Raw genomic sequence first — 202408 nt, 5'->3', positions numbered from 1 at the left:
GCAAAATGCTCAACGTTGAAAGCCTATGGAAACCTAATAAATGTCATTCAGAGCGACACCATCACCGCCCTTCATTGTAAACAGCCAGCGGGGCAGTTAAGACGGTATTGTAATCAAAACAAGATTTCACTGCTTATCTTTTGCCTTTGCAAATTAACATGCTTAAAAGAAAGGAAGAGAGAGTGCTGTTGGTTCGGTTTAGTGTAATGTCCATGCCAAGCACTGTGCTAGGCACTAGGACTATAACTAGGTCACACTGTAGTGGGCAGATAGACACATAAGTGGACCATCTCAGTCAAGTGCAACATGAGCTATGAGAGAAGTCTCTAAAGAGAGCTACGGAAGGAAGCTTCGTGTCTCCTTATAGCTCACTCAGTTCAGTTTATAGAGCCCAGGTCAATCAAACCAATCACAACTAATTATAACTGTATTATTCACTATGTTTGCAAGAGAGTTGAAAAAAATAGAGTGAGGCCTTGGGTTCTTGCCCTATAGGGGTGGAGAGAGTGATTTTTGAGGAGCTCGGGCATCTGGATTTGTCTACATAGAGTTTTTATAGATGGCGACCCTTTAGGACCGTAGCTCTGTTCTTTACCACAGCCTCTCATGGTGCGAAATAAGCCACCCCTGGCATAAAATGCCTAGAAAATGCCCAAGGAAGCAGTACATTTTCTTTTAAAAAGCACCTTCAAAAATGTAGCATTAGGTGGGTGTCCACATGCAAAAGAATGAAGTTGGACTCTTACCTTACAAAAATCAACTCAAAATGGGTCAAAAACCTAAATGTAAGAACTGAAACCATAAAATTCATAAAAGAAAACATAGAAGGAAACTTCACGTCATTTGGCAATGATTTCTTGGATATGACATCAAAAACACAGACAACAAAAGGATAAATAGATAAGTTGGACTTTACCAAAATTTAAAACTCGTACATCAAAGCACACTATTTAAAAAGTGAAAAGGCAACCCAGGGAATGGGAGAAAATATTTTCACATCATATATCAGATAAGGTATCAGTATTCAGAATATATAAAAAAACTCTTACAGCTCAGCAGAAACAAAAAAATAATTTGATTTTTAAAAAAAAGAAAGGGCAAAGAACGTGAGTAGATATTTCTTCAAAGATATTCAAATGACCAACACATACATAAAAAGATGGTCAACATAACAGATCATTAGGAGACTGCAAATCGAAATCACAATGAGATACTACTTCACACCTACTAGGACGTTTGTTATCAAAAAAAAACAAAACAGAAAATAAGTGTTGGTGAGGATGGGGAGATATTGGAGCCCTTTTACATTGCTGGTGAAAATGTAAAATGATGCAGCCACTATGGAAAACAGCATGGCAGGTCCTCAAATGCTTAAACACAGAATAACATTTGATCCAGGAATTACACTTCTAGGTATACATCCAAAAGAACTGAAAGCAGGGACTCGGACAGATATTTATACATCGATTTTTTAATTTTTTTCTGTACACCAGTGTTCTTAGTGGTATTATTTACATTAATCAAAAGGCAGAAAACAACCCAAATGTCCATTAACAGATGAATGAATCAACAAGATCTTTATGTTCCAAACACTGGAATATTATTCAACTTTATTAATTTTTTTTATTAAACTTATTGGGGTGACAATGGTTAATATGAACCTATAGGTTTCAGCTGCGGGTTTCTATGTTACAAGATCTGCCTGTTGCCCTGTTGTCTTTTGCCCGCCACCCAAAGTCGTATCTTCTCCGGTCACCACATGCTAAGAATGAAATTCTGATACGTGCTACGACGTGATGAACCTTGAGGATAGTAAACTAAATGAAACAAACCAAAGGACAAATATTGTATGATTCCACTTACATGAGGTACCTAAAATAGTCAAATTCACAGAGATAGAATTTGGTAGGATAGAGGCCACCGGGGGCTGGGGAGAGGGCCCAATGGGGGAGTCAGCATCTAACGGGGAGATGAAAAAATTGTGGAGACAAATGATGGTGAGAGTTACTTAATGCCACTGAGCTGTACTGTTAGAAATGGTTAAAGTGATAAATTTTAAGTTAGGTATATTTTACAAAAACCAAACAAACAAACCAAAAAAGCATTTCCTGAATTAAAAACTGTATAGCGTTAGGGTCACGCAGGCTGTCCACAGAGAGAAGGCCTCCCGATCAGCAGGGATGAGAGGCTGTGAGCCCGGGGGGAGCACAGGGCCTCCCTCCCGGCGTCCAGGCCTCCCCCGGTCTGTCTAGGGGGGATACTAGCTGGTCAAGGTTGTTGAGAAGCCTGTGCAATTGGGTGACTGTGTCAACAGTAAACTGAAAAGGCAACACTGGCTGTTCCTTTCCATGCCCTGCGATATTAAACTCTGTGGAGAAAGACCTCGGTTGAAATGACTACAGATTTTAAGATCTTGGAGAGAAAAAATTAAAATCCATTTACCTGGAGACATGTGGCCTTTCGGCTCCCACGTGAAAGGGTAATACTGAAAGGGCTGTTTGCTGCTCCAGGGAGTATTTCCATAGCCCAGGGGAAGGAGTGGTAGAGTCAGTAGAGTTTAGACACAGTTGGAACAGGGCCTGAATTAATTTCTAGGATAATTACCACCAAACTACGGTATTTGCTGTTCTTACTGTGAAGAAATCGTGTTTCCTTTCTCAGCATAACAAGATACATGGCAAATTAGTATCTCCTAAGAGGAAAGATGAATTTCCAGAATCTTAGCCCAAGAGCGCTGAATCCTTCCACCACCAGCTGAGAGGAAGGTGGTGGTGGAAGGGTTCAGCCCTCTTGGGCTACGAGCACTGAACCCCAAGCCCCCAAATGCAGGCATCCCCTTCACAGCGACCTGCGATGATTCTGTAAACCGCCGTCAGCGCACAGGAAAAGTTAAATCGGAACTGGACAATGGCATTAAATATAATGAGAAACGAGGCAAAATAGCAGCCTCTTCATTGTATTTCGCAGGTTCTCTCTTCTTTCTGATGCTTCGGGAAAGCAGTATCTAAACAAACAATCCACACTGAGCGGGGGCGAAACCCAGAGACTCTCACAACTGCAGCTGTCACCAAATGTCGAAGGGGCCTCGGGAGATAAGATGAAAGGAAGGCCAGGAGCGAAGAACCTTTGTCTACTCACGCTCCAGCTCTGGAACTTCTTATCCCGTACTTTGTAATGAATCTATCTCCTTTCCATGATCAAAAGCCAAGCCTTTGTCTTGAGCCCCAGATGGATCAGAAGTGGCACACGTACGTGTGCATGCACATCTGGCACCCAGGTGCTGGTCTTCTGTGTGCCAGGAGGCTCCGGAGACGCTGGAGCTCCGAGCACAGTCCCCCCAGGACCCCGCCGTGGGTGTGCTCTTCCATTACTGCTTGGACGAGCTTTCTGTCACCTCCTTCCTCTCCACAGTGCAAAAGGGGCTGGGGCTGGGGCCCCAGGTGACACCCTGCAAAGCGGTTTAGATAAGCTGGGTAAAGGCACTTCTCGACCCTGCTTCTCTGGGCCTGCTGAACACCCCTTAGAGCTGCCCGGTTCACTGGGTTTGGACTCAATGCCAATCCCTGTGCTCAGCGGCAGGGCCAGGCCTAGGCCGCAGGCTTCTATTTCCCACCTCGGTGTCCTGTGGCCACAGGCATGAACGTTCGGAGGCGGAGAACCCGGAGGCTGGCCCTCCTGGCGGGGTTTGCTGACCAGGAGGGAAGAGATGCTGCAGCGCCCAGTCGCGGAGCTGGGACAGGGGTCCCCCTGAGTCAAGAAGAGCAGCCGCAGCCCTGACGGAGTGGCTCACACCAAGCAGCACTGACCGAGTTCATTCTTCCTTCTGAAGCAGCTGATTACAGGTTGTGTCCAGTCTTGGAGTCAGGCCTTCCCCCCAAGAGGACAACAGGACCAACCCTTTGAATTTCCCCAAGCGTGTTCTCTGGTCCCCATTTAGAGGACAGCTCTCTTTCATTGCAGGGACGCTGATGCCATTGATATATTTCCTGATCTATATAGGATAAAGTGATCCGACGGTCCCCACCCGTCATTCACGGGAGGCCGTCAGGGGTTCTGGGAGACAGCCTGAGCTCTGCTTTCACTAAGGGGCTCAGGAAGTCACTGCCTCAGCTCCAACTGTACCCCTGATATCTCTCTACCTGCGCCCTACCCCTGGACTAACTCGGGAGCATCTGCTCAGATGAGAGACGCTTCTCAGGGTAGGACCATCATGACGCATAGTCCTAGAAGCTGTGAGTTTGCGAGTTGGGCAGAATCTTTAGGGATTCTGCGATTTCATCACTTTTCAGATAAGTAATGAGAATCAGAGAGATGAATTTCTTATTTAAGGAAAAGCTGATAAATACATTTGCCACATAGCTTCAAAGCTAAATGGTTACCTACCTGTAGAAACCATTGTCGGCTCCTTGCATCAGTCCAAATGTCTATATTTGGAGGTAGGGTAACCAGGACTAAAGAAGTAAAATTCAAATTCATTGAACTATTGACGGAGTAATTCTTCTCTTTTCACAACAAATGTCTGGGGACTCAGTGGGCAGTTCAGTCCCCAATAGACCAAGGAGAAAAAAACAGCAATCCAGTGTACCCCAAAAGATCATCATGAGTTTTGCTGTTCAAAAAATACTGAGGACCAGAAGTCCGGTAACCACAGTCAGCTGCAGCCTGGATGCATTGGGAGATTTATAGAAAGACTCATTTGTCTGTTGTTAAAAATCCTCATTATTTGGGCCTGGTGCTGATGAATGATTAGGAGTAGATTGCTTTGTTTTGAGCTTTTTTGGAACACCATTTCAAGCCATCGCCAGGTTTGCTGGTGTCCTGGACACTTCCCTTTCTTCCCCAACATAACCAACACTACCCCTGAACTCAGGGACCAGGAAGACAAATTGAGAAGTTCCAGATGTCTCAGACATTTATACACATCTGGTTCTGACCTGAATTCTACCTCTGCAAGGGGGCTTTCTCCTGCCACACTACCTCCTTTTTCTCACTAGATTACGTCTCTCATTATATGTTTTAGCAGTGTACTATTTTCTCTTTTCTAGCAAGAATTATATTGTAGTTCTTTGTGTATGCCCACCTCCTCTGTTCATTGTAAAATTATAGGGGGCAAGAAATGGGTTGACTTTGTTTACCATGGTTCCTGCAACTCTTATTATTGAAACCTAAAGTAAAGGCCAAATAAATATCTGATGGATGGATAAATGAGCAGTTGGAGGGATGGATGGATGGATGGATGGATGGATGGATGGATGGATGGATGGATGGATGGATGGACGGATGAACAATGGACAGATAGATGGTTGGATGAATGAAGAGATGTAAGGATGGATATTTGACTGTTGACTATATACTATCTAATTTACCTATAATTTCTTAATTTTGGTTCTTTGAGCCTTAATATTTCTCCCATTGATGGTCCTGTGGTCACACAACATGATACCAAATTCCTGCACCCAATTCTGACCCTAGAGTACACATCACACAACTGTTCAGCATGAACTTTTTCCCAATCAACACAAAAATAAACCTGTCAAGAGAATCATTTATTTTTTACGTAGCAAAAAGTAAAGGGAAGAACTGATGATAACCAGAAAATTCAGGCTGTGTGAACAGACAGAATGAGTCATCCCTTCACACCAGATTTTTTTTTTTTTGTCTGTTATCTGGGTAACTGATTGTACATCTCATATGTTTTTCTTTTACTCTTTGAGTAGTTGCCTCAATACATCCCTCAGTAAAACAGAAGCAATTGACTTGTGATTTCTGGACTGACACTGGACTTCTGGGTTTTATTTTCCTCCTAGTGCGTCTTCCTGGAAAAAAACCCAGAAATATGTCACTCATTCTTATCGATGCCTTTAGGCCTCAGAAAACCCTGCCCAATGTACAGGAGGTAGGGTTTGTCCCAAGAATGATTTGGGACAAGCATAGAGTGTGGAAAGAAACACTTTTGTTGTACCGATCAGTATTTTATCTCCCCAATAAGCATATAAATCAGTTATTTGCAGCACAATTAGGGGGGAAAAAGGTCAGCTAAAAAAATCACATAAGCTTGAACTCAACCTTTACACCAACCAGAAAGCATCTGGAATAACCAAAGATGCTCCCAGGGAGAGGCTTGTGACCAAGAGAATCTGGCTCATAATCTGATGAAATTGCCCTCTTCAGGCTATCTTGCAACTGGCATCATAGCTCATCCCTGGGCCAAAACAGAACAAGAGACAGTCTGGCACTTTTTATCTTATTTTGGTGGCATTTCAAATATGAGCTTTTAGAAGTTCTGAGTGTTTGGATAATAGATATTTTTTTAAAAAGGCCAAACGAAACAAAAGAGTGATAAGGAAGAAAAGAGTGTTGCTCTTAGGGGGGCAAAGTCCTCTGATGGGTCAGAGGACGGCTGGTGCTTGTCCAGAGTCTAGAGGAGGTCGGCTCTAAAAGTGATCAACATTCAGGCAAGCTTAGAGTGAAGAATTTATACTGAAATTATTAAATCAATCATTCCTCTAAAATCACTTTCCATGATTGAAATGCAAGGACTTTGATCTCGAACCCAAGAGCAACTGTGCTCTTTCCCCCCTTTCCCAAACAATCATTATTCTTTTTAATAAAAAAGAGATACATTTACTGTTTAAAATGTGAAAAATATGGAAAAAGTAAAAACAGATGATTAAATTCATCTATAATTTTCCATCTAGAGATAACCAGTGATAACATTTCAACGGGTAGTTTCTTTCCAGTCTTTCTATGTAGAAAGGTAATTTTTATTTTATGTAAAACAGAGCATATTGCACATGGTATTTTGACCTATTTTTTCTTAGTTATAAATCTGAACCTCCTTTTAATGTCATTAGATGGGTCTTCAGTGTTTTTTAAAGCTGCCCGGTAGGCTCACATGTACTCCTACAAAGGCTAGAAATTTAGCATAGAACCAAATCTTCATTCAATACAGACTCTTTTAGTCATGAAAAGAATTATGAGACCTGGATTCAATTTCTCCTTCCACTGACTAGTGGTATGTTTGGGCATTGGTTTTCTCATCTATAAAGTAAAGGTTACCTTGTTGATTTCTAGACAGTCCAGGAGGAAGGCTTCTGACACATAAATCACATGCTGCACAGCTTCTTTGCTTTCCACTGTGCCTACTGTGTAGCCCCCACATGAGAGGGATTTCCCCTTTGCCTTCCTCCTTTGATTTGTTTTCCCTTTTTCCCCCATTTCCTTTCTCCTGAAACAATGAAATGTGACGCCTTTGATCTGCAACCCAGAAGATGGGCCCCTGGCTGCGGCCTCCACCCTGGCGGAGCTGGCACCGCCCTCCTGCTGTGGAGCGTGGGTCTGTTTGGAGCCCAGGCCCCGGGCGGGTAGTGCCCCGTGTGCTTCCGCCACCCGGCTCACCTGAGCTCTGCGTCCCCGGGGTGGAAAACTGACCCCCGGAACTTCTAGCCAGCCTCTGCCTCCTTGAAGGCTCCAGCCAGAGAGAGACTCTGAAAAAAATGTAAAAGGCACATTCATTTTCTTTGGACCACAAACAGAAACATTAATCTCTTCCTCTGTTCAAGGGGCCAGTAAGGATTCCGTGCTGCACATCAAAGAGAAGCTGGGGAGAGACGATGTTTTTCCGCAGTTGCCTGGGAAGATGAATGGGGGCATCAGCGTGCCCATACCCTGGAATCTGAAGGAGCTCCTGAGATCTGATACAGCAGTTTATAGAAAGGTTTGCCAGGCCTCCCGAAACTTCCATGTGCAACCCTGCCCCGCTCAGTTCTTAAGGTGTTTCATGCTCCTTGCCTGGAGGGAAGGACCCCCCCCCCATCAGCTCTAACCAAGGAACTGGCCCAAGACTAACAAAGACTGAGAGAGGAAGGCAGATTTGAATGTTGTGTCTGCATATTTCTGGAGCCTGTCAGTGTGGGTATCTCATGAAGAGCCACCGTCTCCCCAGTCCTCTGCACAGCCACAGAGCAGATATGAAGGAGCTTCTGATGTCTGCCTTCATGAATCCCATTGCCCCAGAGACTGGCAACCCTGGTGTGAGAAAGGGAGGCAGGAGGAGCCCTGGCACACTTCATTCTCTCCGGACGAGCTGATATGCCCACGGATCAGCACGCAGGGCTCCAAAGAAGGGCGGCATCGGGTGGCTGAGCATCTCCTGAGACACTTTCTTCTTGATGGTCCCTCTCTGTCCTTGTCAGTTCCTGGACACAGAAATAATGTCCACTGAACTAGGCACCACTCCCTTCTGTTGCCTGAGTTCCTAGCAGGCCTTTCCTCACTGAGATATTGAAAAATTAAATGAGATAATACAGAAAACGCTTTGAAAGTGAGGTGCTTTGCATATGAAAGGAACTGGAGACGTGTAAGATGCTCCCAAGGATCCTGCCTTCTCTCCCTGCTGCCCTGTTATAATACTTCACTGTTGAAACTTAATTTGCCTCAGAATAGACGAGTGTCACAGAACTGGGATCAGTAGAGAAACATTACAGGGAAGCATATTTCAGATCAAAATGATGAAGTGCTTTCGAACATTTAGAGCCATTGAAAAAAAGAACTATATGACTAGAAAAGCACTGGAGAGGCCGGGATAGAGCCTGGGGACCAGGCTGCAGGGATGCTGCAGAGAGGTTTCTTGCTTTGGACCAGACAGCCGCTCAGGTTCCATCCAGCAAGACGAATCTGTGAATCCATTGTTAATGATGATCTCTACTGGTTTTATTTATTTATTTATCTATTTATTTACTGTCAATCCTCACCCGAGGATATTTTCCCGTTGATTTTAGAGAGAATGGAAGGGAAAGGGCGGGGGGAGGAGAGAGAGAGAGAAACATCAATTGGTTGCCTCCTGTACAGGGCCACCAGGGATCCAACCTGCAACTCCAAGTATGTGCCCTTCGCTGGGAATCGAACCAGTGACCCTTCAGTGCAAGGATCGATGCTCTAACCACTGAGAACGCCGGCCAGGTTCTGCGATTTTTAAATAGGTAAAGGGTTGTAATGTTGAAGAGGAAGTGTTTTATTTCAAAAGCATCAGGCATTATAAGAAGGTAGGCTTTGGCACAGCACAGGGACAATATTTAAACACTTAGAAATGCTATATAATAATTGTTTCGAACTCAAGCAGACATAGCTATGGAAGAGTAGTCTGACCAAAGCTAACCCACCGGTGTTGGATCTCAAACTCCCACAGCTTAGATTCTTAATCTACTTCTGGGTTCCCTAGCCCATGTGCCTCCTCCAATCCAAGGCTGTGCATTCTTGGCAAACCCATATTTTAAAAGTGAGAGGAAAGCCATGTGTTAGTGACCGTCTGCTGAGAGTCCCCTTCTAGTCCTGCTGCCTTTCTCTCTCTGGGGCAAAATCAAATTAATATGCCTGGGCTACTCTCAAACCTCCAGAAACTAAAGTGAATTGAATGCAAGCTCTTTTGGTGCGTGGGACAATGCTCCAACCAGTGAGGCCACCATGCCAGGGCTGAATAAAAACTCTTGGCTGGATTTTTCTATTTTTTGTTGGGTGTCGCATGTGGCTGCCACCACCTGCCCCTGTAGCAAAAGCCTATTCAGTCTTCCATTCCTGTCCTCTCTGAACCTTCCCTGCCTGACTTCACCTTCTCCCAGAATCACCAGCAGCATTACTGAGGGATCCGATACTCACATCACCCTTTCACCTTCCCATTACCCTGGACATAAACCCAACGAGCATTTGCTGCCTCACACAGTAGTTACTGGTTTAGGTTCAGAGTAAAGACTATGACCCATTTCTCTTTGTATCCTCGGCATCTTCCTTGGTGCCTGGCCCTTAGGAGCTTCTCAGTAGAGGTTCATTTAATTGAAATATGCAAAGGTTCCCGTGTTTTTTAGAGCCTAGAAGGTTAGCTGCAAAGGGACTCTGTGACAGCCTCCAATGCAACAAAGCATGAGTATCTTAAATTTTTCTGTGGAGTTGAGAATCTTCCCAGATGCTTTCTTGAGTTACTATGGAAAAAGATCAGAGAGCAAGGAAGCTCCTACCCCAGGGCCTTTGCCCTTGATCTTCCTGATGCAGTTCTACATGTCACACGAAGGGGTGAATTTATGAGTGAGGTCTTGCCTGACTGTCCTGTACAAAATAAAGCCATCCACCCTCACTCTTCATGCTCCCTATCACCTTGCTCTGCTTAATTTTTTCCCCATAACATTTATCACCATCTGTCATTCTATGTATCTATTTGCTCAGTTTATTGTTTGCCTCCTCTCTGCCAAGAGGAAAGATTCTTTGTAGGTTTTGTTCACTGCTGTATCCCTTAGAAGCATGTCTGCCATGTAAAAAAGGCCCAGTAACCATTTACTAAACAAGTGAATGATAATGAATGAATGGTTGGAAATTTATAAAAATATAATTGCTCAATAAAAATCCAATAGCATGGCTGAAAAATAAATGAAAGAACTCTCTTGGAACAAAGAGCAAGATTGTAAAAAGATACAAAATACTAAATAATATGCTAAGAGACATAGAAGATCAATCCAGAATGCCCAACGTTCACCTCATGAGGTTTCCCAAAGGAGGAGAGAAAATACAGGGAAGAAAATATTATGACCTGAAGGAAATCACAATCTTAAAATTGTGGTTTCATCACTGATAAGAGAAGATACAAAAGCTTTTAGAAAGAAGGTGGCAAGTGATCTACCAAAGCATGAAAATAAGATGGGCTTTGGGCTTCAAAGGAGCAGCACCGGATGCAAACGCACAACAAAGTCACTTCTTAAAATATGTGAAGGAAGATTATTTGGAACCTAACATTATAGACCTAAACTATCAATCAAGGGCAGTCACAAAATAAAACAGTTTCAGGCACACAAAGAATGTGAAAGTTTACTTCTCGCGAAGCCTTTCTGGAAAAATAAGACCTACTTTAGCAAAGTGGAAATAGGAGGAAATAAAATCCAAGAAACAGCCGACCTAATCCAGGAGGTCGATGTACAGAAGGTAGAACAATCAACCAGAGAACAGGGGAAAGTCCTGAAAAGAAAGTAGGCTCCCCAGCCCTGGCCCCGGCGGGCGAGCATGGGAGGCGACCCACTGAAGTGTCTCTCTCACACCCCTCCCTCTCCCCCGCCCCCGGCCTCTAAAGTCAATGAACATATATATCCTCGAGTGAGGATTTTTAAAAGAGCAGATTCCCTTATAACGTACAATTGTTAAAAAGACGGATGATAGGTGAAAACATAAACTGCTTTAATTAATTTTTTTAAAAAAGCGATCAGAAACACGGGGAGAAGAGGGGAAGTTGTATCAGAAAGTCATATGATGAAAAATAGAATGGGGTAGAATGGGACCTGATTTTAAGTGATTCATAAAATTTAAGAAAGAGAATCATTTACATTTTAAAATGTGAAATACTTTTCATTGGCCCACAGGTTTAGTGACAGAATTATACCTCCTTCTATAAAATCTAATTGCACAGTTTGGTCCTGCGGTGAACCATCTTAATATGAAGACGTCATTCTCTTGGTACAAATGGGATTTCAGTTTGGGGAATTAATCTATAGACAAAGCATGAATGGCCAAACTGTGGTTATAACATTGAAGGTAAATATTATAACTGATGCCGTTAGGAGGTGGAGAGCATGTAAAAAGGTGGAGAGGAACCTGGGAACGCCAATTTTTCATTTCACAAGATGAGACATGTCTAAAGATGGGTCAAGAAATAAAAATTTAAGGTGTATCGTTCAAGTTATAATGATAACGGAAAGAAAAAGAAAAAAAAAAATCACTTAGCCCAGCTGGGCCTGGCTCAGCGCTTGAGCATCGAGGAGATCGGGGTTCGATTCCCGGTCAGGGCACATGCCCCGGTTGCGGGCTCCATCTCCAGCCGGGGGCGTGCAGGAGGCAGCCGATCAATGACTCTCTCATCATTGATGTTTCTCTCTCTCTCTCCCTCTCCTTTTCTCTCTCTGAAATCAATAAAGACAAATTTTAAAAAAAAAGAAAAAGAAAGAAAAATCACTTAAAGATTGGGAAAGGGGTTGAGTGATGGGGTTGGGTGTAGTGTAGTGAGCTCCATATTTTATATTTTGTATTTGACTGATTGATATGGTTGGTGTAAGTGATTCAATTGGGAAGTAACAGTAGAATCGTGTTACACATACTGTGGAATTAACAACCAAGAGACTAAAAATGAAAATAGTTTAAGTAGGAGTGTGACTGGCTGTGGGATGGGATTGTTGATTTTCACATTTCATTTTATAATACTCTCTTCTGTTTGACTTTACATTACTACATGAATATATTACTTTTATACTTTTAAAAGAAGAAACCATTTGTATTGGAAGGTGATGGCCTGTATCATTTACGCTATGATATTTGGTGTGTCAAGATAGATAAATCTGACCAAGGAAAATCTAAAAATGAAAATTTGACTTTATTTCTCTGAGACAGGCTACAAGGAAGCTATGAGGACCTGTGGAAAGACCATAGAATTTGGAATCAAAAAAACAGTAATCCCAGACAAATCTTTTAATAAGTTCCTATGCCTCAAACTTTCTGCCCTTCAGTAAGGTCCTTGCCCATATTTCCTCCTTTATTCAGAGTCCCAAGGAGATGAGAAATTCAAATCCTAAGTTACCAAGATATCAAGAAAACCGTGCCAGGGGCTGTTTGGGCCTGCGTGAGAGGGAATTATGGAGAGGAGAGGGGCGGGCTTTATGAAGCTCTGGCATGCAGACGGGTGTGCCAGATGTTGCTGAAATTGCTCAGGATGATTTCTAAGGCAACAGCTTCGGTGCTCCCTGCGGCAGAATCGAATTTCTGCGTGAAGATCTTCTGAGGAACTGCTGACCTGCTGAGGACTCTGCAGCCAGCCACCCACGCCGCTCACACCCAGCGCACCCAGAGGACCCTTAGGTGGGAGGAGACCTGCAGCCAGCCTCCTCCTCGCATCTCAAAGGCCTGAGTTTGGGGCCCTCTGGGTAACACCGGCGCGGGTGCCTCGGGCTCTGAGAGGACAGTGGAAGGTGCCCCCCTCGCATACAGGGCCCTCCTCTCTTCTGAACAAAGGCCTCTCCAGTTTCTCTCCCCAGGGTGGTGGTGTTTCCAGGGGCGCCTGGAGTGAAGGATGGGGGTGGAGGGTGGGCAGGAAATACACAGAAAATAGAAAACAAAAATGATTTGTGCGACTTCTCATCTGGGAAGCCGGCATTCCTGGTTGCCTGCATTTATAATATTAAGGGGGGGAAATTACAAATAAGGCAGTCAATGAGTTAGCATGAATCAGACCTTTGTTCTTTGCCAAGTCCTGCCTGGAAAGCTGAGTTCAGGCTTCTCGTTGACTAGCAGCATCGATTTTATAGAAATGGCTTTAAAATGTGCCCAACACCCCTTCTCCTCCCACCAGGCCAGACCGAGCGAGAAAGGGTGGCCACACAGCTGGATCCCCTGTGGTCAGGCTTATGAAAGGGGCAAAGTCTACGTGGGGCCGATGCACTCCCAAAACACTGGAAAGAGGTGAGAAATGGTCCCAGGGAGAGAAAACGGGAGCCAGCAAGAGTAATAATTCTCCTGGCTCTGTTATGTGCCACCCACATCCACGGGCTAGATCTTCCCTCTAAATGCCAAACCTGCCCTTCCCAGTCATCCTGCAGCCAAAATGTAGCATGAGAAGCAGCCAGAAAAGTCCACAGCCCAGGCCAGCAACGGAGTGTGGAGACCAGAGCGTGGGGTCGAAAGCGGGGGAAGCGGACCCGTTTCATCAGCGTGTAGATTCCTGTCTCAGGTCAGGGCGCTTGCACTTTCAACTCACGTGCCTCGCCCGAGGCCGGTGGTATTTTCTCCGTTTTATAAATGAAGGCATCAAAGCTCAGATTTGGTTCGGATCGCAGCCAATTTGCTCTGGCCTCCATGCCGCAGGACCAGCGCAGGAGGACTGCGTTCTACTCCTTGGCGCCTCCCCAGACCACACTGCCAGTAGATGTCATTATCCAACAGCAGGCCAAGGCCTGACAATAGGCAGTCTAGCCCCTGGGCGGCAGGTTAAGGTTTGGGGGAACTTTGTGAGAGAGAGAGTGCGGGAGACTCGAGGCCTGTCTTCCCTCCACAGAGCTGGGAGACTAGATCTCAGGGCACCCCCCGACATTCAGACCACTCCCTTTTCTGCAGACAGCCGTGCCTCGCTGACATCCAGATCTTCAATCTCCTCCAAGCCCTGCCACCAAAGCAAATGAAGGTGTTGGACTATAGGGTTTCCCTCCCAATCGAAAATGTAATTCCAAAGAATTTATTTTTATGTTATTATTATTATTATTAAGCTTTATTTTGGTTTTTCATTACTTATCTCCTCTGGTCGTGAGTCTGCTATCCACCCTAGAACAGGTGGGTTCCAATATCCCTCATTCAGATTTTAATTCCTCCAGGAGCCGAATAAACACGGCCCCTTGATATCGCCCTTCCTGAGCTGATGGAAATTAAAACCCAGCCCTTCTTTCAGGGCACAGCTTGCTGTTTCCATGCTCCTGCCGTTATTAGCAGGGCAGCTGTCACAGCAGTTTAGCGACGGAAAGGCCATTACCTCATCTGGCCCTGCCCTGCCCCTGCCAGGACAGGATACGGGCCCTAAAATGCTTCCTGGCCTAACAGCTGCCTCGGCGTCTCTTTGGCCTTGGTTACAGCAAACATGGCTTCAAAAAACAGGAAAGAGGGTCTCACCTTGGTTCATTATGATACCAGATATGACCAGGTAGAGGTGGCTCTCTGGGGGCTCAGCTGGCACGTCCACGCAAGGCTGTGGGGGGACTTCATCCAGGGGGCTGAGGTGCAGCTGTGGCAGCCCCGATAGGCCCTGGGGAGGGTGGTGCATTTCTCCATGCCCCTTCCCTGGGGCGGTCGGAAATAAAGAAAGTTACACCAGCTTGCGGCGTTCCTAAATTGCTCCTGAGTCACGGAGCTCCTTCAGTTGTGGCCAACACTTAAGAAACATTCAATGAGCCCGGCCGGGCGTGGCTCAGCGGTTGAGCGTTGACCTAGGATCCAGGCGATCAGGGTTCGATTCCAGGTCAGGGCACATGGCTGGTTGCGGGCTTGATCAATGACTCTCTCATCATTGACGTTTCTATCTCTCTCTCTCCCTCTCCTTTCCTCTCTCTGAAATCAATAAAGATATACTTTTTCAAAAAAAGAAAAGAAACGTTCAATGAAAGTTTATTAATTAAGACTGCTTGAAAAGGAGCCCAAGTTTACCAGGGAGGAGAGGAAAGAGAAAATAGACAGGATTCTGGGTTCCTCTGTATGGGCGGAGCCTTAGGTGATAATATTTTAGCTCAAGTTCAAGAGACAATTTTCCTACTAATAACTATGCTGTTAAAAATAATGAGCTAAAACCAACCGCATCCAATGGACATACATTATCCCATTTAATACCCTTAAGAAAGTTGGTATTAGCATTTCCATTCTGCTGAAGGGAAAAATGGGGCTACAGGGGGGATAAATAATTTGTCTAAGGTAACATACAAGTAAATCTGAATTCAAGTTAGTCTGACCCGTAAGCCCTTATCATTGATCACAATGTTACACTGCCTTTCTGCTCTTGGTTTATTTTTGGAGGACCAGTGATTTCGGAGGAGAGAAATGAGAGGCAATGTCATTGCTGTTATTTGTCAGATAGTGTTAACTCTACCCCCGTTTCTGTTTTCCTTCCTCACCCTCCTTGGACCTCAACTGATCCTCACCGTGTCTTCCACGGCTCCACTCTCCCACTGTCTCTCTTTAGTCTCTTTCCTGCAACACCCTCAGTGATGGGTGAACTAGGAGACAAGGTCATGCTCAATGGCCATGGAAAACTCCCCTTTCCGTCTTGCCTTAAGCTCAGGAGAAAGAAGAAACTCGTGGATGATAACTTCCACAAATCAGAGTCTGGCAACCACGAATGTTCGTGTCCAGTTCATCCGGCACCTTTACTTTCTTGTCTTATCTGGTGTGCAAGTAACCATATAGACCAGGCCTGTCTTACAGAAAACTAAACTGAAGCTCAGAAATCAGAAACAGTTGAGAGATGAGTCAAATCTGGCTTCAGATCTGATCTGTTTTCCACCAACCTGCAACTGCTTCTAATGAGAGCAAGGGTGTGCCCGTTTGTGCCACCCTAAAGAGATGCCTGCTTCCCCTGCAACTTCAAGACCCACCCCTGCAGCACTGAGGCCATCCTCGTAGGTGAGGTGGGCTGGGTGAGCAGAGGTGCTCTGTGGGACCTCATGGTTACGTTGCCTGTAGAATTGCTCTTCTCCTCGCATATGAACCACATGATTTTTATTTTTTTAGTCATTTCTACATTGATTTAAACACTGATTTGATAGAAAAGGGGAAAATATAAGGTCTTAGGTATCAATGTAAAGTTCATCGACAAGTCTAAACAAAAATATGTGTCTATAAATACAGAGTATAAAAGGCAGTGAAATGTGAGTCCAATGACCTGGAGTCTAGCCCAGACCTCCCAGTGAATTCTAGAAATCTTGGGAGGGTCTCCTATGCTCCTCAACCCTTGGTTTCTGCAAAGGAAACAATGGTGGACTAGAAGGTTCTTATGGCCCCGGTATTAAACATCTTTTTTTTTTTTTTTCACATTCTTGGCTGTGCTGACCCTGATCTGAGAAGGAAAATACACTTGTTCTAAACAGTTACTGGTGTAGAAAACCATGGTGTTTTCCTCCTAGGATGGCCAGGCAAAGGTGTAGGTAAGAAGATGCCCAAGGAACAGGTATGTGGCAGGGCTGAGTCAGAGCAAGCTGGTCTGCTGCGGAAAAAGCCACGCTGAGAACATCACCATCACTGAGGAAAGAGCCCTCGGAGCCCAGCTGGCTATGTTGGTGACTCTCCGTGGGTGGTCTTCCAGCCCACTTTCTTCCAAGAAACCTGTTACAAAGTGGGCTCCGCAGGATTAACTCATCCAAACAGCATGGAAGAAGCCCTTCTGTGTGCCAGATCTTTGATAAGAACTGAAAATAAAAGATAAAGTGAGGTCTGTTTTCAGATCTTGTAGCTTATCAGGGGAGCAGGTATCAAGATGACCTAAATTTTTAGTGGAGACTCCTTCACTGAAGAGAGAGATGACAGAAGGGTTAGGGAAACTAAATCTGACCTCCTCTGAGGATCTTTCATCTCCAAATTTGAATAACTGCTCTTTCTATTTGAACACCGCCCTACGATCAGGACTCGTATTTATTTTGTTTGTTCAGCAATACTTCACCTAAGATTAAGCACACCAAATTTGCTTACCAAATATTGCAGTTCTTCCTCAATCTGGAATAGTCCTTGGAATTAGGGAGTGGCCTTGGGACTTGCTTTCACTGATGGAATTAGAGCTCTTCTGGCAGAAGCTTGGAGGACCCATGAATAGTGTCAACCACCCTGCTTTTCTCCCTGGCACCACGGGGTGAGAGCTGTTTATCAGCCTGGGGCCCAGAGTGACTCAGATGCTGTGGAACAAAGCCCCCTGACAACCTGTGATGTTCTTGTAACATGAATAAAAAGTCCTGCTTCAAGCCGCTGAGGTTTGGCACTTGCCATCACAGTTAGCCTGGCCCAGCCTGACTGGTACAGGGTGCTCAACACATGTTTGCTGACTCTGTCCCAGTGGCTTACTCGGAGCAGATACATAGGAGGTAAGTGAATTAGGTCTGCAATGGCCGGGAACTACCCTGCCAGCTCCTCTAATATGGCCCTGGCCCTGTTTCCAAAAGACACAGCTCAGCGCCACTGGCATTCCCTGCTCTCAGCATTGCTTTCTCTTCGAAGCCACTGCTCTTGAGCAGGGAATGTCTATCTTTGCCCACAGAATGTTCTAGTCCAAATAAGATGCGCCATGAATTGTCCTGGAAAGAGGCAAAGGACTTTGGGGCAAGTTAAAACTAGAGACTCTCTGAATGAGTGTGTGAAGATCAGAAAGGAAAGCTTCCACTGAGAGCTTTCCAGGAACCTCAGTCAGAAGCCACCAGGAAATTGAAATCAATGGTGAGGCCTTTGGGAGCTTGGCCTCTGGTGTCAGCCAATCTCAAGCTTGAATCCCAGCAGTTTCTTTACCCCTTGGGGAACTCTGAGCAACGTGACCTAACCTCTTTAAGCAACCCAGTTTCCTCACCTGGAAAAAGAGGATAAGACTAGAACTCGCTTCTTAGCTATTGAGGACATGAGAGATAATGTTTCTTAACAATAAAGAAGCATCCAATATGCTTAAAAAAGGTCTTCCAGGTGAGGTCATTATCTAGTGCACTTAGCACAGTAACTACAGCACAGTAAACCTTCCAAAAAAAAAATAAAAGACGGCTCTAAAAAAATATAAAAGGCCATGGAAACTTCTCTGCGGGGCCATGGAACATAAAGGGAGCTCTACCCAGGTCCAGCTTCCAGGAAACTCCCAAACTCCTGCCCAGAGAACAGTGGTGTGGCCGCTGGCCCTCACGCAAGCGCCAATGATTCCTTTTCCAGATATCAGGGCCTACCTAGACCTCAGCCGTTCCGCAGGGCTCTCTGGAAAGTGCCCTATAAGGACTCCAGAAGCCAAGGAGACCGTGATAAGCAGGCATCAAATAAAATGGGAACCTCAGTTTTCTGGGCTGAGTTCCAGGGCTCCCCACGCAGCGGGAGGTGACCGGCCCCCATTCGGTTCACCTGACTCTGAGACGTTGGCCAGAAGCCTCAGGACAAATGAGAATATGCAAGGTCATTTGTCGGTCTCCATCTGGGGCAGCCACACTTTTCCTCTTGCTCCAGCTAGATGAGGCCCCCGAGAAAGCAGTAAAGGAAGAGAAGTTTGCTGAGAGTCCCCACCCCCCTTTTCTGTGCCCCCTCCCTTGCCTGAGAGCCAGGCGCTGGTTAGAGCTCCGCCCGGGAACACCCTCCTCCCTGGTAGAAAGGAAAATAAGAGCTCGGGAATTAAACATCCCAATGTAAATGCTTTTGCATCAGCCCTGCAACCTATTGTCCCAAAGCCTCAGGTTCCGGAAAATCATAATAACCACCTCAGAGTATAGTAATTATTTTATTATATTGCAGTAGTAACAAATTTGGGGTTGATTTGAACAGCACAGACCAAAAAAACAACAAAAACGATTCATTTGCTCTCCTGTTGATGACCCTTTTCCACTGGATAAAATTCCCTAAACTGTTTGCTCCACTTACTCCCCCATCAATCCCTTCTCTCTGGAAATATTTATTCTGTGCCTGTTATTTCCCTAACTAGTGCTAGATGGTGAACAGGAGAAGATAGTTAGGACTGAACCCCCAACCTCATGGAGCCCACAGCCTAAGGAAGGAGCCGCACCCACAGACTGTGAAGCCAGCAGTAAACGCGGGGTGTGAAGTATGGCTGGGCTATCACAAAGGAGTAACAGCAGTTTATCCTAGAGAGCTCCAGGAGGGCTCCCTGGGGGAGGCAATGCCTGCTTGGGTGTGAACCATGGCTCAGGGCGCAGCAAGTAAAAGAGGCGGAAGGAAAGGAAGGCAGGGATGGGAACAGGGAAAGAAAGGCTAACTCGGGCAAGGGGAGGCAAGGAAGTAAAGTGTGAAAGAAAATATTTTTGTATTGCTGCAGCATTAAGCGGGAGGTGGAGAGTCATAAAAAAGTATAGATTTTCCTTGCACTCAGCAACCCTTCATTTCGGAGCGCTGGAGCAGCCCCTCCTCCCTGGAACCGCTCCGACACCCCGTCCCCCGCAGCTTCCCAGGTGTGTTTAATTCCTGCTGGAAATGGGAGGAAAAATAAACGTGATCACCAAAATGTTCAAAGCCCCCTCCAAGCCTCTCTCTCTCTCTCACCCGTTTTCTGTCCCTTTTGTGAGCACTAAACCCCCAATGGTAGGAAACATTTGTCTAAAAATAGCCTTTCTAAAAGACCAATCTTTTCTGAGTTTCATGAAACATCTGCTGAACAGTTTCCTATAACTGTTTTTGGCCATTAAATCAAAGCGGGCGAAACAATGTTCTGTTTCTGCCTTTAAAGCAGAGTTGCCATCAGGCCTTCCTCCCAGACCCCGAGACAATGGGGCCAGAAATAGCTGAGGAGGCTTTGAAACACCTTAAGGCTCGAGTCTGAGCAGAGTTACCGGGGGCTTGTTTTTCTTTCTTTTTAAGGAGGCTGTTCACCTCCCCCAGAGCAGAAAAGAAACTTAGATAGGCAAAACCTCAGCGGGAGGTTCTGTGCCCCATGCAAATCACCACCTGCAGGCCAGGCCCGCCTGGGTGAGACCACTGCTCTCAGGGCTGGTTCGTCGGACCAGCCGCCCGGGGAGCCCGTCGTGGGGCTGCTGGGACCTGGCTGTGCTTGGCTCTGTGTTATGTCTGAGCATGCACAGGGCCCCCACTTGTTTACATGGCACAGAATGTGGGATTTTGCTGGTCTAGGGGGGAAAAAAATCACATACACGAAGTCAAAAGAGCCAGTAGGTGCTGTCCAGACTAAACTTGCAACACATCAAGGGTTCTTGACAAGATGTTTTAGCTCTCGGAGCCCACCGGTCTTCTCACCTCAGCGATGCAGCTACCTTAATGTGAACAGCATTGGTGGAAGAACTTCTGGGCCTTGCATCCAAGGCAGATGGCAGGAGGCGGAGGAAGCCAGGGCCTGTTGTGGAGCAGTCTGGGAAATCGCCCAGGGCCGGCCTGCCCAGCAGCAGGGCAGTCAGGCACCCCCACCTCCCTCAGGTCAGTGCTGGAGTCCGGAGGAGGGACCCGTCTGCACAGAGACAGCATTGCTGGCAGAGCAGGGAGCTGAGACATCCAACCACATGCACGAGACCCCCTAGGGGATGGGGTCTCGGAAAGCTGGATGCAGTTTTTTGGGGTTAGAAAAGGCCTGGGACTCCGCTCTCTAGGCCAGGCCTTCAACCTGGGCAGTCGGCCTGAGGGAGAGGCGAAATAAATCGAGGCAACCTCTTAGTGCCAAAGGAGTGGTCAGCATGACAGGTCATGGACTTGGGACACTGAGACCGCAGGACACAAAGGGTCCATTCATCCGTGACCTGTGCCCACTGGCCTCACGTGGCACATGCTTTTGGCCTAAAGACTTAATGCTCTCTCAGAATGAGCGATGAAACCAAGTTCACAGCATTCCCAGTGCCACTGTCAGGGTCAGCTCAGAACGGAGAGGGACACGGGGACCCACCTGTAAGCACAGGTGTGGACAGGTGGGGAGGAGAGGGGCCAACAGTGCATGGCTGACAGAGGGCTGGACTTGATGAGCTGCGACCGTCCTCCCTGCTCAGGTCGCTAGGGCCCTGCGCCATCTCTCAGTTGGTACAGAGCGACCCTAGCAGGTTTGGTAGAAACAGGTTTCCAGGTTTCACATCCACTGTGATTTGTGATGGGATCGGAGGCGTTGGAGCCCAGGGCATCTATCTCTGTGCGGTTAGGTGGAGATCGTGTCTGTGATGCAGAGCAGACGCGGAACCAGGAGCAGGGGCCGGGGTGCCCTCATCACTGTTGGTGGGCTTGCACTGAACATAACCAAACAGTGGTCGTGCATGAGAAAGGAGAGCAGGGCTTTTTTTATTTTTTTAAATTTCATTCTTTTGTCTCCCTTCCTTCCTGCCTGCCTTCTTCCTTCCTCCCTCTTTTCTCTTTTTCCTTTCTGTTTCTCTCTCCCCTCCCCTCTCTTTCTCAAAGCCGATCAGTACTAAATTAGTATTTGTAGCACTCTGAGAAGAGTTGAGTAAAAAATATATCCCTTCATATCTTATCCAAAACAATGAAGCCAAATGCCAGTTAAGGTGAGGGAGAAATCCCAGCACAGCCGTAACCCTCACATAACCTGCCCGAACACCCACAATCCGGGACACGCCTGCCACATCCAGCCAACTGCCCGAAGCCAGCCAGCCTTTCAGCTTGTTTGTGAAGGCATTTCTGCACACTTGTCAGTTTTTGAAGCAAAATGTGAGGTCTATTTATAAATCGACATTTATTTGATAGAATAGCAACAGCACTGACGGGGCTGCTCTAGGGATTGCCTGCTGCAAAGTCATTGCCTGCGTGCGTGTGTGTGCATGTGTGTGTGTGTGTGCGTGCGCGTGTGTGCGGGCACATGTGTGCACGCACGGACACACAAGAGCTTCTATGCCAGTCAAGTTGGGGAGCAATAATGCATATCTCAGGCTGTGTCCACAGCTCCTGAGTCCCCACCCCACTCAAAGGCTCGCCCCTCACGCTGTCCCAGCCCCTGTGCCCAGAAGCCCAGAGCTGGCTGGCCCTCCTGCCGTGTAGAAGGTCATCTACTGAGTGAAGCCAAAGCACAGTAAACTGAAGAGACAGTAACAATGTCAAACGGGCCCTCCGGCGCGTCCAATGTTGTAACTGAGGAACAAAGCTTCGTACTGTTATAAATGATTCTGTTTAACTTGCCACTTGACTCTCACCTGCCTGCCCAGGTTGACAAAGGTTAAGTCCTCAGCTTTTGTACATCAGATCATGCGACACTGGGGTTGGGAGGGGGACAGGCACCTGGGCAGCAAGGGTGGGCAATGACGGGCAGGTTCCTGCCCAGGTGCCTGTCCCCCTCCCAGCCTCACTGCCTGCCCCCAGGAGGCGAGTCCTGCTGCACGTGTGGCAGTGACGGATGGTCAGGGAGCCTCATGCGGAGCCGTCGTGGACCCCCAGCGGCAGGCCCGGGCCTGTCTGGAGAAGCTCTGGGGCGGCCGTCTGCTGAGCAGCTGGAGCAGCGGGCACGTCTTGGTCCCCTGCGGGCACCGGGAGAGGCTCTCTCTCTCCCTGCTGTCTCCCTCGGCGCACGTCAGGGCACTTGCCACTTGCCACAGGGTGCAGCCCATCTGCTCTTAAAGAGCCCCCCGCTTTGCTTCCGCCTCAAGCTCTGCTTCCTGTAGAAAAGAGCGTGCATTCCTCGTGGGATGCAGATGTGAGTGTGACACCTGCTGCGGGAGGAAAGGGACAGGAAGGACCGTTGGGTCCTCTCAGCTGTGCCCACGGCGCCTCGGATTACTGAGCAAGGAGCGAGATCCAACAGAATTGATTGCACAGTTGGAGCTCAGGTGGCTCCATCTGCCACGCAATAGTCAACATCTCCCAAGGCTGTGTGTTCTGTGTACGAGAGACAGGACTGTGGGCAGTCATGGGTGGGCACTGGGGCCCCCAGAATTAGGCTTCTTGAGAATAAAGAGTCCTGATGGTAGAGAAAAAGTCTCTTATGGCAGCATTTAGTGTGACCAGGTAACCAGACAAGGCAGCCATGGCCAGTCCTCAATGCAGGGGACATGACCTGGCTCAGATGGGGCCGTGGCAATGCAGAGGACTTGAAGTGGCTGGTGCTGAGTATGGCTTAAGAGTAGAGCCAACAGGAGGTGTCGACAAGCTGGAAGTGGTTATGAGAGGTAGCGGGGTCAGGCAGAATTATAGAGATCTGGGTGGGCCTCAGACCAGGGAAGCAGGCCTTGGGGTCAGCAGGGAGGAGGCTGCAGGGAGGCCAGCATCCGGAGGGGTCACCCGAATTCCAAGGTGCGTAGTGAGTTTCACATGGTGCCTGGAGTCAGAGGAACCTGGGGCGAGAGTTATACATGTGGAGTTGCCAGCTCCCAGATGCTTCCAAAAGCCAGGGCTGTCTGAGTTCACCAAGGAGGAGATGAAATAGGGAAAAACAAGAGCTCAGCACCCTCCCGGGTGGCCAGACAGAGGACAGGAGGAAGCCAGAGCAGCCTGAGCAGAGAGTGGTGACCTGAAGGGAACCGGAGAGCAGCATCCTGGTGGCCCAGGGAGGAGAGCAGAGAGGGGAGGGAGAAGGGGACTGTGTCCCAGGCCCCTGGAGCGGGACACTGAGAATTATTACTTCTATTATAGAGCCACCTGAAGGGGTGTTCCAAGTAGCTTTTTGTTCTGGAAGCATCCTCGCTGCCCAGCCTGACAGTCCCGCCTGAGACACCAACCAGGACAGAACTACAGAGGCCGAGGCGACACACAGAGGGACTGGTCTGTTTCCAAGGCAGCACCAGCCCTTACCCAGGTTCACTGCACACTAAGGTTGGGGATGGAAGGGTTGGTGCAGCCTCAGAAAGAAGAGCCAAACCAGAGGGGACGGAGGGGGTCAGGAGCAGGCGGAGTGTGATAGGAAAGGTGCAAGGAGCCCAGACTAGAGACAGCCTTCGATACTCACACTTTCTGAATATTTCCAAAATTTCCATCTGATCCCTAAGCACCTCTTCACCAAGATATGGGAGCTAAGGGCAGCCAGACACAAAGGCAGACCCTGCCTTAGCATTAAGTCAGCAGCCTCTGTGGTGGGGGCGAGGGGGCGAGGGGGCAAGGGCAGAGCCCAGGGCAGCTTCCTCTGCAGGCCCTGAAGCCACACACACACACACACACACACACACACACACACACACACACACACACGCCCCCTGCTCCACAGTGTTTATGGAGAGGAAGGCGGGGGGTGGGCCACAGAGAGGAAGGCCTCAGAAAGGAAGGCCGAAGCCCTGGTCTGCCTGCTGCTGATAAGTGATTCTCCAAGACAAGCGGAGGATCCAGACAGAGATCTAAGAGCATCCAGATGCTCTCGCAGCAGCTGGTTCCTGAGGTATGACAGGCTTTCATGTGTGCCCAGCTCCTGGGGAGAGGGGCCTGTCTGCAAACCGCCCCCCCATCCCAGCTCAGACCCAGGCTTGTCTGCAAGCCCCCCCAGCTCAGACCCAAGCCTGTCTGGAAACACCCCCACCCCCAGCTCAGATCCAGGCATGTCTGCAAGCCCCCCATCTCAGCACAGACCCAGGCCTGTCTGCAAACGCCCCCATCCTCAGCTCAGACCCAAGCCTGTCTGCAATCCTCCCCCCATCCCCAGCTCAGACCCAGGCCTGCCTGCAATCCTCTCCCATCCCCAGCTCAGACCCAGGCCTGTCTGCAAGCCCCCCATCCCCAGCTCAGACCCAGGCCTGTCTGCAAGCTCCTCATCCCCAGCTCAGACCCAGGCCTGTCTGCAAGCCCCCCATTCCCAGCTCAGACCCAGGCCTGTCTGCAAGCCCCTCATCCCAGCTCAGACCTAGGCCTGTCTGCAAGGCCCCCCGTATCCCCAGCTCAGACCCAAGCTTGTCTGCAAACCTCCCCATCCCAGCTCAGACCCAGGCCCCCTAGGCAGGGGAGGGACCACATCTGTATCCAGATCTCCCCAGTCCCGGCTGTTGGCTGCTTCTTCTCTGCACCCCTCGAAGGCACGCAGGGTCCAAGCTCTGTCAGATCTGCAGAATCAAATTGTGAGGTGCTTACTACGTGCTTGAGAATTAAAATGAGGAAGTATGCCCCTAGCATCGTGCCAGGCACCTGAGACACTTTCATAGATTCAGTCCTCACACACGATCTATGAAGTGATTACTGTTTTGTCTCCATTTGACAAATCAGAAAGTGAGGCTCAGAAAAACGAAGTGATTTTCAGAAGGTTGCACAGCTAGTAAATGGCTACACTGTGGTTCACATCCAGCCCGCCCAATTTCCTAGGCTTGCCGACTTAGCGGGCCACTGAGCCTAGTGTCCCCGATAACCAGCAGAGAAAGAACCCTTCCCCGTCGCATGCACGTCCCTAGCCCTGGAATATTTTACATCAGGAAGAAAGGGAGGGGGGATTCCACAAAGCTGGGTACCACATACCGAAGAGCACACTTTAGACATTTCTGGGTCCTCCCATCCCTGCCTTTTGCCTTCTCCAGAAAAGAAGAAGTACCTTGCCTAGCTCCTCCTGTGGGTTGAACAGGACAAAAGGCGGAAAGATGAAGGGACAGGCACAGAACTAAAGCAAATCAACCTGATCCACATCAACAAGGCGACAACGGAAACAAGATACGCCGGGAAGAGAGGAGCTGCCCTAGGAGAGGGGCTCCCCTCCTACCTTGTGACCACATGTCACCCTGCAGGACAGGTAGGCTGGAAATACTCGGAGGTGAGGAAAGATTCAGAGAGGAGAAAGTGATGGAGCGGTGGGGAGTAGGGAGACAGACAGACAGACAGACAGAGACCCAGAAGGTGGAAGGACTGGCCACACTCGCTGAGTTTTAAGGTCTCTTTGGGCCCTCCCAGTCTGTGAGATTTGGTGATTTGGGGGGTTTGACAGAACTTGGGACTTCAGGGCGATTTTTTTTGGTTGGGGAAACACACGTGGAGAAAAAAAAAAAAAAAAAGGAAAGCGTCCGTGTTTTCAAACCTCTTGATAAATTGAAACCAGAGATAGACAAGCACCAGCAGAGAGAACTTGGAAAGCAGAAAATAAGGATGTGAGTATCGAGAGTGGGTTGGAGACGAGCTAGGAAGAAAAGTCACTGGCAGGCAGTAATCAGTGGGGTGGACGTGGGGAGCAGGGGGCTCTGGCCACCTAATCTTATTCCTGTCCTTGACCCTGACGTCTGAAGCAGGAGGAACACAGCTCCCTACCCAGGACCCTGTTTGTTCCCTCCGGCCCTAAAATCCACATGTAATCTTGGGTTTGCTGACTTGTTTTGGGGTCTGAGTCTTCCAATCTGAGGACAGGAAGGATGCTGGGCACTCGGAGCATTTTGCTTGATTGATCCTCTGCAGGTCTCTCAGAGGTCCCAGCCCTGTCCCCCCCCCCCCCCCCGCAGGCTCCCAGCTACTGAGGCGACTGCTTCCCCCCTTCCTGATTTCCAGCTCTGCCCCCAGGCCCTGCCTCTTCCACAGTTAGTGGGAGAAGCCTCCAGGGAAGCCAGGAGACAGAGAGGAAATCAGCAGAGATGAGAGGGGCAAGACTGGCAGAGGTGTTCTTTTGTGTTCGCTCATCTGCCAGCCTCCAATCTGTACCAGGGCTGGGGAGTGGGCGTGGGGTGGGGTTCGGAGAAGGAGCTCTGCTGTGGATATTAGAGGTGTGGAGAGTGTAGGTCAGAGACCCATTTTATACTGAAAGGGTGAGAGAAAATGCAGTCGGGCAGGGATGTCTTCTCCATACTGACCATTAGCCCAACATGCAGTGAAAGGTGAACCATCTCATCAGCTAGGGGTGAGGGGGAGGCCCAGTCCTCAGGTCCTGTCACCACCAGCCCCTGAGTCCCAGGTCAAATCCAAAGTACGTCTTCTGTAGATTTTCAGCAAATACATTCTGCTCAGAGCCAGGCATTGTGTGTACTTAGCACCAGGAACAAAGCAGAAAGTAATATACACCAGGTTCCTGTCCAATGATTCCCATGGGCCACTGAGGAAAGTGTGTGAAGAGGGAAGTCACCACACAATTGCAACTGTGCCAAGAGCTATGTAGGAACAGCCCAGGGGAGTCAGACCCCGTCAGGGGAGGTGTCTCCTAGGAAGTGATTTTTAGTGTTTCCCTGGAAAGTGAAGGTTGAGCAGGAGTAACCCAGTAAAAGAGAATGGAAAGAGGTATCTTGTGCAAAGGCCCTGGTTGGAAGTAGATTGTCCTGTCCAAGAGACCGAGAGGCCACCGTGTCTCTGCTTCATGACCACAGCGTAGTGAATGAGACTGTGCCTGGGAAACTCTGCTGAGGACGGGAAAAGAGGAAGGCTGGGGACTCTAACACACTCTTGCTGTAGACTTGAGGCCCTACACGTTGAACGTAAATGAAAGCAATAAATGTGCACATATGAAGAGTCGAGGCCTGCACTCACCTGACACTTGTGGTTCAGAGACAAGGTGACCCCACCCAAGATGCCCACTGTGCCTTAAGAAAGGTGAGCTCTACAGAGTCAAGGCCCGAGGGCCACCAGCTTGGGGCTGGGAGCAGAATTCGTAGCATCAGGGGATGGGTCAAGCCCTGGGCCCAGCACTGGGTTGACCTGAGTGTGAACAAATACTAAGCTACACACTACAGACAGTGGAGATTGCAAGGACTCCGAAGGAGAATGGGCTGAAATAATTAAGGGAGTCTCGGAGAAGAAAGCAGAGAAGGTTGGACTTGAAGAAAACCAAAGGATGGTCAAGACAGAGGGAGTTAGACAAGAGTGAGAAGAGCAGGACTGAAGGAGGTCTGCACACCCGGCAGGGGAAGGAAGCCCCACGGGAGAGGGTGAGGGTTGGAGCTACGGGTCCAGCTGGCCAGGCGGGGGCAAGGAGGGCCTTGGGGATTCTGGTCAGAGGATCTCTGCGAGAGGCCGGGGAGCACTGAGGTGCTTTGAAAAGTGAGCATCAGAATAAGTTTGGTCAGACAGCGATGTGTAGCACAGGAGGGGAAGAGAGAAAAGCTAGCGAGACGTCACAGCAACCTAGGCCCGGTGAGGATGGGAACAGGAGGGCCCCAGCAGGTGGGATGGCAGACGCCCCTCTCAGGCATTTCCAAGCAGCAGCCACACGTGCACGTGGGTACCACGCTCCTCAGTGCGCCCCTGGATCCGGGGTCTGAACGACTGAATGGCCGGGAGGACAGCTGCGAAACCAAAGGAAGGGAGAAAGGGGGGCGGGGGGCAGATGGGAGAGGGGCACATTGAACTGGGAACATTTTTAATTGTAGCAAAAGCAGCAGTTTCAACCTAAAAGTCAACGGTTGGCAAACCTTTTGTAAGCAGCAAACCAAATCTTAGGAAGAACCTAACACCTAAAATAGAGTAAAAGGGAGATGCTCTCGTTTAAAACTAGACGTGCCATGAGCGGGGAACTCAGCACCCTACTTCCTGCCCCTCCTATCCTGAGGGCTCCTGAGAAGTACATGGAAACCCACTGCTCTGGGGGGCTGAAGATACTGACAAATTCGCTCACATCTAGGACATTTAGGACACCTCTGAGGGTGACAGAGCCCACTGCTGAGCTGGGGAGACGCTCCTCCCATTTAGAGACAGGAAAGCAGTGACTGTCAGCCAAGCCTCTGGCTGGTCGTTTTGCATTTAGGATGTTACGTGCCTTCTCTCCAGGACTCTCCTTCCTTGCTCTCTCCTCTGTCTCCATCTCTCCCTCCCCTCTTGCGTGTGCCCTGTCCAGCTTCCATTCCCCTCCCTCTCTCCTCCTTCCCCCAGGTCCACGAGCCCCCCTCATCTCTGTGTGTCCGGCTCTCCCGCAGGCCCCCCACCACCTCCATCCCCTGCCTAAGGGTCTTTTTGCTGGTGGTTTATTTTTAGCCCCCCTGCCATCCTGAGGATGTGAACAATATTCCTGAGTCATGGTTTTGCAAGGAAGCTTATCAAGCTCCCTCCAGGCCTGCAGAGGAGAGAGCTGAGTCTGCCAGTTCCTCCTCTGGTCATGTCTCAGTCAGACAAGCAGCTGCCGGCCGGTGCCAGGGCCACACCTGAACTAAATGCCTGGGTCCTTGTGGCACCCTCCGCAGAGCCCGTCTCAGAGGAGAGGGGCTGTGTGAGCCTCTGACTGTGAGGCTGAGAGCAGAGAAGCCTGTTCAGAGAAGTAACAAGGCCAGATCGGGTCTAAAGAGCCTCGAATCTGAGTGCAGAGACCTGGACTTTAGGGCCATCAGTCACTTGCCAATTCCACTGAGCAAGTGTTTGCAGAACCCTGCCCTGTGTGGAGCCCCAGCTGGGTTCCACCGGACAAGACAGGACATTCTCCTAGGCCCTGAGACAGGCTTCTCTCTGGTGAACAGTGGCCATGTGCAATGCAGCATCCGACCCTCGGAGACCCATTCTCCACAGGGAGAAAGCGAATCTCAAGGGTTAGTAGCGCCGTACGGCCAGTAAGTGGGATTTCAAGTCACAAGTCACTGTAGTGTCCCCCAGGCCCAGGTGTTTCTGCTTCACCACTCTGTCCCCTGGGCCCCTTCCGGCTCCGAGCCTTACCCGACCTTCCTGCAGAGGGCTGACAGCCAAGTCTCAGTGTGTCCACTTGCCAGGGGCTCAGGCTGGCCTTGCAGAATTAGTCTCAGGAGCCCGCAGTGATTAGAGATCAGCCATCCTTTGCCCTCTGGATAACAAAACCAAGCAGGTGCCATGTTTGGCTGGGCAATGGGAACACACCTGAGGTCAGGGACAAGCTAGACATCTAAACGTATAACATTCCCAGCTACCAACATCCCCAAATGGGAGAGAAATAAACTGCGTGTGTGACACTGCTTTGCCCAAATCTATAACCGAAATTATAAAAAGTAAATTCAACTGAATGTTGTCGAGCAGTGTTGAAAGTGACAGAGTCATCAGTTATAATATTTCAGTATTAAACCTTGGAGACTCCACTTCCTCCTGGCCATTTCCCTCTCCATTCCCCTCTCCCCCTTCTCGTTCTCTCTCCTTTTCTCAGCAGTTCTCTCTTCCCCAAGCCCAGCACATACATATAGGCCTTTGGCTGCAACTGCAGTCTCACCGCTCGCCTTGTAGATGCTCTGGGATTTCCTGACAGAGAATATGAACTGATGTGTAAATCATTAAGTGATGTGTGAATCACATGGCTGGGGCGAGAGGTGGGAAAGAAATAAGTCCTGAATCAGACTCAGAAACTGTTTTCTTCCAGATGGACTTGGCCAATCCCAGGAGTGCTGCTCAGAGGTGCTGGTCTGCTGACCTCGGTGCACGTCCTGGGACCCAGCGGGTCCCTGTAGGATACTAGTCACGCTGTAAAACCGCTGGGCCAGTTTCCCAGGCCGGGGGCCCTATAGGCAGTTCCCCCTAGGGTCTCAGAGCCTGAGAACCTGTGCGTTTCCCTGCCCAGCGGTGGGCTCATCTTGCATCGGATGTAATTTGTCTCTTAAAACATGACTTAGCAGATGTCCCGGGACAAAGCTGGAAATGTCCTAGACTTTCTCTCACAGAGGGAGCTTCAGGACACAGCTGGTCACCCTCCTCCCAGCCACAAAGTGTTTCAGGGCCTGGAGGAGCCCAGAGTCCTGGCCACACGTGTTTCCAAGAAGGCACACACTGGGAGTTGCTGCGATGGTGTGGAGCTGACGAGGTGGCAGCAAGGAGCTGGTGGCAGCAAGTCTGCTCCCCAGGGTGCTTCTGAGGGGAGGCCCAGGGACAGGACACAGACTCTGAATTGGCCGCCCTCAAGGATTGCCTCCCACAACATCCCTCTCCTGAGTGTGTTGGGTTTTGGTTTAAACTCCGCCCTTTCCTCCCCACAACCAGTTTCATCTTTGGAATACTTTCCATGCTATAACATTTTCTGCAGCAGGGATGTCCACCAATGGCAGAGTGAGGGGACACATTTACTCATTACTGATCCCATCCTCAGCACGACAGGTTTCTTCTTTCCACAGAAAGGAATTCAGATTCAGAAGAGGCAGAGCCCTGGCCCATGTGGCTCAGTTGGTTGAGTGTTATCCAGTGCACCAAGAGGTCGCCAGTTCGATTCCTGATCAGGGCCTATGCAGGGGTTGCGAGCTCAGTTTTCAGCAAGGAGAGTGCAGGAGGCAGTCAATCGATGTTTCTCTCTCCATCTCCCTTCCTCTCTCTCTAAAATCAATAAAAACATATTCTTAAAAAAAAGGGGGGGGGAGGAGAGATCAGAGTGGATAGAGATGGGAGGTGAAAGAGGGAGTGGGGAATGTGGCCTACACGGCAGACGCGGAGGGGAGGGTTATGAGGGAGATGTCTGGATCCGCCTCATCACCTGACCCAGGGGATTAACTCAGGTCTCCCTCTCCTGCCAGTCCAAAAAGAGTGCTCCTGTTGTGAAGGAACATAGTTGATGTGATGCAGGGATGATTGCCAGTCACACTCCTTTCTCCTGCCCTGATCACCAGCCACACGAGTCCCTGTGTCTCTGTCTCAGTCTACCCCAAAATAACTTGAACAGCTTAGGGTGAAGCTAAAAGCATTCCTCCTAGGAAAAAAAACTGGTGTTTTTATCTGTGTTTCCTCCTGATGGGTGAAGGTGTCACTTTGGTCCTGAGGCAGTAGGATCAGCCAAGTGACATAAAACCACAGAGGAGTCAGAATCCAAGGCCGGTCCTTTATTACGGCCACCATAGACAAGCGCCCACCAGCAGAGCAGACGTGCTCTTCACATCCAAGGGAGTTTTTCCCGACCCACCCTGCACTGTCTCCCAGGGGTCGCCCCCGAGGCTGGAGGCTGGAGGCTGGCTCCAAGGGGGAGGGGAGGGCATCAAGGGACATCTGCATGTCCGGGAGTGGACAGGAGGCACACGGCTGGCCCTCGAGAGACCTAACTCACGAAGTTTTAAACCGACTTTCTGAACACTAATGAAATCTAAACCCCTGGGTGTCGGGGCTGATTTACAATGGCCCGAGGTGACTTCCTGTTTTGAAGAAAAGAGGTGGGTGGAAGCTCGGGACACCTTCTGGGCTCAGCTTTGACAAACAGAGTCTTCTGACTTCAGCATAACTGCGGCAGATACGGTGAGACAGAATTATTCCCAAACAAGAAGATTTTACACCAAGTGGGCCACGTGCTCGGGGTGGGAGTGGAGGGGCTGCCAGCGCAAGGGGCGAGGCCCTGGGAGCCCGAGAAGGGCGGGCACGGGCCTTTAGTGACCTTTCTCAGCATGAAACAAATAAAACAGTGCTGAAAGAGGGTGGCTGAGAACCAGAGAGACACGCTGGCTGCTGGTGTGTTCCTCATTCGGTCACAGGAAAAGGCCTACGGGAGTGTGGAAGCTCCTGGGCAGGTGCCATGGGACAAACGGGCACTCTCGGGTCAGCAGACGACAGCCCACACAGGACTCTCCGGGCAAGACCAGCTTCCAATCACAGGCCCAGATGTGTCCACAACAGAATCCAGTGTTAGCCACGTGTCCTAGTTCAGTAATGGAGTGACATCACCATAGCCATGGGGGGCGCTGGACGGGCTGGCGCCGCCCTGGCTGAGGGTCAGGCAAGCCCCCCTCCCCACAGCGAGTCCTGCTCTGGCCCATCCAGAGAAGACATCACACACTCCCCATCCCGTCCCACCAGCTCCCTACCTCGCCTTCCTTTTCTCAATAGCAGCAACTGTCACCACCTGACATACTGTTTGCTGGCTGGTCTTCCCCCACCTCACCCCTGAAACATAGTAAAGCTTTCAGTCAATAGCGGTTAGAAGAGAAGTCCATGCACAATTCTTTTTTTCATTCCTCCCCAGCCTAAGCTTCTTAGGAACAGGGCTGTGTCTCACCGTTCACCTCTTCCATGCCCTGTATACAGCAGGCGCCCTAATGAACATGCATGACCGGTTCTAGTGGATTCTGCCTCTGGAAGAAAGGGGAGGGGTAAAGAACACAAGACTAGAGGGCAGGAGCCCCACAGTGGGTTCTGCTGAGTAGGACCAAGAATACACTCCCGGGGCCCTCGGGTGGGGTCCTCCTGCAGCGCCCCCCGCCTGTGGCTCTCCCTGCCCCCCTAGCACAGTGCACCCTGTTGCCGCCACTCAGCAGGGAGCGAGTAGCCCCTCCAGGTGGGAAAATCAAATAGGTGGACAGCCCCACGACAAAGGTAAACAACCCCCAAAGCGGCCATGAACTCCAGGGCCACTAAGTCTAAATGCTCTGTTTCTCCTGCTCCGTGTGGGAGTTGCTACAGAGCCTATCTGCGCCTCGCAGCTGTCCTCTAATCCCAGAAATCAAGGTGAGTAATCCAAAGGAAAGGGGCCCCCAAACCGAAGGGAGTATTTATTTTAAGTAGATTGACGTCTGTAGGAAGGGGAGAAAAAAACCTACCAGGGCCTGAATGGGGAGCCATGACATTCACAGAGCCCGGCCATTGTGTAAAGGGAAAAATTCCTCAAGATTGTGTTTGTCCAAGAAATCAGACAGTTTACGGTCCCTGAGTCAAAACACTCAAGGACTGGAAGCCAGAGTTTCCTGGGCTGAACCCAGTTACTAAATAAAATGAAAAGGAAAAGAGCAATTAGATGCCATGAATTGTTGTTAAGCGGGTGGGGTTGGTTGCCAAGGCTTTTATCCAGCCGAGGCTACAGACGGAGCGGCAGAGGGCTGGGGTGTGCCAGCCCCGCCCCCACGCTGCCCGCCGCTGCTGCTGGGCCGCAGTGAATCTGCTGGGATGGGGAGGCCGGGATCTGGGAAGGCAGCCTGATTAGTTCCTGCTCATCCCAGAGATCGGAGGAAACACGCCCTTCTCGCTAATGTTAGGAAGTCTTCCCTGGCATCCTGCAAAGAGCGACCACCGCAAGGAGCAGCTACCCTCCTTCCCATTCATTGGAAATGACGGGGAAGCTGCCCTTAACCTCCAGCAGCCCATCCACCTCCTTCCATCTCCCCTCACTCCTGCACCCCACACTGAGCCCGAAGCCAGGGTCGGATGCAGGCTGGAAGCAGAGGACTCTTATAGGGACCACTAGCTGAGCAGTGAGGGGAGAAACAGGGCCGGTGGTGAGGAAACAGCGGCCCTGGACATCCTAATGTCTCCTCTGTGCTCGAGTCACTGAATGTGGCCTGTTTGCAGTAAGTCAGACTCCAGCTGCCTCCTGCCTGGGAAAAATGCACCAGGCCACCTCTGCCCAGCGGCACGTGTTTGGGTTGTCCAGTGACCCAGGACATTGCTCAGATGTCTCCCACAGAGTCACACCTGAGGGGCACACTCTCGAATCAGGGTTCCTAACGGAGAGCTGAGGTACTTGCCTCGGGAAGATTCTCCAGCATTTAAGCCCTGAAATTGCATTTGCTGAGGTCCTGAAAAGGCTCCCCAAGCTGAACTGGATGTAAGGTTTGGTTTAGCGTCCAGCGAATGGCAAACTCAGAAGGAGGTGTGAAGTTCCTCCTTAGCAAAGAGGCCCAAAGGCATGTCACACAAATGAAAGAGGAAAACCCCGGCCCAAGCCTGTCAGCTGCTAACTACACCTCTGTTTATTTCAAAGAAGATGGGTTAGACGTTTTTGTTTAAAGCCCTCTTCGAGGAAAGCTGCCTTTCCACGCGGGACCCTTCTGAGAAGAGAGCTCGGTGCTTCCCGGAGCTGAGTCGGGTCCCTCAGCCTTGCCGAGGCGTTTCATGGTCACCCACACTACTTGGCAGAAGACAGAGCGCACTGCGAGACCTCACCGCTGCCATCCGGGTCCTGCCGAGGGGCAGGGCCGCCACCAGCTCGGGTCCCCACCTCCCTCTCACACGGGTGCAGAGGTGGGAGAGCGAGGGCTTGTTTTGAAACCTGTGTCAACACCCAGTCTGTGACCACACTGCATTTCACTGAGGGTGGTCTCCGAACCCATCTCTCAGGCCCAGGTCTGCCCTGAAAGGTGGACCCTCATCCCTTCTTTATCTTGGTCCCTGACCCTCCTTCTGCTGCTTCCTACACCTAATTTTTTCAGCAGAGAAAGGAGCTGTAAACTAGGTCACATGGAGACACTAGGGGTTAGGTTAGCCCTCCCTGATGGAGGTGTTTGCAGAAGAGTCCAGGCCAGGGCTGCGGCAGGGGACCGTGACTGTGAAGCCAGGAAGGCTGGGACCAGACGGGGGCTCTGGGAGATCTGCACAGGCCCCCGGAGTGCACCTCAGATTCCACCGGACTGGCCTGATCCTTCTGCTGAAGGGAGGGTCTTTTGGGTAGAGATGCATTTTGGAGAGTGAGAGGGGCATGAGCTGGGCAGGGAGGGGGGGTGCAGAGCAAGATGGTCTCACCCGCACCCCCCGGGAAACCCTGTGGACAGGAAGAGACAACCACGGAAGCCGAGCGACCTCCATCTTCAGCCCTGGCTGCTGCTCAGGAAGAGCCGAGGGTCTGGTCATTGAACGAGCCCTGGATTTAAATCAGAAGAGCTAGAGCCTCCAGAAGGTCCCTCTGGCGGCTGTGGAACATTTAAGCCACCTCCCCTCTGTGCCCTGTAGAGCAGGGATGGTTACAAGAGGCTGCTGGGGGAGGCCAAATGGGCTACTGCCCTTGAAGGGGCCCCCACTTAGAGGCGCTCAGTTTGCCAAGTGACTCCCAGGAGCAGTGGGACTGGAAGCGTTTTCTGTAGAGCAGGGCAACTCCCTTCCACACCTGGCTCACGTCCGAGAGGAAGGAGAGGGAGAAATAGCGGCCACATGAGTGTGCACCATTTGTGGGACAAAAGGCACTGTGGGGCCTTGACAGTTCTCTAGGAGCCCAGGCGGAGACCACCGGCGGCTGACTGCAGAGGCGGCCTCACGGGGCAGGTCAGGGAGCAGGGCGTGGACTTGGCAATGCCCAGGTGGGCACAGCCGGCCTCCCAAGCATCGGGACACCGGGCCTTTCCTATTGAAAGGTTTCAGGGAAGCCGCCCAGATCGGAACCTGGGTTCTGGCAAATAATCAAAGGAAAATTGGCCCCAATTATTTTCCAGGGCTTCCATTCCCTCTGATGAGTTACATTCCCACTGGCATTAATCAGAGTCGCACATTTGTTTTACTCCATGGGTGGACACACTGTCCCGGACAAGGTGAAGGCCTCAGTGTCTGACACTGGTGCTGTGCCCAGAGTTGTGCATGTGAGTGTGCGCGTATGTCTGTGAGTGTGCGTGTGTGTTTTAAAGCAGCTGTATAGCTTTCTTCTTAAAGTACACGGAGCGAAGCAAAGAAAAAAAACAGGTCGAAATACCTTGACTTCCGAAAAGTTCTCTCATTCCTGAAGGGCAGCAAATTTGGTTTTTAAGGGCTGCTTTGTCCTTAAAGAGAAAAGTCTTGAAAGTCTGGATTTCAGCCTTCGAGTTTGTCTTGTATTTTCATCATGTGGAATTTCCAATTGTGCTGACTGAGGGTCTTTGGCCTGGAGCTTGGTGAGTACAGCTCAATGGTGCCCCCTGAAGGCCGGCAGGGAGGCGTGCAGGGAAACAGGAAAAGACGAGGCCCCATCTGACCAGCACAAGCCCAAGGGCAGGAGTCAGGAAAACCAAGGAGCTGAGCTGCTCCCCAGCTCTAACACCAGCAAGCTGTCCACCGACGTGCCACAGAGTGGAAAAGAAATCGGGCCTCGGCATTAAACGGGCTAGGGATTGAGTTCCAGCACAGATGAGCTACTTAACCTCCCTGACTCAGTTCCCCCTTCTGTATAATATATAAAGTAAGGTAATGTTTTTGGGTTGCTTACTATGTGGCAGGCTCTACTCTACCTGCTTAGCATGTGTTAAGCCACTTCATCTTCGCAAAACTCTCCAATTTATGTGCTACTGTTATCCACTTTGTATGAATGAGAAAACGGAGGCCCAGAGGGAGTTAGAAACCCCCACAGCGGGTAATTAGCAGAACCAGGTTTGAACTTTGGCGGTGTGGTCAAGAGCCTGGACTCAATCACATATCGCACTACCTCGATACTTACCTGGCTGGGCCACTGGAGGACACGGAAGAAATCTGAGCTTGGCACAGAATTAATGCTCAGTAAACAGAGGTTACTATTAGGTTCCCACTCTTGGTCAGCCACTGCCATATGCATGACCATAGGCACAACCTGTTAACTTCCCTGTGCCTCAGTTTCCTCATCTGGAGGACAGGTCCATGGAAATGCCCTCCCAGGCACTTTCTAGTATATATATTTTATGCTAACTTAAGAGTCTCGTCAAATCTACTAGACAAACCAAGCACTTCACATCTCAGGACATTTCCTCACTGATGAATAGAAGTGGCTGGTGATCCTTCAGGGTGCCTCAGGTTCAGTGACATTTAAATCCTTTCTGTTGGCCATTGAGAGAGACATAGAACATCATGGGCTGAAGGCCTGAAATTGAAGGACCTTGGGGTCCCCCCTCAGCTCTACCCTGGCTGGGCTTCTTGGGGCCTTCTCAACAGGAAGGCTGGTTAGGAGTCTGCACGGTGATCAGGAACAGGCTTGGAGGCAGAGAGGTGGAGCGTTCCTGTGCCCCTACAATGCAGTGCCAGTGCCCACCACGCTCGACTCACCTTGATGTAAGAAGACAGAATGCACGTAGTGCACAGTGGGGGCTCCAGTTAGCTGGGCTGAGCTCTGCTCCCCACAGCTCTGTTGGGGAGAGGAACCAGAGAGATGCAGCCATAGAGTTACCCAACGTGCAGGGACAACTCACAGGACACTTAGAGCATTTTAAAGTCTACTGACTCTTGTGGGACTGGCATCTGTCATTAAGCATAATGTCTCCAGGTTTTCCATGTTGTCACATACGACAGAATTTCCTTTTTAGGGCTAGATAATATTCCTTTGTGTGGATGACCTCATTCCCTCTGTTCACACATCCGTAGATGGACATTTAGATCGTTGGCACACCTTGACGACTGTGAAGAGTTCCGCAGTGAACACGAGAGTGCGGATATCTCTTCTAGACCCCGATTGCAATTCTTTTAGACAAATGCCCAGATGTGGAATTGTGGGCATACAGTGGCTCCATTTTCATTCCTTGAGGCACCCCTGTTGTTTTCCATGAGGATGCCCCCGTCTGCTTTCCCACCAGCGGTGTACAGGCTTTCCTTTCTCCACTTCCTCGCCAACAATTATCATCTTTTGTCTTTTTGATAACAGCCATTCTGATGGATGTGATGTGTTATCTTCTTGTGGGGAAATAAAATATGAAAATGAAGTCCAATTAATGGGTAAAGAAATCCATAAACAGTATTTGGACAATTGGCCTACTACATTTTTTAAAATGATGTATAAATAAAAAAATTCAATTAACTTACTATAAATTCTTAGTATTTCTTTTACACTTTATTTTTTTATTTTTGAGAGAGAGAAAAGAAAGGAGAGAGAGTCATCGATTTGTTGTTCCACTTATCCATGCATTCGTTGGTTGTTTCTTGTATGTGCCTTGACCAGGGAGAGAACCCACAACCTTGGCATATCGGGCCAATGTTCTAACCAATGAGCTACCTAGCCGGGGCAATTCTTAGTATTCTTATTGTGGATATTAACCTGTGACAGTAGGAGAAAAATCCAGTTCAGGAAAAAACTTCCCAATGACATGTGTCACATACATGCACACTGTGTAACAAAGAGAAACCACTTCTCTGTATACTTTATTTTAAAGGAAAGCACGGGTGAGTTTAGGAGTGGGAGGGTGGAGGCAAGAAACAGTCTTCTATGGGGAAGGGGATCTTGAAACATCCTTTCCAGAAGGAGTCCAAATCGGGGGGCATTTCTTTTGAGAAAGGAGAGGTGCTGAGTTCCTCTGGGTGCAGCAGTTAATGAGCAGGAGCCGAATTGTCAAGGAAGCCTGGTCCCCGCCTCTCCCTGGAAGATGCGCCTCTCAGCAGCTTCCCTTGGCTGCGGCCTTGGAGCTTGTGCTCTGCGCCTAGAGAGCCCCCTTCTGCTCAGCTGTTGGTGGTGCAACGCAGCCAAGTGCCGAGACCTCGCAGGAGACGCCTAGAAAGAGGCAGAGGCCAAAGCCCACCCTGGGACCTAGGCAGCCCTTCTTCACTCTGCTAAGTCAGAGCCCACTCTGTCCCTCGTGTGCACACCCTGGGCCACCACGCCATCCAGCAAGATCTGTGCAGGAGCCGGTGTTTCCATGACACACTCAGAGCCCATGACCGGAGAAAGCTGGGCACTTGTGACTACAGTGTGGGTGAGGGTCTTTGCCCAAGGGCATAGTAGGGCAGTGACAACCCTGTCTAAGGAACACGCAAGAGCTATGTGAGCTATTAAGGAGGACAGTCCACCGAGCAGAACAGAGAAAGAGCAGAGGGACGAGTGGGCTCTGACTTAGCAGAGAGGAGAGGGGCTGCCCAGGCCTTGGGGGAAGGAGGCCTGGCACAGTGGGGCCCAGGGTTTACTGGGGAGGGGTGTGCAGTGGGGAGGGTGGGAGCCAAGGCTGGAAAGGCAGGATGACGGGGTATGGGAGGGCCTCACATGCCATGCTGAGGGTTTGCCATTTGTCCTCTGGGCAACCATGGCCTCTTTGGCTTTTAGAAGATGACGGTGATTTGCAAGAGAAACTCAAGCTCCTCCAGGATGCAGGCCTGACCTGGGGTTGGCATGACACAGAGACAAAGGGACAGGGCAGTGGCCTCTCAAGGGGCCTGGGACACCTTCCCTTAGCCTCAGTTTGTGTGTGTGTGTTTTGTTTTTTTAAAAAGCATTCTTTCTTTTTTTAAATCCTCACCTGAGGACATGCCTTTATTGATTAGAGAGCGAGAGGAAGGGAGAGAGAGGGAGAGAAACTGAAGAGAGAGTGAAACATCAACCAGATGCTTCCCACAGCCTTGACTGGGGATCGAACCTGCAACCTGGGCATGTGCCCTGACCCGGAATTGAACCTGGGATACTTCAGTGCATAAGACAACGCTCCGACCAGCTGAGCCACACCTGCCAGGGCAGCCTCGGCTGTTTTTCTGTCTAACTATCGTTTATCACTACTTTTCTGAGGACAACGTGATGTATTAATGAGAAGAGGAGCTGACTAAGGAGGCCCATGTCGATCCCTAATTTAAAGCACAGAATCGCCAATGAGAAAAGTCTGTGTCCCCAAAGGGATTTGTGAGGCAACTAAAATTCATCTTGGAGAAGGTTTGCAACTAAATGAGAGACAAGAAAAGGAAGCATGTTAAGGATGAATGCATGACTAAATTCACCATTAAAGAATATAAGGTTTTAGGTAAGAATTCACATCAACAGCCGTACTGAGTGTCCCCAGAGGTCCAGACCTTTAGCCTGTCTGTAACTGTTTTAAATGCCCATAAACACAATGGTCCCTATGAAAGCTGAATGCAATAAACTGACCAGGATTCGGAAGCCCGAATCCCAGCGCAAATGGAGCCCGGCCACCAGTGGTTCCGCAGTCTCCAGCCCCAGACAGACACTTGGGGGCTGCTCGTTCCAGCTGCCCTGGGCTTTGGGCTCCACCTCCTCCATCCGGGCACCCTGGGTACAGAGAAAAGGTGAAAAGTCTATTTGGACCCAGGGGAAGGACGGCTCTCTGCTCATCCAGAGAGCAACACCACTCTCCTGGGAACCCTGGAGCTGCTGGACTGACCCTGAGCCCAGGAAAGACCCCAAAGCTGGGCCTCACCCTCAGGGGGCTTCAAACACCTGTCCCTCCCAGGAGCTCGGCAGAACATGACCCTCCCGGGTCCCACCCGTGGCTTCCCTGGGGGAGATCTTCCAGAAAGGCTCTTGCCAAGCTGGGGGTCCACTTGTTAGGAAGGGCCAGCCCACTCAGGCCAGAGTCCAAGGCTCCTGGTGACCCTAGGTTTGAAGTCCACGCTCCTTCTCTTAAGGCCAGGGGCCAGGTCTGTTTGTTCCTACACTTCCCTTGCCTGGCACAGCTCAGGCACCCATAGGTGCTCAGTCCTTGTGTGCTGACAGCAAAGTGACCCCTTCGCCACCCTCATCACCCTCATCGGCCAACAGCAGAGGCAGAAGCAGTAGTACCTAAGGCCCCCCAGCTCCCCATGCCCTGGGCCCTGGCTCCTGGAGCCCATTTGGGTCTCCTAGCAGCCCCTTGAAGAGGACACCACGGTCAACCCGTCCTCCGGGTGAGAGCAGCGGCCAGCAGAGGGGGCTGCGCCCAGGCCTGACCCGCCTGGAGCAAGGTCACCCGGCTCACGCAGGTGTCTCAGCAGGGCCTGAGGAATGGTCCCCTTACAGGGGACCAGGCCAGGAGGGAATTTCCTCGCTGGCAAACCCCGTGGGAGGAAATGAATATTGTTGGCTTTCTCCTCTCCTGCCTGGCCTTCCATTCACTCAGCAAATAGCCGTTGGGTGCTTGTGAGGGGTTCTGCGAGGCAAGCGAGTCGCATGGTAAAGATGACGCACGTGGGTCTCTGTCGGTGTGTCTCTGTTCCACGGAGGGGACTGGGAGTGAGTGTGCAGAGGAGTGAGAAGAACCACTTTAACTAGCCACCTTGCCCCTGACTCCACTCCCCCCACAACCACCACCCATGCACCCCAAAGCCTGGCTTTCCGGATGACCTCCAGCGGGCACCCAAGGCACCCACAGTCAGCCGTGCTGTGTGCTGGAGGCACGGGAAACACACAGAAATTAGAACTGATGAAACCTGTTTGGAATTCCAGCTTCCCATGTGCTGACTGATGAGCTTCCTGAGGCTCAGTTCACATCTGTGAAATAATTTCCCCTTCGCTGCCCTTGGGAGGGCAGGCGTCCACTGGGGCGAGACAGCTCGGACTGGGTCAGGAATCGGTGTCAGGAGAAGGAACGGAGACAGCAAATGGCAACTCCTCTGGGGACGTGAGCACGAAGAGAAATTGGACGGTAGCTGGGCGCGGGCGTATAACTGAGAGAGTGGGTGTGAGGATGGGAAGGGATTTCATACGTTTATGAGCTGAGGGGTGCAAGCAACAGAGAGTGAGGTTAAGACACGGGATAGGAGAGTGCGACTCTGGGACAAGGCAGAGACGCGGGCAGAGACCGGGCCATGGGGTCATGCAGGGATGAAGGACAGCCCTGTGCTGCTGGGGTACAGCTCCCTGCGCCCTGCGCGGAGTGGGACCAGGCGGCACAGAGAAGCAGGGAAGGAGCCGGTGCGCACATGGGAGGAGTCCTGGGGGTCTAGCTTTTCTTCTACACAGAACAGCTGGGAATCGGGGGCTGAAACAGCTCAAGGAAGCTTAAGGAGGGGGAGAAGGTTTGACCCAGGCAGTGAGGGCCCTGGAAGAAGGAACTGACCCAAACCAAGAGGGAGACTTGATGGGAAGCTCTGAGTGCGAGCTGAGTTAGGGCTCCGTGAACCTTAACTGAAGCTGCAGAGAGGTTTTAAGGGCACAGAGAACGGTGAAGGATGGAGAACCGTAGGACTGAGGGTGCCTGAGGCTGCGATGCAAGCACAGGGGAGAGGAGCCGGGTGGGGCAGAGGAGTGGAGGTTGAGGGGGCAAGAAAGAAAGGACACTGGCAGTGGGGTGGGGAGGGGGCCTTCTCTCGATGACCCACTGTCACTGGGCTGCACAGCACGGTTGAACGTCACTGACCCCGAACACCTGAGCTTTGGTCCAAACTATTTTTGAGCCCAAACTGACCAGGATCCAGGACAGAATTCGGCCTGGCCTCGGGGAAGCAAAAAAGCTGCCCCAGCTGCCGCTGTCCCTCAGGTACCGTCCTCCCATCTCCCACGGGCTCTGTCTGTCTCCTAGAACCTGTCTCAGGTGAGCTCTCTCCTCGTGCGAGCAGCCCTGAGGGGCCCGGCAGGGACTAGGCCTCACCTGCACCGAGAGTGGCGCCTGGTGGCCACGCACTCGGCCTGCGGCCACCAAGCCCACCCACCATGTGCTCGTCAGGAAGACCTTGAAGGCTGGTCGACCCCTGCTTCTGCTTCCTTTCCCCTGCTCCCCACCTGTCCCGGGCGTCCCCTTGCCTTTCCTGCCCGTCTGCGATGCCTCGGGCAGCTTGGCAGCCTCACTCTGGAAGTGCCAAAGGCGACAGGAGCCGCTCACCAGAAATGTGCTTGCTTCCTGCCCTTGCTTTCCCCCTGCGTTCTTTCCCCATCACCTCCAGCCTTAACGGAGGCTTTTCAGAGGACCCCCTGCCCCGGGAAAGCAGGGCCACTCACAGTCACAAGCTCGGGGACATGGCAGCTTGAGCCATGTTCCCACACACTCCGTAAGCGCCCGCGAAAGCCCCTCGGAGTTCTGTAAAAAGTCTATGGTGTCACCCGGCTGGTGTGGCTCAGTGGTTGAGGGGTGGATTCCGGGTCAGGGCACATATTTGGGTGGAGGGCTTAGTCCCCATTGGGGGGCATGCGGGAGGTAGCCGATCGATGATTCTCTCTCATCATTGATGTTTCTCTCTCCTTCTCCCTTCCTCTCTCTTAAATCAATTAAAAGAGCCTACGGTGTCTTAAGGAAAACAGAACCGTTAAGAACTGGCCACCACAGATGAGTCTTGGCACCCGCTGCCATGTCCCCTCCCCAGCGCTGGCCACGGGCAGGGAGAATCCGTCAGGGTCCTTTTCTCCTCTCGCCCGCAAAAGGATGGATCCAGGAGGCACAGGCTGAGGCGGGCAGTGTGTACAGAAGGCAGGCTCATCCTAGCGTTGTCAAAAGCCACACAGGAAAGTCCAAGAAAAATAAAACCCAAATGAATAGATTTGGGGTTTAATTCCCACGCTGACTCTGTGTCCCCTGTATGTCCCATCTTCACTGTTGGATGACTGTGTGACAGTCACAGGCTGCAATGAGACATCCTCAACAGGCTTGTAGTCTCTCCAGATACCCAGCTAAACAGAAACGTCCAACCCAGAGAGAACTGTGAGCATCGGTGGATCTGATCTCTGTGCAGCGGGCATGTTTACTAAGATGTCATCCGTGCTCTCTGCTCTTACCCCTCAGCAGCTCTGCCACCTAAGGCAGTGACGGGACCCAGCGCGGCACACAGGGCCCCGCTTGTGCCGCCTCGCCCTCCACTCCCTCACACAAGCTACACCTGGAACCCCCATACTGAGGCCACCTGGAAAATTCTTATCCACCATCAAGTTCCTGTTCAAATGTCCTGGGGCATCTCCAGCTCGCTAATGCTTCTTACTGTGTCTCTTTGCTTTGTCCTTCGCAGTACACTGAGCTCCTCAGGGGCAGCGTTCATCCTGAACCCCCAGAATGTAGAAATGGCACAGCCTGGCTGCTGTAGGCGCTCACAGTTCTCCCTTAATGAAGATCTGAGATGGTGAAGAGATAAGGAGAGAGGGGAAAGGGAGAGAGAGAGAGAGAGAGAGAGACTAAGAGAAAACTGGGGTGTTTCCATTTCCAGATCCTCAAAGTGCACGCTAGCGGGGACCCTCTTCTGTGGCATCGACCTCTGCTCCTCAGGTAACATGCCCATCCTCCAGATATATTAGCTCCTATGAAAAATCACAGGTTTGGGCCTCGTGCCTCCAGGGAGCCAGGACTAGCAGAGAAGCTAATTCACACTATGGTGTCAGTGACTAATACATTTGCCTCCTCGTATTTCCCATCTGAAACCCCAGCAGTCTTTATTTAGTGCCTTAAGCTCGATGAGTGAGGGCTGTGAAATGCTGATTCCTGTGCTGGGGGGTATTTTGGGGGGGCAGGAGGGAGACTGGGAGCTTTTTAATCACCTGCAGATTTCATACTGCTGTTATGATTGCAGCAAAAGGGCTGCTTCATACAAACCTAATGTGTGCCCTGAAGGCCCCGGCCCCTAATAGCGGCCTGGACCTCACTGCCTCTGAGACCCTACAGAGGAAGTCTGGGGATTTGGGGCGAGCGGGGAACAGAGCAGAGAGATAAGGAAGGGGAAGGAAGGGAGCAGGGAAAGACAGGGAGGAAAAAAGAGCTCCACTGGGGAGTGTTCGGTGCAACTGGACTCTAGGCAAACACGCTTCATCCCTGAGCCCAGCGTCCTCACAGGATCCCCCGGTCCTGATGGAAACAGGAAACTTGTGTCCAGAGGAGGAAGGAATGTTTCAGAAGATAAATCAATGCGCTGTAAACACAGGGAAGGTGCTTGGTTGGGCACCAGCTAAGACAAACAGGACAGCAAATGGCCCTCGGCGCAGCGTGCGCCACCTCCCAAGTGGGGGCTGGGCAGCTGCGGTCTTGGCAGCCGCCACTGTTGCGGCCACCAAGAGGGGCGCTGAGACAATTAGCTAGATGTTCGAGCACCACCCCACCGCCTTTTCCTTGAATACCTAATATTTCAAGCAAACCCATCCGATGCCATTACAACCCAAGCGAATCTTGACGCTCACTTTCCTCTATGGGCATAGAAAGTCTCCATCACAGTTGCACCCTCACCTTTTCGGGAAATAAATCCTGACTACCCAAGACGGGGGGAGGGACCCGCCTACTGCTCCCACTGCTTCCCGGATCCTGTTATAAAATAGACTGTTCTAGAATCGCCTGATTGCTTATCTGAATCCCTCACTACATAAGGCCAAGTCAGCAGAGGCGAGGTCTGGCTCACGCTGACATCCACAGCCAAGCCCCGTGCCTGGCACATGGCAGATGTGCATTTGCCCTCTGTCACCCTGGCACAAGGTGGATAGTCCATTAATATTTGTTGCATTGAATAAAATATTGACCCCACTTAATAATAAAAGTGACCACTGCAGTGATTTTTCCTTCCCCATTTCACCAGCTCGTCCTGTTGAAATTATTTCATTCTAGGACATTATTAAAGTTTTCCTTCTAGTCTATGTGGTCTATGTCTTTGTCTTAAGCATGTGATTTATCATTTATTCTCCATTTTCAGACAGGCCACTAGTAACCCATTTGGTTTCTGTTTAGGTTCATTGGTTGTTGGATTATTTGATCATGTCCTGACTTCCACTGTTGCTGGGAGGAAGTCAGATGCTGGTCTCATTGCTTCTCATTTGGATGTAATGTGCCTTCTGTCTGGATATTTAAGCGATCTCCCTCCTTATTCAAAGCTTTCTAATTTTACAAGACTTACTAAAGGCTGGGCACTGCTCTAAGCAGCTTTCACATAGTAACTCATCAAATCCTCACGGTAGCATTTTGAAATAAATACTATCGTCATTTCCATTTTACAGGTGAGAAAACCGAGGCTCAGAGGTTAGGTCCGTGGCCTAGATTCAATCAGCTCCTAGGTGATGGAGCCGGGCTCCCAGCACAGGTGGTCTGGCCCCGGAGCTGTGCGGCTCCCTGCTCACATGTGCACTTTTCAAAAATGAAACTTGTCCGATCCTGGTGACCCTTCAATTGTGCAGACTTAGGTCTTCCTCCAACTCAGGAATATATTCTATACTAGAGGCGGTTTTTTAATATTGACTCTCTCCTTTATTCTTTTTTCTTTCTAGAGTGGATGCATCACTTTCCTTAGGAAGTCTTCCTCGATGTACCGAGATGAGTTAAATCGTCCCCTCCTTCGCTCTCTCACAGTACCATGAACTCACCTCAATTTCAGGTATCAGCACATAAAATAATTTGTTACTTGTCTGTCTCCACGCGTGAACTATAAGCTGCTTGAGGGCAGGAACTCGGTCGTGTTCACTGTTGTCCCCCAATGCTTATTTATGGCATATGGTAGGTTCTCAGTAAATATCAGCCAATATTAAATGAATGGAATAGCCCCTGGCTTTATGCTCAGCTTGATGGAGAAGCTAACAGAAGGTGCTCTCGTGCCAGCAGAGCAAGCTGAACAGAGAACTGCCATACGCTGGGGATTTAGCTAAGGCCTGGCTGATGTAGGAAATGCGTCAACATCAAAAAGCAGCTTTACTCTTGACTTCAGATTAAAGAAACGTAGATGAAACTATTTTTTTAATTGTCAAGTTAAAAGCACAGCACATGCCTTCCAAACCATTGCTTTCTGAGGCCTTTCTCTCCTCTGTAAGTCAGGATTGTCCACAATCAACCGTGCCTTCTCCTGCCCACCTAAACCCCTCCCGAAACAATTAAGGGCATTCAAGTCTCTGCGATTCTTAAAATATATTCGCATATATTTCCAACCCCACAACTCCGTCTAGTAAACGGATTGTGGGCCTTGGTTGTGCATTAGAATCACCCCCTGGGAGCTTTGCAGGCTCTCAGAGCGTGGGCAGGACCCCCAGAGGTTGTAATGGAATTGGTCTGGAGAATGGCCTTCATGCTGGGAGTTTTTCAAGCCCCTCACATAATTCTAGTGTACAGTCAAGGTCGAGAACTATTGCAGAACTAATTCTCAACTCCCTCCTCAGCAGGTTCCTAGAAGCTTTGCATAAAACTTCTTGCCATTCCCTTTCCTCCTAGCCTCTCCTGAACCTCAGCAATTAGGTTTCTGCCCCATCACTTTCCTGGGATAGGTCTTGCCAAGGTGGTCAAAGGCCTGGATGCGGCTGAGCCTGATAGACACTTTCAGCCCCCGTCCTGGCGGAGCTCTGTGCAGCTCTGGACACTTGTCATGATGCTGCGTCTCTTATGTCACGCTCTTCCTCTAGGCCCCGAGACTCTGCACAGCTCTGCTTCTGGGAGGTTCCTCCACCCAACCCAGCCATGAAAAGTTGGTGCTCCTGAATCTCATGCTACTTCGCCTCAAAGGACAGTCTCCTCCTTGCCCATGACTGTGATTCCCACCTTGTCTTTGGTGGTTTACAAATGATTTTCTCTAGCCAAGGACTTTCCTGTGAGCTGCAGGCTCCCTACGACCTGTCCCATCTCCCCAGCCTCTCTGGGCCCCACACTCTGTGTGTGAGCCCCTCTCTCCCTCTGTGCACAAAACAGAAACAAGACATGGCTCTCCCTGCCCGCATTCCACCTGTCACTAAGCTCTGTTCGCGGTGCTTCCTCATGTCCTTGTCGTCCACGTCTCATCCCATCCCCAGGACCACACACCCAAACCGCCAAGGCTCTAGCGGCTGCCATGGGCATCCTCCCACTCACCTCAACCCGGAGCCCGCGAGCCGCCGGGCTCTGCCACCAGCCCACGCACAACTCTGCGGTGGCTTCCCGTTTGTCCCGAGAGAACAAGGGAAAAAATGTTTTAAAGAGAATAGAGAAGGTCCTTCCTGGTCTGTCCTTGCCCATTGGCTTCACTCCCACCACCTCCTCTCAGCCTGGCCTCCACTCTCCCCCGCTGCCTCCCACCACCTCCTCTCAGCCTGGCCTCCACTCTCCCCCCCATCCCACCACCTCCTCTAAGCCTGGCCTCCACTCTCCCCCCCATCCCACCACCTCCTCTCAGCCTGGCCTCCACTCTCCCCCCCCATCCCACCACCTCCTCTCAGCCTGGCCTCCACTCTCCCCCCCATCCCACCACCTCCTCTCAGCCTGGCCTCCACTCTCCCCCGCTGCCTCCCACCACCTCCTCTCAGCCTGGCCTCCACTCTCCCCCACTGCCTCCCACCACCTCCTCTCAGCCTGGCCTCCACTCTCCCCCACTGCCTCCCACCACCTCCTCTCAGCCTGGCCTCCACTCTCCCCCCCTGCCTCCCACCACCTCCTTTCAGCCTGGCCTCCACTCTCCCCCCCATCCCACCACCTCCTCTCAGCCTGGCCTCCACTCTCCCCCCCATCCCACCACCTCCTCTCAGCCTGGCCTCCACTCTCCCCCAGTGCCTCCTGCCACCTCCTCTCAGCCTGGCCTCCACTCTCCCCCCCATCCCACCACCTCCTCTCAGCTTGGCCTCCACTCTCCCCCGCTGCCTCCCACCACCTCCTTTCAGCCTGGCCTCCACTCTCTCCCCCTGCCTCCCACCACCTCCTCTCAGCCTGGCCTCCACTCTCCCCCCCATCCCACCACCTCCTCTCAGCCTGGCCTCCACTCTCCCCCCCTGCCTCCCACCACCTCCTTTCAGCCTGGCCTCCACTCTCCCCCCCATCCCACCACCTCCTCTCAGCCTGGCCTCCACTCTCTCCCCCTGCCTCCCACCACCTCCTCTCAGCCTGGCCTCCACTCTCCCCCCCATCCCACCACCTCCTCTCAGCCTGGCCTCCACTCTCCCCCCCTGCCTCCCACCACCTCCTTTCAGCCTGGCTTCCACTCTCCCCACCCTCCCACCTCCTCTCAGCCTGGCCTCCACTCTACCCCGCTGCCTCCCACCACCTCCTCTCAGCCTGGCCTCCACTCTCCCCCGCTGCCTCCCACCACCTCCTTTCAGCCTGGCCTCCACTCTCTGCCCCTGCCTCCCACCACCTCCTCTCAGCCTGGCCTCCACTCTCCCCCCCTGCCTCCCACCACCTCCTTTCAGCCTGGCTTCCACTCTCCCCACCCTCCCACCTCCTCTCAGCCTGGCCTCCACTCTACCCCCCCACCTCCCACCACCCCCACTCCCTGCATTCCAACCGTGCTGTCCCTCAGGTCCTCAGATGTGCTGAGTCCTCCTGACATATGGCCTTTACCCATCTTTCTCCCCTGCAAAGAAGGATCTCCTCTACCTGCACCTTCCCTCGCCCCCCATCCATCAAAGCATCATTTCTGCACGGAGCCCTTTCCTCCAGGTGACGCCCGTCGCTCCTGCCTCCCCTCAGGTCTAGCGGTCCTGCGCCACTCAAACAGCGAGCAGATCCTCCCCTGAGCGTAAGCAGGTGTGTGATGATGCAGCTCTCTGGGATTCCTGGTTAACAGCCGCCTTCTGCACTAGGCTGAGCCCCACGAGGCAGGGACTCCTGTCGATTTTTACTCATTGGCCCAGAACCCACCACTGACGTGTGGTACATGCTTAATAAATGTTGGTTTAATGAAAACTAAATTTAAAAACTATTTAATATAACACAAGTGATTAGAAATTAAATTGTGAGAAATTACAAAGGAATCTACAAAACACAAACCTAAATAATGTTAAATTTAATCCGTGCAGCTTTGAAAATACATATAAATGGTTTCAACATGCTGCTGTTAAAAAATTTTTTAATGATTGCATAGAGACATGTAAATTTTCATATAATATAATGTTTAGAAACAAAACAGGAATATAAAGCTTTGTATAATAAAATCTTAATTTCTACTTTCTCTTCAATAAAAAACAGAAAGGAATCTCCAAAATGTTAATAGCAATTATTCTGGGTAGTAGAATTAAGAATGGTTTTTATTTTCTTCTTTATATTTCTCAAAATTTTCTAAGTTATTTGTGAGGGAAATATATTACTCAGAAAAAAAAAAGTTATATCTGTCAATTAGGCTTTCTGTTACAGGTTACAGAAAACCAGTCTCCAAATGGCTTAAACAATAGCAAGAATTTATGGCTAATGCAACCGAGAATGTTTGGTTATGGTTCAATCAGGGCCCTCGCTTTATTTCCTGCAAATATCTTGCATTTGGTCTATTTCTGTATTTAGCTTCAATCCCAGATTGACCTTCCTCATTATGGCAAAGTGGCTGCAGTAGCTCTGGGCTTCTCATCCTTGCATCACACCACAGGAGAGAAAGTATCCTTGTGCCACTCCGACTGGACCAGCTGAGAACACAGCCTACTTCGGAACCAATCACTGCGACTGCCAGTCCATTTCTCCACAGCTAGAGCTGGAGGTGCAGTCACATTCCCTAGAACCATGTGGATCACCAAACAGAAAGTCAGGCTATCTGAATTAGGTAGGGAAGGAATGGGTATTTGACAGATATGTCTGCTAGAAACATTGTAAAATAAAATGCTTGTTTACCTAAAAGACTAAGAAACAGTATGATGCAGTGAAAAGGGCATTGGTACAAGACAAGATGTTCCATCTCCACTCCTTTCCAACATCATACTGGATACAATACTAAAGCGATAAGGAAAGAAGGGGTATACAGACTGAGAAGGCAGACATAAAATTATTTGTTCACAAATGCCACGATGGTCTATGTAGAAAATCCAAAATAATTAAGGAAAGACACTCCTGGCACTAATACAAGATATAGCAAGATTGTAGTATACAAGGTTTATACAAAAGTCAGTTGTTTTCCTATAAACCAAAAACAGATAGAATTTTAAATTAAAAACAATACCTTTACATCAGCACCAAAAAACCTGATACTTAGGTATAAATCTAACAAAAAATATATAAGATCTATATGGAGAAAGCTATCAAACTCTGATGAAAAAAATCAAAAGAACTAAATAAAGGGAGAGCTATTCATGGACAGGAAGACCTAATATCGTCAAGATGTCAGTCCTTCTCGACTTGATCTATAGATTCAATGCAACCCCAATCAAGATCTCAGCAAAGTTATTTTATGAATAGCAACAAGCTGATTCTAAAATTTATATGGAGAAGTACAAGACCCAGGATAGCAGGGGAAAAGCAAAGCTGAGAGCTGATGCTGCCTGACTTGAGGGCTTACTATAAAGTCATCAAGACAGTGTGGTGCTGGCAAAAGAACAGACATGTAGATCTATGGACAGAATGAGCCCAGAAGTGGACTCTCACAAGTATAATCAACTGATCTTTGACAAAGGAGCAAAAGCAATACAATAGAGAAAAGGTATTGTTTTCAACAAATGGTGTGGAACAATAAAACATCCACATGCAAAAAAATGAATCTAAACACAGACCTTATACCCTTCACAAAAATCAACTCAAAATGGATCATTGACCTCAATGTAAAATGCAAAACCATAAAACTCCTACCACACACCGGTGTGCCACAAGAATTTTTAAAACATGCAAATCCCTGACTATTTAATCAGGGGCACAGACCTCTTTTTCCTTAGATTGTCAGATAAAAACATAACAACAGCCTACACAATAGTTTTCTGGTGTGAACGAATCAAAATTATACCTATTTTTTTGGTCAGATTGGCAAAAAATATATTTTTTGGTGTGCCCCAGAATTTCAGTAATTACTTCACGTGTGCCATGAGATGAAAAAGGTTGAAAATCGCTATTCTTAAAGGTAACATAGATGAGAACCTAGATAATCTGGGGTATGGAAGTGCCTTTTTAAATATAATACCAACGTCCTGCCGGTGTGGCTCAGTGGTTGAGCGTCAACCTGGGATCCAGGAGATCAAGGTTTGATTCCCAGTCAGGACGCATGCCCGGGCTGCAGGCTCGGTCCCCAGGCGGGGGCGCGCAGGAGGCAGCCAATCAATGACTCTCATTATTGATGTTTCCCTCTCTCTATTCCCCTCTCCCTGAAATCAATAAAGACTTATATAAATAAATAAATAAATAAATAAATAAATAAATAAATAAATAAATAAATAAATAAATAAATAAATAAAAGATAGATAGATAGATAGATAGATAGATAGATAGATAGATAGATAGATAGATAGATAAAATAAAAATACTAAAGACACAGTCCATGAAAGAAATAACTGATAAGCTGAGCTTCACTAAAATTAGAAACTTCTGTTCTGTGAAAGACACTATCAAGAGACTTTTAAAAGACAAGCCACAAAGATGAGGCAGGTGTTCCAGGGTTACGGGGACCGAAAGTCCGTGACTCACTGTGGGTTCTTGGCTTTGCACAGGAAAGAATTCAAAGACAAGCCAGCACAGAGTTTAAGCTGAACAAGAGTTTATTATAGTGAGACAGAGAGTGGCTACTCCACAGACAGAGCAGTCGCTCTCTAGTGGGATTCACTTCTTTTATGGAGGCTCATTTAATTGAGGGCTAGGGCATTCAATAAGGGGGAGGAATACTTAGGATTTTTCTGGGAAAGGGGTGGAGACTTCTCAGAAGAGCCTTGTTGCCTTGGTTGTGTTGTGTCCTTATATGGGCCTTTTCATTTCCAATCCTGGTGACTCTGGGTGTGTTATTTAGTGTGCTAATGTATTATAATAAGCATTTAATGAGGCTAGAGGTTACCACAAGGTGAAATTAGTCACCATGGTGGCTCCAGCTGGTCTTCTGCCAGCTCTAAGCCATAAATCAGTTGGAGGCTGGTCTTACTATTTCCTTGATAGTCCTTGTAGCCCTTATTTATTACAGCTGGTTCGTCACATACTCTGTCTCAGATTGGGACAAAATATTTGCAAAAGATATACCTGATAAAAGACTTATTTAGAGTACACAAAGAACTCTTACAACTCAACAATAGAAAACAACCTGATATAAAAATAGGCCAAATACCTTAACAGAGAGCTCACCAAACAAAGATACACCGATGGCAAATAAGCATATGAAAATATGTTTTACATCACGTGTCACCAGAGAAATTCAAATTGAAACAACAATGAGATACCACTACACACCTATTAGAATGGCCCATATCTAGAACACTGACCACTCCAAGTACTGATGAGCTTGTGGGGAAACAGAAGCTCTCATTAAATTGCTGGTGGGACTGCAAAATAGTACAGCCCCTTCGAAAGACACGTGGGCAGCTTCTTACAGAGGTTGTACACTCTGACCACGCAATCCTGCAGTCACGCTTCTTGGTATTTACCCAAAGGAATTGAAAACTTACGTCCACACAAACTACTGAACAGATGTTTATAGTTGTTTTGTTCATAATTGCTGGGCTTTGAAGCAACTAAAATACCCTTCGATAGGTGAATGGATAAATATTCAGACAATGGAATATTACTGAGCACCAAAAGGAAATGAGCTATCAAGCAATGAAAAAACATGAAGAAAACATAAATACCTCCTCCCCCCACTCCTCCTTCTTCCTCGCCTTCTTCGAGTTTTGGAGTAAGGAAAGGTTTATTGGTCGAGAAGACCTAGTCAGAGAAAATGGGAGAACCAATTCTCACATCCATCTTAAGAGAGCGTCTTATATATCAAGGGCAGGGAGGGTAGGTGAGGTGAGGAGGGGGGGACTGTAGACAGCCAGGCAAAGGAAAAGGGGTCCAAGGAAAAGTGGGAAATATTCAAATCCCTTTGTTCCTGGTTGACCCCCACTGATCTGAGCGTGGTTCTAGAGTCACTACTTTGTGCATATTTCCCACCTCTTCACTGACAAAGAGGCCACTCAAGCCTTTCTCAGAATTCCTCTAGTTTATTTGCGTATCTATCGCAGGAGCTACCAGCCTGAAGGCCACCGGAGAGAGGAAGCTTTTCACTGTTACATTTCCCCTCTTTAATCTTGATGATGGATATAGGACAACGGGGTCCATGTTCAATTAAGAGGAGTCAGATCTGTCTACCTACCCATATGCCCTTCTTTTTTGGCTCTTACAATTTCATATGCCTGCCTCTCTGAGATGGTCCCCGAGCCTTAGAGGAGGCCTTGTGGGTGTTCATTTTACAAGCAGAGACCACAGCAGGCCTAGAAGAAGCAGGCCAGGATACCTGTACCCTAAGTAATAATCAGAGCAGACCATAAGTTAGTCTCTGAACCTGTAAGGCTGCCAGTCGAGGCGACCTTCAGATGAAAGGCTCAGAGCTTCGTTTTTGCTGGAACGAAGGCAGGCAGTGACGATCTGACAGATTCCCTTGGTTCCCAGTCAAACCATCCCTGAGGATGTCATCAGGTACTCAAGCAAGCTCTCTGTGTGGCTTATACAGCATCGGTCATCAAAACTGCCCAAGCATGAGCTGCTGTAATGATTTCTCCAAATTTACATTGTCATCTAGGGGCAGTCTGCAGTTGCAAGACTCAGAAAAAAATAGTGTTAGTTCTCAATAATTCCAATGCAAAAGATGGGAGAAATTTAAATCACTAGCTCAGAGGACTGAAGCCAAACACTTTCACTAAAAAAATTCAGGATCCAGTCCAGTCCACAGGTGAAAAATAAAACTTTAAAGACAATTAGCCAAACTAGAATCTAATATCCATAAATGGGCATTATGGCTTCCACTGAAATAATTTTTCTCTCTAAAATCACCCTCATTTTATCAAAGATAGCCAAGTTAAAGCCTAATTCATTGCATGAGTCTAGTTTCAATAAATTTGATCTGTTGTTTGTGTAAGTATGACAAGAATAGCAACTGATCTATAGATTCTTTTAAATCTGTTTTGCTGGAATTTCATTAGGAATTTCCACCTTGAACCTTAATTAGCCTCTTGAGGCTTAGAAGTAGAGCCACATAATTGCCATCATCATTTGCCTGCAATATTATAGATTTGGATCAATTTCTCAGGCTCTCAAAGTCCCCCCAAAATGTCCTGAGGTTCTTCCTTTGTCATCTCCCAGGAAAGCAGCATTCATCCCTTACCTGGAAAGACCCTGTGAACCATGTAATCAGGTTGCCAGGCTGTTTTCCAAGGGCTTTTATTGGCCTCCAAAGTCAATCTCAATTCCTTAGTTAAATGCGTACCAATAAGTGAAAGAAGCCAATCTGAGAAGGCCACATACTGTGATTTCTACTACATGACATTCTGGAAAAGGCAAAACTATGGAGACAAGAAAAGATCAGTGGTTGCCAGGAGGCAAGGTGGGGGTGAGATGAATGAGCAGAGCACAGAGAACTTCTAGGGCAGTGAAAATACTTTGTATGATGCTATAGTGATGGATATATGTCATTATACATCTACTAAACCCATTGCGTATACAGTACCAAGAACAAACCCTTAGGTAAATTATAAACTCTGAGTAATTATGATGTGTCCATAAAGGTACATCCTGGTGAGTGATGTTAATAATGGGGGGACTATGCATGTGAGAGCAGGAGGTATATGGGACATCTATGTACCTTTTACTCAATTTTATCTTAAACCTTAAACTGCTCTTTAAAAAGTTAAGTCTATAAAAAGTGGGGAGGAGGGAAATAAAAAGGCCTCGAGATCTGAGTTCAAATTTTGTCACTGCCTTTTACTAGGTGCAAGATATTAGACAGTTCTCCAGGTCATTTTGCATGTTCCCTGCTCTGTAAAATAGCTACTTAAGAGATCTTTCTCCACTACCATAGGAAAGAAGAAGGGTAATGTGGAGGCAGATAGAAGATGCCTTTTTTGGTCGCAGGAAGCTAAAGAGGTTCCCATCTGATGGCTTCTCTTTTCTCAGTGAGGTAGGGCCCAGGATCACTGACGGGGCAGGAGGTGCAGTTGGAGAACTGGAGGTGTGAGGAGAGCAGAGAGGATTTAAAATAGTTGCTGCAAAAGTGAAAGAGGAATGTAGTAAGATTACCCTCACAAACTAGTAACTCAATAAATATTTTCTGAATAAATAAAGAAGGAATAGCTTAAAATTTTTTTAAAGTTGTATCAGAATTTTATGATTAAAACAAAATGAGCTATACGTGTGAAATGCACAATACAAATATAAAACAAGATTATGATGAAAGTCAATGGTTAGTAAAATGATTTACTTACCAGATATTTGCTTCGGGTTTTCTAAACTGCAGATGCCTTATCTCAGTGAGACCACTTTAAGTATTTGCACATGGATCACTAATATTCCTATACAATTCAGTCTAATGGCTGGATAGCAGGATAATTTACCACACTTCTGAAGATCATCAGGGCTAAGCAATTGTTAAATTTACCTCAACCTGGAAAAGATAAGAGAATGCATTTTTTTTTAAGTGGCATTTTCCTGTAGCCAACAGAGGAGAGTGTAAGAAAATGAGCTGGCAAAAGAATGTTCGATTAAGGATAGGTTCTGTAGGTGACCTAGAAAAGGGAGTTATCTGCACAGGATGTGGGCAAGATTATTGCAAAAGTCCTTTTTCCTACCCAACAGCAGGCAGGGCAGGACTATATGAAGTGCCACTAGACTTTTCTTCAAAGACTCAAAGAGCTTATCCTCTCGGCACCCCCAACCCCACTTCCATCCCAATAAAAACTTTGCCTGGCATCCCAGCATCAGGGAAATTAACCTCGGTGGAAAAAATAAATTCTTACCTCTCATCCCAACTCTCAACAAGAATGCCATAGCTGTTTCTTGTGAGCACTGCAGTCTTGTTTGACAATATAATGAGGTCTGGCTAAACAGATGAAAAATGCCTTAACCTGAGTGTTTATCTCAGCCCTGCCAAGGCTTTCAGCCCCCCAGGCACTCCCATCTCTGCAGAGAGGGTCAGAAACCTCAGTTGCAGCCCATGGCTCTGAGCTGGCGTCTTGCTACACCAAGCCACTTTTGCAAGAGCAGAAGGCAGGAGTTTCTGTCAGTTTGAATTTCCTGAAATGCACTGGCCTGTGTCACGATCTCCATGGTGTCTGGGGGCAGTTTGTTCTGTCAAATCCCTGGAATAGAATGAGAAGAGAAAGGGAAAGTAAGCGCAAGCAAAGCAGGTTGGAAAGTGTTGCTCAAAAGTGGCCACCTAGGGCAGGGCTGGATGTGTCAGCATGAATAAACCTAAGAAGACATCCTCTCAAGGTTCTAGAGACTCAAACACATAATCTAGGCAGAGTCTTAATTCAGGTGACACACCAGCCATTCCTTTCAAGTGAAGTCTACAGAGAACATAGTGAAAGGAGATTGAAAAAGTATCCAATTAATGCAAACAAGGATAATTTTGAATGAAAATCACAATTTAACATATAAATATTTATATGACTACTTTGACCCATTCGATGATTTCTAACCCATCCACCTTGGAGTTTTGCCTTCTAACCAGATCTTTGTCTCTCTCTAGCACAAACCCTTAACACTTGTCACACTGCATTGTAGTTGTCTATTGACATGGTTTACCCCAGCCTTACTGAGCTCCTTGAAAACAAGGAACTGTCATCTGCCACAGACCTTGGCTCTTTGCTTTAGATGGTCAACATATATACAATAATTGAATGAATAAATAAATAGAATAGACTAAAGGTATTTGAGAAAGAACACAAAAAATATGCCATAAGGGTAGCACTTTGGAATCTCCAGGAACCACTGCAAGAACAGATTATCATGCATGCTTACCAAATATATTCCAAATAAAGGGGGTTTTCCCACCCCAGTGCAATTTCCCCAACTGCTTTAGAGAGAAATCAGCTATATCTCCACTTTCCCTTCCAGGGCTGGGACATTGTCATTCAGTTGTTAATTTACCTGTGCTTCCCCTACCTAGAGCTGATTTTACAAAGGATCAACTGATGTCCAAGGAGACTCTTGAAGGGATAAAAAGATAACAATATAACTAGATATTCAGAAGGTTTGTAGGAAATATTTAAGCATTACATTTACCTGGTATTTATTTTCTTCCAGTGGTTCATTTTATTTTAGAATGTATTGCATTATATTAGATCGGATTGGAACGGATTGGATTAGAATGGATTGGATTGGATTGGAATGGAATGAATTGAATTGGAATAGTTCGAATTAGATTGGAATGGAATGGGATGGAATGGGATGGAATGGAATGGAATGGAATGGAATGGAATGGAATGGAATGGAATGGAATGGAATGGAATGGAATGGAATGGATTGGATTGGAATGGATTGGATTAGATTAGATTAGATTGGAATGGAATGGATTGGATTGGAATGGGTTGGGTTGGATTGGATTGGATTGGATTGGATTGGATTGGATTGGATTGGATTGGATTGGAATGGATTGGGTTCCCACTACAATATTTGCTTCCACGTGTCACCTCCTCCACTAGAGTATAAACTCCTTAAAGGCAAAGAAGGGCCTTGAGTTTTTACCTATCACAGTGCTTGGCACATAGCAGTTACCTGATATTTGCAGAATAAATAAGAGTTATTTGGGAACAAGCCCAAAAGGATCTAAGGTATACCTATCATTTATATTTGGCCTTGTCTTCCTTTGAGGTGGATGATGTTGCTCTTTGTTATCTTTAATAAGGCTAAACACTGTAATTTAAGAGCATACGATAAACCTTAAGCGCCTTGTGTGAGGTTTTTGTGTTTACTTATTTTGAGAGGTTTTACATTCTTTTGTAAGCGTGCATAATTAAATGAATACCAAATACATCAATTTTCAATTTATAAATAAGTAAATAGACAATAAATTGCATAAATGGCCTTCCCCAAATGGCAGATTGCCCAACACCCAAGGGAGCCACATCTGAAATATAAAAAGAAAGCCTACAGCAGAGAACAGGATGCAATAAAGAGAGGAGGGAAACCAAACAGTGGAATCGAACAGGGTGAGAGGCAACATTGGCAAGAACAAAGGAGATGTATGTTAGTTCTAGCATTTTCCACAAAGGTAGAAGTAAAATACAGCTGCCAGTTCCTCAGAAAATTGAGATGTCCCTTTTAAAAATGATCTCTCCCGTTATCATTGGGGCAGCTCGTGTCTCAGGGGTCCTTAACCTTCTGCCCTCCATCCCTAACCCTGGGGCTTGGGGAGTATCTCTCTAAGAGACTAGCTTCCAGAGGGGGTCAGTATTTCCTCTTAAGAGCCCCCAGAGCAAATGACTGAACAGATTAGGACGGATTAGACAGATAACAACTCAGACCCTTTTACAAGCACATTTTTCACTTGACACTCAAATTCCCTCCTGTGCCCCACAGTCTCACACAACCCAACGACTGGATAGTATTACTGAAATATCTTTGCGCCAGCCGAGTGCGTGGAGCTGTGCAAAGCCAGATGTTCTTGTAACCCTGTTTTACTGAGTTATTTATATCCATATAATATTTGACATTTCCTGTGTTGTTAAAGAGTTGGGGGCCCTTGACGTATTTTTAAGAGAACAGTGCCGGCTTTTCATTTTTTTCTTTGATGCCCAGCACCAGAAATAAGTAATATAGAGAAGGGTCGTATTAAACAGATGCTGAGATATCTAAAGTCTACCTTATTTTAATGCCTTTCATCTTAAATGATCTTCATGAACAGAAAGATGTTAGAATTAACGTTCAATAAAAGCACGAGCCCATGGGCCTAAAATAAGTCAGCCAATAGACAAAGAAAAAATTTCCAATAAATATTGAAAGAATAATCCACATTTCTAGGACTAAACTTTATTGATACATGAACTGAATCTTATCTTTGAACTTGACAGATATGAAAAGGGCTGGTTAAAATTTTTCCAGCTTAGTAAAGTATTATCTGGCAGATTTCTCTGGCTAAATGAAATAATGGAAACTTTATAGACTTGAAAGTATTTGGTTGAGCTTAAGCGGTAAGAATATTTAAACTGTATATGAAACTTGATATCCTAGAAGGCCATCATTCTGTTTTCTTTGTTTATTATAGGGATCTATTCACAAACCATTTTTTTTATTTTAAGATTTCCAAATTTTAGAAAAGTTTCCCCTTTATAGGATATGACAGGAGAGGGGTCCTGGTTTACATTCAATTCTTGATACCTCCAGCTGCCCAACACTGAAAACCACACAGGAGAAATAAGATGTGAATTAGTCGGGGTCTCTTTGGTATTCAAAGCTGTTTTATAAATTTTCTCAAAACTCTCTTGTTAGTGTTTTTATTTTTTTAAGATCAGCTTTCTTTTCTAAAAGCGGGGGACATATGAATGCCATTGTGCAGAGAAACTTCCAAAATACATCCAGTCTTCCACCGTGTCTTACCCCATTCTGTACCCCTCCCGGACCCTCCCTTTGAATCCGAGGCCCCTCCTCACAAAGCAAGAGCCCAAGTAAGCCTCCTGCTCCAAGGCAGCAGTCAGATCCCTTGCAAATCCTCTAAGCTGTGAGAAGTCACTAATCTCCAAGCAGTGGACAGACCTTGGAGCAGATAGGTCAGGACGGCCCTCCACCTACAGGCTGGCACGTCTGTGTCATCGGTTCCCCAGCCCCTCACCACCAGTCACAGCAGATTCTGCTCCGAATCCTCCCAGGATTGCTCCCCTGCAACCACCGGGATGGGGAGTGGCATCTGGGAGGCCAGCGTGGCCTGCACCAGGGTTTTATTCTGGACCTGCATCTCCCAGATTCTTCTAGACCCTTGTGGGGCCACCAGTCTCTGGCTCCCAAGTCAAGGTCTTTTCCACCTCCTGCATTCTTGACAGTTTTCCTCCTACGCATATTCACCCACCACTCTTTTCTTTGAAAGTCTCTGGATTTTTTGTTTCCCTCAACATATGTTGTCCATCTCTGCTTCTTTCGTATTTACCCCAGAACCTTCTTCCTGCTGCCACTGGTAAACTCTCACTCTAGAAAATCTCCACGAGGAGACGCCTTAGTTCGCTTGGACAACAGTCCAAAGCTGTTGGCCACCGTGTTTGAGTAGAAGGGGGAAGGATTCTGTTCACAGTCCGCACACCCGGCATATTCCCGCGGCAGCACCCCCTTTCCCCAGGGATCAATTTGGGCACCAAACACAATCCTCTGTTTCATCAGGTGCCTTTGTTGAAACAGAGGCTCAAGACATTCCTTCAGGAAAACCCAGCCCTTTCTTCAAAGTTATAATTAATTCACCTGGTCGGAGCCTGGAGTTTTGAAACAAAGGTCCCAAGGTTTGACTTTGGGGCGGGCAAGTTCATTTCACATAAAGACTTTCACGGCCACAAATAATCCCACAAATAATCCCACTTCTCCAAGAAAACTGGGCTAACAGGTGTGGATAACTTAAGATAATCCATCACCACCACGTGGAAAACAAACAAACAAAAAAATAGCATACTGGGGCTGGTAACAGCACAATTCCTAAATGTGAGAACCGTGTGTTTCAGTCTAAAGAATGGTACCCACCCAGATAACGGAGGGAACAAATGATGCGGATTCCGGAGGAGCTAGGAGCCGTCTCTAGACAGCATCACAGATTCTCGCGTGTGAGAACTGGAATAAGGAAAGATAAGAGCCTGGCACGGTGTGTGCCGTGTACTAAGCGCTCTGCTTGATGGCTGGAACCGCCATGGCTACTAGATCAGGGCCGGGGGACGCCTCGCCTTCCAATAGAGACGTGGAGGCACAGAGAGCAAACAGCCGCCTGCGGCCGGGCCCAAGCCCACCTCTGCCGCCCCTAATTTCTACTCTCAAAGCAAATACTACCAGAGAGGCCAAAGCAGCCACCGCTCGCCTCCCAAGCCCCATCCTCTGAGCAGAACATTTAGAAATGCTTCAGAAACAAACAGCCAGCCACCAGATGTCCTTAACATCTGGCTAAAGCCATAAAACTATCCTGACCGCCACTACCTCCTTCCTAACTCCAAAGTGCGGGGGGAAACTCATGAAACCTCTGAGGCAGTGAAACAGGATCTTGACGCACTCAGCTCTGTGACTTTGTCTTTCTTTGCTGTGCGCCCCGGCTCTCTCCTCATTACTCAGAGGCATCCACGTGGCCGGGAGGAAAACGTTGACTTCGATAGCCAGAGGATTAAAAAAAATTTCTAAAATTCTCTTCTTTTACAGATTCTAACGTAGCCTCCAGGGAATCCAAAGGGGAGCCCCTAAGTGCAGTGTGTCTGCCAGAGCAGAGGTGAGAGGGGGCTAGGAGGAGGGCAATGATCGTGCTATGCTCTCCACCCTAGAGAGCCCCCCGACGGCAGCCTGGGCTGGCAGCAGAGGAGCAAAGGTGCTGAGACTGGGACCCTGGAACATGTCAGGGGCCAGGACAACAGAAATAAACCTGAGGCGAGGAGGAGATTCATAGCAGCTGACCTTAGCTCCTTCAGGTCAGGGTCCTTCATCATCAATTCCTTGCAAGAAGCTGGTGGCACCTGCAGTAGAAAGACGCCTGGTCAGATCCAGGGCTTTGTTGGGCCTCCATGTGGGGATCAGTCTGTGAACATCCCGGGACACTCACTGACTCCTCACCGAGCAGGAATGATACGGCTCAGCGCTGCCTTTGGGGGACGTCTGGGCCAGCGTCTCAACCTCGGCACTGTTGCCATTTGAGGCTGGATAATTCTTTGCTCTGTGTGTGTGGGGGGGGGGGGGGTCTGTGCATTGGAGGATGTCTAGCCCCATCCCTGGACTCTACCCACTAGTAGCACACATACCGCCTCCTTGTTGTGACACTAAAATGTCTCAATTCATGGTCAACAGTCCCCCATGGGGGTCAAGGGTGCAAAACTGTCCCCATCTGAGAACGATTGGTGTAGACAGAAAGGAGCCCCTCCCTTATTACACTGAATCTGTACCTAGCTTCAGTGTTGCAGGGAAAGACATTAGATCCTACAGCTACAGTTGTGACCAGCAAGCCACTATCTCAGACGCTGTCCCAGTAAGTGCATTTATTTTCATTGTCTCAAAATATTGGAAGCACCCCCTACTTCCGCTCATACCCCAACACGCACACACAGCACACAGTCACACACATACACGGCAAAGACTTTTAGAGATACGGTGTAAACCAGCTCCAGCATAAACAACTTCTTTTCTGAGTGCAGTAAATGAGTACAGTAGTTAGTTGTGAAGGGAGAATTTGTATCAGCTTAAGGACTTAGGGTGCTGTAAGAGGAAGCTAGACATGAGTGGTGAAACTGAAAATGGGAACAAGTGTAGCAGAACTTGGGACTGGAGGCGATTTTTGTGGAATTGACAATTTCTTGAACACATGCTGGGGCAATTATTAGCCTCAAATATTTACTAGCAAGCCCCTCCCCTGCTTCCAGATGTATAATATTGAAAGAATTCTTAATTTTTCTAATTTTTCATCATCTGCAAAAATGGGGATATAACGACACACTTTGTAGGACCGCAATACAGATTAAAATATAGCAATTAGCACAGGGCCTGACGCTTAAAAATCTCTCAACCAAGTCAGCTGCTCTCATTTTCGTTAGAATAGCGGGTTGAAGTGACAAATGATGGTACACTAATAACATTTTACACAACATGTTTTCTCGCTCAGCCTTGTGATACAGACACAGTGGCCATTACACCCCTTTAACACAGGCCTCAGCAGGGAGGGGTGGCCAGACTTGCTCCTGGACACTAAGCAGTGCATGGGAGCCTAGGACTCCAGGCTAGGCCTTTAGATTCCTACCTGAGTTCTCTGTCGCCACCCTGCTGAGAGTGCACACCCGAGATCAGTTAGAATGATTTCAGCTGCCCTGCACGGCCTAACCAGTAAGAATTGTATGCGCTCACCCGATCGGATGTGCAGAGGTTGGGCGGCCATCCCTAGGACATGCATTCAGGCCTACGCCCGCGTTTCCCGATTCCCTGCAGCTGGCTTCCTCTGGGCACCAGCTTTGTGCTCAGAGAAGCTCCCCCTCATGGACACAAAAGGTCCACCAGCAGAAACGGAGGCAGAGAGACAATATGCTGCTCCTCTTAGAAGTGGTTCAGAACATTCCCAGAGCCTCTGCAATCTTTGCCTCAAACAGAATATGTCCCACGACCATTCCTGAGCCAAACGTGCTCAGGGAGAACGGAAATGCTCTGATTCCTGGAGTCAAACCATAGCCGGTGCCTGGAGCCAAGGATGGCTCAACTGTCCCTGAGGGGCTTGGGCAGCACTCGGGGGGCTTTGCACCACGCTCAGAGGCGTTCAAGAAGGGAGGAGGGGAGGGAAGGCAGTAAGTGGCTAGCACATCCTTTATGGTGTTTAAGACTTAAAGCTTCTACTTTCTCTGTGGCGATCACCAAAAAAAAAAAAAAAAAGTATTAGATGAATCTAATAAAGCCCTCAACAAGGATGTGAGATTTGAGGAGAGTTCCAAGGCAATCCCATACCCCAGAAGATCTAGAGACATTTCCCAGCAATACAAAAAGCAATAGATCTGAATAAAGGAAATCTAATTGCATGAAATCCCCGAAACGATGAAAATCCCATGAAGTTGATTTCCCCAGACTCGGACACCGGGCCCTGGTCTTCTCCACCTTTAATTTGCTCCGAGTAACAAGAGTAGCTCCACGCCCTCGGTTTGTTATTTCACACGTTGCAGAGAAAAAAAGTCGGCTCGTCAACTTTTTATGAACAGTTTCTGCCCTGCAGCATCATAAATCTTTAGCAGTTCGTCAAGGGCTGGGTTTGCTCTTTGTTTCCAGGTCTTAGCAGCAGCTGATCTGCAGACACTGTCTCCCCATGGCCCGGACACGTCCCCTGAGAGCAGAGATGAAGAGCTGAGAAAGCCTTCTCTGCCCGCCTAGAGAAATGACTATGAGCAACGCTTTCCTTGGGGCTCTGGGGCTTACGCTCGGCCTGCGGTCAAAGCCGCTGCTCTCTGCGTGCCGGGCAGGGCGGAGAGAGGAAATCCAGGGAAGGGGAGGGGAGACAGCATTCTCACGGGGGGAGAGGAGAGAGAGGCAGGGGATGGGCTAGTGGGTTTTGGGGCTGCACTACTCCCTGAGGGTGCCCAGCTCCCCGCCCAGAGCCCACACGACACCCAGGCCAGGGCCCTGCAGCAACCCCACCTCGCTTCATTCTAGCACTAGGTCCCAAGCCCTCACTCACTCACTCACAGGTGAGTCCTAAGAGGTAATATCACCTAGGAAAGAACAGAACCCCCAGAAGACCGAGCCTATAGTTTAAATAAGTCATTAGGTTCTACCCAAGCTCTCCCAAATGACTTGTCCTCAGCACCCCCCGCAGTCCCATCCACTCTTTCTAGCACTAAGTTCAACCATTCAGCCAGCAAGTCTGTGACCACGACCTCCAGAAAGTCAGTCACCAATTCAAATGTCCAGGAGAAGAAAGGCCAAAGTTGGGTGGGGGCACAGAACAAAAAGGAGGCGCTTGCCTGTGAGATTGTTCCAGGCCCACCGTCTCCCTCATGTGGGGACCTGAGGCCCAGCTCTGAGGCCTGGTGGTCTATCAGGGACCCCGCCTGCCCCGGGCCGGCCGGGCGGCGACTCCCCGCTCCACACATGTGCTCGCTAAGTTATGCGCTCAAGCCTTCTGTTTCTGTTTATTTGTCTTGCGTTGTGTTGTTTTATTAACCAGGACTTGAAAAGGAGGCTTTCTTTCTTGGGTTGCCATTTGGCAGGAGACTAGAGGTTACAGTAGCAGGCAGAGCCTAAACATTTTTTTTAAGTCTCGATGAAAGTTCCTTCCAGAGAGCAAAACTATATCCGATTCCGTCTCCCACTGAACCTCTGAAGGACTTCCCACACCTCACCTTCAAATAACAGAGCCCCGGCCAACGAAAATGGAAAAACATAAATTTTTGCACGTAAAATGAAAAATCAGAGGGTGCAGACAGGCCTATGTCAACAGGGTATTTTTAGCTATCAGTGAATTTTTAGAAGCAGGTTTTAAGGCATGGTTCTCTGCACGGGGGCCTAGGATGTGTTTTTAGGACCTCTGCTGCCCAGGGCTATCTTCACTTTATTTTCAACAGCGGATAGTATCCCCACATAAAAGACTAGGGAAACAAAGGCCCAGGTGGGGGAGAATGTCCTGCGTCAGTCCCCTGTGATTATAGAGCAGAGATGAAAGTCTAGACAGGACAGCCCCTGATAACAACACCTCCCAGGGCAGACTCTGCCTTCCGTCGGTCCAGATCTTCATTTCTCCGTATGCACTCATGGGCTCCCTCCCTAGAATTCAGTATCGCCCCTTTATTGCGCATTACTTTTGTCTTTCTCCATCCCAGACTGAGTTCCTCATCTCTAAGCTCAAATAAAAGAAAAACTCAAGTGTAGAAGGAGCTCTCTTGCAAGGATCTCAGCATCTCTGTCCCCGGATCCTTACAGGATGGTTTTAACACAGAGGGTGACAGTGACTGACGGGCTCTGGCCGGGCCCTGCCCCTTGTGCCAGGAGAGGAGATGAATGCAGCCGCTTAATTTTCCCTCTATTTCCCTCACCAGTCACGGGTGGCTAAGTCTCAACGATCAAGCCGTGGCAGTTAGAGGCAGGAAATGGAATCGGAGAAAAGAGACTTAAACTTACCCACCATGGAGACAACCCCCCCCCCCCCCCCCCCCCGGCTGCAAAGCTCTTCCAGGTCCCAAAGCCCCCAGCTGAGTTTGCATCTGGACAAACCCTCCAGGGCTCAGAAGGCCCCTGCCTTTCCCCGACTCCTGCGAGCCTGTGTCCGGGTCCCCACGAGAGGCTGCTGCCCAGGCACCTTTAAAAAAGGGGTGTCCTGAGCTTCCCGATACACAGACTCCACGGGGGCCAGGAATGCACAGAACTCAGCCTCGCTCCCGACCAAACGAGAAGCTCTGAATGCAAATCCCCCCCTGTGGTCCCCAGTGTTCACCGACCCTGGCATAGTATGGATCTGGTGATGGAGCCTGTTTCCCAACACCTGACATTCAGAGATTCTTTCCTCTGGCTGCTGCTGCCTTTGATGAAATGTTGCACAGATATGGAAAGGGTAAGGTGACACACATACACCTGAATGATGAAGATCCGGGCTCAGGGGAGGCAGCTTTTTCTACGATCGAGCAAGAGGAATGAGAGAGGAAGGGGCTTTTCTGAGTAGCATGACAAGGTTGCTTATAAACTGAACTAGATGAATTCCTAGAGCCACACACAACTGACTTTTCAACCCATCACAACATGCGTGTGTGTGTGTGTGTGTGTGTGTGTGTGCACGCGCTCCTGAAACTGAGTTTTTTTCCATTGCTGCCCCCTGGCTCTGCTTAAAAATAAGCCAGCAGCCAGTCACTTATACTTTGGATTTTTCTGATAAATGACAATTTCTGAAAACGTCCCTTAAATATAGACTGATTTCAATGGAAGTAGTTTAGGGATTTTTTTAAAATTAGAGGTGTTTCTGGCATGTTACTACATTTCAGTCTAGGTATATTTTGGCAACTACAGCTGCTAAATTCTTTAGCATTTGGTATAGCCAAGATTCATCAATTATAATAAAAAATATTTGTAGCATTTAAGATAAAAAGCTATGTATTTATATAGCTAATATTTATTGAGAATTGAGTTTCAGGCACTGAGCTAAGTAGTTCAATACATAAATAATTTAATCTTTATTAATACCCTTTGATATATAAAACCCGTTGCTGTTGTTATACTTACTTTAATGAAGGGGAAACTGAGGCTTTGGGAAGTTGAGTAACTGGTCAAGGTCGTGCAGCCAGTTCATAGCACAGCCATTACACAGATTTAAGTCTACGTGACCCAAGCTAAAATCTTAACCACACACTGTATTGCCTCACTGCACTGTTAGTGATGGTAGTTTAATAGTAATTACTAAATTATACTTGATAGCACTGTTAGTCAGTCAAGTTTTTGAGCCTTTAATATAGTCTTAAATTTCTAGTCTTAAATTTATCTTTCTTTCTCAAGGAGTTGTTCAACGGAAAAATAGGAGAGGTTTCTTTTTTCTTAGTTACAAATATAATCAAAATATAGGCACAAATAAGTTTCTGTGTGTGTCCAGCATTGCATGATTTTCACATCTCATTTTAGAAATGGATTAACCATAATTATTCAATAATCTAGGATACCTTTATGTTTATACTTTGTATCTCAGTACTGAAGCTTTTATGTGATATTAAGTATTGGTATTTGAGACTCAGCCACTAGTGACAAACTTGAGCACGGTAAGGTCAGATTCAGCAATAAACAGCAGTGCTGTAAATGCAAATTCTTTAAAGGTTGCACTCAAATTTCTATGTTTCTCAATATTGTTCAGATGTCAGTTCCCTTCTTTTTATCTATAGATTCAACACAATCTCAATCAAACACAACAGACTTTTTCAGATATCAAGATGATTCTAAAATTTACATGGAAGACACAGGTACTGGAATAGCTAAGAACAATCCTGAAAAAGAGCAAAGTCACCGTACTCACACTATGATGTCAAGACTTACCACAAAGCTACTGTCAAGACAATGTGGTATTAGCGAAGGGTTAGACAAATAGATCATTGGAACAGAATGGAAAACTCACAAATAGACACACAGAGAGTGTCAACTGATGTCTGACATGGGTACAAAGTCATGTCAATAAAGTTTTTCACTAAAGGATGCTAAAGCATTTAGATGTCAATATGTGAAATAAATTTAAGACATTCCATAATGGACAACTACATATACCTCACAGCTTACACAAAAAATAATTTAAAATGGGTCATAGTCTTTACTTGTAAGAAGTAAAACTATCAAACTTCTAGAGGAAAACACAGGAGTATATCTGTGTGACTTTGGGTATGGCAAAGAGTTTTTAGATATGACAATAAAAGCAAGATTCATCTATATATATATATATAAATTGGACTTTATCAACATTTAAGTTTTGCTTCAAGAAAGACACTGTTGAGAAAATCAGAAGACAAGCCAGAAAATGGAAGAAAACATCTGCAAATGTAAATCTGATGAAGAATGTGTTTCCAGAATATATAAAGAGCTCTCAAAACTCAACAACAAGAATGAAATGATAAAGTACTGGACAAAAGATATGAAAAAACACTTCACCAAAGAAGATGTATGGGTGCAAGCACACACATGGGGAGCGTTTGGCATCATTAGCCATTAGGGGAATGCAAATTAAAACCAAGTGCTGGGAAGTGTTCGGAGCAAGTGGAGCTGTCAGACCTGCTGGTGGGGAAGCAAACTGGCACAGCCACTTTGGAAAATCATTTGGCAGCTTCTTATAAAGCTAAACGTTCACTTGCCACAAAGCTCAGAAATGCCACTCCTCGGTATTTACCAAGCAAACTGAAAACTTACCAAACAGCTGTATACAAACATTTATAGCTTTATTCATATCCACCAAAAACTGGAGACCACCTAGACGTCATTCAGCCTGTGAATGGATAAAATGTGGTTCATTTGTACAGTCAGCACTACTCAGCAATGGCATACTATTCGGCAATGAAAAGGAACAAGCTATTAACAACAACGTAAATGAATCTTAAATGCATTTTTCTAAGCTACACCCAAAGCCTACATATTGTGTGAGTCCATTTATGAGACTGTGAAACAGGCAAAATTCTGGGGGTGGAAAGCCTATCCCAGTGGCTGTCAGGGGCTGGGGTAGCACAAGAGAATTGGGGGTGATGGACTGCTGTAAGCACTGCGGTGATGCCGTACATTTGTCAAAGACACAGAACTGAGCACCACAAAGAATGGATCGTACTATTTATAAATTTTAATACTCAACCCCTGAAATCGGGAGACCCAAGATGGAATGCAACCATGGCAATTGAGTCCACCTGCTTAGAAATGAATGACAACCACACTGGAGGGCTGAGAAAAAAGGTGACGTGAGTAACTTTGGAAAACAGTGCATTGACCAGATAGTAAGGCTGAAAACGAGGAGAACCATGCGTGAGCACTGGTGGCTTTGTTTCCCCAAAGCGTATGGATTAGCAGTTCTGACAGAGCTTCATAGGGGTACTGTGGTTGAACAAATAAATAAATACATTGTACGTAATGAGCGCCAGATTTCTCACTGTTGGTACAAATAAGCAGAGAGGAAATGCTGCAATGAAGCCTGTGATACTGGGCTGCCTTCAGAGGTATCGGCATTTAAAAATGTGACTGTATTTGAAGATAGGGCCTTTCAAGAGGTAACTGAGGTTGAACGAGGTCATAGAGAGGGACCCTAATCTGGTATGACTGGTGTTCTAAGGGTAAAGACAGAGATACCAGGGACAGCTATTTCTTACAAAATAATTTCAATTTACATGTAGAAGGGAGGAGTGAAATCGCCATTAAAGCACCACAATACTTACTGCTCATGGCGAAATCCACCAAATGGGCGCTAAAATTATTGAGCAATAGAACAAAGAGAAGCAGGACATTTGCATTGCCTCAAAGTATTTCCCCCCAAATGCTTCTTACTTGCAAAGTAGCTCCCCCTAAATTCCTGTTCATTTCAAAGGGGGGGAAATAGTAATTTTACAGTGTAGTACCTTGGCCAACACCACTCTGACCAAAAGCACAGGGTCAACATCACCAGTAGTAATAAGACACCGACGTCACGGGCCCTCTGGAGGGATGTGTGACAAAAGGCACATGACCCTGTGCATCCTTCCCGAATACAAAGCCTCCACCTAGTCATGAGCAAAGCTGAGGAACCGCTACAGATGGAGGAGACCGGGGAGATCTGACAATTAAATGCAAGGTGGGGTCCTGCACTGGACCCTGCGACAAAATAAGGACATTGCAGGAAAACCAATGAACTCTGAACCATCTGTGGTGTAGTTCATAGTATTGTGCTAATGCTAAGTTTCGATAAGAGTACCTACCATGGTTATAAAATATGGTAGCATTCTGGGAGCTGGGTGGACTCTCTACAGTCTTTGTACCTCTTCTTCCTGTGGGATGAAAAGAAAGGACATGGAAAGCAGTGTTGAGTATTTAAACATGGAAAGAGAGAGGGGAGTTACGAAATCAGTGAAGTGGCCTTGTTAGTGAACAACCCCACCACCACCCAAAGGAGATGGAAAGTTAGCCTGTTTGGTGGGATGTGTTGATAGAAGTTCAACAAGGAAATATGAGACCAGAAGTTAAAAGACCTGGGTTCCAGCCAGGCCCTGTGGCTCACCTGGCAAAGTTTGACAAATTACTTATATAATTACTTAGGTGATGTCTAAAACACGTTACTTAGATAATGTATAAAAGATGATTCTAGGAGACTCGGGTTTCTCACATGTGGCTCCATTTCACCAAGTAAAAGATGGTGATAGCCATAATCGTGTCACTTAATGGAATAACACACTTAAGACTTACCATGAAAAAAAAGTAATTTCTGTTTCAGATTCTGTTTCTTCATCTGGAAACCGAGCATGGATTCCTCTAGGGTCGTTTCCGATCACATATGGCTCTAAGTGCTGCATGAATATATCATATAAATATTATAATATTATAATAGTAGAACAAGATAAGGTTTTGTACATACATCCATATGTCAAAGCTTTTATTAGCATGGATGACCTTTTCAACAGCACATGTATTAAAATTGAAATAAAATTTACCCTAAAGATAAATGTGGGAGGTGGGGAGAGGCAGTTCTCTTTACAAAAGCATTATCTGATCACACTATTTAAAAAATGCTAAACCGTGAAATTTATACTGTGTCCCAGGAACATTAAAATGTGACCTAATTCTAATGTAATCAATTTAGTGGTAGTTGGTCAGAAGCATATCAGTTTTATCAATTAACGTCAGCTGAGGACTCATGCACTGTGTATATGTGCATGTGTGTGTGTTTATTTAAAGAGGGAACTTGGGCCTGGCTGGGGTGCTCAGTGGTTGAGCGCAGACCCATGAACCAGGAAAGTCACAGTTGGATTCCCTGTTGGACCATCTGCCTGAGTCTCAGGCTGGATCCCCAGTAGGGGGCGTGCAGGAGGCAGCGATCAATGACTCATCACTGATGTTTCTATGTCTCTCCCTCTCCCTTCTTCTCTGAAATCAATACAAACATATTTTTTTACAAAAGAACTGTGGATTATTTTTATTTTATGTATAAGAAGCTGTATGGAAAGTGTATCTGGCAAGTAAGCACGCCCTTGGCTCTAACCCACACAGTTGCTGACCTTGGTGGGCTCCCACTTTCCTCCCCGCAGCTGTGCAGGAGCTGAAATGAGAAGCCCCAGGCAGTGTGTCCCCTCCATTCCTGCCCAGTGGGCAGGCAGGAAATGCCAGCCTCCTCACAGGAAAGCCTGCTGCGGTGAGATTTCCCGATTTACTCTATAAATGCAAGAAGGCCAGATACAGGAGGAGATAAGCGCTCACGACTGCAAGTGCTTATCTCGCAGGGCTCTGGGCCCCACCGCCACGGCCGGTTTCTCCCGAGAGCTGCAGGCCAAAGCTCAGCTTGGTCCCCAGTCCAAAGATCTCCCCAACTGAAAACCACGGTCATCCACCCCTGTCAGCCCTTGCAAGGAAACCACTCCAAATAGCCTGCTGAATTTTCGCTATGAGTGCTGTATTCTGCCTTGGGAAATCCTGAACGAATTAGGAGAATTGCACTCTCCACCTTGGCTGCACCCTGGCGTCACCCGGGGGTGCTGTGAAAAAGGCTGGAGTCTCTGGCTCCCCAAGCGAGCCGCTGAAGTCTCGGTACCCACTTGACTCAGCTGACCTGTGAAATTTCCATGGCAACGCTCCTCCCTCAGTTCTGATTTTACACTGCTGGTACCACTTATATCAAAAGCTTAGTAGAAAGTAAAGACTAGGATCCTCAAAAAGACAAGACAGCCAGCAAAGGTGGCTAGCCGAGGTCGTAAAGGACACGTGGGACTAGCTCCATTTAAAATCAAGGTGCATTAGGGAGAAAAAGGGACATCTGTAATATTTTAAACAAAAATAAAATTTTAAAATTTAAAGCAAAAAAAAAAAAAAAAAAGAATAAAATAATAAAATAAAACAAAATAATAAAATAAAATAATAAAATAAAATCAAGGTGCTCTGGCAGCCACACAGGCCAACCCCATCCTGGTCAGAACCTGGGGATGAGTGATGGGGGTGGAGGGGGCATTACCCACTTGCATGAGAACGCTGTATCTTCAAGGTCCACCCCATTCCACCCCTCCTCTTCTCAATTTTTATAAAATAGAACCAAAATCCTCACCCAAAGCAGCAGCAGGCTGCACGGAGAGTGAAATATAACATCCTGCTCTTTCCATCTCCACATTATCAATCATTGTGAAGCAGTGAGAATTTCAGAGTCAAACACTCCGCTCCTCTAAGTGCCACTCACGAGTCTGAAATTTTAAGAAGAAAAAAATAAGAGTTGAAATAAATCTATGTCTCCCTTTTCCTCAGCCAAAAATCCGGGGGACACCTTACTTCAGAGTCTCCTTTACAAACGTGCACCAAGAACATGAAAACATAGCCTCCACTTTTGATGTCTTATCTAGGGAAACCAGGTTCCCTTGGAGGAGCTCACCAGGCAGCGAGTCCCTGGTGTTTATTGTGTTAAACGGGACATTGTTTGTATCCAGCTGTGAAACGCATTGAAGTAATGCTGAGTGGCCATGCTCTTTCTGGGACCTCTCTGTTCCCCGTTTGCCAAAGAGGAAGGTAAAAGGATCCTCATAATGACACAGCAGACCAGAATTTGACCAGGCAATATTTACATAGCTTCCCTTCCCTCTAGAGGTTGGAAGCATTGGCCCAAGGCACCTCAGTTCTCAAAAGACTCCCCTCAGACCTTGTATTAGGGTTACCATTCATCTATACCACACCTCGCCCTACTCCCACCACCTCCACTGAAAAAATGTCCCCAAAAGACCTTCATGTCAAATGTAACTGCATCGGCCCAGCTTGACTTTTCTCTGGGTTTGTTTTTTGGTTTTGTTTTTTTTAAAATTGGGGTCATAAAGGAAGGAAAGGGGCAAAGATATGGCACCTGTGCTTCAGACGACACTGCCTTCTGTGATCTTCAGGAACCGGAGTGAGCACACTTTAATTTCTGTAGCATTTTCCTCAATAGTGTCTGAAAGGGTGTTTTTTAAAAAAATCATCTTCCACTTCAAAATTGCAATGGATGGACTAGTGGTCGCACTCCATGCAATTAAGTTTGACTACTTTAAAGTCATTAATTCACTCACCCTCCAGTTGTGATGGCAGCTTTTCTACAAGAGGCCCTACACCTGGTGCTTTCTTTTAATTCTGCTCTGTTGCCTCTTGTTAGGGTTGAATAAAGCTAGATTGCTGGAGCAAAGATAACAAACATAGTTTTTGCAAACCTTTGCCTTCTCAGAGGCAGCAAAGTGATATCACTCAGGTTCTTCCCAGGATCAACCCCCAAACTCCAGCAAAGGAATGAATGAATGAACGGATAAGTGAATAAATTGTTCCATTCAGTCATGAAAGCATCACCCTACCTGGAATTGTTAAGGATTAAGTACACAGCTTTAAACAGAAACGGAGGCAGAATGTCTCCCACTAACCTGAAAAAATATAAACATAGATGAGACTAGCGATATGCTCTTTAGAATTATGAAAATTTCAGTTAGAATAGGCCTCAGGGATCATCTAATAAAATAGAATTAATTAATGGACATTCATGAAGAGATCAGGTGAGGGGAAAACCATTGAGACTGAGGCAAAGTGGTGGACTAGCAGAGAGCAGCTGCCAGGGGATGAAAACAGGTGAGCTTAGGAGCAAATTTCAAAAACATACCCTCTTGGAAGCATCGCTTCCATACCACCTGTAAGCATCTTGATTCTCCACAGCAGTGGCAGCTATAAAATGGGCGTCATCAAACAGAGCTATCTTGAAGCACTTATTTCCAATTCAAAACGGAGCTTTATGTTGCGTTTGTCATAAATCCCCGCAATCTGCTCTTCCAGATGACCGTGACTGCAAAGCACAGCCTGCTTAGATATCCGACGGCCGGACGACAGTTCGCTGCCATCCTTCCGTGCACATTCCACATGAGCACATCTGTCCCTCGGCCAGGCCCTGTGCATAACCGTGAAGCACAGGACATCCATTAATGATGAACACTTTGAGCAAAGACGCCTTGATAGAAAAACTCAGCAAAATGTTCTTTACTACTGAGCACCCTTGGTATCCTCGTGGACAGCATCATAGACGTTGTAAGAAACTGAATCCTCCAAAAGGCAGGTGATACTGAGGTTTTCAGTAACCAAAGAGAGATGTTGTCCTGGGTCTCATTTGCTATTTGAGAAAATGCAATCAGGTGTAGTCACAAAAATGCAATCAGTTATATTCACAAATACGTTATATAGCAAAATAATAATAAAATGTCTTTTCATCCAAAAAAAAAAAAAAAACTTGCTAAGGGAGTTAGAGGAATGAATACAAAATATGTTAAAATCTTTGGTCTTAAGAGCTCCTCTTTGCCTTAATGCATAGTCTCATTTCTTTCTCCAGTAACCTCACCTCTGCCTCCCCAATCCTGGGGAACTTTACATATTTTTATTTATGGATAGGGTGAGGGTGAATCTGTTAGCCTGGGGGAGGCCCTTTCTCTTACTCCTGTTTGGATTACAAATCTCTTGCCCCAGTAGTTTTCAGTCTCACTCCAAATGCTCCCTAGTTTGCACATCGGGCTACCCACCCTAAGAGCCTCTTTATGCTGAAGATATGTATGAATGTGTGTGTGTGTGTTATGTGATGGGAATCAAAGGACTGACAAGGTCACACACATGTTAGAATCTAAAGAGCCGGGTCTGGAGACTCCTCTTTCTCATGGACCCTGTTCTGCTCACTACCTCTATTTCCTGGACTTATCTCCCTGAGCAGATTTCCCACTCTGCTTTCTTTGTAATTTCCAGGGGCTCAATCTAGGTTTGCAGCCTGTCAGGGGCTACAGGGGCATGCAGATAATGAGAGATAAGGAGTGTGACATCTCGTTGGCTACCCTTTAAAATCTGGAATTGCTTTTTGGGAGAGCAGGAAGCAACTTCCTTCCTTTCCCATCATGAATAGCAGAAAAAATGGGAAACCCAGAGAGACTGAAGCTCACTGAGAGGCTTTGGACTTTATTGGGGGTGGAAAGAACCTCCAAAGGCAGGAATGCTGCTGCTTTACACACAGGGCCACACAGGGCCAGAACCATTGTGAATACACAATAGTCAGTCATCATCACAGCAGGTTCTGGGAGCGCTTGAGTAAAGTAGGTCCACATTGTCAACCCCCTGTTACTTGCTTGGAGAAACCAAACCATGACAAAATACTGTATCTCAGATGTATTAGTGTGTTGGGTCTGCCATCATAAAATACAAAATACTGAGTGGTTTTCCCTCCCCCATTTCTCACAGTTCTGGAGACTAGAAGTCCAAGATCAAAGTGTTACCAGGGTTGTCTTCAACCGAAGCCTCTCTCTTTGGCTTGCCGTGGCCACCTTCTTGCTGTGTCCTTTCCTGGTCTTTCTTCTGTGGTCTTCCTCTTACAAGGACACCAGTCACATTGCATCAGGGCCCATGCATTTGATCTCATTTTCCTCTTTGAAGACCCTATCTCTAAATACAGTCACATTCTAAAGTACTGAGATAGGGCCTCTAAGATATGAACTTTAGTGGGGCACAATTCAACCCATAACCAGTCACCGAGAGCAGAACCAAGACTGGAACCCAAAGTTTCTAACCCTAAAGCATTAATTTGCCATTGATTCCCATCCTTTCCCAGGTTAAATAATCTCACAGAATTATGACATGCTCTAATTGGGGGTATCTCATGGTGATATCATTGTAGCCCTCTCAGTGGCCAAACAAGGAAGCTGAGCCCTAAGTGCCTTGCTTAGAATCATAGAACCCCTGGATAGCCCCGAGGGGTGCCACTCAGGTATCTTCCCCCTACTTCCTACTGGGATCCTTTCTCGGGTCCAATCTCCTGTTCTCCTAAACTCCACAGGAGGCTCACTTGCTAATCTGTGGATTGTAAATCTATGGCACAAGGAAAGAGCTTGGTACAGGATGGTGAGGGAGCAGTAACTATGGAGCAAGAAAGCTCTTGCCCCATCTCCCTTGGGAAAGAGTTGGAGGGGTAAGCTAGCTTTAATGAGCCTTCCTGCCCCTTTCCCCGCTCCTCCTCTTTTATGCTGCTCCTTAAGGCAGCTGTTACCAATTTCAGCAATTTTCTTTGGGCAAATTGAAGGCTTCAGGTGACAAACAGAACTGGTTGCATCTTCCTACCTAGAGAATGAGATGGCTTAGGCCCTACTTCCACCCCACCCCTGCTCCCAGACTGGGTGGTTAGGGCTATAGGCACTTCCCCAGTGGGCATCCACGACCCTCCCTGCCTCCCACATATGCACAAACAAGGCAGGCTTCCAGGTCTACAGCCAGCTCTGAAACCCTGTCTGAAAGGGACTCCACACTGTTCCGCACTCCATTCTCAGCTCATTTGTTTTCCCGACACCACCAAGATTTTATTATTTGCATGACCCTTGGAATGATTACCCATTCTGATGCTTGACATTATAGGAAGAGTAGAAAGTAGGACACAAATATACATGCACACACACACACACACACAGAATTTGGTACAGAACTTGGAGACTGGACATCTCTATCAGCCGACCACACCCAGAGTGCTGGGGGGAGGGAGGGTGTTGGTCTCAGGGTCCCTGGTTAATCCATTGAGGTGAAAATGAAGCCAACACATGAGTACTGATTTCATGTAACCCTGAAAAGCAGAAAATGAATCAGTATCAGGTGGACATTTCAGGTGAAATTTCCCTACCAGTTTTTCCTTGATTTGGTTTTGTTGGTCTTGTACTCCTTCTTTAGTTATTTCAAAAAAGAGGGATGTAGCTAAATAATCGGTCGGCTTCTCAGCCTGTCAGTTTCAGCGTGGACACTGGGTATCCAGCCATGAGCAAAACGAACTCAACTTCTGCCTTCGGGGAGCTTACAATCTAATGAAGGGAGGGAGACCTTAGATGTGTCTCCAATAAGGATGTGATAGCAACTGTGAAGACACACGAAGGGAGAGTTTAAAATCTAGAGGAAGGTGCTCAAGTGATCTCTTAGAAATCCCCTCCAAAAAAGGGAGGAAGGAAGGGAGGGGGGGAAAGAAGGGGGGAAGGGAAGGGAAGGGAAGGGAAGGGAAGGGAAGGGAAGGGAAGGGAAGGGAAGGGAAGGGAAGGGAAGGGAAGGGAAGGGAAGGGAAGGGAAGGGAAGGGAAGGGAAGGGAAGGGAAGGGAAGGGAAGGGAAGGGAAGGGAAGGGAAGGGAAGGGAAGAAGGGAAGGGGAAGGAAGGAAGGGGAAGGAAGGAAGGAAGGAAGGAAGGAAGGAAGGAAGGAAGGAAGGAAGGAAGGAAGGAAGGGAGGGAGGGAGGGAGGGAGGGAGGGAGGGAGGGAGGGAGGAAGGGAGGGAAGGAGGAAGGAAGGGGAAGGAGGAAGGAAGGGGAAGGAGGGAGGGAGGGGGGAGGAAGGAAAGAAGGGGGGAAATATAAAGGAAGGGCCAAGGATAGAAAACCTTAACCTGGATGGTAAACCATTACTTAGACAACTGTTCAGGGCTTACCTCCTCCCGTACAGCGGAAGGCCTCATTGTCAAATCTCCAACCTTTCTGAAAAGAATTCAGAGCACGGGGCATCCTTGGAGGATATATTATGGGGTGCAGAAGCACCTTCTGTTTTGTTTGTGGTTGTTTGGAATAGTGTGTTTATCCCCTTGGAAGGAAGAGGATCTCTCCAGGAATAAAAATGCAGGGGCCACAGCTCTGGCAGCCGGCCCTCTCCCCTCCCCAGCCCGGCGTGTTTGGCTAAGCAATTGTCAGGAATGTGCTGGGCGGGGGCGCCTCGCCATCCGCGCCGAGCCTCCGCAGCCCCAGTCACGGTCCCAGGCTGGCCTTTCACCTCCTAGCTCTCCCGGCTGCTCTTAGTAAGCAGCAAAATGTTTCAATATGTTGAGCTTTGGGGGAGGGACCGAGAGAAAAATCGGGATATTGTTGAGAAGGAAATAATGAATAACCTTGCCGCCAGCCCCCATACCCCCCACGTGGGGAGATCTGGGTGATAAGTGTGCCTTCTCCAGAAATGGAATCCTAGCGATTGCCTTTTGCTCAGAAATCTCCAGAGACAGTTGGGGGAGGGAGGGGGGAGGGGAAGGGGGAGCTGGTACTAAACAAATTTTCTCAGTGCCCAGCACCAAAGCAGTCAGCCACCTTGGCACCCAGGGGAGAGAGAGGAGAGAAAAGCTTGGGAAACTGAGGGCAGTTCTCAGAAGTGCACAAAGCCCCCAGTTTTGTTCTTACATATTGGTATTGATACACTCCCATCTCTACTCTTCCCATCACCTCCGATTCCCCCTCCCCTCCTCCAAGTTCATCGTTCGTTCTGGGCAGGGGCCTGGTGAGCAGGTCCCAGTGCCGGGGCTCTCGGGAGAGGCTCATGCAAAGGGTGTGAAAGCCTCCAAGGCCTCGCTGCTTTGTGGGGACTGGCCCTGGGATTGGGCAACTGAGAGAGTGGATGTGACCTCAGACTCAGAAACCTGAGCCCGTTCAAGACCAGGTCTCCAAGTGGAAGGGAAGAAATAAGCCACCTTCCAAATCCTGAGGAAATACAAATTTGAGGACCCAGAAATGACTCGTTAGCAAGAGTGCCTTTAAATGTGTATGGTGTATTTTGTTTTGTTTTTTAAATTAAAACCCCCTAGTAAGTTGTTTCTCTGGCATTTACAATGCACTTCCCTCTTCTAGATGCTGCCTAGAAAATGTGGGTCAGAGGAGGTGAACTCCTGGGGAGCATCAAATAAAGGGAAGGAGTGCCTTATAAGTAGAAAAAAGCTTAAAGGCCTGAAAAATCAGACTTCGCTTATATTATTTAGGTGTAAGGAAAAATAATTTGCATAGCCATCATTTGAAACTAAATAATCAGCTTCAAGAAGGCCCGGGTCTCCTGTCTCCCCTGGGCTTAAAGGAGGGGTCTTTACATTTATGATGTGTGTGTGTGTGTGTGGTTCCCAGGGCTCCTTGAAATTTCCTAGTCACACAGGGTGGGCTCTGGAAAAGCAGCTGGGGGCAGCTGGGTGGCTGTCTATAAAACAATTCATCAGACGGCAGTTGAAATATTGATAAGAAAACGGAAATCAAATTAAAAGAGGGGAAAAGAGAGAGGAAGAGGGAGTGGGGTGAAGAGCTGGAGAGAGAGGCAGCCGGAGGAAAGCTGCAGGTCGCACAAACTTAAGTGGCTCCTCCAGCCCCCCAGGATGCGCAGAGGGTGAGGCGCCCGTGCGGACGCGCAGGGAAGGAAAGTCAGGCTCGGACTCCCGGCCGCCAGCAGGTTTGATTCCGCACCGCCCAGGGCTGGGCTCCGGGCACAGAGAATTCGCACAGGGACCTAAACATCCTGGCGCGGCCCGAGGTGCGCTCCCGCCTGCCTCGCAGGGAAGGGCGCCTACGGTGAGTGCGCGTCCCTGGGGGACCCTGGGGGGACGCGGGCTCCGCGCCCCTCTCCGCCAGCTGCCAGCTCCAGTGGCCGTCAGGAAACGCGAAGCTTTGCGGGGCTCTGACTTCCAGTCTCTCCGGGGCTTTTCTTTTTTTCTCTCTCTCCATTTCCCTCCCTCCCCTCTCTTTTCTTGCAAATTTCACTCCAACTTTCAAACAAACTGCGGGAGACCCTGGAGCAGGGGAGGAGGCGGGGAATGGGAACCTAGGAGCCCCGGAGAAACGTACCTGGCCCCTGATTCGTGTGTGTGTGTGTGTTGTGGCTTCAGGAGCCAAAAAGCTGGAATTTGTTAGTGGGTTGAAAAGTGCTTTATCGGAAACACATTGGCTGCCGGAGAAGCCGCGCGCTGCCACCTTAAACATGGTTTAGGCGAAGGAAGGAAGGAAGGGACCCATGGCCGGTCCTGGCCGCGCAGGGTGACGGCCGCAGAGGCACCTGGCATTCTGGGGTCCTTTTTGCGCCTCCGGCCCCAAATTCAGACCTCAGACACCGTCTCCCCTGCCCCTGAATGAGGCCCCGTCATTCACTGTCTTGCCTCTGCCCGCAAACCTGTTTTCTTTTAGAAGCGGGCGCTCTGGGAAGGGGCCCTGGGCAGACCTCCGGACCCTGGGGCCAGCCTTCGTGAGCGCTCCCCGGGGTGGCCTAGGGGGGCGGGGGAGACGGGCAGAAGGCCTGTGCCCCCAAGGGCCCCAGCGCTTGCACTTCAGTTAGTATCCGTTCCCTGGGGCCTCGGCCTGCGCAGGCGGGTGAACCCGCCACGAAGCTGGCCGCGTTCTCCCCTCCGGCCAGGCCCCGGGACCCACGGGCGTCCCCGGGCGTGAAGCTCCCCAGGCCTGGGGGAGGGGGAGAGGAAGGTGTCTGGGATTTCGGGCGGAGGGAGGTTGCAGGACAGTAGGGAGCAGACCCAGAAGTGTGAGCTGCGCTGGTCCTCAGTGTTCACCATCCCGTAGCCTGAAGCCCAGGGGCGCAGGCTCAGGGAGGGCTCCGGGTACCTGACCCCTCGGACCCTCCCCGGCAGATCCACGAGGCTTGGAGGCCCCCGAACTCGAGCAAACCTGTTTTCTTTTAGAAGCGGTCCCTTCCTTGCCATTCCCCCTTCACCACCCCCACTCCCACCCCCACCCCTCACCCGTGCTCCACCCGCGGGTGACCCAGGTTTCTCCTACCCAGGTTGGTTCTGGGCCCTTCCCGACCCGTCCTCACCAACCCAGGATGTTTCAGACAGTCCCCGACACGTCGTCTTACGTCAAGGTAAGACAAGACAGCGCCTTTAAACAGGTAATAACCCCCAGTCCCTCTGTACCCCGGGGAAGGGAGGTTAGGCTGGTGGTGGGGGCGGGTCAGTCCGCACTCTCAGCGGGTGGGTCTGAGGTCGCGAAGCTCGGACCAGCTGCGGGTGGCGCGGACCCTCCGGACTCCTCGGTTGAGGAATCCCCGGCCGCTTCTGACCGAGGGGAGCCGGGCGGAGGCTCTGCCGGGGAAGCCCAGACGGCGGCCCCCGGCCCGCGCCCAGCGTCGGGTCCCACGGGCTGCGCGCTCCCGCCGCTGGCGCACCGCAGGCTCTGCGTTCAGGGTCGGCGTGCCTTGTGGGTGTGCGCGGGGTGACCGTGTGGGTGCTCAGGGTGCGCGTGTGTGGGTGCTCGGGGTGCGCGTGTGGGTGTGCGCGGGATGCGCGTGTGAGTGCGCGCGGTGCGCACGGGGGCGAACGCGATGCGCCTCTCTCCCTCGCCCCACGCCCCCACCTCCTCGGCCCCACCTTCCTCGGCCCCACCCCACCCCACCCCTCCAAGGCGCAGATTGCTATTTGACAGCAGATCGGAGGCTGTTTTTTGTGAGGTTTTTTTCTTTTCTACGTGTTCCCAAGAATGTAAACAAAACGAGGCCAGGACAGCTGGGTTACACGTTTAATGAAAATCGGCCAGCGGGGCGGGGCCGAGGGTGCGGACGCGGTGGCCTGGCCCCGCCCTCCTTCCCGACTCCGCTCCGAGTGGCCCCCAGGCTCCAGCGTGACCGGCCCCAGAAAGCCCAGGTGGTGAGCGCTGAAAGTGGGCGGGAGCGCAAAATAGGCGTCCGTCCCTCCTCCCACTTGTCTGAAGGGAAATCCGTTGACCCCAGGTAGCCGGCACTAAGCGCACTCCCCTTTCTCTCGCTCCCCAGCCCCCCACCTTAGGTCTGTAGAAGTCAGTAGTCACTGCGGGGAAGCCGAGTTCTGGAGGCTTGGCCCGGAGGGAGTGTTGAATCAGCAATGAATGAATGAAAAACGAATGAACCCATGAGTCGATAATCAGTAAATGGATGGATGGACCGAGGGCTCCCGGGAGGTGGCAGAGCGCACACTGTCTGGAGCGCGCAGGGGCTCCCGGACCCCTCCGACCACCCTCCCCCACCCCAGCCCCTAGAACTGGGAGCCCAGCTCCTGAGTTCCGGCTTCCAGCTGCACCCCCGGGCTGCAGAGGGGTGGGGGTGGGGTAGTTTTTCCCACCCACACGCCCCCCCCCCCCCCCCCCCCAGTCTGCACACACCCGGAGACCCAAAACCTCAAGATGAATTCTAGAGAGGCAGGCGAATGTGAGAGTCCAGGAGCCCGACCCAGGCCGAGATGGAGAGAAAGCAAACCTTGGAGGGGAGGGATGGGCTGATGGGGTGCGCGGTCGGGTTCAGGGTGAAAGAGGAGGGGTCCCAGAGCTGTGGGCCGCCAGTGGAGCCACTCGTCGCAGGAGCTCTTTTAAAGGGGAAAAAATGGATTTTTCAAGCAGCCACAAAGTTTGTATTGTTGCACAAAGGGGTGCATTGATGACGGTGAGAGGTCTGCGTGGCCGGGACAATCTTGGGTCTGTTCCGCGGCTCCCTGCACCGACCAGTTGCCAGAGGGGCACAAACAGTCCTCGGCTGCCAAGCCCCTGCCGTTCCGCGTCAGGCACCCGCTCCCAGGTTACTGACAAACAGGGGAGCCAGGGGTGCCCACCGCCCCCAGGGAGCGACCTGGTTCTGAGAAACACAGAGTTCTCAGGGAGGCACCCGCAGGAGAGCGCTGAGGGTGGGGAGAGAGAGGGAAAGGGAGAGAGGGAACGCGGCGCCTGGGGCGCGCAGTCACTGAGTGGCGATGGTGCCTGTGGATAGCCCTGGCCTTTGCCGGGCACTGGGTCTGTACTAACTGATAGCAGCCCTAGGAGGTAGTCCAGTCTGCAGATGAAAACCAGAGGCGCCTAGAAGTTAATGTAACAGAGCCTGTAAGGGGCAGAGCCAGGACACAAGAAACAAGGGCCACGCTGTGCTGACTGCCAGGCAAGTCCCAAACATTCATGCCATCGCTGCGTCGCCCTTTGAGGTAGGTCGTATCATAACGCCAATGCTCAGGCAAGGACACTGAGGCACGGAGAGGTTAAGAAACTTGCTCAAGGCCACAGAGCTGGTAGGTGCAGGGGTGGAATTCAAACCCCAGGAGCCCACCGCCCTGTGGGAACGTTCAGCCAGGACGGGATGAGGGGTGGAGGGCGCAGGGGACCCCGTGGAGTAATCGTAACGGTGCCCGCGGGGTGAAAAGCTCTTGCCAGTCCCCAGCGTGCAGGGCACTCCTTGAAGGTCCCTTTCCCGCCCCACGCGAGACTGGCAGGGTCCTCCACTTTCCCTCTTTACGAGTTTTCCAGACCCCTTGCTCTCGCTGCCGAACCAAACAGCCTGCGCGTGCTGCCTTCTGGGCGAGACCCCCCCCCCCCCAGCACCACCTGAGGATAGAAGGCCGGTAGCCCCCAGATTGTTCCCCGAGGCCGGCCCGGCCGCAGCATCTGGCCGGCAGGTCCGAATCGGCGTTGCAAGGACTCGGGTCTGTGCTTGGAATGAATGGCGTCGGGGGCCGTTGGGAGGCTGGGCAGACGGAGATTGGAGAGGCTGGGAGTCTCCTCCCCACCGAAGCCCCCAGCTAGACGCCGCCGCTGGGTTGGGGTCCCGGCCCCCGGCTGGTGTCCGCCTCTCGTCGGCCTGCGCTCTCTGGTCAACCTCGGGCTCCCCTGGGGTTTCCTCCTCGACGCCGCGGGGTCTGGGGACCCGGCCCCGGAGCGCTGGGGCTTGGGCGCTGAGACCCTCCCCGCCCAGGCCGGCCCCCGGCCCCCCGCCGCCCGGCCCCCCACGTCGCCTTTGGAACCCACTTGGCGCTCAGGCAGGAAAGAGCGCGGGGAGCGGGCAGGGCGAGCAGAGGCTCTAAATCTTCCTTCATAGACGAAGTCTGAGAAACAAATTCAAAGCAGGCGCGCCTGCAGAGCCTTCCTGCAGAAATATGCCCCGGCATTCAAGCGCATCCAGGGGCGGCTCGGGCTGCCTTGTTTGGCTAAGGTCAGACGAGACTCGAGTTCTCCAATAAAAATAAATCTCAAATTAATTATGGCCTCGAGCGAGGGGCCAGACACTTGAAGCTGCAGTTGTGCAGTCTGGAGTTTTGGCGCTCGCTCGCCCATCCCTCCCCCGCCCCCCGCCTCTCCCCGCCCCCGCCCCCTCCCTGCCAGCTCAAATACCCGCTGCGGCCGCTGGAAGGGAGGGGGGATCCGCCCGGGGCGCTCGGCTGGGCCCCGAGTCTCTCGGCCGAGCCGGGCATCGCTCTGGGTTTTAAGTGACCGGACGGTCCGGGAGTCCGGAGCACCCCAGGGACCCGGCTCCAGTTGTCGCGCCCTCCCACGGCCAACTCGGGCAGGGTCCGGAGGAGCCCGGGAAGGCGCGTCTGGAAAGCCTTTGACCGGGTCAAAAGGGCTGACATTGAGCCGAGCCAAGACGCGCCTCCCCCGCCGCCCCCTCCCCGGGGAAGCGGGACTTCCGCATCTGTGAAAATATTGTCAATTTCGGAGGGTGCGAGGCAAGCCTCTCACCAAGTCCCAAGGAAAATGCTCCAGATCCCAATGTTTCCTGAATATTCGCCCCCCCCCCCCCCATAGGCATGCTTTCTATAAATGACCCGAGTCTTGGAAATGTGAGGTGGTCTGTTTTGTTGGTCCCCTTCCTCCCCAGTTGGTAGCTTTTGTTTTAAATGCTGGACAGGCTTTGTGGGTTGTGACCTTCCCCTGACTTGAAAGCCAGCGGGGCTGGTGGACTGGGACCTGCGGTGGCCAGCACCAGCTCCTGGTCAGCAGCCCTGCCCAGTCTGGGAAAGGGAGAGGCAGAAGTCTCTAGTAAGCCAGAAAAGAGGGTGTGTGCTAGTGTGTGGGCTGGGGTAAGTTAAGCAGTCCCTAGCTGGGCCAGGAGGAGACGGCCTGGGCGGAAAGGGGTGAGGGAAGGGGTGAGGGAAGAAGTGGGGTGAGGAGAGAGACAGGGAGGGAGAGGAGAGGGCAAGGCTTCCCCCCTTCCCAACTCCGGGACAGTTTTCATTTGCAGCAGGCCTCACCACAGGCTCGCTATCAATTTGTCTCAATGCAAACATTCAAAATATTCTCTTTGGCTGCTCGTGAAAACAATGTGAGCTGCCAGGATCAAACCATCTTTCCAGATGTCTGGTGGTAACCACATTAAACAGCACAGACTTGTTTACTGTTGTGTTTGGTTAGGGCTTTTTCCCCCTTTGGGATTTAAAAAAAAAAAGCAGCAGCCGCGGGAGAGTTGAGCATCAAATCCCGAGTTACATAAGTGGGCACGCTTGCCCACCCTCACATCCACGCAGGATGGAGGGGTCTCAGGTTCCGCCAGAGGCTGTTCAGAGTTGGGGGAAAGGGCTCCTGCTTCTGGGTAGAGGACCTTGAGGAAGGACCCGAGGTCCTCACAAAGGCCCTTGGTAAATTAGGGAATGGCAGGTCGGCGCTAGTGCCAGTCCCTGAGTCACAGAGCCCTGACAGTTAGGCCTATGCCAGCTGCTCCCCTCCCCCACCACCACCATCTTAAAAATGATAAAATTGACATAGCTTTGGCTTTGCAGGCCGGAACAGAAAGTGCTGCTGAGTCCCATAACTCAAGCCGGAGGGCAAGTCCTCACTTCGGTCTAGGTCCACATTGGGCAGTCCCAGTGGGAAAGGCAGCTCCTGCTACAAGGAGTTGGGGTGCTAAGAGACTTTGGGGTGACTGCACTGATCGGTGAGGTGAAGGCAGCCTGTCATTTTACCAGGCTGAACAGAAGGTGGGAAGAGAAACCCAGGGGACCTTTGTGCCACAGGGGCGCCTTCTCCAGCGCTAGCCCAGGCCGGTGTGTAGCCTGAGAGCGCGCGGGGCTGGAGTGGGGTGGCCATTAATGGCCTCAGCGTTCGCCCAGCAGCAGGAAGAGGGCCTCGGGGACGTGGTGGAGATGGAGTCCTTTCTGCCTGAAAGAGGGGCGGTGTGGCTGTGTGTGTGTGTGTGTGTGTGTGTGTGTGTGTGTGTGCGCGCGCGCCGCGCGCGCCCGCGCGCACTCGGGCGCCTGTGTGCGCGCGCGAGCCAGGTTTCTGGTCTGGTCCCAGTGGGAAGCGGTCTCCCCGCACCCTCCTGAAAGCCCTGCTGTCGTTTGAAGGTCGGCAGAGTCTGGGCTGAAAAGGAAACAATTTGGGGTTTGAAAGGATGTAATTCATTCTTCCTTTCCCTTTAACCTCTCTCCTCTCTGGAAAGCATGTGGAAACTCTGAAGGGGAGAGTGAGAGGGCGGGTGGCGCGGCCGAGGGGAGGAAAGGGTTAAGCCCGATTTCTTTTAATTGAACTCCAGAACTGGTGGCCCCAGGCAAAGGGGGGGACTGACCCCGCTAGCGGTAACCAGATGTGGCGGTCCCAGGGGAGCCCCGGAGCAGACCCCTGGATTGAGAAGCAGACAGGAGGTGGGGGGGGTCGGCCCGGCCCCCATTCCACCCAACCCCCCCCTACTCCCCCATACACACACGGAGTCTCAATTGCTGGCAGGCTGCACCCGCCACTCCAGGTCTGGTCACGTTCAGACCCTTGTCTGTATTCGAACCCAAAATTGGAGCTGAATTGATGAGACTAATTTCGAGAGGGGGGTGGGGGCGGCAGGGAGGGAGGGAGGGGAGGGGGGCGAGAGAGCTCTCGGGCTCAATTGCTCCTGAAGAAATAAAGAATTAATAAGTCACCTTTTTCGCCGCTGTGGACACCCTTTTTGAAACTTTTTTTTTTTCTTCTCGATTGACTCGGATCTCCTCTGGATTTTTTTTTTTTTTTTTAAATTTTCTTCCCTCCTTCCCCGGGTGGACTCTTAAATAAAAGTGAAAAGGTCCAAAGCGTGGTCTGGAGAGCGTGGACAAGGTAATCTGCTCTGGAGGTCGGGGCGAAGGGAGTCAGGCCGACAGCACGCGGGGTTCCCCTCCCTGCGCCGGGACTCCCGAGGCTGCCCCAACGCGAGCGCGCGGCCGCACTGCTGGGGGGCCGGGGCCTCCGGGCGGGGGGGCCGGGCCTCCTCAGTGGGGATGTGGTCGGCAGCTCGGGCCCCGGGGTCTCACCGGAAGAAAAGTCTGCGTCTGGACCGCGATGTTGGGTGCTGCGCTCTGGAGACCTGCCGGCCGGCGTGGAGGGAACGTCCCGCCCGAGTGTAGGTTTCCTGGGGGCCGCCCGGGTGGCATTGCGTAGGCGGCTCCGGCCTTGGCGCCGGGGGGCTTGGACCGTCGCGTCGGGGTTAGCGCCAGGGGTTTGACCCTAGAGGGCGCGGTTAGGTGGCCTAGGGTGGCGCTGGTCCCGGCGCTCGGCGGGCGCCAGGAGCTCTCCAGGAGCAGAGGGTGAAGCGCGCCGCGGGGAGGGCGCCCCGCGGCTACCATGCGCGGGGTGCGGAGCCCGCGCCCCCGAGGGCTCGCCGGGGTCCCGAGCCGCCCGGAGTCGGCGTGGCTGCGTGGGTGAGCCGCCCGGGAGCTGGCCACCTCTCGGCCGCCCAGCGCCGAGTGGAAAACTTCCCACTGGATGCGTTTTGTAATGGTTAGTTTGCTTCGGTCTGAGTCTGGATCTTCCCGGGCGGTAGGCTCCAGCTTATCCCCAGCCGGAGTAGACTCTCCCGCCCCCCCACCCCCCCCAAAAAAAGTTTGACTCCGGCTGGAAAAAGCATTAATGAACGTATCTGTGGGAAGAAACGGAAAGCGAGTGAGTCAGGAGGGCCACCTTCGGCCAGCCGCCCGGGGAGAGGGAAGGAGCCGGAGGCGTTTGGGTTAGGGCTCTGGGGGAAGGTGTCGAGGGGGGATGCAGCCTGCGGGAATCAGGGCGCGGACCCGGGCATTGTTCCCGGCTCGCTCTTATCTCTCAGGAGCAAGTATCCTGTGTGCGCGGCGCATGAATGTATCTGGGCATCTCCGCGTATATTTATACAGTGTGTGTGATGCGAAAAGCAGGAGCGGCGGAGGGGGGGCCGAGTGAGTCTGGGGGGAGGGAAGACGGCAGAGCAGAGAGGGGAGAGCGCTAGACGCGAGCGAGCGAGCGAGAGAGAGAGAGAGAGAGAGAGAGAGAGAGAGAGAGAGAGAGAGAGGAGAGACAGATAGGACTTCCTCCCGATTTGCAAAGTGAAGTCACTTCCCAAAATTAGCTGAAAAAAAAGTTTCATCCGGTTAAACTGTCTCTTTTTCAATCCGCTACAACAACAAACGTGCACAGGGGAGCGCGGGCAGGGCGCTCGCAGGGGGCGCGCAGGGAGGGCCCAGGGGCCGCAGAGGCCGCGCCCGGCTGATCCGAAGGGGCTGCGAGGTCAGGCTGCAACCGGGTCAATGTGTGGAATATTGGGGGGCTCGGCTGCAGACTTGGCCAAATGGACGGGACTATTAAGGTAAGAGAGCGGGCGGCGGGCGCGGGCGCGGGCGGGCTGGGCGGCGGGCGCCGGGGTCCCGGAAGACGTGGCCACTCTCGCCGCTTCCGCGCCGGGCTTCGCTCCGTCTCCTCCCGCGCGCGGGTGCACGTCTCAGTAGCCGGGGCACCCGCCGGCTCCCCCCAACCCGGGACAATCTCCCCCTTACCCCCTGCCCCCCAGAAGGGAGCCCGGCCCCTCCCTCCGCGCTGCCAGCAGGCTGCGGGCGAGGGCGGTATGAATCCCGGGGCGGGGGGGGGGGGGATCCCGGGCGCGGGTCGGAGCCGGGGACCCGATTCGGCGGGTCCATCACTCCCGCCCGCAGGCGGGGCGCCCTGGCCCGGGGCTGGGTACCGTCGGCGGCGGGCTTCCCCTCGCCCGGCGCTGGCCGCGGTGGGGGCGGAAGCCGCCGCGCCAGCAGCTCGGGTCCCTGCCCGGTGGGGCCTGGCCCGGGCAAGTGGGTTGGTCGCCCGGGGACCCGCGGGCAAGCGAAGGCTCCTGTGCTCTGCCCGAGCCGGCGCCTCCAGATGGGAGCCCTGTTTACATGTCAGAGCGGCCGGTTTCCCTTCCTCTCCGTTCGTGTCTCTGTGGCCCGTTCTCCACGCTCGCGGGCGGCGGCTCCCGAGACTAACTGGCGGACCTGCCCGCTTCCCCGGCCGGGGCAGGGCGTCTCCGCAGCCTGGGTCCGCCCCGCGCCCCGCGCCCGCGCCCTCGCCCCGCGCCCGGCTTCCGCGCTGCGCCGCGGGCTGCGCGCCTGCTCCGCGGGAAGGGCACCGGTGCCCTCCAGAGCCGCGCGCCCTAAGGTGGCCGGCCAAACCCTGCCCCCACCCCTACCCTCACCCCACGCCCGTCGCCCGGGTTGGGTTGCAAAGTGCAGCCCAGAGCGAGGGCCGAGGGTCTGGGTTTCAGGTCCGACCTCAGAAGGGTTAAGTGCCTCCTCCCTCTAGAAGGGGAAGTGGGGCTAGGAGCCGAGAGGAGGGACACCCCCTAGCGCAACCGGCCCTAGAGGAGCGAGGGGAATGAATGGGAGCCCGAGTCGGCGGGGCTGGGCGGCGAGGCAGTTTTGCAACACGAAGCAGGAGTCAGTCTGGAAAAACTATTAGCCTGGCGAGGGGAGGACTGGCAGAGCCCGCCTTTCTCCCAGAGCCCCACGCAGTCACCCTCACGCTCAGGCTGAGTAAGAGACAGCCAAGATGCTGGGCTTGGAGAATGCAAAGAGATTTTTATCATTTGGGTGGGGTAGTGGTTTTTATTTTCTAAGTTGTGTGTGTGTGTGTGTGTGTGTTCTGAAAGTTTGAAATATGCTGACTTAGGTAAAAGGCCCTTGAAAATCTGGAGATGAGATAACTGAGGGTGATGGGTTAAAGGGTGCCTGTGCGAGCCTGGGTTCCTCAAGTTTCCAGTGTGTGGTCCAGGGAGGATTGCTCTAGGAGGCTGTCGGTCATGGACACTTCATGCTTGTTTTTCTTCACACTGGTGTGTGCATGCAAGTGTCTCTGTATCTCTGCTTTAGTAATAAGATGCTCCACTCTAGAAAACTCCTCTCATTAGGACACCTGCCACTTACCCAGAAGGAGCCCCTCTGATCCGGAAGAGTGGTAACATGGCTCCGGGGTCTTGATGTGGACACTCTAAGGAGAAGTGAAGCAATTTCTTCTCCACGATGCTCAGGCCTCTGACACAGGCCCAGAGCAGAGGGAGGAAGCTGTGGTCTCTACCCAAGATGTGCTAATCTCCTTAGATACACACACAGGGATTGGCATGGCAGGCAGAGAACAGGCGTAGGCCAAGGCCCTGGCACTGCATGCCGAGGATGGGAGTGAAAGTCTTCTTTTCCATGTGGGGCATGAGAGCCTGAGAGTCCCTCAAACCCTCCACGGGAGCACCCTGGTCTCTCATCTAGGAGACCTGGCTGTGCTCACCCACCCACAGAGCTGTGGCTTTTCAAGGTATTTTCAGTCCCCAATGTTCAGAAGGATTGAGTTGTTAAGTGTATACTTTGGCATTTAAATTGTGTGAAAGCCACATTTGTTTGTTCACATGTGATCTTTGGATTTGGGGGTTCCTGGACCCCACTCCCACAATGGTTCGAACACTGTTCTTGGAGAGTGGGCAAGAAGAGGTCAGCTAACTTCTGGTCTGTTTGTGAGAGTGCACAGTTCATTAAATCTGTCTGAGCTTCAAAATCTTTGCAAAAATGTAACAGTGGGCCTAAATTATCTCTACAATAGGATCTTTCCAAATCCCCTCTGTTCCTAAAATATTACGGGCATATGCTCTTACAAGAATACATACTGGATGTCTGTGAAATCCAGTTCTATGCTGACAGAGGTCTGAGAGACCTATATATAGGGAGAGACCTATGTATCATGTCTAATCTGCAGACACAAATCCAGAAAGGGTGTTCCCTGTATGAATGGCCTTGAAAAACCATCTTTGAGTAATTTTGGGATGTGATTTTTACGCACCTGCGTATTTTTTTCCTCATATATAAGGCATGCCTCTCTTTTAAAATGCCTGTCAGCCTCAGCACTGAGGAGGTATTTGGGCCAGGATGCCAGAGAAGTCTGATTTCTTTGCAGAAGCCCTTTATTTTGTGCATAATTCCATCTGACTCCAAAATCTCAATCTTGCTGCCCTTATTACAATAAGCCTTCTGTATTATGTTTTCTTCTCATTTCCCAGAGTGTCTCCTGGGAAGGCTGTGAGCATCATGTTGGGTACACCAACGTTTTCAGGGACCATTCTGCTCTTTCTGCCACAGACAGTTAACCTGCAGTATTAAACAACACCCTACCCCGCCCCTGCTCCCCACAGTGATATTATCAGTGTTGAAAAGCACATGATAGTGTTTGCTGCTCTAAGAAATGACCTGGTTTCAAAAACTACATCTTAGTTCTAAGCAGCCTTCAATCAACTCTTATTATTTTATCTGTAGAAAGCTTGATTCAATGCCCATGATGCCATCAACTATGGCAAAACAATCCAAGAAGATGCAGACGTAGTGAGTGAAACAGGGAAAGGAACAGCAGACTTGGAGTCAGGAAACAGGGTTCATTCTCAGCTCTGCTACTTAGTTGCTGATTGCCCTACAGCAAGGCACTTGTTAGGTCCTTGAGTCTCGGTTTCCTCATCTATGAAATGGGGCCAAAGTAGCTCCCTGATATAAGTCACAGTAAAAATTAAAGTCTGTGCTTTAGTTGCATGCACATTGGTTGAACTTCTCCTTGGGGATTGGTCTTCTGTGGCTCGATTGGTTAAAAAATTAGATCATAGCCCGGCCGGGCTTGGCTCAGCGGTTGAGCATTGACCTGGGATCCAGGCGATCGGGGTTCAATTCCTGGTCAGGGCACATGCCCGGGTTGCGGGCTCAATCAATGACTCTCTCATCATTGATGTTTCTATCTCTCTCTCTCTCTCTCCCTCTCCTTTCCTTTCTCTGAAATCAATAAAGATACATTAAAAAAAAAAATTAGATCATAGGCCTGGGTTTACTTAGATCATAGGCCTAGGTTTACCATAATACATGTTTCATTAACTTAACAAATATTAACCATGTGTTTCTTGTGTTCCAAGGCTTAAAACTCATGGTTTATGTGTCAAGAGTAAAACAGGGATCAAACCTTGCTGGAATTTACACTCCAGTGGAGGTGACAGACATGTAAATAAGTAATTCTATGTCCAGAGATGACGTATCGTCTGAAGAACAGTAAAGCAGGTTAGGGGATAAAACGTGATGTAGCTGTATCAGCCAGGATGCTTGGGGACGTCGCCTTGAACAAAGTCCAGTTAAGGACAGCTATTCAGTTTTCCCCTTACTTCAGGGACATCCAGCACCATGCAGCCAGCAAATGATGGGAGAGCAAGACAGAAAGGTTGAGGTGAGAGCTCGCTCTGCAAAGCAGCAGAGTGTCTGCCCCAGACAGGCCCAGGAGGGTAGGTTGTCGCTGATGGGCAGTGCCTGTCCAGCAGGGAGAGCAGCAGAGGGAGGACCGCTTGGGAACAGAGACTTTACTCATGTCCCCAAAGAGACATTGCCTTCACTTTGAAGAGTGTACACTCACACACATCTTTTGATCTTCGTGTCACCTAGATTCATTGGGTCTGTCCTTGTGACCACACAGAATGGCTTCCCTCAGGGAATTACCAAATGGTGACCTGGAGATGTTTTGGTTTATGTTTGTGAATAATTTCTACCTAAAAGATTCCTTCTGCTTCTGCTACTATTCAAATTTAAGCTTACAGGTTTGCAAATTTAGAGATTATTTAGCTCGATACTCTCATGTTATGGGTGGGAAAACTAAGGCCTAGTGTTGTTCAGTGACTTAGTTAAGGTCACGCAGATAACTGAGTCAGTGAGAATTCAGGGCTCCTACCTTTCAGACTAGTGTTCTTTCCACTTATACCATAAAGATTTCATTCACTTTCATTATATTATTATGAATGATAGAATCCTGGATGCAGTGTCAGTGTGTGCATGCATGTGTGTGTGCATGTAAGAGAGAGACAGAGAGGCAGAGAGAGAAGGCTTTAAAAATGATGAAGAATTTGATACTTTGCAATAAAGACACTTTTATTATTTAATGAAAAATGTATTACTACCATCTTGAATTATTTCCATACTTTAAAAAATATCAAATTTTCAGATTGGATTTTTACATAACTGCTTCCTGAAATAAATTTTTCTTTTCTCATAGACTAACAAGGTCTCCATCACCAGAAGACAGCAAAAAATAGAGTATTTTACTTAAACAGCCCTCAGTAGGCCCCTTTATAGACCAGGGATAGGTGGCCTGAATTTTTATTTCAATAATTTTAATAGCTGAATGTTTGACTATATAAGTATAATACATTCAGATACATGAGAACATATCTTATTGACTCACCTTCCAAGCTGTGCAGTAAGCAGGTCTTGAAGAACAATCACTTTAAATAAGATTTAGGATTTCACCGTCTTCTGTTGGGGGTCAACCAGTTAACTTGGCATTGGTTTAAAAAAGGGGTTGATTTAAACCAAACCTATTTTCTAAAAATGTAACACTAATAGTGAGTTGTCCCAGGAAAAAAAATTGGGAAACATTTTATGATGATGAACCACTAGGCAGGATTTCTAATGGACTGAGGCCTTTATTCTACCTCAAACTACAAAAAATATGCCTAAACTGTAAGTCAACATTTTTGTTTTGTTTCGAATAACATGACTTTCTATTTTGGGCTTGTACTTAAAACAGTCTATTTTTTCTGCTTGTTGTTTTGTGACAGAATGAGAAAGCTAGAGGACATTGGCCACTATGTACGCACACACAATCTCACAAAATCTTCCACCAACCATAGCAACTTTTTTTGTAATCTCAGGGCTGTGCAGGTGTCTTTTGCTCTTCAGGAGGCCACACCCTGTTTCGTTTTCTGTTGCTTTTATGATTTATATCTATATATTTCTATCCCACTCGTGTGTTAATCCATCGGTGGGGTGGTATTACTAAGTGGTGCCGTTCTAATTCTCCCATACACCCGATAGGCCCAATCCCAGCAGCCTGTGTACTTGGAGATGTTTCCCCAGAGGCAACAGATCCGATTTGTCTATCTTCACATTGTCATCTCTAGGACCAATATTCTGGAACTTTGACAGAATTAGACAACCTGTGGAATAACCCTTTTCTGTGCAAAGCTAGCTGGCCTTACGAGACTCTGTAACCTTGGCCCCATTGGCATCATAAACCGATGTCAGCCGTGTTAATATAGGTCAGTGACTGTTCAAGTTAGGAAGGCCTATGGCATGACTGCCAGGCAGGCACTGAACTAGGTGACTAAGTGCTGTCAAGATACGATGTTGGTGGCAAAAAGGCTGCTGTCCTGGAGACCCAGCAGGAGAACAAACGTGTGTGTGTGCGCGCGTGCTCACACATGCTCGTGCTCACTTGAGCATACTGGAATGCAGTGAGTGTTACATTAGCCTAGAGAAAGCAAAGAGCAATTTCAAATGGACAGGCAGAAAGGTCTGGTAGCAATAGTTACTTACGTAGCCCCTTCTGTTTACAAAGGACTTTCACATACACCCTTGCATTTAATCCTCACAATAGCACTGTGGAAAGTAACATTGTCACATTACTGTTTTGGGAGAAATTAAAGTACAGAGAAGTCAGATAACTTGCCCAGGGTGACAGCTACTAGGTGACAGAGTTGAGATTCAAGCAGAATGTTTCTGATATGGGAGTACTTGTACTGCTTCTTGGCATAGGTGGATGGGTGGGCCCGGATGGTGACTTTGAAGGCTGGGTAGGACTTGCACAGGGAGATATGGGCCAAGGTCTATCTAGGAAAGTGAAATACTTGGGTGTGTGTTGGGGGGAGGGTGCATATAAAGGAGAAGGCAGGAGTGGAAAGATTGGGTGGAATTAGACTATGGAGGACTTTAAGTACCATAACAAAGAATTTGGGTTTTGTAAAATACAGGGGTGGGCAAAAGTAGGTTTGTAGCTATTCATGTGGTAAATAAAACAATAATAACACAAGAATAAACTCTGTGTTTCAAGGACTCTCAACTGTAAACCTACTTTTGCCTGTCCCTGTATATAGAAAGGAGGAATCACAGAATTCCTAATGGATGGATGGTCTACAGAGCTGTACAAGTCTCTTAGGAGCTGAATCCTTCCCATTCGCACCCTTCTCCTAAGGAAATGGAGTTGGGAGTGGCCCCATCACTTATCAGAGGCCACAAGCAATGAATAGCAGGCAGAATTAAACACTCAGTGATAGGTTCGGGCAACCAGACCAGGCCGTCAGCTGTCTGTAAAGATATGTTCATTAAACATGGAGTTAGGGGAGGGAAGAGCAACTCTATCACCAGGACCATAAAAATGTGATCACCCCTTTGCTGCTGTAGATGCCTTCTCTGGCAGTGTTGTGGAGATTTCACCACTAGCTGGCTTTTCAGCTGGGCCATCTCTCCTGGGCAACTATTATAGTTCTTTTTGAGAATGAGTCAGCAGCTAGTAACTGAGAAGGTACAAATGGAAAGGTTGTTTCCCTGAGAGTCAAATCAGATTTCTATGGAAATTCAGACAGGTCTGACATACTTTCATAGGTTGGTTGGGGCCATCACCTCACATAGAAATACTGACATTTCACTGAGGCAAAGAAAAAGCTCAGGGAGTTATCACCACCATCCAAGTAGGATCAGAGATTGCGTTCAGATGCACTTTCAGATAATTCCAGTTAACTTTACAGCAGCTTCAAAATTGCTTGTACCTACAACAATGAACCAAAACATTGAAATATTTAAGATAGTTCCCATCTTTGGAGAACACTGTGCCTGCCATTTAGTTCATGATCCAAATTCCAAAATGTGTAACATCTCAAGCCACCTCCAGGAAAATGTGTCCTTGCAAACTGAAACGCCTCCTCAGCAGCAGGGCCCATCTTCTCAGACAGTGCCCTGTGTCCACGACAATGAAAGACCTTATGTCACATCTCAGTGCCCACAGGCAAGGGGCCAGAAATACAGGTGCTCTGGGAGCTCTAACCCTGAGTTTCTGGACACGTGCGGGTTTCAGGTGTCTACTGAAACCCAGCAGTTCAGTAGCAGAGTGCTAGGTCTGAATATTATGGGGACTCACTGATTTTAGGTGCAGGGGTGCCTGAGAGTGAATGACTTTGCAGCCTTGTTCATGGAGCAGAAATTTGAAAACGGGTTAATAGTATAAAGTTACTCAGCTTGTGAGTTGTTTTTAAGTTGATGCTGTTGTGATCTATTCAGATGCATATGTTTAGGTTGAAATTCTTATGTCTAAAGAGTCCTTTTGTCTTGGGAATGAGTATGTATCAATTCATACTCATTCATTTATTCATTCAACCCAAAGTTGGATAATCCTGCCAGGTACAAAGCTCAACACATGCCTATACCACTATTTTTCCCAGACCTCTAGGGAGCAGAGGTTTCTCCGCTTTCTGACTTGAAGCTAGACAATTGGCAATTCCAAAAGAAGCAATACTCATAGGGGAAATCTTCATTTGTGGCTTTTTATTATACGGAAACTTAGGCATATTTTCCCAAAGGTAACACCCAGCTTATGATTTCCTCTGCCCTTTCACTCTTGCTGACACTAGTTCATTGTACAGACATCTTTTGAAAACGGAGCTGTGCCAAGGGGACTCCTTTTTCATATTCTCCCTTTCTCAGTTTTGGTTACTCTACTCACACATGAACATAGAGGAAAAATACTATAAATACAGTGAAAAGATAAATGAGCACCTGAGAAAGAATATTTCTGCTACATAAAACAAAGGGCAAATGTCTTAATGTACAAAGACTACTTACAAATCAATGAGAAAAATAGGCAAAACTGCTATGCATACACAATGCTAGAAAAAGATATGCAAATGACCAACAAACATATGAAAACACTCTCAAGTATGTGCATAAAGATATTTAAATGAAAGTAATGAAATGTGAACATTTGTCACCTATGAGGATAGCAATGATTAGAACAGCTTAATCATGCTTCATGTTAGAAAGAGCTGGTGGGACATAAGTTGGTCCAGTTACCCTGGGGGGACAAGTTGGAAATACCTATTGAGATGTTAAATATTAATACAAATTTGATAATAATTTCAATTCTAAAAATTTATCTTACCGACATGTTTGCACAGATGCCAAAGATATATTACAAGATGTTTATTATAGTGATGTTTGTAATGGCAAAAATGGGAAAGAATTTAAATGCCCATCAATAGGAGACTAGATAAATAAATTACCGAAGATTCATGCAACTGTTCAATGGAATAAAATCAATTGTCTATGTACACTGATTTAGAAAACCCTCCAAGGCATATTATTACATGGAAAAAAGCAAGTCACAAAGTGTGTGCTCTTGTTTCTATAAAAATAATTTGAAGACACACACATACATGATTATTTCTGCATAGTTAATTTCTGGAAAGACATACAAGAAGCTATTAACAGCAGTTGCTTCTGGGCAGAAAGAAGTAAACTTTTTCTTTTCACACTAAAACGTATGTAGCACTTGATTTTTTTTATATCACTAGTATATATCACTTTTATAGTTAAAAAAACTGATGTACAATATAAGGAGGGACTATTAGAAATAGACTAGTAAAAAATGGGCTGGGCACCGTCATTCCAGCCCAAATGTGCTGATGTCAGAGACATTTGGATCCCACTTTGTAGTAAATACAGAGAAAAATCTTCCAGCCTAGGATCTGGAGACCTGAACTCTAGCCCAGTCCCTTCCCCTAAATGAGCTCTGACATCTTAGGCAGGTCACTTTACTTCGGTATTCATGTAAAATTTCTCAGCATAAATTTAGGTATGATTTCAAAATTTCCTTTCAGCCTCCATGTTTATAAGACTCTGATCCCAAGCAAACTTTAAAAATAGTTCTTATTTTGGGGCCCCGGATGAGTGAACCTCCCATAGAAACTCCGACTGAGCTCACTCAGCTCCACGATCCCGGCCTAAACTGTAGAGTGATCTTCTTTCCAGGCCAGTTGAGGGCTGGGACTCTCAGGAGGTGCTTTGCAAAGATCTGTGAGCTGTTTGTTTTTATTACCCAGTGACACTAAAGCTGTGCGGATCCCTTTGCATTCATGCCAGCTAGGAAGAGGGCCTGACTGGGCTTTGGGTCTCACCCTCTTTTCCACAATTCGGTCTCATTTAAAACCCAAAACACATTTGGCCCCAAGCGCCTTTCCCCTGGACTTTAAAAAATCCTGTTTAATTGAAGGGAAATTGACTTCGTCTGGTTTTGATTCATTTACACTTAACTTAAAAAAACAAAACAAAACAAAACAATATTTTGAGGACCTAGTTGATGCCCAAGAAGAATTTCGAGCCTCTTAATGAGCTTTCTGGAAGGCATTTCTTCTTCTTGTTAAAACAGGAAGTGGTGCTGTGCTATGGGCAAACACAGGCAACCCCGAAAGGCCCATTCCGTTTGAAACTTTGTCACCCACCATTTTGCGTGAGCCCCAGTGGCCCTAGCAAAGGCCTTTCTATCCCTACTCCTCCCTAAGAGCAAGGCACTCACTCACCTTCCTTCTATGGAAAAGTAACAATGTTTTGGGGGGACAAGCACAGTCACAGGAAGAAAATGCACCAGCTCCAGTATTTGTGTAGCTCTTACTATGTGCCAGTACTGCTTTGACCTCTGCAGGCATGCTCAGAAGACATGGTCATGCTTGACCCTTGTAACTGTGCTATGATGTGTGTATTATATTTCATTTTGGGGAGCTGAAGTAACTTACCCAAGGCCACTCAGGCAGAAGGTGGGAAAGCAATGATTTGAACCAAATCCCCTTGGCCTCCAAAGTTCATAGAGCTCAGCCCCTGCGATGCACAGCCAGATGGACACGCCACAGGTCCATGAAGTTCGGGCTCCAGACCTAACCCACCTGCTGAGGACCATGTATGTTTCCTTGTCGTGTGTTTTGTCCTGTAGTCTAGCTGACCCCCGCTCACAGTCTGCGCTGCTCAGATTCATGGCATTGCTGCCTCCGTCCCTTATCAAGGAGGCACAGCCCGTGTTTCCCAGGTAAGAGAGGCTGCCTGACGTGTTAGCAGGTGCACTGGACAGCAGGCCAGGGAGAGGAAGCCAACAGGTTCTGGTTATTTGTCGTGAGCTAAGGAGATGACCAGAAAAAGTTTGTAGCTCGGAGAACAGCAGGTAGTCCTTGACTTACCCATGCTTCCTCTTCGACCCTCCTGCCTCTTCTCTCTTTTTCTCTCTTGCTCTAACTCTTGTTCTGTTTTTCATTTTCTTTCCCTCAAATATATATACGCACACTATACACACTTTTAGAAAAACAGATGGGGGTGGTTCTTAAAAAACACAAAGAAGGGAATGTTCTGCAAGGTTAAAGGAAACCATCGAGGAAGGCTAGCTTCAGGCTCCAGTTTCTCCTGAATAGCACTTGTTATTTCAAGGCTGATTGACTTATAACTGCATCCACAGCCACCTCACATCAGTTTCTTTTATCAGCCCAAGTGAGACTTCCTGTGGACTGGCAGCTTCCTGATATATTTCCTTTTTCCTTTGGCAGAACAAAGAAAACCATAGCTCCAAGGATCCTTGGGACCAAACATAATTTAGCACTGAAGAACCTATTATTTTAAAAGTTTCATTCTCAATGCATAGGGCCGAGTGGTTGCCTCTGTGTGTTCCCACAACATTCCATACAGCATCATGGTGGACCTCGTGTGCAATTATCAGGGGCCAGTGAACCCCTCGAATTCATCCTAGCTGTGGTGTGATTTCATTTGGAGGGAAAATTAACCCATTCCCCTCACTAACACCACATGAGCAACCTCCCCACCCTTACTCCATACACATATAACACACCTTTCCACATAGCATTTACTCTTGTTACCCTAATTCAACATAACAGGTCAGTAAAGAAACCCTCTTATATTTAGAGATTTCAACCTATCTGTATTAGAAGTTCTAACTCTAAAAGTAAACATATAAGAAAAAAAGCTTCAAAGTATATCCAAAGGGTCATCAAAGTCAATTAAAGAAGAGTTCCAGAAATTGGGATGAGGTGTTGCTGCCCTATTTTGCTTGTAGAATGGCTTATCACTTCTTACCACTGGGCCTCACAACCTACTCTGCACTTTATTTCTGAGAGACCTTCACGCCTAGGCCAGGGTAATGAGAGAACACCACTGAGAGAATTGCTTGTATCTCTGCTGTGTGTCCCAAGGCAAATATGACAAGTTGCCAACTCCCCAGACTCTTAGAACTTCAGAGGCCATTGTCCAGAAGAGAGAACTGAACCTTTAAGATGTGATGTGTCTAAAGCTGAGAACTGGCAAGAGACACAGGAAGCAGGACTCAGGTGTTCGTTACTTCAAGTAACACATTCCCCAGTTAGGGTGCTTCCAGGAGCTGAGATACCAAGACCCATTGGAGCCACAGATTCATGCTTGCATTGTCCCCCCGTCTTATTTCCTGACCCTTGTGATAATATTCCTGGGGAACTGAAGACGGCAGTTTCCAGAGGAACCACCCAGGCACCTAAGCAACCATGCAGCCACCCAAAGGAGCTTTTCCTCTTTACAAAAATCATTGATTTAGAATGAAAAAAAAAAATTGAAACTGAACTGTAGCTCCCCTGGCTAGACACATATGACTAAGACAAGAGGGATAATTCATTGAGGCTAATTCATGCTGATTTCATTTAACCTGCTCCTCAGCATGATCACCTCTAGACGAAAACGGGTTGGAAGGACTTTCTCAAAGAGGAAAATAACTCGGAAACTCTACGGCACGAAGGGAGTGTGTGAGGGTGGGGGTGGGCACAGTTGGGGAGCAGAGCCTCACATAACCTGCTTTGGCGATGCCAAGAGGAAGGGTTAGAACGACTCCACCTGTATATATGAGCAGGAGAGCTTCCTTTTCCAGGCACTGGGCCCTGAACACAGGTCTGTGACTAGTCAGGAACCTTGGAGCAAAGATCCATGTGACCTCACAACACCCCCCCAGCCCTGATCATACTGTTTATAGAAAGCCATATTCTGACCTTGGCCTTCTCCACAAAAGGACAATATTGGGTGAAAGGACACAAGTAACCTTGCTCAACTGGGGTCTTTGGTATAGCATAGGCCTTCCCTAAAGGTCAGGGATTTGAGGGGCACCTGTACTTTCTGCACTTTTCTAGAAAGGAGAGGGGGAAAGAGCAGACTGCTTTTCTGGAGATAACTTTTCGAGAAACTGGCATGAGGAGAATTTTCCTAGGGTGCCTCAGGGAAGGTATCCAGGCACGTGGATTTGCTGCTCTGGACACTGAGGCCTCTAAGCTCTTCCTTCTGGAGATTTGTGGATCTCTACTTACTTCCTGGGCCTGGAGTGTGGTAAGGGAACCCCATGGTCACCTCTCCCTGCCTTCCCAGAAGTCATGTAGACAGCCATGATGAAGCGGTGGGGCTGGGTTCCAGCTCATTGGAATTAATCAGTCCTTACCCTTACCCATCAGTGTGGACTGGGTATGACCCAGACTCTTCTCTGCCCAGAGCACCTCTTTTTTTAAACCCTGTGTGTATTTCATGGGAAATTTCACACGCCTGTTTCTGATTCTCTTCCAATTAAAGGCTCAAAACCCTGGTTTTGTAAGAGCTCTTTGATGATTCAGATTCTTGTTGGCTCTTTTATTTCTCCCTCCTAAAAGTCCACAGAAGTTTAATAAATGTTGTTCAGACATTTGCATGCTTAATTGTTCAAAATAATTGGAAACAGGAGAAAATGTTTTACTAGTGTGCACAAAACAAGCACATTTACAATGGGAGCGAGAAAGACAGATGCTTCTGTGAAGGTGAACCCTTGGGGAGAAAATAAGGGGTGTCCCTGAAGGTGTGCCCATCACAAGGAGGGAGCAAGGGCTCTGAGCTCACATCCCCTGGAAGGGTCAGGAGAGTGTTACATGACACATAGGTCAGTGGAGTTGTCAGTCTCATCAGAGATGGAACAGGTGGAGAGGAATTTTCCAGATGCTAATGATGCTTTCAACTCCCTTCTGATTGGAGGGATTAGTTGTCTGCAATCACAAGTGCCATTCTCCACCTCCTTCCTTGTGGTCATTAAAACACTTTGATGATAACCCTATCTGGGTGCACATTGCACTAAATGAGGGAGAGGCTGCAAAGCGGACCCACGCTGCCCTGGGAGAGGTCCCAGATCCTGTGCATGCATCAGTCAGTTCCTCTAAAGTGCTAGTGTGGGTGATCTGAGGCCTGGTGTGGCTTTGGGCTGGGTGGATGACATTGGGCAAGTTACTCTCCCTTTCTTAACCTCAGTTTCTCCATCCACTCAAAAAGATTAAGACTAGTTGTAACACAGTCTTCTCCCAAGGATTTGGTAAAAATCTGGAGTGGTGAGTTGCTTCAAGTTTCTTGAAGGAAGGCACTAATTAAGTACAGACATTTGACTAACTGTTGGGTGGCTCATTACATGGTTATTCTGGTCTTCAACTGTAGATCATGCAACATTTCTGTTTCTGAGCCTTGTTTGGACTCTCTACTGAAGAGAGATCATCCCTCTCTCTTTAATGTCAGGGGCTGGTTAGCAATCTTCAGTCGACTGGACTTCCAAATGTAAATTTGTGTTCACACGATGTAGTGTAGAAATGGTGTGTGCTTTGTGGCGTGTGTTACCTAAGAAAGGAGACACAAAAATTTTATTAAGGCTGGCAGGAAGATGCTGGAGTGTTTTGAGAATTATTGTGATGGTGGCAGAATGGTTCTGTAAAGCCATGTGTGATTTTGAGCCGGAAATTAGCTTCTCTAACCTTCTTTCTTATAAATTTTATTCCCCAAATAAGAGTAGTAGTGATAGGAATAATAATATTTTTTTCTCCCTGCCTTCCTAACTCATTATAAGAATCAGAAGACGTGTGGTTGTGAAAGTGCTTTGCAATTGTAAAGTGCTGCTTATTAGTAGCTCAGTTATTATTCTTGTCTGTCCAGGTCGATATTTGAAACCTGATAATAAAAACTGCTTAACCTGAATCCATTGGGTTGTGTGATTTCAAAGACTTACTTGCATTTGGTTAAATTCATCCGTTAGCTACTTGCTCATATCTCTTTGGCCGTATAGACACCATCTCCTCTGAATGCACCAGTGCAAACCAAACATCCCATATTCCTCCTCTCCCTCCCTCATATCCGGCCATTGTTCTGCTCATGAAACTCCCACCCCAATCAATGGGGGTTTTACGTAAAAACCGATGGCAGGATATGAGTGCAGCTTCAGGAATTTCAGGCTTGTTCTACTGATAAAGAGAGTTGTGTCAGAGTGAAAACACCAGAGAAACAATATTCTCCTGCCCAACCTATGTTACTCACTTTTATTTTTTTTAGGTTTGTCTCTGACTTTGGAGAGTCAAGAGCCACCTAGACTATAACACATCTTTTGCAACATTTCCTATTAAGTTTTCGGTGCCCATCTGGCCAGCCAGGTATCCACTGGCCGCCCCCTCTCACTCATCGGTGCCACCTCCTGTGCCATAGTCTCAGCATCCTCGTGGTCATGAGTTAAGGGATATGGGCCCGGCCTGAAGTTGGTTGATTCAGAGATTTTAGTTCTTTTATGCGCTCTGCTTTCCCATCCCTTTAAAGAAATGCGTTTTCCAGCCAGGAGGGACAGTAGAACTGGACTCCCCGGATCGAGGGGTGTGAATTTGGGTTGTGATGGTCTGCACTGAGCGTCAAAGCTACTAATAGGTTTCACTGACCTAAATGTGAGTGAAAGAACAACAGCATGAAAGACGTGATTTGCCTTGAAGACGGTCTCCTGGTAGCGTGGAGCTCAGGAATAATAGTGGCTCTTCTCCCAGGCAAGTTCAGTGTTTGTTCTCAGCATGCCCCGTCACTAATTCAAGAGGGGCTGTACCTCTGCCTTCCGTGCGATGTCATGGACCCGAGTGTGAGGGTGTGACCAGAAGTGAACTGAAGGAACAGGAACACTTGCTCGTATTCTACCCACACCGAAGCAGCGAAGACAGAGAGGAAAATGAAGTTGACCTTTCTATTTTAAAGTGCTCATCCAGGCACTTAGGGTTGAGGTTAAGAGCTTCTCTTTAAATCTTTTTTGCTGATTGTGTTGAATTGCACATTAGGGTTTTATTTCTAGCCAGCAGCACTGGGATTTCAGAGTCTGTGGGTCTGGCCCTTGAGCTGCTCAGACACTGAGCAGGTCAGACACTGACCTGTCACAGTTTAGCTAAAATCAATCCTACTGCTTCTTTCCCCATAAAATCAAACGGCCACCAAGCTCCCCGTGCTGCACTGAAGGAGCATTCTGTGTTTTCTGCACTGGAACCATCAGACAGCATCTCAGATACGTATTTCAGATTATGAAGGACATCTCACACAGCGGAGCAATGCAGCCTGGCAGGAAATGCATTTGTTTGCAGTGGCGTCTGTCTTTGTGAGGTTGGGTTGCATAAAGGTTGCCGACAAGCTCGTCACCCTACCATCTTAACAATGTCCTATGTCTTGCCTAAGCATTTACACATTTGGGAATAGCTAAAGTGACACTTTCTAACTTTTTTCAATGAACTGTATGTTTCTGGTTTTAAGCTTGATTTGGGTAGAAGGGAGCAATATTTTTCTGGGCTGTAGAAGACCCCAACGTCTCTCTTTCAAACGTGTTGATGCATTGGAAGCTCCATAAGAGGTATGCCTCCTGCACAGCTTTTAGGGGTAAGAAATTTGGGGCTCTTCATCAGTACTTCTCAACTTTCTTAATTTTATCTTAAAGGCAAAGGAAAGTGGGAATGTCAAGAAAACAGCCTTTGTCAGGGCTGTCCAATAGAACTATCTGCAAAGATGGAAATATCCCATTCTGTACTGTCCAGTAAGGTAGCCACTAGCCTAGCTGCTCAAATGGCTACTAAGCACATGAAATGTAGCTAGTGCAAAAGGAAGCTAAATTTTTTATTTAATTTGATGAATTGTACTTAATCTAAATTTAAATAGCCATGTGTGGCTAGGGGCTACCATAGTGGACAGTGCAAGTCTATATAATTCAGGTCAAAAAATTGTATGAAGTCTGAATTCAGTCAGAAGGCTATATACACATGGATTATTTTTGAGTCAGCAATATGTTGTCCACATAGAGAACTAACACTTCCGTTTACTCTTGTGACTAAAATTAAGCAAAACAAAATGAAAAGTGAGTGCCCAGCATTACCAAAGTACTATGAGTGTTGGCCTGGGTCTGGAGCTAAGGTTACCATCCGGTGTCCTGCTTTCAATCCTGTGCTGACCTTTAAGAACATAATGCTGTCTTTTCCCTTCCATAAAATGGGAGCATTTGGAATTTATCACAGAGATGTTCACAAACTATGATTAAATGTATATTGGGCTTGTCAAAAAAAAGAAATCTATATGGACTTTCTCTGTATTGAAAAATGACCTCGGCCAAAGAGAATCCTATACAACGCAGTTTCAGTTTCCTTATTTGTAAAGTACTGGCATTGTACTAAAACCTTTTTAAGGTCATGTTCAACTTTAATGCTTTGTGCTGCGATGAATACACGATTTCCTATTACGTAGGTCTCTGTCTTATTAACAGATGGTTGGCTTTTCTAGTTCCCAGATCCCGATGACGCACTGGAGGAAGATTTTTCCTTAAGTGTAAATGTGAACAAAGCAACTTAATCTAGCAAATAACTGGCTAGCGTGGTGCTCTTTGAACCCAGTTTCCTTCCAGTGAGTGTTCCCGAGTGAGTGTGCTTCTTGGTGGTACCATAAGCTTGGTATCTCCATGACATGGTGTAATTTCTCTCTTTCCTTTGTGGCCCTCACTCACGGATAATAGGAACATAAGCCAGGCTACCCCCACTGTGGCTTTGGAATTACCACGAGAAATAAGCACCCCAGTCCTTCTCCAGGGGACATCTGATCTTGTTACTAAGGCCTCGCTTAATGGGCAGGCAGACCCAGGGTGGCTTTTGCTGTGCAAGTCTTCAGATGGACATCATTGAGATGGTCAGTCCTGTGTCCATCACTTACTCTGTGGCATGGATTTCTGAGTTGAATTGTTTAAAACTGAGATGGGCAGAAGCCACAGAAAAAATAAGGCCGAGTTCTCTGAGGTCTAGCTATGTAATGGTTTGGGGGGAGTGAACCATCACTGTCCTGCTTCTCGCTCGCACTTCCCCATAGTCTTTAATAATCTATCCTGATTACACGCAGCCCATCTTTGGTTCCATATTGCTGCAGCTCATGCAGTTCAGGAACATCTCTCTCCAGACTGAAATCTTCCACCTCTGTTCTTTTCAGAGTGCATCTAAGATAAGGCGAGGCAGCATGTGCAGAAAACAGTTCCTTGACTGTGGTGATTTAGTCTCTCCTGTTGCATCTAAGTGTGTTTTTTAAATGTTTTTAATGCTCCTTGAGGGCAGACGCTCTACCAGTTTGTCTTCGAGACCGCAGCACCTGGCACATGTTCATGTATTGACCGAGCACCTTCGATGTGCCGGGTGCTGGGATACAGCAGTCAAAAAAAGGACAGGCAAGCGTCCCACTGTGACAGAAATTACAGTCAAGGAGAAAGCACAGATATTTAGCCAGTTGTTACAAATACAGAGAGTTCTGTGAAAAGGGAAGTACAGGGAGCTTCAGGAGGGTGTAATATGGGTTCTAACCTAGCCTCGGAGGTCAAAGGCTTCCCTAGGGAAGTGACATTTGGGCTGACCCCTGAATGATAAGCAGGAATAAGCATGAAAGAGAACAGGCCTTCGGAAAGTCTGTGCTGATTGAGGGAATGAATGAAATGGTGCTCTCCTCTGGGCCTTCTCCGAGGCGCTGCTAAATTAAGTCTCCCGGGCTTAGTCATTCCAACCGTAGTCCCTCCAGGTATTGTCTGTGGTCACTTCTCTAGCCCCCCTCCTCCTCAGTAAAGGCAAGAGAAGTGTAATAAAGACCATCGTGAGAAGGTAAATGCCTTTGGAGACATCAGATTAGTGTTTTACTGAGTTCATGGAGTACCTATGGATCAGTGGCTATGCTTCTAATATAGAGTGCATCCAGGAATTTCCAGGGCAAGAAGATTCTGGAAGGCTTCCTTCCACCTTTGAAAACCCCAGCCTGTGGAATCAGCTTGGTCTCGGCTTGGTGTAACCCCTCACTGGCAGAGCAGGGCAGGTCCTGGCAAACAGAGCTCTGGAAGCTGCAGTCTCTGGCTTTGATGTGAATGGGACTCCGTCCCGAAGCAAGGACCTGGGTGTCCCCATGCTTCGGTTTCCTCAACTGCAGAACAGGGAGATGCTGCCTGTGATAATTTTACCTCGAAATGATGTTGTAATAAAGATGGCCCTATAATCGTTTTGCAAGATCAAAAAAACAAAACAAGAACGCCTACTGAATAGGCCCGTTATCTGTACCTCGTGCTTGCTAGCATTTCAGAGAAAGCCCTCTGATCTAAGACTTTAGAGAGGTTAAGAACTGGGATCGGCTTTCACGATCTTTTCTGGAATTACTGTGTCCTTGACCTCGTTATGACTTTGAAACAACCTTGGCAGGAGGTATCCGTAATGTCGATAATAGTAATAGTAATAATAATGTTTACTGAGTCTTTACCAGGGAGCCAGGCACTGTCTTGAACGTTTACTGCATTTAGCATCTCATTCCACAAAACCTATGGAACATCTAATGTTAGACATACTTTGCCAGTGGGAGGAACTGAGGCAGGAAGACTCGAGTGACTTGCCAAAACTTATGCAGCTAGCAGGGCCTGCCTGACCCCAGAGACTTTACTCTCTACATATGTGAAATATTTCAAGCTTTTCAGAATAAGAGCTAGGGGTTGCTAAGTGACCTAACATATACAATTAATTATTCCTGCCCTGAAATACAAGAGTGTTAACATTAGCAGAAGTTTATTTTTGCAATTCCTTCAGCCTTCTGGAGTTCCCGCATGCCTCCACCCCTTTTCCGAACTGTGTTGCTCTCCTGTTGTTGAAAGGGAAATAAAATCTATTCTCTAACGTGCTCAAATAGAAAATGAATTACATTAAAACTAGTGAAGGGCGCGGGGGAAGGACCGAAGGAGTCGAGGTGTCAATCACGTTTGGCGAGAACAGGCTCCAGAGAGGGAACGCCAGGATCTACGCTATGTTTTATTACCAAGATCTTAAACAATTTTTAAGGGTCTTTTTTATTACCTCCCCTCTTCCTGCCCCACCTCATGTAGTTGGATGCTATAGAGAGAAAACAACATTTTTACCTTCTTGAAATGGAAACAATAGGTTTTGGCTGTGCTACTTTTATTTCCCCGCTGGGGACTCTGAGCGATGACCTGATTGAATTCCACCCATAAAGGTCACGCTTTGAATTCAAGGCAGAGGAAAGAGTGAAGAAAACATTTAGCAGCGATGCCCCACGGGTCCTGAGCGAGCAGGGGCCTCTCCTGGCTGCAGTGTGGTCTGCTGATAAGGATGCTGGGATGACAAGCCGAACATTTCCAGGACAAAGGAAATTCCCTGTTTCATTGTTTAAAGGAAGCCACTGTCCACTCAGGAGAGCGGTTTCAGGCGTAGCACAAATTTCCCCGCAGGCAGGCAGGCAGGCAGGCAGGCAGAGCAGGCTGGGGGTGCAGGGGCAACGGGGAGCTGCCCAGCTGCCTGGGACCACATCTGTCCCTAATTTCATCTGGGGAGCACTGGAGTGGCTGGAAGTTAAGAAGGGGTCGTTGCAGTTAATGGCATTTGTAGGGGTTCGGAGCCAGACTGTGAGAGATGGAGAGGTAAACGCCTGCTCCGTACAATGTGGCCCATTGAGGAGGCGCAGAAAAAGCACCAGGAGATTTAGAGAAGTTGATCTGGTTTTGAGTTTAAATTCTGGACCTCCGTCTCTCCCCACCCCCTCCCAGCCAAAATGTCAGAAAAGGGCCTGGTTTCCCTTTATGGAGCGCAAAATAAACAGATCTTCAGCAGCGGGAGAGGGGCCCAGCTCCCCAGCCCATAATGCCAGAGCTGGGGGTGGAGGGCCACGGGAGAGGCAGTTATTCTGTCTGGTTAGTATTTGGCATTGACTTTCATTTTCTCCAACCTCTGTTTTCTAGAAGCCTGCCCATATGGGAAGTGCAGGAATAAAAGAGAAGCTGATTTGGAGGCTTTTCTTGCCAGACTTCAAAGGAGGTGGACTTTGGATTTTGGATAGTTTGGGGAGACACTGGCCAAATTAAAGCTGCTTTGGGGGAATGGAACCCAGAGGCTGAGATCTTAGCTGTTCGCCCAGCGAAGGGCACAGCTCTCCTGATGAAACCAGAGCTCTCCCAGCCGGGGAGCACCCGGGCTCGGACACCCTGGGGTCAGCCGCGGTTAGCCTGGCCACAGGGCTCTGCATTCCTCCGGGCTTTGCTGGGTTTGAGTGGGTGTGACCACGCATTCACTCTGGAGAAAACTGAGACAAAGAGGCTAAATTGGGCAGGATCTCGAATCTAATGACTTGTTTACAGATCCTGTACTTTTTCCAGCGCTGGGAGAGGAAAGGGCAGGCTCGGCGCTGCGGGCCTGGCACGTCCTTGTTGTTCTAAGGAGGTAGGATGTTTCAGACAGCAGCAGGGCATCTGCCTGGCAGCCGGTGGGCAAAGCGGCACTCTGGGTAATTTTCCAAGGTGGGAGGAAGCAGCCTTGGCCTTGGCCTCTGCCCACTGGCGTGGCTTCCGGGGAACGCACTGCTCTGGGGAGAATGCCCGGCTCTGCCACATCTAAAATCCCATCCCTCCCGCTGCAACTTGGACTGATGGGGAGATTATTCTCTTCGCCCCGCTCCAAGTGCTCCCCAAGCCTGTGGGTGCAGCCTAGGAGGTGCAGCTGTGGTGTGAGCAAGAGAACAGGACAGGACCAGGGTAGGGAGAGAAGACTCCCAGAAGATCCTCTCCAGTAGAGAAGCAGACTCATTAAGGTTTTGCCATAGGTGGCATTTATTTAATGAAGTTAAGTGTAAGAAACTCCCCACTCCTCCCCTTCAAAAAAAAAAAAAAGAGTACTGCAAATCTGAGGACCTGTTCTCCCAGATTCCGGTAGTTCTAGAGCTCAGAGGTTCTACTTCCAAGACATCGAGGCTCCTGGGCTTTGCCCTAAAGGGCAGAGTTGGACTGCAAGGGAGGGTGGCAGGAGCCTGAATCCAGGCATGCACTGGGCTCTGTATAAACAACCCCTTTAGATCCCACACCAACCTATGAGGTGTATATTGAAATTACCATTTTATAGTGAGATGACTGAGATCCAGAGAGGTTAAGTAATTCACTCAAGGCCACACAGCTGCTAAATATGTCAAGGCTTCTTCTCCTTTGCATCCGGTATGTACAGGCGCACAAGGGAGGCAGGGACTCGTGTGTCTCAGCGCCTCACACTGAAAGTGGTAGCTCCCACGTGAAGTCTGTTACCTCTCCTGGGCTGGCTCATTTGGTTGTGGCTGATTCAGAGTTGTGCTTTAAGAGAATGTGCTCCAGTCCATGAGTAGAGAAGCCCAAATCACAATGCATCACAGGTTGCTGTTATCCAAAAGTCCCCAGATGGTCCCATTAGGATACATCCAAGGTGGTGCTGAAGATGGTGGGGATGGGAAGGGGTGCTCCTGGGACCTTCAAACCCTCTGGCACCTCACAGAGAATGGCTTCCCCAGAAAACCATGTGTGGAATGGAAAGGAACTCAAGTGAAAGACAGGTTACTAACTACCCCAGTAACCACATATGTATAAAACTAGAACAGGTAACGGGCCCTTTCTTCTTTGTCACTAAAAACTCTGTGACGTCTACTAACTCATTTGAATGCTTGAGAGGTAGGCAGGGCGGCTGCTGATAGCTGGAAAGACAGGCACCCTGATGCGGTAGACATGGGTTCTGCTCCCGGCTCCTGCCGTCGACTAGGGGTGAGCCTGAGCAGATCACTCCTCCCAGCCTCAGTTTCCTCTTCTACAGATGAGGGGCTTGTTCTTTAAAATTTTTTGCACTCTGGGAGTTGGGATACAGAAATGATTCTCCCCCACCTTTGGAGGCTCCCCCAAAGCTAGTCATCCCAGGTGTGCTGTGGAGCCCCCACCTTCCCCTCCTCTGCCAGCCTGGCTGGAGTGTGACCCGCGGGGGAGGCCAGGGCTGTGCAAAGAAGGAGGGTGACGGGATTTCTTTCCACTTGTTTCCTGCACCTGGAGACGAGAACCCTGGCCGTTATTTGGATGACTTATTGTCCAGAGCTTTTGTTTGTTTGTTCGTTTGTGTTACAGAAAGAAACTTGCATAGCTTTCAAATGTCAGTTGTTCCTCTCTGCTGCTTGTCCCATCTCCCCACCTTGCGACCGGCCAGTCGCTGGACAGATCTCAGTGACAGCCCCGATTTCCTTAGCTCCCTGTGCCCCACGCCGCAGGGGAGAATCGGTGAAATGGGAGAGGCTTCGGAGCAGCTGAGCTTGGACTCGCTGGAAAATCCAGAACTGCAGATGTGGGTCCAAATCGGGCTGAAAAATCTCATGAGATCAGGCTTTCTGGGACTTCCTGCTTTCAGCCTGAGCCGTGTGCTCAACATAAACGGACTTTCGGTATTTTGAAACTTCCGTTTCTGATCTCAGAACCTGGAAGTCAGGAGCTGTTGTGAACATTTCCACAAATTTGGTCTCGGTTGTTGTAGTGGAGCCCAGCGGGTATGAAACTGGGACCCAGGGCAGCCTCGGCAGCCCGCAGTGTTGGCGGAAAGGGCTCTGGTAGAGTCCCCGGGCCTTGGGGACAGGCAGGGCTGTGCTCAGATTCTAGCTCTGCCACTTCCGGCCGTGAGACTAACCTCCTAGACTCCGTTTCCTCATTAGTTAGATGGAGAAAATATATCATTTCATAATGTTGTGAGGACAGAATGGGGCGTGCGTGCGCGCATGCCCGACCTCTCCCTTCTTTTCTTATGTATGTGCATGATACATGCATGTATGTGTGTGTGTCTACGTATGCACACGCATACATACATATCTCTGTACATATGTACAAAATGTGTGTGCTTGTCTGTGTGTGTAATTTATTTATTTATACCTTGAATAAGGTGCCCTGGGGGTCTAAGGCAGCCAATTTCTGATAGATGGAGCCTTTGGAAGTTGCTGAAATCCCCCTAATTAACTGTCAAATGGTGCTTTACACAAAGGCAGGGAGGCTCCGAGTGGGGAAAGGAGGAGCTCCGTGGGATTGGGGGTCTCAGGCGGTCTCTGGTGATGAGTGAGACAGACACCGGGCTTCACCTGGGGCGAGGGAAGCTGCCACGCTCGTCACAGCTGCTTTTGTTTCCAGGGCCTCCTTGCTTTCCTGCAACAAGCTAGAGTGGTGCCAGGCAGGCAGGGGCCGCGGGAGCCGGGTGCCCCTGCAGGGAGCGGAGCTGCGCGGAGTGAGGGGGGCCAGGCACAGGAAGGCGAGGCGGCCCACACCCAGCCGGTGCCCAGGGACCGGCGCTCAGCGGGCCGCGCTCCCTGCTGCTGCTGCTGCTTTCCGCTTCTGTGTCTTGGCTTAGCCTTTCCTCTGCTCGTTGAAGGCATTGTTTATTTTTAAGTATGATTTTAAAACGAATGATTCCCAAAGTAATACATCATCTTTATATAAAATTCGGAAAATCCAGAAAAATCACAAAAGAAAAATGCAAAAGTACCCACAGTCTGTCAACCCAGAAAACAATCTATGCATATTTGGCTGTGTTTTCCCCCAGATTTTTTAATGCAAATATATGGATCTAGATGTCTTATTTTTATATAACCAGAATCGTGTTGTTTTGTAACCTCTTTTTATTCTCTTAATATGAAAACATGAATATTTTCCTGTATCATTAAATATTATTCTACATCACTGCTTCTAATGAGTGTACAGTAAGCTATTAACTGAGTGTTCAGTGCTGGGCTTTTGAATAGTATATGTCATCCTGTCTCTCCCCAGCTTTTGGGCCTAGGATGGCATTTTGTAATAGGGTTAGACCAGTCTCATTTTTATTTTAATAAAATATTCTTTATAGACTTTAGAAATGAGCTCACATTAGATGCTGTAAAAGGGATCTTAAAGAGGTCACAGAGTCCCCCGCAAGTTATTAAACGGTGGCAGTAAGGAGGGGCTGGTCTGAGCTCGCCTCTCTGGGCTAGTCCAGATGGAAGCCCAGCTGAGACCAGTCATAGGCAAACCCAGGGCCTGATCTAAGAGCACAAGGTCACTCACAATGCTGCACGTCCCGCTCCCACAAAGCCTCATTTTGCCACAGGCTGTTTGACTCACACATACGTGGAAAACAACTGCTAATAATAGGAGAGTTGCCTCTTCTCTGCATGGTCAGGCTCCCAGTTACTGCTCAGGGACTCCAGCATCTGGTGCAGCTGTCTGCCGCTCCTCTGCCCCTCGCGGCAGCAGGTCAGCCAGGCCCTAGTCAGAAAGAGGCCAGGCCCTCTCTGCCTCTCCGTGTGTGGCAGAGGTGGGGAAGGTAGCTTTCTGAGGGCTCTTTGTCTGGGGAGGGAGTGGACTGCTTTGCAGCAGGAGCCCCTCTGGCCACCTCCCCAGCCCTGCCCCCTCCACCCAGCCAAACATTTTCTTGTCTCCAGGCCCCACCTTCCTGAGCTGGCTCAGCTAACCTTGAGAAGCTGGGACCTCCTGGCAGCTTGGGTAGAATCTGCCCTTCCCAACTGGGTGCTGACAAGTTGGGGAGGGAGAGCACTCTGGGAGCCCCTCCGGACCACCAATTGTGTCATGTCAGCCCTGCTTGATGCCTACAGAGCTGGGGCAGGCAAACCCTTCATTAATGCCTCCACTCGCATGGTGTCCCTTAACCATTCATTCATTCCACAAGTATGTATTCAGTGCCTCCTATTCCAGGCCGTGTGCTGGTGGTAGTGATGAAATGGAGACTAAAACAAGAAACCTGCTCTCGTGGAAGATGCAGAGAATTAAAAGGGAAGCAACTAGAGTGGACGAGTCTATGGTGGAGTCCTAGAGGTCATGCCTGCTAAGTTAGAAAACTGTCCGATACTATACTGTCTCGTTTCTGACTTTGGGATCCTGTGCTTAGCCTGTCCTGGCCTCCTGAGCATGGTGCAGGCTCCCAGCTCTCCCAGCCGCTGAACTGCAGAGAGACCGTTTCTTTGTGCGAGATCAGCTATGGGCAGGAGAGCAGGCCTGGCTCGAGCACACAGCCCCACAGACCCTTGTGGTCAGGGAGTTACTAAATGAACTCGAACCATTGGGGGCTGGGATCTGTTTACTCTTGGCACACTGGGATTTCCTGTTTCTAAGAAAATGGGCTTAGATGCTCAGCTGCATTAACCAAACAACATGTTGACGCAAATGGATCTGAAACTTGCCAGCTCCAGATTCTCTAGAAGGTCAGGTTTGGGAATGAAGGCGTTTGGGTGGCTTTCCAATCCCTGAACTCCAAGCCAGATGACTCAGGTATTTATGGGGTGAACTTCATTCCTACGCTTCCAGCCTAAAACCCCACTAAGTGGCTTTAGAGTTAGACTCCCTGGTCATCCTAGAGCAGGAAGAAGGTGGAGAACCTTTCCCCTGTCCACAGTTGGCCTTAAATGTAGGTGTCGCAAGTAGCTGTGGTGGGAGTCTCACCACCAGTATCCCATCTGCCAGACATGGTCACCATGATCTCATGCCTTTGAGCCTCCAGGAGGCTCATGTCAAAATGCAGAAGTCACTCATTGGCATGACTTGAGTGGCTTCATTTACTGTGTGAGCTTAGCTTAGCAAACCTGGCAAGTTTGGATAGGACGTGGGGAGAGGAAGAGAGGAGGCAGAGGAGACAGCTGTCAGGGATGCTTTTAGAGAGGCTCTGCCCAGAGAAGGCAGGGAAGACACCACAGAGGAGTGCAGGGTGCAGGAGGAGGGTGTTCCCACAAGGGGCAGAACGGGCTGGAGATACCAATTTGGTGTCTGTAGACACCAAACACCCCACCTGGCCTGCCGAGCTACAGTTGGCCTGCACTGGGCCTTCATGCTCTTATCCTTGGTCCCGGGGCACAAGCCCACTGCAGGGATTTGCCTGCTCGGGCTCCAAGGAAAGCAGCTCTCTCTGCTGGGAAGGATTTTACAATTTCTGTCAATATTTAAATGAGGAGAAGAAGTAGTAATGCTTCCACACTGAAGTGCAACTACGGGGGTCAACAGTGAGCACATGATGGAGATTTCTTACATATTAGCATTGAGATGTTGCTAATTAATACTGTTTGATCAGGAATAGTCAGAAGTCAAGTTTTCTGGGGAAACCCACATCTGGGGTGTGAGGCATTGCACAGAAAGACAATAAAGGAGCATCCAATGCAGCCATTCATTTTGTATTCTGACCATGTATCAAGAACTGTGAACCAAGAGGTAGGGGGTAGGGGTGGGAGGGTCTCCAAGGAATCAGGAGAAAAACTACTTAAAAAATCTGCATAGGAGTCCAAAACAACTGTAGGACAGTTAAAGAGAGCAGGGGTGGGGGGAGATCAGGCAGTATAAGCAGGATGAGGCCAAAGAATTCAGAGGGAAAGGAAAATCCCTGTGGGCTTGGACTAGTAGAAGGCTTCCTGGAGGAGGTGCAGTGTGACCCAGGAAGGCTTCCTGGAGGCAGTACACTGTGACCCAAGAAAGCTCTTCTTCATGGGTGTCTGAATCCTTGGGTAATAAAGAGCCTGAATCAATGTCTTCACAGACATTGGAGGCTCAGGAGCATGTGAGCAGCAATGGCTCTGGGTAAATTTATGGAACTTGTGCACAGGGACGTATAGACTTCAGAAATGGAAATAGAAGAACTGCACTCCTGGCACTCTGAGCTCCAAGAGATGGTCACAAGTGGAAAAGTAAAGGAAACAAGAACAAGTACAAGAAGGAGGTTGCTTGAGATTCTAAAGAATAGATGAGTGGAACCCATTTCTTGTATCATTAATATAATCATCAAACGGGTATTGGGCACCTACTTTCTCTGGGCAGCGTGCAGCACTGAGCATGCACTCATAGGCAAGACATGGTCCCTGTCTTTGAAAATTCCAAGTCCCTTGAAGGACACACTCATAAATGACCAGCAAGTGCTTCACAATAATATGCATGAAGTGTCACAAGAGACCAACCGCAGGGACAAGTAACTGCTGGAAAAGGCCTCACAGAGTGCAGGCCTCACAGATTTTTTTAAATGATTTGGAATTCACCCTCTAGGGCACTCCAGGGAGTGGGCAGAGCAGGGCAGGAGTGTGATCGGGGAAAAGAGTGTGTCATGTCAATAAGATGCCGCAGTGCAGGCTACAGAGAACTTGGATTTTATGTTGTAGATGACAAGAAAATCAGTACAGGTTTTTATGAGAGCGTGTGACAACCAATACTTTATTCAATTCCATTAAATAAGCAGCTATAGAGCACCTACTATGTGCCAAGCAGTCACTGTGCTGGGTAGCTTTACAGGCCATGCGAAGAAAACATACCCTCCGGGTACCCCTAGTACATTTGGGGAGTAGCAAGTGGAGAGAAGGGATGCGGGAAACATGACCACGGATGACTCTGATGGAAGATCAGAGGGGGTTCATTGTTCCGGGAGGGACACACACAAAAGTCTATGGAGGCAGAGATGCCCAGACTTGTCCCTGCCCTTTGGGTCAAAGCAGGCTTGATTTGGAGGCCCAGCCATTTCTCATTTCCTTTCCTTGGTCCTGTCACCATGGTTCTCCCCCCTCCCACCAGCAGAAGTGCTTTATTAGGCCCTGGGAGAACTGTGGGGTAAGTCGGAACGGCAGCACACAGGCGACACACCGAAGCCACCGGGATAAGCCTGGCAGCCGGCCGTCCTGCCCGGACTCTAGGCTGGGACTGTCGGTGTTCTCTCGGTTTAGAGAAAAACTGTAATTAGCTGCCACAAGTGCCAGTGAATGTGGGAGGGGGAGGGCAGACCTGAATGTGCAAAGCTCCTTCTGGAGTCGTTTATTTCTGTCTCCTCTCCTTGCCTCAAGTCTGCGTTCCGCTAAATACCTGCATTTGCCTCTGTAGTGACCCACTCGATGGGCCTGAATGGGATCCCTACGTAACACCAGCTACTCGGCAGCGTTTTCTGTGTCTCCTCCCCCTCCTCCCCCAGCACGGACACGTTGCTGTGTCCACACGTGTGCACACACACCGGAAGAGGGCAGGTCCCCTTCAGATCACAACTGAAAGTCTAGACTCCTCCCAACTCACCTGTGACCTCAGGCAGCGGGCTCTGGGTTGCAGAGCAGGGGCGCCCGCAGACCCCTGCCGGGCTCCGCAGCCCTTCACTAACCGACGCCCGTCGGGGCCGGGCCGGCAGAGCGAGGACCGACCACACAGGCCCGTGGACGTCACACATGATTTAGAGAGAGAGCTTTTATCTCCCCTGTCTTTATTCTGTGTCCTTTTCTTTCTCTCTTGCTCTCCTTTTGACTGAGTTGCTTCAGGGTTGGTGGTTTCAAAACTAGCAGCTGCAAACATATGAAGGAAAAAACCCAAACCACAAAACCCCATCTTGTGAAAACCGTGTGTGCCACTCTAGAAGTGGTGGGCCGAGCGAGGGGCGAAGCCTGTCACCGTGTGAGCAGGAGAGCAGGGGTGTGAGGATGCCAGCGGAGCCTGGACAGTGGAGAGGAACAGGGTTCGGGGGAGCAGGGGACAAGGCAGGAGAGGAGTCGGGGGGGGGGAGGAGTCCTAGCTGGCCAGGGTCGCTTCATAGGAGCAGCCCGGCTTCCCAAACGCAAATCAGACCAGCTGTTACTAGCACAACACTGACATCTCCCAGAGGCCAGGTCCAGCCCCCACGCTCAGTCCACTCGCAAGCCTGCGAAGCTCAGAGTAACCTCTGTATGTCACTGTGTCCCAACTCCAGCCTCAGCGCACCCCCCCAGCTAACGCCCACTCATACTCTCAGGTGTTCACACCTTACACGGCACCAGTGATTAAACAGAAAGATACCTCCCCAAACCCAGCCCCAAACTCCCACTCCATTGCTAGTTCCAACCTACCGCTCGTTCTAAGGGAGTGGAGTGTGGGAAGGATGTGGTGGGAAATCCTAAGACCTCTTAGAATCAAACCCTTGTCTGGCCCAAGCCTGGAAAAGGAAGTCCTCAGGAGTTTCAGTGAATGTTAAGGCTGGAAGAGAGAGTTCCTTGTGTGACATTAAGTGGCTCGGGCACTTTCTCCTGACCTCCTGCCCAAGCTCCACACCGGGATCACCTTTGGCTGGAACAAAGAGGGCACTTGTGTCAGTGGCCAGCGGTTGGGAGAATGGCCTTGCACCCTGCTGTGGATGGGAGAGCAGCCCGCTCAGCTCACAGAGCCGCAGACAGAGACAAGGGAGGCCGCTGGGGACACACTCACTGCCAGGCACGCGGGAAGAGCACCGAGAGCGAGCAAGGCCCAGCTTAATGAGCTCCAGTTATGAAAACAAAGCAAAAGAAATCTAGTGTGCATTTTAATATGAGTGTTTGAGGTGAAGTGATCAAAACTGGGTGGGGTTAATGAGAGAAAGCATCAAAGAGGAAGTTCTGGGTAGAGGTTGAAGCAGGGGAGGGACAACGGCTGGGGCAGAGGGGGAAGAGGAAGTGAGCTCTGGGGGGGGAGGGGAGCGCCGGCTGCTCGGTGGCTCTGGGAGCTGTGCGCGCTTGAAGCCCCCACCTAAAGTTACAATCCCTTGCGTATACTTTCAAGAAGGAAAAATAATCTTATTTATTAACAACAGGCAAGTTGTGTAGTTGAAAGTACGTAGATAGACTCTGGAAGGAGCACCCTTTGGAATCAGACAGGCCTGAGTTCGAATCTTCACACTACCACTTACCAGCTAGGTAACCTCCCAAGCCTCACCCCGCCGGCCTATAAAATGAGGAAATTATTTCATAAGGCTATGTTAAGAATTGAGTCAGATGAGATAAAATGCTTAATCACACCTGGCAAATGTAGCTTCTAAATTAATAGTGGCCAGTATGATGTATTTTATAGCTTATAGATTAGAAAAGCAGCCACAGAAACTGCTGTTAAGTCCCCAAGGGAAAGTGTATAAGGAATGAAGATGTCTGCATGCTAATCTCAGCAGCTCAGACCCTGCTTCAACCTTTCAGTGCAATGAAGTCAGCCAGGAATCGGGTGAATCGAGGTGCTAGGACTATAGCAGTGGCTGTAAATAGGGCTGATAGATTCTCTTCAGAAGCTGGCTGACTGCAGCCTGAGGCCTCGGGGCATGGATTTAAGTTTTATTTGATTGAGAAGCAGGTACCTCCAACCGCATGTGCTGACAAATGTTTTACAACCAGTGCTCCACATCTGTGTAAAGGTCATCTATTCCCATAGTACAAATATGACCGCTGTGGCTGACTTAATGCTACCAGTGGGATGGTAGGAACGTGGAGCTGGGAAGAGATGGGTGCAGTCGGCTTTCACAAACCTAGACTTGCCGGCTCCAGCACCCACAGCACCCAGAGTCCCTGTCACAGGGCTGGCCACGGCCACCTCGGAGCAGAGCGGCACTGCCCTCCACGCCCGGCCTCGCTCTGCTCCTGGTTCGTTTGTTAAGTGGAGGAGTACAGAGCCTAGGGGGAGGGAGAATAGCATTCCTGCTCTCTCCTCTGTCCTGCACTGGGCAGAAGTAAAGGTCCCCTCCCAGGACCCACTTCCCCTCGGGGCAGTTCCATACTGACTGGCAAGTTCATTTTCCTTACAAGCTGAAACAAAACAAAACAGAAAAGGGGAGGTTCCATCCAACAGGCCTTGAGCAGACTAGCTCTGGTTTAAGGAGAATGAGACGGTGCAGCCCCAAGCCCAGCTCATTCACTTGGGGAGCTCACGGTGCAAGTGGAGGGGCCGTCCATGGTCTGGCCCGGTGGACACACAGGAGACAGGGAGGCAGTGCACCCCCGGCTCCCCTTAGGAGGCAGCAGGGCCTGGCTTCATCCTTAATAAGTTATCTGCCAGGGGCTGAAAAAGTCTTAGGGGTGGTCTGCGTACCCCCTTACTGCCCGATGAGGGCACTGAGGTCCAGCCTGCAGCGGTCATCAGATTCGGAACTGGGCCTCCCTTTCTTGCCTGATTCTGGGGGGCGCCCCTGCAGGCTGGCACTCATATTTTCCTCACATCATTTCTTCTGTAATCCCGTGGCCCCTGTGAGTATGAGCTCCCTCGGCGAGCTCTCTGCCTCTGTTTCTTGTGCATGCCACAGGCCCCAGCATGGCCCTGGGCAGACTCGTGGGCCAGCTGATTAGGAGATAGGCTTCTGTTCTGCGGGGAAGGAAGTGATGTGAGAAGAGGTGTGGAAAGGCGCAGCATCAGGGCAGACCCCTCCCCACCCGGCAAATTTAGTGACAGGGAGCACTGCCACCTTACCTGACTGTCGGGTAGCCCTGCAGAACCGCAGGATGCTGCGGGATGCAGTCAACACAGAAAACTAACCACATTCAATTAGCCCCCTCGCTAGGGTGCGGGGGGAGGGAAATGAAAGGAACCCACAGCTCTTCATGACCTCTACTCCAACCACCAGGGAGCACGCCCTTCTGCCTGACCTCTGATTCAAGGAGTTGAGACCCACATTGGGCCTCCACAGTGATCACGGAGCTGCCTGGGCTCCTGGGTGGATCCCAAAGACAGAACAGCAATCTGACTTTCATCCACGAGAAGCATCTTCTGCTGGGCACCCGTGCTGGTGACCTGGTGTGAGTGAGGACACCGAGGACACCAGCAGGGCTCTGCCAGAGACTTTGTTATGCTCAATGATTAAAAAAAAAAAGAAAATAGGGGGAGGGATTAATAGAGTGACAGGAAGTAAGCTTATTATATTTATAAACAATGAGTCCATGTTAGCATTTCAGGTGTCCTGATTTATCTCGCAGGTGGGAGGGAGGAACTGCTGGCAACCTTTCGCTCGGGCCCTGAGCTCTGGAACAGGATTTCCTCTGCAGGCTGTCGAAGATCAGATAAAAGTCTTAATCTCAGGCACACACAGCCGCAGCCTTTGGCCCCTGCCGCTGTGTGCCCAGCTCTCAGTTACAAGACTGAACAATGGTGTGGGACTCTGTACAATGAAAGAGGTCAGAAAAGAAGGTGACCAGGCCGGAGGGAGACAGGGCTTTCCATGGGAAAGGCAGGGCCACTAGGCAGGCTCCTCCGGTCCAGGACAGCTAGGGTCCCTTTCGCTCCCTCTGGCCTGTTAGTACCAAGTACAAAGTATAAGAAATAGACACGCACACTTCCCACCTTTTTTAAAAGGGTAGAAACGTCCGCCTCTGCTTTTTGAGTTGGGTGCTCCAGGACCATCAGGGAAGAACACGTCCCAGGCACTGGCTGGTGGATCTGTGAGGTTGGGGAAACTTATAACCTGTTCTCCAGAATGTTTGCACTAAATGGATGCTTATTTTATCCAAATGCTTCCGTGTTAGCATTAATGTGTTTTCAGAATAGGAAGTACTGTGACTTAGGTGCCACATTTGCTAAGTGACACTGTGAGAGAGGTTCTCTGAGAAACTGTATTGAACCAACCCTGACCTCTAAGCAGTTCTAACCAACCCTGACCTCGGAACAGAGTGTGTCCATGTCAAGTGAGCCAGCCAGCTAAGTAGCACAGAAAGTTGTAGGACATAAAAAAGTTGAAAATCTTGGCATCAGGCTCCACACTGTAGGGTTCTTTTTCTCTAGCCCCCCCTTGGCTTTCATATTCTTGCTGCCTCAGTTCTGGCTTCCCTGTGTGTGTTTGGCTCTGGGGGCACTGTGCCAAAAACCCGACTGATAGTCTCTCATCTAATCCGCACAACCTCATTTACGCTCATTTTACAGAAGGAAACGTGAACCTCAGAAAACTTTGCTTGCTCAAGGTCGCCCAGCGCACACCTTAGACCAAAGCACTCGCACCCAGCTCCGTGGGACCCATGTTTCAGTAGCTCAGTGCTCCGCATACTCAGTCACTGTTTGTAACACAGGGAGAGGAGCGGGGAAAAGGGCCAGCGAGAATGCTGGAGCCACGGCCAGGCTCGGCGACACGCCTTGTCGTCCAGAATGTTGGTTCCGACACTGGCTCCTCCAGAGCAGCGACCAGGCCTCTGCTGGGAGGGAGAGGCCTTCTCCTGCCCTCTCGCTGGCTCCTGTTGAGAACAGAGCTGGTCTGTGGGGTGGGCCCCACGAGTCTCTACACTCGGGGCTTTCCTGCTGGCTCTGCCCAGGGTAGGATTAGGGGCGCTAGACCGAGGGTGTGCGATGGACACACCGTAAAGGGAGGCACATCCTCATTTGCCTGCAGAATTTATGTGGGGAAGCAGAGCTAATGAATGAGTCCAGGGGAAGCTCAATCTATGGAATTTTCCCAGATGGGCTGTATTTAGAGGCTGCTGGCAATCTCACGTGTTTCCACTGCTGTTTCCCATCCTTTCTGAGCCTTGGCCCAATTGATCCGGAAATCCTTTGGAAAAGCAAGTCCACCGGTCTGTTCACCTTGCAAATGAGCCACCGAAAGGCATCCTGCCCTCTTCCTTCTCTGGTGGAGAGATTAGTGTTACAGGCACCGGAGGCCCCCCAGAAAAGGCAGATGTCCTCTCCCCATGAAAAAGTTCATAATAATCTGTGCAAAACAGCACCTCTGGATAAACACAATGTGGCTATATATACACCCCTGGCCATTTCCTGTCGCTCTTGCAGCTTGTGCAGGCTTGAAGGTAGGGTGAGGCCGTGACCAGAAGCCACACAGTGACATGTACATTAACAGTGCCCTCTGCTTCCTGTGCTGCTGACGGCCTGGGCTGGAACTGCCCGGGGGCGGGAGCCCCCAGGCCTGACTGTGGGGGACAGGCAAGGTGTGCTCCCCCTTCTCTGGGCACAGGTTGCCTCCCTGCACATCAATGGCAGGGGGAAAACACCGGTGCCAGTGTGCATGTCTAACGGTCTGCTTGTGTAACTTCTGCACCACAAAACAAGAGATCAAGTAAGAAAGGGTGGTTGACAAATCGAGCAGTCTTTTCTGTTAAAGAAGCGATGTCAGTGAGATCTGTCTTTGTGAGGTCGTGCTCAAAATCACCTGGCAGAACCCAAGGTTCACAGCCGAGTGCTAGAAACCCATCATCATATGAGAAATAGCAGCCATGATTCGAACTCCGGAATCGCCTCTCATTTAGGATTTCAAAGTGCTTAGACATCTCAGTGTCATTTTGGAGGGACAAATGGGACTCTTACTAAACAGTGAAACTTAGACAACAACAAAAAGGAGAAACTTGTCCAAATCTACAGCAAGTCAGGAGAAGAAACCAGAATAAAATTCATCGGTACCTCCTTTCTCGCCTACTCAGCTGGCGATGACCGTTCTGTGCCTGTGGGTTCCTCTCCTTCTCAGGCAGAGCTAGGCTGGAGCCTTGCATTTTAAAAAAACTTTCCAGGAAATTCTCATATGCAGAAAGAACCACTGTGAGTCTAAATCACTTTGGCTCACATGTTCTGTATGAATGGCTAGATTAAAACTCTGTAATTCACTCAGGCAACAAATATTTATTAAGTGGCCACAGTCCACCAGGCATTGTGCTGAGTCCTGGGTGCACAGACGAACACACTAGATCAGGGATCCTGCCTTTGGAGTTCAAGGTCATGAGCAAGAGACACGAATCACAGTTTTGCACAAGTGACTCTATAATTATAAACGCAGTGTGTGCAATGGAAAAGAAGTGAGCGCTCGGAGAAAGTACTTAAGGCTGGGGGTGATTTAGATTAAAGGGCTCAAGGGAAGCCCCTCTAAAGAGATGATATTTAAACATAAATGATGAAGATGAGAGGAAGGAATGTGCAACGTTGCTTTCAACACAGAACCCGGGCAAGCTAGGATTCTAAGAAGCAATGCATTACCTCCCCCCCCCCCAAAAAAAAGTAATTGTTCTTTTGAGCTTTAGTGGACTTGCCTTTGCCCAGGGAACCGTGCCTCCTCCTCACTTTAGTTTGGGTGGTTTATGGCAGGAAAAGAGAAGGAATGAGACCCAGGGAGCTAGGGCCTTGTGCTAAAGTTTCTATTAGGGTATTTCATTGCTTCCAAATGTGTCTGAGGGATGTTCAAAGGTGCCTTATTCTGATCAGCATGGGCGACACTGGGCTACGCACACGTGGCCTCTTTGCCTCAGGACGTACCAGAACCTTGTGTATCCAGATTCTCCACGGGAGGGAGAAGCAGTAGCATCTGCAGCACTTTCCAAACAGTGATGCTGGAAGCACTTTTTTTTCCCTGAGCACCTACTAGGTTCTGGAACCTGAACCCGCTCAGGACTCACTTGGGGAGCGTAAAGAGGGCTCATTCACAGGCTCGGGTCCTGCAGTTCTCATTTACCAGATTTAGACTGGTCCAGGAAGCTTCATTTTTATTCAGCACCTCAAGTGATTTTGATGCCAGTGCAGGAAACTAACAGGATTCATTTTCCAAGGAGCATTTCAGCATCTCTCCCCATTTCTAGGGCAAGTTTTCTTGCCTTCTCTCACTCTTTTTAACCGGGTTTGTGCTGAGTAGACACAGCTAAGATATTGGTCCAGGACAGGTTAAAAACAACAATAGTAGTAATAATAATAATAATATTGAGCGAAGTGAGCGACACACAGCAAGTCTGACCATGGTTTAGAGTCCAGCTACAAAGACCACGTTTGTCATTTGGGCTCAGTTGGCAGCAACATCACATGTGGTATAAAAAGCTGTGCAAACACAGGATCCAGCAGAATCGGTTCTGATGTGCCCATCTGTCTTTGTCTAATTAGCCACATGTCTTTGGCTGCCTCCCTTCCTTTCAGCTGGAACAAAGGTACCCAGAAAGACACATCTTGATACATTCATATGCAAAGAAGTTTGTGTCTTTTATTTTCTCTCCCTCTCACCGGCCTATCGGGATGAAAAAGGCTGGAGAAACTGGCTCATTTCGGAGAGGCTGGGCTCCCACAGGCTCCTCCTGTCCGAGCTGCAATCAGGGCAGTGGGGAGGCAGACTGAGCACAGGATCCTGAGGGGCTTGCTCCTAAGAAAGTGTTCAGATTGCTGCTACCTTTTCGACAGCAGCCCCCCAGAGCTCCAAACGCTCCGTAACCACAGACAGAAAACACCTTTGCAGTCACACACCAAAAAATTTCTTAATACCATTGGCCAGAGATTTGACTTGGTGACAAGAGAGACAGGAGCTAAGTAGGAAAAGATGGAGAAAGGAAAATAGGAGAAAAAAATCTGTGTTCTCTGCACCCTAAACAGCCTGCCCTGTCCGGCTCAGAACATTCACTGAAGCTTTTAGAGGAGGCTGGACTTGTGCATGGGAAGAGGCCAAGATTTTAGCCAAAGGCGGGTCCAAGGATGAGTTTTGTGTAAGGACACACATACAGGGACACGATTTAACCTGCTTAAAAGCTGAGGACGATTGTGATTCAGGCCAGGGGGAGAGGAAGAACTGCGCTGCGTGCCTTCAGGGAGCACTGCGAGCCCAATGCGTTTGTTCTGACTCAAGCGGTTTGCATCTCATGTGTTCTGCTTGGTTTGCACTAGTGCTCGGGCTGCTGGTCATTTGCTCTTGGTGGCCAGTTTCATTTCCTGCTTTTGAGAAAATGGCAGTGGGGTTGTTGCTTGGGCAAGCTGCCTCCCTGAAGGAAGTGTGCCGTTTTAAAATGTCAAAGCCAGCAGCCTCATGTCCAGGGCATGCCATCAATCACCAAGTGTCTCTGGACCCTAATGAGCCCACAGCGGGTTAAAATGGGAACAAACAGATAAAGATAAAGATCTCGCCTTACAGCTGCCTAGAGTCTAACCAAGGAGGCAAGATCAAAAGGGAAAGAAAAGTGGCATCAAGATGAAAAAATAAACGCACCCACTGCCACAGTGTTCTTGGGCAAAGGTGTCAGAGGAAGGGTGGCCTTGGAAAGGGCAGGGTATCTGCCATCCAGGGGGCTGGACTCACATCCTTCTGCTTACCCGTTTTGTGACCAGGGATGAGATCTTAGCCTTTCAGAACCTTCCTTCCTTCATCTGCAAAATGGGGGAGGGGAATAGTGTAACCTACTTGGCCTGGTATATGGGCGATTAAGTAGGATTTAGGTGTGGGAAGGCTCCTATTATGATAAGCCTTAAACTATAAGATAGTTTAAGAATCTCAGTTATTGTTGCTAAAATAACCATATGGAGGGAAGTAAGTCTAGAAAATGTATCTTCTGTCATTTTCATTAAAAAAAGAGAACAAGGTCCTGGCCTGTGTTGTTCAATGGTTAGAGCATGGGCCCCGAGCACCAAAGGGTCACGCATTCGATTCCAGGTCAAGGGCACATTGCTGGGTTGCAGGTTTGATCCCTGGCCCAGCCTGGTCAGCGTGTGTGCAGGAGGCAACCAATCCATGTGTCTCTCCTACATGGATATCTCTCTCTTTCTTCCCTTCTCTCTCTACTTTCTACTCTCTCCAAAAATCAATGGAAAAAATATCCTCCAGTGAGGATTAACCTCCCTCCCAAAAAGGGGGGGGGGGGGTAGGGACTGAGCTGAATATAAGAATTAACCAGCCCAGAACTTTGTTCTAACCCCTTTGCAAAATTCTTAAATTCCTCTGTAATAACTTAAAGACATTTGTGGTTATCATTTGTATTGAAAGATTTAAGATGAACTTATCATTTCTAAGATTTGGAGAACTCCAAAAACATAATGTTCTTCCTGAGATATCATTTGGTTTTAATTTTCAGGGAGCTGGCCTCCTATTTAGAAGCTTGTTGTCTGTGTAGTCGGTATAATTCCCTGAGATCAGCTTGATGACCAAGAAATAATCACAGTGATTATCAGTAGCATTAGGTCTTTAGATAAGGTGGGCAAATAAAAGGTAACAAACACCCAAGTGATTGCGATTCCTTAGGTAGCTGAATGAACCAGGAGCCAGTCTGCATTTGGCTCTATCTGGAGACTAGATTGTGAAGTGCTTATGAATTTCAGAGCTTTGCTGAGCCATCCCACCCTGATATGCCAGGTCCCCTTGGAAATTTGTATCATTCCCATAAACAGAAAATAGTTTTAAGAACAAGATGTGTATGTGGGGTTTTTTTTGTTTGTTTTTTTAATTTACCTACAAGGGTCTCATGTACTGGTCTGAGAAACTGTTTAATCCAACTTTAAAGAGAGGACCTTGGAAGGAAAAGACAAAGGACAATTGTAGGGAGCTGCCGACATTGGTGAGTGGTGGATCCTGAAGCTTCCTAATACTAAAACCTCGGTGTCCAGAGGCCAAATCAGAGCTCATTGGGCATCACCGGTGAGGCTACCCATCTGGGTTACATTGAGACCTTGCTCTCAAAGCTTTCACCCAAACCCACTAAACAGGAAATGCAAGCTACTTGAGCTGAACAGACAACCGCCCCCAGGTCCCCAACCCCCACCCGCCCACCCTCAGTACATTATTCTTTACATTTCAGCCTGATGAGCTGTGTACCTCCATTTACTATATGCAGGGGAACCCACTAGAAATTGCCAGAAACAGAAGACCTGGTAATAACTTTTACACTCAGGAAACTTCCAACGGAAGGGGTAATGTGAATTAATAAGCGACAGCATTAGCACTTTGGTTTCTGAAATCCTTAAGATATGTACTTGTAGCAATTTGTCACACTTGAAATTCTCATTGTTGGCTTCAACTCCTGAATCGGTTTGTCACTTGAGCAACTTGGAGAGATTTCTTGAGACACACCCGTTTCAGACACATGCCAGAGACAGATAAAATCTCCACTGTAGTTATAATATTGAAAAACAAGCTTATGGCTAACAGTGTGCCAATAAACTGCGTTGCTTACTGGGTTTCCAAAGCAGATGTTCAGCAAATACTGTGTATATGATAGAAGGAAACTAAAGAAAATGTTTTTTCTTATTCTAAAAAAGTAGATAACTCCCACTTTGTGTGCATGCTTTCTGTTATAATACTGTTTGCATAAGTTAAATATTTGTGGTGCAGTATTTAGTAGTTTTCAAAATACATTATAATTTATGGGTATCTATGTGTGTGCAGGTGTAGGGGGGACCATGAGAAACACTAAGACCTCTTGTCACTGGGAGCAGAGCCTGACTCAGCACCCAGGTCAGTCCAGCCCCCAGCCTGCCTCCCAAGCGGACTATACCAAACAGACCCTAATGCTAGGCCTCCCTCTCCATACCCCAAGCAAACATTTCCTAAAGGATCTATAGGTGTATGTAAGTGAGTAGGGGTATCTTCCTGAGCTCAAGAGGCATGTTTCTGCAGTTCACTTTCTGAGTCTGTTGCATCAGTTTGCTACATAGTGATGATGAAGAGGGTCCTCAGTCAGAGCAGGAGAAAGGCCTCCTGATAGAGAACTGAGAGAAGGAAAGGAGATGTGGGCCAGCACAGCTCCATCCCCTTGTCTGTAAAGTGAGGTACTCTCAGGCCCACCTAATAGGTTATCCTCAGGATCATGTTAAGTGGGAACTGAAAAAACAATACAAAGCACGAAGTCAGGTGTTCGTGAGTGAGACTCGTATGAGAGACAAGAATGGGGCATGTTCACGGCTCTCTGGACGGCCACCACCACACCTGAGCCCTGGCTTTCTGCGACAGGGGGCTTCTCTCCAACGTCAGTGAGTTCTACAACTTGAATAAACCCTTGGAGGGAGTCTCATCCAGCCCCTTCTCCAAACTATAAACTTGGCCAAGAGCAAGATATTCCTTTTGCTTTTAAAGTTGGTTTGTAATGAAATAAATAGCACATGAATACATTCTTGTAAAAAATTCAAATAGAAATAAATAAGAGCCCCTTTGCCTCTCCCTGCCCCACAGTCTCCCCTCCCACCCAAGAAGCTGTTCCTAGATAGATCCTGTGAACAGTATATCGCCTTTTCCATCAGGAAACTTGCCTTCAGGCTAGTCTTCTTTCTACCTTCATCTTCCCCGCCTTCCCTCCTCGGTTACTTTGGCAGGAATGTTCTTTTAGAGGTTTCTGTGGAGGGATTACTTCCTATCGAAATGCAGATGATCAGTATTATATATATAATATTGAGGGCTTGGCAATCAGGAGCAGAACTGCTTCATAAAAACTTGTTGGAAATAATTCATTATTTTTATGGACGTAAATAGCCATCAGTAGTTCCCTGAGCTAAAGACGCCCACATCAGCACCACAGAGCTTCAGAGCTGGGCAGAGTAAGTGTAGCCAGATTCTACCACTCTTTCTTCCTTTTTAATCCCCACTTGAGGATATATATTTTTAAAAATTGACTTGAGAGAGAGAGGAAGGGAGAGGGGGAGAGAGAGAGAAACATCAATGTGAGAGAGAAACATTGATCCGTTGCCTCCCTTACACACCCCAACTGGGAATCAAACCCACAACCTGGGTAACGTGCCCCGACCAGGAATCGAACCTGCTATCTTTTCGGTGCACAAGACGATGCTCCAACCAGCTGAGCCACACGGGCCGGGCTGTGTTTTTCATCTTAGTCTTAACAAGTCATGTCAATGTTTCACCCTGATACGGTCACTGTAGCTGTATAATTTTTAAAGAATGTGCTCACGGGGGAGCAAACAGTCCCCGTGTTACCTGCATCTTCCCAACCTTTCTGCCAGAGTGCCCTCTTGTCCCTCTCCTTCATTGATGGAAAGGGAAATGGGCAATCAGAGAAGTCACCCTTTCCCAAGACTCCATAGCTGGTCACTGGTGGAGCAGAAGCCAGAGCTCTGGACCCCCGGTCCCAGTGCCCTTTCTACTCTACACCTTCAACAGCTGCTCTGTGCTGACATCCTGCACTAAGAAATCATGTATAACCAACGCACTGAAATGCAGGACAGCCGAGGCCCTCTGCCTCCCTTGCAAAGTTCAGAGCCCCTCACCCCCAGTGCATCCACTGCCCCCTCCCCCAGCTTTTCCAAATGCTTCCAGGTAGGATGTCCAGGTTCAAGGCCATTCCAGTTTCTGGGAATCTTCTAGCTGCTGAGCCTCTGCATCTGGTAGAATGACTAGAACTCAACTTTGAAGGCAGAAAACTCTGGCTTTTTCTTCTGATAGCCCCACTTCAAGCAGCATGCCAGGGGCAAGTCCCATAACTCAGCTCAGGCTGAGCCCTTGCTTGTAAACCAGCTGCCCCACCTTAGAGAGCTGTCCTCAGGGCCAGATAACAGCGCCTGCAGAAGCACTTTGCAAAAGAAAATGCTCTGGGAAGATTGTAATTGTTTTCAATGTTTGGCTCCCCCTCTTATGTCCAAACTGAAAATACTTCTTCCATTGATGTCAGAAAAATAAAGCTGAACAGTGCAGAGACCTCGAGCTGCATTTCTGCCCTGGAGTCCCCCGTGTCACAGTATCTATATTGGGCCCTCCAGTGTGTGGACCAAAACAAAATAAAACAAAACAGAAGAAGAGAGAAGCGGCAAATAGTGCTTGGTTTTGCATTTTCCCTTCTGTTTTCTGATTAGAGTCTCTGGGGCCTGTGAGTGCAGAGAGAACCTCAAAAGATTGTGTTCGATTTGGATAAGCACCAACTTGATGTTTATCAGCACTTATCTCCTGCAAGCTCACTTTCCCGGCTTCAAAGCCGGGGAGACCTCTCGCTCTGCTGGGAGGGAGGCAGCTCCAGCAGGGCTTGGGCTGCAGGTGTGCCCAGGAGGCCTTGCTCCATCCTGAGGCACATGGCTCCCTTGTTCCTGCCCAAGCAAAAGAAGGAAGGAGGTTTACCCAGTGTTTGGGGATGGGTCGTGGGGCAGTGGGAGCAGCAGGAAAAAAGGAGTATTTTGAAACAAACCCAGAAAGGCTGAGAAAGGAGGGAAAGCTGGGGAGGGAAAGGCAGACTTCCTACCTACCCTCTTCCCCCACCCCACCCCTCCCTCCTTCATCCTAATCCTTAATCTGCCAAACTGGCCTCTGGAATCTTCAAAAGGAGTTTTAACTCCCTTCATCTGCTCCCAGCCTACCTTCCTCTACCTCCTTTGGGTGGGCCTACTACTTTCTGTTCAGAACAATTGTTGGCAGAGAGTGGGACAGTGGGAAGGAGGGAGGGAGGAGGGGGAGGGGAGCCAGCATTTTATTAGGCCGTTGAATTTGATTTATTAGGGGGGAAAAATCCTTCGCTCGCTTGCCACACAGGTTATTCTCAAAGTGAAAACTCTATTTTACTTTGAAAAAAAAAAATGGTGAAAGTGCCTACAGTTATGAATGGAGCCCTTTGTTACCTTCCAGATCGACAAGACAGACTGTTTGGTTCATGTCTGTGCACTAGCAAAGGAGTGCGGGGGCCTGGGAGACAGATGTGGCCTTAATTGCATGGAAATATTAGAAGATCGTTAAGCCACTTTGACAGGGTTTTCCTCTGGCTGCAGGAGCGAAGGGCCATCTGAAGCTGCATCAGGCCCAGCCAGACCCTTGGCTGGGCCTCTTGTCCCCACGTGTGCGGGACACATGGGCCTTGGTTCACTTGCCCTGGTATTAGAGGGAACTACAGGCCTCCTTGCCATCAACGTCCACTCTCTGCTCCTTAAGTGCAGAGAGTAATTTCCCTTGACACCCTCCGGCTGAAATGAATATTTGGGAATGTGTGCCCACGTGGAGGGAGCATGATCAGATGGCCTCCAAATTGAAGGATGGGCTCCACAAAGCTCTCAGGGTGTCACAGGGGCCCGAAAGAATAAACTTATCACAACAAATAATGGTATCTAAGGATACCAGCTTATTTATCTACCATCTACTCACTATCCATTTGGAGCTTACAGAAGTAGTGGCCTACTGGGAGCCTGAATTAAGTCAGAAATCCTTGAGCAATGTTAAATTTAAGACCAAGACCCCACCAACATGCTCAAACCCCTTCCTCTTGGGCTGCCAGGCCCCTACACTTTACCCCCTCCTTTTCTTAATTGCCCCAGGTGGTTTTCTGTGTACTTAGTGCAAAATTTTTATCATTAGCCTAAATTTAAAATAATTAGTAGGATTAATCTGTTGGGAGGGAAGGGGAAACCCCTCCAACACTACGATCAGTAATCCCTCTGAATTATATAAGTGAACGTTTCAGGTCAGATCTTTCTCAGCTGGATCAGCCTGTTTGACGCTGAGAGTGGGCCTGGAGTGGATTAGCACTGTGCAGCCCTCCTTCCAGAGGGGCAAGGTCGGCAGAGCATCCTGATGCTGGGGGCCGCTTAGAGTTGGTGTGGTGGGTGATGGCTTAGGTAATGTTTGGGCCATGGCCTGGGAGGGATTGGGACAGGGTAAGCAGAAAAGAAAGAAGGTGAGAGGAGGGAGAGAAAGTGCAGCAGCAAAGATCCTGTTTTTATGCAAATGTTGAGAACTCAAAGGGAGAAAGGGAAGGGCCACTGAGCAGAGCTGGCACCAGAGCCACCAGGCTGCAAGGCAGAGTTGTTCTCATAGGGGTTGAGGGTTTGAGAGGCACCAGTGATGTATTCAGGGCCAAGAGCACACAGTCTGTGAGCTCCAGTTTAAAGGACAGCCACCACCCACTGGGATTGGGCTCTGGGCCCGAGCAAGCAGAGTGCCTCCAACCAGTCAGGGTGCGGGGCATCCACTGCAGGATCTTACCACTGCTCTAACATCACCTGCCACCTAGGCACTGTTTTACTAAACAGTGAGAGCCACACAGTTTACTAAATGGACACAGTGCCCTTGCAAGCTCGTGCCTGCTTCTCCCTGCTGCATCTGCATAGAAGGTGGGAAGAAATGTTTACCTGAGGCCCTGCCTGGCTATTTATGACCAGGAAAGTCCCTTGTACATTTGTTGATAGTCAATGAACTGTTAACACCCTTCCCCTGGCCACATTCCTGCTCAGTTCACTGCTCTCCCCCCTGAAATCCCCCTGCCTGGGCAGTGGTTGTGCCATCTCTTTACTTCATGTCCTGCCACCTTCTCATGAGGCAGTAGGTCAGCCGGGGAGGCCATAGCTTGGATTGTTCATGAGCTCACAGTCACAACGCCTTATACTTATCAGAATTCTTTGGTGGACCTTTCTTATTTTTTTAAAAATTTATCTTTAGTGTTAAGAGTATTACAGATGCCCCCCTGTTCCCCCCCATTGACTCCCTCCACCTCACTCCTGCCCCCTCCCCCCCAGGCCTTCACCACACTATTGTCTGTGTCCATGGGTTATGCATGTATGCATATAAGTTCTTTGGTTAATCTCTTCCCACTGACCCCATCTCTGCACTCTGTTGCATGTTTCAATGTCTCTGGGTCTATTTTGTTTATCAGTTTATTTTGTTCATTGGATTTCACATATAAGTGAGATCATGTGATACTTGCCTTTCTCTGACTGGCTTATTTCACTTAGCATAATACTCTCCAGGTCCCTTCATGCTGTCTCAGAGGGTAAGAGAGCCTTCTTTTTTACAGCTGCATAGTATTCCATGGTGGAAATGTATCAGGTGGGTTTTTTTTATGCATTCATCTACTGATGGGCACGCGGGCTGTTTGCAGATCTTAGCTATTGTAAATAATGCTGCTATGAACATAGGGGTGCATATATTCTTTCTGATTGGTGTTTCGGGCTTCTTAGGATATATTCCTAGCAGTGGTATCACTGGGTCAAATGGCAGTTCCATTTTTAATTTTTTGAGGAAACTCCATACTGTTTTCCATTAGAAATAACATCCTTATCATAGAGGTACCAGAAGGAGAAGACAGTGAGCAAGGAATGGACTTTTCTTAGTTAACTGAATCCTCACAGGCTACCATAATTCCCACCATATTTAATTCAGGATCTTCTCCCACCATCACCTTCCAACCAGTGAACATAGGCAGCGATTACACAGCAGATTTGCTGCTGCTGCTTACCCATTCGGGTGACCCTCATATTCACAAAGTCATCTGCATCTTGTCAGATATTTAGTCCACTGCATAGACATAGCCATATCAGAGGAAGAAAAGTTCCTACAAATCTCCTAATTTCATAGTAATCAACAGTGCCATTAAAATGTGGTAGCGTCATTTGTCCATTAATACCTTCCTGACTTTTATCATAGTGCCAATATATAGCACATGTCCAGTAAATATTTGTTAAATGAATGAATGCGCCTATGCTTTTTGGTGACAAATATGTTTCATGATCCTCTAATGAGACAGGACGTGTTAAAGAAATATTCAAAGTGGCCTTTGCATGTTTTGAATAGCACATAATCTAGCCACCAAGCACAAGTGTCTAGAACCTGTGTCGCTCAGTGTGGTCACCACTAATAACATGTGGCTATTTAAATTTAAATGAACTAAAATAAAAATTTTACATTCAGTCGTTTCTCGGTCACACTAGCCACGTTTCAAATGTTCAGTAGCCACACACGGCTGTTCTGTATTTCACAATGCAGAGTTTAGAACATTTTCTGTCACAGAAATTTCTATCAACAGCACCAATTTCTGTTAGTCTAGAGGGTCAAATGAAACAGCTCAATTTTTTTCTATGTAGAAGAATAAATAATAGGCATAAATAAACTCTCTTTGTTGTTCCTTAATTCTGATTTTGTTATAAGACTGAGAATCCTCAAACCTTTTGAAAAGTCATCCAGGATGTTAGACCCAAAACCTTTCTTGATTTAGGGTTAGAAGGAACAAAGGGACCTCCAGGTTACCCCAAGGTCATTTTGCTCCTGCAGTTTCCCAAGAAGGGCAGGACTGGGAAGGTCGACATTATGAAGTTTGGCCTTCTCACGAAAATCACCAAGCCCATAATGAACGCAGGAGATCCGAATCCTGCAGAGAACCAAGCAGAAGGAGCAGTGTAGGAACTAGACAGCCTTTGCCAGTGGATCCTTAAGTAAAGAGAACCGAGCAGGGAAGAGGAGCTGAGAAACTTTCAGATGAAGTGTTTGGACATCTCCTCAGGGCGCCCCCATCTGGAGGCTGGTTTCTCATTTCCCATCAGTGTTTGGAATGCCAAGGACTAAGCCTCACTGCCACCAGGGCACAGGGCCTTGAGACAGACAGACAGACAGGCGCGGCTCCTCCTGGGCAAGGCCAGCGAGTCCAGAAGCTTCCAAGAGCGGAACACTAAATACCCTTTATGGAGTAACTAAATCAGTCTCGAAGCCCTAGGAGCTGTCAGTGGGCTTCAGCTGGGATTTCTGTTCAAATCGCTTTACTGAGATTGACAAAGAAAATACCTCCATGCAATCCCACTGAGATGTTTTCGTTGGAAGGCTGTGGCAGGGCTTGTTCACAAAATATCTGCCGTTCCTATAGATGGATGCCGAGAGACAGGGGGCCCAGTGCCAGACAGCCTGGGCTTGGCACTCAAGTCCAGCAAGGATGAAGGCCAACCCAGTGGGTGACTGCTCGGAGGGTGGCTGCCAACCAGCTGTGTCCCGGAGATGGAGCCTGAGCTCCCAAAGGAGCGGGTGCTTGGCTTCTTGTGTGCAGACAGGGCTGTCCTCGGTTCCCCTTCCCTCCTCCCTGGGAGGGAGAGGGATGTTGACAGTCATTGGGCCTATGAAGCTAAGACGCACGGAGATACCCGAGCTTGCTCACAGGTAGCGCAGCCGCAGGATGCGCCATCCAAATCGAGGTTTGAGAGTGAAAGGAGTTTATGTTAAGCATTTTCTGGAACAATAGACATAAACCAGGACTGTTCCAGGTAAATGGGGCTGTAGGATCAATCCTCTACTAGAGCTGGGATTGAAGCCCTGGAGGGTCTTCCAGGTCGTCGAGGTTGGTCCTTTTATGTTACAGGTAAAGAAGCAGGCTTGAGAAATGAAGTACTCTTTTTATGTTAGGACCTGTGAGTTCTAATAAGAACATTAAGCTCAGGAAGTGCTCACTATGTGACAGGCATGAGTTATAATACTATTATTATCCTCACTCTTTTACCGAAAGGAAACTGTGGCACAGAGAGATTAAAGAACTTGCCTAAAGTCACAGAACTAGCGCGTGGTAGGTGCACAGTTCCGATCCTGACAGGTGGCCATGAGTGTTAATAATGTCTGTGGAAAGCCACAGAGAAAATCCATCCTTGAAGGGTTTTCAGTTGAGTTGGGAAAGCAGAACATAAACCTATGGCAACCTGTAATACAAGTTAAGTAAAAGTAAAGCTATGTGTCAGGCAGTTGGACTAAAGTGCTGAACTGGTGGTGGAGACAGAAAGTACTGCAGGCTCAGCAGAATGAGCGGCCACTGTGATGGGCTGGAGGGGGCAGGGCCATGTCGTGGAGGGGGTGGGACTTGAGTTCCGGAAGGTCCCCTTCCCCTGTCTCAGGCTCCACCTCTTCCAGGAGGCCTCGCCTGAGCCCTTCACTCACTGCCCCTCTCATCCCCCTCCCACCTGAGCATCTGCTTGGATGTCACTCGTCTCTCCAGGCCCGAGCTCCTTGAGAGCAAGGATGTGATCTTTCACTCACTTATCTTATATCCCCTGTGCCTCATTGAATGCCCGACACATAGTAGGTCCTCCATAAAAGTTTGGTGAGTAGATGAGATCTGTTGAGGCAGGGAGGCTAGGAAGGCGAGTCTATGAGGAAAGGGAAAGGAATGCTGATTTTCAGACGTGCTTGCAGACACCCAGACGGCAACCCAGAAACGTGTATAATAAATAGACGTCCAACAATGAGAAAGGGGCGGTAGGTCTTACACAACCAAAGGGAAGCTATTTAAAATAGGGCATTAAAATGCAGAAGAAAGCAAGAGAGTGAGAAGGAATGGGACCTGGACACGGGGATAAGTGAAGGCAGACGGGCAAAGGAACAGAGGGTGCAGAAGGCGCGGGGGAGCGGAATACAGCAGGCGGAGGCCGGCCGGGCTGCCCAGAAAACTGGCCCCCTGAGGCACCACCTCCTTCCCTTACTCCCCGCCTCAGAGTTTTTGCCACATGTCGCTGCAACAATATGGTAACCATATGCCCTGGGGCCACCACAGAACCAATAGAAGGGTTCATTCAGATGTGAAAGTTGGAAATACTGCTCAGTTGGTTGGAGCACCATCCCCTACACCAAAAGGTTGTAGGTTCGATTCCCAGCCTGGGCGCTTACAGGAGGCAACCGATCTATGTTTCTCTTACATCGATGTTTTTCTCTTTCTCCCCTCCTTCCTCTCTCTCTAAAATCAATAAACGTATTGTCTGGTGAGGAGGAAAAAAAAAAAAAAGCCAGTTGATGGGCATGAGGTCACCAAGCATAGCTCCTCAGGTGTGAACTGTGCAAAGGAAATAGCCATTCAGAACTGGGGAATGGATTCAGGGGCCCCTCCCTTCCCCGCTCCCTGTGAGGAAATGGCATGAAATGGAGTGGCTCCTGCCATGCCTCGTGGGCCCATCACGGTGACCTGGCCTGAGGCAGGACGCCTGCCTCTGGAGGCCCAGTTTGCTCTCGCCCTGCTGCCGGGGTGCTCCTTGGGTACAGCAAGAAGGAATCGAGCAGAGGGCCCCCCCCGTGTGCATGTTTCCTCGTGGGCTTCCTGTGATTATAAGGGCACCAGCTGCCACAGAAACTGTCACGTGAGGAAATTGTCGGATAAGATCATAGCTTCTAGGAAGAGAACCTCAAGTTGTTGTTGGGGGAGCAGTCAGTGGCTTCTTGTTGAAATTTGAACAAGAAACGGTCCCTGGGTGTGGCTAATTAAAAAAAAATGGATGAGCCTGGGGTGCAAGGCTTAATGGAAATTGCTCACAGCCGAGAGAGACAGACAGACAGACAGACAGAACAGGAACTCCAGCTGGCAGCAGGGGTGCTGGAGGGGAGGGAAGGTCTGTGCATTTCCCATCACGCTCTGTGGTTTTCATCCATACAAAAGGCATTGCGCACCTACTAGGTGCCAGGAACTGTTGGAGCAACTGGGATGAAAACACTGCATAAGATCAGCGTGGTTCCTCTCCCCACGGTGCCTCTGGCAACACAGCTAGTCTTTGACAAAAAGGAGGGGAAAGTTCCCATGACCCCAGGAGTCAAAGAAGCACCCAAGGGCACATGTCACCTGCACTTCCTCCTCTCCCCAGTGCTGACAAAGAATTGCAGAAGGTGCCACCCCAGCCCTGGAGGACCAGTGTCTGTTTGCCCCAGTGTCTGGGGCAGCCCATCGATGCAGACCTGAACTGCCTCACTTGCCCCCTTTCCTTTGTCACTCAAGAGTCCTCTCTTGTCACCACAGACCAGGTGGAGATCCTTTGGGTACAGCTACCAGGCCAGACCCATAAAGCTTGGGCCACAGGGGAATGCTTCATGCTCCCACTCTCAAGCAGTGAGAAAGCTCAGGAACTTTGTCCTGGCTCCCAGGCTGTCCTGTCATCCCTGGCCTGGTGACATACAGACTCTATGACTCACGGCAGCTGAGCCCCACAGGGGACACTCCTTCCAATCTTCCAGCTCTCTCTGGTCTGGGCAGTGTGGCCATTCATCATCATCAAGAGAGCATTAAACGTTCGGTAGACGACAGTTAAAATTCTCCAGGAACCCAGCGGCTAGGGAATTCACCCAGAGTCACAAAGCCAGTAGAGCTCCGCATTGACCCGGCTGGTGGCGGGTGCCTTTCATTGGAGCAGGTTTTTGAAGCAGCGCCCCGTGGAGCGAGGAGAGAGATGAGGTTTGCTTCTTATGCCCTGCCCCCTTGACCCTTTCCGCAGCAACCAGGCTCGGGACCCCCTGGGGGACGGAGCCTGCTCCCAGCCTTGTCCGGACCTCCAGCCATCCTCAGGTGCCACGGCTTGTGCAGCCAGAAAACCACATTCAAATATATAACCTCTCATACGGCGTAGGCACCAGGGCACCAGCCCCTCGACTCGGAGCAGGGTCCCGGAGGACCCGCTGTGCCAACCTTTGACCCTTCAGTTGTCCCAGGCAGAGAAGAGAAAGGAGGGGGCTCGGAGCAGCGGGACTTTAGCCACTGGTGTTCCAGTCTTGGCGACGACAGGGGCAGCCGGCCCTGGGCACCAGGCAGAATGCGGTCCCAGTGCAAGCAGAGCAGTGACAGGTATAGGGAGCTGCTCCTGCCAGTGTCCTGGGTCACCTTTGAGGATGCTGCCTCCCCTGCCAGCTTCTCCCCCTGGCATCGGGGTTCTGTTTTGATGGTTGACAGTTCTCCGTCTGTCCTCGTTCCTTTGCTCCAGCGAGGACTTTATTTCATCTTTCTATCCCATCAGAATCGGCAGAACACCCCAACTTCCTAACCACAGCGAGCCTCAGCGTCTCAGGGGTCATTCTGCCCTGTCCCTTGGGCACCATGGGGTCCAGCTCAGTGGTCAGGTCACCCCCCTGTCATCAGAGAGGAGCTTGGCCTCTGCACTGTCAAATGTAACCCATTTTATACAACCGATGATTGCTGACCTTTTTGCTGTCCCCGGTGTCACAGAGTAAAGCAGCTCGGGGAGTGGGCGGACCCGCCGTAGAGAAACAGAAAGGAAAGCAGACGGTAAATGTTCCATTCCCGGGGCCCGGCCCAACCTCTGTCCCCCTTCCTCACCTTCCATATTCAGCACTTTTTTCTTTTCAGCAGTAAAATCATTCTCTGTGGGAGGAGGATTTGACTTTGATCTTTACAGATGCCCTTTAAATGTGGTTATGGTCAAAAAAGTGACTGCGAAAACTCAAAGTCGACGGGCAAAGGTAAATACCCACGGGAGACCTGGAGAAGCGGCTAATGGGAGACAGTGATTAACACAGGCCACGCTCTGGATTTTGTTACATGCGTGCCTTTATGGGACGGAGACCTTCTCTGAACTCATTTAGACTCGTTCCCTTAATTTATTAAACTCCATTAAATAAAGTACTTTCATCTGCAAAGGATTCCAATTCCATTTTCGAGGAACTTGGCTGGCTGCCTTTCTCTAGGTCATCCACAGTAGGAGCCCCGCCCCAGTCAGGGAAGATTTAAGTGCCAGGGAGGGGTTAGGGGATGGGGGGGAGCGGCGGAGAAGAGAGGGCAAATTTCAAGAAGATCCTTTAGGAAGCAGGCAAACTCTGTGAGCTCCCACGGCAGATGGGCCCTGCAGCACAGCCCAGGATCCAAGTTAGCAAATGAAACAGTTTGGGGCAAGTGCAGAAGCTTTGCAGCCAGGCTGCCAGCTCAGAGGCCACGAGGAGGCAAGTACTGAGACTCCTTAAGCCTCAGCTGTATGAGGACCTCATTCACATCTAAGACGAGCCTTTAGAAAGCCTTAGAAAGGCTAGATGAGGTAGCCGTTGTATATGTTCCTTGTAAGCTTCATGCTGTCAGAGAGTCCTGTTCTATTTGTTTTTTCTCACTTGACAGTCACAGTCCTTGCTTGTTTCCCCGTGGTTGTGTGTCTGGGGGTAATTCCGCTGAGTGGTTATCAGGGGACTTAGGTCTGGATACCGAGATGGAGTCTCCCTCACTGTACAAACCTAGAGAGGCTAGGCTTTGTGCCTCAGCTTCCCCGCTAGTCGTGGTGGATTTCACAGTGCCAGTAACCACAGTGAAAGGACACCCAACGGCCATCCTCTACCTCCTCTGAATATGACTTCTCTTGTTGCTGGTGAATGTGAGAGCAGATGTTCCAGTGGCTACATAAGAAAGGACTCCAAATCTAGTGCCGTAAAACAGCTATTAAGCTCCTCAGTTCGGTCAGCCTCCGTCTGAAGGTTCCTCAGTCCCAGGTCTAGGGCTGATGCTGGCTGGTGGCTGATGGCCTCCGGTCCCTCTGTGTGAGCCTCTCGGTGCAGTTTCTCTGCTTGGGCTGGATTGCGCTTCCTCACAGCATGGTGGCTGATGCCCAAGGACTAGGGGTCCAGGACAGAGCAAGGAGCGAAGTTGTGATGCCATTTAGCACCTCACCTGGGAAGTCATGAGAGATCACTTCTGCCACCTTCTGCTTGTAGAGGCAGTCATAAGGTCCCTTCTATTCCAGGGGAGGAGAGGTCACCCCTGCCTCCTGATGGGGAGTGGCAGGAATCAGAAATATAGCTCTGGCCATTTGGGGCAAAGACAGCTTGCCAGGCCCAAGCATGGCAGCCCTGCCTGTCCCTGTGCTGGGAGTTTTCAGCTTATACTTGGTGACTGATGGCTGTTCTCCACCTTCTTTCTTATGCAACATTCAAGAAATTCACCGTCTTGTCCCTTTTCCCACCTGCCCTCCGAGGGATGGAAGAGGGCTTGAAGCAACTCACAGCAGCCACCCACTCCTGACACTCCGGACATGACTGTGGTGAGACCCCACCTCTGCTCCAGCCGCACTGCTGCAGAGCTTGCTGGTCCCCAAAGGGAAAAAACAGGACACACTGCTCCCTGGATCTTGCTGCATTTTGTATGCTCTCTGGCTGGCAAGAGAAGGGACTCGGTGTCATTATGCAAAGAACACAGTAAAAAGCCAGAGCTTGTGCTGCCTGTGGTGACCAGCAACCCGGAGGTTAGCTTTCCACAGGCCTGGGCTGGGAGTCAGGTTACCCACTGAGCAGGAGCAGCAGCCGGACGCTTGGTCCGGTTGCCTCTGACATTCCTTTCGCTGTCTCCAGCTGAGCTCCTCAGCCGCAGAGCCGGTCCTTAAAGATTCCAGGCAGGACAGGGAAACAACGGAAGGGGAGTCACGGCCATGACTGGACTCATTCCTGTGCTAGAAATAATTTCAGCCTAATGGTAAAAACTAGAGAGCCTGGGAAAATTGGGACTCTCTTCTCTAACTTCACCTGGCTCATGACTGTGGATCTCGTGTGCATCCTTCCCGCACCTGGAATTTCTCTCATAGATTCCCGGATAGAAAGGGGGATCCTCCGCATGCCTCTTCCCCTTTCTCTCACTGCGGGGAGGCGATTTCATCTCTGCCTCAGCCGAGCTGTTCGGAGATGCAGCGCTCTGCTCATCGCTAACATCAGCAGGGCCTCACGCGGCAACGTTCTGACCACATCCCCCATCACTTAACTGATAGGCGCATGGAAATTAACCTTTGGCTTAATCTGAGAACAAATGTTGGAAGATTCATCTGCTAGTATAAAAAAAAGAAAGAAAGAAAAAAGATATACACGATATCTCAAAACATGTATACACCCTTTGAATAATTATTAATTCCAATGGGTCAAATCTGAAAAGAAAGAAGCATCAGTTGAGCTATCAAAAAATGTGTGTGTATACATTTTTGGAGGGACACCCTATATATATACATATATATAACAAATCCTCAAATAAGGGAAGTTTTTTAGATTAGTGAATTCACAGAAGGGTACACAGCATTATTTGGCTATTTATTGCATATGTGATGTATGAACAGCCATAAGAACAGGTGCTAGCCACCTACTAAGTTGGTTATCTAGGCATGGATGCCTCCTCCTGTCGTTGGCATGGCTATTTAATGAAGCCTTATCTGTGCCACCTAGAGGCCTGAATTCAGAAGCTGAAAGAGGACTGCGGCCCAGTGGAGCAATGTGTATGGTTTGAAAAGAACAGTGGACCCAGATGGGTGAAGTCAGCTCCTACCCTAGAAAGCCCATAGAATTCACATTTCAAAATCTAACCATTATCTCCAAGCTTGCTAATTTTGAGCCTTAGGCAACCCCGGTTACTTTTAAGTAACCAACAGTTGAGAAGGGGGCAATCTCACTGGTTTTATCTGTCCCCTGAGCCCCCATCTCCAACCCGAAGGTTCCCACGCCATCTCTCAGCACTGTGCTTCTTAAAAAAATTTTTTCTTTTAATGTAAAGATTTACTATGTCCTAAGAACTGCAGGTACTTGATTTAGGTATTTCACTTATATGATCTTATTTTCTCTTTATTCAGAGCCTACCAGGTTAGGTATATTCTATCCCCATTTTACAGATGAGGAAATGGAGTTGCACCAGGTGATGCACGAATGAACTTGGATTGGAACTCAGAGCCCTCTGACTCCAGAGAGTATGCTCTAGGTTGCAATAGACATGTCACCCTCAGAGAGTTCATTCTAATTGGTGACTGAAAGGTAGGGACTAAGTGTCCAGACTGCAGATCTGAATGTGAATCCTAACTCACATTCATTTGCTGTGTGACCTGAGCAAGTTATTTCCTTTCTCTGAATATCCATCTTCTTATGTGAGAAAGTAGGGATAATAATATTACACCCCTCATAGAATTATTGAGAGGCTTAAATTAGGTTACTCACATAGAGTAAGCAGTGTTTTGCATTTAATCAATGCAGGTTGGTCTGGAAAGCGGTCCCATACCAGGACAAGTGTCCCATTGGCCTTGGACCTCTGCTGGCTTCCTGGGCCAGCAGGGCATCATGGGAAGGAAAACTGATACAGTGTGTCAGCACTTTTACAGGCATATATGACCATCTGCTTAGCTCAGGACTAAACTGCCTCTTCAGGAGTTGCTTTTGTCTGAGCTATCTGGTAATGGGGCCAAACAGGGTGCCCATGTGCTGTGCCACTTCCCTGCTGGGAGTCAGGGCGGCCTGTGGCTCTCCCTGGACCTAGGACTCACTGGCTGAAGGGCCAGAGCATCCTGAATCTCTGGCCTTGTCCTTCCCAGGGCAAAGGACAAGGGCTCCTCGGAATCTAATTACTGAGCCAATGAGGGCTTCCTTTCCCAGGGACAAGTACTGGGGCAAGGAATAACCCCAGAGCTGGGTGCCACACAGGGTTAGAGAGCCCACACTTCTCTATCTCCTACTTGGAAGTCAGAGTTTATATAGCATGCACTAAAGCAGGAGTGGGGAACCTTTTCTCTGCTGCAGGTCATTGGGATATTTATAACATCATTCCCTGGCCATACAAAATTATCAACTTAAAAATTAGCTATGAAAAAAGCTCCTAGATTTCTTGAATTTCAAGTCCTGCCTGCGGTTGCCTTGGGAGGGCCAGACCAAATGATTTCACGGGCTGTATATGGCCCGAGGACTGGACGTTCCCCACCCCTGCTCTACAGCAACCTGGACTCAGCAAGTCTTTAAAAGAATAGCTTGTCTACCTCTGAATGAAAGGGTGAGTGTGGAATCCAAACGTCAGTCAGAGAAGTGAAACCATTAAAAACCAAAACAGTTTAGTCACTCTGAGAAGAGTTTGCGCATTTTTATGCTAATGTTCTTTTTATATTTTTCATAAAATATATTTTATATCTATATTTTTATATTTTTCAAATTTATAATTTTTCACTGAGGAATGGTTAAGTAGCTTATACTTAACCATTCCTCAATGAAAAATCTTGAACACCAACAATGCACTTATTTCTGTGAACAGTTTTAAGTTCACGTAAGAGTTTTACATGCAATCTTTAAAAGTTTTAAGAGTTTTAAGTAAAAGTAAACAGTTTCATAAGACACATATGAACAGCAACAGCTACACGTGTGTAATAAGCTACAAGCATGTGATTGAAATGTCTGCCAGCTCAGCAGCCCCTTGCCTGATGAGAGCAGCTCGTCGGTGCCAACCTCCACACTGTTACCCTCAGTGACTCCTGTGGGTCCCCAGCGGTGACGCAGGTGCTCAAGCAGGTCTGTCAGCTGCAGTCACCAGCACCATGCCCCATGGCTGCCTTTTCCTCCCCTACGCCTGTCCCCCCTTATTGTGCCTGCTGCCCCCAAAGCACCTTGGATATGGCACCCCATCCATCGAGAAGACGACAGTGTCATTTCCGAGGTTCCAACAACAGTGTGGTCTTGGGATGTTCCCAGAGCTTCCAGCCCTGGAAGGCCAGGGGGGTGCTATTTCCTTGCAAAGGCCATGAGCACAGCCTCCTCAATTCTCATTTTTACCAGGCTTCCAAAGCAAGCTGTTTGGGGCCTAGTCTCCCCAAATCTATTATTCCTATTTGGTGGCCTTCATCGCCCTCCCCCGCCCACAGTGGGTTTTCAAATTCGATCCAGCAGGCCAGACAGGGGCTCTTCCTTCGCCTTCTCTCTCTTCCCAGCCTCCCACAACCATCAATTCTTTTCTCTATACCTTTATGCAAAAAAGAAAAAAGGAAAGGCCCTTTGCCTGTCATGTTGGTGAACAGAAATGTGCGTGTGTGTGTGTGTATGAGTGCCTGTCTGTGGACCCAGGCAGCATTGTCACCAGGCTTTCAGCGCAAATGAGCCACAGCATCCTCAGGAGACTCTGTGGGGTAAGGGAGGTCCCCTTCACCTGAGAAAATGGGAAAGGACACCCGCAGCAGGAGGAGGGAAGGACTCACAAACCCTGAGACCCAGAGGTGTACGAGTGGGCCTGCTTAGGGAGCGGCGAGGACAGGAGCCTTGGGCAGGAGTGGCAGCCGGGAGTCAGGTGACATGCGGGCGGACAGCTGGGGCACAGCTGACTTCTAGAAAAGCCGATGAGAACAGCTTTGCTGTGGTCAGTGAGGAGCGAGCGAGCCCCTGGGGTATGTGAGCAGGGTTGTGGCAGGATGACAGTGGTAGTTACAGCTTCCAAGAGAGCGTGATCTGACCAGGGAACACGCAAGGACGGGAGAGGCAGGAGTGTGGAAACGTGTCATCACCTTGGAAACGCATGGGGACACGCGTGTGCTGGAGCCCTGGCCACAGCCGGGACACACAGGGGAAGCGGGACGGGTTCTGGAGTAACTCTGGGCCTTCTCCTGGGATGTGGCCACTTGACTGAAGTGTCCTTTGACTGTGAGCTATATTCTAAAGGAAACTCCTATTCCAAAATGCGTGTGTCCTGTACCTCACCTACACTTTGTCTCATAAATTACATCTTCTCACTGTGTACCGTGGCCACGGGCCGCCTCCGTAACCCCAGCTTTGTCTCATCTGCTCCCTGTTGCACCCTCTTGCTCTGCACCTTGGCTTTGCCCTCTGCTTGGCCCGTTGTCTTGACCATCCTGGCTTTTCTTATCTCCTGTCCTGCCCTCTGTGGGGACAATGAAGGCAGGGATCTTTCGCCTTTCACAGGGGCGTCGCCATGCCCAGTCCTGCCTCCCAGTCTCCTTGCCTCAGTTATTCCACCGTCATCTCCCCTAAGTTAGAGGAAGGGAGATGGACAGAATTCTTTAACTGGACACCCCAGAATTCGTGCATGATATACTGAGCATGCAAGCCCCCCTCCAGAGCAGATGACACGCGATTCCTTAAAGGAAGTCTCTTCAGTAGCAGAACTGGGGACTGCTCTTCACCTTGACCCCTCACAGGCTGTTCATGGGTCCTAGGTGGGAATGTGGCCTTCCTTGTGCAGAGCATCGGGAATTCATGGGCTCGGGCTCAGCCCCCTGGACAATTACAGTGTCGCACTTTCAACTCAGAACCATAACACCGTGTGCTTGGGTGACAATTCACAACTGGTTTGGGGTATGGAGTTGGCTCTGATCCCTAACTGGAATGGAGAATGGATATAATAACCAAAAATGGTTATTATATGGAGATAATACATGGATAATGGGTATAATAAACAAAAGACAAATGGCCCCCAGAAGCACAGCTTTTCTTTAAGCATGACACAAGGGCATCAGGGGGAAATGAGAAAGGAGCCTAACAGATGTCATGTCTGAGTCAAGGGACACCCTCTTGGGGAAAGTGTGAGCCTTTTCACACCATGCAGGCAGCTCAGCTTTGAAACTGCTATCCTGGGCCTTGTCTATAGGATCCAAAAGCTTGTGGTGCAGGAGCACGCTTCCTGGAGTGTGTTCCAGTAATTCTTCCTCAGAGGACCTTCTCTGAAGGGTGGCTGTCCTGCTGGGGTGGAGAATGGCCCTGGGAGACAGATAAGGTGATAGTTAGCTGGTGGAGCCGATTGTAACTTACAGGTATAGGGAGGCTTTAAGTAAAGGTGGCATGTTAGAGCTGCCATAACAAAATACCGCAGACTGGGTGGCTTCATTAACAGGAACTTATTTTCTCACAGTTGTGGAGGCTGGAAGTCCAAGGTCAGGTGCCAGCAGGGTCCTAGGTGGCTTTCTGGTAGCTACCCTCTTACTGCTGTCCATCTGGTGGTTCCTCTGTGCAAGCACATCCTGCTGTCCAAATACCCTCCTCTTATAGGGATGCCAGTCAGACTGGAGTAGGACCCGTCTAAAGGCCTCGCTTTAGTTAACCATCTCTTTGAAGAACCTACTTTCAAATAAAGCCACATTCTGAGGCACCGAGGTTGGGCTTCAGCAGATGCGTTTTAAGGGAACAATTCAGCCCATAGCAGGTAGCCTGTGAGAACCTTTTCTTGAACACTAATAACCATCATAATATTATGGGTGTCACTTAGCATATGCCAGGGACTGTTGCATTTTTCATGTATTAGTCCAGCTCGTCTTCACAACAGTAGGTTGTATAGTTATAGGTCATAATTAATTAAAGATTACCACTTTCTTTTCTGAAAAGTGGCCAACTTCTCTTGGTATGGTTTTGTGATATAGTGAGCACCACAGCCTAGCACATGACCTGGGGTTCCTGTGACTTGATGTGACTTGGAATTATAGGAGAATCTTATGCTGATGTTTTGGTTGGTAGAAGACCTTTGGAAGTGCAAGGTTCCTTTCTCAGCCCATGATCTCCACACACCTGTGTCAGGTGACAGGACAGTCCCAGTGGGAAAACAGCAACCTCTTTCAGAAGGTCTTCCCTGAAGGATTCTCTCATCCTAGTAGCTGAGGTTCCACCCTCATTCATGCACAGGCTGAATCATCACAATTAAGACAGGAAGCTGTCAAGTCCAAGAGTCAGGTGGGAAACCCTGATGAGCACTCTTCCCCGGGGAGGCGGCGGCCTTCCATTGAAATCGTGGGTGTGTAAGACACACTCACACACCCTGGACAGCCCTCACACACGTTGCTGAGCAGTACTTACCAGCTAGACACCCATCCCTAAATCTTCTCATTAATTCCACTTATGGACTCTGCAAAAGCTTATTTCTGTTTACAGATAAAGAAACCAAAATTAGCTGGGGCCACAGCCCTGAGCCCCACCCTTCCCCTGTGTGGCCTTGAGCTAAATACTGAACCTCTCTGGGTGGGTCTCACTGGCCTCACCTATAAAATGAATGCTTACTCTCACTCTCCCCACTCACCTAGCTTAAGTGCCCCGCACAGCTGCTCAGAGGCATTTCACTCCTGCCTTGGAGAGCCCGGTGTGCCAGCACCGCCAGACACTTACGGGTGCTCGCGGCGCAGCAGCTCTCCTTGGCCTCCTGCCCCCACCCTCTTTTCTAGGGGCCCCAGCTACATATGCAACAAATGAACATACTCCTATGGATCCCCCATCCCCACTTAAAAGCCTGAACTCCCCCGTCACCCAGGGTAACCTGCAAAGAAACCATCACTTTTGCATAAGGGTTTACTTGCCCCAAGTGTGAGTCAACCAGCATCCGGAGAAGTGGCCCGGGGCAGCTGGGGCCACCCTGCCAGCTCAGAGGAAGAGTAGGTGAAGAGTGACACTGGGCCAGGAGTGACACTGGGCTTTCTCTCTCCTTTTTTTGGCCCTCCAGGAGGCTCTCTCGGTGGTGAGTGACGACCAGTCCCTCTTCGACTCCACGTACGGAGCAGCCCATCTCCCCAAGGCCGACATGACCGCCTCAGGGAGTCCTGACTATGGCCAACCCCACAAAATCAACCCCCTCCCACCACAGCAGGAGTGGATTAATCAGCCGGTGAGGGTCAATGTCAAGCGGGAGTATGACCACATGAATGGATCCAGGTAAGCCCGGCAGGCCTGTGTGGCTCCAGGGCCAAGTGTGGGGTTAGGAGGCTGCAGGCCTGCTTGCTTCCCGGTGTCTGAGTAGGCAGGTCTGACCTGAGTGGCTTCTGGAACTAGGGTTTCTGCAGCAGATGAGGCTCTGGTGCAGAGCCAGATGCCCGAGACAGTCTCTAGAGAGCTGAGATGACAGAGAGAGAAAGAGAGAGACCAAAGTGAGGGCTGTGGGTGGAGTGGGGCCAGCAAGCCCACCTGGCTCTCTGGGTCAGGCCTATGACCTCCTCTGCGGACCCTGTAGAACACCTACTTTGTGACTTTGTGTCAGGCCCAGGTACAGCCCCTCTTAGAGATAACTTAGCATTAAGGTGCTCCTCCCTGTCCTATTGAAGATGCTTGACCTCTCTGGATGGGTCTCACCAGAGCAAAGATGACCAAATCATTCTTGTAGTAAGAGTCCAACCTGACGACACAGGTGAACACTTCCAAGGGCTCGCTGTGTGAGGGAGGATGCTCCACACTTAGAAAGTGTGTTTGAAGTTGACGGTGCCAGGGCAGGAGATTGTGCTTGTAGAAGTGGAGGGAGAGTCCAAGGAGAGAAAAACCGCAGGGCCAAGGAAGAGCAGGCCTGGTGGAAAGGCTGCCCAGGCTCCAGTCTGGCTCTGCCCTCAGGCAAGCGATCTGTGTCTGAGCACCAGCTCCCTTCTTTCTAAAACAGCTCAGGAGGTCTCCCTCTTCATAGGCTTGTTCCAAGGGTTGCCTCTGATGCTGGAGGGAAGGACCCAGGACAGTGCCCGGGACTCAGACGTGCTGGGCAGTGATAGTGATCACCATGAGCAAAGGCTTGGGAGAGAAAACATTGGTCTCATTCACGAAATATCCGGTGATCCACCAGGCCTGTAGCACAGGGAGAGATACGTGAAAATAAGAGTGAGCCTCAAATGGCAGGCTGAGAAATAGAACTTATTCCACTTGCAAAGGCTGACTTTTAGCATAGACATGACAGTTATATGTCCAGAGCTGTGATTTCATACTGGAGAGCTGACAATCATTGTATACAGAGGGTGGGAAGGGGAGAGTCAGAAAGATAAGTTAAGTTATTACAGCCCTGGCCCATGTGGCTCAGTGGTTAGAGTGTCAGCCCATGAACCAAAGGGTTGCGGGTTCAATTCCCTGTCAAAGGCACATACCTGGGTTGCAGGTTCGATCCCCAGCCTCAGCCAATCAATGTGCTTCTTTTCATATTGATGTTTCTCTCTCTCTCCCCTTCCTTCCCTCCCTTCCACTCTCTCTAAAAAAAAAAAAAATCAGTTGAAAAAAAGATATCCTCAGGCGAGAATTAACACACAAAAAAAGAAGTTATTGCAATATCCCAGAAAGGAATGATAATGTTCTGAATGAGGATAATGCTGGTGATTTTGGGAATAAAGGAGGTAGAGACATGAGGGGTGCGTCAAAGGGGTAATTACCAGGGCTCAGGCCAGCAGATAGGGAAGGAAGCGTGGATGGGGGGAATGTGTGAGAGGAAAGAGTCAAAGATGACAAAGCCTAGATGTTCCCAAGGAAGATGGTGCTGTTAGCACCACAGGAGGTGGGAGCGGAAATGCTTTGGGGAGAGATGTCAGTGTTGCCTGTGAGAGTCTTCGTGAGCAATCAGTAGAACATCCAGATAAAAATGTCTGCTAGGCTTCGGAAACTAGAGCTCAGATAATATTCTGGGGCTGGAATTTAGGTTTAGGCATCATCTCGAAGGCGTTTTAGCGGTGAAGCAGATGAGGTCACCGAGGAAATGAGACTAGAAAGAGAAGAGAGAAGGGAGTGTGTGCGCGGCTGGGGGGGCGCCCTCCTCCTGACAGCCCCTGGTCCAGACCTGCCTGTGGGAAACCCAGACCCACCACGTCTCAGTCCCACTAACCAAAACCAGTCGCTGGGATCCCAGCCACCGTCTCCAGTCTAAGATTTCAGGGAGGCTCAGAGGTTCTGGGCCAGAAGCCCCTTAAATGAGTCTCTCCACAGAGGTAACAAAGACAATGTATTCCTCACGGTGTAGGTAGGGTGTAGTTTGTCAAACATTTTCCCATATTAGCTTATCAGTTGCTCCCCAGGCTCCTATGAGGTAGATATTATAATTACATTTTCACATATAAAGGCAATTGGGCCTTGAGGGGTAAATGACTGGTCTAAGGATTTAGAGGAGGCAAAGCAGGCACCAGGGCCCAGGCTCCCTGGTTCCCGGTCTGCGGGCCACCTCCCTGTCCCCCCTCTGCCTGGGTGCCCTCATCTTCTCATTTCTGCCAACACCCCCGCTCCCCAACACACACACACACAGCAAGGAGGGCCATCCAGCAAAGCCTCCCGCACTGGCCTGACCGCCGCAGCTCCCGATGCTTGTTGAAAATCCAGATCCCGGCCTGGGAGAGTCTGTGGTCTGTTGGAACCCGAATCCAGCCGCAGCTCACCTCCACCGCTCACCCCAGGCCGAGCCAGCAGCCCCTCTCCTAGGCTACCCCGTGGCATCTCGCCCTCCCCGCTTCCTCTTGCCTCTCCGAGGCCTTCTTCAGACAGCGGCCAGCGTCATCCTTTCAAAACACTTAACTGTCTTGCTCAAAATCCTTTACTGGCTTAGGACAAAAGCCAAAGTCCCTCCAGTAGCCCCACCACCCCTCTGACACCCTCTTTTTCACTCTCCTCCTGCTTCCCTCCTTCCCTCCACACCAGCCACACGAGACCTCAAGCACAGTCCTGCCTCAGAGCTTCTCCCTTTGGTTCCTTCTTTCTGGAACCTCCTTATTTCATCTTGTCATGTGGCTTTCTCCCTCACTTGTTTCAGGTCTCTGCCTGAATGTCACCTCCTCAGGGGTCTTCCCTGACCCCCTGACCTAGAACAGCACTGTCACTCCAGCCTGCCTTGATTTGTCTTAGCTCTGCCCGGCTCTTATCATGTCCCCCATTAATCGTGGGCAGGGCTTCCTTACTTTTACTGAGCACAGGATAGGTGCTCGATAAATAGTTGTTAAGTGAGCAAGTGAGTGAATGTGTGGCTAACCCGGTTCAGAGATGAAGACGCTTACTTGAGGTCATGTAGGGCATTAGTGTGTGAGCCCGCAGGACAGGGACCAGAGTCTGTTCGGTCTCTGCCTCAGATGGAGACGGTTTGTGCTCAACCGTCCAAGGAAGGCCTGAGCTCTCTAAGTTGCTAATCCTGGGCGAAGAGGTCCCCACGGAAATCAGCTTCAGAAGCGCTTGCCAGCTCACTCCTGCTCCAGTCGCAGCAGCAGCCAGCTGGAGGGGAGCAGTGTGGGAGCAGAGCGCAGATACCTGGCTCTGGCTGCACAGAGTGGCCCCTGCCTTTGATTTGCCCGCCTTGACCCAGACCATCAGGAGGTGACAGAGTAGGCTCAGAAAGACTGATGTACTCTCAGCCCCCCCCCCCCCGGAGAAACAAAGACGATGCAGCGGACTCTCAGAGCCAAGCAGGTTAGGCACAGTCATCGCCGGCACCTCATAAATATTCTCTGAGTGCTTCCATGTAAGCGGGACTGGTGGGCAGCAGGAAGTGAGGATTTTCAGAAAAACGTCTTTGCTTAGGATGCAACCAAGTCAGATGCTATTATTTGATCATGCAAAAAGCAATAACATGGTAAAAATCGATGCCAGGCTCTTGAAGTCTCTCAGCCTCTGCACTGTAGCTTCTTCTATCCTGAGTATTACTGATAATAGCACTTTTAATGCAAAAGATCTTCCCTCACTTTATTTTTTAAAATACGTTTTTGTTGATTTCAGAGAGAGGAAGGGAGAGGGTGAGAGAGAAATGCCAGTGATGAGACAGAGTCATCAATTGGCTGCCTCCTGCACACCCCTACTGGGGATTGAGCACGAAACCCAAGCCTGTGCCCTGATCGGGAATCAAACCGAGATCTCCAGGTTTACTAATCGACACTCAACTGCTGAGCCACACCCGCTGGGCCATCCTTCCTCACTTTAGATGAGAAAACCAGAGCAGAGAGGATACCATTTGGGATCTCTCAGCTTGTGGACTAGATTTTTGCTGTCCATGCAGCGGCCACGAGGCACGTGTTGCTTTTGAGCACTGAAATGTGGCTAATTCAACAGTGACATGTGCTCCACATTTCTAACACATACTAGATTTAGAAGACTTACATGGGAAAACTAGTAAAATAGTTCATTATTTTTTATATTGATTATGTTGAAATAACCCTTTGGCTATATTGAGTTAATATATTTTAATATATTATTAAAATTCATTTCACCTGTTTTTTAACATTTTAAACATGTGGCTACTAGGAAATTTAAAGCTATATATGAGGCTCACACTCTACTTCTCATGGACTGCACAGAGCTGGGATATTTTGGACTGTCCTGTGAGCCAGCATGACTTCTCTTCATGTTTGTTGATAGTGTGGGTTCCTGAGTTACTTCTTCAGGCTTACTGGGCCCCCGTAGGTGTTTCCGACTCTGGAGGAGGTATTCTGTGGGCCTAAAGCAACAGTGCCCTTCCTCCTTTTAACCACGTAGCAAGACATTTGAACAAATGTCCAGTGGGGAGACTGAGGAGCCCGAGAAAGCCTAGCTTGGCCACGCTGTGGGAGGTCCACTCTCTTTCTCCATCTCTTCCTGTTGTGGTTGTGTCTGTTAGGGTGAGTTGCTCTTCAAACAGCATGGCCATAGGTTCTGGGTTGGATGTAGACTTCAGCAACTTGATCCAAGCTGCGGTCTGCAAATAACTCAGCTGCATCCTGTCTCAACCATGGGCTGGGAGAAAACATTAGGGGAGGAAAGTGTCAGTTTATGGAGAGGAAATGCAAGGGCTTGCTCGCCTTGTGTGCCTGGCCTGTGGGACCTGCATTCAGTGTGACTCCGCCCACCAGGATCTGGAAGACCTTATTAGATACCTAGACACATCACACTTCATACACGGGAAGATCAGCCTCACACACCCTGCAACTCCTGCTCTCTGACTGCAAAGCACCTTCCTAAAGGGCTTCCTATGGTCGGAACCTTGCAATATGAGGCATGTTACACATTACTGGTTGGGCAGCCGTCCACAGGATTCCAGAGAAGCTATGAGCATCTACTACATATGGAGATTAAACTAGCAATAGGGGCCCTAGCTAGTTTGGCTCAGTGGTTAGAGCGCTCACCCATGGACTGAAGAGTCCCAGGTTCGATTCCGGCCAAGGGCACGTACTTCAGTCGCAGGCTCTATTCCTGGCCCCAGTCTAGGTAGGCTTGCTTGGGAAGCAACCAGTTGATGTCTCTCTCCCCCCCCTCTCTCTATTTCTCTCTCTCTCTCTCTCTCTCTCTCTCTCAGGAGCAATGGAAAAAATATCCTCAGGTGAAGATTAAAAAAAAAAAAAATTAAACGAGCTATTGGGTCAGGGTGATGGCTTTATTTTGGGTGATTTCCTTTCTTCTCTTGAAATTTGCTTTTGACTTATTTCGTCTTCCTTTCAAAACCAAAAAATCACGTGCAGGCATCTGTGCATGGATCCTCCAGAAATCCTAAGGCCAACACAGATTTGCTTAATTTTGTACAATGTACACACATTACATGGAAGACTCACACGACAGGTCCCAATGCAGCCGTGTGGCCTGGGCTGCCTTGAGACCACATGATCGGTGTGAGTGTTGGGCTTCCACTGATGGTGAGCCCGGGCTGTAGCTTTGTGGATCGGGGTGACACACCCTGAGTGAAGTCACCCTGAGTGCAATGGGAAGGTAGAGAACATGTTTGTTTAGTCTGAAGTGGTGCTCTTTGGGAGCAGCCTTTGAAATCTCCTTTTATTCAAATACCAGAGATTTCTCATCTTGTTTTAAATGGCTTAACAGTTTGCAGTTTTGGAAATCAGCAGTAGTCTTTGTAAAGCAATGTTCACTGAACGCACAAAAATAGACCAGAGGAGTAGAGAGCTTACATCCAATAGTGAAAATAAAGGACCAGGCAGCAAAGTCCTCACGCCCTTTGCTGTGGCCTCCCTGCTGTGGCTTTCTGGGCCACGGCTGAGATGTACATGGTCTGAGGCCACCCCTTGGAGCCACTGACTCCTCCCTGCTCTATTGTGCCAGCCCCAGACTCTCTCGTCACCTGTCCCCATACTATCAGCTGCCTGTGGGCCCCACCCCCATGCTAGCTGTAAGTGCAGGTTTCAGTACAAATTAGCCGATAGTGCAGACAAGCAGAATGGCCAGACACCTTCCCCTCTGTCTGTGTTCCCCCCCTCCCCTCTTGTTTTCGTCTGGCCCCTTCCCAGGCGCCGGCTGCCTCCTTAAAGAGCAGCCTTTATGCTCTGCTTCACCTGGACCCCCCACTCCCACCCTTAGCAGTAGCTGTGGAGCCCAGGGGCCACACGGGAGAAGGACACTGTCTGGAGGAAGCAGAGTGGCTGAGAACTTGGGAATGGAGGGGCATGTGGTAGGCCAGTGGCGACGGCACCCCTGTGCAGATCCTGGCTGAGGGGTCTAGGACTGAGGACGGGGCCCAGCTGGGGAGCAGGCGGGTACCCAGGGGCTGAAGGAAGGAAAGAGGAGGAATCGGACAGATGAGAGTTTCCATGGCATAGGAGGTGAGGGTCCAGCCTCTGTGCAGCTCCCAGCAGTCGCCCAGCAGGAGAACCTGGTCTTCACCACGGTTCTGATGTTGTCCTCAGGGCCTGGCGCTCTTGCTTCCTCGGGACCTACCTCCCCAGCAGGTGCCTATCTCACCGTGGTGCCCACAGCCCCTCTTCTTACCAGGCAACATACCCGGTAGCTTTTACCAAAGGTTTCCTTTTTTTCAAACATTTTTCTCTACTCCTGGCACAAGGGACTGGCCCTGCCACAGGTGCCTAAAGGGTTATCATTTTAAGGGTCTCTGAGCTTCTGTCTTCTCACCTCAGCATGGCAAGGGGTCAGTTTGGGCCTTGAAATCCCCAGAAGCCTGGCTGATGTGGAAAAGAGCTTTTTGAAACTCATCTCCCCAGCGTTTCTAAAGGGGAGAGCAGCCCACAGAGGAGCTCCTTTTCTGCCACCCCGCCCTTGGACACACTGCTGTCTGGGCTGAAAGGTCTCCCTCCCCTGCCCATGGCCTGGCACTCTGGCAACCCCACCCTCTGCCACAGAGATCCTAGCCAATGAAAACGTTGCTTTCTTGGTTGAAGGCCAACTTAATCCTCCCACTTCTGCTGCACTTGAGTTGTTTCATAATGGACAAGTATGCCGAAAAAGGCTGCCAGACCCTGGTGGCTTTGTGCGTGGTGCATGTGTATGCATGTGCATGTATGTGTGTGTACATGTTGGGGTATGCATATGTGCATAAATGTATATGTGTGCATTGAGGGGGGTGTATGAGTGTGCATGCATGTGTGCATTGAGGTATGCATATGTGTGCATGTGTATATGTGTATTAGTGTGCACACGGGTGTGCATGCGTGCATGTTGGGGCATGCACGTGTATGTGTGTGCATGGGGGTGTGCATGTGTGCATGTGCGTGCATGGGTGTGCATGTGTGTGTTGGGGTGTGTGTGTGTATGTGTGCACACCCCCCCTTGCCGTTGGCCATGAGGAGCCCAGTGAGCTTGGCCGTAGCCCAGGTCAGACCCAGGAACACGTCTTTCAGGGACGGCTTCATCTCAGGCCAAGTCCTTAAACTGCAGAAGGCAAAGGCCAACCCCTGGTGAAAAGTCCTGATGAGCTACTGCCTCCTCGCACTGCCATGGGGACATTAAACCTTCAACAGTCTGGGGCTCTGACGGCTGGCTCTTGGTTCTCTGCCTGGAAAAACAGTAGGCGAATACTAAAACCTTAAATTCTAACATGTGTAAGTTATACATCTTATTTTCATTTTCAGCCCATGTTCCCCTCTGTAAGACATCAGGAAAAAATTACCGTCTGACTTCTAATATCTCAGTGGAGCATTTATCTCCCAGCTATGATAAGTGATCTTCAATATTTTTTTCCTTTCAGATTAAGAAACAAATTCATTTAATTTTCGTTATTGAATGTGCTCAGCCTCCCCCGCCCTGCCCGAGTCCCCCCTGCAGGGCTGTTCTCCCTCTTCTGCATTAGTGGCTGCTCTCTCTGTGTGTGGAGCTACTGCCTCCAAGTTGCAAGATGCGAGAAACCTTATCTGGCACGACCCTGCCGCTTGAGACCTCATGATGGTCAGTCCCTGACCACAGCAGAGCGAGGTAGGCGGTGGCCAGGCCCTCAGAAGGGTCGGAGAGGTTATGCGGCCCAGAGTTGGGCGGCTGTAATCTGAACCTTATCTGAACCCCTTGGTCTAAAGGCTGGTTTGGAGCTCTTCAGAGAACTGACTGGTCTCCCAGGTAGCCAAGACCGGAGCTCCCTGCTCTGTAGAACAGCAGTGGCAGCTTCTCCTTGGCCTTCCAGTCACCTCCTTTGGTCCTGCTCCTGCCGAGTGGCTGAGTGGAAGCTAGGGCATGGCAGGATGGCACTTCCCTGGGCATGCTGAGAGGGTCTTTGAGGCTGTGCGTATGCTCTGGGCACCAGGTGGCCACAAGTGGGTATTAGCTCAGATCTCCAGGTGGCTGCTCATTGCTGAGCTGAGCCTCTCAGCACCCTCTTGCAAAATTCCAGGTGCTAACTGGGCTACGTACTCCAAAACCAGGTTGGATGATTGGCTCTGTCCCTTGGGCATCTCTCTGTACTTCCTCTGTGAGCTTGGTGGCCAGGGCTGGGAAATGCCACAAAGCCACAGCCTCTCTTTCAGGCTGAAGTTCTTGGATTCTATACCTCCTCCACGCAGCTGCCAGCTCTTCCGCATGTGTGTTTTGATAGGGAAGTTCAACGTTAAAGATGAGTCCTGTTTTCACCTCTACTAGCTGTGTGACCCTGGCCCAGTCACCTCACCTCTCAATTTCCTTAACCATAACAAGGAGCTAGTAACCTGGGCCAGGCCTGTCTTGGAGGGTTATTGGGAAGCTCAAATAGGACAGTGTATGAAAAATGTGTTGAAATGATATACACGCAATAGAAATAATCCGCTCAGGAAGCATCCATCGCTCATCTCCTGTACAAGGTTCTGTACAGAGCTGGCTACAATCTACATCGAGGTTACAGAAAAGTAATGTCACCATCTCAGGAGACTCCCTCATCCAGCAAGGGGACAGGGCACCTGCCAAGCAACAGTCACATGCATGACGGTCCTAGGACCAGAAACACTCTGGGGAGCCAGGTGTAGTTTGCTTGGCAACAAGGCGAAAGCGTCAGCCGCAGGCAGGTGGGAGCTGCGGTCCTGTACTGGGAAGCCCAGGCTCTAGTCTGAGGGCCACAGGCGCTGCCAAGAGTTAAGTACCGTAATTATAGGACCAGGCTGCGATTTGAAGGAAACTCTGGCGGCAGCATGGAGGTAGAAATAAGGCAGCATCCTCACCAGCATCCTCACCAGCATCCTGCACCGGGTGGAGCTGGGGAGGGGCTCCCTGTTGTCTGAGCGGTCAGCCGGGGTGAGCTTCCGGGCTGTGGGGACCCCAGTGGCAGTGATGACTCCCTGGCTTTGTCTCCTCTCCATCTAGGGAGTCTCCGGTGGACTGCAGCGTTAGCAAATGCAGCAAGCTGGTTGGCGGAGGCGAGTCCAATGCCATGAACTACAACAGCTACGTGGACGAGAAGAGCGGCCCCCCTCCTCCCAACATGACCACCAACGAGAGGAGGGTCATCGTCCCCGCAGGTACCGTGGGGGCCGGGCTGCCGGCTGGCATCCATGTCCTCACTCTCTGGGCGAGTGGGTGAAGGGCAGGCCATCGAAACATTCACAGGGTACCCTGGTCTCTGTGGAAGCGCTGAGTTCTCTCCTTTGTCCCCAGCTGCCTTCCAAGACAGTGTCCCAAATGTCACCAGCACCCTAAGGGCAGATCCCAGAGGTCTGCCCTCAAACAGGTCCCATCACAGACTCCGTGTCAGTGCCTGGTCCCATAGGGTGAGGCCGGCGCAGAGGGCAGGGGCCCTGGAACCCCCAGGAGGGCCCACCCTCCCCGTTAGGGGAAGGGTGGCTACCGAAGGCTGCCGTGCCCATCGGGCATGTGCTCCTGGCATCCACAGGGTCCCACCTTTCCAAGATTACAGCCAGCACTTTCAGTTTCAAAATAGAAAGAACTATATTTAACAGATGGAGTGCCTTAACATGTGTGCGGCACGTTATGTCATTCTGTAAAAATAGCCCATTTTTCCTAGGTATTAGTGCTGTTGGGTACAGAAAATAAAATCATTGTTCCAGCCTTCAGCGTATTGGCTGGACACTTGGGCCTCGGCAAGACCAGCAAGCTCAGCAGCCTGGTCCAAAAGGGAGTTTGAAAACTGAAACGTGGGGAGTCAGTGCCAGGTAGAAGGAGCTAGAACGTCCAAACCTTAAGCAGAGTGAATTATAGGGCAGAGATTAAAAGTCATTTTACCAAAATAACTCTACCCAAAAGTCAAAGCCCCTTCCATTTGGAAAAGTACAAATGCAGTTGTGTGAGAGGGCAAGGATTAGACAGCTCTAAGGGAATCCAAAGGCATTTGCTTCTTGGTCTCGAAGGTGTGGCTTTGTATGGGCCTCTCCTCCCCAGCCCTTTGTGTTTATTTTCCATGGGAAGCTGTGTCTCACCATCTCCTGGGACTACTGCTACGCCCATGTGTTCTGGGCCAAGTTCAAGGTGGTAGAGGTGGGAGGAGTGGGGACCAGGGAGGCAGGAGAGGGTGGGCTAAGGGGAATGTTTCTGTGCCCTAAGGGGCCTGAAAGGTGTTCACGAAGCATTTTCAGTTTCCCTCTTCCACAAGCATGTGAGCTCACAAGAGGAGAAAGAATAGCTCCCATTGATGGAGCACTTTTAGGGTGCCAGGCCATGTGTGAACTACTTTATCCACATTAGGTGACCTGTATCACTTAATGCTTGGTGTCCCCCAGGACCCCAGCTAGGAATGTCCAGCTCAGGTGCATTTGTCAGGTCCAAGAGAACCGTGTCTTCTCCTTTCACATAAGAAGAGGGCGGACAATGAAGCTGCACTGCAGTGGGCATGGTGGAGCCTCTCCATACTCCCCGCAGCCAAGCCAAGCCTCACCAGGCCCTTGGTCGTCTGGCATTGAGCTCCCCGGCCTCGCCAGACAGTGGCCACTATGGGAAGGAGAGCTTGAGGACTGAAGGGTTAGGGGATCAGAGATTGCCTTAACCAAATGTCTATGTCTCTGTAGACATTTTTGGGAGGGCACAGGAAAAAAGATGGCCAGACTGCTTGGTTGACCCTTCAAGTCTAAACTGGTGTTAAATTATTTTCCAAAAAAAAATCAATCAATCAAAATGTCAGTCTTCAGTGGGCCAAGGTAACTGTAGCAGTAATAATGAAAATAGTGTAAATTCCTATCAGGGGATTTTTAAAGCACTTTGTATAATGAATTCACTAGCTATGGATTTACTTCTGGCTCAGTCTTTAAGCATTACCCTCAGACATCGTGGCTTCCTGCAGGTCAGCCTCCTGGACATGAGGGAAGTTTCATTGGGCAAGTCCACAGATCAAAGCAATAAAACATTGGTGGAGGAACCGGTTGAATTTACTGTGGGATTTTGAGACAAGTATAAATAAGGACCGTAGTTATTTACCAGGTCCAAGTTCAGATAGGAAGAGACTGGGATTAATCATCCAGGAAATACATTTGGAAGAGGTTAGCATGGTCCACAGTGGAAGATTTATAATTCATTATGCTGTAACAGGAGAGAAATAATATTGTGATAGAGCTCCAAGCAAGGGAGGAAATAATAAAATAAGTTAAATATATGGTGTAACATCGAATCTGAAGCCTTGGATATTAAAAGTGAGCAATTAAGAGAAGCAAAGATCAGATGAAATAATATTCTGCATAATTCACTCCCCCCAGCCTGCTCCATTTTTCTTTAGAATTCTGAAATGGTGCAAAATTATTTCCAGTGACCTGTAGTCCATGCCTAATTGTTTCTGCCATGTACAATGAAGCTATAAGAAGAGCTCTGTTTTTGGCTTAATAGCAGAGAAAATCACAGGTGAGCTCAGGTAGGATTGTGAGAAGAGAGAAGAGGCTTTGGGTCGGGAGACCTACCCACCTCAACTAAATGAAATCCTGGGAAGACTTGGGTTAGAACCTGGCCCAGACTGGGACTTAGGTTTAGCTAGGCCTTAACCTTTCAAGACTCCACTTTCCATCTATAAAATGAAGATAAAAGCCATTTTGTAGGATGTTCTTGATAAGTGAAAAATAGGACATGTGGAGCAGCTGGCGCACAGTAGGCTCCCACATCTGGAGCTACCAGGCACTGGGTTGTGATATGATAGTCAGCAGCTGCCTGTGACCTGTAACTCCAGGTTTTCCCCTCCTCACCCTCTTTTTCCCCAACCCCTCCACCCTCAGGACAAATACAGCAACCACTCCATGCAGGGCCTGCTGCTGGGCACTTTGCGAAGTAGATGCAGCCACTTCCACCCCAATCCTCATGTGTAATAACCGGGGAGAAACGAGAACCCATGCCAGGGGAGGGTGACCAGCAGAAGCTCTGAGTTCCATTTCTGCCCAGAGCTTTCATAGACTATTAACAGGAGAGGGTGACAGGGTAGAAAGGCAGCCCAAGTATTCCCACCAAATCAACCTGTTAGTCAGCGAGGCCCAGGAGAAGCTGTGGCTGACAGCTGACAGGCAACGCCCAGTCTCCTCTCCTCCTCCAGGAAGCTTTCCTTGACTCTCCATCTACATTTACATGATTTTCCTCCACTTCTGATTGCTCCAACCACCGCCACCAAATCTGCCACTTAATTATGTGCTTTCTTACCTGAGTGCTTAGTGTGGACAGGTCTTTCATGAGGCCAAGACCATGGCATTTTCTTCTATGGTGAGCATATTTAAAGGCTTTATTGGATTCACTATTAATTGGTTGCCAAGAAAAAAGATGGCTTTGAGACTGTGCTAAGTGATGGGATATAAGGGCCTCTACATACGGTGGAACCTGCCAGACTCCCTACCAGTGCTCAGAGCGTACACATCACACACACACACACAGACACACACATACCCCTGGCTGAGAAGGACTTGTGAGAGTCCCAAGCAGAGGCAGCCTCAGTCCTTACATTACTTATGTTCACTCAAGGGCTAAAAGTTTTCTCTCTGACACCATTTCTCATCTTTAGGGACTTAAATATCCTAAAATGTTTTGGGGATGATCTGGTAGAAATTTCAGCCACAGCTGTTTCCAAAAGCAGAAAATGCAGGCTGGATCCAGGCTAAAAACCAACACCGCTGGGTCTTCCATGCGCTCAGATGGACTTGTGGGAAAAATGCACAGATGTGTTCTCTCTGTAGCCATCTGAGCGCTCGTGTTCTTCCATGAAATCAGTGTTCTCCAGATGCAGATGGTTTCCCTTTCCAGAGACTCTGGGCCCTGATCTCTGGAACTGTGTTTATTTTCATTTGGATGCCACCATTTCTCAGGCAAAGGTTTCAATCGACTTCCCAAAGCTTTAAAGAGTGTTCTGTCAGGATGTGTAGCGAGGCATCTGAGAACCTCCCCAGCGTGCTAAGTGGTTCAGGCAGCTCCAGATGCTCTGGACCAGATGGGAGCTCTGGGAGGACCATCTGGGAGGGAACCCATCTTCCCGGTGGGGGGGGCGGGGGGGAGGGGGGGAAGGAGGGGAGGGAAGGGAGAGAAGGGAGAGGAAAGGAGGGAGGGAGGAAGACAGACAGAGAGAGGCTGCCCAGGCTTGGGGGAGTGGGGGAGCCCCCTGCAGCCCTTGCTGACAAACCTTGTCCTCTGCAGACCCCATGCTGTGGACGCAGGACCACGTGCGGCAGTGGCTGGAGTGGGCGATAAAGGAGTACGGCTTGATGGAGATCGACACAGCCTTTCTGCAGAACATGGACGGCAAGGAACTGTGCAAAATGAACAAGGAGGACTTCCTCCGAGCCACCTCCTCCTACAACACAGAAGTGCTCTTGTCACACCTCAGTTACCTCAGGGAAAGTAAGTGCCCCGTCTCCTGCGTCGGGAGACCCCTCGGAGGGTGCGGGCCAGGTCCCCGGGGCTGGGAGAAAGCTCTGTCAGGCCCGTTCCCAGTGAAGACTGGCTCCCCGTGGAGCCAACGCAGGGAGGAAGCTGGGTGCCCTGCCCTCGGTGTGTGCTGGGCAGAAGCTGCAGGAGCTGCGGGTTTGGGCCCCTGAAGTTACCAAGGTCACTGGAAGCCCCGCAGACCCTGCGAGAGGGCTGAGCCTGCCCTGCAGTGTCAGGGGAAGTAAAATGAAGAGTGGAGGACATGTAGGGAGCTGAGGCCCAGAGGGTCTGCCGGAGGCCGGCCACACGCTTCCTGCGAGACCCCCTCCCAGAAACCGCTGTGATCGTGGAAACATGGATGCCCTGGCTGGTATTTTCCTGAGCGATGATTTCTCGTTCCTGCTGTAAATCTAGATTCATGGATTTAGGATTAGGGATTGAATGTTTACACATTAAGTTCCTCTTATCCTTGGGGTGACTCTGGCACCTCCTAACCCCACCTTTACGGCTGCCCACCCCCACCCCCTTCTCAGTTAAACAGGGGAAGCAGCAGGTGCCACAGGTGGGTTGAGATCTGTTGGGAGCTTCAGGAAAAAAACCTGTGGAAAGGGAGACTTTACGAAAGAAAGTACACAATTCTCCAAAGGAGTTCTCCACGAAAGGGCTTCTCTAGCACCAACAATCTGCTATGAATGTCATTTGATGTGAAACATACGCACAGAGGGGAACCTAACCTATTTAGGCCGCTAACAACCTCGGCCTTGATTCTTCATCAGAAGTCCGGGCCAGGTGGCCTGCCAGTGACCCCGAGTATGAAAAGATTAGTCTGTGGCCAGAAAAGTCCGTACAAAGATCAGGATGTTGAAGCTACAGGCAAACAGATGGGGACTCATCGTAGGGGGAGCTGTGTCGCAGTCAGCCCCGTCCAGGGTTAGGCCGGCGGCCTCAGCGCACAGCGTTTGCTGTCAGCGGCCGAAACTGCTGGGGATCTTGAAGGCGTCAGGCTCAGAGGGAAGGAGTTTGATGACTCTAAAGCCCCTTCAAAGCCGAGATCCGGGGACAGTGCCGCTTTCCTGGGCTCCTGGGCTCTGGGATAGTTAGCTCTTCATTCATGCCCGTTGTTCGGCGGGTCTTCCACTTGTAATTGGCCGTCTTGTTCTGCAACAGTGCCCTGCGAGTGGTGGGAACAACACAAACTGGCTTTAAAAATTTTAAATTTAAAAAACGTCCTCAGAAGTTTCCAAGGTGCCCCCGGGCTCTCCGGTCACCTCTCTGAGGCGTCTGGCATGCGGCGGGGGAGTGTGGATGACGCCGTATATGTTAACAGCAGAGCCATGACCTCATGTCTGAGTCGCTGCAACATGAGGTCAGCCCAAGACTCCACCATTTCAAAAAGGGGGCAATGTTCCACCCAGTTTTTTCTGAGCTTTGGAGAATGAGCATTTTCTAACAATCTGTATTTCTCAGCATTTCGGTTTATAGACTTTTTTTTAAAAAAATAGGGTCTTTGCACAGAATCTTGCAAGGACGGTAGCAGGGCAGGGCAGGAGTGGGAGCGGGCATGAGACCAGAGACCAGCAAAGCAAAGATGCTGGCCGAGCCTGCCTTTCGCGTTTCCCCGCATCAGGTGGCGGGAGGTCCAGGACTCACTGGCCCCTTTTTTCCTTTGTCCAAGAAGAGACGGATGGCAGCAGCTTGGGCCCAATGATTCTGGGCTCCAGCATGGATGCCCTTGTGGGGAAATGTTCAAGGTCATTCCGACGTGATGCGGGGAAAGCCCGTTCACGCCAGGCAATCCCACGCCCCGCTTTCTGGCGGGTCCGTAAACAACCCAAGTCCCCTCTAGGACTTCCTGTCACAGAGGTGCCGGAGCCACAGACCCTGAAGTAAACCACGAGGCCCAGGAACTTGGTGAGCTGGTCATTGGTAACCGCTGAGGAGGTTTTCTGTGGAAGGAGAGCAGGTAACGAGAGCAAAGGAGAGAGCAGGCGGTGGAGTGGAGGCCAGAGAGCGTGGCATTTTGGGGGCACTGGTAGCAGGGCAAGGAAAAGTGGGGGTGGCCTCTTTTTCCTTCTTTGTTTTTTAAGAATATTTGTGGACATTAAGGAAGATGCCCCAAAGTAATAAAAAGAAAATGAAGTTTCCAGAAGGGAGATTATTAGTGGAACAAATTTCCAGAGCTGAGAGGAGATGGAACAAAGTTACATATGATACAATGCTGGTGAAACAGCTAAATGGAAAGTGGCCTGCATTGATATAAAAACCACATCTGCCTACAAAGCACAAGTCGAAATGCCCATATCAGGGCTCCTAAACGCTCGCCCAGCACAGTACCGTGATAGTCTAGAGGCCTTTGGAGGAACCTGGACGTAAAATGACCTGCTAGCCTGGAAAAAGATTAGATTCATGCTTCTTTATCCTTGGTGTCTGCCTTCAGGTTCCAGCCCCTGGGACCCTGTGGCTCTGGGTGGCGGTTGACCGGCTAAACCGCCGCAGGAGGTCACGTGTCTGGTGGCCGTCTGCTGCCTGGATGGCTAGGAGCTCCCTGGCGTCCACCCGTGTCTTCAAACACTGTATTATTTTTCCAGACGGACTTCCAGCGGATGTTTTGTGCTCAGGCTGGGAGGCTGGAGCTTTGAAAGAGGCCAGCAGCTGAGCTGAGGCAGGAGGAAGGGACACTAAGGCCTCGTGCTTTGTCACCTGTCCTTTTGTTGAGGAGGGTGCGGGCTTCAAACATTTCTCCTCTGGCAAGAAGTGGGAGGGAAAGAGCTGAGTTCCTCCGCACAGAAGAGGAAGTGCTGTGGGCTAAGTCAGCCGAGGAGAGCCGGAGACCTCGGACCTGAGCGGCGTGTCCGAGGCCCCGCACTAGCTGCGCTTCCCCGCAGCGCCTGAGCTTTCCCGACTCTCGTAGGAAAAGGAAACCTTACGGGATGCGAAGCTCTGGCGTCTCATTTATACTTTCTGAAAGGTGCTTGAGCAGTTATTCTGGCTGTCTGGGAGGGAGGCTGTGTTTTAAATGTTAAATACCAAACTTTAAACTAATTTCCCAGGGTGGAGAGTAAACAGCAACGCCCCAAGCCCCTCTGCACCCTGTCTGACCATTCGGCAAGACAGCATTTACCCAGCCTGCCCACGGGTGCCAGTTCTTCAGGCCTGGGCTTTTCGGCTGTTCCCAATAGATTGGCTGCCCCCTGGTGCCTCGGTGACACTGCCCACACTGAAGTGGCAGGAGGACAGTGGTCTGGGACGATGCACAGAGCACTTAGGGTCATTCTGGAACCTCCTGAGGACACCAGGGCTCAGGTGCACATCTCCCCAGGGGTCATTCACTTTACATGGATGGGATGCCCCCTTGTGGACACCGCGTGGACTATTTATAATCCCCATTTTAAAGCTAAAGCAACTGAGGCCTGGAGTGCTTCAGAAATGGCTCAAAGGCAGCCAGCCAGGGAGAGCAGCTGGCATCTGAGACCGAGGCCTCTGAAGCCCCAGGCTGGAGCCAGGCGCACAGCCTCCCCTCTAAGAGGAGGTGACCCAGTAGGGCTCGCTCTAACCTGCGCCACACTTGTCTCCCCTTCTCTGCCTTACAACTAGCCTCATGCCCCTGGGCTTCCCGTTGAGAGCCAGACCACTTTCCCCACAGCATGTTCTGTTTTTATTTGTCCCAGGAGATAAATGCTTTCCGAAAACTTTCCTGCGGCCTCCTGGAATGAGGCAGATTAAGCCAAACCCATCACCACACTAACCGTGTCTTTCTCTCTCCCCCGCAGCGCCCACTCCGGGCCTGACTGGCGGCCCCACAGTATCTCTCTGGGCACAGCCGCTTGGCACGGGCCATATTTACAGCCCTGGGCTGCGGGAAATGAGATTGGGCGGGACCTCAAAGGAAGTGAGCGCTGTCCCCAACTGGCAGTTCAAACGCAGGGCCACTGGGGGGAGTTTGGGGTTTCTGGGAGCCCAAAAGGTCCTGGGTGGGGTGGCCATAGGCAGAAGAAAGAAAAAGAGTCTTTTTTCATTTTTTAAAGAGTTGGTTTCTATATGTATAACTGGGTCTGGCCTGTGAAAAATACCAAGGAACTGCGTTTTTAAATAGTGGCGGCACAAAAGGATGAAATATGTTGTGTGACAGGGAGGCCACCGAGAAGGTATCTATCTTGATTCTCATTTTTAATTTAAACTTAATGGAAAACACATTTTGCGTCTCGTGGCATTCCCACCGGCAGCTCAGATGGCCGGGCAGAGGTGATGGGTCCGGGCCGTTAGGCTGGGAAGTTTTATCCCTTCCAGGCCCCGGGGCTGACCAGGAAAGGAGACCGGGATCCCGCAGAACAAAAGGCCAGGTCTCCCTGGACTCAGTAGTCAGCCTGGCCCTGCTTCCCTCCTCCCTCCACCCTCCCCACCCAGGCCATTGACTCAGTGCAGAGAAAAGAGAGATCCAGATTCAATAGACAGACTGGGGGGGGGGGGGGGGGGGTCTAGAGAATTGTCCTCGAGACAGGAGACAAAGGCCTTGGCACTGGGACCGGTTGTCGCTCCTGCTCCAGGTGTCCCCGATGAAGAGCCTGTTAGGTGGGGGGATGCGGAGCTGAAGAAAGCCCCATTGTCGGGCTCTGCCCCACTGACAAGGCTTCGCTCTGCTCATTTCCATCTCCTTTCAGGTCCCCAGTGCTATCTCCAGGGCAGGTGGCCTCCGAAGTGGAGACTGATTTTGTCCTGTGTTTTCACATTGGAAAGCCATTCCCTTCTCAGCAGCGGCCACTTCAGTGCTGCTCAGGGTCCCAACTAAATAGATATACACCTGTATACGCACACTGCCACAAAACAAAGAAGCACGTAAACAGGTGTTTTAATTGAAGTGCGACACACAGAGAAGTGCAAAAATCATGAATGAGCAACTCCAAAGGGAATCCACTCAGCAGTTTAAATGCCCCCAGGGCAAGGAATAGACTAGAAGCCCCCTGTGCCCTCTCTCCATCTTCACCCCACTCTCCCCAAAGGTGACCACGGTGCTGACTTCCAACACTGTCGGTGAGTGTTGTCTGTTTCTTAGGGTTAGCCTGCAGGCTGCAAGGTCTGCTGGACCAGACTGGGCTTCCTGCGGCCTGGGCTTTGTGGCTGTGTGACCCTGGGCAAGTTACTTGACTTCTCTGAATGTTGAATCCCTCAGCTGTGGAAGGGCATCACGTGACCCTGGTTTTACTCAGCTCTCATGAGGGTTAAGTGAGAGGACAGATATAGAGCATCTGCCACAGTGAGCAAGCAGGGGTGCCAACCTCCTGTTCCCAAGTGCTGGCCTCCTCCCTCCTCGACTCCGCCTGTTTACTCTGGAGGTGGCCTCGGGAAAGACCGGGAGCTCGGCCGCACCTTAGCCTCAAGCAGAAGGAGCCTCAAAGCAGGAGAAAGAAACCCAGGGCCACAGAGGGGGAGGCCAGGCTCCAGGGAGGACCTTCTCGCATCAGAACGAGTCCCCTTAAGACAAGAGTGCGCTGTGCCACCCTCCGTAGCCTGGGGCACTGTGAGGATCAGGGAGGGGAAGGGAGTGCTGGTCCCTTGGGAGGCTCAGATGCCCCTGGCAGCCCCTCCTCAGGGAGGGCAGCCTCTCCTTCTAGGAGTGAAACCTGAACCAAGAACAGTCTTCAGGGCACAACCCTTTTCCTAGGCTACCATGAAATATGTATTTCATGCGAGCTTTGCCGAGGTCAAACGACCCTTTCTCTTGCTTTCTGGGAGTTTCCTGTGGAATTCACGTGTGCCCGAACAAGAACTTTCACCACGGGGAATGTAATAAATGTGGTTTATCTGAGCTGCGTGCTCTCAGCTAAATCTGCACTAATGACTCAGGCAGCCTGCTCCTCCGAGACCATTTTTCTCTATTTGCTCCAGCCGCGAGGTTGCAGCCTAGGGGAGAGAGTGTCGGGGACACAGAGACAGACATTCTTGGTCTTACCCCTGAGACGTTTTCCGATTCCCTTGGAACGTTTGGTTCCATTTCTTCACCTCCTTCCAGCCCTGGGGATTATTTCTCATTGCCAGAGAGCCCGTTCGTAACTCTGATTCCAGAGGACAAGCTAATGTTCAGCAAGCTCTTTATAGCCGGTTTATTGTGTACATAATTGTGGTGTCTGTGGGAGAAGGGATATAAAAATAGCAATGATAGTACCTAGCATTTATTGAACACTTATTTTGAGCCAAGGTCTTGCTGAGCGATTTATGTGTATCATTTTATTTAATCCCCGCAAAGCCGTATTTGGTGTTATCATTAGCCCATTTTATATATGAAGAGCCTATGGCTTAGAGAGATTAGCTAAACTGATGGATGGTACAGGGTTACTAAGTGATAAGAGGCAGGGCTAATTTTAAACCCTGATTTGCATAACTACTAATTAAGAAGAGGTTGTCCCAGCCTCCCTTTGTCCCTAATATTTTTGAGAATGCACTAACCAGAGGCACCTGGTTCTTGGATGTCGCACGCCTGTGACTGTCTCGTTTCTAAAACGGTATCCACGTAGCCACACTCCGGCATCCAGCAGTCTCAATCTCACCACCGCCCTCCTCTTTTTTGTCTGGAACTATTTCAGAGCTAAAATAAGTCACCCAGGCCAGAAGTCAGAGGTTCTAGGCAGCTGGATGGTTTTTACAAAGTTCTCTCTCTCGGCGTCTGGCTGGGAAGGGCACACATTTTCTCTGAGGCACGCAACCAAACGCCCACAGCTGGGCGAGGCAGCAGCTCACTCCTGCATCCCTGCCATGATTGAGACTAAAAATAGGAGTGTCTGCCAGCCCGTTCCCTGCTCCAAGCCCTGGCACCCAGGCCAGTCCGCTCGTCCCCAGGGAGCAGGGGGAGGGATTGTTGTGAAAGACTTGTTCAGCCTCAAGCGCCTATGTCAAGCTGGTGGCCGCGTCCTCTGTAAAAGCAGATTCCAGCCCCCGTCTTGATGGCACTTATTTAGAGTTTCCCCAGGAGAATGTGAAGGAGAATTGCAAAAAAAGTGCTTACATTTTACAAAATAAAGCCCTTGAATCTAAGGAACAGGGCTAGTTTTATGTGCAACAACAACAAAAAACTATCACGCCTTTATTTTTATATTTTTATTTTTAACCCTCACCCGAGGACATGATTATTAATTTTAGAGAGAGAAAGGGAGAGAGAGAAACATCGATGTGAGAAGAACATCAGTCGGTTGCCTCCGGTACATGCCCCCACCGGGGATCAAACCCACAACCTAGGTATGTGCCCTGATCGGGAGTCGGAACCACAACCTTTTTAGTGTACGAGACACCACCAACCATCTGAGCCACCCGGCTGAGGCAAAAACTATCCTGCCTTCAAAAGGCCTGTACTAGTGCCCGATACAGACTAGGGGAGCACTAAAGTTTCATTTTAAAAGATTGTCTATCAACACTCAGGGATGACAGGAAATCCAGGATTATGCCTCAGGTTTAGTTGTCTTCTCTTTTAGACACGTGCAAAAGGAGGCAAAGTGGCTCTTGGGAGAGCGGCCACCCCCACCCCCTTCCCAACCCCCATCACCCCTCCCCTGCAGTGACTCTCCAAGGGCCTTGCCCACCAGCAAAAGGACCTGCAGAGAAGCCCAGAGGCCAGCAGAGCAGGAGGATGCACTGTCTTCTGCTGCAGGGCCAGGAGACCGAGAGCGGCGGCCAACACTGGCCAACGCTGGCCCGTGTACAAAACAGAACAAAAACACAGAAGAATGTGCGACAGGCTGTGTCTCAGGCCTGCAGAGCCCCAAGTATGTACTCTCTGGCCTTGGAGTGTGCCAGCCCCTGCTGCAGCTCAACCATCATTTTCTGATGAAGAAATCAAGGTCTAGACATATAAAGCTGCTTACGGGGTGTTAGGGGCAGGACCGGGACAGGCCCTGGTGTGCTGACTCCCCATTCCGTGTTCCTGACATGACATGGCATGGACCCTGAGGAGCCCTGGGGCCTGAAGGCTGCTGGGGAGGGCTTGTGGGTGTCTGACCCTAACTCCAGGAAGCTGTGACAGTCCTCAGAATGGATTCCATTCATTTTTTTCTTTCTCTCAAGGACTCATCTGTCCCTCTTCCCCTCCCACTCCCTTCTCATCTCACCTCCTACTGTTCATCTCAGGAGAGTGTCTTGGTTCTAACCCGCTTTTGCTTTGCCTTTCAGGTTCACTGTTGACCTATAACTCCACTTCCCACGCAGACCAGTCCCCACGGCTGAGCGTCAAAGAAGGTGAGTCTGTTCTCTGAGGTCTTAGACTTTGCTATTGAGGGGGGTGTGGGGGCCTCGGGTCTGTGCACCGACCCTCTTGTTCCACGCAGCTTTTCTAGCCCCCAGACAAGACGCCAAAGCTCACCCTGCTTGTGCCACTGGTTGGAAAAATACAACAAGATTTTAAAATATCTTGTAATAATATCATAAAGATATGATTTGAAGTTGCTTCTCCATGAAAGAAAATGTGTTGGCTATAGGATGAAATGGATATTGCTCTCTTTCAGAGCTGAAAATTGGGGTTTCTCGGTGGAAGGTAATGAAATAAAGATTTTAGGGATTCTTGCAACGCTACATTTAAAAAAAAATTTAAACAAATTATAGTAATTCTAAAGTGGTGATTTGAGGATTTAGCCTAGTTGGTTCGGTTTGGCTGAGAGAGAAAAAAAACAGTCTTAGCAAACATTTTTTGCCAGTGACAATTTTAGCAAGCATTACAATTTCTCAACATCTTTATTTATGAAACAATATTGTAAAGATTTATTGCTCCAGGTACTGTGTTAGATTCTAAACATTTAAACAAGTGGATAGAGTGGTTTAAGGGAGCAAAAATGTGAATGAGAAAAACCCACCCCAGGCAAAAGAAAAATTCCTCGGAGGAGGGGACTTTTGTGTGGGGACTTGAAGAATGAATAGGAGTGTGGCAGGCATTCTCTCTGCCTGGTTTCGCTCTCCACTACTCTTTCTTTAATGCACATCTGCCATCATACAGAATGAAGACAGAATTTTAGTATTGGCTGCATTTCGAGTAGCACAGCATAGTATTTCAGAGAATCATAAGGCTCTTCTAATGGAAAAAACTTCAAGACCATTGGGTTCAAAGTCCTCACAGGTTATGGAGGAAACAGAGACCCAAACAGCCTGGATGCCCTGGCCAATCGCACCTTTGATCACACAGGACTTTGTGTTTCCTGTTAATAATTTATAATCAAATGATGACAAAAAACATAGTGGAGAAAACATACAACACTATGAGTCTGACTGTAAACTTCTGTGATTTTCATTTGCTTCTTTCTTCCCCCACCCCAGCCTCGGCCAGTCCTGATTATGCCACTGTTTGAACCTTTCCAGATCAGATGTATTGGAATTTGCCATGCAAACTAAATTATATTGATTCATTCTACACTCCAAGCCACTTTTAACTTGATGGCCTATTTAGCATCATGTTGCAAATGTCCGTAAGAGAGAAAGTGTGTCAGAGTAACACACTCGACTGGAGGTCAGGGCACTCTTGGCTTACTTTGGGGAAATCAGTTCATCCCCCAAACCGTAGTTTCCTATCAAATGAAGGAGCTGACTTAAGTCAGTTCAAGTCAAGCCCAGACTCTCGGAGCTGTGGCTTCTAAGGTGATGACTCAGGGGCCACAGAAAGTGAGCTCAGCCTTTGTTCAGACCGGGTCTGCTCCCAACTGCTTCAGTTAGGGAACTTCATTTACAGATAGGGACCCACTTCTTGGAAGGAGGGAAGGAAAGAAGAGAAGGAGAGAGGAAGACGGGCTTGGAGGGAGAGGGGAGAGAAGGAAGAAGGGGGGGAGGGAGGGAGGGAGGGAGGGAGGGAGGGAGGGAGGGAGGGAAGAGGAAGGAAAGAAGGAAGGGAGGAAGGGAGGAAGGGAGGAAGGGAGGAAGGAAGGAAGGAAGGAAGGAAGGAAGGAAGGAAGGAAGGAAGGAAGGAAGGAAGGAAGGAAGGAAGGAAGGAAGGAAGGTTGGTCGGTCACTGAAAGTTCCTCCAGCCCCACAGGCTAAGGCTGGCTGACAGTGTCAGTATAACTAACGAGACTCTGGGGCAGAGCCAATGAGATTATTTTTGATATTGGATTTAAAATACAGGTTTTAGGTTAGAAACTAGTTTGTCTGAGTTCAACTGTATTAGTAACCAACACACGACTCCCCCAGGGGTCTCCGCGTCCAGCCCGATCCTCTACCTGCCGCCCTGCTCGTCCTTCCCCGGGCCCTTTTGTGTACAGTGGGCGCATTTGTAAGGCCGCCGGGCTTATTGAGGCGTCTTGGGCGCAGCTCGCTCTAGCTGGGCAGCGGCCCTCTTCTGAAATGAATTAACTGTAGCATCCAGGCAAATGCACGCTGCCAGGATGGCATTCAGGTGGTGCCCGGCATTTATCTCCCCACATTGGCCCTGGCCTCTAGAGACGATTAAGGCTGCGCTTTGCAGGTGCATCTTTTGTCCCCAATAACGCTTTCCACTTGAGCTGTCCCGCTGCTCAGTTGCCTCCCCGCCTCCCCCTGGTGAGGTGGTCCCAATCTGTCTGCAGGGCCATCAGCCACAAAACAAAGTGCATTAGCAAAACAAAGATGTCCCTCCATTTCTCCCTCCTCCCCCCTGCGCTCTTCTGCTTTTCTCTAATCCCTACCCTTATTTCTTAAAATATTAAATGGAAAAATAAAGAGAACACATCCTACAGCCTTGGCTCCATCTCATTCAAACTGAGACTCACACAGAGCCCCAAACAAACCCAGAGTCCATCTAAAGCACCAAGCTGTGCGTGTGTGTGTGTGTGTGTGTGTGTGTGTGCACCTCACCCAGGGCAGGTGCTGGCATCGAGCACAAAGGAAAGAAATTCAGGAGATGATGTCTGTTAATGCTTCTTCAATGCGCTTACCAAATGAGAACGCCTTTTGACTTGAACATGGCATAGTCACCCCCCCAGCTCCGCTCTTGAAAATGGTTGCACTCTCTAAGGGTTGTTGGTGCCCAGGAAGGAAGACTAGCTTTTAAAAATTGACTTGTAACAGTCTTTAAGCCCCTTTATGAAATACTTTATGGTCATAGATTGGACTCAGCCCTGACAGTTGTGCTCTCTCCACCTTTGGTCATCAAGGCTCATGCACTTGAGTAATTACAGATGGAAGCGTTAGTTGTGCGTTTGTAGTAGCAGCCACACTGTCATCTGTGTAGCATCCTCTGATGCTTCAGGCACATCCGCGTGCTGGGCCTCTGCTCTCGGGCCTGGCACCATCCCTGGGAGGAAGATATTATTATCTCCATTTTGCAGATGGCGAAAATGAGTCTGGATGAAGTTCAATTGCTCACTGAAAGGCACTGGGTGACTCAGCAGCAGAGCAAGGACTCAAACCCAGGTTGTAGGATTTAAAATCCCTTGCTGCAGCCAGTCTCCCTGACAAACACAGCCTGTCCCCTCTGGCTGACTTTCCATGGAAACAATACCTGGCTTAAGTGTGGTTTGGGCAGAGATTTGAACTTTCCCCTATCATTTTTCTCTGTCCCTGCACCTTTCCCACCATCACCCCCACTTACGCCCCCATGCTAGTTTCTTTTCCCAAAGATGAATTCATGCGCACCCCCTACTTGGCACTACCCCCTAGTCCTAACTGCGCAGAGAACCAGCCGGTGAGATTTTAAAAAATACTGATGTCGTAGGCCCAATAGTGCATGACTCCACTCATCTGAGGCACCTTGAGAGTGGAATGGTGGCTCCCAAGGCCTGGGGGAGGGGACGTCTTGTTTAGTGGGACAGTTTCAGTTTGGAAAGGTGAAAAGTTCTGATTGTTAAGCTTGCACGTCGTGAAAGCACTTAATGCCACGGAAACATAGGCTGGAAAGTGGTCAAAATGGTCAATTCTGTGTATGTTTTACAGCAATAAAAATCATTTTTAAATACTGATGCTCAGATCCCAAACATGACCAATTAATTCAGAATCTCTAGGAGGAACATGTGGGCGCTGAAAAAAATTTTTTTATAGCTCCCGGGGTTACTCTGATAGTTTTCAGACAAAATTGAGAAGCCCTGTCGTGCGGTGCGGACACGAACTACAGAGAGAACACAAAAGTGTCTCAGAGCCACCCACTGGGCAGACGATTTTGACCTTTCCTGGCCCCAAATCAACCCAGCGGAAGACCAGCAGCGCCTTTAGTTTTACTAATGGAGGTGCAGGTTGAGTGAAGGGACCACCTGGTCACGGCTTGTCATGGATGGTGTCATAACCATTGCTGATTTGACTTTACATTAGTGTATCATTCATATCGCAGAAATTTCTTCCTTATATGTTCTCGTTCTGTGTATCTGAAAAGTAGATATGTGGCAACTTGAATTTATGGGGAGGCACGAGTTCTAGAAGTTAAGTGGCTTTTCCAAGTACATACAAGCCCTGGAGCCAGGCCCACTGACTCTCCAAACCTCATTCTCGCCTGCCCTGGGCCCAGGTCAGGGCTGCGCCTTGTTTTCGTGGTCAGCGCTGCCCCAGGGCCCTCCCCGTGTCCTCAGCTGGACACCAGGGTGCAAGGACCAGCAGCTTTGCCTGCGTAAACCCTCATTTCCTCAGGGTCAGGCTGGATCCGTTTAAATGCCTCTGACTCTCCAAAAGTCGGAGGATATTGAGCTCCTTGTTTATTAACTCCTGGAACTCATAAACCCTCCATGGCCCGTGGAGCCCTGAGCTTCCAGCCCCGGCCTGGGAAGCCGTTCAGGACTCGCTGCCGAGTGCAAAACCGCTTCTCCACGCGGGCACCCCGTCTGCCTGCGGAGCAGCCATCCCAGCAGTTGCCGCGGCTAATGGATAAAAAGTCTGGCCGCTGACATGCCACGTGTGGGAAAGGGAGCAGGAGAAACTGCCGCCTGTATGGTAGAAGGCCTGCCAGGCCCTGAAGATCCTGCTTTGGAGGGCCTCGCTTCTCCGGAGGAGGCTTCCAGATGGTGGGGGCCCATGCACACATAGTAACCCTTGCAGCTCTTCACTGTGTGCCAAGCACTGGCACGCCTATGACCTCATCTGTGCCTCTGCCATCCCCCCAGGACGGCCGGGCTAGCATTAACATGATCCCATTCTGTCGGTAAAGCAAACGGGACACAGACTGAGGACAGCGTAAATTTGAAACCCCCCAGATCTTGGAGCAGAGCGAGGTTCACATGGAGGGCTCTGGTGTTCTTTCCTTAATTCCAGCATCTGACAGCATCCAGAACGTTCTGTAATTAATGCTTTCGATTTACCAAAGGCAGGTGTTAATCTCCTGTTTCAGCATTATAACATATTGATGAAAATCTCAGGCTTTGAATGCAAACAGACCATGTGACCTTGGACAAGTCACTCCCTCTTTTCTTCTGCCTCAATTTCCTCATGTGTAAAAGGGGGATGATTTTAGTGGCCCTTCTGAGATGATATTGTACCCATAAATCGCTTAGCACAGTGCCTGACACACCATTGAGTGCTCAGTGGTAGCTCCATGAATTACAACAGTAATGATATTATTATTGCAAAATAATTAGAGTGTTTTTGAGGGGTCACCATATGCTAGCCTTGTGCCAAGGATCGTGAAGGATACCACACCATGTCTTACGGCGTGGTGATACAACAGATGAGACCACCAAGTTGATTAAAATCTTATTAGGGAGATACACGTATAGAACTCTCAAGGAGTACTTCGAATCTGCATATCCTCACGTAGGAAAACGCAGGCTACATACAGGAAGGTCCCTGAGAGTAATGAAGCAATGAAAGATTACTAAATGCTAACGTTGAATGTTTAAAAGAGACGTGAGGCCAGAGAAGGCATGGGTCCAGCCAAGGCCACACAGGGAGTGAACAGCAGGTGGCAGAGCTTGGAGTCACTCGGCACTGTAGTCAGGAATGGACCAAAGCCTGTGATTCGTGTTCTTCTCCACCCCATCCCTCCATCTATTCGTTTATGAAGAACCTACTGTGTATGGGACATTAGGCCGAGCCAGGAGGTATGGTGCAGATCCAGCACCTACCCGCAGGGGTTCATAGTCAGAGACGCAGACCGGTCAGTAATTAATACTGTGCATTGGAATACGGGGGACATATCGGGGGATATATCAACAAATGTTGCCATTTCCCGTGCATTTAGGTCCTTCACGGGCGGCCTTTCTGATTTCGTTGTAGAGGTTGATGAGGAGGCCTCTGGAAATATGCAGCACGGTAATGCTGGGAATGGATACTGAAAGGAAGGGACAGTGGTAGACAGCGAAGCCACCAGTCAGCGTGCCCCGGTCTGAGTGCCCGTGTGGGGGCTGTGGTGCCAGGAGCCGTATGTGTTCATGTTGGGTTTGGGGAAGGGGACCCAGGGGAGTTCCCGGGGGTGTGGAGGAGTGTGCCCTGCGGGGGAACCAACACCTCCGTGTGACATGAGCACACGAAACTGAAAGACCAGGTACAGTTGGATGTGTCACTGTGGGACAGGAAGCTGAGCAAAGGGGCGGAGGGCCAGGATTTGCTTCAGAATCACCAGGCGGGAGGGGGTGTGGGCGGCCGCAGAGCTGAAATAAGATGGGCAGGGCCCAGGGCCCTGCGGGGTCCAGGAGTTTCCTCTCTGCTTTTCTGTATCTTTGACATTTTTTACAATTGAAAAGATGCCCCAGGAAGTTTTGTTTTCATGGGAGAAATACTGATGAGCGCGGAACATTTATGCCCAAAGCTGGCCCCCTGTGTGCATCACACAGTGAAAGAGGGCAACATGATTTTGGGTCCCACATCGGGAGGGTGGGCTCTGGGCGGCCCCCGGGGGGGAGCGAGGGTTCAGATGTTCAGCATGGGCATGGGCTGTGCGCTGGTGCCCAGGCCCGGGCAGCGTGTGGGGGGTGGTCTGGAACACGTGCGCCTTAGGAAAAGGCCTGTAATCCTGTGAGGTCATCTCCTGTTATTTTTAGGGAGTAAATAACATCTCCCAGGCGGCAGGTTGTGTGGCTCCACAGGCTCTGTCTGTGTCCGCTAGAATGCGCTTGAGTCCGAGGGTGCCGAGGACCCGCGGGAGGGAGGGCCTGTTAAGAACGCCGTCATTATGCTTTACCTTTGTGATGAAACGCCTCTGATCCATTTTAGCAGAAGTCGGGATGACTGCTGAGTGTGTGTGTGTGTGCACACGTGTGCACGCTCACGCACTGTGTCTGTGGTCCCAAAGCAAGATTTATTGCTACAGAACAGACAGTAGCTTGCTCTTTTGGTTTTTAAAAAAATTCTTTTCCTTTGAAATTCCAGAGTTAATGTTTTGTCTGCTTTCGATCTGACCCTCTTTGGAGAGCAGCATGCTTTGTGTGCTTTTTATTTTTATTTTTTTCACCAGAGAAAGAGAGAGAGAGAGAGAAAGAGAGAGAGGGAAAGGGGGTGGGGGAGATAAAGAAGGAGAGAGAGAGAGAAAGAGAGAAAGCTGGAACAAAGAATCCTTGTCTGTAAACTGTAGCAGGCAGGAAACCCCAGTCCCCAGGGAACCCCGCCAGCCAGCCCGGTCCCGGAGTCAGACTCCAGCCCTCTGAATTCAATTTGACAGCTTGTCTGGGACACTTTCTAAGTAACCATTATCCTTCCTTTCTCTAAGTAAAAGAACTGTTATTTTTTTCTGCGGGTGTGCTGCATGTGCTCTTATCACACGTGTGTGGGTTACACGGCGACCGGGACACGCTTTCTCCCCGTGACTGCAAACACTTGGCCCGTTTGCGGAGACACGTGTAAACTTGCTCCCCAACGAAGCAAACCGCTAGCGGCGTTGTCCTGTCGCAGGTTCAGGGTTTTCTTGGGGCCTTTCTTCTTTTCTTTAGTTCCAGCTAAGGCACGAATTCCCTTATTTGAAGGAGCTCTTCCGTCTCAAGAATAACTCACGTCGTGCATGTTTTATTCCTTCGAGGATTTTAAAAGTATATGTACAAAAATATCTCCTAATCATCATTCTCTCAGCCTCTGTGATTGAGTCATTATTTTAAAGAACACGCCCCCGCACATCTCCCTGCGAGAGACAACTCAGAGGGACATGCGTGGCAGGGGGGCCCACAGGCACCACCTGGGGTGACCACCCAGATTCAAAGAGGGCCCCTCTCTCTCCTGTCTCCTCCAGTTTCTCAGACCAGGTGACTTCGCCGCCACAGAGTGAGGGACTGTGAGGCAAAACCAACCCTTCTGCTGTGGGCATTTGAGGGCCGCCCAGCTTCAGCTATGTGGGATCCCCAGAGGCACAGAAAGATCTAGATGGCTTCAGGGTCAGAGATGTGAATTGATTCCTGTCTAGACTGTTTTCAAACAGAACACGGAACGTCTCCCGTTCTCTCTTTGCCTCACGCATCCTTCAGCCCCTGTCTAACCCCCACAGCATCCATATTCTAGGAAGCCATTGCCCCCCTGTTAAGGCCCAGTTCAGATGACCTACCTCAGTAGGGGCTCATCCACCCCTTCCCTATGTGCTTTGCTTGGACTTACTGGTTTACAATTTAGCATTCAACAGATCCCATCACAGTGGTCCTTTGTCTTCCAAGACTTGGAGGTAGGAACATGGACAAGGCCATTCGATGGGAGAATGAACATTACAGGTAAAATGCCTTGGACTCCTTCCCAAGATGGTTGATCCACTTCACTCTTTGGCCCCTTTTTTTTTAAAAATCCCACCCAAAGGATGTTTATTGATTTTAGAGAGCAAGGAAAGGAAAGGGAGAGAGAGAGAGAAACATCAGTGTGAGAGAGAAACATCAGTCGGTTGCCACCTGCATGCACCCTCACCGGGGGCCAAACCCATAACCCGAGACGCTTTGGTACCCGGGACAACACTCCAACCAACTGAGCCACACCAGCAAGGGCCCTTTGGCCCATTTTTTATCAGCTTCAGCTCCCCTTGGAGGCCCTTCAGATCTGCGTCCCCTTGCTATATGTGCCAATGTGAAAAGAGGCCAAGGACAGAACTCAGCCAAGGAAAAGTGTTCTTGCAGGGAAAATTTAACTTCTCCTCACTCCAACCTTCCTTTCCTTGCCTTTCTTTGGGCCCTCCCCCATAACAATAACAGCTAACATGTATTAAGTGCTTACTACATGCCAAGAACTTCTCTATTCACTTCACATTTATACTTCATGACAACCTTATTTAGCTGGTACTGTTATCATTCCTATTTCACATGTGTGAAAACTGGGGCACAAATAGGTTAAGCCCAGATCACAACGCTAGTAGGAAGCAGAACAGGGTCTGTAAGTGCAGCCCCTCCCCACCCAGGCAGGGACGGGGCTCTGCAGTTGCCTCTTCCTGTTCCAGCTACCACACCATGGAAAGGCCCGTTTCTTCCAGGAAGCCGACATCATCTAGTTGTTCCGAAGATATGATTCGATTAATAGATCCCTGCTGTGGTCCAAAAAATCAGGAACCTGACTCAATATGCTCAGTTCTTGCATTTCATAAGGCATATTAGGTGTTTTCACAGATGTTATTTTTATTATGATGCTTTATAATTTACCTAGAATTATCCATCCTTTTGTATTTAAAATCACATTTAAAAAAATAAAGAAAAAAGAAAAGCTTTAGAAAAGGAATTCATATATTGAGTAATGCTCTATCAGTAAGGATTGCAATAAAGTTAATTTTTAAAAGGAGGGGGAGATGGATAAGCTCAATAAATCTAGATGTGAAATTTCTCTCAAATTACAATAGGTAAGCAATTTCCAGCCTCTATCAGCTTTATTGACCCATGGTTCTCAAGGAAGAAAAAGGTAACAGAATACTAGGGACCATTTTATTTTATTAAAAAAGAATTTTTTTGTTAATCTTCACCCAAGGATAGTTTTCCCCCATTGATTTTTAGAGACAGTGGAAGGGAAAGAGGGAGGGGGTGAGACAGAGAGAGAGAGAAACATCAATGTGAGAGAGACACATCAATTTGTTGCTTCCTGCATGCTACCCAACCAGGGCTGGGGATCAAACCTGCAACCCAGGTAAGTGCCCTTGACCTGGAATCGAACCCTCGACCCTTCCTTGTGAGGGCCAACGCTCTAACCGTTAAGCCACACTGGCTAGGGCTACCTGGGACCATTTTAAAGACACCTGCCAGGCCCGGCCAGCATGGCTCAGTGGTTGAGTGTCAACCTATGAACTGGGAGGTCATGGTTTGATTCCAGGTCAGGGCACATGCCCAGGTTGCAGGCTCAATACCCAGTAGGGGGAGTGTAGGAGGCAGCTGATCAATGATTCTCATCATTGATGTTTCTATCTCTCTCTCCTTCTCTCTTCCTCTCTCTGACATTAATAAAAACATTTTTAAAAAATAAAATTTATAAAGACACCTGCTAGGATGCTCCATCCACCCTGTTCAACTCCCTCTTCTCATTCATATGCACCCTAGGTTAGGTAAAGGAGCCCAGAAGGAAGATGTTCTTAGAATAAGCTCCTTCCACTGCTTCTGAATTTTTTCCCCCTACACCGCCCCAACATGGAATGTTTCATTTGAACACAGCAGAAAATAAATGTGCCTTTGTTGCTCTCCACTGGCACCCTTTCTGCCACCACAGTGTGGACCTCTTCTCATCCCTGTGCTAAAAGGGACCCAGGCCCCTGGTCCTGTTTCTGGATACTTAGAGGTTGCCACGCTGACCTTCCTGCCCTCCTCTGGCATGCTTTTTGTCTTTATGTTTATTAAAGTTGCTCTTAGATGCTCCCTGGAGAAATCAGGAACATAATAGGCTGTGGGAAAGGTACTTGGGAGCAACTTGACCTCCAGAACACCCTTCCAATTAGACTCAGCCAGACTAGGGCTCCTCCCACCACTGCCAGGGGGGCCTCCCAAGACCCAGAGTGTCCAGTGTGCTGGAGCTCCATCACTTCTCAGTGGCATTTCACACTTACTAAGTGGGCCGTTGGGGTTTTGCATTTCCAATTCATCTCCAAATTCTTAACTATTACTATTTTAGGCCTCCCATCTCTACCAAGTTTCACTTTGACTCAGATATTTCATCTCATTCCAGATAGCAAAGCTAAGACTCAAAATGAAATTGCCCTTGGTTGATGTAACTCCATTTCCACTACCATGTGGTTTTGGTTAGTAATAGAAACTGAAAGTGACCCCTGTTGGCTTTTTTGAGGAGTGGGGTCCCAAAGTATTTTGGAAAGAAGAGGCTAGGTCCGCAGGTGCTCCAGATGGCCCACTGGTGGCCTTCTCAACACAGAGTATTCCAAATGCATTTGTTTTGATAAGTACACTGATTTAGAAATTCTACAGGGAGGTTTTTTGAGGGCAGTAGTAGCTGGAAAGTATTTAAAAGAAGATTGTTTAGTCTCATACTCATAAACCAAATTCTATCTATCATCCATCTATCTGTCTGTCTCTCTATCTGGAGAAGAGAGAGAAGCTTTTCTCCCGCCAGACAGAGGTGTGGGGATTTGGGGCATCTTCTAGAGAAAAGTCAAGGCGGAGGCAGCATCATTTGTGATTTTAATATAAAAACTTCTCCCAAGTTCTTTTTATAGATGTAATAACTTCCCCTCTTCAGAGAAGCCTCTATCTCACATAAAAAAAGGAGGAATTTCTTTTGGGAAAAGATAAAGTCTTTGAGGAAGAAATACTGTGGCTAGAAACACTAACTAGGGCATATGTGGGCTTTTCCTCTCGAGCCTCAGAGATCTGTAAGCTGAGGGTCAATAAAAAGTTTGACATGCCTCTTTGATGAAGTTCAAGTTCTTGTGTCAGGCAATTAAGTGAGATTATTAAAATCTAACACATGTTTCAAGGCCCAATTCAAGTTTCACCTTCTTCAGGATATATTTTCCTTACTCCCAAACACTAGAATCGCTTCTCAGAATCCTACCACACTCACAAGCTATCCATGGACCTAGTTACTACAAGATTACCTTATAGTCCTTAATTGTGAGTTTTTTCCTGTATCCCTTTTCCAGTCCTGTAGCTGTTCAGTAAGTACTACTGACACTAAGGGATTCACTGGGGAAAGAAAATCTAGTCTCTGACCATTTAATTTAATATTTACTCAGTCCTTCTGCTTTCCTAAAGAACGAACCATAGGAAATTAGCTTTGGTTGACACAAAAAAGATTACCTTCTCATCTCCAATGAATTAAGCTCCGGGAAAGGATCGCAGTTCTAATTCTATAGGACACTTTGGAGTATATGAAGCATTTTCTCACCCAGGAGTTCACTTATTCTCAACGGAACCCTGTGAGGATTAACTAGGCTGTTTGCTTTTCCAGACTCTTAAATTTTAGAGGAATTATTTGTCCCCAAGTATCTCCCTTTTACAGATAGGTTAACTGAGACTCAGAGACATTAGTCGGTTGCCTAAGTTCACACAGCTGGTAGCTGGCAGAGATGGGAGGCAAACCGAGGAGTTCTGAACCCCAGTCCAGCCTTCTTTCTATTGAAAGAGCTGTTTCCCTCTTTGGAATGGATGAAAGAAAATTACAGAATTCTTTCCCATGAAAATCTATAGAGCCTTTAATAAAACTACGAACAGCCTTGTGCTTGATAAGATTTAGGTACCACCCTTCCAGAGAGATGAAAATTATTCTTGGTGTCATTCTGAAAAATCTTGGAGCTTTAACAGTTTTTGGCCTGCCTGTAAAAGAATGATCAGTCCTGCCCAATATCCTAGAGGAGTTTAGAGAAAGGAAGTTTTCATGCTATGAGTCATACTTTCAATTTCTATTAAAATTCTTATATGGCCACATATGATTTCTCTCCTGCTTCAGGCCTCCAGGCCGGTGCTAATTTGCATGTCTGGTTTAGATAATGTCTGAGGAACCTTCCAGTCTGAAAAGAAGCCTCTGATTCTATTATGTGAGACCATGTTCTACCTACCAGAATTGATGGTTCTTTTCCTTCAACTACTGGGCTCTTGTTGTGTGGATGCAGGACTCGGGGATGGAAGCATTTCAGGCTCACCAGCCAGGCCACGAAGATTGCATGCTCCCTAAGGAGGAATTCACCTGCCCACATTTCCCACACTGACCCCAGAGACTTGCCCTTTCTGAGAACCACCTCAGATCAAAAGACAAACATGATAAGTGTCGGCATTTTCAGATTCTTGATTTAAATGGCAATTACTCTGACTCTAAATATGCAAAAATTGGTGAACAACTTAATAGACTAGGCTCATCTCACCCTTTTGTGATCCTTCACCCAAATGTCGAAAAGATACTGTCAAATTTTTAAGCTAATTTTGTTGTCTTCCAACATAAAGTAATTCTCACTAGATAAAGAACTAAGTAGAAAGTAATTAACTTTCCAGAAGGGCATCAAGATGAATGTAGGGTGATCCAGGCACTTTTCAGAAGAAAATTGTATCCCTGTAGAGAGATATATTTTCATAATATTGGACCGGTCAAGTCTTTGGTCTATTTATTTATTTATTTATTTATTTAAAATATGTCTTTATCGATTTCAGAGGGAGGAAGGGAGAGGGAGAGAGAGAGACAGAAACATCAATGATGAGAGTCATTGATGGGCTGCCTCCTGCATACCCCAGACTGGGGATCTAGCCCCCAACCCGGGCATGTGCCCCAACTGAGAACCTAACTGCGATCTCCTGGATCCTAGGTTGATGCTCAGCCGCTGAGCCACGCCCAGCTGGGCTCAAATGATTTCTTTTCAGTGAGGCCCTCCCCACCCAGCACCGCTTACTCCCCTCCCCCTCTCTTCTTCCCCTCCATAGCACTCATCACCTTCTAATACACAATGTAGTTTACTGTTTGTCTGTAAGTTCCCCAGAGCGAGGATATTTGGCTATTGTCATAAAGTAAGTAGTTCCCCCTTTTCCATGAAGGATCTGTTCAAAGACCCCCAGTGGATGCCTGAAACCCCAGATAGTACTGAACCCTATATATACTATGTTTCATAATATCTATCATAAACTTTAACTTATAAATTAGGCACAGGAAGAGATTAACAACAACAGTGATAAAATAGAACAATTATAATCACATACTGTAATAAAAGTTATGTGAATGTGGTCCCTCTCTTTCTCATAATGTCTTATTGTACCCACCCCTTACTTATAGTAAATGGCCTGTTGTCACTTGTTTCGTGGGACCCCTTGGTACATTCAAACGGCCAGTACTCTTGAGCTTAGGGACCATCACTAAGGAAAATAAAGGTGACTTGAACACAAGCACAGCGATACTGGGACAGTCCATCTGATAACCCAAAGGGCTCCTAAGTGACTAAGGGGCACGGGAGAAGACACAGCTTGAAGATACTGGACTCAGGATGGTTTATGTCCTGGGTAAGACAGAGCAGGACAGTGTGAGATTTCATCACACTGCTCGGCATGGCACGCAGTTTAAAACTATGAAGTGTTTCTTTTCCATTTAACATTTTTGGACCTTGGTTGACCGTGGGTAACTGAAACTACAGAAAGTGAGACCGTGGGTAAGGGGGACTTCTGTATTCACAGCCCACAGAACAATGTCTGGCACAATAGTAGACATTCAATAACATTTTATTAAGTGAATGAATGTGTTGTGGGATATGAGCTATCAGTTAAGTTCAATAAGCTGGTGTTGGGGAAGGGGAAGAATCTTGGGGCGGGAGAGGGAAACAAAAGTGATTAAGACACAGCCCCGCTCAGTTGGATGAGCATTGTCCCCATGCACCGCAAGGTTGCCAATGTGGTTCCTGGTCAGGGCACATACGAGGTTTTGGGTTGGTCCCCAGTCCGGGTGCGTATGGGAGGCAACCGACTGATGTGTCTCTCTCACATCGTTGTTTCTGTCTCTCTCCCTCTAAAATCAATGAAAACATTTTTTTTAAAAAAGACACAGTCCCTCTCTTCCAAAAGATTATCACCAAGCAAGGGAGGTCCGTGCACAAAGAATTGCACCAGAAAGCTGAACAGGGCAATAAACATGAGACTCTTACAAGTGACCCTTGACCTATAGAACTTTGGAAGAAAAAAAATGCAAAAGTTAAATTGTGGAGCAGACACAAAATTGCATCCCTTGCTGCCAGAGAGCGTGAGAACAACCTCACTGCGAAATGTCAGCGTAAGAGGTTCAGATAGGGGCCCTGGGCAGGGGGTTGAACACAGACCACCTCTCATTTAACCTCAAGCCCTGTTTCCTAAGTGAACTGTTGGGTTTTCTTTTTTCCTACCTGGAATCCTCTTAAACCTGAGGCAGATCTGACCAAAAGAGTAGGCGATTGAGTTGTGTCTCCATGGCCCGGTGTGGAGGGGAGCTTGGGCAAACATCCAATTAATCTAGTCGGTATAAACTGCTTTTCTACATAAGGCTGGCTCAGAAATCCCACTTTGAGGCTTTATCAAAATAAAGAGGTCATTTAGACTTCTGTGTCACTTAGACACCGAGCCCGCAAGAGAAACAAAATAAAAGAGAGGCCCGGGCTCAGCAGGAAGCCTGCGTGACGACGGCAGGGCTGTGCTTGGCCGGTGCACCACTTGCCTCCCCAAACTTTTTGCATTTACAAACCATCCATTTTTTCGAGCATTTTCCTCATGTCTTTTTGTCCTTTGCACATATAATACCTCCATCGCTCTCCTCGCAGCGGGGTCGCTCTGAGCCCAGGCGCCGTTTGGATTCCAGGACGCAGTCCTTGAGCAAAGGAAACCTGATCCAGGATGTTTTTTTTTCTATGAGTTCCAAGTTTGAAGAAAGTCTTCCCTAGATATTTCCCTCCTCCTGAGGTCTCAATGGAAGCCAAGATCCTCTGTTGCTCTTTGGAAAATAAGATGCCACTGAGGCGAAGGCTGGGCTGCCCCTATAGGACGGGTTGAAATGAGGTGAGGACCCAGCTTCAGAGCCAGCTGCGCAGGATAATACATTTCTTCTTTTTTAAAAAATAAAATAAAATATGTTTTAATTGATTTTTAGAGAGAGAGGAAGGGAGAGAGACAGAGATAGAAACACTGATCAACTGCCCCCTGCATGCCCTCTCCCGGGGATTAAACCTGAAAACCAGGCATGTGCCCTGACCAGGAATTGAACCAGAGACCTCTTGGTGCATGGGAAGGAATGACACTCAACCCACTGAGCCACACCAGTTGGGAGATTTTCTCTTTTAAAAGAGAGCCACCCTTTATTCCAGTTTGGGAATCACTGATCTAGGATCACAATAATGAAACTATCCTTCAGCCTTTAAGGCTTCATATCCTTCCCAAGGCCTTCCTTGCTGAGCTTTTTAACCTCAGTTCACCATCATAAACCTTTAAGAGGTGCAAGTAAGATGGTATAGACTACATGTATATTGTGTATATTTCTAAACGGCATTTATCAAGTGCTTGTTTAATCTTCCTATTAACCTTATAAAGTATTTGTATTAATCCATTTTAAAGAAGCAGAACCTGAGGTTAAAAAGGGTAGAGGAACCTTTTGACAGAGATCACTCAAGAGAGCAAATGGTAGAGCTGGGGCCTGAGCCCAGGGAGGCCTGATTCTGAATGCCGCGTCGTCCCCACAGCAGCAAGGCCTGCCTGAGGGGAAGGACACCTCCACAAGGGCATCCTGCCCCTCACAGAAATGTCCACTGCTAATGCACTAGTTGCCTTTGCACTGTCTTTGAAGAGGAGGCCGGGCCTGTGGTTCAGACATTTGGTGTGGCCACCGGCAGGGGTTATGGCAGAGACAGTGGCTAACAAGAAGCTGGTCCTGAGTTGAGGGTTGAGAAGGTTCCAGAAGCAGAGCAGGCTCTCGCAGGTTGGATGCAGTGTCAAAGGCCTCACGGAGGAGAGCTCAGAGACAGCAGCCTGAGGTGGGCTGGTGGCCAGACGGGGCCATTAGAAGCCAGGACCTCAGAGGGCGAGGGGCTTTGGGAGACCATCTGGCCCAGTCCTCTACCAAGAACAAGGGTGGTGCTCCCCTGCGTAGTTCACCCCCCGAGAGTCGGTGAGGCATCTTCCTCTTGCTGGACCTGGCTCCCTCTTAGGAAGGTCAAGGCTGTGGGTCTCAGAGTCTGTCCTCTTTAGTCATGCTTTTCTCCCTGGTCACCCTCAATCTTCCAAGAAGGGAGGTCTGGATCTGATCAAGAGAAGCTGCTGCGCCCAGCACCAGCCGTGCCGGTCCCTTTGCTGAAAGGTCCGCATTCAGAGCTGGGCTCTCCAAGGATAAACAGGGCGAGGCGCTGCCAGCCTTCTCAGCACAACCAGAAATTCGATGAGAAGGTTCAGGGAACATTCATCTTTTTCCATTGAGTAATCGAGAGTGTGGCCATATGTCGCAAGGCGTGAAAAGAGAGGCCCTTGTGTGCGTGCGACGCTGCATCCCAGGCCTCCGGGTGAGGGCATGACAAAGTGGACAGCTGCGTGTCGCCCGGGACATTGGGCCTCCAAACAGTGAACCGCGGCCATCAGAGCAGAAAGCCACCTTTCCTGAGACGTTGGCCAGGCTTGCGAGACCCGTTTAAGCTTCACACAGAAACTGAGCTAACACGGGGATGTCTATGAGATGGTCAGAACCAGAATAAGCTCCTCCTTCCAGCAGGACTTTCAGAAAAAAATCTCCAAGTTCATATTTCTCCCCCCGGGAGGCGCTCCTGGAATCTAAGAGGCCATTTAGTGTCAGATTCAGCCACGTTGAGCATCACAGGATGGAGACACTGTTAGGGCCGCTGTACACGTGAGGGGAGTTCCCCAGGGTGCCCAGGGTGCATTGAACACATGAGGTGGGGTTCCCCGCCATGCCTGGCAGTGTTCTTCACAACAGGGTTCTGGTCTCTCTGCTGGGCACTGCCAGGCATCGTGGGGAACCCCGCCTCAGTATATACAATGCACCCTGGGCATCTTGGGGAACTCCTGAAACCACAACCTCCAGGCAAAGCCCTTTTGGTGACTGGTCTGGAAAAGAATCACACTAAGATTTGTCATCTAGAGAGCCAGGTGGCAGCAGCCTTCACTGGAGTCAAAAGTGATCTTGTCAGAATCAGGGTTGCCTTTGTGCTGACAAAGCAGTCTGCCATCAGCACAAGTTCTGAGACTGTCACCCATCCGCTGGTTGCCTTCAGTCGTGCTGCGCCCTGGCTGCTCCCTGAGCTCTGTTTTCAGGAGCCAGGCCCTAGAAGCATGTTCGTGGGTGGGGCTGGTGCACACTCAGGTGGCTGCGTGAGCCACACACCCACCAGAAGACTCCCCACGCCCCAAGGCGGTGGCGGGGTCAGGGAGCCCTGACACGGCCGCAGATAGTGTTTGCACAGAAACGCAAGGCCCTGGCTTAGCTCCCCGGTCCACGGCTTTTTCATTTTGGTTCTAGACATATTTCTGTTTGTGTGTCTGGGACGAGAGCTGACCACACTGCTCAGTTTTCACTTGCATGACAGTTAGTAGGAAAAAAACAAATCCTCATTTCAACAATGACACTGAAAATACATAAAGGAAAATGCAGGCCACTTCAGTACGTGGCATCGGGTCCCTGACTTCGCCGTGGGGACAGATTTTAGCCTGTGCCTGTCGCAGGTGGGTTGTCTATTATGCTCGGGGGCCACACAGGGTTAATACAGTCACCTGGAGACTGCGCATGTTTAGCAAGAAAGAGAGAATATTAGCCCATCCATTTGTCATCAACAAATATCTATTGTGTGCTTGCTCCGAGCTGTGCGCTATTCTAGAGGCTTGGTTATATCAGAGAACAGAAGAGAGATATTCAGGTGAGAGATGCAGACCACAAACAACGAACATAAGTTAACTGATTAAATTAGGTGATCACTGGAAAGCTAAGTAGAGCGTAGTAAGGGGTAGAGGGGAGGGGAGGGGAAGTTATGTGTATTTGGTAGGGCTGTCAAACATGTTTCTGGGTCTGAACATTCTTTAAGTATATAATAATTATGCAAACAATAATATTAATTGCTAACATTTTCCACGTCTGACTCGGTGCTAGGCACTGTGCCAGGTGTTTACTTGGATATCTCATTTAATCTCAAGGCTGCCTGGGTTGGTCAGACCTCCAAGGCACAATGCCAGGCCGGGGTTCCTGGCGTTGGCCTCCTCCATCCTTTGTGCTCTGTCCCTGCAGCAGGACTTAACTTCAGAAACACTGGCTTTCATTCCCATCTTACATTCAGTGGATGTCCCCACAAAGCCCAGTGCCCCCAGAGTGCATTCGTTCAACTCCTCAGCGATGAAGTTGGGAGTCCTTTGTAGATTCAGGTGCCAGTGGCAGGACTTTCCATCAAATAGTTGGGGATGAAAAAGTAATGGGAGGGAGGCTTGTGTTTGTTGCCCAGGTTCCACGCACTGCCCTGGGACCCTTAGCTAAAGACACCAGGCTCCTGCCTGGCCATTGCTGTGCTGTTGGCCGCTCTGTTAACTGCAGTGAGGACACCGTTCGGGCTGCTTGCTGGTGGCCTCTCTGTTTCAGTCGCTTTCTTTTTTCCCCATTAGAGGACTTTTGGGTTGGCTGGGACCTCCTTCGTCCTCTCAGCCAGGCTTTCCCCCACCCCCACCCCCAGGTGGGCTGTGGGAAACTCATGTCGTTGCAGCCCGAAGGCCCTGAGGCATGGCAGCCAAGATAGGGCTGCCCCACACGTCCCGCTAAGGCGCCGGCTTCAACCATGACTGTGCACTCAGAGCTACAGAGGAGCCCGGGGAATTCATCCATGCGCTCTGTAACTCCCACATGCCTGCTCCGTCCCTGGAGCTGGAATAAAAGAGTGGAGGAAAAGATGACAAGAGGGTGGGAAGAGATTAACCAAAGAACTTATATGCATATATGCATAACCTATGGACAGACAATAGTGTGGTGAAGGCCTGGGGAGGGGGTGGGAGCAGGGGGGAGGGGGCCACTGGAGGGGGAGAAAAGGAGACACCTGTAACACTTTCAACAATAAAGATAAATTTTAAGAAAGAAGTCAGTGGTAATGATAGCCATAGCCGTAATTTGGGCTAAAAAGAATGGTTCCGAATATAACAGCTTTACGTGGGATGCCAACAGTGAGTGAATGATTGAGCAGAAACACCGATTAGAGAACTTTGCGACAGATCTTATCAGTGCACTAAGTCAGAAGGCAAGTCAGGGCTTCAGATAACACACACCAATTCCTGGAACTTAGGCATTTGTTTTTTCTTTTTGCATGAATCTGTCACTTTCTATTCCACTTTCTGTTCTGCTCCTACTAGATTCACCTCCTCCCCCCGCCCCCCCCTTGCTCTGCCACCCTACACACCCCCAGGGGCTTCCTACTCCACCACGCCCTGTTCTCTTGGCATTGCTGCGTGCCCCAAATGTCTGTGGGCTCCCACTGTGGCCACCTGAGGCCACTCAGCTGGCCTAGCTGCCATCAACATGGCCTTGAACGTGCCCTCGGCCCTGTCCACTAGCCCTCTCTTCCCGCCGGTCCCGGTCCTGCAGCTGCCTCTGAGGTTGTCCTCAGACATCCCCGCATATCTCATTGCCCCTGCCGCCCTGTGCCTGTCTGCATTGCTCTCTCGACTCTCCAAGGACGTCTCGCTCAGCTCATATGACCCCAAGTACCCTCCCTTTTCCCTTCTTAACCTCCAGCAGCCCCAGTGTCTCCACCACTCCTTTGGTCCATTTACCCATATTTCCTCACAACCTTAGTCATGGTCTCATATTTAAATGCAGACAGAAGCACACAATACACCGCAGAAGTCACCCCGACATAAATCATCGGAGGCCTAACCAGCCTCCCGCACCGCAGAAAAATCTTTGAAGCACCTCACCTTTCCCTTGGCTTATACCAGCATCTCACACACCCCGCTGACCTCCGCAAGACGGTCCAGAAAATGCCCACGAGAGCCACCAACCTCACCCCAAGCTTGTAAACAAGTTAGGCTTTTTGTTTGTTTTTTTGTATTTTGTTTTTAAGCAAACAGAGGAATCTATTTGCAGGAGGAATTGTGAGAAGAAAAAAAAAAGTCAAGTAAAAATAAAAACAGGCCACTTAAATGAGTTGAGCTCTGTCTCCCTTTTGACCCCTCTCCCTGCTCTTTCCCCCCAGCCCCAGCCCCCCTCACTTTCTATTTGGCTTTTCATGCCAGTTGCTAAATACTGTAATTTAAAAACTGCACTGGCTTTTCCGGAGCAGGGAAGAATGTGCATTCGCACGTGGATTTTTCCACAAGAAAATGGTCCCCGTCTTTTGGTTTTTACCCAGAAACAATGAGAACAGACAATCCGATGGGCCCCCCCATCTCTGCAGCTCTTACTCTAATTTGTTCGAGGCTCAAGAGGGGTAGAGGGATGGTTTGTGTTTCACTCTGTCAGGCTGTTGTTTGATGAGGTTTGCGCTCCATTTGTTCGGATGGTTTTCATGGTTTCTTTGTTGTTCATGAAAAGACTTTGAAAGTCATAATTCTGTGTCCTTAAGCTCTCCTGCTGTTCCTGCTCAGTGTCACAAGAGGACTCACACCACAAGGAAGGAAAGGGGGACGTTTCCAGCCAGTTAGTGAAACCATTTCTGAGCACAGTTATGGAGGCCTGTGGATTTTCTCAAGAAAGAGGTTGGGGTCACAGATGTTCGGGCTCCATGGAGTAGTTTCCATGGCTATTTGAATGCAAGGCTCTAGTCCTTTTCAGGGGGAGGCATCTCTCCACCCCCTCACTTCTGGTCCCAGCTCCCTTCCTAGCCACACCTCTCGCCTTCTCCCTTTCTCTGTGGTCATCAGGCTCAGCCCCCTCCACTCTCAAGAGGAAAACATGAGGCCTAGGAGAGCCTGGGAGGTGCTCACACCTCTCACGTGTCATCCACAACATCAGGGTCTGAAGGAAGGAGCTGGAGTTGGCCACCTGAAACGTCATGGGCATGGGCTTTGAGACGCTCTTCCCATGGTGTCTTGAATGGACACTGAGATGGACACTGCCCAGCTCTTCAGACCTTTTCTCTTTCTATTTATATTTGTAGAAAGCTTTGTAAGATGTCTCGTAGATGCTGGAGCATTTGCTCGGCACCTGCCTCAGTCCATTGGGACTGCCATCACAAAGCACCATAGGCTGAGCGATTTCTAAACAACAGAAATTTCTTTCCCGCATGCCTGGGGTCTGGAAGTCTGAGATCAGAGTGCCAATGTGATCAGATTCTTGGAGTAGAGGGGCCTCTTGTGGTTTGCAGACTGCTGGCTCCCTATTGTATCCTCACACGGCAGAAAGAGGGCAAGCCAGCTCTAGAGCCTCTTCTTTGGAGGCCACTAAGCGGATTCCTCAGGGCTCCACCCTCACAACCTAATTATCTCCTAAAGACCCCACCTCCTGATACCATCACATTGTGGATTAGGTGTCAACCTATGAATCTGGGGGGAGCACAAACATTCCGTTCATAACATTAGCACAACCCTATAAGATAGATAAACCATGTAAATTTTAAGTTTCGTATTAAAGAAGTTTGAATGCAAGAATATCTCATGATTCATCCAAGGTCTCACAACACGTAATGCCGGGGACAGAACTCGAACAAATCCTCTGACTTCGAATTCGGGGTTCTTCTGTTATTCTGGCTTCCGATCAGAATGTTCATGTTCCTTTCACTCACCCCACCCTTACCCCAGGACAAGAGCACACTTCTGGAATTTAGTGGTTGCTAAAAAGTGATTGCTGAATTAAATTTTATTTCTCCCGATTGCTGAAAAATCATCTTCATGCAGTCTTTCTGCAAAGCAGGAGATGCTGATGTACGACTACTTCTTGTTTTTTCATTAGACCCTTCTTACGACTCAGTCAGGAGAGGAACATGGAGCAATAACATGAATTCTGGCCTCAACAAAAGTAAGTAAATGCCAGTCTGTCTTTGGGAAGAAAACATTTTTTCCAGGGACAAGGTGGAGAACAAGGTCATGAGATAAAAACGATAGGAATGAGCAGTGGTCTTCCTGTTTTGTGAGTGGACATCACAATTAATTGCCAGTGTAGGGCCTGTCAGTGATACTGGTTCCTTGAAAGAGAGTGTGGGGTTTGGGTTCAGGCCTTTGAGTTTGGTTCCATTGCCTTTGGTTTTAGAACTGTTGAAGCCAGAAGGTCTCTCAGGGCAAGGTTCTGTGTGAACAAAAGGTCACTGGGTTTGGGTTCTGTCATTTAAGCGGTGACAATGACCTTCTGTGACTTTGCTGCTCAAACTGTCGAAGCTCAGTGACATGGGTGTCACCATCCCCGTTTCCTGAAGGGCTGAGATAGAGAATAACCTGATTAGGAGGTGCAAGGGGTCTGAGACATCAATTTGTATTGAAGTCTGACCCCAAATCTCCCAGTAAGGAAAGGGGGAAATAGAATGACCCAAATCCCCAACCAGAATGTGTCACTCTTGCTATCTCTAGGAAGTAAAATATCAAGCACAAGAATGGATGTTGAAGGGAATTCTTTCCAGAAAGAGGTCGGGGTTACAAATGTATGCCCCAGCAATAACCAAGACCCCTTTCAATAATATGTGTGAATTATTTGTTTACTCTGTCAAGCACTTGGCTCACAAAGATGAGTCAGGCCCTGGCCAGCAGGGGAGAGCGGGCATCACTCTACCTTCTCCACACATCACTCTTTATTGGGTGGTATCGAGGAGGCCTGTGGACCTGGGGCCATCTGAGTTGACTCTAGAAAGAGAAGCAGGATTTGGACCTGCAGAGATTGGGAAGACAGACCCTCCCAGAAGTGGGGGCCAGGGACAAACATCAAAGTTGATGTGTCCGACAGTCAGTGAGGACTCCGGGTTCCTGAGGCTTAGGATATGTGAAGGGAAATTGAAGATGGACATTAATTCTGTAGTCAGTGAGGAGTCACTAAGGTTTTTGGACAGTGGAGTGCAATGGTTTAGGGAGAGTGAATCAGTTGAATAGCATATGATGGGTCAGTGGAAAGAGAGAGGAGCAGTGAAGATACCAGTCAGACTGAGCCTTAGAGCACGTGAAGACAATGCAGATCTAAATGGGGGACGGGAGTATGACAGGAATGGGACAGGTGCATGTGACATACCATGGAGTGAAGCTCCCCAAACATGGAAACACGGGGAGCAGGTGATCTTGGCTCAGATGTCACCTTCTCTTTAAGGACCTCTCTAAATTTTCTATTTAACAATGAAACCCACAGCCCCGATGCCATGTGTTTACTGTCGTTTATCTCTGTCTGCACCATTGACATTAAGTTCTACTGGGAGCTACTGGTTCGTTGTTGAACCTCTGGCATCAAGAACAGTCCCAGCACACAGTAGAGTCTAGATAAATACTTATAAAGTAAGGTGACTAGATGAGCAAATAGAGAGTGAGTGAGTGAGTGAGTGAGTGAGTGAGTGAGTGAGTGAGTGAGTGAGAGGACCTTCTCCTTTGGAGGCGTCTGACAAGCTGTTCCAGTCCCCTTGGGGAGCATGGCCCCACTGACCGATTTCCTTTCCTCTTGCTGCAGGTCCTCCCCTTGCAGGAGCACAGACAATGAATAAGAGTACTGAACAACGGCCCCAACCAGGTACCTGTCCCCCAGTGACCCTCCTCTGCCTCTCAGGCAGCCACTGAGTCCATGTGGCCAACTGAAGAGCATTTAAACGAAATGCTCACCTGTCATCACTTTTCCACGGAGAGTCTATATCGGACTCTCCGTAACAGATCCCTGAGTCAAGTACCAGCCCTGGAATCAGGTTGTTAAATACCAGAGGTGAAAGGAATATTAACGATGAAATGTTCCAACGCCCCATTTTGTAAAATGAAGAGGGGAAAAGTGATTTGCTTTAAGCCGCACGGCTAATTGATGAAGAGCCATAGCCCGTCCCCACTCCAAGTGCTCTCCAAGCCTTTTATGTTTCACCAACCTTGCTTTAAAAAACACCTTCATCCTGTGATGGGTCTGCTTAACAGTTTAGGCGGGTGGGGGGGGTTAAAACCATGTGACTGGAGACTTCTAGTATTACAAAGGAACTTAGAGACACCTAGGTCTACAAGTCCTTCAGTAACAATTCAATCTTATGATTACCCCACCTCTACTCGAATACTTATAGCAACATGGAGTTCACTACCTAGCTGGGCTCAATTCCACTAATTAAGCCAAAGTCCCCTCCCTATAACTTCCATTCAAGCTGAAATCTTCCTCCCATTCTATATGAAGAGCCCTCATATAGGGGGGATCTTGTGCCCACCCCCAAGGCCAGCTGTGTCGTCTTTATGTGACACAATTGAGTGAAGTTCTGAGCAAGCCATTTGCTTTGGGATGGACAAGCACTGTTTTCCATCTCCACTGCAGACAGAGCAATAGAAAATGGACTTACAGTTCATCAGGAAAGTTTAGAAACTCTAGACCGACAGAGGATCTGACACAAAGGATTTAAAGAACCTCCAACAACAACAAAGTCAGATGTGACCTGCCAAAAAAATGTTTGTTGTCATGCTGTGGGGATGGAAAAGGGTAGACTAAATGGCCTAACAGACTCTTGAAGTTAACTTATGGTTCTAAGTAGAAACCCAAAAATCGTGCTGATTTTTTAAAATTGCAATTATAACTATAAAAATAGCAAAATTGGACCAAACATTTAACAACGTGGCCAAGTTGTGATCCAGCTCTCTACCATGATTTCTTTACCTGAAAAATGGAGACAAACCTCACATAAAACTAATATTGCAAAGATTTTTTTATAGCTAAATAGTGACATAAATTTTAAGTAAACTGGGATACAAAAACAGTCACTTTATAGTTAAAATACAAATTCTGGTTAGTGTTGACATTTCCAAGCTTAAAATCACAGGATGTTGTATTAGAAGGGAAGTGAGGAATCCAGTAGCCCAACCACTCACTTTGTGGTTGAGAGAACTGATGCCCAGAGATGGGCCAGTGGGTTTAGTTTATAGCATAAGTAGGGCTAGAAACTGGGCCTCTTGGTTTCCCGGCAGGTATATGTTATGCTACCTCAGAAAAGCAGAGGAGTGTAAAGTTGTTAGTAATAGGTAGAGCTATTAAAGACTAGTAATCATTAGATCCTCGAGCCCGTTTAATAAACCATGTTCACTTTATTCACTATGGTGAAATATTAAGCAGCTCCTTTCCAAATAGTTTTGTTACTGTTTGAGATAATAACAGCATTATCTACAACTTTTAGATACCAAATATGAAAAAAAAAAAAAAATGCTGTTACTATCCCATGTTGTTTCTATAAAAACTGGGATGAACCATAACTGTGGTCAAGATCTCTGGGGTCTGCACATAAAAGCAGTCACATTTTCTGAAATCAGGCCTTCCTATGATGTTGAAATAAAAGTATAAACCCTTGCGGTATTCTTAGTGTTAATGCTGTTGTTTTTATACTTTTAATAACAGTGAAGCAAATTTCCTTTTTTGTTTCCTTAGATCCATATCAGATCCTGGGCCCAACCAGCAGTCGCCTAGCCAACCCCGGTGAGTTGACTTTGGCCTGCAGCGTTTTCTTTCCAGAATGTTCCGTAGCTTTGTGAGGTCACAGAGACCTCCACGCATAGTTCAGACACCTGGCTGGGGAGTAACATGTACTCCTTTCCTTAAAATATTCAACACTTGCTTCTCTAGTGTCCAAGTGAGAAGTCAGGGCTGGTTATTTGGTGCCAATAATGTCCACTAGCTGAGGACATTTCTGGAAAGCAAACGTATGAGCACTGCACACCTGCACCGAGCTTTAGATTAGTCATAAGTGGCACAGGGAGAAGTTCCAGGAGGGAAAGGCGGGGGTTGGAGAGAAGGGAACAGTTCCAGTGGACTCTGTTACCTGCCTGGTGCAAGGCCCAGGTGAATAAATATTCCAAAGGCATTTTATTCTTGATTTTAGAAAGCATTGCAAGCTATCTGGCCTTATGAAAGAGGTGTGTCCCTGAAAAGTTGCAAATAAAATAAATTTTACAATGTATTTTAAGGGCTTATTATCCAAAATAACCCTAAAGTGAGTTCTAAATCAAGAGCGCCGAGCGTGTGCGCTGATAGGCCCCAGTGCGGGAGTGAGGCCCGCACCCTCCCAGTCCAGGGAACTGTCACTGCCCGTGTCTCCAGGCCCATTCTTTTGCACCTGGCCATTTCTTTTCTTTTTTTTAATCTTCACCCAAAGATATTTTTTCCGTTGCTTTTCAGAGAGAGTGGAAGAGGGAAGGAGAGAGAGGAACATAAATGTGAGAGAGACACACCAAGTGGTTGCCTCCTGAACGAGCCCCTACTGGGGTGGATCAAGCCTGCAACTGAGGGATGTGCCCTTGGCCAGAATCGAACCTGGGACCGTTCAGTCCTTGGGCCGACGCTCCAACCACTGAGCAAACCCAGTTAGGGCCGTTGCCTGGCCATTTCTGCCCAGAGGTAAAAGAAGCCGCCCAGCTCCCTCTCCTGTTAACTTTTCTCTCGGCCAAGGTGCTTCCCTGTAGAACTTAGAGTTGGGAGCTGAGGCTAAGGCTCTGCTAAGGAGCATCCTGTCAGCTCACAGCCTGTGCCACACCCTCTCTCTGCGACTGACGGCAACCCCCTGGCACAGACCCTTACAGGGACATGCAACACCCTGGGGGACTCCATCACTAAGCAGGGATGGCCGGTGATGCAGGCCTTTATAGAAGAAGAAATTCAAAAATCTTGCCAAAAGGAGTGGCTGTGGCTTGCCCCAAATCACACAGCTAGTTCTGGGCGATTCAGCACCTCATTACCCACCGTGCATTTCCCCGGGCTTGGGGCAAATTGTTTTAAGATCGGACTATGCTTACATACCAATCCCAGTGGCTAATGGTAAAGAAGTCAACAATGAAAGGAAGGGGCTGCCAAGTAGATTCTGAATGCAAAAGGAAATACAGGGGTTTTTTGTTTCGGTTTTTAGTTTGTTTTTTTTTTACAAAGGGTGAGCGAATCCTTGCTTTTAGGGGATTGGACTCTGACTTCCCCAGGCTGAAATATTCTCTTTTCCCTTGTTCGTTCCACCGCCTGCAGGAAGCGGGCAGATCCAGCTGTGGCAATTCCTCCTCGAGCTACTCTCTGACAGCAACAACGCCAGCTGTATCACCTGGGAGGGGACCAACGGGGAGTTCAAAATGACGGACCCCGACGAGGTGGCCAGGCGCTGGGGGGAGCGGAAAAGCAAGCCCAACATGAATTACGACAAGCTGAGCCGGGCCCTCCGATACTACTACGATAAAAACATTATGACAAAAGTGCATGGCAAAAGGTATGCCTACAAATTTGACTTCCATGGCATTGCCCAGGCTCTGCAGCCACATCCAACTGAGTCGCCCATATACAAGTACACTCCTGATATCTCCTACATGCCTTCCTACCACGCCCATCAACAGAAGGTGAACTTTGTTTCTCCCCACCCACCCACCATGCCTGTCACTTCCTCCAGCTTCTTTGGAGCAGCCTCACAGTACTGGACCTCCCCCACGGGCGGAATCTACCCCAACCCCAATGTCCCCCGCCACCCTAACACCCATGTGCCCTCACACTTAGGCAGCTACTACTAGAAGCCTAAACGTCGGTGGCCTTCTAGCTGAAGCCCCAGCCCTCACACTTCCTGGAATACTTTGGACTCTAAAGGACACACGTGACCTTGACAAGAAAACAAAACTGGATGTTCTTTCTTGTTGGATAGAACCTTTGTATTTGTTCTTTAAAAACAAATTCTTTTTTTTTTTTTTTTTTTAATGTTGCTTCCTCTACGTTGAACAAAGAGATGGGTAATTCCATGGGCCAGTAGGCCAGTTTGGATTCTCAATCTCCTATCATCTTCTGAAAGGAATATTTAGATTACTGGAATAGTTGTTTCGTGGTTCTATGGAAGAAACTGTACATTTTCTTTATATTTTTATGACCAAAGCAGTTTCTTATCCACACACGGGTCTTACCATGGACCTCGTTGGGTTCAGTCTGATAAAGAATCACGAACTTTACCAGTTAGGCTCTGGTTTGAGACTCAGTGAAAATAGAGGCAGGAAGCTTATAACCTTGTTTCAGGAAGACCTAATTCAGTGGATGGCAACTGGAACATTGGTTGTAAGGCCAGTGAAGTTTTCACCCAACTGGAATTTAGAAGGAAGAACATGTGTGTGTATTTAAGCCATCATGGGCATTGCAAAATTCCTCTCAGTGGGCAACATGTACTAGGCAGATCATTCTCTCTAGAAATAGCCAAGATAGGAACTAAGAAATGTACATGCAAGCTCAGACATTCCTGAAAGACAGAGAATTAAATAACTTTTTTTTTTTTTTTTAAGTAATGACCGTGAGTCCCAGAGCTTTGAAAAGTCGTAGGGATTTCTAAATGCAAACAGATCCGCAGGCGCTGTGCGCTTGTCAGACCACCAGGCAATGATCACTCAATCAGAAGGCAACTTACTGTATAAATTATGCAGAGTTATTTTCCTATATCTCACAGTATTAAAAATAAATAATTAAAAAATTAAAAAGAATAAATAAACGAGTTGACCTCGGTCACAGATACAATTTTACTATCAAATCAGTCGGTGTTATTTTTTTAAATGTAATTTGTACATCTTTTGTCAATCTGTACATTTGGACTCTTTGTACGTTTTTATAGCTGGTTTTAAAAAAAAAAGCATAATGTGACTATTGCTGAAAATAGACATTTAAGTCACTGACTCACTAGAAAGAAAAGCACTGATTGTAGCTATTTATCAGTCAAGCAGAGGCGATCCATTGAAATCTTTGTGCTTTGGAAATGTTTGTAAATAACAGTCCTGCAATCATCGCAACCTTGAACAAGCAAACTTTCCCTTGTGGACATGAGGGATTTTCCCGCCCTATATATGCAATATATTTTTTAGATATTAAAATATATATAATTTTGCAGGTAATCGTTGACTTTTTTAAACTATATTAAGTGTTAAGCTGACAACTGTCCAGGAAGACTATGTTGTAAAATAACTTGACTAAATAAATTGTGCCTTCTTCTCCCAGAACTGAGGACATTGTTTTCTTATTTACCCGTCCAATAGGCCAAAGGGTTTTCCCAGGGGACATTTTTCTATTGACCACCTCCTTGTACCATGAAGACTTTCTCAGATGTACAAACTGCACTACAGTAGAAAGTACAAAATCAATGTGGTTTTGATTGTTGTTTGTATTAGTCAGGGTTCCCCAGAGAAACAGAGCCAGTAGGAGATGATATAAATATAGATAGATGATAGATAAATATAGATAGATAAATATAAACATAGACGTATAGATGTCTCTATATAGATACATATGTAGATACACACACACACACACACACACACACATAAAGAGAGAGAGATTGACTGATTGATTGATTGATTGATTGATTGTGAGGAATTGGCCCTACGTGATTTTGGACGCTGAGAAGTCCCCCAGTCTGCTGTCTGTCAGCTGGAGACCCAGGAAAGCCAGGCATGTACTTCCAGTCCAAACCTAAAGGCTTGAGGCCCATGAGAGCCGATGGTGTAAATCCCAATCCAAGAGCAACAAGAGAGAAGTGTCCCAGCTCCAGCAGACAGGCAGGAAGCATGGGGTGAATTCGTCTTTCTCCTGCTTTTTTCTTCTGTTCAATCAGATAGATTGGCTGATGCATCGGGACGGCAATCGACTTCACTAAATCCACCAGTTCAAACGCCGACTCGCCCAGAAACACCCACAAGTGCATACCCCGTGACCATCCAACTTAACACTTAAAATTAACCTTCTGGGCACCCTGTGACCATCCAACTTAATACTTAAAATTAACCTTCACACTGTTGATGATGTTTGCAGAGATTTCTGTTTAATGTTACTTCAATCTTCCTCCAGCCTAAAAGAGGTCCATAAGATGACAGCCAAGGCCACAGACAGTCTGTGTCCAAGAACCAGAACAAAGCAAACAGGTTGGTCCAAGATGGACCTTGTCCATCAGACTTCCTTCTGTTACATTCACCAAGCTCCTCAAACCCAAGTGGCCATCCTTCAGATACTCCAACAGAGAATCAGGTGCCCAGCTTCCTCTGGTCTCCTACCAGGATTTTACATGCTCCATGAAGATTTTTAAGGTCTTTTTCTTCCAAGGCAGACACTTTCTTTAAAGTGCTTCACTCTTAGGTAGCTTGTTTTTAATTTCTCTATTTTATAAAACAACAAAAAGTGAGGCTTGGAAAGTCCTTGATATGAGGAATTAGACCCACAGCATTGGCAACCCTATAATCTTCCCTTGGTAACACTGAATATCTTCCAGACAACACATCTACCAAGATGAAATGAGATGTGCTCCAGAACGGTGGTATCCAATTATTTTTAACTTGCACCTGGCCATTAAAAAAATGTGTTAAGCAAATATTCTCAGCATAAGCACACCGATTTATAAATCATCTACACAAGCTGTTACATTATTATTTATATTATAAAACAAACACAACATAGAAAATTTTAAAGAGTGATATAAAAATAAATTGAAACTGGAATTCTGTTTTCTTCCATTTTCTTTGTATTGTGTCTCTCCTGCTGTTGACACTCCCCGAGAAGGTTAGTCTTCAGAGGAGT

General features: G+C 48.9%; 1 protein-coding gene and 1 pseudogene across 5 annotated transcripts; both read left to right on the top strand.

The window, feature by feature from the left end:
• The first annotated feature begins 74683 nt into the window (after positions 1–74683).
• Positions 74684–75175, top strand: LOC107530467 (large ribosomal subunit protein mL42 pseudogene; annotated as a pseudogene).
• A 12240-nt stretch (positions 75176–87415) lies between these two features.
• On the top strand, positions 87416–200841 carry FLI1 (Fli-1 proto-oncogene, ETS transcription factor). 5 transcript variants are annotated; one of them, XM_016204462.2, is made up of 9 exons: positions 87416–87660; positions 148863–149024; positions 158600–158754; positions 162839–163042; positions 171224–171289; positions 193664–193729; positions 195350–195409; positions 197276–197323; positions 198857–200841. In XM_016204462.2, exons 2-9 carry the CDS (start codon positions 148966–148968, stop codon positions 199384–199386), a joined length of 1188 nt encoding a protein of 395 aa, XP_016059948.1. In that variant the 5' UTR covers positions 87416–87660; positions 148863–148965; the 3' UTR covers positions 199387–200841. The 5 variants fall into 5 exon arrangements, with proteins under 5 accessions (XP_016059948.1, XP_016059947.1, XP_016059949.1 ...); XM_016204461.2 differs by having other exon boundaries at positions 148863–149071; XM_016204463.2 differs by lacking the exon at positions 87416–87660 and adding an exon at positions 87868–87943 and having other exon boundaries at positions 148863–149071.
• The last annotated feature ends 1567 nt before the right edge of the window (positions 200842–202408 follow it).

The sequence above is a fragment of the Miniopterus natalensis genome, chromosome 20 (assembly GCF_054644295.1).
Source record: "Miniopterus natalensis isolate mMinNat1 chromosome 20, mMinNat1.hap1, whole genome shotgun sequence".
NCBI classification, from domain to species: Eukaryota; Metazoa; Chordata; class Mammalia; order Chiroptera; family Miniopteridae; genus Miniopterus; species Miniopterus natalensis.
Note: the sequence above shows the minus strand (reverse complement) of the source record. Positions and strands in the feature narration are given on the sequence as shown.

Coding starts and splice junctions, on each gene's coding strand:
- FLI1 (XM_016204460.2), top strand. Junction 158,755..162,838: donor GAGGGTCATCGTCCCCGCAG/GTACCGTGGGGG, acceptor TGTCCTCTGCAG/ACCCCATGCTGTGGACGCAG. Junction 163,043..171,223: donor CCTCAGTTACCTCAGGGAAA/GTAAGTGCCCCG, acceptor TTTGCCTTTCAG/GTTCACTGTTGACCTATAAC.